This window comes from Coenobita brevimanus, chromosome 71, assembly GCF_032717465.1.
Source record: "Coenobita brevimanus isolate Jiangsu-jjx chromosome 71, ASM3271746v2, whole genome shotgun sequence".
Classification (NCBI taxonomy): domain Eukaryota; kingdom Metazoa; phylum Arthropoda; class Malacostraca; order Decapoda; family Coenobitidae; genus Coenobita; species Coenobita brevimanus.
In genome coordinates, this window is record NC_137024.1 from 30669358 (window position 1) to 30949692 (window position 280335).

Below are 280335 nucleotides of genomic sequence, written 5' to 3' on the forward strand. Positions count from 1 at the left end.
AATCTCTTGAGTGTGTGGAAGAGTTTTGTTATTTGGGAGACATGTTGTGTGCTGGAGGTGGGGCTAGAGCTAGCTCTGTGGCTAGGGTGAGAAGTGGTTGGAAGAAGTTCAGGGAGCTCTTGCCTCTCCTGATATTGAGAGGGCTCTCCCTACGTGCTAAGGGGTCTTTGTATGCAGCATGTGTTAGGAGTGTAATGCTGTATGGTAGTGAGACCTGGGCAGTGAAGGAGGAAGATATTCGCCAGCTCAGACATAGAGAAATGACAATGATTAAGTGGATGTGCAGTGCGTCCCTGCGTCCAAGGCCTGGAGGGGCTGGGTTTACAATGGAAGAATTGAGAGGTAGGATGGGACTGGAGTGTGTTGGTGTTGTGATGAGGAGAGGTAGATTGAGGTGGTTTGGACATGTGGAGAGGATGGGGGATGATAATTGGGTGAGGAAGGTGAGAAGTGTTAATATTGGGGGTGGGGTTATGAGGGGGTAGACCGAGAAAGACATGGGACGAGGTCATTAAGTGTGACCTTAGGGTTAAGGGACTGAACAGGGAGGCTGCAATGGATCGTGCAGCGTGGAGAGCCGCCATTAGGTGACCAAGGCCGACACATGCAAGCATGTTGGAGCCTTTAAAAATGAAAACGATATATACATATATAAATAAATATATATATATATATATATATATACACACACACACACACAAATCTATATATAACTGCTATTAACAGACATCATAAACTCTGTTAGTAAAGAGACGATCATGTGTTGGTGGTCACCATGAAACTTAGAGATCACACTATGAATTATTATTTTTATTATTATTATTATTATTACTACTACTACTACTATTATAACATCTTATCATAAATTTAACTTGTCATATTTGTGCAGTTACATGTTTCCACTGAGTTCTCATAGTCGTCATGAAATTTTTTAAAATACCACATGACTTCTCTTCCCTCCCTCAATGAGATGGTGCTTATAAAGGTAACACAAACTCATTCATTTACACATACAATCAAGAACATTAGTTGCTAAATATTCCACCACCAATACCTCTCACTGCTCTCTCTTGGGGAACTTTCCTAAGCTGAGAAAGGCTTGGTAAGTTTCTCTGTCCACACATGATTCACTGATATGATGTGTCAGGCTGGAAAGTAATGAACATGTCATAAATGTACAGTAGAAATGGGACGACCCATTTTACTACCCATTATGGTGTAGGGATCCACGACTAGGCTACCAGAGTTCAGTACATTAAGGGTGGTTGACCAGCTTACTTCCCATGGCAGGATTACATGAAAGAACCTCCAGTCATCTTTTGGGGATTGAACCTATGTAAGGCTGTCAGTTCCAATGGGACACTCTAATCATATACCATGCTTACACCTTTAAAGGCCTTGGTCATACATGTATATGTAAATCTTTTATCAGCTGATGATAGGATCTAAGTGATATTGGATGCCACATAGTTCCAACACTGCCAGTGTGCTACTAACAAGTTGCTTGAACAAGTTTTTAAATGGTTATAAGCCCTTACTGCTGCCAGTCCTTACCGAAGGTCTTGGTTTGAATTTGGAGTTTTCCTTCAAGTCCAACTGCCAACCAGTGTAATATCAGAACTTATGTCCCTGGCTGTACAGTAGTTGTTGTGCAAGTGTTCTTGATCACACTTGCATTCAAACTGCCACAATCAGACCCCAGTGAGAGTTTTACTCAACTGCATCACTAGACACTTGTCAAACAATAAGTCACTGATAATACATTTAATTTTAATTAAATTTTCTAAACAAAAACATATTTATGGTATATCAGAGTACGTATATGGACAAATTTATTACTCCTTTCAGTAAACTATAGCTAATTTGTCTGCAATGTGTTCCAAAAATCACAACTTTTCTGTACAACTGGTACTACAACTTGGGAGAAGGCACCAAATCAGCTTTGTGGAGAGCAATGGAACCTGAGCAGGCAATCTTCTGTTGACTCAGACGCAAAAAAGAACGTCCAAAAAGGACTTACTGCATTTCTTGACTTACGTAATAATGCCTAACACCTTTGCCCCTTCCTCTATGCTATGACTACCTCAGATATACAGGTACCCTTTTTGACACATAATTCATTCCCATTCTCAGGGTTGGCTACTTTAAACCAATGGTTTAAACCAAATGGTTTAAATAAAGCAATTTTTTTTTTTTTTACCACTCCATTTCCTCTTGGTTTGTATATATATATTTTTTATTTTTTATCAATTACAGTACTTGTGGTTTTTAATTATGTACAGTTGGATTCCTACCTGACGTATGGAAGCGAGGCGTGGACCTTGCAAGAGGGGAACAAGTCAAGAGTGAGAGCAGTGGAAATGAGTTACTTGAGAGGAGCATGTGGAGTGACATGGAGGGACAGGTTGACGAATGAAGAAGTGAAGGAACGTTGTGGGGTAGATGTGGATGTGGTTGAAAAGATTAGGAGAAATACACTGAGGTGGTTTGGACATGTGGAGAGGATGGAGAGTGAAAGACTGACTAAGAGGGTGTATGTGGGTGAGGTGGAGGGAGGGAGAGGGAGGGGTAGACCGAGGATGAGGTGGAGGGATGGAGTTGAGAGGTATATGAGGGAGGGGGGGGTGAGTTGGGGGGAGGGGAGTCAAATGGTGGGTGACAGAGTGACTTGGAGGCGTTTTGTCTGCGGCCACCCTTTGCGGGATTAGGGCGTCGGGCTATAGATAGATAGATAGATAGGATTCCTACTACCAGGGTTAAAAACAGTACTGGTAAGGTGAGATGAAAATTTTAATTAAATGTTCTAAACAAAAACATATTTAAGGTATATCAGAGTACGTACAGGGACAAATTTATTAATCCTTTCAGTAAACTATAGCTAATTTGTTTTGATGAAATCCTTTCTAGCCTTGTTAACAGAAAAAAATACTGGTGTACATTATAATGGAATGCAACACATTTAATTAATCGAGTAAATTTATACTATACTGAGAACAGTTACTGAGAGATATCTTAATACTGTATTTTAGGGGGGGGAGGGGGGAATCACTCAACAACCAAATAGGCCTACAGAAAAATCTCCAGTCAACTGACTCATCCAAATTATAATCTTTGTTCAAAATTTTGTGAAGAAATACCAGTTTCCCAGCCTTCTCCATTCTCAGTCTAATTCTAAGTTTCGAGTATACCAGTCCAAGTGAGGAAAAAATTCTCTCTTTATTTTAATTTCCATACATAAAAATGTAAAGCTACAGTACCTAATTTAATCTGATACCGTATTTTCACTTTTTTATGTTTGGAAATGAAACTAAAAGCTTGCCTAATTTTTCTTTGTATAATATCTATGAGTAATTGCATGTCAAACTGACATACATAGGGGTAAGAGTGTTGGAATAAAAAATAACATTAAATATAATTTTAAAAAAGACATGAAATAAAAAAAAGGATTAAAAAAGACATTTTTGTAAAAAAAAAAAAAAAAAAAAAAAAAAAAAAAATTCTCTCCACACGACCATAACATCTCAGTACAGTCTTTTTGACCCTGGTGTTTACAGACTTTCTTACTACACATCTTTCATGAATCACATTATTCTATCCAATCCCTGCACTCCACACATTTCTCAACAGTTCCATCTCCACTTTCTCTTACTACTGCCTTCTCATTCTCATGACACACCATAGTCTCACACCCATACGTTAAAATAGGCACTAAAACTTCATACCAGCCTTTCATGACACACTGTAGTCTCACACCCACATGTTAAAATAGGCAATAAAACTCCATGCCAGCCATTCACAGCTGCCACACCCAAATACATGACACCTACTACCTATCTATCTATTGCCAAGCACCTTAATCCAGCAAGAAGTGGCCACAAATAAATCGCCTCCATATCGCCCTGTCTCCCGCCTTTTCACTGATAGTTACTCACTCCCTGTTTCATCCACTCTGTGCCTAATTCAAGCTGCGTTGTCCTAATTCACTTGCCAAAAGTCACACTAACCTTGAATCAGCTTGTCCCCCAAACATGGGCCTGGGACCCAGTTCAACTTCTGACTCTTCCTCTGAACCTTCTGCATCCTTCCCCTTCTCTTTCTTGCCATCCTTCTTCCCTGCCTGTTGGATGCCACCACGGACAAAGTTGAGGCCACCGCGCAGGACTTGCAACCGGGAAGGTAGGGCAGATGTGCTGGGTGCTGGCCCCTCATCCTGTCATCAAAGACATCAAATAAATAGAAATGAGACAGTGAGACTGGTCTGACTGGCTGGAGACAGTAATCAAAGTCAATGCTGCCATACAGAAAGATACAAAACTTCACACACTGAACTTCCAATACAAATGTCAAATACCTCTTATGAAACCACACATATCTAATATACTACAGCACTTGCCATGTGTCTATGTGTGTGTGTATTGTGGGCAGCCGAAACTACACATTCAAACCGCACCAAAATTGACATAAAAATCACAAAAAATTCGCTGATGTGAAAAAACTTGGTCCCATCATGACTGAAAAACTTTTACTATATTTAATGAGCGATCACATTTTGACCAAAAAACACCACTCCCGGTGCCCAGCATAGGATCCCCGTAGAATTTTTTGTCCATAGCTATAGCTAAAATATATTATAGCAGCACAAGAGCCCTCCACAGGAGCAAGTGCGAGGGGCCTGAAGGGCCCACGAGCACTTGTTAAAACTACAGCTGGATGACAAAGCCTACTCCAACAACACAAAGAGTATAGAGAAGGTTAAAACCCAGCTTCTGCCTTAAACCTGGAGAGATACTGACGAAGTTTGTGAGATCAGATATTTGATACGGAGGACTGAACGACGTGCAAATGAATATGAGGCTCTATGCCCTGAGCATGCTGTTGATATCACTCTTTCTCCCTTTTCACAGATCCTCGTTCCTTTTTTCTGGATCCTACATTCCCTTCTCATATCCTCTGACTACTACAAGAAAGCCTTGGTTTAGTCACCCTTGTTCTAATGCTGTCCGCAACAAGGAGAGAGCCTATTAAAGGTACCGGAGCCAATCCACCCCTGAATCACATCTTGTTTATGTTTCTGCTCAGAATCGTGCTAAGGCTGTTCTTTGCTCTGTTAAAATAATTTCATCCTTACTAAATGCTCTCAACTCTCCAACTCGAATTCTTCCCACTCCTTCTGGCACCTTGCCAAAAACCTTTCTACCAACTTTACCTCATCATCTTTCCCTCCCCTTTTCTATTCTGATGGCTCTGTAGCTATTTCTTCTACTAATAAAGCAGATCTCTTCGCTCAGACTTTCTCCTCCAATTCCACCTTAGACGATTCCGGTGCTGTTCCTCCATCACTTCCCTCCTCAGACTTCCTCATGGCTGACATCAAAATTTCTTCAGCTGATGTATTTTCTGCCATCACTGGTCTCAATACTAACAAGGCATATAGGCCTGACGGAGTCCCTCCTGTTGTCCTCAAAGAGCTGTGCTTCAGTGCGTACACCCTGCTTTGTCTGTCAACTTGTACCTTTACTTCTTGCTGGAAGTTTGCTTTCATTCAGCCAGTCCCAAAGAAGGGTGACCATTCCCAACCCTCTAACTATTGTCCAACTGCTTTAACATCCTGTGTCTCAGAAGTTTTTGAGTCTATTCTTAACAGAAAAATTTTAAAGCATTTTTCCTATCACAACCTTCTTTCTGATCGTCAGTATGGATTCCGTTAGGGGCGCTCCACTGGAGATCTTCTCACCTACCTTTCAGACTCCAGGTCATCCTCCTTTCAGGACTTTGGCAAAAGCTTTGCCATTGCACTTGACATCTCAAAGGCTTTTGATCGAGTCTGGCATAAATCTTTAAATTCCAAACTACCCTCTTACGGTTTCTATCCTTCTGTCTGAGCCTTCATCTCTAGCTTCCTTTCTGGTCATTCTGGAGCCGCTGTGGTAGACGGCCATTGCTCTTCTCCTAGATCTATCAACAGTGGTGTTCCTCAGGGCTCTGTCCTATCATGAACTCTCTTCCTTCTATTCATCAATAGCCTTCTAAGCTGTAAATCTAACCCTATCCACTCATATGCTGATGATTCCATCCTTCACCTTTCCATTCGGTTCCCACAACGTCCATCTCAGTAGTTACTTCAACAAACAAGGGATGTGGCTATGGCACACCTAATGTCTGACTTGGCTCGTATCTCTGACTGGGGTAAAAATAATCTTGTTTTTAATGCATCAAAAACTCAGTTTTTACGCCTATAAACCCGACACAGTCTTCCACACGAGTACCCGCTAATGTTTAATAATATCCAGCTTAACCCTGCATCATCCTTGAACATGCTTGGGGTTTCATTCACTCGGGACTTATCTTGGAAAGATCATATTGCATCTCTTGTAAAATCTGCTTCCAAGAGATTCGGTGTGCTAAGCCGACTCCGTACCTTCTTTACCCCTGCACAACTGTTGACTTTATACATGGGTTTTATTCACCCCTGTTTAGAGTACAACTCTCATGTGTGGGGAGGCTCCCCACATACAGCTCTTCTCAATAGGGTGGAGTCAAAGGCTTTTCGTCCTATCAACTCTCCTCCTCTTACTGGCTCCCTTCACCCTCTGTCTCTTCGCGCACTGTTGCATCTTTATCTCTTTTCTATCACTACTTCCATGGTCACTGCTCCTCTGAACCATTTGCTTGCATCCCTCCACCTGTATGTTGAGTGTGTAGCACCCGTCTGGCAACAAACCTTCATCCCTTTTCTGTCCAACTCTCTAATGCAAGAGTTAACTGTTACTCCCAGTTCTTCATTTATGCAACAGGTCAACTGTGGAACTGTCTCCCTCTGTCTGTATTACCTACTTCCTACGATCTCCAGTCTTTCAAACGCTGTGTGTCCAGGCAGCTCGAAATGAACGGATCTTGAAGTTGGCTCTCTTTTGTATTGTTTTTTCTTGGAAGGAATGGTTTGCGGGCTCCTGGCCATTGGTACCTTCTTTCTTGCATTTTAAAAAAAAAAAAAAAAAAAAAAAAAAAAAAAAAAAAAATCACCTACCCCTAGGTGTGAAAACAGGCAAGGATGATGATGATGATGGTAGCATCTGTTTTGTTTATAAATGCTCCAACACATTTGCATGTGTTGGCCTTGGTCACCTAATGGCAGCTCTCCATGCTGCTTAATCTTTGCCAGCGTCCATATTCAGTCTCTTATCCCTGACCCAGGTCTTTTTTGGTCTGCTTCTCACAACCCTACCCCCATTGTTCACACTTCTCTCTTTCTGCACCCAACTGGCATCCCTCATCCTCTCCACATGCTCAAACCATCTCAACCTACCTCTCCTCATCGTAACACCAATACACTCCAGTTCCATCCTTCCTCTTAACTCTTCAATCATAAACCTAGCACCCCCAGGCCTTGCATTGAAGAACGCACTGCAGATCCACCTACACACTGACATTTCTGTATGTTTGAGCCAGCGAATATCCTCTTCCTTTACTGCCCAGGTATCACTACCATACAGCATTACAGTCCTAACACATACCACTCACAATGATCCCTTAGCATGGAGGGAGAGCCCTCTCAATGTCAGGAGAGGCAACAGCTCCCTGAACTTCTTTCAGCCATTCCTCACCATAACCACACAACCCCACCTCCAGCAAATAACATGTCACCCAAGTTACATAACTCTTCCACACACTCTAGACTCGCTAAGATCAATCCTTTCACCACAGACAATCTCCACATGCTCTCCCAACACACCGCATGCATAAAATCAGGATTAACTTGCAATCTACCTCTAATACCATTATATTTCTTATACTCCCATTTATCACAAACACAGCACAAGATGAAATTACTTCCCATGCCCTTGTGGCAAATCGCACATAGCCACGCTCCCTTTTCTTTGACAGTAGTGCAACCAGCCCTAGATACCATCACTTTTATCTGCATTTACTCTTAAGCTCTTGTGCCCTATACCATCCCTTCACTTCCTAAATCTTTCCTCTGCCTCCCTTTCATTCTCTGCAATCAGCACCAAATCATCAACATACATCTCCCATGGGAGTCCATTTCTGAAGTCATGTGAAAGTGATTCAAGTACCATGATAAACAAGAAGAGCTTATGACTGAATCCTGATGCACACCAAAATTCAAGGGAAACTCATCACTCAAATCTCCATTCACCCTTATCTGGGTGCAAGCACCCACATACATGGCCATAACCACCCAAACCAGCCACTCCTCGATCCCATGATTTCTCATTGTCCACTTCATCACCTCTCTCTAGAGACTCTGTCAAAGGCCTTCTCCAAATCAATAAAAAGAAAGTACAGTTCCCTTGTCTTTCCTCAACAGGACTGAGCATTGCACACAGATCCGAGACTGCAAATTTATACTCATAAGAACACTCTTCATTCCCGAGTTTCTCAAGATGGAACTGTTTTTGGTGGAATCTTGAGCTCTCAGTTTTGATTTGCAGCCTTAGAGTGGCAACAAGTCTGTGGCCAGTACCAAAGAACTCTGAACTCCTGAAAACCCTGTAATTCTGAAGGATCCTCCAGCATGCACTAACAAGAATGTGGTCAATCTCCTTTGCAACCCCTCCAGTATCAGAATACCAAGTCCAGCAGTGAAGATTTAGCTGCTGGAACCAGGATCCAGAATTTCTCAATTTATGGGGCTTTCTGAGATCCAGAAGGTAAGAACTACTGGAATTTCTGGTTCCACGGCCACGGGGACCTATGCATTCCCTGAAGCCCTCCCTACCAGTAACCGCACTGAAGGCACTCAGGACCAAGGATGTAACTCCCTGAGGGTCACATTCCCACAAATGAGTCAAGTTTAGCGCAGAACAGCTCCTTCTCATCAAGATCACTCATCTCAGTTGGAGTGTACACTGCAATAAGTGAGATGCAACCCAAGGAGTGCTTCAACCTTAGGTTGAAGCACTCCGCATTATACACTCATCAAAAGGAGCAACCCTATAAACACAGGAGACAAAGTGAGCAACAACTGCCACAACAACACCTCTAAGCTGGCTGCCATCTTCACAATCAGACCAGTAGTATACTTAACCATCACTACTGATCTTGCCATGCCAAGCCCGCCTTACTTCGGACAGTGCAGCTATTCCAACCCCCAATCACCCCAATATTCATGACCACTAAGGCAGCTGATTATCCTTCAGAAGGTTTAGAAAGATCCATATTCCCACTTACAGTGGACCCAAAGATTAAGCTTGCGTGTGGTTCTACGGGTTCATGTGTCTCCTGTGCCACCACAATGAAAGTCAACAGCAGGATTGGGGCTAGGGCATCGTCCCCACCCCCATCATCCAGCTGCTTGGGTCCCCGTTGGCTTTACCTGCTTCTCGCAGTGTCCATCACGGCAGTTGCTTCAACAAACAAGGGATGAGGCTGTGGCACACCTAATGTCTGACCTGGATCATACCTCTGATTGGGGTAAAAGTAATCTTAATGTTTTTAATGCATCAAAAATTCAGTTCTTACATCATTCAACCCATCAACTTCTTCCGCAGCAATATCCTCTAATTTTTAACGATAGCCAACTCAATACATCGTCAGCTTTGAACAAACTTAGGGTTTCATTCTCTCAGGATTTATCTTGGAAAGGTCATATTACCTTTCTTGTAAAATCCATTTCCAAGAGGTTACGTGTGCTAAGCCGACCCCGTGCCTTCTCTACCCCTGCTCAGTTGCTGACTTTATACAGAGGTCCTATTCGTCCCTGCATAGAGTACAATTCTCATGTATGGGGAGGTTCCCTACATACAGCTCTTCCCAACAAGGTGGTGTCAAAGGCTTTTTTTTTTTCTTCTTTTCTTTTTTCTTTTTTTTTTTCCCCAAACGCCATGTTCCCTTTTATTGATAAGGGCAAAGGTGTTGGCCCTGGGCAGAGGACTTAGGTTTGGAGTGTGCAGCACTTAGTGACTGGATGCCCTTCCTGATGTCTACCAATGACCGTAGGGTGGACACAAACCTCCGACCCTTCAGTCAGAGCAGAGTGTTCTAACCCACTAAGCCACAGATGCTACAATACATTTAAAAAAAAAAAAAAAAAAAAAAAAAAAAAAAAAATCATTTAATTAACTCTCCTTCTCTTACTGGCTCCCTTCAACCTCTGTCTCTGCCACACTACTGCACCTTTATATCTTGTTCTATCACTACTTCAATGGTCACTGCTCCTTTGAACTTAACTGCTTGCATCCCTCCACGACTACGGCGGGTGCATAGCACCCATTCAGCAGCAACCTCTCATCCCTTTTCTGTCCAACTCTCTAATGCAAGAATTAACCATTACTCTCATTCCTTCACGTAAGCAACAGGTCAACTCTGGAACTGTCTTCCTATCTTTATTTCCTACTGCCTATGACCTCCAATCTTTCAAACGCAGCGTGTCCAGGCATCTCGAAGTGAATGGATCTTGAATTTGCCTCTTTGATATTGTTTTTATTTTTTTCTTGGAGGAAACAATCTTGTGGGCTCCTAGCCTCTGGCTCCTTTTTCCTTATTCTAATAATAAAAAAAAAAAATCATAACTGGAGTCAGCCTGACAGGGCTTTTGGAGCCCTGTCAGGCTGGCACCCAAGTAGAAATCCCCCTGCAAAATTGGGTCAGGATCAGGCAACCCAAGCTGACCCTGATCCCTCTTCCTCTTCTTAAGTTATGTGAGATTTAAGTTTTCCTGGGGACCTCCCAAGTCTGGGGAGGGCTCACCACTAGCATATGGACAGGGGAATGGGATCCCTGACAAGTGTTATCCAGGTCTGATTCAGAGTTTTCATTCTTCTTGGTGGACTGCCAACCAAGGCTAACGAACTCCACCCACCCTGCTAGAAGGCTGTTGACTGAAGTAACTTACACACACTTTGACAGGTCTTGTTTTTAGTCCTGCAGGGTGTCTGATCTCCTCACTGGCCTAGGTCAGCGAGGCTGCCAGATTAGTCGCCTATGATCCGACATGACAGATAGTACTAGATTACATGTTACCAGCAGAACAATGCCTGACCTGACCCAACCGGGTATTCCGCTGATAGCTACTCCTGTCTGTTCTCTCTAGATTAAGCTACCAATCCAAGCAAATGGATATCATGGTATGCAAAGGATGACGATTATGCCATAGTACTGACGTACACAGCATGTGAGTGGCTCCATGGAGTAATGCTGAACATACCAAAACTGAAACCGTGAAAATGGGGGACAAAAAAATGAATTTTGGGTATGTGGCAATTATGGAGTTCCTCCATGGAGCATCTCATATTTTTATAACGAAGCTCCATAGAGGAACTCCAAAGGTGCCATCTGTAAAAAAAAATATATAAATAAATAAAAAAAATAATCCAATATCTAACTTCTATTTTCTGGATTCTTTTCTAAAATTATCATACAGTATATCTATATTAATGGTAAACAGCAAGGAAACAACGCATAAACAACAAATATCCACAAAAAAAACCTGAAGACAGTTGGAAAATCAGTAATCTTTCTGTGACATGAGTGATATCTGCTCCCGGGACACACACACACACGGAGACGGAGAGAGCAGACGTCCCAGCCATCGCTGCTAACCTTAAGTAGTTTCAGGAATTTTGTCTGTCCTGTCTCCTAAGGTCTTGCTTTAAATTCAAAATAATGAAAGTTAATAGACTACCAAAAATGTAAAGATTTATTGACTAGATTGTACATGAATGTTTGTAGTTTTTTTTTGGTAACAGCTGTTTTGGTATTTAACCCCTACACTGCGGGCATGTTTACCGATGTTTTGCGTGTGCCGCGGGGTTATTCGGGCTCCGACAGACTCTCAAAAAATATTTGCCAAAAATCAGTTATTAGTCCTAGAATATTAAAATTATATATGCTTATGGCACATACCTTCAGCTTTCTCCTGGAATGTTTGTTGAGCCTTCGTCAGTTACCGTAGGACTTGTGAAGACCTCTGAAGTTGGGTAACGAAGTCTCCACTTTACACTTCCCGACAACCAGTAATATGATTAACACAGCCAGACATTAACACTATAAACACTACTCTATGATTTTCAAGTAGTTTGGGATCCATACTCCAAAAAAAAAAACACTGTGAAAGCAATGAAAATTATGAGCGCGTCTGACCGCCGCACTTGCGCTAGTTCGCTCTTGGTACTCTGTCATTTATTATTCATAAAACCCCTCACACTTTATATTTCTATTACTATATAACACTTATATATATCTACAGTCTTTATCCATAAGTTTCCTTCAGTAGTATTAGTTTATTGTCACTGTAGGGATTCAATTTCTTTCAGTAAAATACGTAGCATTCACTTTCTCGTCCTGTATACTGGCATTGAGAGTGATTGTCACTTTCATCTTCACTCTCATAACTCATAGTATTCAGACATGCTATAGTGAAACTTTCACTTTCATTACTCCTAGGGTATATACTCGTATTCTTATAACCCCTTAAACGCGGCTGTGTACAGTCGATCCCCCCCGAGTGGCGGGGTTGTAGCGGGGTCTGAGTACCTGTAGGAAAATATTTGCCAAAAATCAGAGATTAACCCTAGAACATTATACTTGGTATGGCAGATAGTACTTACATTCAGCTTTCTCCAGAGACAGGTGTTGAGCCTTTGTGGACTACCCAAGGACTTGTGGAGACTTGCAAAGTTGGGTAACCAAATCTTCATTTTCACACCTCCAGCAACCCAGTTTCCCCTCTACCACAGCCTCATTCTGTCACAGTAAACTTTATACTACAACGTAAAGGTAGTTAGGAATCCGTATTTGTACAATAAGCACTGAAAATAAAGCTAAAATCAACGGAGCGTACGGCCAACATGCACTGTGGCGGCGGTTTTCCCGTCACTCAACAAACATTTCCATTTTCACAGATAAAACATGTATATTACATTATTTTCAATCATATTACTTCCCAAAAGATCACCACGGCGCACTTTTTATTCTGCCTTACGTCTGCCACTTTATTCTCGTTCCTGTCGGCCGCTTGCACTGACTGGGAAGAGCTAGAACTCGCCATAATCTCACTTTGAAAGCCTGCAGTAAACTGACGCTAAACAGGGGCAAACCGTGAGAAAAAAAAGCTAGTGTTACAACTAGGGAAACAAGCGTTTCCTAGTAGCATAAACTGCTTGTGAGAGGAGATCGTAGATTTACAGTTCTGAGCGCTCAGAGCACTGCCATGTATCACAGCCAGGCTGGCCTGGCCGTGGTGGGGGGGGGGACGGGGGGAAAACGCGATATTTGGCAACAACTGAGGTCAGTAGTACAAAGGTAAAGTATGCTAGTTGTAGCTAGAGGGTGGTGGTACTGATACACAATACCAGCTGGAGCCTGCTTGCCCGCGGTTATTCAAAATTTACTCAAATCGCAAACGCGACAATTCGCCGTTCTGTCCTTTGGGCCGACCGTCACAAATGCGACGATCCGCGTTTAAAGGGTTAATACTACTCATTTACATTTCTATTTACGTTCTCTATTTTATTTACGTTATTTACATTTCTATTTTATTTACACTGTGTTATGCACTGTCACTTGAAGTAACTTATAAAACTGTTTTCCATTGTTCACGTATATTTACAGTCATTACTTTCACTTGCTGTTTACACATTATTTACACATTATTTACAATTCCACTTGCACTGTTTTACTCAATAGAAAGATTGTAGTCACTCTTTTATCAATTGTCAGCCCTTTACCTCTTTCCACACGAGGTTTAGTAGGGGGTAAAGGTCACAGGGCCCATTGCATGGGGGTGAAAAAAGGCCCTGAAGTCAGCAAGAGGATGAGCCGTACCTCCTCTTCGGAAGATGAGAGAGAACTGATCAAGGAGGGCCGGCCCGGGTTGAGGCCTACTTAGGGGGTTATTCAGTACTACCAACGTAGCTCTTGAAACAGCTATGTATTTCACTGAAATGATTGGCAGGAAATCTAGACAATACATTATAAATTAGGTAGTTCCAGGTGAATGTAAATATCACTTAGGCTTCTCCCTTTCCTCCTTATATGTATATTTATTATGAAAATAGATTATATGGCATATTTCAAGGGGAAAAAAACAGCGAAAATTAGCGAACGAGTGCACATGAGGTGTTGTCAGGTGATAATTAGCCAATTCCAGGTGTATGGCACTCTCACTTACCTTATTTCTTTCTTGTATATATTATTTGGTATAAGAATAGGGCATAGGGCTGATTTCAATGGATGAAATCAGTGAAAAATTCCAGGGAAGATTTACTTAGCGTAGCATGGCCGGGCAGGCGAGAGGATAGTGTAATGGAGGGGGGGTAGGGAGAGGAGTCAAGAACGGGGAGAAATGGCTAAATTGTCAACAATGGATGGGAGTACAGATGAGATAAGGAGTGCTGACTAGTGTTGGACATTGGCAGTACTGATAGATGATACAAGCCCCCACTTGGAAGCCCGGGTGAATTCAAAATAACACAGAATCACAAAAGCGACGCCCCGCGGTATGATCCCTTGCTCCCAAGCGTCACGAAAGTGACGCCCCGCGGTTAAGGGGTTAACCAACATCAAACATGGCCGAAAATATAAACAATGAGGGACTGGAATTTCAAGGATTTGATGCTAATACCAATGTCATGGACCTGGTTAAAACATTAATTATGAGGATTAGTGAACTCGAAAAGAAAGTAGAGAATCTAGTGATAAAGGATGTGTCAGTAAATACGGAAACCACCATACAGAGTCTAATCCAGTCCAATGAAACAGCCAATGAAGAAATTAGGAATTTGAAGCGGGAAAATGTTGAACTGAGGAGGAAACTAGAAAAGAGTACTAATAAAAAGGAGAAGGTGAGTAATGTATTAGAAGAACATAAGGCAAAGTGGGCACACGTAGAAGAACAGAAAGAAGTGGCTAGCTTAAGAGAGATCATCCAGGAAGAAAGGGAAATGAACAAGAAAGAAATGGAAGAAAATGTAGTGAAAATACTGAAGAAAAAAGAGAAAATAGTGAGAGAAACTGTAGAAAGGAACAGATGTGTGGTAGTATTTGGAAACAGGGAAGAGGAAGAAAAGGTTAGGTTTGTAAGACTCGAGACAGACACGAACATGCTGAGAGGAATATTAGGCAAGATTGACCCCGAAGGAGACAAGTGGGTAAAAGAAATTGAGGAAGTAAGGAGGATAGGGCCTTACAAGAAAGGGGAAACAAGACCAATGAGAGTCAAGTTTACATCAGAAAGTGTAATAAATGAGATACTTAAAGTGACCCGGAAATTAAGCAAAGAGGCGGGGATGGAAAATATTATAATAAGAAAAGATCTGAATGAAGAAGAAAGAGAAGTTTTAAAATCATTAAAGGAAGAAGTAAAGGAAAAAAATGATAAGAGGACAGAGGAAGAATGTAATACTTTTTTTTGGAGAGTATTGGATATGAAAGTAAGGAAATGGTATTTAAGGAAATAGAAGTGAAGGAAACTAAGGGGGATGGTTGTGAAAGATCAGAAGTTGAGGAAGTGGTACAGACAGAGAGTAGGAGAGAAGAGGGTATTAATAATGTCAAAAATAATTTGAAGGTGATATATACTAATGTTGATGGTTTCATATCGACAAGGATCGAAATTAATGATTTCTTAAGAGAACATGAACCTGATGTCATGTGCTTTGTAGGGACCAAATTAAGAGAAGATATTGATGTTCATTTGGGAGATGGTAAATACGAACTGTGGAGAAAAGACAGAAAAGAAAAAAAGGGAGGAGGAGTGATGATAGCAGTGAAGAACAACATTAATGTAGATACTGTGGAAATGGGAGAAGGCAGGGCTGAAGTGATATATATGAAATTAGAAACTGGAGAGAATGTTAAGAGAGATATGGCGGTAGTGTATATTCCCCCAAAGACGAGAGCATGGAAGGATGACGAATACCATGAGATGTTGTCAGATATGGCTAGCTACTTCCAAAAAATAATTGAGAAAAGCAATAATATAATTTTGGTGGGTGACTTTAATTGTAAAGAGGTGAACTGGGAGGAATGGTACTCGGGAGGCGGCGAGGATTCGTGGGGCACTATGTTATTAAATATAATAATGAATAATGTGATGACGCAATGGGTCAAAGAAGAGACACGGTTTCGAGGTGAGGACACACCAGCAAGGTTAGATTTACTGTTCACCAAAGAACCCGATGTAATAGAATCATTGGAATATCTCTGTCCTTTGGGAAAAAGTGATCACGTGGTCATTGAGTTCCAGATGTTAATAGGAAACGTCGAGCCAAGAGACGAGCTTCATAGACAGGGAAGATACAACTTTGGGAAAGCAAATTTTACAGGATTGAGAAACTTTTTTGAAAATGCGGATTGGAGAAAATTCAGAGAAACAAGAGAGATACAGAGGAAGTGGGTCATCTTTCTAGACCTCTATAATTTGGGAGTGGAAAAATTTGTACCAAGAGTAAGAGGGAAAGAAAACAGGAAAAAGGAGTGGTTTAATAGAAGGTGTATGATAGCAAAAAAAGAGAGAGATAAGGCGTGGAATAATTGGAGAAAGAGAGGTAACGACAGAACAAAGGAAGAATATAAAAGAACAAGAAATGAATACACAAGAATACGTAGAGAAGAAGAAAGGAATTTTGAAAAAGGTATAATTGACAAATGCAAGGATGAACCCAAACTGTTTTATAGATTTGTTAATGGCAAACTGAAACAAAAGGAAGGAATCACCAAGCTGAAAGTAGAAGGAGAGGTCTTTAAGGATGCGGCAATGCAAGCAGAAATAATGAACAAACGTTTCCAGTCAGTTTTCACTAAAGAAAAGGAGCTTGTGGAAGGGGAGGGAGTGATTAGAAATGTCCCGGTGATGAAAGATATAAAAGTGGAGGTACAGGAAGTGTATAAATTACTGGAAACTCAAGATGTAAGGAAAGCCCCAGGACCTGATGGAATTTCTAATTGGGTACTGAAGGAATGCAGAGAACAACTGGCGGATAAAATTCACAGCTTAATTATATGCTCACTGGAAGAGGGGAAAGTGCCAAAAGAATGGAAGAGGGCAAATGTGGTACAAATTTACAAGGGAGGAAACAGGGAAGAACCCCTGAATTATAGACCAGTGTCTCTAACCAGCATGGTCGCAAAATTGTGTGAGAGAATCCTGAAAGACAGATGGATAAAATATCTGGAAGAGATGAATATTTTGGCTGAATGTCAGTTTGGATTCAGAAGTGGAAGGTCATGTGTTTCTGACTTGTTGAGCTTTTACTCAAGAGCGATTGATGTGGTACAGGAAAGAGATGGTTGGGTGGATTGTGCGTACTTAGACTTAGAGAAGGCCTTTGACAAGGTACCTCATAAGAGACTAATGTGGAAACTAGAATATATAGGAGGACTAAAGGGGAAACTTCTGGAATGGATGAGAGACTTTTTGAGAGACAGACAAATGAGGACAGTAATAAAGGAAAAGATGTCTGGATGGAGGGAAGTAACAAGTGGAGTCCCTCAAGGCTCAGTGTTGGCGCCAGTAATGTTCCTGATTTACGTAAATGATATGGTAGATAGAGTGAACAGTTATGCAAGTCTGTTTGCTGATGATGTAAAGATCTTGAGGAAGACAGAGGTTGAGGAGGATTGTAAAATACTGCAGGAGGATTTGGATAGGATACACAATTGGAGCCGGACGTGGGAAATGAAATTTAATGTAAAGAAATGTAAAATATTGGAAATGGGTAAAAGTACCAGGAGACCATCACTGAATTATTTTTTGGGTAATGAATTAATCACAAAAAGGAGAGAAGAGAAAGATTTGGGAGTGCTGGTCCAAGATAGTTTGTCACCAGAAAAGCACATTAACAAGATAGTTGGAGAGACTTATAAACTCTTGACTAACATAAGAGTAGCATTTCATTATATGGATGAGGAAATGATGAAAAAATTGATAGTGGCCATGATCCGCCCCAGGTTAGAATATGCAGCGGTAGTGTGGTCCCCACACAAAAAGAAAGATATAAACAAGATTGAGAGAATACAAAGAACAGCAACCAAGATGGTCCCCAGTCTGACAGACCTGTCATACAGAGAGAGGCTGGAAAAACTGGATTTGCCTTCGTTAGAGGAAAGGAGAAAGAGGGGAGACATGATTGCGGTGTTCAGGACCATGGTGGGAGTAGATAAAATTGACAAAGAAGATCTGTTTGTATGGGATAAGAGAGCAACAAGAGGACATGGAATGAAATTGAAAAAGTCAAGCTGCTTGAAGGATATCAAGAAATATAGCTTTCCTTACAGAAGTATAGACTTATGGAATAGCCTGGACAAAGAGATCGTCCAGTCTAAAAACTTAAACGAGTTTAAAGTTAAATTCGACTTATTGAGAAACAGCGACGGAAACCCACGAGCATAGTACATTCCGTGTATATCACAATTAGGTATATTAGGTAAATACTTAAATATTTGGAACGACTTAGACAAAGAGGTGGTGCATGAGAAAAACATTCATGTGTGTAAAGGTAGACTTGATAAATGTGGATATGGAGACAGGACAACACGAGCATTGCTCAATTCCTGTATACTACAAATAGGTAAATACAAATAGGTAAATACACACACAAATCCACGGCCAAATATGCCACCGGAAAATAGTTACACTGGTATAAATGGTATACCATCATCTTTGCTGGTGCTTGTACTACAAGATATGCTAATAGCAACACAAAAAACTGATAAGTAAAATAACAAAGCTGCAGTGAGAATAAATGGTGTTCAAGAGTAAAACTTACCTTCATATAACTTCCCATCATCCTAATGTAAAATTTTGCCCACAACTTGCAAGAGTCAAGCATACCGGTATGTCTAGATGCAGAATTTCATAAGCTTTCTCATGGATTTCACGGAATTATGATACGACCAATAGTATTAAAATACATCGCCAAAAACTTTAAAAACTCACGAGTCAGTGCTTTCAGTTGAAGAAAGGAAGGGACTGAGGGAGTTAGGGAGGAGCCAGGAGGCAGGGCTTGCAAGGTGGGAGCATGGGGGAGGGGGGAGGAGAGATGGGATGGGGGGAAGAGCAAGACTGTGGGCAGGATTTTCACCCTTTTGTCACAAGGTGGACAGGCACTTTCACCTGACTTGTGGCTTGTGGTCTGTCTTACACATGCAATGGCCGTTGGGAAACACAACTCCCGGTGAACAGGCGACCTTGGACGTTCGGTGTGGAGGTGGACAGGCGTATTCACCTGACTTGTGGCTTGTGGTCTGAGATACACACATGGTGGCAGTTGGGAAAGAATAATCCCAGTGGCCAAGTGACTTTGGACATTCGGTGGGGCTGCATACAGCCGTTTTGACACCACTTGTGGTACTACTAGGGTGCTGGAGGTTTGTAGGGAGTGAACAGGCTAGCACGCGACTTTAACTGTTCAGTACAGGGGCGGATGGACATTTTAGCTCAGGTTGTGGGTTATGGCCTATTTCCTGTGACCGGCTAGAGCCCAACAGCCATGATACCGATTGTTTGAACATGTCAGCTGGCCGGCCAAAGTTCTCAGGGACCTTTATGTCCAGATAATTGCAAGTAAATTCGGATAATAGCTTAACAGAGCCAAAGGCCAGTACCTGGATAATGAACAGGTCCAGATACTGCACGTCCAGATAAGTGAGGGATTATTGTAATGATACAGTTCAGTAATACAGTGCTGGGTGGCTACTGTTTACGAGCCGGTTGAGAAACCTCAACCTCAGATATTGCACAGAACCGCCAGTTATGTCGTTTCGGCGCTGGATGTTGCTTTACTAGAGCTGAGCCAGCAGCACCAGTTATTGCACTAGGCCGGATAAGTGCGAGTTTACTGTACAGGCCGTCCTCATTTAAAGGTCTTTTATTTAGTGATGTCCTTATTAACCTTATGAATTAATTCCTACTTTTCACTTAACCCTATTCGGTGCAACATATCACACTTTTGATACGCCCTGGTTAATTTTTACCAAAAAAAAATCTAGTTTATAAGTAATGCATGGTTTTACGATTGTTTTCTTATTAAATCACTGGAAACACAATAAATGGTAATTCTGAGTGAAAAAACTGGGTTGTAAAAAGTGTTTTCTCTAAAATTAACGATTTTTTCCCATGGAGATTATTAAACAAAAAGAAAACGCTCAATGATGAGAGGAATATCTGGGAAATTATCGTACACAAGCCTAACGGTCAGCAACGTAACTTCCAGATGTACGATATGGTTTCCTATATTAAAAAAAGTACTTTATTATGGATTGGAGCAGATTGGGGACGTGGAAGGTGTGTGCAAGATATTCACAGAAGAAATCTGTGCAGCATGTGAGGTGGTGTGTGGGGTGAAGAGAAGACGAAAGGGAGTGCACGGAACAGCATGGTGGAATGAAGAAGTGAGAGAGGTCTGAGAGGCTGTGGCACAAACGAAGAAAGCATATAATGAGTGGATGAGAAACAGGGGCATGGATGAAGTTGAGAGACAGAAGCGAAAGCTGTATGTAGAGAGGAAGAGAAAGGTGAAAAGATTAGTAAAAGAGAGTAAGAAAAGAAGAGAGTGGATGTGGAATTTGGAAGGAATTTGAGTGTAAAGTGGAGGAACTGTAAGAAAATGTTCTGGAAAGAGGAAAAGAGAGTTAGACAGGGTGCCAAAGAAGTTAGCTGGGGAGTGAAAGATAAAAATGGCAGATTACTGGTGGAGAAGGGAGAAAAAGTGAGTGGATGGAGAGAGCACTTTAACAAACTGCTGAACATAGAGAATGACAGTAAGGCAAGTATAAGTGGCTGGAGAATGGCTAGGTGGAGGGATGTGAGAAGAGAGAAAGAAATCAGTAGGATGAAAGTTGTGGAAGTAATGAAGAATGTTAAAAGGGGGAAAGCCCCACGAACTGATGGAGTGTGTGGTGAAATGCTGAAGCATGGGGGAGAGATAGTAGTAGAATGGATGTGGAAGATGTGCAGATTGGCCTGGGAGGAAGGTAGAGTCCCAGATGATTGGAAGTCAGGTATAATTATTCCCCTGTACAAAGCAAATGGGGAAAAAGAAGTATGTGGTAATCAAAGGGGCATTTGTCTTCTTTGTGTAACAGGAAAAGTATATGGTAGGATACTTACTGACAGAGTTAGGGAAATAACAGAGGAATTAGTTGGAGAAGAACAGGGAGGTTTTAGGAAGGGATGAGGTTGTGTAGATCAGATATTCATTCTTAGATCTTTAGTGGAAAAGTTTCTAGAGAAGGGCAAGAAGTTGTATGTGGCCCTCATGGATTTGGAGAAAGCATATAACAGGGCGGATAGACAAGGACTGTGGAAAGTATTAAGAATATAGGGAGCAGATGGGAAGCTGTTGAATGCCGTGAAGAGTATGTATGAGGGTGCTCAGGCTGCAGTGCATATGGATAGTGAACTGAGTGAATTTTTCTATTTGAAGGTTGGATTGAAACAGGGATGTGTCATGTCTCCATGGTTGTACAATCTGTATATGAATGGGGTTATAAAAGAGCTACAAGGTAGGGCAGTGGATGTTGAAGCAGCCATAATGAGAGAGGGCCGTGTTTGGAAACTCCCTGTACTGTTGTTTGCAGATGATACTGTGTTGTTAAGTGAAGATGAAGGGGAGCTGCAAGGCTTGTTGGACGTTTGAGAGAGAATGTCTATCTATCTATCTATAGCCCGACGCCCTAATCCCGCAAAGGGTGGCTGCAGACAAAACGCCTCCAAGTCACTCTGTCACCCACCATTTGACTACCCTCCCCCCAACTCACACCCCCCTCCCTCATATACCTCTCAACTCCATCCCTCCACCTCATCCTCGTATACCCCTCCCTCTCCCTTCCTCCACCTCACCTACGTACACCCTCTTAGTCAGTCTTTCATTCTCCATTCTCTCCACATGTCCAAACCACCTCAGTGTATTTCTCCTAATCTTCTCAACTACATCCACATCTACCCCACAGTGTTCCTTCACTTCTTCATTCGTCAACCTGTCCCTCCACGTCACTCCACATGCTCCTCTCAAGTAACTCATTTCCACTGCTCTCACTCTTGACTTGTTCCCCTCTTGCAAGGTCCACGCCTCGCTTCCATACGTCAGGGTAGGGATCACAATACCATCATGCAGTGACTTCTTAACTTCCATACTCACCTCCCTATTTCTCATCACTGCTTTCAGTGTACCAACAACCTTCCTTCCCTGCTGTACCCTTTCACGTACTTCATCCCCCAAAGTTCCATCCTTACTCATCACACTACCCAAGTACTTGAATGCACTCACATTCTCCATATCCTCACCATCCAACCTCACTGCACACTCTGTGACTTCATTCCTCTCAAACACCATAACTTTACTTTTGTTTACATTAACTTTCAGCTTCCTCCTCCTACACACTGTAAGAAATGGAATTTAAAGATTAACGTAGGGAAGAGTAAAGTTATGGTCTTCGAGAGAAGTGCAGTCAGTGAATGTACAGTGAGGGTGGATGAGAAGGAAATGGAAGATGTGAGTGCATTTAAGTACTTGGGTAGTGTGATGAGTAAGGATGGAAGTTTAGAGGGTGAAGTGCTTGAAAGGGTACAACAAGGTAGAATGGCTGCTGGTTCCTCGAAAGCAGTGATAAGAAACAGGAAGTGAGCATGGAAGTGAAAAAGTTGCTACATGACAGTATTGTGATACCAACTCTAACATATGGATGTAAAGCTTGGACCTTGCTGGAGGGACACAAGTCAAGAGTGAGAGCGGTGGAAATGAGTTATTTAAGAGGAGCATGTAGAGTCACATGGAGAGACAGACTGACATATCAGAGAGTGAAGGGGCGTTGCGGTGTGGATGTGGATGTGATGGGAAGCGTTAGGAGAAACACAATGAGGTGGTTGGCCATAAGGAGAGGATGGAGACTGAGAGACTAATGAGAAGAGTGTATGTGAGGTGGAGGGGAGGAAGGGGAGGCAGAGGCCAAGGATGAAATGGAGGGATGGAGTGGAGAGGTATATGGGAGAGGGGGGTGTGAGCTGGGAGCACGGCAGTGAAATGGCGGGGAACAGGGCAACATGGAGGCGATTTGTCTGTGGCCACCCCTTACGTGATTAAGGCGTCTGGCGATAGAGAGATAGATAGTTTCTCCTTTAGCTCAACAACTTGCCCTGGCAAACTTCTGCTTTGTATAAATATCAATTTAACATACAAATGCATTTATCTGCAGTTTAAATCATTATTTGTGCAAAAGAGAAGTCTGTCAATGCGTGCTGGTGATCTTATGTAGAAAAACTCGCTAACGTTAGCACGTATTCACTCTGAATCCTAATTTTCTATTAATAGTTAAATTAAGCACAGTTTTTTGACCGAATTTCACATGATTAGGTGTATATGAACCTTTATGATGAAGAAAATAATATTTTCACAACTGCATTCCAGCACTGGGAACTTCGGACATGTAGCCAGCCATCACTGCTTTCATTTATTGTTATTGGCTGGTACACAGAGGAATAAAATCCCTGGTGTGCTTCTGTCTGTGCACTTACACACTGAAATGAAACACTAGCAATTATTCCTCTTGTCACTGGCCATTCTTGGAGGTCAGAAATAAGCACAGTGGATGCAGGCTAGACATAAACAAAGTCGACTATGCTGCCTCAGTGTAAGCAATGACATCATGATCAATCAGAGGCCATCTCAGAGTCAAGTGATTTTTCAGCTACTTTATCTATTATTTCTTAAAGTATCTCCACAACTGTTTTGGAAAAAATGGTTGACATAGTTATTTTCTGCGTATTTTTTACCTATACAATTATGTTACTTAACAAATATTTTGACCAGAAACTCATCTATTACTGCAGCTATAAAGAATGTATGTACAGTTCAAGCATTTTCATAACATGACTCATTCACCTGACACAGTTTCACTTACCATCACACACACTGCAGCACCAATGACCACACACACACACACACACACACACACACACACACACACACACACACACACCCTTGCATTACTGCGTAGAGAATGTGCATACCTTTATATGAACATTTTCTACACATCCTCTACATGACTCCATGTATGACTGCAAAAGCACTTGCCACTTCAGATTGGTGATGCACGGTACAATGATGTAATCAGTGCTGCCGCTAGATGCAGGTGGCACGCATCTGCGCAGGAGCACTGTTCTTGGCTATCTCAAAAATCATATACAGTAAGCGATTTTTGCTATCGTTAACCCAAAACTGGGTGTATATTTTCACAGAGCGCTAAACTGAATATCACAAACTCAACCATTGCATACTGGGAGTGACTTTCCTATGCATAACAATATTATAACTAACACAAATAAAAAGTCATACAACATTTAAATTCATGTAATACATCAAGGACACACCATAAAACTATGCACAACACAACAATTAGAACCATAAATAAAAACTAGGCGGTGGGTGGCAGGTGGTAAGGACTATCATCCACTCACTTGATGTACTGCTGCCTACTTCTTTTTCTGTGTCTACTCTCCTCTCTTCCAATTTCTCCCATTTTCCAGTCACTCTTTATCACTTTTTTCCTTTTCAGGTGGCTGTACACTGAGTGACAGGCCTAATGATTTCCTGTAGGCCATGAAACCATTTACAATGCTGGGTGGTAACCATAAAATTAATCCATATGTGTTCCCTACATGTCAACATGTGGGATGGTGGAGGGTTAGTGCCCCTTCCTGTAAAACAACTAACTCCAAAACAAACGGCGACCCCTTACGTGATTATGGTGTCTGGCTACAGACAGACAGATAGACAGAATAAAAACTAAAGCTGACTGAAGAAGCCTGCTTCCTCAGCAAACAAGATGGTGGCTCCTCCTGACACATACGCCAGAGGAGAAAAGACCCATCTCCCGCCCTAAACCTGAAAAGGTATCAATGGTGGCACTCACGCAAGAGGTGCTACACAGTCAATGGGACCAAATAGTTCTCCCACTAAAGAGGGGATCTTCCCACCAGGAAATGGTAATGTTCAGGTGTGTAGGACCAATCCACAGGCAGGTCACGGCAACTTCTCAATAATGGGGAAAGGCTGTATAGGCCACTGACTAATTATTGCTGTCACCTCCAGTAACTTGCTTGGAAGAGGAAGTGTATCATAAGCATGGCGCCAGGAGGCCAGGGTAGCCTTAATCACAGGTAAGTGATCCCTGTAGGGAAGAGTTCTGACAGAGGCATCAAGGATTGCTGCTACCCTTGCTGCCACATCTGCACGTTAATTTCCCCGCAGTCCAACATGGGCTGGATCCCAGCAACACAAAGCACTCTGGCCACGATGGCCCAGGAGATTCTTTTCTCAAATTTACCAGATCAAGGGGTGGGGAGAATTAAAATGCTGAAGGGCAGACAGGGCTGCCCCGAAGTTGCTAAAAATAGTTAACTGCCTCATGGGTAAGGATAAGTTGGACAGCCATCATAAATGCTGAGAGCTCAGTAGTAAGAATTGAGGCTGAGGAGAATAAGGTGCCACTCCAGCAAAAATCAGGGACAACCCAAAGTCCAATCCTAGCATCAGACTTTAAGCCACTATGGTCGTACCATTCTAAAGTGGCGGTTTGGGTGGGGCACGAACCTCTGTACAGTGGTGCCACGTTTTCCATACTCGCGATGCCTCTCTCTCTCTCTCTCTCTCTCTCTCTGTCTCTCTCTCTCTCCTGGGGGATGTACATCACCCTAGGGAATTTTGTTTCTTTTATGTCTTATAAACTTGTGCTTTTCATTTCTTTATTTTGTTTTTTATTATATTATTGTTTTACATATGACGCCAGATGACCTCGGTGTTACGGCGCCTTTTCATTCAATCACTCTCGCCCTCCTTCCTTCCCTCCCTTCATCTTTCCCTCAGCTTGACAATGCACTCAACACCGCCCCTTGCCTGTCTTCTCTCTCTCTCTCTCTCTCTCTCTCTCCTTGGGGAGATGTGCGTCACCCTTGGGAATTTTGTTTCTTTTATGAGTGACTTATAAACTTGTGCTTTCATTTCTTTATTTTGTTCTTATTATATATAATCATGTTTAAAAATATTATTGTTTTACATATGGCGCCAGATGACCTCGTTGTTGTGGCGCCATGATTTGTTTTCATTCAATCACTCTCTCCCTCCTTCCTTCTCTCCCTTCCTTCATCTCTCACTAAGCTGCACTCAACACTGCCACTGGTCTGCCTTCCCCCCCCCCTCTCTCTCTCTCTCTCTCGTCTGTGGTATTTTAGGATGCATTTTGGTTATTTTCTTTTACGTTATAATGTACATATTGTAAATTTGACTGTATTTCCACACCACCCAGGAGGTTAAAGTCTTGGCGCATTTTTTTTAAGAGGTGTCCCCAAACAGGCCTATTCCTCTATCCCTCACAGATGACCAGGTCGGACTGGGTGTGTGTGAGTGTTGCCGCTCACGAGGGTTTAATGTATATATATTTTTTACTAAGAAGCTGGCATATTTTTGCTTATATTCCTGCACATTATCTTATAATCATAATTGTGACATTATTACCAACCCCAGAAATACGGTAACAGCCAATAAAAGTGACTACTTTTTTTTAAGCAGCACTGTAAAATAATTATGCCACGTTTCTGTATTGCCGTATAAATATTTTACGCATAATCAGTTTACTGTTCTTTCATATATTATAATACACACGTTACCATTATATTCTTATGTGTTTATCTTATTGTGATGCCTATTACATATATCAGAGCCGTTCACATAGCGGGTATGGAATACGTGGCACCACTGTACAGAGGTTCGTGCCCCACCCAAACCGCCACTTAAGATTGGTACCACCATAGTAAGAACTAAAATAGACCCAATATGGAGGGTGGCATCAACAAAAAATTGGGTGTGAATTGCCACATCTGATGCCACAGCCTTAGGAGCCATGACATGCTGGCAAAATATGACCTCAGGTAACACAAAGGTGGAATAACAAATGTTCCTATGCCTAAGACTAGAGTACATGGAACACGAAGATACGTCACGACTTCCTTTACCCTATAACTAAAGAGGCACGGAAATCATGGATGGAGGTCATAGAATTGGTGCTGGGCACACCGAAAAACAAATTCATATGTTGAGGACTCAGGAATATATGGAATCGATGCCATAGCTCAAGATACATTGTCCCTGCATCCACAAGCAGGCTTGGGGAAGGGGGGGTGAGAAATGCTCCTGAAGCCAAAAGAGGGCCTGCATGATGTACAGAGTCCAAGATGTGTAACTGGGCAGGGATAGCTGAGGAATACACCTCCCAACCATACACCTGCTTGGATTAACACCAAAGCTTGATAAATCAAGAGGAGGGTACATCTGTTGGCACCCCATCTTGCATGGGCCAGAACCTTTAAAAGGTTCAAAACCTTCAAGCAGGAGCCTTTAGCTGCTTTAAATGTGGGACAAGGGTCCCACACATCTTCCTTACTAGCAATCCTTTGGCCATCTAAAACATACCTGGATCAAGATGCATCTTATCCCCCCATGTAAGCAGAAGAACTGCACTGCAATGGTCTTTGATGAGGAAAATCTAAAGCTGTGTGTCTGAGGCTTAAGTAAAAGTCCAGTCAACTGCAAGTTGCAGTCAGCACTCTGCCACTGACATACAGGATGCAGCAAATAAGACAGAGAAGTCATCTACATAAGGAGAGCTCTTCACTCCTTCCAGTAGGACCTTCACTATCCCATCAATCGCACTAGCATATAATGCCACATTTAAAACACTCCCTCCTCCTGAGTGTACTGGGGAGACAGCTCATATCCCATATGCACCTGAAACTTTCTCTCACAGAAGTTCTGAATAAAAATGGTTAAGCAACCCCAAAGACCATAAAACTGGAGATTGGACAAAACGCCATGACGGCAAATCTGTGTCATACGCCTACCCCAGATCAAAACACACCATTACATGGTGCCTGAAAGCATAATAAGTGGTGAAAATGGGTGACTCAAGGTGAAGAAGATTATCGACAGTGGATCTCATCTGCCTAAATCCACACTGGGGTTTAGATAAACCCACTATTTTCGAAACACCAAATAAGATGTACATTCACCACAAACAGTTAGCAAATGCAGAACATCAAAGAGACTGGGCAGGAATTGGACACAATGGACTGGTCCTTCCTTGACATAGGGACTGGGAGGATTATGGTCAGTCACCCGCTAGCTAGCATCACCCCCTCCAGCTAGCTGGCATCACCTTGTTGAACAAGTCCAACAGAATGGCCAAGACCTTCTCCCCTGGATGACAAATCATAGAGGGTAGACTGTAGCACCAGTTGATCAGGGCAGTACTCCCAAGGTGGATGGAAAGCTGATGACAGGGAGAGCTGGAGCTCCCACTTCATTAGCCCTCTGGACAAGCTCCTGACCATCCCCCCTTGTTGAACTTTTTCAGTGTTTCAGTAACATAGACAGTATGCCAGCATGCTGTCAAATACATATTCCTCTAACTATCAACACCAAACTACATGCACATTACACACTACACTTTCTTTTCAAAATTAAAAAAGAAAAATAGTGTCTAATAACCAAGCCTCAGAGTCCTGGGGGGGGGGGGCATAAATGTCCCCACCATCCATCCCTCTCCTGGTGACGACTCAACAAGCTGCCTGGAAACACTCTGAGTCACTTCTTCATTTCTGCAACATTCACAGCCATTCCTCTAACTTTCTCTCTGTTGAACATCACCTCTTCTCTAAACCTCACCTTCTCTTCTTAACTGAGTCTCAGCTCTCTGAGGCAATTGATAGCAAACCCTTTTCTGTAACCTCCTACTTTTTCTACACTCATTTCAAAGCCAAAGGTGGCTGTTGTGTATATGTGAGTGACGACTTATCTTGCTCTCATGTTCCTGAACTTGATTCTTCTGAACTCTCTACTCATTGGCTTTGGTTTTCCTGTCATTTTCTGACTAAATATATCTGTTCTATTTACTTAATCCCTGACTCTATTGGCTATTGAAAATTCTTCGACTATCTTACTTCTGATGGAATATATCCTATTCATTTCTCCCTTCTCTGAAACCTCCATTCTAGGAGATTTCAATGTTCACCACCACCTGTGGCTCTCCTCTCCTTTCACTGCTCCACCTGGTGAACAACCCTACATCTTTTCTATCCTCAATGACCTATACTCAGTTTTTTTTTATCGAGGCGAAGATGCACTTGACAGATTGGTGATGATTGGCTGAATGCAACATTATTTCATAATCTCTTTATTATTAACTGACAACATATATCCAATGGGGAAATTTGGGTTAGTACATGTTATTCAGACATTTTGCATTCAGCCAATAGTCACCAGCCTATCAAATGCATCTTCGCCTCAATAAAAAAAAATGAGTATAGTGCAGCTTATACAGCACCCTACCCGTATCCCTGACCACCTTGGAGAGAGTTCCAACATACTTGACCTCTTCCTTATAACTAATCCTTCTGCTTACACTGTTAATCTTTCCTCTCCATTGGGCTCCTCCAATCACAACCTTATTAATATAACCTGTCCTATTGCTCCAGTAAGGCCTGTGAACCCTCCAAAGAAACATCAACTGTGGCACTTTGGAGCTGCTGATTGGGAGGCCCTCAGGCAGTACTTTGTTGATTCTCTATGGAATGATTATTGCTTCTATGGCCAGAAGCCATCTAAGTATGCCTTGCACATTACGGAGGTTATTCTCTCGGGCATGGAAGCATACATTCCTTTCCCATATCCTCTGACTAATGCAAGAAAGCTTTGGTTTAATCACTCTTGTTCTAATGCTGTCCACAACAAACAAAGGACCAATAAAAGGTACCAGAGCCAACCCACCCCTGAATCACATCTTGTTTATGTTTCTGCCCAGAATCGTGCTGTCTGTTCTTCACTCTGCTAAAAATAATTTCATCCGTACTAAATGCTCTCAACTCTCCAACTCAAATTCTTCCCGCTCCTTCTGGCACCTTTCTAACAACTTTACCTCATCATCCTTCCCTTCTCTTTTCTACTTTGATGGCTTTGTAGCTATTTCTTCTACTGATAAAGCTGATCTCTTTGCTCAGACTTTCTCCTCCAATTCCACCTTAGACAATTCCGTTGCTGTTCTTCCATCACTTCCCCCCTCTGGCATCCTCACAGCTGACATTAAAATTTCTTCAGTTGATGTATTTTCTGCCATAAATGGCCTCAATACTAACAAGGCGTATGGGCCTGATGGGGTCCCTCCTGCTGTCTTCAAGAACTATTCTTCTGTGCTCACAACCTGCCAAGGTAAACTCTTTCTCCTTTGTCTATCAACACCGCTTCCCGTCCGATCAGCGAAGTTATGCAACGTTGGGTCTGGTTAGTACTTGGATGGGTGACCGCCTGGGAACACCAGATGCTGTTGGCATCCCTATGTGTCAAGTGGGGTTGGTGGAGGATTAGTGCCCCTCCCTGTAAAACAATTAACTCTTAGCCCTTGGCCACCCCGTTTGGGATACATGGCATCTGGCAATGAATGAATGAATGAACTATCAACTTGTACCTTTCCTGCTTGCTGGAAGTTTGCTTTCATTCAGCCAGTCCCAAAGAAGAGTGACCATTTCCAACCCTCTAACTATCGCCCAATTGCTTTAACAGCCTGTGTCTCAAAAGTTTTTGAGGCTATTCTTAACAGAAAAATTTTAAAGCATCTTTCCTGTCATAACCTTCTTTCTGATCGTCAGTATGGGTTCCGTCAGGGATGCTCCACTGGTAATCTTTTCACCTACCTTTCAGACTCCTGGTCATCCTCCTTTCAGGACTTTGGCAAAAGCTTTGCCATTGCACTTAACATCTCAAAGGCTTTCGATTGAGTCTGGCATAAATCTTTAATTTCCAAACTGCCCTCTTACGGTTTCTATCCTTCTATCTATGCCTTCATCCATAGTTTCCTTCCTGGTTGTTCTAAAGCTGCTGTTGTAGATGGCCATCGTTCTTCTCCTAGATCTATCAATAGTGGTGTTCCTCATGGCTCTGTCCTATCACCAACTCTCTTCCTTTTATTCATCAATGGCTTTTTGAGCTGTACATCTAACCCTATCCACTCATAGATTGATGATTCCACCCTTCAACTTTCCATTCGGTTCTTGCAACGTCCATCTCAGTAGTTACTTCAACAAACATGGGATGAGGCTATGGCATGCCTAATGTCTGACTTGGCTCATATCTCTGACTGGGGTAAAAATAATCTTGTTTTTAATGCATCAAAAACTCAGTTCTTACACCTATCAACCTGACAAAATCTTCCACAGGAGTACCCACTAATGTTTAATAATATCCAGCTTAATCCTGCATGATCCTTACACATACCTAGAGTTTCATTCTCTCTGGACTTATCTTGGAAAGATCATATTACATCTCTTGTAAAATCTGCTTCCAAGAGATTCGGTGTGCTAAGCCGCCTCCGTACCTTCTTTACCCATGAACAGTTGTTGACTTTATACATGGGTTTTATTCACCCCTGTGTAGAGTACAACTCTCATGTGTGGGGAGGCTCCCCACATACAGCTCTTCTCAACAGGGTGGAGTCAAAAGTTTTCCATCTCATCAACTCTCCTCCTCTTACTGGCTCCCTTCAACCTCTGTCTCTTCGCCACACTGTTGCATTTTTATCTCTTTTCTATCGCTACTTCCATGGTCACTGCTTCTCTGAACTGTCAGCTAGCATCCCTCCACCTCTACGACGGGCGCATAGCACCCGTCTAGCAACAAACTCTCATCCCTTTTCTGTCCAACTCTCTAATGCAAGAGTTAACCGTTACTCCCAGTCCTTCATTTATGCAACAGGTCAACTGTGGAACTGTCTCCCTCTGTCTGTATTTCCTACTTCCTATGATCTCCAGTCTTTCAAACGCAGTGTGTCCAAGCATCTCCAAAACAATGGATCTTGAATTTGTCTCTCTCTCGTATTGCTTTTGTTTTCTTTTTGGATGGAACAGTTTGTAGACTCCTGGCCTTTGGTTCCTTCTTCCTTGCATTAAAAAAAAAAAAAAAAAAAAAAAAAAAAAAAAATCACATCCTGGAGCTGTATCCTTGCAGCAAGCAAGGGCAGCTGCCACTTCTCTCATAGTACCGTAAACTGCGTGTTGTAAGTCCCCCCCCCCCAGAAGCCACAATTGCTCTGATGCAAAATATGATGCTGAAAAATCCCTCCTGGAAGTAGTATAAAACTGCTCAGCAAAAGCAGTAGCAACTTCCTAGATTCTGATACAATATCCCCATGATCCTCACAACTGGTGGGATGGTGAATATTTCCCTTGTATCTTGTGCACTTGTTTCCAAACCTGGGATATGGGAGCAGAGGAGTTAATGGAAGAAACATAGGCTGGCCAAAGGCTATGCCTTGCACTCTTCATGGTCCACATGTATTTTGGATGGGCAATGTGTAAGTGCACCTTTAAAAATTTGTTCTGCCTATGTGCACAGAAAGATTACGCAGCTCTGTATGATTGGCTATGCGAACAGCTGCACACTTACCATTCCACCAAAGCACTGGCCAATGAGGGAAGGAGCCAGGTGTTCTTGGACTTGTCCTTACACCTTCCTGGTACAGTGAAGGATGAAATAGTACATCATCAACTCTTGAAACTCCTCCACCTGTGACTGAAGAGCACTCAGGTCTCAGAAAAAGGTCCCAGTCAGCCTGGTCCAGACACCAATGAAGAACCCAGGGTGTGGATGGACTATCAGCCGTCCAAGGTAAAAATGGGTCATGGTCACTGCCATGGTAACTATTGGAATGCGAAACAACCGAACTCACTGGCCTCACACTTCCAAGTGAGCGGGCTCCACCTGCATACCGCAAGACCCTTCCGATGACGTCACCACTCGGAACGTAACAAGTGCGTGCGCACACACACACTAACAGCAATATGCACTAACACTCTCATCCTCTCTTCTTAATTTAATGAAAGATCCCAAGGACGGAACTGAATGGATTAATGGCATCCTATACACTCAACCCTCAGCTATCACTCCCAACTGGTCCCGCTATGGCTGCACTATAGCCGAAACCATGACAGACGAATTGAAGAACTTATGATAATAAATCTAATTGGTGCCATGACCCCAATATTTACCCCTAAGATACCTTTTTTGTACCACATATTAATATATAATAGTCTAAAAATGAGCATGTTTTATGATGTGATCACAATTCTTATAAATACCCCTCACAGTTGATTCACTGATGTTATGTTTCTTCCCCACACTTCGCTTGGTCTCACCATTCCCTATAAGTTTCACATTTCCAGTTTACCTGCATAACTTAGGTTCTTCCTCTTCTTTATTTCCCTGCCAGGTGCCGCAGCATTATGTTGGGTGATGGTAGGGGGACAGGGAGGGGGTACATTGGCCATGGTCATAATCATAAAAAAGGTTATTGTTCTCGCTATCACTCTTCACGGTCTGAGGGCGCGCACTTGAATGGTTTGGCGGGCAGGAGACTCGGTCGGGCAGCCAATCAGCGCTCAGCTGGCGCTGACGTCACACGACCAATCACGGAGTGAAGCTTTTGTTGGCTGGGCGGAGCACTGGAGTCTGGCCTTTTTGAAATTTTCGAACATTTGTGGTGCGCGATAGCAGGCATTTAGTGCATGATAAAGGTATATGGGTAGTTTTTTATATAGGCGTGATAGCGAGATACGCTATAGCGGAACCAGTGATAGCCGAGGGTTGAGTGTACACACTATGTATCCAATACATAGACTTTTGTTTAAGCACCATTAAGACCCAGTCTGTAACCACATACAGATATGTGGTGTCCCTTGAAGTATTATAATCCTTCTAGTCCCGGCTGACTGCCGCACGAGGCCGCTCGGTCGAGGCACCTTTCTTGGTGAGACAGTCAGCCAGTTGTTGTGATGTATCCACCCAAGACACTTCATCAATCTCCCCTCGCTACAACATGTCTTGTAATACAGCAATATCAGTGTACAATCTTCTGTCTTCTACACTCCTACAAGAGTAAAGGGTGTCCACCAGGCTCTTGTTATCAACGAAACACTTGATCTTGCAAATCTCCACATTCAGAAACCTCAAGAAATATGTTGGTAAGATATACAGCAGTTTCAGCACATTCAGGCAGCGCCAACGTTTCAGCAGATAAAGTAGATTTGACGGCCCGCCTGATCTTTCTAGTCTGCCTGAATAAGGGACATCTCGCCTCACTAGCATCTTGTAGGATGATCACAAAGCCTCCCTGAGACCCACTGCCTACAAGGTTGGCAAAAGAGGCATCTGAAAAGCACTCTATATAACATTCATTGAGTGGCCCCATTCTTGGAATGTATAGCTTCATGTTGTCAGTCTTCACCCTTGCAATCACCTTGTTGAGCCTAAGCAAATCTGCTACGGTAGCTCAGTTGCTAGTCATACTCAACTCACACACATCAAAGGCACTATCTGGTCGAGTGTGTGTGGCAATCCAATTGAGCTGCCCAATTAACGCTCAGTACTCAGTTTTCTCAGACTCATACAGCTCTCCTGATTTTACTGCTGCACGATGTCTGCTCAGCATGATTGGTTTCAAAGACAAAGCGTACTGGAACTGGTCAAGCGTTATGCTGCCATCGCTGTTGGAGACGACATTTAGACCAACGTATTTGAAAGTTTTTGATTTCGAACTGCCGACGAGGAATATTTGACTCAAACAGTTTATCACTTGCTGCTTGAACTCACGTGTACCAGCTCAAAGGAAATCATTGACATAAATGCAAATAATGCCTTCGATCTTGCCACTATTACTCCAAGAGAACAGTGCTGAATCCAGTGATGACACTTTAGCTCCGAGACTCAACAACTGATCTTTAACATGCAGGTACCAATGCCTAGCGCATCACAAAGGCCGTAAACCGTTTTCCTTAGTCTCCACGGCTTACCGTTTGCATATTCAGGCAGAGGACGTTAATGAACAACTTGCTCTATGTCGTTACCTTGCAGATAAGCAGCTTTCACATCCATAGCATGGGCAATCCCATTGGTTGGTGGAGGCAAAAGAAAGTGCCAAACGCAGAGCCTCTTTTCAGCATGCATGTAGGAGAGTCTTTCAGGAGATCCAAGGTGTCTTCCTCAAATCCTCTGGCGACTAAACGGACTTTAACAATCAGCTTCTCGTTTTTCATTTTTTCCATCACAACCCATCGAACCGTTATGGCATCTTGCACAACATCATCTACTTCCTCATACACGTCATTATTCAGCCAGTTTGTAATTTTTTTTTCCTTGGCGCATAATACGTCCTCAGAGTTGAAAAGAACAAGCATCTCTGCTTCATCATCAACTACTTCACATGTGCTGAAATCATTTTGCAGATCCACCCAATCAATACTGCCATCAGAGTCCCTCTTCAAATTGAAGCAGTGTTTGTACTTTCCAGTGGCTTTACCCACCCGACTCACAATCCTTTCAGTCCTCAGCTCTCCAGTTTCTGAATGTATTCCCTTTATATGATGACCAACAGAAACCTTGAGAGGCTCCTTAACCAGAAGAGAAACTGTGGGAGGCTGATAATCCAGAACTGCACCATTTTCAAACTCATCATCCGGTGGATAGTCATTCAATGCTTGCAAAGAATCGTCATTAGGCTTCTCTTGGACTACACCATTCTTCTCATAACTACTGACGCTGTCTCCACCTGTAGTATTTCGTTCTGGAGCACGTGCTAGACGACACACGTGCACTCGCACGTAGACACCGCCGTGTCTCACCAGAATTTGTTTTCCATCTCAGCCTATTACGATTCCAGGACCATGCCATTCATGACTGTCATTTCTTTTGTAGAAGACCTCATCTACATTCTGGATGTCGTTTAAGTCACTCGAACGTATGTTGTGCCGCATAGCCCTAGCCAAACGTTCACCCGATTCAGTCTTTATAAACTCTTGCCTTGCTAAATGAAGAGCGTTCAAATTGTCCCTCACAATTTTTGATGGTGATGTAGGTTCCAAGGCTGGAGGATCATTTGCATACACATTAGGCAGGCCAGGGTTTTGACCAAAAACAAGTTGGTGAGGAGAAAACCTGCATAGTTGGCGAGAGCATTTCTTGCAGATACTGCCCAAGCCAAGGCCACATCCAAGTCACATTGGCTATCAGCCATTATCTTCCTAAAAATGTCACCTATGACTGCATTTTGACGCTCACGTACTCCGTTGCTCCATGGACTCTCTGCAGACTTTGTCATGATCTTGATATTAACCCGCCCCATCCCGACCACTTTTCCACCACTGACTCCCCCCAATCCCGACCATTTTTGGAAAAATTTTTTTTTGGCTCAAACCTCCGCTTTTGGTGAGAAACATCGAAAATTCATAGAGAAATCGCTCACCTGAGGTTTAAAATACTCGATCCATGTAGGAGTACCTCCTTACCTTACAGGGTTTTCTATCAGGCTGGCTGCAAAGAAAACGAGTTCTATGGGAGGATAACTATTCCATGCCACTCATAAACGGTATTTATTTATTTATTTATTTGGTACGAATTTATATGTAGTACGAGAGTATATTGGTTTTCAAACAGTAATATAGGCATTATAAGCATTGTTTCACTCACTAACTCATCACCATCCCTGACCTTTTTTTGCCACATTACCTGATCATCATTTCTGACTGTTTCTTCCTCTAATGTTTGTCCTCCACATTGTCATCGATTGGGGAATCACTCTAGCCCTGAATTTCGAACCGTGGCATGACATGGATTTACTGGCCAGGTCACTGATAACAGGTGAATTGCTGAGAAAAGGGCATGCAAGGGGGGGAGGAGGTCATGCTGGGTAAGGCATTGTCCCTGCCTGGCATCTTGTAGAGGAAGGTGTTCCGTGTATACGTGCCAAAAATCACTCATGAAAATTGAAAATTGTGCAAATTAGGGACCTTGCAATTGATTCACATTTATGTACGTCGACGGGATTGGCAGTGACAAAACGTGTGGACGTTAATTCACGTCAACGGGACGCCGCAGGTTAAAGGCCTCTCCCAATGCTCGCATTTCAGCACTGTTGAATTCACACCCATTATCTGTATGAATTTTTCCAGGTGCGCCAAACAGAACAATCCAGCTCTAAATACTCCTTTGATAATGGTGGTCGCACATTTGTCCACAATTACTATTGCGGTGCAGTACTTGGTCGCCAAATCAACAAGGACTAAGAAATAATGCCTTCTCCAAACTTTCAAATCCATAGCTATGGCTTCGTTAAACTCAGATGCCATGGGCAAACTGACTACAGGTCGGGGTTTAGCTCTCTTGTACCTACAACAGACAGTACATGCATCATATACATCCTTGATAGCTTGCTCCAGTTCTGAACTTTTAATTCCAGCATCTGTAATAAGTCTGCTTAGTTTAGCCAATGTTGGGTGTCTAAATTGCCTGTGAAGCTTCAAAGCCGTTTTGTTTACATTACCTCCAAGAGATGCTAGTGCGATCGTTTCACAAAACTCTCGGCCTAGTCACAAAGAAATTGGAAGCAAGTAATGGCCTGAAGATGAGGACTTCAAATTAACGATAGTTCCACAAATTTTGACTTGGTCACTCTCAAAATTAATCACCATTTTTGTTTTTTTCATGGAAAGTTTGCTCAGCAGCAAGGGAATATTGCAGCTCACCACATCAGTCACAATGGTTGCACGCATATTTCCAATGTAGCAGGGCAGAGTAACACGTCTGAGGGAAGAAACTGTGACACCATTAGCTAAAGTAAACGCTGAGGATGACTTTTCTTCTATTATAGCTTCATGTTCGTAATCACTGAGCTCACTCAGATAGCAACTGATCCAATCAACCCCACATACAATTGTAGAACACCCTGTGTCTAGAACAGCACATCCCTTAGATTCTTCTACTAGCGTCTCTTAATTTACTTCTACTAGCGGTATCATCCACATAGCCCATAAATAACAACAGTTGCACTGTTTCATAATTTTCTTCTCGATTGCCTTTATTTTCGTATGCATCCAGACAGTCAAGTGCCCAATGAAATCGAGAATCACATACTAAACACCTCAACACCTTACCATCAGGCCCGAGCGGGTTCTGCCTCCTGCCGGTGGATAAGCGTTGGGAAATTCTAGCAGACACAGTTGAACAGCCATCACTACGACCCCGATCACGTACTGCACCACCCCAAAACCTTGTCCTTCCTTGTCGAGTACTCCTAAAGTAAAACGTTTCCTCACCCCCGACTTCGTCACTCCAAAGAACTGGTTCACTCTTCACCTCATTGGCAGACACCGATGCATCGTTCTGGCCGCAAATTTCCCCAGCTAAAATACAATTCAGGGCAGATTTCATATTTTCATAAGTTACCTCAGTTATCGCAGACATCACTAGTTGTTGCACACTATCTGAAAGTTTGCATGAAGCCAGAAGCATAAAAGCCATCACAGAATTCGGTAGTTGCATGTCCTGCTTCATAAATTTAAAATAAACATGCTCGAACTCTGCCACAAACTTACGAATGTTCATATGGTATTCTGAGGTTGTACAATTCGTGAAAAGCTGCAAACTGCCAACGTCCTTTGTCCACGAGAAATAAACCGTCTAGTTTGTTCAACAAGGTCTGAACACCATTATCATCTTTCAGATCAGCAGCGTCAATTTCTGAAGACGCCACCCTCGTTCCTCCTGACAAAGAAAGGTGAATGGCTAGAGCTTGCTTCTATTTCGGTAAGTCCGTCAGTTCGCACCAAATGTCGATGTCCTTCTTCCAACTCTCATAGGCAGAATCATTTTCAAGTTTAGAAGGCCACTTAGTTAAGCACGACGCCATTATGCTCGAACCACGCTCTGCTACCAGTATTGGAATGCAAAACAACCGAACTCACCGGCCTCACACTTCCAAGTGAGCAGGCTCCGCCTGCATACCGCATGACCCTTCCAATGACATCACCACTCGGAACGTAACAAGTGTGTGCACACACACACACTAACAGCAATATGCGCTAACGGTCAACAAAGACACTGCACACAGAATCTAGAGCGTAAGTCAGATGAAGACAGGGTGAGTTCATTAACAGTACTGTAGCTGAAGGGGTGCCAGTCTGTCCCTGTACGTGTGTAAATCCTGTGTTGAGGATACAGAGGTTATATTCCACCAATGACACCAGAAAGTCCACTGGTTGACTGGATGTCACATCCCCTTACAAAGGATGCGATGCATTCAAATCCCAAATAAGAATGAACAGCCAGGGCAGCTGGCGATCCAATGTATCAAGGTCCTCTTTAAGGACAGTAATACAGTATTTGGTGGCAGACAGACATTACACACAATGTATCTCCTCCCCAAGTGCAGGTGAACTGCCACTGTTGACTGCTTGGCCATCATCATCATCATCATCCAGACCTCCTTTCCCACCTTAGGGCAGGGTGAGGAGTAGCAATGTCCAGACAGCCCAAATTTGCCCAATCCAATAGGCCAAGCTTCCATTCACACATCAATCAAGTCTCTGCAATCCTGGCTCTATCTGATAGGCCAAAAACATTCATCACGTTCTGTAGCTTCACATTAACGTATCCAACAGAGTCAATCCGGACGCTGTCACATTAAAATGGGGTGCCAAATCCCTGATCATACACTTCTCCTCACAATATTCATCCAGTCAGCTCCATCTCTTATCAGTCCCCTAGCCTCACCGACTTCCAAATCTCAATAATACAGAAAACAATCACTGCCTCGCCTACAAGAAGGGGAGGATGGTGTTCTGTAAGCAGTCCTGGCTGGCCTGCTGACGTACCTGGACTTGTCATTTTTGGCAACTGACTGGATCACAGGTTATGGCTGTTTGCCATAAGGACAGAGTAAATCAGAAAATTAGGGATGGAGCCAGTCTTACATTCAGCCAAAAAGTTCTGGTGATGCTATACCTACTGCTATCGATTTAAAAGTGGTCATTGCATCCCCGTAGGTGCCACCACCCATATGGTAATGTCATGTATAAATGGATATCATATAGCATTGCCAGTGACACTTGTAAGTAATATCATCCAATGATGGAAAATCATTTTAGTAAAATTCAATTAAGTTTACAAAATGCAGTGTATATACAGTATCTTCCTTACAGCCAAATATTTTATATAAATTAAATACTGGTAGATGGGGGGAGCTCACCATCCACTCACTCGATGCAGAGCTGCTTTGGGTGTCTGCCCTTTCCTCTCTTCCTTCCTTTCTCTCCTGTCTTTCTTTCCTTCATTCTTTCTTCTTCCTTCTGCCTATGGATGACTTAACACTCCCTCTTCTATCTTTTTTCCTTCATTCTTTCCTCATCCTTCTGACTATGGGCAACTCTGCATTGAGTGACAGGCCAAATGGTTTCCTGTACACCAGGAAACCATTCATTATGCTGGGTGGTAACCATATAACCAAAGTATAGCACCTGCTGGTTTAGTGAGTTATTAAGGCGCTCCAATTGGACTGAGCCAGTGCAGGTTCATATCCTTGGGATGGTTGGGGTTTATTGCTCACATAATGCCACTCAGGGATGAGTGAGGCTGGTTGCTCTCACCTTAAAAGTCAGGACCACTTGCCTAGCCCCGGGCTCCTATGCCCCTCATGGGGCAACATAGGACTGGATGATGGATGGATGAATGGATTTTTTGCTAAAGAGCTTATGCAGCCACCATCTATCATTGTACTTCGGGTTGCTGATTAATTATTCATTGTTTTAACAGTGAATAAACCTAACAAAAACACTTAACCCTATCACATAAACCAGTGCACGTAAACTCTGGCTGTGGCACATAACTCTCGCTCAAGAGCTTTCAGAAGTCGCATAGAGATATTTTACTTCTAATGCTAGTAGGAAAGTTACTATTCATCACAGAAAGGCCACTTTGGTTTCATTTTGAAGATGAAGAGTTTTGCTCTGTCATACATTGTTCAAAAAGACAATATATATACAAAATAAAATGCAAAAAAAGTGAGTAGAAGTTAGTTGACATACTAAAGTTGTACACTTTCCTTTAAAATAATATTTGCAAAAAAAAAAAAAAAAAAAAAAAAAAAAAAAAAAACTATTCAAGAAATAATAATATTTTTTTGCTTCAGTATGTAGCAGAATAAATTTCCTTTCCAATAATGCATTATTTGTTGTATTTTCTTCAATAATAACGCCGTATATATTTAAGAGAAAAAGGAGCATAAGTTTTTGGCTGGAGGTCAAAAAGTGTATGTCCTACCTGTGAGGAACCTCACACCACACTGAGCTGAGCAAAACAAGTGAGCACGCATGCACCAGCTGTGGCAGGCTTAGCTCCGCCCACTTTTGCTCGTCATTCAACAAAAATGACGACTCCCTAAATATTTCTTTAGAGATTACATCGGATGACAAGCAAAGTCGTCATACTGACGTCAGAGGTTGACAAATGCATGACAGCCCAGCCCGTCATAGGTATGTGTATGGGTTAACACCAGGTCCACAGGGTTTAAGTCTCACTCAAACCCACACGAAAGCAGCCTGGACTTTAAAGTTGGCCTGTGCGAGGTTCTCAAGCCCTGTTCCTACATATTGGTTTGCTTGTGGTAGGAGGGGGCATTCACCATCCACTCACTCGATGTAGTGCTGCTCTCGGGTGTCTGCCCTTTCCTCTCTTCCATCCATCTTCCTTTTCATCCTCTTCTGTCTTTCCTTCCTTCATTCTTTCCTCATCCTTCTGCCTACGGGTGGCTTTACACTTCCTCTTCTGTTTTTCTTTCCTTCATTCTTTCCTTTTCCTTCTGCCTGTGGGTGACTCTACGCAGAGTGACAAGCCAAACAATTTCCTGTACACCAGGAAACCATTTACTAGGCTGGGTGGTAACCATAAAACCAAATTATGGTTCCTGGTGGTTTAGTGGGTAACTATGGTGCTCCAATTGGATTGAGCTGGTGAAGGTTTATATCCATAGGGTGGTTGGGGTTTACTGCTCACATAATGCCACTCAAGGATGAATGAGGCTGGTCACTCTCATCTTAAATGTCAGGACCAACTTGCCTAGCCCCGGGCTCCTATGCTCCTCGTGGGGAATTGTAGGATTGGATGAATGGTTTTTGGTTTGCACATCTCAACTCTGACTTACAACCAACTCAAGCCCTATGTCTGGCTCGAGCCTCGTTCTTGCATTCGGGCCTATGTAGACTTTACACCACACACTGTATCCTACTATAACACAAGGGTTGGTGCCAGCAAGGGCACGTGGCTAGTAAACTTTGGCCCTGCTCCCTAGTTGGGGACGTGAGGGGATGCAAGAGGCGGGCTTTGTCAGTGCTGCTTTGGGCCAGGATAGGGCTGGGTCTGTTGCCATTTCCCTTGTTTGGGCTTAGGGCGGTGAAAGAGGGGTCTATGGGTCATCTCCATCTATTTCACCTATGGAACAGAGAGGCTGCTAAAGCAGCATGCAGAGCCAACATTAGGTGACCAAGGCAGATGTATGCAAGTATGCTGATGCCTTTATAAATGAAACAAGTGAATAAAATGAGTAAATCATCATTTTAAGAAAAAGATGTGTTTCAAAATAACACAAATATTTCCATCCAAATAACACTGCAAACTAGAAAAACTATGAAATCAGCCTTATAGCTAGCAGAGAAGCTGTAGGTGGAAATTTTTCTTTTAAATACCTCGGACTTAATGAGGAAAAAGAATATACAAGAAAACGGCAGCTTATAATGTGTTCTTATTCCATGCCATCACAAATACTGAATAAAGTTGTTCGGCCTACTCTAAATTTTGCCTGTGCTCACCTCCTCGTCCCCACTTTCTTGTGCCCACACTCCATATATCTGCTGCTCCTTGGTCAGCCGGCGCCCAGGTCGTCGTGTGAACTCATTATCCAGATCGTAGTCCGAAATCTCAAACTTCTCTACCTCATTATCTGACATCTCTGAAAAGTAAAAAAAAATTCTATTAGTTGATGAAATATATTATGATGGCAACACTGCAGAGTATATATACAGGGTGTTACTGAAGAAAACAGTATAACTTTGGGAAATGATCTATCTGTCCATCTATCTACAGCCAGATGCCACAATCCTGTGAAAGGGGTGGCTGTTCAATGAGGAAATACTGAGCAAAAAATGCTGTATCAACATATGCTCAGATCTCAGCAGTTATGGAAATGCAATTACTAATGACCTTATGGGGGGGTTATGAAGATCATTTTCACCCACAGGGTTATCAGTAATGATAGCTCTTTAACCCCTTAAACGCGGATGTGTACAGTCGTTCCCCCCCGAGTGGCGGGGTTGTAACGCGGTCTGAGTACCTGTAGGAAAATATTCGCCAAAAATCAGAGATTAATCCTAGAACATTATACTTGGTATGGCAGATAGTACCTACATTCAGCTTTCTCCAGAGACAGGTGTTGAGCCTTCGTGGACTACCCAAGGACTTGTGGAGACTTGCAAAGTTGGGTAACCAAATCTTCACTTTCACACCTCCAGCAACCCGGTTTCCCCTCTACCACAGCCTCATTCTGTCACAGTAAACTTTATACTACAACGTAAAGGTAGTTAGGAATCCGTATTTGTACAATAAGCACTGAAAATAAGGCTAAAATCAACGGAGCGTACGGCCGACATGCACTGTGGCGGCGGTCTTCCCGTCACTCAACAAACATTTCCATTTTCACAGCTAAAAACATGTATACTACATTATTTTCAATCATATTACTTCCCAAAAGATCACCACGGCGCGCTTTTTATTCTGTCTTACATCCGCCACGTTATTCTCGTTCCTGTCGGCTGCTTGCACTGACTGGGAAGAGCTAGAACTCGCCATAATCTCACTTTGAAAGCCTGCAGTAAACTGACGCTAAACAGGGGCAAACCGTGAGAAAAAAAGCTAGTGTTACAACTGGGGAAACAAGCGTTTCCTAGCAGCATAAACTGCTTGTGAGAGGAGAGCGCAGATTTACAGTTCTGAGTGCTCAGAGCGCTGCCATGTATCACAGCCAGGCTGGCCGGGCCGTGGTGGGGGGGAGGACGGGGGGAAAACGCGATATTTGGCAACAACTGAGGTCAGTAGTACAAAGGTAAAGTATGCTAGTTGTAGCTAGAGGGTGGTGGTACTGATAGACAATACCAGCTGGAGCCTGCTTGCCCGCGGTTATTCAAAATTTACTCAAATCGCAAACGCGACGATCCGCCGTTATGTCCTTTGGGCTGACCGTCGCAAATGCGACGATCCGCGTTTAAGGGGTTAACCCTTTAACCGCGGGCATTGTTTTGCCCTGACTGTCCTCTCCCGCGGGGGTTTCGACCAAAATGTAAACAAACTTTAAACCTTTATAACTCTGCACAGAATAAATCTAGAGCGAAAAATTAGGTACCATTAGAAAGTACTAACCTTCGGCTTTGCAATGATGTAGGTTTCATGATTTCGTTGACTATCACTGGATGGGCAGTGCCATTAGAAGTGAGCGATCTAAAATCACTATTTTTCGCTCACACACCATTACCTTTGCTCATACACCATTACCAAATGGCAACCTCATTCTGATAATAATACTATAAACATATATGAACACTGCACATATGATAAACATCCACTCTGTGTTCACTGAGGCAGGTAAAAGGCACTGTAATTGCCCGCACTTCACTGCCATATCAGCGGTGTTGTAATCACTATTTTTCGCTCACACACCATTACCAAATGCCAACCTCATTCTGATAATAATACTATAAACATATATGAACACTGCACATACGATAAACATGCACTCTGTGTTCACTGAGGCAGGTAAAAGGCACTGTAATTGCCTGCACTTCACTTCCACATCAGCAGTGTTGTCACTCACACAGCTGGACAGATACTGATGCGTGTTTCGTCCGGGGTGGGGTGGGGGGCCCAGGGGGTGGGAGGTGGGGCCCCAAGGGGGGGAGGGAGGTGGGGGTTGGCTGGAGTGAAAGAACTTAATAGCTACTCTCCCTTGAAACAATTGGCGCACGGAAAAAATGTGGGGTATTCAAAATATTCACAAACATTCGAGAATGACACCCGCGGTTTGGTCCAGTTTTTGCAATGTCATTCTGGAATGACACCCGCGGTTAAAGGGTTAACGGCTGATATTTGGGCATATGTTCATGTAAAAATTTTTTGTTTAGAACTGCCTCACCCATCACTTCCCAAAGTTATGACCTTTCCTCACAGGACAGCCCAGGTGGAATATAAGAGAGAAGTGGAGGAGCGATTGGGTAAATATGGTTTCGAGCAGTTGGGGGGAGATGGCAGGTGTGCACAAGATACTCACAGAGGAAATCTGTGCAGCATGTGAGGTGATGTGTGGGGTGAAGAGAAGATGAAAGGGGGTGCAAGGAACAGCATGGGGGAATGAAGACGTGAGACAAACTGTGGCACAAGAGAAGAAAGCATTAAACTGAGTGGATCAGAAGCAGAGGCATGAAGCTGAGAGACGGAAGAGTGAGTTATATGTACAGAGGAAGAGAGAGGTGAAAAGATTAGTAAGACAGTAAGAAGAGAGTGAAGGAGGAATTTGGAAGGAATCTGAGTGTACAGCAGAGGAAATGTAAGAAAATGTTCTGGAAGGTGGGAAAGAGAGTTAATCATCATCATCATCATCATCATCTGGACCTCCTTTCCCACCCTAGGGCAGGGTGAGGAGTAGCAATGTCCAGACAGCACAAATTTGCCCAGTCCAATGGGCCACGCTTCCATTTGCTCATCATTCAAGCCCCGGGAATCCTGGCTCCATCGGATACGCCACAAACATCCACTACCTTCTGTAGCTTCACATAAACGTATCCGACTAAGTCAATCCAGACGCTGCCACGTTAAAAAGGGGTGCCAAATCCCTGATCATGCACTTCTCCTTAATACATTCATCCAGCCAGCTCAATCTCTTATCAGTTCCCTAGCCTCACTGACTTCCAAACCTCTCTTCCTCACACACTCATCCACCATCTCTCAACCTTCTCCTTGGCCTACCTCACCTCCTCCCTCCTTCAAATTCACTCAGATATACCTTTTCCACCACTCTATGGTTATCCCTTCTCTCCACATGACCATACCATCTCAGTACACTCTCTTTGATTCTGGTGTCCACCAATTTCCTCACTCCATATCTTTCATGAATCACATTATTTTGAATCCTATCCACCCTCTGTACTCAACATACATTCCTCAGCAGTTCCGTCTCCACTGCTCTTACTCTTAACTTTTCATTCTCATGCCACACCATAGTCTCACATCCATACGTTAAAGTTGGCACTAACACTCCTTCACGTAAGCCTCATGCAGCTGCAACACAGAAGCCTCTGTTTCTTATCAAGGCCTTTGTTAGTGCATACTGCTGTTAGTATGTGTGTGTGCATGCACTTGTTACGGTCCGAGTGGTGACGTCATTGGAAGGGTCTTGCAGTATGCAGGCGGAGCACGCTCACTTGGAAGTGTTAGGCCGGTGAGTTCGGTTGTTTTGCATCTTAATACTGGTAGCAGAGTGTAGTTTCAGCATAATGGCGTCGTGCTCAACTAAGTGGACTCCAAAACTTGAAAATGATTCTGCCTATGATAGCTGGAAGAAGGACACTGACATATGGCGTGAACTGACAGACTTACCAAAAAAGAAGCAAGCTTTAGCCATTCACCTTTCATTGTCAGGAAGTGCGAGGGTGGCGTCTTCAGAAACTGACGCTGCTGATCTGAAAGATGATAATGGTGTTCAGACCTTGTTGAACAAACTAGACTGTTTATTTCTAGTGGACAAAAGACGTCAGCAGTTTGCAGCTTTTTATGAATTGTACAACTTCAGAAGACCTGGTGATATGAACATTCGTAAGTTCGTGGCAGAATTCGAGCATGTTTATTTTAAATTTACGAAGCAGGACGTGCAACTACCGAATTCTGTAATGGCTTTTGTGCTTCTGGCTTCATGCAAACTTTCAGATAGTGAGCAACAACTAGTGATGTCTGTGATAACTGAGGTAACACGAAAATATGAAATCTGCCCTGAATCGTATTTTAGCTGGGGAAATTTGCGGCCAGAACGATGCATCGGTATCTGCTAATGAGGTGATGAGTGAACCAGTTCTTTGGAGTGACGAAGTCAGGGGTGAGGAAACGTTTTACGTTAGGAGTACTCGACGAGGAAGGACAAGGTTTTGGGGTGGTGCAGTACGTGATCGGGGTCGTGGTGATGGCCATTCAACTGTGTCTGCTAGAATTTCCCAACGCTCATCCACCGGCAGGAGGCAGAACCCGCTTGGGCCTGATGGTAAGGTGTCGAGGTGTTTAGTATGCGATTCTCAATTTCATTGGGCACATGACTGTCAAGATGCATACGAAAATAAAGGCAATCGAGAAGAAAATTATGAAACAGTGCATCTGTCATTATTTATGGGCAATGCAGATGATACAGCTAGTAGAGGTAAATTACAGACGCTAGTAGAAGAATCTAAAGGATGTGCTGTTCTAGAAACAGGGTGTTCTACAACTGTATGTGGGGTTGAATGGATCAGTTGCTATCTAAGTGAGCTCTGTGATTACGAACGTGAAGCTATAATAGAAGAAAAGTCATCCTCAACATTTACTTTAGCTAATGGTGTCACAGTATCTTCCCTCAAACGTGTTACTCTGCCCTGCTACATTGGAAATATGCGTGCAACCATTGTGATTGATGTGGTGAGCTGCAATATTCCCTTGCTGCTGAGCAAACGTTCCATGAAAAAAGCAAAAATGGTGATTAATTTTGAGAGCGACCAGGTCAAAATTTGTGGAACTATCGTTAATTTGAAGTCCTCATCTTCAGGCCATTACTTGCTTCCAATTTCTTTGTGACTAGGCCGAGAGTTTTGTGAAACGATCGCACTGGCATCTCTTGGAGGTGATGTAGACAAAACGGCTTTGAAGCTTCACAGGCAATTCGGACACCCAACATCGGCTAAACTAAGCAGACTTATTACAGATGTTGGAATTAAAAGTTCAGAACTGGAGCAAGCTATCAAGGATGTATCTGATGCATGTACAGTCGCTGTAGGCACAAGAGAGCTAAGCCTCGACCCGTAGTCAGTTTGCCCATGGCATCTAAGTTTAACGAAGCCATAGCTATGGATTTGAAAGCTTGGGGAAGACATTATTTCTTAGTCCTTGTTGATTTGGCGACCAAGTACTGCACCGTGATAGTAATTGTGGACAATTGTGCGACCACCATTATCAAAGGAGTATTTCAGAGCTGGATTGTTCTGTTTGGCGCACCTGGAAAAATTCTCACAGATAATGGGTGTGGATTCAACAATGCTGAAATACAAGCACTGGGAGAGGCCTTTAATATCAAGATCATGACGACGTCTGCAGAGAGTCCATGGAGCAACGGAGTATGTGAGCATCAAAATGCTGTCATAGGTGACATTGTTAGGAAGATAATGGCTGATAACCAGTGTGACTTGGATGTGGCCTTGGCTTGGGCAGTATCTGCAAGAAATGCTCTCACCAACAATGCAGGTTTTTCTCCTAACCAACTTCTTTTTGGTCAAAACCCTGGCCTGTCTAATGTGTATGCAAATGATCCTCCAGCCTTGGAACGTACATCACCATCAAAAACTGTGAGGGACAATTTGAATGCTCTTCATTTAGCAAGGCAAGAGTTTATAAAGACTGAATCGGGTGAATGTTTGGCTAGGGCTCTGCACCACAACATACGTTCGGACTTAAATGACATCCAACATGGAGATGAGGTCTACTACAATAGAAATGACAGTCATGAATGGCATGGTCCTGGAATCGTAATAGGCAGAGATGGAAAACAAATTCTGGTGAGACACAATGGTGTCTACGTGCGAGTGCATGTGTGTCGTCTAGCACGTTCTCCAGAACGAAATACTACAGGTGGAGACAGCATCAGTAGTTATGAGAAGAATGGTGTAGTCCAAGAGAAGCCTAATGACGATTCTTTGCAAGTATTGAATGACTATCCACTGGATGATAAGTCGGAAAATGGTGCAGTTCTGGATGATCAGCCTCCCACTGTTTCTCTTCCAGTTAAGGAGCCTCCCAAGGTTTCTGTTGGTCAACGTATAAAGGGAATACATTCAGAAACTAGAGAGTTGGTGACTGGAAGGATTGTGAGTCAGGCGGGTAAGGTCACTGGAAAGTACAAACACTGATACAATTTGAAGAGGGACTCTGATGGCAATATTGATTGGGTGGATCTGCAAAATGATTTCAGCACATGTGAAGTAGTTGATGATGAAGCAGAGATGCTTGTTCTTTTCAACTCTGAGGATGTATTATGCGCCAAGGAAAACAAAATTACAAACTGGCAGAATAATGACGTGTATGAGGAAGTAGATGACGTTGGGCAAGATGCCATAACGGTTCGATGGGTTGTGACGGAAAAAATGAAAAACGAGAAGCCGATTGTTAAAGCTCGTTTAGTTGCCAGAGGATTTGAGGAAGACACCGTGGATCTCCTGAAAGACTCTCCTACATGCATGCTCAAAAGAGGCTGTGCGTTTGGCACTTTCTTTTGCCTCCACCAACCAATGGGATTGCCACGCTATGGACGTGAAAGCTGCTTATCTGCAAGGTAATGACATTGAGCGAGTTGTTCATATATGTCCTCCGCCTGAATATGAAAACAGTAACTGTGGAGACTAAGGAAAACGGGTTACAGCCTTTGTGATGCTGCTAGGCATTGGTACCTGTGTGTTAAAGATCAGTTGTCGAGTCTTGGAGCTAAAGTGTCATTGGATTCAGCACGGTTCTCTTGAGTAATAGGGGCAAGATTGAAGGCATTATATGCATTTATGTTGATGATTTCCTTTGGGCTGGTATACATGAGTTCGAGCAGCAAGTGATAAACAGTCTGAGCCAAATATTCCTCATCGGCAGTTCGGAATCAAATGCTTTCAAATACGTTGGTCTAAATGTCGTCTCCAACAGCGATGGCAGCATAACGCTTGACCAGTTCCAGTACGCTTTGTCTTTGAAACCAATCATGCTGAGCAGACATCGTGCAGCAGTAAAATCAGGAGAGCTGTATGAGTCTGAGAAAACTGAGTACTGAGCGTTAATTGGGCAGCTCAATTGGACTGCCACACACACTCGACCAGATGTTGCCTTTGATGTGTGTGAGTTGAGTATGACTAGCAACCGAGCTACCGTAGCAGATTTGCTTAGGCTCAACAAGGTGATTGCAAGGGTGAAGACTGACAACATGAAGCTATACATTCCAAGAATGGGGCCACTCGATGAATATTATATACAGTGCTTTTCAGATGCCTCTTTTGCCAACCTTGTAGGCAATGGGTCTCAGGGAGGCTTTGTGATCTTCCTACAAGATGCTAGTGGGGCGAGATGTCCCTTATTCTGGCAGACTAGAAAGATCAGGCGGGTCGTCAAATGTACTTTATCTCCTGAAACGTTAGCCCTGCTTGAGTGTGCTGAAACTGCTGTATATCTCGCCAACATATTGCGTGAGGTTTCTGGATGTGGAGATTTCAAGAACAAGTGTTTCGTGGATAACAAGAGTCTGGTGGATGCCCTTTACTCCTGTAGGAGTGCAGAAGACAGAAGATTGTACACTGATATTGCTGTATTACAAGTCATGTTGGAGCAAGGGGAGATTGATGAAGTGTCTTGGGTGGATACAACACAACAACTGGCTGACTGTCTCACCAAGAAAGGTGCCTCGACCGAGCGGCTGCGTGCAGCAGTCAGCCGGGACTAGAAGGATTATAATACTTCAAGGGACACCACATATCTGTATGTGGTTACAGACTGGGTCTTAATGGTGCTTAAACAAAAGTCTATATATTGGATACATAGTGTGTATAGGACACCAATAATCCATTCAGTTTTGTCCTTGGGATCTTTCATCAAATTAAGAAGAGAGGACGAGAGTGTTTGCATATTGCTGTTAGTGTGTGTGTGCGCACGCACTTGTCATGGTCTGAGTGGTGACGTCATTGGAAGGGTCTCGCGGTATGCAGGCAAAGCCCGCTCACTTGGAAGTGTGAGGCCGGTGAGTTCGGTTGTTTCCCTGATCATGCACTTCTCCTTACAACATTCATCCAGCCAGCTCAATCTCTTATCAGTTCCCTAGCCTCACTGACTTCCAAACCTCTCTTCCTCACACACTCATCCACCATCTCTCAACCTTCTCCTTGGCCTACCTCACCTCCTCCCTCGTTCAAATTCACTCAGATATACCTTTTCCACCACTCTATGGTTATCCTTTCTCTCCACATGACCATACCATCTCAGTACACTCTGATTCTGGTGTCCACCGATTTCCTCACTCCATATCTTTCATGAATCACATTATTTTGTATCCTATCCATCCTCTGTACTCGACATACATTCCTCAGCAGTCCCATCTCCACTGCTCTTACTCTTGACTTTTCATTTTCATGCCACACCATAGTCTCACATCCATATGTTAAAGTTGGCACTAGCACTCCTTCACGTAAGCCTCATGCAGCTGCAACACACAAGTCTCTGTTTCTTATCAAGGCCTTCATTGCACCTGCTACTTTTCTTCCTTGTGTCACTCTGCTTTCAACTTCTTTTGCACATTTTCCTCTCTTTTCTATCATTGTACCCAGGTATTTGAACTCACTCACCAATTCCAGTCTCATTCCATTCACTGTAACATTGCACTGGGAGTCACCTTCTCTCTCAATAACCATCACTTTACTCTTTTCTACATTTACTCTCAAGGCATGACACTCACAGACCTCAGCAAAACTCCAAAGTTCTTGTCCGGTACTTGCAAGCAGTACAAGCACCATCGGAATACAACAAATTTGAGATATTCCATCCATCACCATTCATTACCAACACCACCCCTCTCTCCATTACTTGTGCTTTTATTTCTCTCATCACCCCATCCATATATATATAGATAGAACAATCATGGAGACATCACACAACCTTGTCGCATGCCCACACCAATCGTGAACCATTCACTCAGATGCCCGTTAACCCTTACACATGCTTCGCTACCATCATAAAAACTCTTGACGGCACCTAGCAGCTCACCATCTACACCGTACATGCGCAAAACTTTCCAAAATCCTTCTCTGTCCACTTTGTCGTATGCTTTCTCCAGATCCATGAATGCCATAAACACCTTATGGTCCTTCTCACAAGCCTTCTCTGCTATCTGTCTCACTGCAAATATTTGATCAATACATCCTCTGCCACTCCTAAAGCCACCCTGTTCATCACTCACAAGGACTTCTGATATCTCTCTTACTTTCTCTATAATAATTCTTCCATATACCTTCCCTACCACACTCAATAAACTTATGCCACGTTAATTCTTGCAATTACTTTGCTTACCTTTATTTTTGCACAGGGGTACAATCACAGCTTTTTTCCACTCTGCAGGCACAGTTTCACTCATCCATGTTTTCTTACATATCTCCAACAAGTACTTCATTCCACTCTCCACTACACTTAAGCATCTCTGCATACACCTCATCAACCCCAGCTGCTTTCCCATTTTTCTGCCGCTTCACAGCACTCTTCACCTGTGTTAGTGTCACGTCTCCTAATACTGCATTCCTTCTCTGCACACCCCCAAAATCAATCATGTTTACAGCCGCTCTGCTCTCACTATTCCCATTCATCAGGCTCTCAAAGCATTCTTTCCATCTGGTCCTTACTTCATCCCCATGGGTTAATAATGTACCACCTACATCCTCAATACCATCACATCTCTTTCCACTTTCACTTCTACATTTCCGCACCTTTTTCCTGAATGACTTCCTACTTTCAGAGTAGCTTGCATTCATTTTTCTTCCTAGATCATCATTTACCTCCTTCTTTTTCCTCTTCACTAGTCTCTTTATGTGCTTCTTGCTCTCAATATATTCAGCTATTATTTCAGCTGAACCCCTGTCCTGTAACCACTTTCGCCACTTCTTCCTCTTTTCCTCCACTGCTCTCTTAACCTCCTCATCCCACCATGCTGTACCTTTCTTCTTTGTTGTTACTCTTGCCACACCACACACAACTTTAGCATTCCTAACTAAGAAATCCCTATATGCATTCCACAGGCTGTCCAGTTCCATTTAATTCCAATTCAATGATTCTAACTTCTCCTCTACTTTGGTCCTGGAATCATCTGCCTTTTTTTTTTTTTTCTTTCTTTCTTTTTTTGCAAGAAAGAAGGAACCAAAGGCCAAGAGCCTGCAAGCTGTTCCCTCCAAGAAAAAACAAAAACAATACGAAAGAGAGCCAAATTCAAGATCCATTCATTTTGAGATGCCTGGACACACTGCATTTGAAAGACTGGAGATCAGAGGAAGTAGGAAATACAGACAAAGGGAGACAGTTCCAGAGCTGACCTATTGCATAAATGAAGGACTGGGAGTAATGGTTAGCTCTTGCATTAGATAGCTGGACAGAAAAGGGATGAGAGTTTGATGAGGTGGAGGGATGCAAGCAGACAATTCAGAGGAGCAGTGACCACTGAAGTAGCAATAGAAAAGATATAAAGATGTAACAGTTCAGTGAAGAGACAGAAGTTTAAGGGAGCCAGTAAGAGGAGGAGAATTGATGAGACAAAAAGCCTTTGACTCCACCCTATTGAGAAGAGCTGTATGTGGGGAGCCTCCCCACACATGATAGTTGTACTCGAAACGGGGGTGAATAAAACCCGTGTATAAAGTTAACAACTGTGCAGGGGTAAAGAAGGTATGGAGTCCGCTTAGCACACCTAATCTCTTGGAAGCAGATTTTACAAGAGATGCAATATGATCTTTCTAAGATAAGTCCCGAGTGAATGAAACCCCAAGCAAGTTCAAGGATCACGTAGGACTGGGCTGGATATTATTAAACAATAGTGGGTACTCCTGTGGAAGACTGTGTCGGGTTTATAGGTGTAAAAACTGAGTTTTTGATGCATTAAAAACAAGATTATTTTTACCCCAGTCAGAGATACTTGCCAAGTCAGACATTAGGTGTGCCATAGCCTCATCCCTTGTTTGTTGAAGTAACTGTTGAGATGGATGTTGTGGGAACTGAATGGAAAGGTGCAGGGTGGAATCATCAACGTAAGAGTGGATAGGGTTAGATGTACAACTTAGAATGTCATTGATGAATAAAAGGAAGAGTTGGTGATAGGACAGAGCCCTGATGAACATCACTGTTGATAGATCTAGAAGAACGGTGGCCGTCTACCACAGCAGCTACAGAACGACAAGAAAGGAAGCTAGAGGTGAAGGCACAGATAGAAGGATAGAAACGGTAAGAAATTAAAGATTTATGCCAGACTCGATCGAAAACCTTTGAAATGTCAAGTGCAATGGCAAAGCTTTCGCCAAAGTCCTGAAAGGTGGATGACCAGGAATCTGAGAGGTAGGTGAGAAGATCACCAGTGGAGCGTCCCTGACGGAACCCATATTGATGATCAGAGAGAAGATTATGACAGGAAAGATGCTTTAAAATTTTTCTGTTAAGAAATGACTCGAAAACTTTTGAGACACAAGATGTTAAACCAATTGGACGATAGTTAGAAGGTTGGGAATGGTCACTCTTCTTTGAGACTGGCTGAATGAGAGCAAACTTCCAGCAAGAAGGAAAGGTACAATTTGAAAGACAAAGGAGAAAGAGTTTACCTAGGCATGGTGTATGTACTGAAACACAGTTCTTGTGGATAACAGGAGGGACTCCATCAGGCCCATAAGCCTTGTTAGTATTGAGGCCAGTGATGGCAGAAAATACATCAGCTGAAGAAATTTTAATGTCAGCCATGAGGATGTCTGAGTGGGTAGTGATGGAGGAACAGCACCGGAATCGTCTAAGGTAGAATTGGAGGAAAAAGTCTGAGCGAAGAGAACCACTTTATCAGTTGAAGAAATAGCTACAGAGCAATCAGAGTAGAAAAGAGGAGGAAAGGATGATGAGATAAAGTTGTTAGAAAGGTTTTTGGCAAGGTGCCAGAAGGAGCGGGAAGAATTCGAGTTGGAGAGCTAAGAGCATTTGGTACAGATGAAATAATTTTAACGGAGTGAAGAACAGACTTAGCACGATTCCAGGCAGAAACATAAACAAGATGTGATTCAGGGGTGGGTTGGCTCTGGTACCTTTTGTAGGGCCTCTCCTTATTGCGGACAGCATTAGAACAAGCGTGATTAAACCAAGGCTTTCTTGCATTAGTCAAAGGATATGAGGAAGGAATGTATGCTTCCATGCCTGAGAGAATAACCTCCGTAATGCGCAATGCACACTCAGATGGACCCCGGCCATGGAAGCAATAATCATTCCATGGAAATTCAAAGAAGTGCTGCCTGAGGGCCTTCCAATCTGCAGCTCCAGAGTGCCACAGATGACGTTTCTTTGGAAGGTCCACAGGCCGTACCGGAGCAATAGGACAGGTTAAGGTAATAAGGTTGTGATCAGAGGAGCCCAACAGAGAGGAATGATTAACAGTGTATGCAGAAGGATTAGTTGTAAGGAAGAGGTCAAGTATGTTGGAACTCTCTCCAAGGTGGTCAGGGATATGGGTAGTTTGCTGTACAAGCTGCTCTAGGTCATTATGGATAGAAACAATGTAGGCTTGTTCACCAGGTGGATCAGTGAAAGGAGAAAAGAGCCAAAGGTGGTGGAGAACATTGAAATCTCCTAGAATGGAGATTTCAGAAAAAGGAGAAATGGATAGAATGTGTTCCATCGAAGAAGTAAGATAGTTGAAGAATTTTCATAGTCAGTAGAATTAAGAGATAAGTAAATAGTGCAGATATATTTAATCAGAGAATGACAAGAAGGCCAAAGCTAGAGAGTAGAGAATTCAGAAGAATTAAGTTCAGGAACACGAGAGCAAGATAAATCATTACGTATACAGGTAAGCCCTTAATTCACGTGAACTTTTTTCACGCGATTTCGGTTATCCACGAATTTTTCGTACAATAATTAAAACATAAAATTATAGTATTCAAATAAATAATTTTAATATACAAGAGAAATAAATAAAATATAAAAATGCCTACCTGCTGCCCGTGTGCATACAAATATGCATATGTGTGTGTGTATGTGTGTGTGTGTGGGAGGTCGGTCTACCAATGCACCACACAGTCAGTTTGAATCCGACGGTCAAACCATGCGTGACTTGTGAATCGTTATTTGTGGCTTATTTTTCTGCCTTCCAGTGATTGCTTGACTTGTCTGCCAACATGGGGCCTAGGCGTAGTGCTAGTGATGCATGTGGTAACACACCAAAACAGACTGTAACGTGATGTTGCTGACAGGAAGTTGTGTTGGACAAACTTAAGGGAGGAATGTAGGTGACAATTCTCCATCAGGACGATTCCCCGTCATTTATTTACATACCAGTTTATTTAGCAAGTACAGTACACTAGTTTTTTACTTATATGAGTTATAAAATCCCCCTGAAAATTAGTTATTAAAGTATTAATTAATCAATAATAAATATATTTATAGAATGACAGGGAATCATCCATGATTTGATGGTGAATTGACTTCATGGTGAATTGTCTTGGAACCGTGTGTGTGGGGTGAGTCAACTGTTCCAACAATAAAGAAGGAGGAACGTAGCATACGGGAGGCAGTGAGGGCCAGTGTACCAGACTGTGCTAAAATGTCTCCACCTGTGCCTGTGAACTGGCTTGGAACCGTATGTGTGAACTGGCTTGGAACCGTATGTTTGGGGTGAATGAGTCAACTGTTTGGACAATAAAGAAGGCAGAATGTAGCATATGGGAGGCAGTGAGGGCTTGTGCACCAGACTGCAGAAGTGTCTCCACCTACGCCTGTGCTTGTCAGGTTTCAGTGTTAAATTTCTTAACATTTTTGTTGTTTTTCATACTTTATGCTAGTTTATATGGTGTATGTAGTGCATAAACAGTATTATTCAGATGTAATATAATTAGTAGACATGCGTAATTGTGCACACAAGGGCAGAACATATACGCGAATTTACCACATACGCGAAGGGTCTGGGAACGTAACCCTCGCATGAATTAAGGGCTTACCTGTATACACACAACAGCCACCTTTGGCTTTAACCCCTTAAACGAGGTTGTTTACAGTCGTTCCCCCCCGAGTGGCGGGGTTGTATCGCGGTCTGAGTACCTGTAGGAAAATATTCGCCAAAAATCAGAGATTAACCCTAGAACATTATACTTGGTATGGCAGATAGTACTTACATTCAGCTTTCTCCAGAGACAGGTGTTGAGCCTTCTTGGACTACCCAAGGACTTGTGGAGACTTGCAAAGTTGGGTAACCAAATCTTCACTTTCACACCTCCAGCAACCCGGTTTCCCCTCTACCACAGCCTCATTCTGTCACAGTAAACTTTATACTACAACGTAAAGGTAGTTAGGTATCCGTATTTGTACAATAAGCACTGAAAATAAGGCTAAAATCAACGAAGCGTACGGCCGACATGCACTGTGGCGGCGGTCTTCCCGTCACTCAACAAACATTTCCATTTTCACAGCTAAAAACATGTATACTACATTATTTTCAATCATATTACTTCCCAAAAGATCACCACGGCGCGCTTTTTATTCTGCCTTACGCCCGCCACTTTATTCTTGTTCCTGTCGGCCGCTTGCACTGACTGGGAAGAGCTAGAACTCGCCATAATGTCACTTTGAAAGCCTGCAGTAAACTGACTAAACAGGGGCAAACCGTGAGAAAAAAAGCTAGTGTTACAACTGGGGAAACAAGCGTTTCCTAGTAGCATAAACTGCTTGTGAGAGGAGAGCACAGATTTACAGTTCTGAGTGCTCAGAGTGCTGCCATGTATCACAGCCAGGCTGGCCGGGCCGTGGTGGGGGGGGGACGGGGGGAAAACGCGATACTTGGCAACAACTGAGGTCAGTAGTACAAAGGTAAAGTATGCTAGTTGTAGCTAGAGGGTGGTGGTACTGATAGACAATACCAGCTGGAGCCTGCTTGCCAGCGGTTATTCAAAATTTACTAGAATCGCAAACGCGACGATCCGCCGTCATGTCCTTTGGGCCGAGCGTCGCAAACGCGACGATCCGCGTTTAAGGGGTTAAAATGAGTACAGGGAATGTAGGAGGAGACAGAAAAGTGTTTGCTGTCAGTTGCCTCAGACAGCTGAGTCTCTGTCAAGAAGAGAAGGTGAGGATTAGAGGAGGAGAGGTGGTGTTTGACAGAGGGGAAATTTAGAGGAAAGGCCGCGAATGTTGCAGAAATGAAGAAGAAGTGAGTCAGACAGTGGTTCCATGCATCTCTCAACTTCCAGTCTTTCTCCCTAACTGCTCCTCTCTCTCCTGATCCACCTCACTCCTCTCTGCTTGATCTTGCATACCATAATCATATGATCTGACAGACCTCCACATCGTCCTCTCACGGCGCTCGTACCAGCAACCATTCCCATCAACCTCTCTACGAGCACGTAATCAATCAGGCTTCTTTCAACACAATCCCCATTCCCACTATACCATGCATATTTATGTGCATCTCTGTGTTTCAAATACGAGTTATAAATGCACAGCCTCCTCTCCTTTAGTCAGTTCACACTATCATTTCTCCTGGTACTCCATAACAACCCATTATGTCATCCTCAGGTCCAGTGCCTATTCTTCCATTCATATCCCTCATTACGATCACTTTATAGCTCCTGTGCATTTCTCCCACTACTTCACCCAACTCATCCCAAAACCTGTCTTTATCTCTCTCACTCCTGTCCTCACATGGTGCATATGCTACAATGACTGCCACTTTCACCTTCTCAGACTTGAACTTGACATACATACACGTCGAGCTGACACATTTGTAGTCTCTCATTCCACTCTGCCACACCTCATTCATCAAAAAGGCAACTCCTTCCTTGCATCTTCCTCACACATTCATTCCTGATCTTACACATTTCACACCCTCACTCCTCCACTTCGTACCCTTTCATCTTCATTTCACACAATGCCATCACAGCATATCTCACACTCTTGAACATATTCACCACTTCCACCCTCTTGCTCTCCTCATTCACATCTCTCACATTCCACACGGCCATGCGAATCTGCCGGTTTGGTTGGGGCCATGGGCAGGTATTGGGCCCTCCGAGGCTCTCTGAAACGACTGCCATGATCCAGTGATTTTGGATAGGGGAATCTAGGGGACACTTAATCTGCCAGAAACCCTGGCTATATGGTTACCATCCAGCATAGTAAATGGTTTCCTAGGTACAGGAAACCATTTGGCTTGTCACTCAGTGTAGAGATCCTATGACATCTCTACACTGAGTGAGTGGAAGTTAGTAGGGGAGTGAAAGATAAAAATGCTAGACTGACAGTGGAGAAGAAAGAGAGAGCAGATGTAGAGAACATTTACAGGAACTGCTAAACAAAGAGAATGAAAGTCTGTCTATCTATCTATTGCCAGACGCCTCAATCTCGTTTGGGGTGGCCACAAACAAAACGCCTCCACGTCGCCCTGTCCCCCGCCATTTCACTGCCCTGCTCCCAACTCACACCCCCCTCTCACATATACCTCTCCACCCCATCCCTCCATCTCATCTTCGGCCTCCCCCTCCCTCTTCCCCCCTCCACCTCACTCACATACACTCTCTTTGTCAGTCTTTCACCCTCCATCCTCTCCACATGGCCAAACCACCTCAGTGTGTTCCTCATAACGCTTCCTATCACATCCACATCCACACCAAAACGCTCCTTTATATCATCATTCGTCAGCCTGTCTCTCCATGTGACTCCACAGGCTCCTCTTAAATAATTCATTTCCACTGCTCTCACTCCTGACTTGTGTCTTTCCAACAACGTCCAAGCTTCACTTCCATATGTTAGAGTTGGTATCACAATACTGTCATGTAGTAACTTTTTCACTTCCATGCTCACTTCCCTGTTTCTTATCACAGCTTTCAAAGAACCAGCAACCTTTCTTCCCTGCTGTACACTTTCAAGCACTTCACCTTCCAAACCTCCATCCTTACTCATTACACTACCCAAGTACTTTAACGTACTCACATTTTCCAATTCCTCACCATCCAACCTCGCTGTACATTCACTAACTTCACCGCTCTCAAAGACCATCACTTTACTCTTCCCTACATTCACCTTTAGATTCCGTTTCTTACACACTCTCCCAAACTGATCCACCAAGCCTTGCAGCTCCCCTTCGTCTTCACTCAACAACACAGTATCATCTGTAAACAACAGTACAGGGAGTTTCCAAACACTATTCTCTCTCACCAGGGCCACTCCAACATCCACTACTCTACCTTGTACCTCTTTCATTACCCCATCCATGGAGACATGACACATCCCTGTTTCAAACCAACTTTCAAAGAGAAAAATTCACTTAGTTCACCATCCACACACACTGCAGCCTTAGCACCATCATACATACTCTTCACAGCATTCAACAACTTCCCATCTACTCCATATATTCTTAATACTTTCCACAATCCTTGTCTATCCACCCTGTCATATGCTTTCTCCAAATCCATGAAAGCCGCATACAACTTCTTTCCCTTCTCTAGAAACTTTTCCACTAAAGATCTAAGAATGAATAACTGATCTACACAACCGCTTCCCTTCCTAAAGCCTCCCCGTTCTTCTCCAACTAATTCCTCTGTTCTTTCTCTAACTCTGTCAATAAGTATCCTACCATACACTTTTCCTATTACACTAAGAAGACAAATGCCCCTATGATTACCACACACTTCTTTTTCCCCTTTCCCTTTGTACAAGGGAATAATTATACCTGACTTCCAGTCCTCCGGGACTCTACCTTCCTCCCAGGCCAATCTACACATCATCCACATCCATTCTACTACAATCTCTCCCCCATGCTTCAGCATTTCACCACACACTCCATCAACTCCTGGGGCTTTCCCCAATTTAACTTTCTTTATTGCTTCCACAACTTCTATCCTACTGATTTCTTCCTGTCTTCTCACCTCCCTCCTTCTCCCAGCCATTCCCCAGCCACTTATACTCGCATTATTTCCATCCTCCATGTTCAACAATTCCTTAAAGTGTTCTCTCCATCTGCTCACTTTTTCTCCCTTCTCCACTAGTACCATTTATATCTTTCACTCCCCGACTAACTTTTTTAACACCATGTCTAACTCTCTTTACCTCTTTCCAGAACAGTTTCTTACATTCCCTCCACTTTATACTCTAATTCCATCCACATTCCTCATCCACTCTCTTTTTGCTCTTTCTTACTATCTTTTCACCTCTCTATTCCTCTCTACATATAAGTCTCTCTTCTGTCTCTCTACTTCCTCCACACCCCAGTTCCTCAACCACTCACTATATGCTTTCTTTTTTGTGCCACAGCCTGTCTTACCTCTTCATTTCACCATGCTGCTCCTTGCATTCCCTTTCATTTTCTCTTCACCCCACACACTGTCTCACATGCTGCACAGATTTCTTCTGTAAATATCTTGCACATACCTTCCACATCCCCCATCTGCTCCAAGCCATGTTTATCCAACTGCTCCTCCACTTCTCTTGTAACCTTTCCACCCTCCTGGTATGAACTACCTCCTCCTGTCCTTCCCATCCTCTATTTCTCCATTTCATTTGAACCTTAACTTCACCACCACCACTTGGTGGTCAGAAAGTCCACTCCCCCAACCTCAATATGCTCTTGCATCCATTACATGCCTTCTCATTCTATCATCCACACACACACATAATCAATCGTTGCCTTCCGTTCATTCAGTTCACTACCCACTCTTCTCATCATTCGCCTCATATAGCCTACCTGTGGATCATTTTGTGTCTCAAGAGGGTACTGGCTATCACCAACCCCCTCCCAGCACAAATGTCCACCAGAGCATTGCCATTCTCATCCAGCTCTGCAGGCACACCCCACTCATCAACTACTTCATCCACCTTCACATTCCCTACTTTTCCATTCATATCTCCAATCAAAAACACTCTCATTCCTTTCCAACTTTTCCATGCTTGCTTCCACATTTGTCTAGAGCTCTCCTTTCACTCTGCTTGCACCATCTTGCATTGGTGCATACACACACACACAATCGCCCACATTTGTAGTCTAACTTTCAATCTTACCCACACAATCCGGTCCTTGAGCCAAATGATCCATAGTCTCATATATTCTCCTTCCATCTCATGCACACAACAGTACACACTCCTTCCTTTGCTCTCTCATTCTCACCCACTCCTGTGCATATACCCCATCCATATTCCCATTCTCACACACTCTCACCTCTCCATTTAGTTTCAGCTAATCCACATACATCCACTGTTCCACCCTCAAGCACCTGGACAATCTCTCTTTCACCTCATCATTTGTACCCCTTACATTCCATATCGCAATCCATATTATGTCCTTTGTTTGGTCCTTAGTCGTCACCTGTTAGTCAGCCCTGGTGCGAGGCTTCTTGTTTGTATTTTTAGTTAGCTGTTATCCAGGGAGGGACACTGACCCACCACCAACCCACTTATTTGTTAATGTTTTATCCATTACAGGCGGAGAGTTTTGGTTTCTCGGTGGTGCATTATGGCCATCGGCAGTATGCTTTTGTTTACACTGGTGCATTATGATCCTGACTCAGTGCAGCAGAGGGCCGTAAGTGGGTTGGTCTCATGTTTTCAGATTTGAAGTCAGAGTTATGACTGACTTTGCCAATGACTAGGGGTAAGATTTGAAAATTATTCTGATTAAGCCTGAGTTACATTCGTGTAGGTCAAGTGGCACTTGGGTAGGTTAATGCCTAAAACGGGTTGAAATTCATAAAGTTTATTTTCACCATTAAGGGGAAAAAACTAAGCTGGAGTAAATAAATGTTCATAAAGCCATAACAGGGCATGAAAGACCAGTCAACATACTGTATTAGGTTTTTTTCTAATTTGTGGAAGAAATGTTAGACAAGAAAGTTGATTTAGAACTGCAATATACTGATTCCTGTTATTATTTCAGAGGAATCTGGTGTTATGGTTCTGTTAACATTCACTCTATCTATCTACAGTCAGACACCACAATCCCGTATGGGGTGGCCATTAAACTTTTGAATTATATAGTTGTTTTACAGGGAGGGACACTAACCCTCTGCCAACTCATTTGTTGATACGCTGGGAACAAATATGGTTTGATTATATGGTTACTTACCAACCAGCATTGTAAATGGTTTCCAGGCTTACATGAAAACATTAGGCTTGTCACCCAACGTAAAGCTACCTCGAAAGGAAAGAGGAGTAATAAAAAGTGACAGGAAAGATGGGAGAAACAGGAAGAGAGGACAAGACACAAAAAAAGAAAGATAAAGGTGATGGAAGAAGTAGGCAGCACGGCAGCATGTGAGGGGAATGATGGTCATCACTATATTCACCGTCATATTTTTCTTGTTTATTGATGGATTCTCTTCATACTCAAAAATGCTCTTCTGTACACCTTTCTAATGTTACTGAATTAATTCAAATGTATCGTAGGTAAAAATTCTTGTTAACTTTGAAGAGGTGGTCCAATATCTCCTTAAATATTACCACATATCCTAGCTTATCCTAACTGGAGGGTGAAGCCCCCAGACCCCCCCCCAATTTTAGCCATCTATGAAAACTTTCTGCACAGGAGAACTTGTGCGTACAACACCAGCACACAGCCTGCCAGTCAACGTAACCACTTAGCGTGGTTATACCACCTGCTGAGCTGCGTAATCTTGTAGCACAAACCCCTTTACCCGCGGGGATGGTTGGACCGCACCGTGCCCCTCCCATGGGGATAGCAACGCTCTAAATACACAATAAATTAGCTACTTTCAGGTCGATGGACGTATCACTTATCCTTTTCCCTATTTTTTATATATATATTTTAGTATGAGAATAGGTCATAAGGGATATTTCAATGGGTAATGAACATGGAAAATCAATGACCAAGTGCACGTGGGGTGTTGCCAGGTGATAAATTAGCTACTTCATGGCCAATGGCAGTATCAATTAGCTTTTTCCCTTTTCTATAAATATTTTTTAGTATGAGAATAGGGCATAGGGCACATTTCAATGGAAAAAGCGAATGGAAAAAACCAGCCGGGAGTTGTGTTGTGCGGCCTGGCTGTAGCTATGCAGAGGAGGGGGTCAGGGAGAGGAGGTGGGGAGGCAAGGCAAACACAGAAAAATGGCTAAATTGGTAACACTGGATGTGAATACTAGCGGTATTAGCAGCGCAGTACTAATAGATCATACAAGACTGCACTTGAAAGCCCAGGAGATTTTAAAAATTCCTGAATCACAAAAGTGATGCCCCACGGTATGGTACTTATGTAACGAGCGTCACGAAAGTGACGGCCTGCAGGTTAGGGGTTGAGGAACATATAACCATGTAACACAAGTACTTTCTGTGGGTCTATAAAATCATGTGGCATGGCGAGGCTGTCAGTGGGGCTAGGTTATGGAAATGCAGGCAAATTTTTAGAAGTAACCAACGTTTTCTTTTATTACTATTTTTATGTTTTCCAATGCAAAATACTGTGTTTTAATTAGTTTTGACCTTCATTTTGGGGGGAAAATCCCCCTTCTGGAATTTTGAGTAAGATTTCTAAAAGTGGGTTTATCCCCCAAAATCAAGATCAAAATTAATTAAAAACAGACTATTTTGCATTAAACTAACCTAACCTAACCTAGGACCTGACATAGACCATGTGCACATGCCTGCACCAGCCAATGTGGCACGACATTCATGCGCTACTAAGCAATAGCCTAACCTAAGCCACTATATGACTACCCCTACAAAATTTGCTCCCCCAACTCAAACTAAGCTTAAAAGGTAAGTCTTAGTTAGAATAGTTCAGGGACGTAATATAATGAAAATTGGTAACATTGGTTACTTCTAAAGTTATACCGAAATGCTCAACTACAGTATATAGAATAACCACAAACTGGTATTTTATATATATTTTTTTAAACATATGTTTTACTTTAGGCAGCAGATACACCTTACTAAAACAGTTCTTCCTGATAGCCTTGTCATTTTTCTGGTTATTTTTGGTGTTAAGTAAACACTTCACATTAATTTTCTTTCCCTAGTGTTTTTACCGTAGCCACGTTCTTTCCACCATATCCACCATTTCTCCAGTTCAATGGCAAACACTTACTCCAACATATATCTGGGTCGCTTTTTAGTGCCTCTTCCTAGTCTTACATTTTAACCTAACTTGACCAAACTTAAGATTCAAGCAGATTTTGGTAAATTCGCCATTACAATCGTTGGCGAGGCACAAAGAACATGATAATAACGAGGGGGTAAAAAGGCAAACAGAAAACAATTGATTACCACCATGAAAAGAAAAACACAGAAAACAAACTGGAGTAACGGGATTTGAGTTGGTAAGGTCCTTCTGCTGCTTAAAGTAGAACATATATTTACCTTTATTCCTACCTGAAGTTATTTAATGCCGTTCCTTCTTCTCAGGGCCTTACACTGTAATGTGGAAATGAAGGAATACAACTTCTTGTGGGTTTGAGGGGCACGGCCAAAACAATGCCCCAGTGCCCTTCCGGTGCAGACTAATTAGGGTGTCACGTTATATGCGGGAGAGCTACCTAGATTTACGGATGAACTCAGACGTGTACCACACCACACGTTGCAAATACAACAACTACAGCAGCAGAACGTTTGTTTACATCCTCACATCGGTTTCCCGCGGGATCAATGGACAACCTTCAATTTTGGGATGTGTTTAAATATACCTAATTGGAAACTTTGGTCGAATATTTCATAGAGTTGCCTTATTATTATGACAGGTAGAATATATTACTTAAAGATCCACAGGTCTTTACAAATACAAGCATTTAATGATAATAATAATTTTTTGAGATTATGCTTTGTGCAAAGCTATCAAAACAAACTTGAGCATACGTATAAATATTCTCAAAACGTAGGCTGTGGCAAGTGCTGCTGTGCTGTGCTTCTGTACTCTTCTGGTGGTACTTCTCTTCCTGTAAGTAATATATCTTATAAATTCCTTTACATTTTATGGCATATATCTACTATTTGCTATAGGACGTGTGGCTACACAACTGAGTGGAGAGGCTTTCTCATGGGTAATAGCGTAAATTATGTAGCCGTCGCCAGGGCGCCGCTGGTGTAGCGGCAGCCATGTTACACCACGCGATGCCCATGGTTTTTGAACTGGTGTTCGTTGGGTTTTTCATAACAGCCGATTATTCCGTAATATATAGTGCCATGGTCAGCTGTGCAGCTTGTGGATGCAAAAATGGGTACATGAATTAATCAAAGAAAGATGGGTATAACATACTGCCCCCTGGGGTGGGGCGGGAGATTCTGCATGAATGAGGCCATTAAAACGGGCCCATTTATATCCAGTCTTTCTCTCAATGTCCTCTTCTGTTCACACTCTCTTGTAGATATTTCCATGTTTCTCCCGGCCTTTATCTGGACATTGGGTTTCATGACATGGATAGTGCTATAAAGGGTAAGTTCTGCACTGCAGCAAAATATGACGTTGTTTTGTACTCATTGGCTAAATGTACCCGATATAATTCGTTGAATTAGGCAGAAAAAAAAAAATCATAATCCATATATGTTTTTGTGTTATAAGCGACGATTGTATCTTTATTAATAACCACTGCTTAGTGGAAATAGAGTATTCTGAATTTGAATTTGAGTGCTGGTATTTCAATATGGCGGCCAGAATCACACGCTCGCGGCGGAGGTAGCCTCTCCATACTATACTGTAGAGCTCAGTGGGCTATGAAATGACATCCAGCAGCAGCACGACACCCCCAGGAGGCAACAACGGAGGGTTAATAAGAGCGAGCGGGACGTCCGTGCTATACTGAATGGGTGCAAGTCCTTAGTAGCCGCGCGCTCCTACTCCCCAGAATCGGCCTGACACGAACACCTCAGCCCGGGCGCATTACCCTCTCGCCAGCCCGGTCTGTGTCAGGATCGGGGTGGAGCTGAACCTTACGTTCCATACAGCACCCCAGAGATGGCCTTCAGCCGCTCTTACCAGGAGACAGCCTCCAGCCGCTCCCCCTGGACCACGCACTCCACCTTTAGAGCCTGTGACGGCCTCCAGCCGCACACGGGGAAAGAAGGGTACGTCCCTTTCCACCTACAGTAGTCATGGAGGGTACGACACTGGTGACGGCCTCCAGCTGCATCTGCAGATGGGAGACCGCCTCCAGCTGCTCCATGCCCGCACGTTGCCCTTCATGCGGAACTCAGGTGACAGCCTCCAGCTGTGCCCCATCTGCAGTCCCATCAGGAAGTCAGGCCCCAGCGACGGCCTCCTGCCGTGCCGACAGGGTAGGGGTGGCCTCCAGCTGCCCTCCTCCTGTTGCCCAAGAGACCTCGGCAACGGCCTCCAGCCGCGCCAGGGAGGGAAGCTACCAAAGCCCCTCACCCCCTGTGGCTTTCACACTGCCCTTCCCCCTCCAGCTGCAGCAGAGTCGAGTGTGGCAGTCCCCAGGCGGAGAGTTCCCTGCTAGTGGACTGCTCCTGGGAAACCATACCAAGAACCCCACATTATAGTAAATAGACAAAACCTATGGGCAATTGATACCTTCACCTACCTGGGCAGCAAACTCTCACGAGCAGTCACAATCGATGCTGAGGTCAACAATAGATTTTCCAAAGCAAGCACTGCATATGGCAGACTCCAAGTGAATGTCTGGGAGTGAAGGGGAATCAGCCTTGCCACCTAGCTGAAAGTCTACCATGCTGTGGTACTCACCTCCCTCCTATATGCTTGCGAAACATGAAGAGCGTACAGTAGGCACGTCAAGCAGCTCAAGCACTTCCGTATGAGTTGTTGCACAGACTTCTGCTCATAAAGTGGCAGGACAAGGTCCCCAACACAGAAGTCCCAAAGCGTGCCAGTATTCCAAGCTCCCACATCCTTTTCCTAAAGGCAGGACATACTGTAAAGTACGGATGACAGACAGCGGCCTTCAAAACAGCTCATGTATGGCCAACTCTGAAGGCAAGTGCTCTGTTGGGGGACAAAAATAACACTTCAGTGTAATAAGCGAACTGAAACTTAAATTAATCGCTGGTCTGGCCGAGATTCGATCCTGGGTCCTCGCACTTCATAGGCGCACACGTTACCACTAAGCCAAAGAGAGGATCCCCACTTTGCTTCATAGTCCACCAACGCGGGCTTTTATAGACCCCATTACATCACTGTTTTCTCCCTTTGGTGATTAATTTGGTCAGTTTCTAACAAACGGTGGCGTAGCATCGGAGGCCACCATTGGGGACGCTGCGGACCGCACCGGACAACTCACCCCCTAGGTTGTAAGGAATAGAACGCTGTCAGCTACTCAGTTATTCAACATCATTGCCCTCCAAGCCTCGCCTCACATCCCACACTGCTGCCAACCAATGTAATAATCGAAATGAAACTTAACAAATTAAGCACACTGTTTTGGCCGAGGTTCGAACTCAGGCCATAACGCTTCGTAGGCCCGCACGTTACCACTGAGCCAAAGGGGAGATCTTCGCCTTGTGGCTTAGCAATGCGGGCTTTTATAGACCCCATTACATCAGGGATTGCCTTAAAGTGTTCCTGAAGACACTTAGCGTTGATGCTGAGACCTGGGAATCTGAATCTCCCTTCCTGGCGCAGCAGAATCAAAACAGGATCCAAGGCGCAGGGAAGGTATGAACTGCCGAGGCTGAGAGGAAATGTGCTGTACCCAGGACCAGAGGTACCAATACTACAACTGCTGCACCTACTCATGTGTGCCAAACCTGTGGAAGAGGCTACAGGGACTGGATAGGCCTAAGTTCTTAGGACACACCACACCCGTTTACACCTGGTTACTAACCGATAGCTGTCATAGTCATTGTGTCCGAAGGACGACCATTATTATCATTTTAATTGTATATATATATACCAAGAACTGGTTGAAGTGGAGACTCACAATAGACTGGTTGAACGTGTACACAAACTAGAAATGGCTTTCAAAAATGAAACTGATGAAATAAAGAAGCAAATGCACTTGCAAAAGGAAGAGATAGAAAAACTAGGAAGGGAGGCCAATAAGAAAGACACAACCATCAGTGAACTAACAGTGGAATTGAGTACGCTTAGGAAGAAAGTGAGTGAAATGGCAAGTACAGTAGTTAATCACGAGAGTGTTATGGAAGAGTTAAAAAATGACACAGAGACAATTAGACAAGCAAGCAGTCTTATGGACCAGAGCAGTGATATTGAGGAGAAGATAACACAGGTGAATGAAGCTGTGCAAAGCTACAAAAATGATGTAGAAACCACGTATGCTGAAATGGTGAAAGTAAAGAAAGACTTAGAAACAAGGGTGGAGGAAAAAAGCATTAAAAAGGAAGTGAAAAGAATAATCCAAAACAATCCAAAGTTAGTCAGAGATTCAGTAGAAATAAATAAATCAATAGTAATCACTGGTATAGAAGAGGAAGAAATTAAAAACAAAATCACTAGAGACAAAAAGGAGATGGCAAATGTAATGAGCTTACTGAAAGAAGTATCAGAGGAAATCTGTAGTAAAGACATAGAGGAACACAAAAGGTTAGGGAAATACGAGAAAAGCAAGACAAGACCTCTAAAGGTGACTTTCCAGAGTGTAAACACTGTGGAAGAGATACTAAAAAATGCAAAGAATCTTATGGAAAAAGAGGAGTTCAAAAATGTATGGATAAAAAGATGCCTAACACAAGAGGAACTGGAATTACTGAAAGAGAAAAGGGAGGAAGCAAAAACAAAAAATGAGGGAAGATCAGAAGAGGACAAGAAGAAACTTTTTTACAAAGTAATAGGATTGCAGGTACGAAAGTGGTACACAAACAGGATGGAAGAAAAAGGAGGAAGTTAGTTGAACCATGTCATGACAAGTATATAAACAAGATGATAAAGTTGATGTACTCAAATGTGGATGGAATGGTATCCAAATTACTAGAGATGAATGATTATGTCAGAGAAAATGAACCACAAATAATATGCCTAACTGAGACAAAATTAACACCAAGGATATCCAATGACATACTAAACTTAGAGGAATACAATATATGGAGAAGAGACAGAAATTTAAAAAAAGGAGGAGGAATTATAATATTAACTAAGAAAAATCTAAAAACCTAGATATACCATTACAAGTAGAACTGATTGCAGTAGAGATCGACACATCTGAAGGTAAAGTAATTGTAGCCAATTTGTATATGCCACCCAGATCAAACACATGGGAAAGAGACGAATATGAGGACCTGGCAGAGAGTACAATTCAGAGTATAAGATCCTTGCTACATAAAATGGAAGAGAAATCGGAAAGAATTATACTAACTGGGGACTTTAATACAAATATAAATTGGAATACTCTAGATATAAATAGCCAAGAAAGCTGTTGGGACCAAAAGCTCCTGGATCTCGTACAAGAGTTTTTCTTAACGCAACATGTGAGGGAAACCACTAGAAAAAGTGGACTTGATGTACCTTCAGTGTTAGATCTAATATTTACTAGGCAAGAAAATGACATTGACAGTTTAATATATCACCCTCCACTCGGCAAAAGCGATCATGCAGTACTGAATTATAACTTCAGGATAGCATATGACATAGTAAACAGCAATGACAGTTACAAAAAGGGACTAAACTATAAAAAGGGAAATTATCAAGACCTAAAGAAGTATTTCTTAGAAGTTGATTGGGAAAATGAGCTTAGAGGACAAGATTTAAATGCTGTATATAAAAAATTTTGTGAATTTTATGAAATAGGGGTCCAGAAGTACATCCCACAGCACAAAGAAGCAGATAAGAAAATACAGAAATGGTTCAATACAGAATGTAAAAAATCAAAAGAAAGAAGAGATTTGTTGTGGAATAGATACAGAAGACACAATAGTGAAAGGGCGTATAATAATTACAAACAGGCAAGAAACGACTATACAAGAATAAGGAGGGAAGCCCAAAAACAGTTTGAGGAGGATATAATAAATAAAAGTAGTGATCAACCAAAGCTGTTTTAGAGCTATATCAGAAGCAAAACCAAAGTAAAAGATATAATACAATCCATCACGGACGAGGAAATCACTTATACACAAGAGAAAGATATTTGTGAAGCACTAAATAAGAATTTCCAATTAGTTTTTACAGAAGAAAAAAATTTTGAGAGGGAATATGTGGAACACGCATGTCCACACATACTACCAGATATACAAATAGCAGAAAAAGTAATACAGGAGGAGTTAAGCAGATTAGACAGAGGAAAAGCAAGTGGTCCTGATGAAATTTCATGTTGGGTGTTACGAGAATGTGCAAAGGAGTTAAGTAAACCATTATTTTTAATTTTCAAGAAATCCTTGAGTCAAGGGAAAATACCTGATATTTGGAAAAAAGCAAATATAGTCCCCTTATTCAAGAAAGGAAATAGACAAAATCCTCTCAACTACCGACCAGTATCACTGACCAGTGTTGTAAGCAAGGTATTAGAAAAACTTATAAGAAAAGCTTGGGTAAATCATCTAGAAGAACACAGTATGATAACAGAAAGACAGTTTGGTTTCAGAAAAGGAAAATCATGTGTTACTAATCTGTTGAGCTACTATGACAGAGTAACAAACACAATACAGGAAAGGGAAGGATGGGTGGACAATATCTATTTAGATTTCAAGAAAGCTTTTGACACTGTACCACACCAAAGACTTTTATGGAAGCTGTACCATCAAGGAGGAATTCGAGGCAAACTGTTTTGTTGGATGCAAGACTTTCTCATAAAAAGAGAAATGAGGACAGTACTAAGAGGAAACTACTCATCATGGAAAGAAGTGACTAGTGGAGTACCACAGGGTTCGGTGCTGGCACCAATCATGTTTCTAGTGTACATAAATGATATAAACAGTAACACTGGAAGTGAGAGCTATCTGAATATGTTTGCAGATGATGCAAAAATACAAAGAATTACTAGCACAGACTCTTGTAGGGAGCTACAAGAAGAATTAAATAAACTTCATGAATGGAGTAGTACATGGCAAATGGAATTCAATGTGGACAAGTGTCATGTAATCAAGTTTGGTAAAAGTGGAAAAAGACCTGATTGGGATTATAAGTTAGGAAATAAAACCCTATACACATCAGAAAGAGAGAAAGACCTAGGTGTGATTATCAATAACAGACTATCGCCGGCTGACCACATAAGCGAGAAGGTACGGAACATGTATACACTGCTTGCAAATATGAGAATAGCATTCATATACATAAATGAAGACATGCTAAGAAGGATAATAACATCATTCATTAGACCAACCCTGGAATATGCATCAATAGTCTGGAGTCCTCATCTCAAAAAGCATATAGACAAGATTGAAAAAGTTCAAAGGGCCGCTACAAGATGGATACCAAGCTTAAGGGACCTAAGCTACGAAGACTAAATAAACTGAATCTACCAACACTACAGGAGAGAAGGAAAAGAGGTGACATGATAATGCTATATAAGTGCATATCAGGAAAGGAGAAAATAGACATAAATGATTACTTAACATATGGAGAAGCATCAGCAAGAGGACACTGCAAAAAACTGCATAAGAAGAGAGATGATAAAGACGTAAGGAAATTCAGTTTCCCAAACAGAGCAATTGATCAATGGAATGCACTACCGAATGAAATAGTGTGTGCCAAAACAATTCACAAATTTAAGGATATGTACGATAAATATGGTCTAAGACACGGGACAATACGAGCTTGACTCATTCCTGTAAAGATACAATTAGGTAAGAACAATTAGGTAAGAACACACGAGAGGCAGTCAAAGGAGGCAGACGTGCGACATCGGCATTCCGTACCGGACCAACACGGCCAGTGGCATTACCTAAATTAGTATCTTTGAATGAGTCAAGCTCTGTACCAGGTTAGACTAAATGATTTTTGATTATTAAAAGGAAAAAAAAATAAGTTTAAACAAGACTTGTTCAAACAGAAATAAAAGAACCACGAGGAAAAAAAAAATGCGCTGAGTCAGCTGGGTTTGCTTAGACTACAGCAACACGGGGAAAGTGTACATACTCTGTAAGTACATACTCTGTTCTTTTAGTATTGCAGAATGGATATATACTTCAGTAAAACAAATTTGGAAAAGAAAAGGGATAAAAGTAAAAAGCAAAATGATGATTTCTACCAAGAACTGGTTGAAGTGGAGACTCACAATAGACTGGTTGAACGTGTACACAAACTAGAAATGGCTTTCAAAAATGAAATTGATGAAATAAAGAAGCAAATGCACTTGCAAAAGGAAGAGATAGAAAAACTAGGAAGGGAGGCCAATAAGAAAGACACAACCATCAGTGAACTAACAGTGGAATTGAGTACGCTTAGGAAGAAAGTGAGTGAAATGGCAAGTACAGTAGTCAATCATGAGAGTGTTATGGAAGAGTTCAAAAATGACACAGAGACAATTAGGCAAGCAAGCAGTCTTATGGACCAGAGCAGTGATATTGAGGAGAAGATAACACAGGTGAATGAAGCTGTGCAAAGCTACAAAAATGATGTAGAAACCACGTATTCTGAAATGGTGAAAGTAAAGAAAGACTTTGAAACAAGGGTGGAGGAAAAAAGCATTAAAAAGGAAGTGAAAAGAATAATCCAAAACAATCCAAAGTTAGTCAGAGATTCAGTAGAGATAAACAAGTCTATAGTAATCACTGGTATAGAAGAGGAAGAAGAAAAAAACAAGATCACAAGAGACAAAAAGGAGATGGCAAATGTAATGAGCTTACTGAAAGAAGTATCAGAGGAAATCTGTAGTAAAGACATAGAGGAACACAAAAGGTTAGGGAATTACGAGAAAAGCAAGACAAGACCTCTAAAGGTGACTTTCCAGAGTGTAAACACTGTGGAAGAGACACTAAAAAATGCAAAGAATCTTATGGAAAAAGAGGAGTTCAAAAATGTATAGATAAAAAGATGCCTAACACAAGAGGAACTGGAATTACTGAAAGAGAAAAGGGAGGAAGCAAAAACAAAAAATGAGGGAAGATCAGAAGAGGAGAAGAAATTTTTTTTACAAAGTAATAGGATTGCAGGTACGAAAGTGGTACACAAACAGGATGGAAGAAAAAGGAGGAAGTTAGTTGAACCATGTCATGACAGGTATATAAACAAGATGATAAAGTTGATGTACTCAAATGTGGATGGAATGGTATCTAAATTACTAGAGATGAATGATTATGTCAGAGAAAATGAACCACAAATAATATGCCTAACTGAAACAAAATTAACACCAAGGATATCCAATGACATACTAAACTTAGAGGAATACAATATATGGAGAAGAAACAGAAATTTAAAAAAAGGAGGAGGAATTATAATATTAACTAAGAAAAATCTTAAAGTCAAGGAAATAAAACTAGATATACCATCACAAGTAGAACTGATTGCAGTAGAGATCGACACATCTGAAGGTAAAGTAATTGTAGCCAATTTGTACATGCCACCCAGATCAAACACATGGGAAAGAGACGAATATGAGGACCTGGCAGAGAGTACAATTCAGAGTATAAGATCATTACTACAAAAAATGGAAGAGAAATCGGAAAGAATTATACTAACTGGGGACTTCAATACAAATATAAATTGGAATACTCTAGATATAAATAGCCAAGAAAGCTGTTGGGACCAAAAGCTCCTGGATCTCGTACAAGAGTTTTTCTTAACGCAACATGTGAGGGAAACCACCAGAAAAAGAGGACTTGATGTACCTTCAGTGCTAGATCTAATATTTACTAGGCAAGAAAATGATATTGACAGTTTAATATATCATCCTCCACTCGGCAAAAGCGATCATGCAGTACTAAATTATAACTTCAGGATAGCATATGACATAGAAAACAGCAATGACAGTTACAAAAAGGGACTAAACTATAAAAAGGGAAATTATCAAGACCTAAAGAAGTATTTCTTAGAAGTTGATTGGGAAAATGAGCTTAGAGGACAAGATTTAAATGCTGTATATAAAAAATTTCGTGAATTTTATGAAATAGGAGTCCAGAAGTACATCCCACAGCACAAAGAAACAGATAAGAAAATACAGAAATGGTTCAATACAGAATGTAAAAAATCAAAAGAAAGAAGAGATTTGTTGTGGAATAGATACATAAGACACAATAGTGAAAGGGCGTATAATAATTACAAACAGGCAAGGAATGACTATACAAGAATAAGGAGGGAAGCCCAAAAACAGTTTGAGGAGGATATAATAAATAAAAGTAGTGATCAACCAAAGCTGTTTTACAGCTATATCAGAAGCAAAACCAAAGTAAAAGATATAATACAATCCATTACGGACGAGGGAATCACTTATACGCAAGAGAAAGATATTTGTGAAGCACTAAATAAGAATTTCCAATTAGTTTTTAAAATGCCCGCCGCAGGACCTCCCACCTCACCACCCCCCACACCACCACCGAGCCGCCACCCCACCACCACCCCGGGAGGACACACCTGTGAGGTTAGTGACCCCGGGCAAGAGGGTCATCGGGGCATCCCGACCCTGAGCCCCTATTCCTCGCAAGTGCCCCAACCCCAGGCGTTCAGACAACCTGAACTACTGTGCGGGCGGGGTAGTGACCGTCAGACCAGGGGTGGGACTGAAAAGAGGTCAGTCCCAAGTAACACCGTCTTGACGGTCTTGCTACACCCTCTAGGGCAGGAAGAGGCCCAAGGCTACGGCCTTAAAAGAGAGATAGACACAGGCTACGGCCTGACAAAGTGTGTAAAGGGGAAGGTGACCCCAGGCTCCGGCCTTAACATGCTGAGGAGAGAGAGTTGCCTGTGTGCATCCCTCTCCAGCTGTACCTTGGCTATGGCCAGAATACGGTCCAGGGTAGATAGACCCTGCTACCGTACGTGTAGCGCCACCCAATTACGGAAGCGGCGACTCGGGGCCGGCCTCTCGCCGGAGCAGACGGGTGATCCCGTTTCTCCGCTAGTCGTTTCCCGTACGGGCGGACACTCAGTTACGACTGGAGCACGTACCAGGGTGGAGAATTCCCTGACGGTAGGATCTGTCCGTATTGGAGAGAGTGCGGTCCTCGCGCCCCTCACTCCGGCTTGTTCCCTACTGCGGGAGGAACACCACGCTGACGGCCGCTTGCCTCGGCGAAAGGGCGACCCCGATCACCCTACTGGTGTCCCTCGCACGCAGGACAAGTTCACGGCACCAGCCAAAGTCTATACTAGGGGAAGTGGAGCCCCACCTCAGCCCAATGAACACACACAGGGAACCACGGAGAGCGTGAGTCTCCCTCAAGCCTCTTTCCCCACCTCAGCCCAATGAACACACACAGGGAACCACGGAGAGCGTGAGTCTCCCTCAAGCCTCTTTCCCTCCGGGGAGCCCTTCGTCGCCATCCAGGCTTCTTGGCCAAGCGGAGGCATTAGAGTGGTGGCAAGGCCCGATTGCGGAGTTACCGCCCACACCCGGACGCTCCTTAGCACTGTTGGAGCCCTACAGGAGTCGCTGCCGCAGCCCAGCCCTGACGGCGCCTCTCCCCCTGAGCACCTGCAGACCCCGGACGCCCAGGCCTTCCACCACGGTCCCCGACGACGGCGACCTAGGCTCCCTCACGCCCCGGCAGAAGAAGAAGCAGGCCCGAATCCTCCGCCTGTTCAGTCCTAGTCCCGAGGGCCCCCGATCAGGTCGAGGCCCCCAGACTACGAGGCCTCCCTGCACCCCACCAGTGCGGCCCCAGGAAGGAGCCGCCCCTCAGGTCGAGGCCCTAAACAAGGGAACCTCCCTGGACAGTAAGTACTAGTGACCCAACTACCCAGGAAACACGGGTAGAACGGTGATAGTGACAGTGACCCCTAATACAGTGACAGTGATCCAATGCACAGTGACAGTGATCCAATGCACAGTGGCAGTGACAAATAAAAGTTATGTTAAACAGTGATATCAGAGTAAGTCGTGCTTGAACATTAAACAGTTCAGTTCCCCCTCTCAGAAAGGAAGCGGGGAGTTTTCTGTGGAGTCGAAGGTAGGTGTGTGAGCGAGCCGAAAGGCTAGTGAAGTGCTTCCCTGCGACTAGGTGACGGTGTCAGATGTCGCCACACGCACCCTACCTTTGTTATAGTATCATATCCCCCACAGACTCCCAATCACAGTGAATATAAGTGAGACTCCTCCGTTTATTATTATCCACCAGTGACACGACCAGTGTTCTCGATTGACCATCGCAGTGAAGTGATATCTCTCCTCAATAACAGTAACCCATATCCCTGACTGCCCTGTGCCCTGTGCAAAAGTAGATTGGATCCAATTATAAGTGTATTATTGTATCTCTGTGTTATTGTGTATCAAATATTGTGTATGTAGCACTGTAAGGGATAGAATTTAAGCAATAGATGTGATTTGGTGTACTGTCTCTTTTTATGCCCTGTTCTTTTGTTAGTGCATTACATCCGGTCTAGCCAAAGGACCCCGTCCCAGTGCTCGTGTTTTTACGACGAGAAGTCGCCTTAAAAACACAGCATTACAGTTTTTACAGAAGAAAAAAATTTTGAGAGGGACTATGTGGAACACGCATGTCCACACATACTACCAGATATACAAATAGCAGAAAAAGTAATACAGGAGGAGTTAAGTAGATTAGGCAGAGGAAAAGCAAGTGGTCCTGATGAAATTTCATGTTGGGTATTACGAGAATGTGAAAGGAGTTAAGTAAACCATTATTTTTAATTTTCAAGAAATCCTTGAGTCAAGGTAAACTACCTGATATTTGGAAGAAAGCAAATATTGTCCCCTTATTCAAGAAAGGAAATAGACAAAATCCACTCAACTACCGACCAGTATCACTGACCAGTGTTGTAAGCAAGGTATTAGAAAAACTTATAAGAAAAGCTTGGGTAAATCATCTAGAAGAACACAGTATGATAACAGAAAGACAGTTTGGTTTCAGAAAAGGAAAATCATGTGTTACTAATCTGTTGAGCTACTATGACAGAGTAACAAACACAATACAGGAAAGGGAAGGATGGGTGGATAGTATCTATTTAGATTTCAAGAAAGCTTTTGACACAGTACCACACCAAAGACTTTTATGGAAACTGTACCATCAAGGAGGAATTCGAGGCAAACTGTTTTGTTGGATGCAAGACTCTCATAAAAAGAGAAATGAGGACAGTACTAAGAGGAAACTACTCATCATGGAAAGAAGTGACTAGTGGAGTACCAGTACACAGGGTTCAGTGCTGGCACCAATCATGTTTTTAGTGTATATAAATGATATAAACAGTAACACTGGAAATGAGAGCTATCTGAATATGTTTGCAGATGATGCAAAAATACAAAGGAGAATTACTAACACAGACTCTTGTAAAGAGGTACAAGAAGAATTAAATAAACTTCATGAATGGAGTAGTACATGGCAAATGGAATTCAATGTGGACAAGTGTCATGTGATCAAGTTTGGTAAAAGTGGAAAAAGACCTGATTGGGATTATAAGTTAGGAAATAAAACCCTATACACATCAGAAAGAGAGAAAGACCTAGGTGTGATTATCAATAACAGACTATCTCCGGCTGACCACATCAGCAAGAAGGTACGGAACATGTATACACTGCTTGCAAATATGAGAATAGCATTCACATACATAAATCAAGACATGCTAAGAAGGATAATAACAGCATTCATTAGACCAACCCTGGAATATGCATCAGTAGTCTGGAGTCCTCATCTCAAAAAGCATATTGACAAGATTGAAAAAGTTCAAAGGGCCGCTACAAGATGGATACCAAGCTTAAGGGACCTAAGCTACGAAGAAAGACTAAATAAACTGAATCTACCAACACTACAGGAGAGAAGGAAAAGAGGTGACATGATAATGCTATACAAGTGCATATCAGGAAAGGAGAAAATAGACATAAATGATTACTTAACATATGGAGAAGCATCAGCAAGAGGACACTGCAAAAAACTGTATAAGAAGAGAGGTGATAAAGACGTAAGGAAATTCAGTTTCCCAAACAGAGCAATTGATCAATGGAATGCACTACCGAATGAAATAGTGTGTGCCAAAACAATTCACAAATTGAAGGATATGTACGATAAATATGGTCTAAGACACGGGACAATACGAGCTTGACTCATTCCTGTAAACATACAATTAGGTAAGAACAATTAGGTAAGAACACTCTGTCACGGGGTTTTTTAAAATATCACGGTGTTTTTTTTATAAATAAATGCTTAAATGTTATTCAATTGATAATAATATTCAATAGTATTAAAGAGCAGGGACAATGATTGTCTTGCTAAATCGAGCAACGATTCTCTAAGAACGAGAATTTATAAACTTTCTCAACAGTACACACAGCAGAGACTAATCACTCAATTGCTGTTTATTTGTACTGTAGCCTCTGGAGAAAGTTACTTCACCCCTGACAATAAATAACTAATACTAAGAATAAATCAGGTTCTTGCTGATGCTTAACTCCTAGGTGGCACAACGGATTTTAAGCTTAATACACAAAACTGGCCTAAGTACCAGTTATGAAAGGCAATCGTTTATGCAAGCTAGGAGCTATATTGAAAATAAGCTTAATTATGGAGAAATGAAACAAGAGTTTACTTTACATTAAGCTCAAGAAAAAGAACTGTTAAATTTATTGATTACAATAATAAATTTAACGTTACATTTCAAATCAGATTTATGAGATCGCACTCACTCACACGAAAGCTAAATACTTACGCCTAGGAAAAACACCTTAATTAAACTCTTAAGACTACGAAAATACAAAAAGGAAATACTGGTCGATGAATGCTGTGTATCACCCAGGGGTGGGAGTTTGGATTAACTGTACTCAGTGGAGTCTGGGTGCTAGCGACCTCTTCTCTCGCACTTCTGGAGCACAGGACCTCTCTCCGTCACAATAAACACTCGACTAAGTCGTGGGAACAAAAGGGGGAGCAGTAGGCCGCATTTTCTAACGGTTGAGGCAAGCAGGGGCGTACAATAAAGAAACAATAGTATCGCTCAGTACAGCACTTAGTGACGTGCATTAAATCGGTCACTTTTGAAAACAGTGACGAATGTTTTGAAAAGTATACCCCGAAATGGAGGGAGAAACGGTTAGCTGAGCGATACACAGTGAGTTTTCCACTAATAGTTCGTGGCTTCTCACAAAAGGGGAATGTCGCGAATTTGATTCGTGACATTACGCCCCTACAAAATTAAATTTTTTCCTTATGGGAAAAAATTTGTGGAGATATATATATGTACACATCCTAATTCAGTCACACAAGATTCACACTGTGGTGTGTGTGCTATCCTGCTACAGGAGGAAGTCACAGTCGCCAGTGAGCGAAAAAACCTCGTATTTACGTTAATATAAGCAAGCTTGAGGGAAAAACTCCGTGACGACGGTGAAAATCCTGTACTCAGGTCAAACTGAGCAAAAATTCGCTACATTTACACTGACAACTAATTGTTGTGTAGTGTGATGTATGTAATACACGGTGTAGGTGTGACAGTAGTAGTGTAACTGTACCTACGTGTAAATGATATAGTAAATAATAATATGGCGACGACGAAGGCAGAGGAGAAGAGGCGGCAGCGTGCGGCAGACGATCAGCTGGCCCGCACAGCAAAACTGCTACACCCATTGCTGTACCTGCAAAACTAATTGAGGTGGAGCATCAAAAGTGTCAATGAGACAAAAATTCTTATTACAAATACTCTCTCTGCCTAGCAATCAGTACATGCTACGAAACGTACGCTCTAGCTGAAAAATACAAGTGACAGCCTAAGCTTCATACATTCGAGGTCGCCATTAATTATAGCACACGATTAGTGTCGGCAAGTTGAGAATCCTTGTGCAAACTCGGGTCTTCCATAGCCTCGAACTGCACACGGGTCCTCAACCTGTGCCTTAACCTACAGTACTTATATTAATATCGAGGAGCTGAGAATCCTTGTGCAAACTCGGGTCTTCCATAGCCTCGAGTCGCCTCTGCGGAGTTCTCTCTCGAACTCCCCCTTAACCTATAGTACTTATATTAGTATCGGGGAGCTGAGAATCCTTAAATAAAAGCTGGAAACCCTGGTGAAATATTATTCGCCCAGTCTTCTCCCTTAACTTATGGTACATAATATGTACGTACAAGCCCTGGACATAATGTGTCCTGTGGGGCCAATGGGCGAGACGTCAGGTCTGCACCCACTTCACCACTACCCTGTCTCTCAACTGTCTCAGAGATTACGGGTGTGGTTACAAACGGCACAGGAAAGACATGTCCCTGATTAGTGGTGATACTTTGGCACACACTGCAGGAACGGGCAAAACTATCTATGTCCCGTCCCATCCCTGGCCAGAAAAAGTCAGCTCGGATACGGCCCTGGGTCTTCCTTTTGCCCATGTGACCTCCCGAGGCTGAACAATGACCCCATTCTAACACTGCTTGGCGGTATTTGGCGGGGACGACAAACTGCAGTCGAACCTTGCCCTCGGGTGTTCGTGACTCACGGTAGAGCCGTCCTTGTTTACAAAGGAACTTGGCTCGACCTCCCCGTGAATACTTAATCACTCGACCCTTTTGTTTGTTCCACACGACAGCAAGTGTCGGGTCAGAATGTTGTTCTTGTACAACAAGTTGACTACACATCAGATCTTGCGGCGATTCAATGATCACTGGGGTGACACAATCTGGAGCCTCAGCCATGGCTCGTGTTACCGCAGCAGCCGAAGTCTGAGTAGCGTCATCATCGGAGCAACTATCCTTGACTCCATAAATACTGCCAATGATGAGGTCAAATAAAGGTTCTGGCATGACGACTGCAAGTGTCGTACCAGTATAAAATGGAGATGCCACCTGGATACATGCCTCAGGGAACAATCTCACTGATCCATCAATAAGGTTTGCATGGATCTGTCGACCTGTATACTGCTCAGGCCGAACTAGACTCTGCTTGACAGAGCAACCTGAGGAACCATTGTCTCTCAGGACCTTCACAGGGATGTCTCCCACAAACCCTTGCTGAACAAGGAAGGTACTGTCACCAGTGGGAGGGCCTGTGGAGGAAGCAGCTAGCCACTCATGAGGCTGCTGAATTGATGCGGCAAACATTGTGCCTTGTGAGTTATATTGGGAAGATGGAACATTGGCCATCTGTGGAGGGGGGTTCACTGTCACTGTGGGGCTAGTGAACTGTGGGGAAGTACCCATACTGGTAGGGACGTGACCACCGTGCTGCTGCTGAGGAATGAAGGCTGCGTTCGCTTCCTGCCTCTTTTGAGCTGATGGTGAAAAAGTTTGTCCCGACGGTCGGTTGCGTGGCTGATACTGCTGCTGGTTAGGGTACTTGTTGTACCTCTTCCACTCAGGTTTCTGAGTGTTTTGCCCCTGGTCCTTCCACTGCGGTTTTGGACCTTGGCCATTACTCTGAGAACGGCCTTGGTGCTGGGATTCAGTCTGAGACGATTTCCCAGATTTATCAGGTTTTCTGTTCCAGGTGTTTTGCTTACGAGTTTGATACCTGTATGCAGTAAAGAATGCGTCAGCCTTTTCTGCCATTTGGCTGGCATCTTTCACCTGGCAGATCTTAAGCTGTGCTATGAGCTCAGCAGGCCACGACCTCTCTAGCTGTGTACGCAGCATAAGGTCAATTATCCCCTCACGCATGGAAGGAGTTTCATCTTTCTCCATCCACTCATTTAAGTAAGCTGTGAGGCGATCAAGGAACTGAACAGCTGTCTCCTTGTCTTGGAGACGAGCTCGCATGAACTGAACTTTGGCGTCGTCTACTGTGAGACCATACGTCTTAATGAGTGCAGCTTTCATCATTTCATATGTGAGATTGTCTCCACGAATTCTGTGGAGAATATCGAGGGCAGGGCCCTCAAATGAACTAAGAAATTGGATCCGCTTAGCTGCCTCATCCAGTTGATACATGTCTGTCATGTCCTCAAAACGAGCTATGTACGGCTCGATTCGCTCACCTTCCTTGTATGAAGGAAGCTTGATGCGTGGGGTCGCCAGGACATGTGCAGGGGGAACGCTCGTGGAGCTTGGACCACTGCACCAGACGTGTCTGAAGCCAAGGAATCTCGCTTGAGCTTCAGCACTTCAAGTTCATGTTTTTCGCGCGCTTCTCGCTCGGCACGTTCGTGTTCTCGTTCTCTGTCTCGTTGTTCACGCTCGTATTCGCGCTGTACTAGCTCGTGTTCGCACTGTTCTCGCTCGTATTCGCGCTGTTCTCGCTCGCGTTCATGTTGTTCGCGCTCGTATTCGCGCTGTTCTCGCTCACGTTCATGTTGTTTGCGCTCGTATTCGTGCTCTTTCTCACGCTGCTCCTGATTATGCCGTGAGAGTATATACTCTTTAATTTCGGTTGGGTCGAAAAGACCCATTTCTTTGGCTTCCTGTAAAAATACAGTGGTAGCCATGGCGCTAATTTACTAAGCAAACCGAAACTGAGTAGTGACTGCTTCACAAACGAATGCTAATAACACAAAGAATACAGACACAAGCTAGTGGTGACCAGTCTTATCTAGTTAACTGGCAAAGATTAAAGCAAAAATGCAAATAACTGAGAACTCAATAATTAACACAATGGGTACGGCGGCTACCCAGGAGCGAATAAAATCGTCTGGCGTTACCAAAAATAAAGTACTAAATAGAGTTAAGTACTCTATGGATTAATAAAGCAAAAATTCACTTGCTAAATTAACGGTAAACACCAGTAAACTTGTGCCTATAAACTTTAATTATAAATACCTAAATATGAACGAGTGAGTACTATCTCTCGAATAGCTTTAGAGCTAGGAGTTAATATCCTGGCGAGGTCGCCAATTGTCACGGGGTTTTTTAAAATATCACGGTGTTTTTTTTATAAATAAATGCTTAAATGTTATTTAATTGATAATAATATTCAATAATATTAAAGAGCAGGGACAATGATTGTCTTGCTAAATCGAGCAACGATTCTCTAAGAACGAGAATTTATAAACTTTCTCAACAGTACACAGCAGAGACTAATCACTCAATTGCTGTTAATTGTACTGTAGCCTCTGGAGAAAGTTACTTCACCCCTGACAATAAATAACTAAAACTAAGAATAAATCAGGTTCTTGCTGATGCTTAACTCCTAGGTGGCACAATGGATTTTAAGCTTAATACACAAAACTGGCCTAAGTACCAGTTATGAAAGGCAATCGTTTATGCAAGCTAGGAGCTATATGGAAAATAAGCTTAATTATGGAGAAATGAAACAAGAGTTTACTTTACATTAAGCTCAAGAAAAAGAACTGTTAAATTTATTGATTACAATAATAAATTTAACGTTACATTTCAAATCAGATTTATGAGATCGCACTCACTCACTCACACAAAAGCTAAATACTTATGCCTAGGAAAAACACCTTAATTAAACTCTTAAGACTACGAAAATACAAAAAGGAAATACTGGTCGATGAATGCTGTGTATCACCCAGGGGTGGGAGTTTGGATTAACTGTACTCAGTGGAGTCTGGGTGCTAGCGACCTCTTCTCTCGCACTTCTGGAGCACAGGACCTCTCTCCGTCACAACAAACACTCGACTAAGTCGTGGGAACAAAAGGGGGAGCAGTAGGCCGCATTTTCTAACGGTTGAGGCAAGCAGGGGCGAACAATAAAGAAACAATAGTATCGCTCAGTACAGCACTTAGTGACGTTCATTAAATCGGTCACTTTTGAAAACAGTGACGAATGTTTTGAAAAGTATACCCCGAAATGGAGGGAGAAACGGTTAGCTGAGCGATACACAGTGAGTTTTCCACTAATAGTTCGTGGCTTCTCACAAAAGGGGAATGTCGCGAATTTGATTCGTGACACACTCAAACAGTACCGTAAGAGAGAGAGAGAGAGAGAGAGAGAGAGAGTTTACTGGGGTAGGACTGTAAGCCCATGCTTGATAATCCCCTCCACACCCTATTAATCCTTCCTAGGAACTGAATCCTACGACATTCCACATTTGTGTTTACCGTACGTATATAATTCTTTGTTATCCATCAATATATATTAAAAGAACTATATTTAGTGTATGCAATATTATTAATTGTATTATTTATTTTACTAGGAAAAGGAAGTAAGCTTAGAACACTGGTTGTTGTCAGCGACTTAGCTAGCTCCCCTGGGACCTTCCCCTCCCTCTTTCTGTATAAAATGACAGGTGTATTCCACTTCCTTCACTTTGCCCTCCCCTGAAGATGTGAATACGCGAAAGCCCTCAGGATATTTCGTGATTCCCTCTTCCCAGTGGATATCAGCATATCTATGAATCACGTGCTATTAAGTGATTTATTTCCATATCATCATCATCATTAGCCATTGCGAGTCCAGTGCTGAACAAAGGCCTCCCCCAACCTTCCCCACGAATTCCTTGACTAAGCCAGTCTCTGCCATGTTTTGCTGCAGACTTTTCTATCTCATCTCTACCTTCCGCCTGGCCCTTTTCTGGTACTCTTACAATTTCTTGGAGTCTAGTCACTCAGCCTCTTGCTCCATCGGTTATCCCTTATTCTTGCTACATGATCTGCCCACCTCCGTTTATGTTCTTTTATAACTTCTATGATATTTTTTGCTTTAGTGTCTCTATCATCCATGTGATCTTTTCCTGTCTCTTAAAGATATTCCCAACATTGATCTTTCAGTCACTCTTTGAGAACCGATTAGTTGATATTTCATCGATTTTGTCAGTGTCCAGGTCATACAACCGTACGTCATAACTAGGATTATATTCGTTATATGCTTTTCGTTTCATACATACTGGCAAGCTACTTTTCATGATGTCTCTGTGTTTACTGAAAGCTTTCCATCCTGTTGTAGTGCGTCTTGTTATTTCACTATCATGGTCTTTCGTTAGTTTTAGTATTTGCCTCAAGTGACTGTACTCGACTTCTTGAAGTATTTTCCCTTTGGTATATTTGGATTAAACATTACCTTAGCTTTACTCCGGTTCATCTTCAACTTTGTCTCTGCTGTTTCTGAGATTAGGGCAATGTCACCTGCTAATCTTAAATTGCTTATGTTTTCTCCATCTATGTTTACTCTTTTTTTTTTTTTTTTTTTCCAGTCTAGTTATCAGAAAATACTTTCAAGGCATGCTGTAAATAATTATGGTGAGATTGTCTCTAACGCACGCCCCTCTCAATCTTAATTTTTTGTGAATCTTTATGTAATTTAACTGTAGCAGTTCCCTCTTTATATATGTTTTTGAGCAGTTTTACAATGTTCTCATTTACTTGTTGTGTCTGCAATGAATTTATAATTGCTATGTGTTCCACTGAGTCAGAAGCCTTTTCGTAATCAACAAAACTTAAGCACAATTGTTTATTATATATAATTTATACAATAAACCAGTACTGAATATATTATTATATAGATAGATGGATAGATAGAGAGATAGATTTAGATAGATTGATAGATTAATAGGTAGATGGATGGATAATCCTTCTGCTTTTACTTTTGTTGTACGACTACAGTGACCATGATTTTTTAATGTAATCAATGTTAGTCAATCCAGTTGTAACACCACTCATCAAGGCATCATCTACCCACTCCCACTCATCCAGCTGTCCACCCACACATCCATCCATCCACCAATCGACCCACCCGACCATACTTTCACCTGTCCATCCACCCATCTACCCATCACTTCATGTTATCCATCCATTCATCCATCATCTTATCATCCCACTTATCAGTCCATCATGTATCCAATCCATCCATTCAGCTATCAACCCACCCTCCCATCCATCCACCTATCCACGCACTCATCCATCCACCTATCCACCCACCCATCCTTCCACCCACCTATCCACGCACTCATCCATCCACCTACCCACCCACCCATCCATCCACCTGTCCACCCACCCATGCATCCACTTATCCATCTCCCATCAAGCTATTGCCCACCCAATCATCCAATCTTGACCTCTGACCTATTATTCTAAAAAGAACATAGGTCATTTCCTTCTTTGATCCTCTGCCCTTCCGCCGAGTTTGGTCCAAATCAGATCAAAACTGTTTTAGATATTTTGTTTATACACAGACACACAGGACGAACTTTGAACCTTGCCCTGTGATCCTGACTTTTGGTTGATTGTTCACCAGTTTGAATCCTTCGTTCTTGCAGTATCTCCAGTCCTTCTCTCAAGTTTGGTCTAAGTTGTATAAAAACCATTTGAGTTGACCTTGTTGTGTCAGACTTTGTTTTGCCCTGTGACCTTGATCTTTGACCGATTGTTCCCCATACACTAAGACAACTCATGGGAAGCCCTCCAACCATCAAGTTTTGTTAAAATCGGGTTAAAATAAATTTGTTTTGTTATTTTGTTCACACACACACACACACACACACACACACACACACACACACACACACACACACACACACACACACACACACACACGCTCGCTGGCTCAGTGGTAGCGTTCTCGTTTGCCATCTGGTAGACGGGAGTTCGCGCCTCGCTCAGGTTGCGAGGAGTTTCACTGAAGAAGTGGGTGGTTACTGTCCCCCTGGAGCAAGGGGACGGGTGTGTGCTTGTGTGAAGGTCACAGCCTTGCCCTTAGATCGGACTATATGAGCTCTCAGCTCCCTTCCGGGAGAGTAAAAGCTGACGATCACGACCATCAAGTGATCCTGACCGACCCGGTGAATTACACACACACACACACACACACACACACACACACACACACACACACACATGTAAAACATTACCAAATCCAAATGTACGCAAACAGACTTCGCCTGCTTTAAACCTAAAGTGCTGTCTACACCTTACGTGCTGTTTATAGACATACTATAGATTTACTGTAAGTACATTGTACTGAAAATCATTAACTCATACTATAATATTATGACAAGAGTGTTAATACAATGGATCTAAACTGTGCATATAACTCTAACACCACCATTTCTAAGCTATTTCACATATCTTTAACACTGCTAACTACGGAATGTGGATTTTCACCATTGTTCATAGCAAAAACAATCTTACCAGTATTTGTATATTGTAAAGTGTTAAGAATGTAAGGATGAGCCAATTCGGATACGGTACTAACTATAGGAGATTTTCCCACACCGGTTCCAATACCGATATTAATCGGCCTTTGCTTGCTGATTTACATCATTATCATCCATCCACCCACCTATCCACCCACCCATCCATTCATCTGTCCTAACTACCCACTCATCCATCCACCCATCCTCCTATGCACCCACGCATTATTCATTCCGTCCACCCGTCCTCCTACATATCCATTCTTCCTCCTATCCACTCACCATCCATCCATTCACTTATCTACCCACCAATTCATATACCCCCCCCCTCCATCCAATCACCTATTCACCCACCCTTCCACTCTACCACCCTCTTATCAGTCCATCTGTCCATTTATTCTTCCACCCTCACATTCATTCACCAATCCATCCGTCCATCAACCCATCCATCCACCTGTCCACCCAGCCATGCATCAGTTTGTTCATCCCCTTATCCAGCCACTAATACACCTGCTTCTTACCATCCATAACCTTACTTATCTATACATTCGCCTCTCCATCCATATGTTCTCCCTCCATTTATCTATCCATTCATCTAGCTACCCAACCATAAAGCCATTAATCCAACAATCGATTCACTCACCTATACACCCTCTGATTCACCTATCGATCCACCCACCGATTCATCTATCCATCCACCATCTTATCGACTTATCCTCTTATGCGTCCATCAGTCCATCAGACGTCTCACTCGTTTATCCAACAACTAATCCTCTTAATCATCCATCCATCCACCAACCGACCCATCCATTCATCCACCTGCCCATCCATCTATCCATCCATCTCCCATCCATTCATTCATATATCTACTCACCAATCTATGCATCCATCCAGACAATCCATCAACCCATCGATTCGTCCTTCCATCAGTTCATCCACCCATACATCCATCCATTCATCTACCAATCTACCCTTCTATTCATCCACTCTTACACCCATCTACCCATCCATTCATCCATCAATATACCATTCTGTTCATCCACCCATACGCCCATTCATCCATCCATTCATCCACCAATCTACCCATCCGTCCATCCACCCATGCATCAGTTCACCTACCCTCCCACCCACCCATCCATCCATCATCCCTCAATCCATTGGTCCCTCCATCCATCCACGCAATCATTCATCTACTTACCCACCCATTCATCCACCTACTCATCTATCCACTCATCCATCCATCTACCCACCTATCCACTCATCCATATATGTATCCATGTACCCACCCATTTATCCATCCACCTGTCCATCCATTACCCTTCCATACATTGAACCATCCATCCATCCATCCATTCCTCCACTTATTCACACACCTATCCATCCACCCACCCATCAGTCTTTCCACTTATCACTCACCATCCATTCGTCCACCCATCAATAAATGCATCCATCCACCCATTCATCCATTCATCAATCCGTCCATTCCATTCATCCATCTGCCTATCCACCCAACCATCTCTTTCCATTCACCTGTTTGTCCATCCATATATCCTTCCTTCAAACATGTATCTGTCAACCTACCCATCCATTCAGTCATCCACATATCCGTCTTTTCCTCATCCAGTCCATCCATCCATCCATCCATCCATCCACCTGTCTATTAATCCATTAATCCATGGAATTATTTATTCACCAGCCACCCATCCATCCATACTTCTACCCGTCTAGCCATTCATCCATCCATCTTCCCATCCATCTACTCTTCTATCCATCTGTTCGACTCATCCATCCATCCTATTAGCTTCTCAATGCTTTACCCACCCACCTATCCAACTATCCACCCACACATAGAGCTATCCACTTACATATCTTCTATCCACCTACACAACAAATATCTATCCATCCACCTATCCATTCATCCACTCACATACCCACCTACTTTTACATCCACCTATCCATCCACCCACCTATCCATCACTTCACGTATCTGAGCACCCATCCACCCAGCCATCCAAATATCATCTGCCAGTCAACTTGCTCATTTGTTAGTCTATTCATGTATTCACCCAACCATCCATTTTTTCGCCTGCCATCCTCCAATCCGTCAACATCATCAATCAATTATCCACTCATTCATCCACCTATCCACCTATCCAACTACCAATCCATTCGCATACCCACCGATCCCCCATCTATACATTCAACCCATGAACCAATTCATCCAAAAATCCTAACCATCCACGAATCCATCCACTCTTTCATCCACCTCTCCACCAATTTGTCCATCCGTTAACCTATCCATCCCTCCACCCATTTATCCACCTACTCACGCCCATCCATCCATTTGCCTACACACCCATTAACCTACCCACCGTCCACCCATCCATCCATTTACCTATCCACTTCTTTATCCACCAATGCACCCACTCATCCACCAGTCCACCTATCCACCCATCTGTCCACAAATCCACCTGTCCTAAAAACCACGCATCCATCTTCCTACTCATGCACTCGTTCATCCATCCATCAACCTGTTCACCCATCCATTTGTCCACTTCATCACTCACTCCTCTAAGCATCCGTCCCATTCCTCCACCCATTCACTCATTCATCCATCCACCCACCTATAAAGCCATCCATCCATCCACATTTTTACTGATTCACCCACCAACCCACCCATCCAACCATCCGCCCATACCGACCCATCGTATTCTTCCATCACTCCATCCACCCATCTAGTTATTGACCTGTCCACCCACCCTTCCATCTCTCCAACTACCCATCCATCCATCTATCCATCCACCAGCCTATCCATCCACATATTCAACCACCCATCTATCAGTCCATCACTCTTTCCACTCACCTATCCTTCCGTCAACCCATACACTCACCCATCTACCAGTCCTTAAGTCCACCCATGCACCCATCTGTCTATTCATGCATCCATCTGTCCACCCACCTACTTATCCATCCATCCAGTTAACCATCCACACGTCCATCTTATCATCATCCACCTGTCCATCCACCCATCCGTTCACCCATAAACTTGTCCACTATCATTCACCTATCTATCCACCTACGAACCCATCCATCCACCTATCCACCCTTCCATCCACTCATACACCCATTCATATAACAATCAATCCACCCAACCACCGATACACCCGTCCATCAATCTATCCATCCAACAGTCCACTCACACAAGAAGTTACTAACCCACACATCGTTCCGCTTGTCCATATCCCCATTGCCCTACCAACCTGACCATCCACCTATCTACTTACACCATCCATCATCCATCAGTCCTCATCTACCCCTCTGTATATTCATTTACCACTTATCCACCTACCCTTCTGCAAATCCGTCTATCACCTATCCACCAGTCCACATATCCACCTACTTCTCCGCATATCCATCTACTGCCTATCTACCAATCTGCATATCCACCAACCCCTCCGCATACATCTACCGCCAATCTACCAAGCCACAGCTCCACCTACCCCTAGGCGTATCCATCTACCACCTATCAACCAATCCCTCCACCTATCCATCTACCCATTTATCTGTTCACCCACCAGTCCACTTATCCATCCTTCCATCCACCTATCCATCCACCTGTCTAAGAATCTACCTGTCAATGTATCCACCTGTATATCCATTTATCCACCTATCCTCCCAGCAGTCCACCTATCAACCCTCCGAGTTGTCTATCCATCCACGTATCTACACCCATCCACCCAGCAAGCCCCCTACCCACCCACCTATTCAGTTATTCATCAGTCCACCCAGCCACACATGGATCCATCCACCTACCCATCCTTCCCTCCACCAATTCATCCACCCATAAACCTGTCCACGAATCGGTACAATCAGCCATCCACAACCATCCATTCATCCATCCCTTCTTCCACATTCATCCAGTCCAGTTAACCACCCACCTCTCCACTTATCCACCTGCCTTCCGACTGTCCACCCACCCATCCACATATCCACACACTCATTCACTTGTACATCTACCTATCCACCCGTATATCCGGCAGTTCATCCGCCCGAGGACTTAACAAGCTATTCATCCACCCATTATCCTACCCATCTACCTATCCACTGATCCACTCTCCTCTCCACCACTCAGCCATCTATCCACAGGCCCATTCACATATCCGCTTACCCATCATTTATCCACCCATCCAACCATGTAACTGACCACTTATCAGCCGGTCCATTCATCTACACACCCAGACATGTACAATTGCCTGCACATATAACTGTAAAAGGGGTACGGCCACACTGAACGCAACGAACGGGGAGACTTGATCGGGCAGGGATGAGGATACTCGATAAAACACACTAAATCTTATGTGGGTGGCCACACTGAACGAGCAGGAAGGTTTGTCGTTCCGCTCACCCTCCACGCTCGTAGCTACGCGATGCAGCATGTCCCAGAATGTTGCGCACTGCCTAGCGATATCCCCACTCCCCAGGCATGGTAAATTACAATCGAGCATTATTTTGTCATACGATTGCTTAAGTAACGTTTGTTCCACTGTTGTTATAAAACCTATCAAAGACCATTAATTCTAGAATTCATGCTAGTAGTTAGTGCTCTGTTTCCTCTCTTACACCGTGGGCTGAAAATTAATAAACAGATAAGTATATAAACTATATGTATATGTACCGGTATATATGTAATGAACAATCGAAAATTTCATATTTATCAATACATAAACCTATGAAATATAACTTAGTAGACAGTGAAGTGTCCAGCGGATATTTCACTATAGGTAATCAGTAGAAATTGGTATCGTGAAATAGTAGCCTACACGTGAAAAATATAAAAAAAATAAATGTTATGCTAGGCGTTTAAGGGTCAGCTCCCGTCCCTTGAACGCCTAGTGTGAACTGGGTTCCCTTCCTAGACCGGGGCTTAGACAAATAAGAGAGAGGCAGGGCACAAAAACTCAGGGCAACAACCTTACACGTATATTGGTAAATTCTAATGTGGAACAGATGGATGTCACGAACAGGAATCTAGGCAATCATATAACATGTACTGAGATCGGGAGTAGCAGTATCTCGCAGGATACTGCTGAGACAATAGTTCAGGATAAAAGTGTATAATACAATGAACTGCACTTCAGGTGATGGGCAGGGAAATCAGTCACTGTAGTTTTGAGGGAAATTTACACTGTGATTGGAATAGGTAGCGTAGCTATAGGTCTTATGTCGCGGAAGTATTATATCACTAGAGCCGAGTTACACACTTGCGGTAGTCACTGTAATCACTATTCGGCTTCTCTCACCCTGTCACTGTGTCACAGTGGGTTTACACTCCCGATCCTGTGACACTGATAGAATTTGGGCTTAGTTCCCCTCTGGTATTTTAACACAAAGCCCGATGTTTTAGGTCACTGTTTCACTGTTTGTCTATACTTCCTGTACTGTAACACTGATAGAATTTGGGCTTAGTTTCCCTCTGGTTTGTTAACACACTGCCCAATATCTGTCACTGTTTCACTGTCACTGCACTTCCGCTGTCACCCACTGTCAGGGCTGGGTAGGGTGGCGGCGTTGACAGAGGGCAGCCGGAGAGCTCACAGCCCGGCCCCTGAAGGGGGCTGAGCTCCACTAGGGGCCTCTGTATCCTGCGGCCACGGGATCACCCATAGGGGACGTCCTCTCTCGTCCGGGGCTGCGTGCGGTGAAGGGCCCCATGCTGTCGAGGCTGGGAACTGGGGTCCGGCCCTCGGGACTGGGGCCGAAGAGTTTCCTGATGTGCTCACTCAGACGCCTGACGGAGGACGAGTGTTGTCTTCGTCGGGGTGGGGAGAGAACTCGCCCGGGGGTCCTGGGGGTGGCCTCGGGGACCCGTCAGCTGCGGTCTCCTGCTGTTGGGGACACCACCAGGAGTGGGCTGCGGCATCGGCCTCCATCGGAGTCCATCAGGTAGGGTCCCTCTGGAGCTGGTTGTGCAGAGAATAGCCCTGGAGATAGTACAGGGCCTCTCCACGGATCCTTGAGGATGAGGCCTTCCTCTTGAAGGTTGCCTCACTGGTGGTGGACAGTAGGGTCGTCTGCGCCCCCGCTAGTCGGCAGGTCTGTTGACAGAACGCCCTCTTGTAGTCAAGTCACAGGGGGGGAGGGGCTTTGATGCTCCTCCCCGGCGCAGCTACCGGCCGTCACTGGGTTCCCATGGGCAACGAAACTAGGGTGGCGCAAGCCGTCCCTTCGTCATAGGCGCGACTACCGGCCATCACTTGCCTGTCGACATGGCTACTGGCCATCGCCTGAGCCCTGTATGGAGGACAATGTGCCGATGAGGACCGGCTACAGGTCGTCTTCTGCTGACGGGCGTGGCTACTGGCCGTCGCCTGTGTCTTGTCCTTTGAGGCAACTACAGGAGGAGAGGGGACGTACCCTTCTCTCCCCAGCACGGCTACCGGCTATCGCTGGTTCCTGTAGGGGGGTATAGCAGCACCAGATGGAGGAGCGGCTACCAGCCGTCTCCTACCGTGGGGCCTGGATACAGGTCGCGGCCTTTTAAGGTTGCGGCTACCAGCCGTTGCCTGAACCTGGCTACAGGTTGTCTCTTAAGGGGGAGCGGCTAAAGGCCGTCTCCTAAAGGGCAGAGCGGCTACAAGCCATCTCTGGGAAACCGTCTGAGCAGCTACAGGCCGTCTCTGGGAGGTCTGAGTGGCTACAGGCAGTCTCACAAAGGGCGCAGCTACTGGCCATCGCTAAGGTGCTGCTTGGAGCTAAGGATGTAGCTCCACCCCGATCCTGTCAAGGGTCAGCTCGCCCGCAAGGTAGTCTCCGTTTCCTGCTATGGTGGCGGCGGGCGAGTTCTGGGTCATAAGGACACGCGGCCCGGGCGGACTTACATCCCTGTCGCCCAGAGTCGGGTCGTGCTCTGTCTGCCCTTCAGTAGGCTCCTCCTGGGGGTGTTGTGATGACCTCGGTGGCTATACCCGGCATTTTATAAATAACATGATAATTAATCTTTAAGGTGTTGTCAAATAAAGACATTCATATCAGACTTTGAAATCTTATCCATTCATTCATCATCTAATCCATTGTTGCCCCATGAGGAGTGTAGGAGCCCGGGTCTAGGCAAGTTGATCCTGACATTTAAGATGAGAGTGACCAGCTTGTACAATGACAGGTCTACACCGATGAAGTGTGGGTGGGTAGGTGTAGGTGGGTGGGTGTGGGTTGGTGGTTATGGGTGGATGTGGTTGGATGGGTGTCGGTGGATAAGTGTTAGTTGGTGAGGATGGGTGTGGGTGTGGGTTGGTGGGTATAGGTAGGTGTAGGTGGATGGGTATGGGTGGGTGTAGGTGGGTGGCTTTCTGTGGGTATGGGTGGGTAAGTGTGAGTGGGTGGGTGTGGGTAGGTGAGTATGGGTATGTGTGTGTGGGTGGGTGTAGGTGGATGGGAGTGGGTGTCTTGTTGGGTGTGGGTGGGTGGGTGTGGGTGTCTGTGGGTAGGTGGGTATGGGTGGGCTTGTGTGTGGGTGATGGTTCATAGGTTTCGGTGTGTGGGTGCGGTTGGGTAGGTGTGGGTGGGTGGATTTGGGTAGGTGTGGGTGGGCGTCTATCAGTGGGTGTTGGTAGGTTTGGATGAGTGTATGTGGGTGGGTGTGGGTGTTTGTGTGTGTGTTTGTTTGGGTAGGTGGGGTTAAGTGGGTGTGGGCTGGTGGGTATGGGTGAGTCTGGGAGGCTGGGTGTGGGTGAGTGGGAGTCAATGCGTGGGTGTGGGTCGGTGTGGGTGAGTGGGAGTCAATGCGTGGGTGTGGGTGGGTGTGGGTGAGTGAGCATGGATGAGTGGGCGTGAGTGGATGTGGGTGGGAGGGTGTGGGTGGGGATGTGGATGGGTGGATGTGGGTGAGTGAACGTGGATGAGTGGGCGTGAGCGGATGTGGGTGGGAGGGTGTGGGTCGGGTGTGTGAATGGGTGGGAGTGGGTGGTGTGTGTGAATGGGTGGGGGTGGCTGGGCATGAGTGGGTGTGAGTGGATGAGGGTGGGTGGGTGAGGTGAGGAATGTGGGTGGGTGTAGCTTGGTAGGTGTGGGTGGTTGTGGATGGGCGGGTGTGGGTAGGTGCCGGTGGGTGGGTGTGGCTTGGTGCATGTGGGTGGGTGTGGGTGGGTCAGTGTGGGTGGGTGAATGTGTGTGGGTGGGTGGTTGGGGTGGGTGTAGGTGAGTGAGTGTGGGTGTGGATGGGTGACTGGGAAAGTGTGGGTGGGTAGGTGTGGGTCAGTGTGGATGTGGATTGCTGTGGTTGAATGAGGGTGGGTGGTTATGGATGGGTTGTTGTGAATGGGTGGGTGTAGGTGGGTGTGGGTGGGTGTGCGTGGGTGCGGGTGGGTGGGCATTGGTTGGTGTGGGTGAATGTGGGTGGGTAGGCTTGGATGAATATGGGTGGATGTGGGTGGGTGGTTATGGGTGAGCGTGGGTGTGGATGGGTAGTTATGGGTGAATGTGGGTGTCTGGGTTTGGATGGGTGTTTGTTTTGGTGTAAGTGGGTGCATGTGGGTGGGCATGTGTGGGTGGGTGTTGATGGGTTAGTGTGGGTGGGTGTGAGAAGATGGGTGTTGGTGGTTGTGGTTGGGTGTGGGTGCTTGGGTGTGGGTGGTTGATTGTGGGTGCGTTGGTGTGAGTGTGTGGGTGTGGAGGTATGTGGGTTGGTGTGGGTGGGAGGGTGTGAGTGAGATGGTGGGTGTATGTTGGTGCATTGATGTAGGTGGGTATGAGTGAGTGGTGGTTATGGGTGGGTGAGTGTGGGTGGGTGAATGTGCATGAGTGTTGATGGATGAGTGTGGTTGGGATTGGGTGGGTGGTGGTGGTTTTGTGTGGGTGGGTGTGTAGGTATGGGTGGTGGTGGTTTTGTGTGGGTGGGTGTGTAGGTGTGGGTGGTGGTGGTTTTGTGTGGGTGGGTGTGTAGGTGTGGGTGGTTGTGGGTGGGTGAGTGTGGGTGTATGGGTTTGGGTTGGTGTGGATGAGTGGGTGTAGGTGGGTGGGTTTGGGTGGATATGGGTGGGTGGATATGGGTGGGTGGATTTGGGTGAAGTTAGGTGGATGGGGGTCTATGGGTGGGTGTGGAGGGTGTGGGTGTGGGTGTTGGTGGGTGTGGGTGGGTTTGGTTGGGTTTGGGTGTGTGCGTTGCAGTGAGTGGGTCTGGGTGGGTGGTTGTGGGTAGGTGGTTTTCAGTGGGTGTGCATCGGTGTGGTTGGGTATGTGTGGGTTTGTGGGTTGGTATGGATGAGTGGGTGGGGTTGGGTGTGAGTAGGGGTTGGGTGTGAGTAGGTGTGGGTGAGTGTGGGTAGGTGGGTATGAATAGGTGTGGGTGGGTGGGTGGGTGGGTGTGGGTTGGTGAGTTGGTTGGTGTGCATCGGTGTGGTTGGGTATGTGTGGGTTTGCGGGTTGGTTTGGATGAGTGGGTGGGGTTGGGTGAATGGGGGTTGGGTGTGAGTGGGGGTTGGGTGTGAGTAGGTGTGGGTGAGTGTGGGTAGGTGGGTATGAGTGGGTGTGGGTGGATGGGTGGGTGGGTGTGCATGGGTATGGTTTAGTGAGTGTGAGTGGGTGGGTGTGGATGAGTGTGTGTGGGTGTGGATGGGTGCATGTGGGTTTGGATGAGTGGGTAGGTGTGGGTTGATGGGTGTTTGTGTGTGTTGGTGTGTGTTAGTGGGTGTGGGTGGGTAGATGAGGATGGGTATAGATGTCGGTGTTTGGGTGTGGGTGTTAGTGGATGTCATGGGTACATGTGGGTGGGTGTGGATGTCGGTGGTTGGGTGTCAGTGGGTGTGGCTTGGTGGTTATGGGTGGGTGGATTTGGGTGGATGTGGATCGGCAGGTGTGGGTGGGTGGACGTCTGTGGGTATGAGTAGGCATGGGTGGGTATGGGTGGGTGGACGTCTGTGAGTATGAGTAGGTATGGGTGGGCGTGGGTGGGTGGTTGTGGGTAGGTGGTTGTCGGTGGATGTGGGGAGGTGTCAGTGGGTGTGCGTCAGTGTGGTTGGGTATGTGTGGGTTTGTGGGTTGGTGTGGATGAGTGGGTGGGGTTGGGTGTGGGTGAGTGTGGGTAGGTGGTATGGGTGGGTGTGGGTTGGTGAGTGTTGGTGGGTATGCATAGGTGTGGTTTAATGAGTGTGGGTGGGTTATTTTGAGTGGGTAGGTGTGAGAATGTGGTTGTGGGTTTGTGTGGGTGAGTGGGTGTGGGTGTGTCGGTATGTAGGTGTGGGTAGAAGGGTGTGGGTTGGTTGGTGTGCATGAGTGTGAGAATGTGGTTGTGGGTTTGTGTGGGTGAGTGGGTGTGGGTAGAAGGGTGTGGGTTGGTTGGTGTGCATGGGTGTGGGTTGGTGCAGGTGGGTGGGTGGGTCAGTGTGGGTGAAGGATTGTGGTTGGATGTGGGTGAGTAGGTGTGGGTGATAGATGTGGGGGGGTTGATGTGGGGGGGGGTGGATGTGGATGGGTTGATGTGTGTGGGTGGGTGGATGTGTGTGGGTGGGCGGATGTGGATGGGTTGATGTGTGTGGGTGGGTGTGGGTGGATGGTTTTGGGTGGGTGTGGATGGGTGTGGGTATGTGGGTGGGTTGGTATGGGTGAGTATGGGCGGGTGGTTGTGGGTGGGTGGATGTAGGTGAGTATGGGTGGATGTGGATTGATGTGGGTAAGTGGGTGTTGGTAAGTGTGGGTGTGTGTGGATGGGTTGGTGTGTGTGGATGGGTGGGTGTGGGTGGGTGTGGATGGGTGGGTGTGGGAGGGTGGATGTGGGTGAGTGTGGATCGGTGGGTGCGGGTGGGCGGGTGTGGATTGATGTGAGTGGGTACATGTGGGTGGGGGTGGATGGATGGGTGAGTTTGGGTGGGTGTGAGTGGGCCCGTGTGGGTTGGTGGATGTGTTTGGGTGTGGGTGGACGGATGTCGGTTGATGGATGTGTTTGGGTGTGGATGGGTGGGTGTGGATACGTGGGAAGGGTTTGATGGGTGTGGGTAAGTGTGAGTGTGTGTGTTTGTCAGTTGGTGTTGGTGGGTGGGTGTGAGTGGATAGTGGATGGGTGTGGGGGGGTCAGTGGGGGTGGGGGGCAGTGGGGCTGCGTGTGGGTGGGTGTGAGTGTGGTTCGATGTGGGTCGGTCGGTGGGTGTTGGTCGGTGTGGGTGAGTGGGTTTGGGTGGGTGTGGGTGAGAGGTTTAGGTGTGCTTGAGTGGGTTGGTGTGGGTGAGTGGGTTTGGGTGGGTGTGGGTGAGAGGTTTGGGTGTGCTTGAGTGGGTTGGTGTGGGTGAGTGGGTTTGGGTGGGTGTGGGTGAGAGGTTTGGGTGTGCTTGAGTGGGTTGATGTGGGTAGATGTGGGTGAGTGGGTTTGAGTGGGTGTGGGTGAGGGGTTTAAATGTGTTTCGGTGGGTTGGTGTGGGTGAGTGGGTTTGGGTGGGTGTGGGTAAGGGGTTTGGGTGTGTTTGGGTGGGTTGGTGTGGGTGGGTAGGTGTGTGTGAGTGGGTTTGGGTGGGTGTGGGTGAGGGGTTTGGGTGGGTTGGTGTGGGTAGGGTAGGGTGGGTGGATGTTGTTGGGTATGGGTGGTTGGGTGTGGGTTAATGTGGGTGGGTGGATGTTGTTGGGTATGGGTGGTTGGGTGTGGGTTAATGTGGGTGGGTGGATGTTGTTGGGTATGGGTGGTTGGGTGCGGGTTAATGTGGGTGGGTGGATGAGGATGGGTGGGTATGGGTAGGCGTGGGTGGGTCTGGTTTGGCGGGTGTAGATGAGTGTGAGTGGGTGTCTGTGGGTGGATGGATTTGGGTTGGGTATGGGTGAGTGGGTGTACGTAGGTTGGGGTGGGTGGATGTAGGTGAGCGTAGGTGGGTTTGGGTGGGTGGATGAATGTGGGTATGTGTGGTTTGTTGGGTGTGGGTGGATGGGTTTAAGTGGGTGGGTGTGGGTGGGTGGGTTTAAGTGGGTGGGTGCGGGTAGGTGTGAGTGTGGTTCAGTGTGGGTGGGTGGGTGTATGCGAGGGTGGGTGTGTGAGATGGTGAGTGGGTGTGTGGATGGGTGCCTGTATGGATGCATGTATATTGTACAGTACAGGTTGTTGAGTCAGTGGGTGTGTGGGTATGTGGATAGGTGGGTTTGGTTGGGTGGGTATGGGTAGTTGGGTGGGTGTTGTTAGGTGGCTGTGGGTGGGTGAGTATGGGTGGATGTAGTTGGGTAGGCGTGGGTGGCTGTAGGTGGATGGGAGTGGATGGGTGTTGGATTGTGGGTACGGGTGGATGTTGGTAAGTGGGTATGCGTGAGTGTGGGTGGGTGAGAGCAGGTGGATGTGTGTGTGTGTGTGTGTGTGTGTGTGTGTGTGTGTGTGTGTGTGTGTGTGTGTGTAGGTGTTTGTCGGTGGGTGTGGATGAGTAGGTGTGGGTGAGTGAGTGTGGGTGGAAGTGGATGTGGATCAGTGGGTGTGGGTGGGTGGATGTGAGTGGATGTTGGTGGGTGATTGTGTGTGGTGGGTGATTGTGTGGTAGGTGTTCGTGGGTGTGGGTGGATGTGGGTTGATGGGTGTGGGTGGGTGTGGTTAGGTGGGTGTGGGTGGGTGGGTCTTGGGTGGGTGTGGTTAGGTGTGTGTGGGTGGGTGGGTGTCGGTGGGTGTCAGTGGGTGGGTGTGGGTGGATGGGAGTAGGTGGGTGTTGAATTGTGGATGTGGGTGGATGGGTGTGGATGGGTTGGTGTCGGTAAGTGGTTGTGGGTGTGTGTAGGTGTGTATGGGTGGGTGTGGGTGAGTGGGTATGGGTGGGTGAGTGTGGGTGGGTAGGTATAGGTGGGTGAGTGTGGGTAGGTATAGATGGGTGTGGGTGGATGGGTGGATCTTTGTGCGTAGGTGTGGGTGGGTGGGTGGATCTGTGTGCGTAGGTGTGGGTGGGTGGGTGTGGGTTGGTGAGTGTGGGTGGAAGTGGATGGGTGGGTGTGGGTGAGTGTAAGTGGGTGGATATTGGTAGGTGATTGTGTGTGGGTGTCGGTGGGTGGGTGAGTGGGTGAGGGTTAATAGGTGTTGGTGGATGTGGGTGGATATGGGTTGGTGGATGTGGGTGGGTGGGTTTTGGGTGGGTGTGGGTGAGTGGGTGTGGATGAGAGTGGGTGGGTTTGAGTGGGCGTGGGTGGGTGGTTGGGCGGGTGGGTGGGTGGGATGGTGGGTGCGTGGGTGTGAGTGAGTGGGTAGAGTTTGGATGTGGGTGGGTGGGTTGGTGGATGGGTGGGTTGCTGGTTGGGTGTGCAAGTAGGTTGGTGGGAGGGTAGGTGCCTGGGTGTGTGTGGTTGGGTGGGTGTGGGTCGGTGGATGGGCGGGTGACTGTTGGTGGGTGGGTGAGTGGGTAGTTGGATGCATGGGTGGGTGTGGGTTGTTGTGTGAGTGTTGGTGGATGGGTTGGTGATTGGATGGGTGGGTGGGTGCATGGGTGTGAGTTAGTGAGTGGGTGGGTGAGTGTTGGTGGGTGGATGAGTGGGTATGTGGGTGTGTGGATAAGGCAGTGTGTTGGTGGGTGTGGTGGTGTGGGTGGGTTTGTGGGTGTGGTTGGATGTGTGGGTGTGGATGGGTGAGTTGGTTGGCATGTGGGTGTGGGTAGTAGGGGGGCTGGGTGGGTGTGTGGGTAGAGGTGGATGGGTGGATGTGAGTGGGTGGGACGGTAGGTGGGCGTGTGGGTGGGACAGTGTGTGTGTGTAGGTGTGTGTGTGTGGGTGGTTGGGTTGGTGTGTGTGTGTGGGTGATTGGGTTGGTGTGTGGGTTTGGGTGGTTGGATGGGTGGGTGGTGTTGGGTGTGAGTGGGTGAATGGTTGGGTGGTAGAGAGTGTGGGTAGCTGGGTGAGTGGTGTGGGTGTGAGTGGGTGGGTGAGTGGTTTGGGTGTGTGTGGGTGGATGGTGAGGGTGGGTGGTATGGGTGATTGTGGGTGGGCTGGTGGGTGGGTTCATTTGAGTGTGGGTAGTAGGGTGGGTGGGTGGGTTTGGGTAAGGGTGGTTGTGTGAGTGTCGGTGGGCGTGAGTGTTGGTGGGTGTGTGGGTGTGTAGTTGGTGAGCGGGATGTGCCTGCAGAAGCTGATGAGAATGGCAGTGCTCTAGTGGACGTTTGTGCGGGAAGGGGATTGGTGATAGCCAATACCCTTTTTAGGCAAAAATGGTCCACAGGTATATGTGGCGAGTGATGAGAAGGGTGGGTAGTGAACTGAATAAACGGAAGGCAGTGACTGATTATGTGTGTGTCGATGACAGAATGAGAAATTATGTACCCAATAGCTTATGGATGCAAGAGCATACAGAGGTTGGAGGAGTGGACTTTCTGACCACCACTTGGTGGTGGTGAAAGTCGAGGTTCAAATGCAAATGGGGGACTAGAAGGAGGGAAGGACAGCAGGAAGTAGTCTATACAACGAGGGTAGAAAGGTTGCAAGAAGATGGAAAAAAGGCAGAATATAAGAGAGAAGTGGAGGAACAACTGCATAAACATTATTTGGAGCAGATGGGGGAAGTGGAAGATGTGTGCAAGATATTCACAAAAGAAATTTGTGCAGCATGTAAGGTAATGTGTGTGGTGAAAAGAAGACGAAACGAGGGTGCAGGGAACAGTATGGTGGAATGAAGAGGTGGGACAAGCTGTGCTGCAAAAGAAGAAAACATATACTGTAGTGAGTGGATGGGAAGCTGAGGCATGGAAGAAACTGAGAGAGAAGAGAGAAGAGAAAAGATTAGTAAGAGGGAGTAAGAAGAGAAGGGATGATGATTTTGGAAGGAATTTGAGTGTAAAGTGAAGGGAACGTAAGAAAAATTTTTGGAAGGAGGTAATGAGAGTTAAAGAGGGTGATAAAGAAGCTAGTAGGTAAGTGAAAGATACGAGTAAAGATGGTAGATTGATAGTGGAAAAGGAAGAAAAAGTGAGCAGAAGTAGAGAACACTTTAAGGACCTGTTAACCATAGAGAAAGAAAGTAACGTGAGTATATGAGGCAGGGGAATGGCTGAGTGAAGGAGGGTGGTGAGAAGTGAGGAAGAAATCAGTAGAATGGAAATAATGGAAGCAATGAAGAGAGTCAAAATGGGGAAAGCCCCAGGAACTGATGGAGTGTGTGGTGAAGAGGGGGGAGATAGTAGTGGAATAGATATGGAAAATGTGCAGATTGGCCTGGGAGGAAGAGTTCCGGAGGATTCGTAGTCTGGTACACAAAGGAAAAAGGGGAAAAAGAAGCATGGGCTAATCATAGCGGAATTTGTCTTCTTAATGTAACAGGAAAAGTATATGGTAGATACTTATTGGCAGAGTTAGAAAAACAACAGAGGAATTGTTGGAGAAGAACAGGAGGTTTCAGGAAGGGAAGACGTTGTGTAGATCAGATATTCATCCTTAGATTTTTGGTGGAATAGTTTCTAGAGAAACGAAAAAAGTTGTATGCGGCGTTCATGGATTTGAAGAAAGGGTATGACGGAGTGGACAGACAAGGAATGTGCAAAATATCAAGAATATATGAAGTAAATGGGAAGCTGCTGAATGCCGTGAAGAGTATGTGTGAAGGTGCTAAGCCTGTAGTGCGTGTGGAAAATGAACTGAGTGAATTTTTCTGAATGATTGATATAGGACTATGTCATGTCTCCATGGTTGTTCAAGTGAACATAAAAGAGATACAAAGTAGGGCAGTGGATGCTGGAGCGGCCCTAATGAGAGACGACAGCGTTTGGAAACTTCCTGTACTGTTGTTTGTAAATGATACTGTACTGTTAAGTGAAGATGAAGAGGAACTGCAAGGCTTGGCGAATGAGTCTGGGAGAATGTGTAAGAAATGGAATCTAAATGTGAATGTAGGGAAGAGTAAAGTTATTGTCTTCAAGATAAATGAATTCACTGAATGTACAGTAAAGTTGAATGATGAGGTAATGGAAAATATGAGTGCATTTAAATACTTGGGTAGTGTGATGAGTAAGGTTAGAAGTTTGGAGGATGAAGTACTCGAAAGGGTACAACAGGGAAGAAAAGTTGCTGGTTCTTTGGAAGCAGTGATAAGAACTAGGGAAGTGTGCATGAAAGTAAAATGGTCGCTGCATGGTAGTATTGTGATACCATCTCTAACGTATGGAAGTGAAGCTTGGGCCTTGCTGGAAGGGCACAAGTCAAGAGTGAGAGCAGTGGAAATGAGTTATTTGAGAGAAGCATGTGAAGTTACATGGCGACACAGACTAACAAATGAGGAAGTGAAGGAGTGTTGTGGTGTGGATGTGGATGGGATAGAAAGCGTTAGGAGAAATACAGTGAGGTGGTTTGGCTATGTGGAGAAGATGGAGGCGCGAGACTAAGGAGGAGAGTGTGAGTGAGGTGGAAGGGGAGAGAGGTAGGGGGAGGCTGAGGATGAGGTGGAGTGGAAAGGTATATGAGTGAGGTGTGAGCTGAAAGGTAGGGGGGGGGGGGCAGCGAAATGGCTGGGGACAGGGTGACATGGAGGCGATTTATCTGTGGCCACCCCTTACAGGATTAAGGCGTCTGGCAATTGATAGATAGATCTACCTCTCCACCCACCTATCCACATAGCAACTCACCTACATACACACCCATTCGTCTACTGACCTACCGATCATCCTTTCCACTCACCCATCAACCTGTCCACCGACCCATTCACCTATCCATCCAACTGCCCACCTTTTTATCCACCTATCAACTCATCCATCCACTTGTCCATCCACCCATCGACCAGCCCATCTACCCATATGACTATCCACCCACCCATCCACCTATCCATCCAATTATCCCTTCATGTGTCCATGTCTGCACACACCCATTCACCTAACCCTCAACCCACCCATCCATCCACCAGTCCCACCACCCATTCATATTCATATATACATCCATTTATACAGCTATCCATCCAGCCTTCCACCCATCAACCCATCCACCTACACATGCAGCCATCTGCTCCTCTGTCCATCCATCCACCCTCATTCCATCCATCTGTCCACCCATCCATACATCCACTTTTCCTTCAACCCATTAGCCCATAAACTTATCTACTCATCCATTCCACCTGTCTACATACTCATTCACTTTTACACCCATCCATTCATCAGTTCACCTATCCTACCTTCCCTCCACCCATCCATCCATTCACCTATCCGCATATGGATCCATCTGGCCCATCTCTTTTGCCCTCACCTGTCCAACTATATAACCATCCATCTGTCTACCCACTAATCCATCCTTCCATCCATCTTTTTACTCATTATTTTGTTCATCCAGTCACTTATCCATCTATCCATTCACCCACCCACCCACCCATCCATCCATGCGTACATACATTCACCTGGCCACCAATCCATCAGCCCATTAAATTGATCCATCTATCCCTCCACCCACCCACCAATCCATCCATCCTTCCATTCACCTACTTATCCATACACTCTGCATCCACCCACTCACTCATCCATCTACTCAGCCAGCCGTCCATGCACCCACAAACCCAACATTCCATCCAACCATTATTTCACCCACCCACCTGTCCGTTCATACACCCATCCATCTACCAAACCATCCACCCACTCACTCAACCATCTACCCAGCCAGCCATCCACTCACCCAACCAACCAACCATCCATCCATCCATCTATCAATTCATCATTCTATCCACCCACCCATAAATTCATCCACCTTTCCATTTATTCACCCACCCTTTCATTCGTCCATCTACCTATTCATTCATCCAACATCCAATCATCCGTCCACCCATTCATTCATCCTATACATCCATTTATCCACCTGTCCACTCACTCATAAAATCATTCCGCTATTCAACGAAACCACCAGTTATCCATCCACCCATTCATTCATCCTATACATCCATTCATCCACCTGTCCACTCACTCATACAATCATTCCGCTATTCAACGAAACCATCAGTTATCCATGCACCCATTTATTCATCCACCTATTCAAGGACTCATCAATCCAGCCACGTATCTGCTCACTAATCCATCATCTATCCATTCATTCATCCACCCACCAACTTCCACCAACCCAACTATTCTTCTGTCCACATATTCACCCACTTATCCATCAGTCTGTCCATCCAGCCATCCACCTACCCACCCACCGATCCACTCACTCACTCATCCAACCACACATCCACTCAACCTCACATTCATCTATCCATACATCCTCTCCATGCTGCCAGCAATCCACACACCGATCCGTCAGCCTACCTACCTACTATCCAGCCTGTTATGCAGCGTATTCTGAGCCCCGACTTCTCGGGTTCAGGTACGGTGCACCCTTGGGATCTTTACTCCCGACCGGGTCAGTCACAGGCAAGGAAGGAAAAACACAAACACCATTGGTCAAAGGGACAATTATGTATTACCAAAAAGACAAACACACACCGTTCTATGAGCAAAGCTGAGGAGCTTACACTGACTTAGAAATTTATATATGCAATAATCACTTTCCACCCACTTCAGCAAGTTCTGACTTATACACGGAATTTCACCTTCCTAAATTGAGAGTATATCCACACAGAGTCACAGACAATATTACCACAATAGGTCAGGTATGTCATTTGCCCATATAAAGACAGTACAGCACAGTATATCCGTTCCATCAGGCGCGTGACATGTATGAAGCATATATTCAAGTCCTTAAGTCTAGGGATTCGCGTGACATGGACGAGGCCCTAGCTAATACAATGGTTACGCGTCACATAGACGAGGCCCTAGCTAACCTTAGGCTACATACGCGTCACATAAGACGAAAATATATGATAGCTCACGCGTGAGGGGGGAAGGGGGAGGAAGGGAGGAAGAATGAGTCTAGGGCGGGTTTATTCGTGTGGGGGACGGGGGCTGGGGCCTGGGGAAGGGAGGGGAGAATACACTGGGGGAACGGATCACACTGAGGTACACTGTTCGGTGGGGGGGAGGGGCAGCGGCACTATGGGAAGATTGTCACAATTGGGAAATCGGCCCCGGGGGAGGGGTGTCGAACACTCCGCGTACGAGGGCACAATTAACATTAACTATGACACACTGAGGGGAGTTTCTAACGTGAGTGTTGGGGGAAAGGGAAGTGTACGGGGAGGTGAGACACTGGGGAGGGGTTTGTCACACTGAGGGAAGGCTTGCCGCGGGTGAGGGGAATCACAGGGGTTAGTTCACTGGGGGAGGGGTCCAATTGCACTAGGGGAGCGGATAGTCACGTAATGCTAGGTGTTTTAAGGGCCGGTGTATCATTAAATCGTGAGGACCGTGAAAACCTGAGGACGAGGGCACCAGGCACACCCCAAAATTCTCTTCTCGGCTAATTTTCACCATTCATAAGTGTATTCATCGCCATAAAACCTACATCATCGTCTTTGTCGATGTTTTTTCCAGCTGATAAACATGAAAAAAAAAAGGGGGGGAAATCAAATACTAGCACCTTAAGGCGAGGATATATTTTCCTCACCTTAAGGTGCTAGTATTTGATTTCCCCCCCTTTTTTTCATGCTTATCAGCTGGAAAAAACATCGACAAAGACGATGATGTAGGTTTTATGGTGATGAATACACTTATGAATGGTGAAAATTAGCCGAGAAGAGAATTTTGGGGTGTGCCTGGTGCCCTCGTCCTCAGGTTTTCACGGTCCTCACGATTTAATGATACACCGGCTTCCTGTCCCGTATAGGGGAGCTCTCTTTCTAGATCGGAGCTTAGACAAATAGGAGAGAGGTAGGACACAAAAACTCAAGGCAACAACCTTGCACGTGTATAACTGAGTTGGACAGGGGAACGAGTAGATGCACTGATACAGATACACTGGACAATTATAACTCTTACGTCTAGGTATGGATTATCAGTATCGCGCAGGATACTGCTCGGATCAAAATGAATAGCACTTGGGACAGAGTATTATTCGTTATAGGAAGTCTGGGCTTTATATGTTCGTGGAGTCTCTGATATTGTTCCTTGTTGGAAAGTGTTTCTTTGGCACTGGGGTCTGGATACGGTTTTAGTATTAGGAGGTATTATCTGGTGGTAGCGTATTCACTATGATAGACCCGTCTCTCACTGGGTGAACGTATTCGCGGTTACACTGTCACTGTTACTTACTCCACCTCTTCGGTATTATCACTGACTTCCGTTAGGTTAGCTCACTGTTCTGCCTCTGTGTTACTGGGTCACAGACACTGTACTATCACTGTCACTCCTTTCAGATCAGGGCGTCGTGGCAGTCAGGTAAAAGGGCGGCGGAGGTGTCACAGCCTTACTACTGACGGGGCTGGGTTCCTCCAGGGGCCTCTACATCCAGAGGCCACGGGATCACGCGCAGGGGCGTCCTCTCTCGTCCGGGGCTGTGGGTGGCGAAGGGCCCCACACTCTCAGGGCTGGGGCTGAATAACTGCCTGAACCTTTCGCTCAGGCGCCAGACGGAGGATGAAGATCTCCGGCGTCGGAGTGCGGGGAGTTCCCACCCAGAAGTCCTGTGGGTGGTCTGGGGTTCCCAAGGGCTGCGGTCCCCAGTGCTTGGCGGCGCCATCAGGAAGGGGCTGTGGCACCAGCCTGCGTCGGGGGGCGTCAGGTGAGCTCTGTCCAGAGCCGGTTGCAGGGAGCAGAGGCCGGGGGAGACCACTTGGCCTCTCCAGTACTCTTCTAGGCTTGGAACTCCCTCTGGGTCGTGGACCGGAGAACAGGCGTCAGCTTCCGACGGAGGAGTGGACACAGGCCATCTCCTTCCGTAGGGCCCGGCTACTGGCCATGGCCTGTGGGAGGGAGCAACTACCAGCGGACCCAAGGGCACCTTTGGAGCGGCTACAGGCCGTCTCCTGATGAAGGAGGGAGCGGCTACAGGCCATCTCTTGATTCCCCTCAGAGCGGCTACAGGCCGTCTCGAGAAGGGCACCTTCGGAGCAGCTACAGGCTGTCTCCTTCAGGAGGGTTGAGCGGCTACAAGCCATCTCGAGAAGGGCACCTTCAGAGTGGCTACAGGCTGTCTCCTGACGAAGGCAGGAGTGGCTACAGGCCGTCTCATGATTTCCCTCAGAGTGGCTACAGGCCGTCTCCTTCAGGAGGGTTGAGCAGCTAAAGGCCATCTCGAGGAAGACACCTTCAGAGCGGCTACAGGCCGTCTCCTTCAGGAGGGTTGAGCAGCTACAGGCCATCTCGAGGAAGACACCTTCAGAGCGTCTACAGGCTGTCTCCTTATTTCCCTCAGAGTGGTTACAGGCCGTCTCCTTCCGGAGGGTTGAGCAGCTACAGGCCGTCTCGAGAAAGACACCTTCAGAGCGGCTACAGGCTGTCTCCTGATGAAGGCGGGAGCAGCTACAGGCCTTCTCCTTCAGGAGGGTTGAGTGGCTACAGGCCATCTCAGGGGTGCTGGCAGGAGCTGGAGAAACAGCTCCACCACGAAGCTGGTTGGGGAAGGCTCGCCTAGAAGGTAGTCTGGTATTCCTGCTATGGTGGCGGTGGGCAAGCTCCGGGTTATAGAGGCATGCGGCCTGGGCGGACTTATGCCGTTGTCGCTCCGAGTCCCGACGCACTGTCTTTGCTCCTCTATGGGCTCCTTGTGGGGGTGTCGGGGTACCCCTTGTGGCACTATACTGCATTTTAGTCACAGTGTCAGGTACTCACAGTTCATGCGGAGGGGAGGACACGGCCCCGAGGCAGAAGGGACTACGCCGGGAGCTCCAGATGGCAGCCCAGCAAGGGAGGTGGGCCATCTGGCGAGTGGTGTGGAGAATGGTGGTCCGTGTAGCCATCACTAGTCCTGGAGGAGTATGCGGGTGGGGTGTTGGGTGGCTCCCTAGCTGCAATGGCCCGGCGGGAGGCAGGGCTCTCTGGGCTAGGGCCGAAGAGGGCCAAGAGGCGCGCAGTTCGGCGCCAGCCCTTAGTCGCTGTCGGGGTCCTGGGAGAGGACCTGGGGAGGCCTGGGCCTAGGGTTGGCTGGGCAGAGGGCAATGTCCTTACTGGGCTGTCGTCTCGTCTGGCAGGGGCGGCCGTCAGGGAGGAACTGTGGCCGCCTACTCCGAGAGAGGGCTGGCTGCCACAGCGAGCGTCCGGGGAGGCCCACTGTCTCTGGGAGCTGTAGTCTCAACTGGAGGAGGGGGCCGTCAGGGTTGGACTGCGGCCACTCGTCCTGGCGCAGCCTGTAAGCACCTGGGGAGAGCGGGGCTGAAAGAACCGGATGCCTGGCCTCGGGGACATCTTGCCCAGTCTGGTCTTGGGTGAGGAACCTGTAGGGGAGCAAATCCCACCTCAGATCGAGGGGTGCCTTACTGTGCCACAGAGGTGGTGAGTGGCACTAGGGGCATTCTCCCCTACAGGAGCCTGGGGACTGGCAGAGGGAGGGCAATAGAGGGCTGAGCCTCCTGCTCGGCAGGCCAGTAGGGCCCCGCCGAAACTCCAGTCCGGGGTATGTGGGGGAGATCCAGGGGACTCTTTCTCCCTCAGGCAGCCCCGTTGGGCACTGCCTGGGCTCCTAGAGGAGGCCAGAGAGCGGGAAGATTCAGAGGCAACTCTTCGGGACAACACCGACCCGGGCGGCTGGGAGATAGTGCCCGTTGGGCTCTCCCTGCCCCAGCCATGGATCTGGCAGGGCCTGCGCTCCGGCCGTAAGACCTGGGATTCCCGCCCCTGTAACGGTGGGAGAAGGAGGTCGGGCGAACTCTCCCAGGTTTTACCACAGCTCCAAAGGAGCGTGCCCTCCTTCCGTAGGGGTCGGGATGCCTATCCCAGCGCTGGGGGTGGAGGAAGAGGTCGGATGAACTCTCTTGGCTTTTGCCACAGTTCCAACGGAGCATGCCCTCCTGCCGCAGGGGGATAGTAACCCTTGAGGCTCTTCCTGAGTCCTCTATTAAATAGGAGGCTGATCCAGGGGACTCGGCGCCCGAGGGTGTGCTTAGGAGCTTGTCAATACAAGTCCCACCCCGATTCTGGTGAGTGTTCCCGCTGCTGAAGAGTAGTGTACTTTCCCTGCACACTGCCGGGTGGTCTGGTTGCGGAGAAGAGGGGTGCTGGGTCACGGGAGAGATATGTCGTTTTAGCCCGGACGGTGAACTAGGTAAGCCAGCCTCTCCGTAGTCCCCTTGTGGGGTGGGTGTCACCCCCTCACACTCTCTTCCTGGGGTGGTGGCGTCGGGTTCGTCCTGCCACGCGGTTATTACACAGCCGATCCTCTAATTCACTCAACAGTCCATCCATCCATTCACCATCCATTGATCCACACAGGTACTGTCTGTCAATACACCAATCCACGTACTTTTCTTTCCATCCGTCCATCACCTGCTAATTGATCAACCAATCGATCTGTTCATCCACATATCCACCAACCTACCCATCCACTCACCCAACTCTTCCATCCATCCATTCATACATACATCCAACCACCTACCTCTCTATCCCACCCATCCATAGTTACTAGTCCATCAACCTATCAATTCACCTAGGCTATCCACTCTTATCACTCTACTCATCCACCCATCAACCTCTTCACCCATGCATCCACCTGTCCACTCACAGATCCTCCCAAGCACTCACCTATACAGCCATCCAACTGTCACTCTATTCACCTGCCCCCCTACCTATCCACTCACCCATCTCACCATCCACCCACCCATCCAGCTAAAAATCCACCAGTTCATGCGCCCATCCAACCACCCATCCACCGATTCACTCACCCATTCACCTACCCATTCTAGCACCCATGCATCCACCTATTCATCTTCCGATTCACCTATTCACACACCCATGTACAGACGGGTGGGTGGATAGGTTGTTGGATGGATAACCTGGGGATGGATAGGTGGATGGGTGAATAGGTGGATGCCTGGATGGATGGGTGGATGGAAGCATGGGTTAGTGAAACTTGGATGGATGTGTAAAGTTGACAGGTGGATGTATGGTTTGGTGGGTGGGTAGACGGATGAACTATTGGAAAAGTGGCTGAATATGTAGATGGATAAGTAAAGAGTGGATGAATGGGTGGATGAATGGATGGGTGGATAGTTGAGTGGATGAGCTGGCGATTAGAGAAAGGGGATTTAATCCCCGAGCTAGTCAACTATGGCCATATAGCCCCGCTCGGTTACAGGAGTGCGCTGCCACTCTCGGCACGGCAGTCCCGGGCGAGGCTCGAACTCATGACCCCCTGGCCACGAGCTCGATGCTCTACTTCTGAGAGTAGAGAAAGAGATGGATAGATAGGTGAGTGAGGGGATAGGCTGGTGCATGGATAGATGGATTGATGATTGGTAGATAGGTGGATGGCTTGGTGAGTGGATACATGGGATGATGGGTGGATAGTTGGTTGGATGAGTTGCTGCATGGAGAAGGAAATGGACAGGTTGATGAGTGAGTGGATAGGTGGGTAGATATGTAGAGGGATATGTCAATGGATGGATGTATGGATCAGTGACTGGTAGACAGGTGGATGGATAGGTGAGTGGAGAGGTGGGATGATGGATGAGTGGGTGAATAGGTAGCTGGAGGAATCAAAGGATGGATAGGTGGTTGGGTGAATGGGTGAATGGGTTTGTGAATACGTTGATGGATGGATGGATAGTTGGAATTACAGAATGACAGGTGAATATTTGGATGGGTGTGAGGATAGGTTTATGAGTCCGGGGATAGGTTGACGAATAGCTGGAAGATAAGTGCATGCTGATGGATAGGTAGATGGAAGGCCGAGAGATTGTTGGCTGAGTGAGTGGACAGGTGTATGGATAGGTAGATGGACAAGTGGATGAATGGGTAATAACTGAACAAACAGATGGACAGAGAGGTGGATGAGTGGGTGGATAGGTGAATAACAAAGTTGATAGGTTGATGGGTAATTGGATAGGTGGAGGAATAATTGAATGAGTTGGTGCATACTTGAGGCGCATTTGGTTGGTGTATGGACTAAGATTTCTCATTGCTCACTTTACCACCTCCCTAGGGACTGTCTAAGCCATTCTCCAAATCAAGAAAAACAAAGTACAGCTCCCTTTTCTTTCCTATACATTTTTCCAGAAGCTGTTGGACAATGAATATGGCATCAGTGGTCCCTTTGCCTGACATGAACCCAAACTGCATCTCTTTAACATCTTTCCCTAATCCAATTTTCAAGGCACCATCCTTCCCCTTACACGCTCCCCAGCCAGTCATCTGGGACAACACTCTCATATAATCAAATCAGTAACTACAGCCACTCCTATGTCTCCGGAGGTCTCCAACATTTCAGCAGTCAACCCAGACACACCCGCCGCCCTCCCCAACTGCATCCTACCTATTGCCCCACTCACAGTAGCAGTATCAATCAAAGGTCAAGGGCCAAACACTGGATCCACTGACTCCAAACCTTCCCTGTTCCAAACTCCTCAGTCAGCATCCAGTTACAGTGTTCACTCCAAGTGTCTTCAGTATCCTCACCATCCACCACTACCTTTTCTACATCATTCCTCACACACTGCTCACCTATGATATCCCTGTTTTCCATCTTCATCTGATTTCCTGTGGAAAAAAAAAAAAAAAAAAAAACTGAAACCATGTGGAACAAATGGAGAGGGAGACTGACTAGGGTGTGCATGAGTGGTGGCTGGAAGAAGTGGGAACCAAGAATGAGGTGGAGAGAGCTATGTGATTGTGTATATGGGGGGGGGGGGATGGTGTGCCATGGAATGAAATGGGCCCAGATATACTAAATGCCCTTGAATACTGACATTCTCATGACCAAAGTTATGAACCACTATGGAAATTCTCTACGGTGGTATTTTGTGAATGATCATTGGCTTTGTGGGAAGCAGTTTGTTGTGGGCGAAGGAATATATCACTGGCCTCTGTAGTCTATCATCATATAGCTTATAAGTGAGTTCAGTAGAAGTGACCAGTCACAAAACACTTGCTACACAACTGGAATGTTTACACAAGTGAGCGTGGCTGCAGAGCAATCTCCCACAGGTAAAAAGCTATATGGCTGCATTTGGTTCTTGTCTGATTTAATACATTACAACTGCTATAAATTTTTCAAGTATAACAACAGTGGTTTAAGTCAAACAAAGCACCTTAAGTATAAAATTATTCAATACCGTAAATGTATGGCTTGGAGGAGGCTGTAACTGGGCTGTAACTGATGCATTTATCCTGTCACTAAGTCTCCAACTTGCACCATCGGTCACAACATAGATTTAAATATTTTCTCTCAGAACTCTAGGTAAAACTGGATGAGGTCATCATTGGTCTTCTTGTAAATCAACAAGTTCATTGAATGTGGTAGTATTTAAACATGTAAAAAATTTCTATGTATTGTGTACTTGTTTTAACCATATATATATATATATATTTTTTTTTACCGAAATGTTGATATCTCAAGATTTTCACAAATTTCAAATATATCTACAGTGTTTCTATGTGGACAATTACAATACACAGTGCAGTCATGGAAAGCAATGAAACCAACTCCTACAGGTCATCTGCTGACTTCAAAATATATGCATTCCTTCTTAACAAAATGAAATGGTGTAACTGGTAAAGTATAACTCAGCTTTATGCAAGCACTGTACATTATTTATAAAGCATTTTTTTTTTTTTTTTAATGCAAATGCTTGAAATATTACTCTGTTTAAGAGTTATGAATGAATTTAAGGATATGTCTGCCCCTCCTTGAGTTAAAATCACCTAAAGTGGCTTGTGAGTGGTTAGTGCTGTACATCACACCACAGCAAAAGTTTCCATATCTGGGTGAGATAAGAAAGAATTCTGTCCACAGCTTCATTATAGAAGCTTAGCTAATCCAGGCCAAGGTCATTAATGAGTCAGGAAAGAAACAACTGCAAATCCTTATCCTTGTGTCATGGCCATCCCTACAAATGCAGCATTAGGCAATAGGGATACAGACACACCACCTGTTCCACAACATGGCTTTACTATACAATATATATAACAAGGTCTTGCTATACAATATTACCATTAACTAGTTGGAAATTCATTAACAGTTACTTTAGCTTAAGTTTATTTTTTAGTTTTTATATGATACACACTTTATAAAGATCACAACAACAAATATCAATTCTCACATTTCTTTGAAATAAGATTATTACTACACATTATAGGCCCTGTTTTGTTTTAAAAAATTCCAGTGCATGCTGGTCAACTTGCATTCGTTTTATAATGCACCTACGAACACAGGTATACAGTATTTCCATTTGAAACAAACATTCCATTATCACCATACTTAATGATCCACTGTCATAGCCTATACATTTGGTTAATAGGTAAAAGGCATAAATACAAAGGTTAATTACAAGGGAAATGGTCCACATGCACACACTGCAGTTGTATCGTATAATTACTTTTTCTCCTCACTTTTTCAAGAATTTTGTCCCCTCCTTACCCTTTGACCCCCCCCCCCGGCATTTTTATTTTATTCTTGCTTTAACAATTTTAATCACCATGGGAGTGATTTTTTGAGTGGTGGGGTTTGATGGAACCTTCATTTACTTCTTCCTGCATATGGTCTTCCCACAGGTAAATAAAACAGTCTGAAGGTACTGTAGCAAAAATTCGTAACACCACTGCAATGAAGGGGTTAAGAAGTTTCATTGACCACCAGACACTGGAACTATCCTCCTACGGCACTCTGCCCCTCTAATATCAATAAAAACCGTAGTGTATTTGTTTTTATTACTTAATATCCTGAAGAACTGAAGATCAATAAATATTCTTCTTTCTCTGGCCCCTTCTGCCCCAGGACATCACTTTTATTTTGCTTTTGCTACCTTTCAATTACAGTACTTTGTTTTGCTTGTGAGAGACTTAGAATTCGAGGGCTTAGCTAAAGCCTTTAGTAACCTATTCCATACTATCCTTCCTGCATTTTCTAAAGTCATCTGTTCAATAGAAAAAGAAAAAAATCTAGTAGTACAGCAGTTCAACCCTAAACATCACCTCCTTCCCCAGTCCCTCATTTTTTTTTTTTTTCCCCCCCCACACCATTTCTACTACTGCATTCCCTCCACCTCTCTCTCTACATCTGGAGTACAAGGTAACTTTAACAGTATTCATCTCTCTAACTTGCTACCCACCATCTCTCATCTGAGTCTTTCCATAATAATCACCTATTAGTTTAACATCTGGGATAGGATGGATGGACAGTGTGAAGAAAGCTTTGGATGCAAGAAGGATGTCTGTTGAGCAAGGAAGACTGGCTGCGAGTGATTGGAATGACTGTGATTGAATAAAAGGTGATGCGGCCCCGAGGGGATAGTCTCTTGCATTTGGTTTGATCAGTTGATCAAGTCAGGTGCGGGTAAAGGGATGGGTCCATTATGATGTGGCAGGGGTAAACCAGCTCTGCTGTCAGGCCTTGCTGTGGATGTCACTGATTGCACTGCACAGTTGACCCTCATGCGGTGTGGAGCGGTGAGGATCTGACCCTTCTCCCATTGGGGCTAAGATACGAATATATGTGTGTGTTTGGATAAGTAAATTGGGAGTGTGTCATCCTGTCTTGGCTACCTCCCTTTCTTTGGGGGAAGCAGCCTAGGTATATAGATAGACAGATAGACTTTAACACAGAATGATGAGAGAAAAATGGTATTCAGTAACTCAACCCATCAGATTAGGAACTGCTTGGTGGGAATTTTTTTTAGGAAAGATTTATCACATACAAACTGGTCAATTAATTATTGCAAAAACTGTATGGTAACTGTGCCTATATGAAGCAGTAATCAGAGTACAGAATGGGTAAAACTTGGTATTTCAGTCTTATTAAATGCATAAGATTTTCATCATCAGGAAAAAAACATACATAGTTAAAGGATCATGAACACTGCAACTCTTTCACAGCACTGGTGCTGGGGGATGTCTCCATGTAGGGGAACATCACCACTGCCTGGTTATACAAATATCCCTCAACTTTCCCCTTATCTCCCGAAAGAAGGATGAACTGCAAGAAAAGAGAAATTTCATTCTGCAGTCCACCAGGTTCATGTTCAAATGAGCTTGGGCCACAATGGGCTACAACAATGGTGATAAAGATTTCATTCTTATTTACTAACAAGACAATTTTATTCAGTGGGAAGAAGTCATATATAGATATATGGTTAACAATCTTTTCCTTTACAGCCCATGCAAGGCAAGCTGTCAAGATTATGTTAATCCTTTTAACATGATGACTTTAGAATGCTATGAGCAGATTATTTTACTACGCCTGAGAAAGCCCTTCCACTCATAGTGAGATGGTTGGAAACAAGCTCAGTTACATCCTTCACTATCATAACAACTTTATTCCTGTCAGATAATTTCCATGAATTTAAGAGATACAACTCAGTCACCAGCTATCTTCATTATGTTCCCAGGTTGAATTGTTATAAGTTCTTTCTTGTGTTTCTCTCCAATACATACTGTATATCTTATCCAGCTGTCAATATGTATCAGCACATCTGTTCCACTGAGTTCTAAAATCCAATATCAACACATCTGTTCCACTGAGTTCTAAATCCCAATAAAATGCTCATTCTTCTACCACTAACTTCACCCTTATCTCCTGCCTGTTTTTCCAATGCCACGTTTGCCTGAGAAGAGATGCTTGGGCTTGAGGTCGTACACATGTCTGTCTGCCTCTCCCTTCCGACCATCGAAATTCATCTTTTTCTGGGCCTTCTTACCAATCTTCTTCATCTTATTTGCCATCTACAGGAGGATAAAGAGAACAGTGAGATTATGAATAAGGATAAGGGGAGGTAGAAGAGGACATTAAAGGATCAAACAAGGAAGAAGAAAGTGGAGTTAAATACATTTAATGATTATGGGAGCAAAAAAAAGACAGGAGGATGAAATATGCTTAAAGACATGTGGGGGTAAAAATAAGAGCAGTAGGATAAATTATCCTGAAGAATCAAAATGGGATGATGAGGATAGTGGGATGAACTGAAAGCAAGACAATGGTACAGGGACGAAATATGTATAAGGATTTTAATCCATAATATCTCAAATTACAGTACTGTAACCACAAAAAAAATTATAGCTACCCCCATGTATTTGCAATTATTTATGTGGCTTCTCCTTGGCTGTGGAATCGAGAATATGGAGATGGGTCAGCAGGTCTATCTTATGTTTGGCAGTTCAGTCATATCTACAGGACTCCCAAATCCCATCTAGTATCATCTCAGTTTGTTTCAGACCATGTTAGTTAGGGTGTTCCTCCTGAATTCTGCCCCTTCATTTTATGTACCTTGTTGACTGACCCATGTATGGATGCATGTATGGATGTACATCTATCTACCTATTTATCTATGTATGTTTATATATATATTTTCCACTGACCCATGTATGGATGTATGTTTGGATGTACATCTATCTATCTATTTATCTATCTATGTTTATATGTATATAAAATTTCCGAAGCACTAAGATGGTAGGAAAGGAGTCATAAATGGATGAGATGTCTTGTGTTACTACACGGACAGGTGACAATGAGGGTTCAACTGAGATAGCTCAAGTCTGGCAGGCTGTGAAAAACTATGCAAGGTAGTGACACATCAACTCTGACTGCTGCTGAGCTTAAGAGAGTACATTCTGAGCCCGTAGGAGATTAGTCACAACATAAAATTCAGCATATCACAAAAAAGAACTGCACCTCATACCATGAACTGCTGCTGCAAAAACTCACAAAGACTATGAAGGGTAAGAAACATGATTCTGCTAATAAATGTCATCATTTTACAGAACACTGGTGAAAAATAATACTATATATCTGGTCTTCCATTAAAATGAATCCAGAAGGGACAAGAATGGGTGTAACAGCAAATGGATATCAACTGTTATAACTGTCAGTTCAATGTCATGACTCAAACACATTTTGATGTGTCATGGTATGTAGATGCTTCAGTCATGCTGCTGTTAAGGTGCTGTAGTGGTGCTAATGGCTAAGGTGGGATACATTTTTTTGCCCAGCAACCAAACAGTGAACAGAGATTATCTAAAAGTGTCCGAACACAATTCTGCTACTTGCATCTGAGATTCATGGATGCATTATTTACACATGATGGGAACCCTTTCCATAAAGAAAAAGGAAAAAGAAAACAGAGATGGCAAAGTGGTCTGGAAACTCTCCAGACCTCAGTCCAATTGAGAACTGTTGAAACCTAATTAAAAAATAAACAGTGTACCTGTAATTCAGCACCAGTCCCCATACCTGAAAATAAAACTAAACTCAAATCCAGGCCCCCATGCCTGGAGACAGTCATTATACACTAATGGAATAACTGTATTGGGTGTCTTTATGATAACTCTATACATCCAATTTCTACCCAGGTGGTCTATTATATTTTGCAGATACTGTACTATAATTAAAACTGGGTTCATATAAGTTTGATCTCGTGTGTGTGTGTGTGTGTGTGTGTGTGTGTGTGTGTGTGTGTGTGTGTGTGTGTGTGTGTGTGTGTGTGTGTGTTTAGCATTTGGGTATTAGGTTCATATCAGACTGCTCTCTCTCTCTCTCTCTCTAATGCACACACACAAAACTACTGTATTTACAATAACATTCCATTAAAAAAAAAAAAAAAAAAAAAAAAAAGTCATACAGTCTCACCTCTATATCCCTGACCCCTGACAAGTCCCTGGGTGGACGTGAGCTTGATCTCGATCGTCCCACAGAGTCTGAACGAAGTCTCTTTGATGGTGGAGGGCGGGAGGAGCTCTTGGTGCGAGTGAAGTGACATCCCTCCACGTCTGTCATATCCACCTGCAACTCGGTCATCTCCTTTCGCAGGCGAGAAACAGAACGTTCTCTCTCTCGCTTCCGGGAAACACGTGTAACGGCGGGTCCCTTCTTGGGCCTGTCGATTCGGGCGTTGATGGCATTGATAATCTTTTTCTCACGGATCTTCTTGGCCAGGCGACGGATTTCCTTCATATCTTCATCCTCTTCTGGGATGTTATACTCATAGAAACCAGTCCTCTCTCGCTCCGCCTCCTCTGCCTCCAGCTCCTCTAATCTCTGAAATAAACAGGATGATAGGCTTAGCTAAGTTATAGTCATCACTTCACTATGAGGCTGTAACTCTCACATGCTTTATTCAGGTTGGGAGAGACTTCTCAAACTGGAAGTTGGATATAACCTTAATTAACCCATTCAATATGTGGTTTTTCTAAGTTGAATGAAGATGTCTGAAGGTAGCACTAAAAAAGTATGTCACTGACTGAAATGCTTAGCTATATTTTAGTTATCATCAAAATCCTGACCTAATTCTTTTTTCCAACTAAGGATGGGCTAAAACAGAAACCAGGAAGCAAAGCCAGGTTCACAGTAAGGTCTATCTATCAATCTATTGCCAGACACCTTCATCTCGTAAGGAGTGGCCACAAACAAACTGCCTCCTTGTCACACTGCACCCAGCCACTTCACTGCCCTTCTCCCAGCTCACACCTCCCACTCTCTTATATACCCCTCCTTTATGGATCTCCATCTCATCCTCAGCCTCCCCCTCCCTCTCCCCGTTTCCCACCTCACTCACATACACTCTCCTCATTAGTCTCTTGCTCTCCATCTTCTCCACATGGCCGAACCACCTCAATGTATTTCTCCTAACGCTTTCTATCACATCCACATCCACATCCACACCACAACGCTCCTTCACTTCGTCATTTGTCAGTCAATCTCTTCATATAACTGCACATGCTCCTCTCAAATAACTCATTTCCACTGCTCTCACTCTTGATTTCTGTCCCTCCAACAAGGTCCAAGCTTCACTCCCATACGTTACAGTTGGTATCAAAACACTACCATGAAGCGACTTTTTTACTTCCATACTCACTTCCCTATTTCTTATTACTGCTTTCAAAGAACCAGCAACCTTTCTTCCTTGTTGTACCCTTTCATGCACTTCATCCTCCAAACTTCCATCCTTACTCATCACACTACCCAAGAACTTAAATGCATTCATATTTGCCATTTCCTTATCATCCAACCTTACTGTATATTCAGTGACTTCATTTCTCTTGAAGACCGTAACTTTACTCATCTCTACATTCACCTTTAGATTCTGTTTCTTACACACTCTCCCAAACTCATTCACCAAGCTTTGCAGTTCCCCTTCATTTTCACTTAACAGTTCAATATCATCTGCAAACAACAGAACAGGAAGTTTCCAAATGCTGTGCTCTCTCATTAGGGCCACTCCAACATCCACTACCCTTCCTTGTATCTCTTTTATAACCCCATCCATATACAGAATGAACAACCATGGAGACATGACATCCCTATTTCAATCCAACATTCAGACAGAAAAATGCATTCAGTTCATCATCCACACGCACTGTAGCCTTAGCACCCTCATACATACTCTTCACGTCATTCAACAACTTCCAATTTATTCCACATATTCTTAATATTTTCCACATTCCTTCTCTATCCACTCTGTCATATGCTTTCTCTAATCCATAAAAGGTGCATACAACTTCTTCCCCTTCTCTAGAAACTTTTCCCCTAAAGACCACAGGATGAATATCTGATCTACACAATTTCTCCCCTTCCTAAAACCTCACTGTTCTTCTCCAAGTAATTCCTCTGTTAATTTCCCTAACTGTCAGTAAGTATTCTACCATATACTATTCCTATTACACTATGAAGACAAATGCTCCTATGATTTCCACACACTTCTTTTTTCCCTTTTCCTTTGTACAGGGGAATAATTATACCTGACTTCGAATCCTCTGGGACTCTACCTTCCTCCCAAGCCAATCTGCACATCTTCCATATCCATTCTACTACTATCTCTCCCCCATGCTTCATCATTTCACCAATTCCTGGAGCTTTCCTCATTTTGACTTTCTTCACTGCTTCCACTACTTCCATCCTATTGATTTCTTCCTCCCTTCTCACCTCTCTCCTTCTCCTAGCCATTCCCCAGCCACTTATACTCACATTCCTTTCATTCTCTATGTTTAACAGGTCCTTATAGTGTTCTCTCCATCTTCTCACTTCTTCTCCCTTCACTATCAATCTACCATTTTCATCTTTCACTCCCTTACTATCACCCTTTATACCATTTTCATCTTTCACTCCCTTACTATCACCCTTTATCATATTAAGGTAACTGGATAAATAAAGTCATACTGATATTGTATGTCTGTTCAGTCTGATGGCATCATTTTCATTTCAGTATTGCAGACAGCAAGGGATTTTCTCAGCTCAGGAAAGCACTCTAGTGGACAAAGGATTAATGAATGCAATATCTAACAACAATACTTAATAAAACTGTCTGAAGGTACAGTAGCAAGAATAAGATGCTGTATTGCATAAGGGACATAATCATGCTGATGGAGCTAACAGTTTTGCTCATTAACCTTATCTCAAATTTAATAGTCTTCCCTCCTACATAACCTTTTAATTCCTTCTTTATGAGCAGAGTCTCTAATACTGGAAAAAACAGGCTGGTGGTACTACGAGTATGACAAAAGACACCACTGTACTAAGGGAATTAATAATGACTTCTGTTAATTGTTTTAAAATGATCTGAAAGGGTTAACATACACTTCTACCCATCCTACTGATGCTACTGTACATATATATATATATATATATATATCCATCCATCATCCAATCCTACTTTGCCCCATAAGGAGCGTAGGAGCCCGGGGCTAGGCAAGATGGTCCTAACATTTAAGATGAGAGTGACCAGCCTCACTCATCCCTGAGTGGCATCACATGAGCAATAAACCCCAACCACCCCTTGGATATAAACCTTCACCGGCTCAATCCGATTGGAGCACCTTAGTTACCCATTAAACCACCCCATCAGGCGCCATAATTTGGTTATATGGTTACCACCCAGTGTAGTAAATGGTTTTCTGTTGTGCAGGAAACCATTTGGATTGTCACTCATTGTAGTCACCCACTGGCAGAAGGAAGAGGAAAGAATGAAGGAACGAAAGACAGAAGAGGGAGTGTAAGGTCACCCGTAGGCAGAAGGACAAGGAAAGAATGAAGGAAAGAAAGACAGAAGAGGATGGAAGGAAAGAAGGATGGAGGAGAGGAAAGGGCAGACACCTGAGAGCAGCACTACATCAAGTGAGTGGATGGTGAGCGCCCCCATCTACCACAATATATATATATGTAAAAGGGGTGGGGGGATTTTTCCAGTACTTTTCAGTATTACTGTACCTCACTATAAATCTGCATATATAATTAGCTGCTACCATTACTGCTGTAAATTCCTCCTTCCTACCAAATGAAACTTTCAATTATTTCTATGATCTTAGCCTGCTCTGTTGCACATTCTCAAACAACATATATCTCCACCATCAATAAAATTTATTATTTATTCCTGCATCTGGATCCAGAGCCATTTCAAATTTAATACATTCTTCCTTAACCCACTGCCCACCTATCCACCAAATTTCATTGATGGCTATCTTATGCACAATCAGACAAGCACAGGTGAATAAGTATCTCCCCCAACTCTGGTGGCAGAAGTAACCCTGAATTAACAAATGAAGTTATATTAGAATTAACAAATAAAGTTATATTAGGCTTAGAGGAACCCCCTCATTATGAAAAGGTTACCATACCAAAAACACATATTCCCCATCCAAACTAGCATACCTAAAACAATTTCCACATCCACCCTGCCTTTTAATTTTCAGTATTCGCCTTATTATTCAAATCTGCACTAAATTCTAGTATTGAATAATCAACTGCTCCTACTGTCTGATGATTTTAATCAACTAGGCAAGAAGACTTCAGTACTTTAGTGAAGGAGGTGGTTAAATCACCTTCAGTTTAAAAAGTCTCTGGTCAGTGAATACAGTACTTATGACCACTGCTATGTGATGAACCAGTATGTGGTGAAGTGCTTGTACGATGACAAAAAGATTAGGTCAATTTTACGAAATTACAATAATTATGACTCTATACGAAGCTTCAATTACTGACACCATACGGTATATGATTAATACTTTCACTCCTACAATCACTGACAAGAAAGCTTACAGTCATCTGTTTGTTCCAAGATGGCTTTTGAACTCAATCACTATTGGATGTGTTAGCGTTAGTGATGGAACAATAGTTCAAGCAGGAAGTGAAGTGCATTAAACTGATAACTACCAGCTCAGGGCAGTTGGAACCTAATTTTTTTAGCTTACTTTTGGTGGTTAGCAACAAGTGCAGTGAAGTGAAATAACTACCAGATTAGGTGAGCTGGAAACTTGCTTTTTGACTGCTTTATAGGTGACCCTTGGCCAAAAATGTATATTCTTTGAGCCCATGTTATAACTGACTCGATACACGATAAACTGTTACAAGATGGATTTTTTCAAATGAATCACTGCAAAATGAACACATGCTCTGATTCATCCTGAGAGGGCAACTGATATGACATATCATCAAACTGAAAGACTAACACATTCATCCATCCCTCAACTGTACCTTCATGATGTCTGGGTCAATGAAATCAGCAATATTGTGTCCATCCCAAATCTCTGGAATTTTGTCATAGCACCACTTGTCATTCTCCAGGAGCTTGTTTTTGCACAGGTCGAGGCTGTAGTCATCTCCTAACTCCTCTTCAATGTCCTTCTCCAGCTTCTTTACAGAGTTGTTGTTTGTGGATGACTTTGCAATGGTGTTCTTGTCCTTTCTTGCCTTCAGGATGTTTGCTGTAGAGATGAAGAGTTTGAGGGTAATGTTTGGCTTGATAAGTAAGAGTCTGACGACACTGTGTGTGTATATATACTGGCAAACTGCGATTTACGATATCCCTATAGTAGCCGCAGCGAGAAATGAACGCTGTGGTGGGGCAGGCGGGATGACCAGGGATTCCCCCACTGCAGCCATATCCACATGTCACCGACCATAGAGGTAGGATGTCACCGACCATCGGCCACCGCTGCAGCCCCGCTCCATGATCCTTACCCTGTGTCTCTGGCTTTCTCTTTCTCTCTCGGTTTCTATATAAACTGGTGTATTTCCGAAACTAATTATGAAATTATTATGACTTTTGTTCCACACCACCACTGAGGTAAAAATCAAGGAGAGTTTTCTGTATAAAGGTTTCCCCCCCCTTGTCTGAGGGCAGGTCAGTTCTGGCGAGTGTATAATTATAGGTCAGGTGGAGGTATCGGCAAGGCCGCACTCCCCCGCTCATATGCCACATTTGGGGGGGGGGGGAACCTTTATACAGAAAACTCTCCTTGATTTTTACCTCAGTGGTGGTGTGGAACAAAAGTCATAATAATTTCATAATTAGTTTCGGAAATACACCAGTTTATATAGAAACCGAGAGAGAAAGAGAAAGCCAGAGACACAGGGTAAGGATCATGGAGCGGGGCTGCAGCGGTGGCCGATGGTCGGTGACATGTGGATATGGCTACAGTGGGGGAATCCCCGGTCATCCCGCCTGCCCCACCACAGCGTTCACTTCTCGCTGCGGCTACTTTAGATGCGATACCCCGGAACAGGGATGGGGGTAGAAATACCACCCTACCCCGCCTATCGTAGGCCTACCCCCAGTTTTGAAGTGGGTTATGATTTTTAAAAAAACCAAATCTGATGACATTTTAAATTTACATTTTGTGTTTAGGTTGATTTATGAACTGTTTTTAGACTTAGATTAATGTGTTTTAGTCACAGGTGGAGTGAACACTGTCATATAGGGTACAGATTCTCACTCATCAGATAAAGTACAAAACAGTGTGGACAACTAGGTGACTTAACAAAGATTATTTCGTGTTTGACCACTGAACTGTCATTTAACCTATCAGGGAATACATGATAATAATTTTAAATAAATATTAATAATGATGAAAGCCTTGAAGGTAAATATTTCATGCACTGATGAAAACTGAAACATCGATAAATCATGTGTTGACATTTGGGCTGTTCAAGAAAGAACGCTTTGAAAATACAAAGGAATGTCTAAATGACTCTTGGAAAATAAGAGAGAAGAAAATAAAGGAGCTCAGCAACCAGAACAGTAACTAAAACTGTTGAAAAGGCCATCCCGATCGCATCATCGATCGATAAATCATGCGTTTACATTCAGGCTGTTCAAGGAAAAATGCTTTGAAAATACACAGGAATTTCTAAATAAATGTTGGAAAATAAGAGAGAATAAAGGAACTCAGCAATCAGAACAGTAACTAAAACTACATAAAGAAGGCTGTTGAAAAGGCTATCCCAATCGCATTCTCTGTCAAGAGAATTCCCCATCAAAACATCAACGATTCTCCGTCACACGAATTTGCACCTTAGACAATTCTGCGTCATTCATACATTATTATTATTATTATGCATAACAGATGTTTTTTCAACCCTCCTCTGGCAGACCCCTGCACAATTGTTGACTCTATACAAGGGTTTTATCCGCCCCTGTGTCGAGTACAACTCTCATGTGTGGGGAAGCTCCCCACATACAGCTCTTCTCAATAGGGTGGAGTCAAAGGCTTTTCATCTCATTAACTCTCCTCCTCTTACTGACTCCCTTCAACCTCTGTCTCTTCGCCGCACTGTTGCATCTTTATTTCTTTTCTATCGCTACTTTAATGGTCACTGCTCCTCTGAACTGTCTGCTTGCATTCCTCCACCTCTACGACGGGAACGTAGCACCCGTCTGGCAGCAAACTCTCATCCCTTTTCTGTCCAACTCTCTAATGCAAGAGTTAACCGTTACTCCCAGTCTTTCATTTATGCAACAGGTCAACTCTGGAACTGTCTCCCTCTGTCTGTATTTCCTGCTGCCTATTATCTCCAGTCTTTCAAACGCAGTGTGTCCAGGCATCTCAAAATGATCGGATCTTGAATTTGGCTCTCCATTGTATTTTGTTTTTCTCTTGGAGGGAACTGTTATTGCAGGCTCATGGCCTTTGGTTCCTTCTTCCTCGCATTAAAAAAAAAAAAAAAAAAAAAAAATACAGTTTTGCTTACAACTCAGGTACACCTGGCTCTGTCAGACCAAGCTTTTAACCCCTAAAACGCGGATCGTCACATTTGCAACGGTCGGCCCAAAGGGCAGAACGGCGGGTCGTCGCGTTTGCGATTTGAGTTAATTTTGAATAACCGCGGGCAAGCATGCTCCAGCTGGTATTGTCTATCAGTCCCGCCACCCGTGAGCTACGTTTAGCACACTTGACTTTTGTACTACTGACCTCGGTTGTTGCCAAGTCTCATTTTTTTTACCCACCGACGCACCGATGCGCGGCCCTCCCTCGTCGTGCGATATGGCAACGCGCGGACGGCCGATACGTGTCAATCTGCGCCGTCATCTCGCAAGCACTTTTTGCTATTGGGAAACGCTTGTTTCCCCAGTTGTCACACTGTCATTTTTTCACGAGGTTTGCCCCAGAATAGCGTCAGCCCATGCAAATCTGCCACGGTGACACCATGTCTAACTCGAGCTCTTCCGAGTCTGTGCCTTCTAGCCCTCCGAAAAAGGGTTTTGTGACCTCAACCCCCTTCAAAACCTTACCAGGAACTACTAAGGGGCTAAGTGACTCTGCAATAGCCTCAGAACTTCTGAAAGCCTCAATGGACTATGGCAGTGACGTCGGTGTGTGGTCGAGCCTGGCTGAGTCAGAGACACAATCTACTGTAGTGCTGATTCCGGGCCAGAAGTGATTGTTTCTGTGCCGGAGGAGACTGTGTCAGTGCTCAGCACCTCAACAGGGAAGGCTCCGGTGAGAAGGGGCCTCAAGTATGGGAAGGGGGAAAAAAGGAAGAGGAGCGGAGACCCCAGCTCACCGCCATTGTCCCCTACGCCACGTCACGCCACCGCAAGCCCGCCACGTACTCCCAGCCCTGTTCTCTCGTCCTCCTCCTCTGCTGTCCTGTCTCCTGAGTCGTCGGAGTCTCCTTCACCACCGAGAAAGGGAAGTAAAAGAGCATCTTTACGTTTGAGAGGTTATCGTAGGCCTAGTGTTCGTGTTGGTAGAGTTAAGTCCCCTAATATAAGGCTAACTCGCACTAGGCAACTCAGGAGTCACGCCACCGCGGGTGACCTTGACCCAAGTGATAATGTCCCTCCCACCACCAACACCACCACCACAACACCAACACGGCCTGGGATAGCCTCTGCCTCACCTACTGTTGCCCAGCCTGCCTTACCCACTCCCACACGACCTGCCTCACCCCCCGCCGCCCCAAGCACCTCCCAGCCTAGGCAGGGAACGCTAGATGCCTTCGTGTGGTCAGAGGGATCAGATTTTGTGCCTGAGGATCTGCCCTTTGACGACAGTGAGTGTGGACTTCAGGCTGACTTCCCTGTGGACGACGATGGTGAATGCCTTGACTACCTGTTGGCCTTCCTTGACGACGAGGTTATGGAGCACATCTGTACCGAGACAAACAGGTACGAGGAGCAATGTGCGCCAGTTCGCGAAGGAGAAGGTGAGGCGGCCATGCCATCCACGTCGCGGATGGCAGCATGGGTGCCTCTTACGATTCGCGAGCTTTTTGTATTTATTGGATTGATGTTGCTAATGCCGCACAACTGGAAACACAAGTTAGAAGAATACTGGACTTCCGACAAGCTGTGCCCAACACCCATATTCAATAAATACATGAGCCGCGATCGTTTTAGGCAGTTGATGACTTATCTTCACTTCGCGAACAATGATGAGCCTTCCCAAACTGACCCATTATGGAAAGTGAGGGGAATCCTGAACATGATCAAGGATAAGTTTACGAGGTTCTTGCGCCCGTTCAAGAAAGTCGTGATTGACGAGTCTTTGGTATTGTTCAGGGGCCGTCTTCGGTTCGTCCAGTACATTCCAAGCAAACGCCACCGCTTTGGAATCAAGTTTTTCGTGCTGTGCGACTGCAAGACGGGGTTCATCCTTGACTTCGTCATTTACACCGCCAGCAATGTCGATTTGGATAAGACTGACCCCCTTGGATTCTCTGGTTCTGTGGTGAAAGTGCTTTTGGAAAAGTACTTTGGCGAGAATCATGTCCTGTATACGGACAATTACTATACCGCTCCTAAACTCGCCAAGTACCTTTCTGAACACGGCGTCGGCTCCTGTGGCACTGTCAGAAGTAAAAGGGCACATTACCCTGCCTTCCCCGAGGCTGAAAAGTCAAAACGGGGAGACGTGCACCTGAAGAAATCTGACAAGATGCTTGCGATCAGGTGGCATGATAAGAGAGTCGTGAACATGCTCACCACAGTACACAAGGGTGAAATGCTGGCAACAGGGAAGGTCGACAGAAGGACTGGCGAGCTTGTGATGAAGCCTGATGCTGTCATTGACTATAACGTCAATATGCGGCTGGTGGACAAGTCTGATATGATGATTGGAGAGATTGACTGCCTGAGGAAAAATCGTCGTTGGTACAGGAAGGTGTTCTTGCACTTGATTGTTATGTGCATGTTGAACGCCTTCATCCTGTATAAAATCAAGAACAGGAAGCCAGCCAACTACTCTCTCAGACGATTTTCCAAGACTTGTGTCTACCAGCTGCTTCAGCGTTACGGCCAGGTTCTTTCTACAGGTCCCAAACGCCACCCTCACACACCTCCAGACCGCCTACAGTGTCAGGACTACCTTCAGCGACACCGCCTGGAGCCACTGCCAGCCACTGCAAAGAGGGGGAAAGCACTGAGGAGGTGTTATGTGTGCAGCCACACTACCTGGCAGGACAGAACCTTTAGGCGCACCTCCTTACAGTGCAAAGAGTGCAAAGTTCCCCTCTGTGCTTACCCGTGTTTCTTTGACTACCACAGCCTAAGTAGATTTTGAAAATAAGGGTAAGAATCTTTGAAATAATACTGAGAGTGACAGTGATAATATTGTTTAGTTTTCTTTTACGTGCTGACAGTGACAGCCTGATGAGTGTAAATTAGTGTATGTACTTGTAAAAGCACTGACAGTGACAGTGTTTTTTGGCGTAAATAATTGTACATAGTAATAATATAAGTATTGCGAGTGACAGTCACTCCAGTGTAAGAAGATGAAAGCATATTTTCCTATTCTATGTTCTGACAGTGACAGTTTGTTGTGTAGAAAATATTATTTTTATAACACTGGACAGTGACACTGATGAATAAGGCAAAAAAAAGAACAGATACAGTGAAAGTGAGCGATAGAAATGAAGTGCGAGTGGCCGACAGGAGCGAGAATAAAGTGCCTGCCGTAAGGCTGAATAAACTCGCGCCGCGGTGGTCTTCCTCAGTCCCAATCCACAATACTGGCAGTGACATTGATTTTTATGGCCGTAATAGTGACAGGCAAACGTTTGCGAAGTCCTATGATGAAAAAAAAAGGAGTATACGTGTTTTTTGCCGAGAAAAGGCAAATGTGACAATATTGACGGGAAGATCGCCACCGCGCTGCATGTCGGCCGTGCGCTCCGTCCATTTTAGCCTTATTTTCAGTTCTTATTTACAAATACGGATTCCAAACAACCTGTACGTTGTTGTATAAAGTGTACTGTGACAGATTGAGGCTGTGGTAGAAAGAAAACCGGGTTTCTGGAGGTGTGAGAGTGAAGACTTTGTTACCCAACTTTGCAAGTCTTCACAAGTCCTTTGGTAGTCAACGAAGGCTCAACATGTGGCTCAGGAGAAAGCTGAATGTAAGTACTATATGCCATAAAAATTTTAATGCTCTAGGGTTAATCTATGATTTTTGGCAAATATTTTTCCACAGGTACTCAGACCCCGCTACAACCCCGCCACAGCGGGGGGATCGCTCGTACACAGCCGCGTTTTAGGGGTTAATAAATGCTGTAGTGTCACACATGTTTTATATAATGAATTCCTGAATATCCTACAATGTATTAGGTCTTATCAGTTACAAAACTATGTGAATAAGTTTTAATTCATTGAACTCCACATATTTAAAAAAATAAAAAATAAAAAAGCCAAACTAAAAGTTTTTTATTTTCTTATTATCTTTTAGTCACCATACACGAAAACAAAGAACACTATGAGCCTAGCACTTGTGTCACAACTTGATGGATGGAGGACCATTATTATGGGCATAGTGGATCCCACACAACATAAAATCAACTTGCAAATTCACAGCGAAAAATTCTGCCCCTTCCTCAGGTACACTTGGGTCTCAAAGAGCCGACGTGCAATTCCGAGTGATATATTGCAAAAACATAGAGAGATGCGAAAGTAATCCCCCTACACCCTGCATGGGCACAAAAAGTTAGGAAGCTATTGAAAAGGGCAGGGATCCCAGGCATCTATAAGTTACTGAACTATATCATCAAAAAAATTGCCCAGGTCTGTCAGACCCAGGTGCACCTGAGGACTGTCTGTTGGTAGGACTGTGTACAATGCTGCTGCTTCTTCTCTACCGAGTTTGAATATAAGTTGGAGATCGAATTCCCCAGTGACCTTGACTGGGTACAAGCGAGACAGGCACTGGTTTTAGGCTTAGGTTAGCTTCTTTTACAGCTGTTACGCCATTCAGATTGGCTTTAAACTTTCTTTTGGACTCATTTGGGTGGGTTTAGGACTTGGCTGGGGGGGGGGGGGAGCCAAGGTTCAAAAATGCATCCCTATACTTTACATGTTAAATCTACCTTGAGATACATTACCCCGCCTAGCAATGGGTTTTTACTTAATTAATAGCATTGTTAAACCAGGCTTTGCCTGTACCAAGCAACAGATCAAATATTCTCCTCATTGTGCCTTTGTCATCACTCTCTCTCTCAACCTAACCATGTCTATGTATGTTTCTGGTACTTATCATAACATTGTGCATGTATTTAGTGGGCCTAAATAATCATAAAAAGGAAAATTTGGACTTGCCCTTAAGGTGCCTGGTACCAACTGAGAAACATTCCAAAAGCTCTGTGTATCTGTTATCGTGCAATTCCATTATCGACCATGTTCGGTACCAATTCTGTGTGATACCTAAGGGATCAGTGTAGTTCATCATTTTCTTAATTTACTGCATACCAAACTGACATGCACTGATGGCCTGACTGCATATTCATCAAATCGTCATAAGAGATCAGTAAAATCAACATTGTGTATATGCTGATAAACTTCACAACAGATAGGATTACAGAAAATATTCCTTTAATTTCTATATCTGAAAATCTTTTTATAAGAAGTGTCTTCAGGTTTTCAAACCTGAGAGTAATCAAAGCATGGTCAGAGACAAATTAAGAGAGCATTACTAAATGGGAAAGGGATTCGCTGGGAATAATAAACAAGTGACCATTATTAAGACAGGAGGGGGACACTTGAAAAGAAGTGAGAAAGGCAAGAATGGTTAAAGAAACAAAAATCATTAAAATAGGAAATGAAAAAGATTATGAAAAACATGAACACCTAAAATAAGGAACTAACCAGGAATGAAGAAAGAATGAAAGGACTGTCTCAACGTAACACAAAAGGGACTGATAGGGGTGCCCATCCTCCACTCACTCAATCGTTTCATTTTTGGAGGCTCTAACATGTTTGCATGTGTTGGCCTGGGTCACCTAATGGCAGCTCTCCATGCAGCTCCATCTATGGCAGCCTCCCTGTTCAGTCCCTTAACCCTAGATAGGTAATGTGGGGTCTCAGAGACCCCAGTCCCCGAAATTTAATTTTAAAAAATATGAGCATACGGTCTACAGATCTGTCCGTCTCATTACCTTCCTGCCTAGTGATGCTCTTCATGGGGATGATGGGGTCATAGCTGTACCTGGCTCTGATTTTGCTCTATAGAGCCATTAGGGTATGTTAGACCCCAGATTACCTGTAATGTAACCTCAGTGGAGCCCTCTTGTGATTTTTTTATTTCAATTTGCTGTCTTTCTCCTTTTGTATACAGAAGGTCCCAACATCGGTCTACTGCAGACCACCCAAGGAATCATGATATTACTTTTCAATTTTGCAAGATTTAATTTTAAAATTTTTATACCTAAAATTTAACCATTTTTGTATAAACTAAAAAAATATATATTTTTTCGATTAAACTTTATTTTTTCTGGCCCCATTTACAGATAAGGGGTTGAATTATTTGTGTATTGAAGCATTTTGACATATCTCAAGCAGAAGTATTTTTTTTTTTTTTTCCGTGGGGTCTGTCAGACCCCACGTTACCTAATATAGTAACAAAATCAAGATTACCTTACAAGGGTTAATGACCTCATCCAATGTCTTTTTTGGTTTACCCCTTGTGACCCCACCACCAATAATAACGCTTCTCACTTTCTGCACCCAATTACAGTCACTACTCGTTTTACGATAGGGTTACGTCAGGTCATACTTTATCGTATACCGATTTTATCATAAATCGGGAGATTGAAACCCATTATAAAAGGAGGGTTACGTCAACTCAACTTCCCAAAGTCACCTAACCAAGACTGAACCATAAATGACAACCCACCTTCATTCCTTCCTGTGTTGGTCCAAGTCATCCCCTCTGAGGCTGGGGGACAGCCTGTGCTTACAGGCACTAGTGGTCAGCCTCTGATTCAGACAGGAACAGGTTAGGGGGAGGGGAATCCGGCCCACACCTGCACCAACCTTAGCACTGGGGCCTACACTGGCACTGACCTTACCACTGGGCACAGAAATCCACAGTACTGTAGCATGATGCTTGGCTGAGGTGACGATAGCAGGGGCGGGGGCACACATGAACGAGTGGAAAAGACAGGGCTTTGAAGGGATGGCGGGACCGCAACTGAACCAAAACAATGCTCTGCACGCCGGGGCCGCCAACTTGCCTGAGACAAGCGATGGTCACCTTGCGTGTGCCTGGCGCTTTCCGATGGCAAAATCATATAGCGGGAAATTTATTGTAAATCGAATTTGGGGGTGGAACTTTTCTATTATAATTATCGTTGTAGCGAATTATCGTAAACTGAATCAACGTAAAACGAGTAGTGCCTGTATCATCCCCTATCCTCTTCACATGCCCAAACCACCTTAATCTATCTCTTCTTATCACAACACCAATACACTCCAGTCCCATCCAACCTCTCAACTCTTCCATTACAAACCTAGTCACCCCAGGCCCTTGCACTCAGGGACGCACTGCACATCCACCTGATCATTGTCGTTTCTGTACGTCTGAGCCTGTGAATATCCTCTTCCTTTACTGTCCAGGTCTCACTATCATATAACATTACACTCCTAATACACGCCACATACAAAGATCCCTTAGCACGGAGAGAGAGCCCACTCAATGTCAGGAGAGGCAACAGTTCCCTGAACTTCTTCCAACCACTTCCCACCCTAGCCACAAAGCTAGCTCCAGCCACACCTCCAGCACATAACATGTCTCCCAAATAAAACTCTTTCACACACTCAAAAGACTCACCAGCAAGTTCAATCCTTTCATGCCTAATATTCTCCAACTGCTCTCCCCAACACACCGCACACAAAAAACTAGCATTCTCTCACAGTCTACTTCTAATACCATTACATCTCTTATGCACCCACTTATCACAAACACTGCACAAGATGGAATTACTTCCCATGCCCTTGTGGCAAATTGCATATGGCCACCCTCCCTCTTCTTTGACAGTACTGCCACCAACTCTAGATATCATCACTTTTGTTTTATCTGCATTTACTCTTTAAGCCTTGAGCCCTACTCAACGTAGGGATGCCTCGTGGTCTCTACACTGAGTGACAAGCCAAATGGTTTCCTGTACCCAGGAAATCATTTACTACACTGGGTGGTAACAATATAACCGGGGTTTCTGGCCAGGTTGTGTCCCCCAGGCTCCCCTATTTAAAATCACTTATTCATGGCAGATGTTTTGGAGAGCCTCAGAGGGCCCAATACCTGCCCAGGGACCCAACCAAATGCGCAGATTCACATGGCCATGTGGAATGTGAGAGGAATGAATGAGGAAAGAAGGAGGGTAGAAGCAGTGAACGTGTTCAAGTGTGCGAGATATGCCATGATGGCACTGTGTGGAACAAAGATGAAAAGGTGTGAAGTGGACGAGTGGGAGGGTGTAAAGTGTGTAAGGTCGGACATGAATGGGCAAGGAAGACGCAAGGAAGGAGTTGCTTTGTTGATGAATAAGATGTGGCGGAATGGAATGAGAGATTACAAATGTGTCAGCTCCAGATGTATGTATGTCAAGTTCAAGTTTGAGAAGGTGAAAAATGGCAGTGATTGTAGCATATGCACTGTATGATGACAGGAGTGAGACAGAGAAAAACAGTGGGAGAAATGCACAGGAGCTATAAAGTGATCGTAATAGGCAAAATGAATAGAAGAATAGGCACTGGTCCTGAGGATAACATAATGGGTTATAATGGAGTAGCAGGAGAAAATGATATGGGAAAGCGACTGAAGGATAGGTGTAGGGAAAAGAGGATGTGCATTTGTAACTCGTATTTCAAACACAAAGACGCATATAAATATACGTGGTATAGACCTACACTCCTCACGGGGCAAAACAAGTCTAGATGATGGATGGATAGAAGTATTGAGGGAATGGGGATCGTGCTGAAAGATGCCTGACTGATCATGTGCTCATGGAGAGGTCAATGCTGGGAATGGTTGCTGATACAAGGGCTGTGAGAGGACAATGTGGAGGTCTGTCAGATTATGTGATTATGGTATACAAGATCAAGCTGAGAGGAGTGAGGTGGACCAGGAGAAGGAGGAACAGTCAGGGAGAAAGACAGAAAGTTGAGAAGCTGAGGATCGAAGAAATGGGAGATGAATACAGGACCAAAAAAGGAAAGGAGTTGGAATCAGTGAACTGGAATGAAATGGATCTGGACAGCCTGAAGAATGAATACAGGGGCTGCTTAGTTAGGAATGCTAAAGCGGTGTGTAGTGTGGCAAGAGTAACAACAAAGAAGAAGGTACGGCATGGTGGGATGAAAAGGTTGAGAGAGCAGTGGGAGAAAAGAAGAAATTGTTGGTGCGATTACAGAACAAGGGTTCAACTGAAATAAGAACTGAATATACAGAGAACAAGAAGCATGTATAGACATTAGTGAAGAGGAAAAGAAAGAGGTAAATGATAATCTACGAAAAAAATTCAGTAAATGCAAATTACTCTGAAAACAGGAAGTTATTCTGGAATGCAGTGAGGAAATGTAGAAGCGACAGTGGAAGTAAACGTGAAAGTGTGAAGAATGTAAGTGGTAGATTATTAACCCATGGGGATGAAAAAATGACCAGAAGGAAAGAATATTGTGAAAGCCTAATGAATGGGAACAGACAGTGCAGAGCAGCTGTAAACATGATTGGTTTTGGGGGTGTGCAGAGAAGGAATGCAGTGATAGGAAACGTGATACTCGCACAGGTGAAGATGCTGTGAAGTAGCTGGAAAATGGGAAAGTAGCTGGGGTTTATGAGGTGTATGCAGAGATGATTAAGTGTAAAATGAAGCACTTTTTTGAGGTATGGAAGATGGCATGGATGAGTGAAACTGCCAGTAGAGTGGAAATAGGTTGTGATTGTACCCCTTTACAAAAATAAAGGAAAGCAAAGTGAATGCAAGAATTATCGTGGCATAAGTTTATTGACTGTTGTAGGGAAGCTATTTGGAAGGATTATTATACAGAAAGTAGGAGAGATATTAGAAGTCCTAGTACGTGATGAACAGGGTGGCTTTAGGAGTCGCAGAGGATGTTCGTTTTGTTTCGTTTTTACAGGCTCCAACATGCTTGCATGCGTCGGCCTTGGTCACCTAATGGCGGCTCTCCAAGCTGCACGATCCATTGCAGCCTCCCTGTTCAGTCCCTTAACCCTGAGGTCACACTTAACCCGTCACGTCCCGACCAATTTCACACCTCCGATATCCCCCAATCCTGAGCTATTTTGGATTTTTTTTTTTTTTTTTTTTTTTTTTTTGTGTGTGGCTAAAACCTCCGCTTTTGGTGAGAAACATCGAAAATTCATAGAGAAATAGCTCACCTGAGGTTTAAAATACTTGATACAGGTAACAGTATCTCCTTACCTTACTGGGTTTTCTATCAGGCTGGCTCCAAAGAAAACGAGTTCTATGGGAGGGTAACTATTCCACACCACTCATAAACAGTATTTATTTATTTATTTGGTATGAATTTATATATAGTATGAGACTATGTTGGTTTTCAAACAGTAATATAGGCATTATAAGCATTGTTTCACTCACTAACTCATCAACATACCTGACCTTTTTTGGCGACATTACCTGATCATCATTTCTGAGTTTCTTCCTCTAATGCTATGTAAACTTTGTCCTCCACATTGTCATCGACTGGGGAATCACTCTGGCCCTGAATGTCTTTATTGGCCAGGTCACTGGTAAAAGGTGAATTGCTGAAACAATGGCATGCAGGGGGGGGGGGGAGAGGCATTGTCCCTGCCTGGCATCTCATAGAGGAATAGAGGAAGGTGTCCCGCGTATATGTACCAAAAATCAAGCGCGAAAATTGAAAATTGTGCAAGTTATGAACCTTGCAATTGCGCGACGTATCAGTACGTCGACCGGATTAGCTGTGACAAAACGTTGCGACATACCCATACGTCGATGGGATGCCTCGAGTTAACGACCTCGTCCCATGTCTTTCTCGGTCTACCCCTCACAACCCCACCCCCAATATTAACACTTCTCACCTCCCTCACCCAATTATCATCCCCCATCCTCTCCACATGTCCAAACCATCTCAATCTACCTCTCCTCATCACAACACCAATACACTCCAGTCCCATCCTACCTCTCAACTCATCCATCGTAAATCCAGCCCCCCTAGACCTTGCACGCAGGGACGCACTACACATCCACCTAATCATTGTCATTTCTGTACGTCTGAGCCAGCGAATATCCTCCTCTTTTACTGCCCAGGTCTCACTACCATACAGTATTACACTCCTAACATATGCTGCATACAAAGACCCCTTAGCAAGTAGGGAGAGCCCTCTCAGTGTCAGAAGAGGCAAGAGCTCCCTGAACTTCTTCCAACCACTTCTCACCCTGGCCACAGAGCTAGCTCCAGCCCCACCTCCAGCACATAACATGTCTCCCAAATAACAAAACTCTTCCACATACTCAAGAGATTCACCAGCAAGTTCAATCCTTTCAAAAGCCCCTGACAATCTCCACCTGCTCTCCCTGACACACCTTACACATAAAATCAGCATTATCTCGCAGTCTACCTCTGATACCACTACATCTCTTGTGCACCCATTAATCAAAAACACTGCACAATATGGAATTACTTCCCATGCCCTTGTGGCAAACTGCACATGGCCACTCTCCCTCGTCTTTGACAGTACCGCCACCAACCCTAGATATTATCACTTTTGTTTTATCTGCATTTACCCCTAAGCTCTTGTGCCTCATATCATCTCTCCACTTCCTAAACCTTTCCTTCGCCTCCCTTTCGTTCTCTGCAATCAACACCAAATCATCAGCATACAACATCTCCCACGGGAGTCTGTTTCTAAAGTCAGGTGAGAGGGCTTCACGTACCATGATAAACAACATGGGACTCAAAACTGACCCCTAATGCACACCAACATTCACGGAAAACTCATCACTCAAATCTCCATTCACTCTTATCTGGGTGCGAGCACCCACATACATAGCCATAACCACCCTAACCAGCCACTCCACCATGCAGCTTTCTCATTGCCCACTTCACCACCTCTCTAGGGACTCCATCAAAGGCCTTTTCCAAATCAACAAATACAAAATACAGATCCCTTCTCCTACCAATATATTTTTCCTGATGCTGTCGAACAATGAATATGGCATCAGTGGTCCCCCTACCTGGCATAAACCCAAACTGCATCTCATCAATATTCACTCTTTCTGTAATCATGCCTTCTAAAACTCTCTCCATTACCTTCATTATCTGATCTAAAAGCTTTATACCTCTATAATTTCCTCTTTCCAGGGCATCATCCTTCCCTTTATACACATTTACAATTACACTCTTCAGCCAATCATCTGGGACAACACACTCATAAATAATCATATTTATCAGGTCAGTGACTAACCTCACCCCTATATCTCCGGAGGCCTTCAACATTTCGGCAGGCAAATATTGGCGGTGGGACAAATAGTGGAGAAGGCTTGTGAGAAGGACTATACGGTATTTATGGCATTTATGGATCTGGAAAAAGCATATGACAATGTAGATAGAGAAGGACTGTGGAAGGTTTTGCACATGTACGGTGTAGATGGTAAGCTGCCAGGTGCCATCAAAAAGTTTTTATGATGGTAGTGAGGCATGTGTATGGGTAAATGTGCATCTAAGCAAATGGTTCACAATCAATGTGGGCGTGAGACAAGGCTGTGTGATGTCCCCATGGTTGTTCCATATATATTTGGATGGGGTGATGTGAGAAGTAAAAACAAGAATAATGGAGAGAGGAATGGTGCTGGTAATGGTCATGGATGGAATATCTTAAATTTGTTGCATGTTTATGATGCAGTGCTAATTGCAAATGCTGGACAAGCACTCTGTAGACTGGTGCAGAATATTGCTGATGTATGTATGTGTCATGCCTTGAGAGTAAATGAAGAAAAGAGTAACGTGATGGCAACCGAGAGAGAAGGTGACTCCCAATGTAACGTCACAGTGAAAGGAGAGAGACTGGAATTGGTGAGAGAGTTCCAATACCTGGGTACAGTGATAGAAAGGAGAGGAAAATGTGCAAAAGAAGTGGAAAGTAGAGTGACACACAGAAGGAAAGTAACTGGTGCTATGAAATCCTTGATAAGAAACAGGCTTGAGTATTGCAGCTGGGCGAGGCTTACATGAAGGAGTGTTAGTACCAACTTTAACATATGGATGTGAGACCATGGTGTGGCATGAAAATGAAAAGTCTGGAGTGACAGCAGTGGAGATGGGACTGCTGAGGAATGTATGTTGAGTAAAGAGAGTGGACAGGATACGAAATAATGTGATTCGTGAAAGATGCGGAGTGAGGAAGTCTGTGGACACCAGAATCAAGAGAGTGTACTGCGATGGTACGGTCATGTGGAGAGAATGGATAACAACAGAATGGTGAAAAAGGTATATCTGGGCGAATTTGAAGGAGGAAGGAGGTGAGGTAGGCCAAGAAGAAGGTGGAGGGATACGGTGGATGCGTGTGTGAGGAAGAGAGGTATGGAGGTCGGTGAGGCTAGGGGAATGACAAGAGATCAAGTTGGCTGGATGAATATTGTAAGAGGTGCATGATCAGGGATTTGGCACCCCATTTTAATGTGACAGAGTTTGGATTGACTCTATCGGTTACCTTTATGTGGTGAAAGTTCTGGGCGTATCAGATAGAGCCAGGATTCCAGGGGCTTGAATGATAAGTGAATGGAAGCATAGCCCATTGGATTGGGCAAACTTGGGCTGTCTGGATGTTACTACTCCTCACCCTGCCCTAGGGTGGAAAAGGAGGTCTGGATGATGATGATGATGAAAAGATAAGAAATAACAAGCATGGATACAACACAAAAGGAACTGTGCAAACATGAAAAATTAATGAAGGAAAAATATAATAAGTGAATAAATATAAGTGACAGGAACAAAAACAAAAGTGCAGTATTGTTTTTGGCATAACCGATGAAGCCAGAATTCCGGGGGCTTGAATGATGAGTGAAGGGAAGCGTGGCCCATTGGATTGGGCAAATCTGGGCTGTCTAGGCATTGCTACTCCTCACCCTGCCCTGGGGTGGGAAAAGAAGTCCAGATGATGATGATGATGACTTTCTTCTATCAATCAATTCTTTCCTTACTGATCCATTTTGCTTTTTCATCATCCTGACCTCTCTTTCTCACCTATGGATGAAGTGAAATTGGGTCATCAAAGTAAAGAAAGAGAGGGCACGATAAGAGAATCCATATAGGTTTCTGACATCAGTAAAATATGAGAGGGACTGACCAGGGATGAAGGGCTTGCGTTCCTTGTTGTCACGAGGTGCCGGCATGGCAACATGAACCCGGTTAAGGATGGACTCAGCCTTACGTGTCCGCATCTTGTTGTCCACCCTCATGGCCAGCAGTCGGTCACATGCCTGTGGAGAAGAAGTAACTGTAAAGGGAAAGAGGTGGAATGAGGGAGGAAGGAAACATCATGCTGAGGAAGTAGACAATAAATAAGGATGGAAAGAAGGAAGCTTTGTGTTAAAGAAATGGTAAACCTAATGGGATGGTAGGATGGAGGAAAGGAGAAGACAGTAAAGACAGACTGATATGAAGAGATGAATCCTGAGTCAGTAGCAGGTCATAAGGCTGCAAGTGATGGGAGAGATGACTACATAAGTTGCAGGATATCGACAGACAGATAAATACTGTACTGTACATATAAAGACAGAAATGTTAGGAAAAAACACATAGATACCAATGGCTAAAAACAGGGAAAATTAGTGGTGGAGAACAGTTACTGATCTTGAAAGCCTGAGGATGAGAAAGAGAACAGAAGGGGTTAATACAGCAAATGCACAGTATCAATCACTGGGAAAAGAGGTTGTTATCAGAGTTGTTAACTGCTGTATGGTATATCAATGACAGTGACAATGCTGAGGCCATTATTATACAAAAAAATGCTGTCTCAATCTTATTTCTGTACATAGAACAAATAAATATTGTTAATTATGCAAGCGCCTATATATTTATAATAAAACACTGAAAACAATATATCAGTATTGTACAATTTGAGTATATTCCCTCTATCTCTTCTGGTATTTCCTCTACCTCCCTCTATCTTCCATACAATACTTCCACTTCCTCTGGTATTCTCACCAAGTTTCTCCACTTATAGTACTGTATACTCCTTCAACCTTCCTCCACTTGTACCATTCCAATATCCCTCAACTTGTACCCCTTCAACCTCTCCACACTTTTGTTCCTAAACCTCCCTCATTTGTATCCATCCACATCTCTCCACTTGTATTGTCTCCCCCTCCCCCCCTCTTCCCACACCAGAACCTCCTTTTATTTTCCTCTTCGTTCCACCAGCACAGCCTCATCCTCCATCTCCATAATTTTTCCTCCACTAGTATATTACTTCTTAATCACTCTTTTCCATTATTTTCTGTCCACCAGTACCTCTCCTTATTTCCCTCTACCACTACCTCCTCTTCTATTACTTTCCTTTCACTTGTGTCTCTTCTATCTCCCTCTTTCATTTTCTCCAGTGCTGGACGGATGCTTTAATGTGACGGTGCCGTTATAACCAGACACCTTTGTTGCCAAATTAAACAAATGTCCCTGAACTTCCTCCCTACTCCTTGGAAGGAAGATGGCAAACTGCAGATGGGCAACTTCAGCCTGCAGTCAACCAGGTTCATGTTCAAATGAGCCTGGAGCCACAACAATTTTTCCTCCATTTTCATTTGCCAACACCATTTTTCCATCATCTCTCCAATAGTACCTCCTCCATCTTCCTCTTCCATTGGTTTCCACAAGTACCTCTTTCTTCCCATTTCATCATTTACCTCCATTACTACTCATTACCTCCTCCGTATCTCCTCTTCCATCATTTTCCCTTCATCTCTTTCCACAAAAATTTTACCCTTCACTTCCAATCCTATCCTCTATCTTCCTCTTTGCTATTTTCCCCACTTCAGCCGCCAGTGCATCCTCTATCTTCCTCTTTCATCATTTCTCTCCAAATCCCTCCAGCAGTGACTTCTCGATCCTCCTCCCCCATAATTTTCCCTCTATCTTCCTCCAATACTTCCTCTGTTTTCTTCCACCACCTTCCCCTCTCTGCTGCTTCCCCTCTCACCTCTACTTTTACATCCATGACCCCGTGTTGGGTGAGTGTTGACATTTGCCTCAAAGGAATGTGGTCTTTCTCTATTTCCCTCAGCAGCTCCCTCTTCTCAGGAAAGTCCTTCTCCAGTTGATCCAAAGTAGTTATGTCGATCTTGTTACATACAACAATCAGCGGCTGTCAGAGCAAGAATGTCCGGTTAGTTAAGATTATGGACAGGCATTATGAAGAAAATGATCATCCCTACCTCCCCCCCTCCCCACGACCTAAAGATGAGGTGATGCAGGACTCAGAAAACAAGGAGAGAAATTACTAGAGGCAGAACTATTAACATCTCTGGTTAATGAATCAGACACTTTTCAAACCCCTCACAATCCTCACTAAAGTTCCCTAAATCCCTTCAGCTTGAAGAAGTCCTTTCTAAACAGAAAATATTATCTGCCATAAGCAACAAGTACATTAAATTATTCACAGGCTAAAATGGTTAGACCCTTCAATCTGGGTGATGTCCTTTTCAGTTTCTTCCTCTTATCAGATAATTTTAATTAATGAAAGGTCTTTTGTAGTTAGGGGGCTTACTAAAGCTATATCTAATCCCTCCAGTTTGAAAAATCTATCCTAAGTTTAAACAGATTGGCCAGAAAAGGCGAGAATAAATGAAAAAGACGTCCCCTGGCTTACTGGGTTAATGATATACCATATTTCCTAACTGACAGAATCTGATGGGTTTCTCTTAAACTAAATAAAATAATTTGACACTAACCATAAAAATACATATATCACGATTTCCTAGGCAGCTTTTAAAATTACATTCTCGCTGCTGCCATACAATTCCAGTAAGATCAGGGAACCTCATGTAGTGTGAGATACGAAGCACAGTAACTACATTTACTCCACCTTACTTATCACCTACAAAGCATTCATTTTTATTTTGAAAATCTTCTTCACATTATTTCAAATAGTTGATTTCAAATTCTTTCATTCAATATCACTTTTTGCATAAGAATAATGAATGGTTATTTATCATTTGTTGTGGTAAAACTTACACGTATACCACTATGCACTGCATATATCTGAACAACAAAGGTATGAGGCTTTAAAAATACTGGGTCTGGGCCCTAATTCTCAAACTTTCAACTACATCCACATGTACCTCACTTTCAAATTTGATACAGCAGGAGGAACATGAGAGACGGGAAGATTCTACACATTCCTTTCCTTGCTCTATCTGCAAAACCAAATCTTTAAGATATGACAGAACTGATCGAATGTATATTATGAAGCTGGTTCCCAGTCATGTGTATAGGATTAAGAGGCATTCACAAAAAAAGGGTGATCTGTGGTTTTTAACTTTTCAGTGCCATGAAGTCTCTTCTAAGCAGAAGAAAATGCAGTGTAGTTTCAGAGTAACAGAAATTATACTGGTATATAGATGATGTCATCGAACATAACAGCATAATGGAGACGTTTCTGACTGTATCACTGTTACTCTCTCCTTGGGTGCATAAAAACATCCAAGTCAATACAAATAAATACAGGTCATCATGAAGGAGGGATTGCACCACGAATATATCCTCACCTTGTTGGCAAAGAGTGGCTTGATGCTCTGATAGATGCGCATCTGCTGCTCAACTGGGATGCCACACTTCTCAGAGATGTCGAGAAAGAAGATGACAGCAGCTCTGATGTGTGCCAATGCTGTGATAGCCTGGAGTTCAATGGTGTTCATCTCGTCGAAGGGACGGTCGAGAATACCAGGTGTGTCAATAACCTGATGGAGAAAATTGAGTCATGTGGTGTTTATCCCAGAGACTGAATAACCAAAAGGAATGGATCAAAAGGTGTTAATTACATCAGAGGGACAGCTGAGAATGCTAAGTAAGTTAACATCCGAGTGGGGACAAAAGCAAATGGTGTTAATCTCATTCAAGGGACAGTTATGATGAAGGTACCAGGCATGTCAAGTATGGTACATTGAATAAATCAGTATAGAACAGCCAGTGCCATAATACCCTTTGTCGGGTGCAGGAGCCCCGAGACTTGCCTACTGTGGTCCACGCTACTATTTCACAAACTTAAATCAACTCCGTCATAACTATGATTCAGTTTTGCAGGAAGAACAGGTAGAGAAGAGTGCACAATCTTCCCACTGTTCTTCTGACAAAAATAAATAATATGGTCGTATGCTTAAACAGAAACTGTGGCATTTTACATTTGTGCAATTGGTATGCTCCACAAGCAGACTCCACAATTTGTCCATATGCTTATCTGGTAGCTATGATTGTGGAATGGGGTGATACTGATAAATATGATAGTACAAAGAGAGTGGTTTTACCTGTCATTAAACTGAATCAGAGAATGATTGTGAAGACAGTTTCCTAAGGGTCACATTTTTCCTGGTAATTTTGGCACTGAAAGATAGCGAAGGAATACAAGCATGGGCAACTGTGTAAGCATATTCACTGACATAAAACCCTGCAAGCAAATTGAAAGAAGAGTTCTAGGCAAATGTGGAGGTATGCATGGAAAAGTTTGTGAGGAGAGAAAGAATGCTTTTGATTGGAGATATGAATGGAAAAGCAGGAAATGTAGAGGTGGACTGAATGGTTGGTGAGAGGGGTGTGCCTGCAGAAGTGGATGAGAATGATAGTGCTCTGGTGGACATTTGTGTGGGGAGGGGATTGGTGATAGCTAATGCTGTGGCGAGGGGATTGGTGATAGCTAATGCTGTGGCGAGGGGATTGGTGATAGCTAATGCTGTGGCGAGGGGATTGGTGATAGCTAATAGCATGGGGAGGGGATTGGTGATGGCTAATACCCTCTTTAGGCACAACAATGATTCACAGGTATATATGGCCAGTGATGAGAAAGGTGGGTGGTAAGCTGAATGAAAAGAAGGCAATAACGTGTGTGTGTGTGTGTGTGTGTGTGTGTGTGTGTGTGTGTGTGTGTGTGTGTGTGTGTGGTAGGTACTTGTAGGGAGATCGGCAAGTTGACTGTGGATTGTCAAGCACAGCCAGAATAAAGTCTTGAAACGTACTGTCAACGAGGTGAGTTAAAGCACTCTTGGGTTATGAAGTTTTATTGTACAGTTATATCAATAGTGAGTTACAGCGTAACGGAGCGTGACAGCCAAGTCTCCAAATGACCCTAGTGTCGGGCCTTCTCTCTAGCCCCTCTCTCCCCTTTCTGATCTGAAGGGAATCTCTCTGACATTATATACAGCTTGGAGAGGATGTGTGTGTGTGATGTAATGTCTAGTAAATTTCCATTCACGTGGACTAACTGACTAGGGCTGGTTACTCCACAAATACGTCATGAAATTCTTGGTCGTCTGGACTACGAGGGTGTTTGAAATACATCATATGTTAAGAATTCTTGGTGGTCTGGGAAAAAAAGATTGTGGATAGACATTTTGTGGACTGACATTCCTGGTGAGACGCTGTGTATGGCTCCAGCAGACACAACATCGTATATACTGTGTTATGAGATATATGCTAGTGCCTATATAATGTCTACATGTGTGTGTGTGTGCATGAGAGAGAGAGAGAGAGAGAGAGAGAGAGAGAGAGAGAGAGAGAGAGAGGTTGGGGATGTGGGCTTTCTGATCGCCATTTGGCAGCTGTGAGAGTCAAGGTACAAATGCACTTAATGAATAAAAGAGGAGAAGGAAGCAGTCCATACAATGAGGGTAGAAAGAATGCAAGTGTGTGTGTGTGTGTGTGTGTGTGTGTGTGTGTGTGTGTGTGTGTGTGTGAGTAGATATGATTTGGAGCAGAGGGGGAGGGGGATGGAAGGTGCATGTAAGGTATCCACAGCAGAAATCTGAGCAGCATGTGAGGTCAGGTATGAGGCAAAGAGAAGCTGTAAGGAGGTGCAAGGAACTGCATGGTGGAATGAACAGGTGAGACCAAGGTGTGGTGCAAAAGAAGAAAACATATAATGAATGAATGGGAAGCAGGGGATTGGAGGAAGGTAAGAGACGGAATAGAGAGCTATAAGCAGGAAAGAGGAGAGACATGGAAAAGATTTGTAAAAGAGAGTAAGAAGAGAGTGGATGAGAAGTTTGGAAGGAATTTATGTGTAACGTGGAAGGAATGTAAGAAAATGTTATGGAAGGAGGTTAAGAGTTAGAATGGAAGATTGCTGGTGATGAAAGGAGAGAAAGTGAGCAGATGGAGAGAATCCTTTAATGAAATGTTAAATATAAAGAATGAAAGTAACACTAGTATAAGTGGCTGGGGAATGGCTAGGAGGAGGGAGATGAGAAGGAAGGAAGAGATCAGCAGGATGGAAGTAGTGAAAGCAATGAAGAAATTCAAAATGAGGAAACTCCCAGGAACTGATGGAATGTGTGGTGACATGCTAAAGCATGGGGGAAGATAGCACAAGAATGAATATGGAAAATGCACAGATTGGCCCGGGAAGAAGGTAGAATCTGGAGGACCGGAAGTCAGGTATTATTATTCCCCTGTATAAAGGAAAAGGGGAAAAAGATGTGTGGTAATCATATGGACATTAGTCTTCTTAATGTAATAAGAACAGTATATGGTAGGATACTTATTGACATAGTCAGGGAAATAACAGAGGAATCAGTTGGAGAAGAACAGGGAGGTTTCAGGAAGGGAAGAAGTTTTTGTAGATCAGATATTCATCCTAAAGTGTTTCATGGAAGAGTTTCTAAAGGGAAGAAAGTTGTATGCTACCTTCATCGATTTGGAGAAAGTACACTATATGACCGAGTGGATAGACATGGAAGGTGGAAAAATATTTAAAATACATGGGAGTAAATGGGATGCTGTTGAATGCAATGAAGAGTATGTGTGAGGGCGCTGGCGCTGCAATGCGTGTTGATGGTGAACTCGGTGGACTTTTCTATGTGAACGATGAACTGAAACAGAGATGTGTCATGTCTCCATGGCTGTTCAATTTGTACATGGATGGAGTTATAAAAGACATACATGACTGGGCAATGAATGTTGCAGCAGTCCTAATGACGGAGCAGGGTTTGGAAACTTCATGGTCTGTTGTCTGTAGATAATACTGTATTGTTAAGTGAGGATGAAGGAGAACTGCAACACTTGGTAAATGAATTTGGAAGAGTCCGTAAGAAATGGAATGTACTGGTGAATGTTGGGAAGAAAAAAGTTGTGGTCTTCAAGAGAAATCGAGTCACTGAATGGACAGAGGATGGATGGTGAGGAAATGAAAGATGTGGGTGCACTTAAGCAATGTACTTGGATAGTGTGATGTGTAAGGATGGAAGTTTAGAGGATAAAGTGCATGAAAGGGTACAACAGGGAAGAAAGGTTGCTGGTTCAGTGAAAGCTGTATGGAGAAGTTATCACACTGAGGGCAATGCCATAGTTGGGGCTGTGGGCAGATGCATGAACACATCCTGTTCTCATGCCATTACTCATCGGCCAGACGACCTACAGACCTGGGGATACTTTTATTCGCAAGAGGAAGAGTTGATGAGTAATATGGTCTTTAATTTGTTTCCCTAACTGCTATAGTTTCTGAGACATTAATGTTTGAAAACAGGCTATTTTCAGAAAAATACCTGTGTAGAGAGAGAGCACTGTCACCATGCTATAAATAGACCAGCATTGGAGGGTTAAGCACATGACCATTAGTTACAAGAAAAATTACTAACTTCAGCAATGTGAATTTTATCCCAGGTCAATGTACAAGAGACTGCCCAATGCTTCTACATCAAAGTGTTTGTTATAGTAGGTTCCTTAAAACTTCAGTTACTACTAGCCTGCCTGACAAGAATTACAACAGAGAGGAAATGGGGAAGAAATAGAAATGTTCAATTCAAGAAGATAATGTTTAAGACAGAATGATGTAAGGAAACTGTGGCATGATGAAATGTCTAAGGTTTAACATATTCTTATAACTACGGTAAATTGCATGATTATGAGAAACACAAAACTTTACATTTATTAAAGTATCATTTACAAACCCAATTCAATACATAATCCACTTTAAATACTGGGTACTCATACCTACCTCCAATCTCTGAGACCTGTAGACACTCACACACTGTACTGCCACCTACTTGATCCATTAATTGTGTGCATCACCTATTACAGTATTTTACAACCTACTGAGTGTTAAAATACAATCATTCATTGATGACTACAATTTCCCACCTTCCTTACCTGCTAAAATAAACATCCCACCCACCTGCCATCTTAGGTATTCGTAGTCCATGTGACCAACATAGATAGACTTGGTAGTAAAGGCGTATGGCTGCACCTCAACATCAGCACGAGTCACCAGGTTCATGAAAGATGACTTACCTATGCATGTCATAAGGAACTCAATTAAAAAAAAATATATACCGGTATATATTTTTGCACAATAATAAACAGTACAGCTGAGATGAATGGGGTGGTATGTGTAGTTTCTGAAGATATGCAAATCAGATTTTTGTGGTAAGCTGGATTGTATGGAAACCACATGAGACAGATTATAAGGTACAAGTAGTTCTCAAAATACGCGTGTTTAAATTAAACGAATTTGGAATAACGCAAGGTCAAAAATACATTTTTTTTTTTACTTTACACAACTTATTTAAAATAACGAGATCTATACCGATTCAAATTGCGTGCTCAAATTCGCGTGTGCGGCTGGTTAAATGGGTAAGTCCTCGTTTTCGTCCATTTTTGCCAACGTCTTGGTTGAGGCAACATCTCTCTCCTGCCACACTACCTCACTGCTCTCGCTCACTCACGCAACACTACCTCACAGTACCTGAGTATTTTACCATGGCTTCCAAGCGCCCTTCAACTTCTGCTGCTAGTGGTGGTGCACCTAAGAAGTCCAGGAAGACCTTGACCCTAAAGCAAAAGCTGGAAGTCCTAGACAGAGCTGATAAGGGCCAGGAGACCTCAGTCATCGTGGATGCTATGAAGCTTAGTGAGTGCACCATCAGGACCATTCGGAGTAACGCAGACAAGATTCGTGCCAGCACTAAGGTAGGAACTCCACTCAACAGCTCTAAATCATCGTATTCTTGGCCTGTTGAAATGCAGCAAATGGAGAAGATGCTAGCCATGTGGACTGATAACCATAACAAACTACACGTGCCCGTCAGCTTCAGCTTAGTTCAAGCTAAGGCAAGGTCAATTTGTAATGATCTTCTCACAGATGAAGAAAAAAGGCCTTTCAATGCAAGTTCTGGTTGGTTTGCTAACTTACGCAAACGTTATGGCTTCCACAATCTTAAAATGGTGGGAAAGGCAGCATCTGCTGATCATCAAGCTGCCGAGGAATACCCTACTGTGCTGAAGTCCATAACTGAAGAGGGCGGATATTCTTCCACGCAGGTGATCAACACTGATGAAACTGGGCTATATTGGAAGAAGCTGCTGAGCCGCACCTATATGTATCTCCATGGAGGAGGCTACAGCACCCTGGATTCAAGTCATCCCAGGACCGCCTGACACTACTACTGGGGGCCAACGCTGAAGGTGACTGTAAGCTGAAGCCAGTGATTGTCTACCACTCCGATAATCTCGGGGCACTCAAGCTAAGATGAGTTTTATAATTTATAATTTGTGTACTGTACCTAATTCAAATGATGATAGAAGCTAAATTTTCTAACTTTTTGTGTGTCTGATTCAAACAATGCTGGAAAATTCTTAATCTCGCCTGATTATTTGAGTGCCTAATTAAAATAATGATAGAAGCTAAAAATTCTGACGTTTTGTGTGTCTATTTCAAAAGTTGCTAGAAAATAATGCTACAAAATTTGTATGCTGACCTACTTTTCTTTGTACCTATGTGAAATCTATCTATCTATCTATTGCTAGACGCCATAATCCTGTATCGGGTGGCCATTTGACTTTGACTTATTTGTTTTACGGGGAGGGGCACTAATCCTCCACCAACCCACTTGATGACACGTAGGGAGCACATATGGTTTGGTTATATGATTACCACCCAGCGTTGTAAATGGTTTCTTGGCTTACAGGAAACCACTTGGCTTGTCACTCAATGTAAAGTCACCTGTAAAGGAAAGAAAAGTAATAAGAAGTGACAGGAACGATGGGAGAAATAGTAAGAGAGGAGAGCAGGCACAGAAAAAGAATGATAAAGGCTACGGAAGAAGTAGGCAGCACTACATCAAGTGAGTGGATGATGGTCACCACCACCTACATTAGATGCCACAAATTCTTACACTGGCTTACTTTTTTGTATGCCTAAAACAAATGATGCTACACAATTTTTACACTGGCCTGTTTTTTTTTTTATGTGCCTAGCTTGAATGATGCTGCAAAATTTTTATGCTCACGTGGCTAAATCAAATGATGCAATGAAATTCATATGCTGGCCTAGTTTTTATGTGCCAAAATCAAATGATGCAAGAAAATTCGTACCCTGGCCTAGTTTTTGTCCAAAATCAAATGATGCAAGAAAATTCATACACTGGCCTAGTTTTATGTGCCTAAATCAATTGATGCAAGAAAATTCATATGCTGGCCTAGTTCTTATGTGCCTAAATCAAATGAGGCCTAGTTTTTGGCCTAGTTCTTATGTGCCTAAATCAAATGAGGCCTAGTTTTATGTGCCTAAATCAAACGATGCGACAAAATTCATATGCTGGTTTTTATGTGCCTAAATCAAATGATGCAACAAAATTCATACACTGGCCTAATTTTTATGCGCTTAAATCAAATGATGCAACAAAATTCATAAGCTGGCCTAGTTTTATTGTGCCTAAATCAAATGATGCTACAAAATTCTTACGTTCGCTTGACTTTGTCAGGGTTTCAACAAAGCGTTCCTCCATTGCTACTGGTATGCCAACAAGAAGGGCTGGATGACAAAGACAGTGTTTGGTAATTATTTTAAGAATAAGCTCCACTGAAAAGCGAAGTTTTACTGCAAGCAAGAAAATCTGCCACTTAAGATTTTGCTTGTTGTAGACAACGCACCTAGCCACCCACCATCCCTGGCAGACATAAGCGAGAAAATAAAAACTGTGTTTCTCCCTCCAAACACCACCTTCCTGATTCAACCTTGTGAGCAGGGCATCATCCAGACTTTCAAGTCTTATTATCTGTGGTCGACGCTGCCAGATCTGGTAAAAGTGATGAAGCAGCAAGACATCAATGTCCGGGACAACTGAAAGAATTTCACAGTGAAGGATGCCATCACCTTCATCAAACAATCTCGGACTGTGTTGCCAAGAATGTACCTAAATAGAGTCTAGGAGAACCTCTGCCCTCAGTTTGTTCATGACTTCAAAGGCTTTAGTATTGATGACAGTTTGGCTGATGTAAACAAGAGTATTTGCCTTGTACAGCAGCTTGGATCAGATGAAGTTGGGGAAGAAGACATTTGCGAATTGCTGCAATCCCACCGGGTGGAACTCTCCAATGAAGACCTGCTGGAGACAGAGAAGGAGTGCATGGAACAGCTGTTGGAGGCAGAAGCAGCAGCAGCAGCATCAACCTCAGCAGCAGATGAACCGTTATGAGCTTTGACAACCAAGAACTTGTCTGGGTGTCTGAAGCTCATCAGAAAAGCACTGGCCATCATTGAAGAAAATGACCCAGATGCTGAAAGAAGCTCAACTGTTTCCCATGCAGTGATGGGCAGCATGGCCTGTTACGAGGTTATGTTGGGGGGGAAAAAAAAGAAAAAAAAAAAGAAAAAAGAAAAAGAAAGAGAGAAAAAGAAACAACAGACAATAACATCATTCTTCCAAAGGAAAAGTGCTGAAAAAGATGCAGGACCAGACTCGGAATGAGATGTGGATGTAGAAACAGACACGGGACCAGACTCAGAACAAGATGTAGATGTGGAAACGGACACAGGACCAGACTCGGAACGAAATGTGGATGTAGAAATGGACACAGGACCAGAACTTGGAACGAGATGTGGATGTGGAAATGGATGAGGACCAGACTCAGAGCGAGATGAGCCAGATGTGGAACCACACCATCGCCCTTAACTTCTTAAGTCAAAGGAACACGACCCCCGACTTTACATGTATTCTTATGGGAAAAAATACATTTACTTTACGCGAAATTTACTGTACACGATCCCTTCAGGAATGTATCCCTCGCGTAAAGCGAGAACTACCTAGTACCTGTATTCATGAATAGGGGGGGTTTATGAAAGGTTTCTCATACAGTACATTAAAAATGGTACCATGCTTTCTCTTCAGGAATCCACATACTGGGGTTGGCATGGCACCGATGATGCTTTCTAAGGGCTGGAAGCTAAACCATGTACCAAAAACTAGTTAATTATTTAACTCTTGCAGGATGATGGTAGTTAAAAAAAATAAATAATAAAATAAATGAAGATGTGTAATGAGATTTGCAACAATGTCAGTGGTTCAATTTGGACTCTGACTCTCTCACCTGTGCCTGAACGTTTCCTGCCTAAGAGTGATGACTGTGTGACAAGTTACAAAGCTTTTAGCCACAAATCTCTCTCATGGCAGCACCAGCTCAGAATATAAGCATACTGTATACAGTGGGCCCTCAGTTCGTGTGAACCATATAACTATAACATTCTTCACTAACCTCCTATCAGCCCCTCTTGACCAGGAAATATTCAATCTGGCTACTATTTCCCCCTGACTCATTTGTAATCAAACTACTCTCTCCTTTCCTAAAATGTGTGTTGCACACAATCATATTCATTGCCTCCCCAAATTTGAGTATCCTTTCCCCTTTCCCATCCCTTGTACCATATGCACATCCCCCATGTACCCCTTCATATCCATCAGCTGCTTCATGCACATGGCCAAATAAATCCCCACCTAAAACTATAACCTCATCATCGCCCATACCACTTACCAAACATATTAAGTCATCCCAGAATCTATCTTTTTCTACATCATCCAAGCCAAATTGTGGAGCATATCCAGATATAACTAAAGTCACGAATTTTCAAGCTTTGCTATAATCCTTCCATTTGCACTCATTACATTCATGACACATTCCACCCATTTCTCCTCAACCATCACAAACATGCCACCATATCCATCTCTGTCCCCTCTAATTACGGACCAGTAACTATCATGTCTTCTCTTGGAAGTGTTTGAGACTGTAATTAATAAGCACACAGTTAAACATCTTGAATCCAACAACTTAATTAGTGAAAGACAGTGTGGTTTTCACTACAACAGATCCACTATTGATAAACTCATACCATCCATCAGTCAAGTGACCAACATGGAGAAACTCATACATTAGCCCTTGATACTTTTGAAGCTTTTGACAGTGTGGCATTGTTCCCTGCCATCCAAGCTCCCTTGCTATGGGCTAACATCTTTTGTTCCTCTTATTTCTTCATATCTCAGCGACAGAGAGATAGAGTAAAAGTGGATGATGTACAGTATATTCCAATTTCCACTCAATTAATTTCAGGTGCCACAAGGGTCAGTTATGGCTCCAACCCTATTCCTAATTCATATTAATGATCTCTTGCCTGTCACCCATAATCCCATCCATTCATATGCAGATGACTCAACACTTTACAGTTCATTCACACTTAAACACCCATTCACAAAGTTCATCCTCCTTTCGGGATTTTGGCGAAAGCTTTGCCATTGTATTTGACATCTCAAAGGCTTTCGATCGAGTCTGGCATAAATCTTTAATTTCCAAACTGCCCTCTTACGGTTTCTATCCTATCAATGCCTTCAATTCTAGCTTCCTTTCTGGTCGTTCTATAGCTGCTGTTGTAGACGGCCATCGTTTTTCTCCTATATCTATCAACAGTGGTGTTCCTCAGGGCTCTGTCCTATCACCAATTCTCTTTCTTTTATTCATCAATGACCTTCTAAGCTGTACATCGAATCCTATCCACTCATATGCTGATGATTCCACCCTTCACCTTTCCATTCGGTTCCCGCAACATCCATCTCAGCAGTTACAACAAACAATGGATGAGACTATGGCACACCTAATGGCTGACTTGGCTCGTATCTCTGACTGGGGTAAAAATAATCTTGTTGTTTATAATGCATCAAAGACTCAGTTTTTATACCTATCAACCCATCAAAATCTTCCACAGGCGTACCCACTAATGTTTAATAATATCCAGCTCAATCCTGCATCATCCTTGAACATGCTTGGGGTTTCATTCACATGGGACTTATCTTGGAAAGATCATATTGCATTTCTTGTAAAATCTGCTTCCAAGAGATTAGGTGTGCTAAGCCGACTCCATGCCTTCTTTACCCCTGCACAGTTGTTGACTTCATACAAGGGTTTTATTCACCCCTGTTTAGAATACAACTCTCACGTGTGGGGAGGCTCCCCACATACAGCTCTTCTCAATAGGGTGAAGTCAAAGGCTATTCATCTCATCAAGTCTACTCCTGTTACTGGCTCCCTTCAACCTCTGTCTCTTCACTGCACTGTTGCCTCTTTATCTCTTTTCTATCACTATTTCAATGGTCTCTGCTCCTCTGAACTGTCTGGTTGCATCCCTCCACCTCTACGATGGGCGGTAGCACCCGTCTAGCAACAAACTTTCATCCCTTTTCTGTCCAACTCTTTAATGCATGAGTTCATTGTTACTCCCAGTCTATCATTTATGCAACAGGTCAACTCTGGAACTGTCTCCCTCTGTCAGCACTTCCTACTTCCTATGATCTCCAGTCTTTCAAACGCAGTGTCCAGGCATCTCAAAATGAATGGATCTTGAATTTGGCTCTCCTTTGTACTGTTTTTGTTTTTTTCTTGGAAGGAATGTTCATGCAGGCTCAGCCTTTGGTTCCTTCTTTCTCACTTAAAAGAAAAAAAAAGTATCTCTAACTCACAACTCTGTACAGCAATCTCCATAAATCAAGACTTATCTAAGATCACTGAATGGGGACAAAATAACAATGTTTCATTTAATGCTAGTAAAATCAGATATATACAATTTACTAATAGACAGATATTGCCTGATTTCTATATTACCTTCAATGCTACTAATATTCTTATATCTAAAAGTACTGAAATTCTCAGTGTTTCACTTAATAATGCCCTCAGCTGGACCTCTCATGTTATATCACATGCTAAAACTGCTTCGAAGAACTTTGGATTATTGTACGTGTCTATAACTTCTTCACTGACGGGCAGATCTCTAAAAGTACTGAAATTCTCAGTGTTTCACTTAATAATGCCCTCAGCTGGACCTCTCATGTTATATCACTTGCTAAAACTGCTTCGAAGAACTTTGGATTATTGTACGGTGTCTATAACTTCTTCACTGACGGGCAGATCGCTATAATTTAAGAGTCATGTGTGCTCTCAGCTGGAACCTTGTTCACCCTTGTGGAATGGATGTGATGAGGTTGTATTAAAACAACTAGACAAAATTCAGTACAAAACTGTTAGAATTATTAACAACCATACTATTACAAATGAACTACAGTTCCTCCCCTACAAATAAGAGGGAATGTTGTCTCCCTTGCATTATTTTACAGATACTTTTATGGCAAATGCTCAGACAAAGTTGCATCCATTGTGCCACCTCTCCATGCCTTCTTCCGCACTACACGGACATCTAGTAGCGCTAATGTGTGGACTGTCACACTGCCACGTTGCAAAACTTCTGCCTATCAGAATTCTTTTCTTCTCCGAACTGCATCTCTTTGGAACTCGTTTCCCCTGAGTGGTTTCCACCCAAACTTCAATATACGACTGTTGAAGTCCAACTGTTACAGATTGTTTATGAATGGAGGACACCTGTACTCTGGTGTATAGATTATTATTATTATTATTATTATATTTTTTAATTCATTTGTGTTTCCTTCCTCTGTTCTATATGTCTATATATATATTATATATATATATATATACATATATATATATATATATATATATATATATATATATAGTATATATATATATATGCCAAAATAGCCTATAGCTACTGTACTTGCAGTCCATCCTGGAAATCATTCTAGCTGACCCTCCCCTGAATCTGACTTCCTGTACGCAATCAACATCCACGCCCCTCCAACCCATCTTTATTGCTTCCCTTGCTCTACCCATCAAACTATCCACATTTCACGATGCCACTCTCAAGCCCCTATGTGATTTGATTTCTGCAGGCTTTCCATTATTATTCCTTTTTCTTCTCAATTTTGTCATAAGCAAGGTAAACAAAGGAGAAGACAGATCACAGGCCCTGCCCACCTGCACAGACCCAAGTCCAGGCATGGGATCTGAGACCTACCGCCCACCAGTCGTGACCAGTGGCTGTGACAGTGGACTCGGGGCACACTGCCAGGAAAACTAAAAGGACACCCTCCAAGAATGCCTTGGCACTGCAAATGCCCCACCATTATACATCCACTGATTGGGTAGACTCCTGGGATGCTACTCCCAGGTTTAGGTCCCCTCTCTGCTGGGTGGAAGTGGCAGCCTGGGAACCACAATGCCCTGTACCCTCTGCCACAGATCCAAGCCCCACCTCATCCCAGTCCCAAAATTGCACTGGTGGAGCCCGCGTCCTGTCTCCTTTCAGTTCCGCCACTAGGTGACTGGGACAAAGTTTTCTGGCTGCACACCCTTGATAGGTGTCAATCCCTGTGACGCAGTGGGATACATTGTGTGACTGGCTGGTGCTACTGTCTATTCCCTCACATCCTAATACAGGTATACCTCACTATATGATCCTTCTTTGTGCGATACCCCACCTTAACCCGCCCCGTCCCGGAGACGTGAATTCACGTCCTCACATGATGTGCACTCATATCCCGGAGACGTAAATTAACGTGGCAACATTGGAAGGTCCCTAATTTGCACAATTTTAAATTTAATTTGCACAATTTTCAATTTTCGCGAGTGATTTTTGGTACGTATACACGGGACACCTTCCTCTACAAGATGCCAGGCAGGGGCAATGCCTTACCCAGCATGACCTCCTCCCCCCCCTACATGCCCTTTTCTCAGCAATTCACCTGTTATCAGTGACCTGGCCAGTAAAGCCATGTCATGCCACGGTACGAAATTCAGGGCCAGAGTGATTCCCCAATCGATGACAATGTGGAGGACAAACATTAGAGGAAGAAACAGTCAGAAATGATGATCAGGTAATGTGGCAAAAAAAGGTCAGGAATGGTGATGAGTTAGTGAGTGAAACAATGCTTATAATGCTTATATTACCGTTTGAAAACCAATATACTCTCGTACTACATATAAATTCGTACCAAATAAATAAATAAATACCGTTTATGAGTGGTGTGGAATAGTTATCCTCCCACAGAACTCGTTTTCTTTGCAGCCAGCCTGATAGAAAACCCTGTAAGGTAAGGAGGTACTCCTACCTGGATCGAGTATTTTAAACCACAGGTGAGCGATTTCTCTATGAATTTTTGATGTTTCTCACCAAAAGCGGATGTTTGAGCAAAAAAAAAAAAAAAAAAAAAAAAAAAAAAAGGTCCAAAAATGTCGGGACTGGGGCGTACCACTGCCCAGAAAATGTCGGGATGGGGGGGGGGGGGTTAATGATGTAAAAAAAATTAACACCCTTCCCTGCCTAACAATGGCGAGTCCCCAGTTATGCGACGGGTTTTGTTCTGAACCGATTTTGATGACATTTTAGACAAATTTTGTGTTTAAGTTGATTTACAAACTTTTTAGACTTAAATTAATGTGTTTTAGTCATAGGTGGGGTGAACACTGTCATTTTTGGGTACAGTTTACTACAGTATGTTTAATTTTTTTCCATACTTCATTTTTTATTATTTTTATATTTTATTTTTGGGTTTAAGCAAGTTATTAACTGCTTTTAGACTTAATTTTGCTTGTTTTAAAGCTATTTGGGGGTACAGGTGAGCTAAAACTTGTTTTTGGACTCATTTGGGTAGGTTTTGGACTTGGTTTGGGGAGGGGGGGAATCCCAAGGCTCCCAAATGCATCCCTAAACTTTCTATGTTATAATGTTACCATTTAACAATACCCCGACTCAACGACGGGTTTTCCCAAACGCGTATCATCGTTATAGCCAGGACAACCTGTACTAGGAAGTACTGACTAATTCACTCGTATAGTATTAAAAACCTTGCCACTGCAGGGACAAGCCAGCCCAACGTAGTGCCGGTCCCAAGCCCAGGTAAATAGGGAGGGTTGATGGCAGGAAGGGCATCCAGTCGTAAAACACTGCTCAAACCTATGATTAGTTATCTATCATTGGCCCTGGACCGGGGCATCTCCAAGAGGCAACGCACAGGGACCTCGCCTGACCCATAACAAGTGAGCAAGGGCTACTACGTCATGAGTGGGCACAGCTGAAGAAGCGAGCTCTGAGGGTGGGGGGTGCTGAATGTGGGGAGCATGACCAGGAGAGGTTTGGAACTGGCTGATATGATGGACAGAAGCAAAGTGAGAGTATTGTTTGTGCAAGAAACAAGGTGGCAAGGAAACAAGGCAGGTGACATCAACGCAGGGTATAAGCTCATCGGTAGTGGAGCAAATGCACAAGGAAGAAACGATGTTGGAATCATCTTGGATATGAATTGGAAGGAGGGGCTGGTGGGTATGGGAAGAAAAAGTGATCGGATAATGAGTGTGAAACTGGAACATGGTGGCTTGGTGCTAAATGTGGTTTGTGCCTATGCAACGCAGGTAAGGTGTGTGAGGGAGAAAAGCAGGAGTTCTGGAGGCATCTGGATGAAGTATTGGTAGGGGTTCCCAGAGGAGAGAGAGTTTTCATTGGAGGAGATGTGAATGGTCATGTGGGTAGGGAGAGCGATGTGTTTTCTAGAGTGCATGGTGGTTTCGGAAGTGGAGTGAAGAATGCAGGAGAGATCATAACTGACTCCGCACTGGCAGCAGACATGATTATTCTACATACTTTTTGTTAAAAAGCCTGCAAATCAAATTATCACTTACAAAAGTGAACTAAGAGAGTCAAATTGATTTTCTGCTATGTAGAAGGAACCATCTGGAAGAAATTGTGAACTGTAAAGTGATAAATGGCGATGGGCACAACATCGGCTTACAGTGGTGGACTCAGAAGTTAGCGTGAGGAAAGGGAACAACATGGAACTGCAAAAATCAAATGGTGGAAGTTGAAAGAGGAGGACTTAAAGAGTGTAGAACCAGAGTTATGAGAAATAACACCAGAAGAGAATGTAAATGAGTGGTGGGAGAACATCAAGATAATTAAGCAGGAGAGGGAAGAACTGCTGGGCAAAACATTTGGAAAAAGCTCCCCAAAAGATATGGAAAAATGGTGGTGGAATGAGGAGCAGAAGCAAAGGGTAGATGAGAAGAAAGAGGCAAAGAAGAAATCTGACAGAACTGGGAATGAAGAAGATAGAGGATAAACACAGCAAACAATGCAGCCAAAAAAGCAGTAACAAGAGCAAAGGCAAGAGCAGTGGATCAGCTCTACGAGGAACTGGAAACACTGGAAGGACAGAAGAAAATCTTTGCGTTCGGAAAAGAAGGAACAAAGTGACGAAAGATATTACGCATATACAACAGATAAAGGATGATGGGGATAGGGTACCGAGTGCAAAGGAGGGCATAAAAGGAAGGTAGAAAGAGTATTTTGAAAAGTTACTGAGCAAGGAAAACGAGAGAAGTTGTTTTTGGAGATGGGACACCAAATGAGAGGGAAACACCGGAAACTAGTAGGGAGGATGTCAAAGCAGCATTGAAAAAGCTGAAAAATGGGAAGGCAGCGGGACCAGATGAAATACTAGCAGAGGCATGGAAAAGTTTGGGAGAAGATGGAGTAGATGTACTTGTAGAGTTAATGCAGAAGATATATGATCAGAAGAAAATACCGGTACTGGAGGCCTAGCGAAAAAGTGTGATAGCACCGATCTATAAGGAAAAAGGTGACATTCAGGATTGTGGGAACTATTGGGATATAAAGCTGATGTCACACACAATGAAAATATGGGAGAGAATAATAGAGAAAAGGTTAAGGGAGGAAACAGAGATTGGTGAACAACAATTCAGATTCATGCTAGGAAAAGGAACAACAGGTGCAATCTTTGCAGTGCATCAAATCCAGGAAAAATTTGGAGAGAAACAGACAAAGCTGCATATGATTTTGGTCGACTTGGAAAAAGCGTATGATAATGTGCCAAGGCAGGAAGCATGGAGATGTATGAGGGAGAAGGTATTTCAGAAAAGTATGTGAGATGGGTTAAAGATATGTATGACCTAGTGAGAACTAGGGTCAGTAGTAGTGTTGGTGTGACAGAGAAGTTTCCATTAAAAGTTGGGCAACATCAGGGATCTTCGTTGAGTCCCTATATCTTCAATTTGTTAATGGATATTTGGGGCAAGGCATCACAGAAGAGGCTCCATGGGTTATGTTGTTTGCAGATGATACTGTGCTGAATGATACCATCAGGGAGAGAGTAGAATGGAAGTTGGAGGAGTGGAGAATGGAAATGAAGGATAGAGGACTGGAAATTAGTATGAAAGATGGAATATCTATGCTTTAATGGAGAAGCAGATCAGGGAGATGTGAGTCTGCTGGGAGAAAAGATAAAAACAGCTGGATCATTCAAGTATTTGGGGTCGAATATAACAGCTGACTGCGGACTGGATGCAGAAATTAACCGTAGGATACCGGCAGGATGGAGAAACTGGAGAGATATGTCAGGAGTATGTGATAGAAAAATCAGTGCAAGAGTGAAAGGAAAAGTATTTAAAACAGTGGTAAGGCCTGCAATGATATACAGTTAAGAAACTTGGCCCATAAAGAAGTCTCAGGAGAGAAAGCTGGAGGTGGTGGAGATGCAGATGCTGAGATGGGTCACAAAAATGGATGAGATCGGGAATGATTAAGGTCGTGATAAACTCAAAGAAGGTGCAGGAGAGGTGAATACAATGGTACGGACATGTAATAACAAGGAATGAGGACCATGTGGATAGAAAAGTGATGGGCATGGATGTGGAAAGTAGACAGTGAAGGGGTCGGCTGAGGAGATGGTGGATGGACTGTATACAGCAAGATATGAGGACGAAGAATATACCAAGGGATGCACCTGTACATAGAGGAGAATGGAGACAACTGGTCAGAAACAGCAACCCCATATAATCATGGACAAAGCTGCAAAGACGATGAAGAAGACAGTATTAAAAACCTCTGTAGCAAAAATTCACGACTTCATCTACTTCCATGATCTGGAGAAATTTCTTTCTCTCTCTCTCTCCACACACACACACACACACACACACACACACACACACACATACTAGTACAAGTATATTTCCGTCTCTTACTAATTTGTACAACATCTACCCTTTCCATCTATGCAAATTTAGCATATTCAAAGCCCTTACCAGCATTAGGACAGCCACAGAGCAGCAGAGTACGGGTGTTGGGGTCAATGGAGGGCAGACGGGATATATGTTGCCTTACATCTTCCAAGTACTTCAGGGGTGGTGCCTGCTTCTTCATCACTGTTGCCATACGTCCCATTGCCGCTCGTTTAAGCTGCTTACATCGATAGAGAGAGTCACCATACTTAAGGAGCTTGATGTAATCACTGGCAATCTTGTCAATCAGGTGGCGAGCTATGTTGATCTGACCCAGAGAGAGCTTGTAGTGGTCCTTGTTGTACAGCGTGTTCAGCAGGTCTGCATAGAATGGGTGTAGGTCCTGCCAGCAAGAGAGAAATACTATAGAGAGAAATAACTATAACAGAAGCACATTAGACATCTAGATAGAATGAATAACATGATTTTGACAATTTTAAGATTATAGTGCAGGGCACATAAATCAATATCTCTACTGAAACTGGAAAGATACAATTTTGATAATACAAGACATGAGGTTCAGTCTGCACCAAGTTGTAAACAGAACAAAAATTCAAAGCATCACTTAAAAAAAAAAAAAAAAAAAAAAGTTCATATAAGTGTCCTGCTTGAAAAAAATAACAAAATACTTATAAATAAGCTCGCACCAAAGTTTGTTCCTTTTTCATATAAATTTATGCCATTTGCATTTTAACTTTTTATCTACCCTCTTCCCAAGGCTTGTACTGTACCCACCTCAAGCTTAGGGAAGTCAGTAAGGATTGTGGAGAGCTTATCATGGAAATTCTGCTGGGTGTACTTCACTTTGGTCATGTAGAAGCGGCGGATGCGTGATATTTTGTAGTGCTTGTGTATCACTGTTGGAGTCTTGCGCTGGGTCTTAGAGAGGATGATGTCAATGAAGTCCTGAAAAATCAATGATGCTGTAATTATAGCTCTGTCATCACAATTAACTTCACTATTTTAAGAAAATAGCTCAGTTCAACAATTTGCAATTTGTAAATCGTCCTCAATAAAAGGATATAAACCGGCACCGGCTCAATCCGATTGGAGCGCCTTAATTACCCACTAAACCACCACGTGCCATAATATGGTTACTGTATATGGTTATCACCCTGCATAGTAATTCATTACTGTATTAACATTAATCTTTGTACTGACAGTCCCATCTGTATGGAAATGCTCCTACTGCTGAATTATATAAATACACTGTAAAACTGCAATCTGTACATAAAAGTTTTTCTCAAATGATTAAATTTATAACTATGAACTATCTAACCCTAATCACATTCAGGACAATGAAGTCTTTTATACTTTACTCTCACTACAGTTAGATATACCATTTTACTCAGTTTACAGAAGGCTATCATAGTGCATTTAATGGACACTGTTCCTAACTTGTTTTTTAATGAGGCTGCTTCTCAGCCGGCTAAAGTCACCTGGTAGATGCAATGGGAAAAAGAAATTCACTCAATGAGGTAAACAATAGAAAGTCCTCCCAAAGCTGAATAACATCACCCAGCAATGGAGCAATGGGGAACTTTCAAAATTCTTTGTCATCCTCATCTTGGTCCAAAGCCAGTCCTTTACTGGTTACCATGCTTGTAATAGTTGTGGATTACTTTTACTTACGTAATGAACTGTGAGATACAGCAATGGCATGCTGGTATATCACTGAAGTAACTAAATATTACTTAGAACAATCATGATCAATAGGAATGACCTTTTTAATTTGTAAAATTTTATTATTTACGATCATAGACTTGCCACTCACGTGACAGTCTTTCACTTCATCATGCTGAATCGCTTTTATTACGTTAACTGAACACTGTACTCGGTCACTTATATAGATTAAGGCCTGATTATAATTCATTTTACTCATTCATCATCTAATCCAGTGTTGCCCCATGAGGAGTGTAGAAGCCCGGATCTAGGCAAGTTGGTCCTGAGAGTGACCAGCCTCACTCATCCCTGAGTGGCATTATGTGAGCAATAAACCCCAACCATCCCTTGGATATAAACCTGAACCAGCTAATCCGACTGAAGCACCTTCACCTGTGGACTGCAAGGCATAGCTCAGGCTGGGAAGCCCTGCATTGTGAGCCACAGCTCTGGCTGTGCTAACCTTCCAGTGGCTGTGCATCACTGCTCACTACTCCACCCCTACGCAAAGCATGGTCCTACGCAAAGACGAAGTTTTTTTTTTTTTTTTTTTACCAGATCATGCCCTGGATGTTTATCTTTAAATTTATAATAAACAAAAACAATAAACAAAAAATCTTTTTTTCTCTACTCCACCCATTGGCAAATTTATGAATGGCACTACGCATCTTCAAGTTTATAATAACCCAAAACTATTTTTTTTATAATTTTTTGCACACCACGGGGTGGGCCAAAAAAAAATGTAAATGCACAATCCCTGGGTTAATTACCCACTAAACCACCAGGTGCCATAATTTCGTTATAAGGTTACCACCCAGTGTAGTACATTTCATTACTGTATTAACATTAATCTTTGTACTGAGTCCTTGTATTATCTGAGATTTAATATTCTGTAACTTTAAGCCTTTAACATGTTGCCAAAACAAACACATCCATCCATCCATCATCCAATCCTACATAGCCCCACGAGGAGCGTATGAGCCCGGGGCTAAGCAGTTGGTCCCGACATTTAAGATGAGAGTGACCAGCCTCACTTATCCTTGAGTGGCATTACATGAGCAATCAACCCCAACCACCCCTTGGATATAAACCTTCATCGGCTCAATCCGATTGGAGCGCAATAATAACTTTAAGCCTTTAACATGTTGCCAAAACTCACACATGTGCATTAAAGGGGCAGTCCTGAATGGCAGAAAAGACCTCTGCATGCTTACTACTGCACACTCTTCCACCAGTACAAGAGCTGGCCCTACTCTGTCTGTCTTTAGCAAATATTTGAGAATATAAAGTAAACGCAATGGGTTAAATGTGATAAAGGATGTCAACTTAATCAATCCTTTCGCTGCATTTTACGACTATAGTGTTTCTCTACATTATTGCCTTTCACTGCGGAATATGACTGTAGTCGACAGGCCTCAAAAAACGGTTTGAACTGGCCGCGCGGTACTCCAGGTTCTTGCCGACATTGCTATGGCAATGGCATCCCAGAATGTGCTGCCCTCATACGGTGGCAAGTCAAAACATCACGTCAACAAATGTGCCCGCCCAGCTGATCGAGCGCTTGGCCGTGTGTCACAATTTCTTGGAGATTTACCATTATTTAGGTGAGTTATATGCAATGTAATGTGATTACATGTTTTTTAAGAAGGTGCTGGGCATGTAAGTGTACAGAAAACATTTGATAATGAATATAATATTGCAGTAAACACTGGATCTTTACATATCAGCTGGCCAACATCTCAGAGTCCTTTTAATTAAATTCCCGGCAAATTTTTTATGTATTCATCATCCTGCTGATAATATATGTAGCTATTAAGGAATTTTAGGGCCGACAATGGAAATGTAAGTATTAGGCAGTCACAAAAATGTTGCAGACATTACCTAACGCCATTTTAATTTTTTGCTGGAGAATTGACACATTTTGAGAATCAAGCCAAAAATAAATTCAGCAACAAAAGGGTTAAAGAACAGGATATCAGCCTTCTTTATGATCCATGTCTTAGCCTACAAATGTCAACTACGTCACCAACCTTCCTCATACCTCTGACGTCACGATACAGAATTTTATATTTAATAATGGAAAGAGTTTTAGAAGGTATGATTAGACAAAGAGTGAATATTGATGAGATGCAGTTTGGGTTTATGCCAGGTAGGGGGACCACTGATGCCATATTCATTGCTCGACAGCTTCAGGAAAAATATATTGGTAGAAGGGATCTGTATTTTGTTTTTGTTGATTTGGAAAAGGTCTTTGACAGAGTCCCTAGAGAGGTGGTGAAATGGGCAATGACAAAGCTTGGCTTGGAGGAGTTGCTCGTTAGGGTGGTTATTACTATGTATGTGGGTGCTCGCACCCAGGTAAGAGTGAATGGAGATTTAAGCGATGAGTTTTCCGTGAATGTTGGTGTGCATCAAGGGTCAGTTTTGAGTCCCATGTTGTTTATCATGGTACTTGATGCCCTCTCATGTGACTTTAGAAAAGGACTCCCGTGGGAGATGTTGTATGCTGATGATTTGGTGTTGATTGCAGAGAACGAAAGGGAGGTGGAACAACGGTTTCGGAAGTGGAGAGATGGTATGGGGCACAAGGGCTTAAGGGCAAATGCAGATAAAACAACAGTGATGATATCTAGGGTTGGTGGCGGTACTGTCAAAGACGAGGGAGAGTGGCCATGTGCAGTTTGCCACAAGGGCGTGGGAAGTAATTCCATTTTGTGCGGTGTTTGCGATAAATGGGTGCACAAGAGATGTAGTGGTATCAGAGGTAGACTGCGAGATAATGCTGATTTTATGTGTACGGCGTGTCGGGGAGAGCAGGTGGAGATCGTCAGGGGTGAAAGGATTGAACTTGCTGGTGAATCTCTTGAGTGTATGGAAGAGTTTTGTTATTGAGGAGACATGTTATGTGCTGGGGGTGGGGCTGGAGCTAGCTCTGTGGCTAGGGTGAGAAGTGGTTGGAAGAATTTCAGGGAGCTGTTGCCTCTCCTGACACTGAGAGGACTCTCCCTACGTGCTAAGGGGTCTTTGTATGCAGCATGTGTTAGGAGTGTAATGCTGTATGGTAGTGAGACCTGGGCAGTAAAGGAGGATTTTCGCCAGCTCAGACGTACAGAAATGACGATGATTAGGTAGATGTGTAGTGCGTCCCTCCGTGCAAGGTCTGGTGGGGCTGGGTTTACGATGGAAGAGTTGAGAGGTAGGACGGAACTGGAGTGTATGGTGTTGTGATGAGGAGAGGTAGATTGAGATGGTTTGGACATGTGGAGAGGATGGGAGATGATAACTGGGTGAGGAAGGTGAGAAGTGTTAATACTGGGGGTGGGGTTATGAGGGGTAGACCGAGAAAGAAATGGGACGAGGTCATTAAGTGTGACCTCAGGGTTAAGTGACTGAACAGGGAGGCTGCAATGGATCGTGAAGCATGGAGAGCCGCCATTAGGTGACCAAGGCTGACGCATGCAAGCATGTTGGAGCCTTTAAAAACTAAACGAAACGAACTTACACTATGATACTTTGAAAGTTTATTTTTCTTCTAACACTTGATATACATGGGGAATTAATGACTTGTACAGTAACATGACTGGCCCTTTAAAAAAAAAAAAAAAAAAAAAAAAAAAAAAAAAAAAAATTGCCTTGCAGGTTTTCACTACTACTGCTGTTATAACTTTACCATGACCCTCTGATTTGTATTTACGGCAAAATTACATGACTTGGAAGAGTTTTAATGGAATAATATCCTGCATTTCATGGACATCTCATCAAAGTGTCAGGAGCTTTACACTGTCCGATGCTAGCTCTGTGACTAGGGAAGGTGCGGTTAGAGGAAGTTCAAGGAGCTGTTACATCTTCTAACTCTGAGAGGGCTGTCCCTCAATGCTAAGAGATCTTTGTATGCAACATATGTTAGGAGTGTAACACTGTATGGTAGTGAAACCTGGACAGTAGAGGAAGAAGATATTCATAGGCTTAAAAGTACAGAAATGACACTGCTTAGAGGCCTGGGAGGGGGGGCTAAGTCTGTGACTGAAGAGCTGAGAGGAAGACTGGAACTGGTGTTATGATGAGGGGTAGACTGAGATGCTTTAGGTATACCTGGAGGATGAAGGATGACAAGTGGGTGCGTAAGGTGAGAAATGAACGTCATGGTATGGTTACATAAGGCACACCCAAAAAGACAAGTGATGAGGTCATGGAGTGTGACCTCAGGGATAAGAGACTGAACAGCGAGGTAGCCAGAGATCGAGCAGCATGAAAAGCCGCCATGTGGTATGCAAGGCTAATGCAAGCAAGCTTGCTGGGGCCTTTATATATGATAAATTACAATATAACTATCTTTTACTCTTGCTGCTACCAGATGATTTTACCCTAACTCACCCGATGTAGTGCTGCTCTCGGACAACTGCCCGTTCCTCTCTTCTTTCCTTCCTTCCTCTTCTGTCTTTCTTTCCTTCATTCTTTACTCTTCCCTTTGCCTACAGGTGACTTTACACTTCCTCTTCTGTCTTTCTTTCCTTCACTCTTTCCTCTTCTTTCTGCCTATGGGTGACTCTACACTGTGTGACAAGCCAAATGGTTTCCTGTACACCAGGAAACCATTTACTATGCTGGGTAAATCAGGGTTGGAAAAAAACCCGAGTTTTTTTTTTTAAATCCCAACCCAGTTTTTTTCTTCTTATTCCTTATATTTATATGTAAATTTGTTAAAATAAGCAACAAAAAAGTAATTTAGAGTGACACAGAATGTTTTAAGTGTTACTGGTATCTGAAGAACAGACACTTGTTTAAGACATGTTGTTTTTGTTACAAGGTGGTCCAGTAGGACAAAGCCTCTGTTAACTTGTACTGTACAGGAAATTGACGGGTGAGGTAGGTTTGAATACTCCTGACTCAGTATGATGTAAACCTACAGTTCTGTAAGTAAAATTTAACTATATTAAGTAAAATACACACACAAGCACACACACACTTAAGCTGTTTTTTTTTTAGTTTTTTGTTTTTTTGTTTTTTTGGGGGGTGGTTTTTTTTAATGCCAACCATGGTGGTAATTATATAACCAACTTATGGCACCTGGTGGTTTAGTTGGCAATTAAGGTGCTCCAACTGGACTGAGCCTGTGCAGGTCTCTATCCAAAGGGTGGTTGGGGTTTATTGCTCACATTATGCCACTCAGGGATGAATGAGGCTGGTCACTCTCATCTTAAATGTCAGGACCAACTTGCCTAGCCCTAGGCTCCCATGCTCCTCATGGGGCAAAGCAGGATTAGATGATGGATGGATGGACAGAACATCTTCATAGTGACTTGGTTAATGTGGGCTGCATAATTATCCAGTTCAAAGTTTCCCAAGAGCTGAACAAACTCATATGGACTGAAAGAAAAACATTAAATTTACCTTAGTGGAGTGAAGGGAGTAGTCTGTCCAAGCTCAGTAAGACACTCACACTTTAGATTAACCTGCATTTTTTTCTGCCTCAGAAAAATCAAGGTACATCATACACATCAAACAAATACGGTAGTGAACTTCAAAACCTTGATCACTGTAATTCAACATAGGGTTGGCATGACAGAATGATGAGAACATACAGTAGTCACTCTGCAGAAATGAACTCAGGTCTGCCTTCCGTGACAGCTAGTAAAAACTGTGTGTCACTGCAAATGGTTGCCCATGAACTGTGCAAAAATATCGTAGTGGTATTTGGTAAATATAGGATTTCAGACAATTAAGTAATGGCAAGCTTCAGTAAAGCTCTACTCTTACTCAGAAATAATTTAAGAATGTATATATGAAGGCCAACACCACCAAGTTCATTACTAGCTAAAATAAAGAACTAACTATGTTTAGCTCTCGGATGACTGCATTTTCCTCTCTTCCTTCCTTCCTTTCTCTTCTGTCTTTCTTTCCTTCTTTCTTTCCTCTTCCTTCTGTCTGTGGGTGACTCTACACTAAGTGATAAACCAAATGCCTTCCTGTACACCTGGACACCATTTACTATGCTGAGTGGTAACCATATAACCAAACTATGATGCCTGGTGGTTTAGTGGGTAATTAAGATGCTCCAACCGGATTGAGCCTGTGTTGGTTTACATCCAAGGAATAGTTGGGGTTTATTGCTTACATAATGCCACTCAGGGTTGTTTGTGGTTGGTCACTCTCATCTTAAATGTCAGTACCAACCTGCCTAGCCCCAGGCTCCTACTCTCCTCATGCGGCAAAACAGGATCAGATGATGTATGCGTGTATGTACAGTACAGTGTTTAAGGGATTACCAGACGGAAGACCAATTTACACATAAGCAAAATAACCAGTCATAAGTATACATCCAAGTGATATTATTCTTTATGAAAAAGTATTTTAGTGACTTAAGTGGTCTAAGTTTTTAGCAAACCTCAAGTTTACCTAGACATATACTGTATAATAGTCAAGACAGTTACGTTACTGTTTTGGGACCAGAACTTTTACAATACTGTTTAGGGTCCAGGACTTTTGCAATACTGTTTTGGACCCAGGACTTTTGCAATACTGTTTTGGACCCAGGACTTTTGCAATACTGTTTTGGACCCAGGACTTTTGCAATACTGTTTTGGGCCCAGGACTCAGAATTATAGTCTCACCAGCTAGGAAGCAGATGACCTTTAAAAACTCCCCCATAGTCAGAAACAAAACAATCAAGATCTCTCATTACAAAAGGGATACTGAGGAATGTATTTAACCCCTCGATGTGGCTGGATAAAATCATCACCAGTGGTCAGAATAGAAGTTAAGATTTCCTGTGGCAAAAAGTTCACTCTGTTAGTATCAAGCAGCAGATCACAACTGGTACAACAGTGATATTACCGAAGAAGACGGGACAGTGGTGATTTTCTTGAAGTTGTAGTGCGACATCTTGGAGGACTTCTGGGGTTCTCACCTGAAATATTAGTTGAAGTTACACTCAGCATCTGTACTAAATACTGACAAAGCACTATTATGCAGTAACTGATAATGACATAAAATCATGCCACATATGAAATAAATGCACCAAAAATCATTAAAAAACATAAAGGACCAATATAGGTGGGCAATAAACAGTGACAACCCTAATACAAAACTATGTCAACACCATTCAACCACAACATCTAGAAGCTGAGGTGAAGGTGGGGGCAGACGCTGTGACGTGCATGGCTATGGTACTCATCTCCATAACTAAGCATTTGAAACTAATATACAAGGCCAGTGCACCACTCACTTACCAGTACCATATTACCTCCATTGGGTGTTATCCTACGTACAGTACTCAAGGGCAGTACCAGTGACCCACATCAGGATTGGAAACCCTCCCCTCCCTCCTCAGGAAGAAGGAACCAATAGCCAAGGGCCTGCAAACTGCTTCCTCCACGAAAACAAAAACAAGATAACAGAGAGCCAAATTCAATAGCCGTTCATTTCAAGATGCCTGGACACACTGTTTTGAAAGACTGGAGATCGTAGGCAACAGGAACTACAGGCCTCCCCCAAGAGGGGAATCACACCAGCCGCATGCCGATACGTATCTACTGCGGCTCGAAATGTGACCTTGACCTTGACATACTTTCACCAATTTTGAACTTGAAGAAGATTTCCATCTCCAATGCACACCTGTAAATTTTGTGATGATATCTTGAGTTGTTGTGAAGTTACTGTGGTAACAGACACACAGACCTTGAACTACTTTCACCAATTTCAAACTCGTAGATTTTCATCTCTACTAAACACCTGTAAAATTTTGTGATGATATCCTGAGCGGCTGCAAAGTTATCGTGCTAACAGACACACACACAGACTGAAAACAATACTCGTAGATTTACATCCCTACTACACACCTGTAAATTTTTTTGATGATATCTTGAGCGGTGACAAAGCTACCATGGTAACAGACAGACAGACCTTGACCTAATTTCACTCATTTCGAACTCGTGATCGCTTCCCCCCCCCCCACTACTACACACCTGTAAAATTTTGTGATGATACCTTGTGCAGTTGCAAAGTTATCGTGCTCACACACACACACACACACACACACACACACACAAACTGAAAAACATACCAGCTTCATTATTGTGGCTGGTAAAAACAGACAGAGTGAGACAGCTCCAGGGTTGACCTGTTGCATACAAGAAGGACTGTGGGTAGTGGTTAACTCTTGCATTAGAGGGTTTGACAGAAAAGGGATGAGAGTTTGTTGCTAGACAGGTGTTATGTACCCGCAATAGTGGTGGAGGGATGCACACAGAGTTCAGAGGAGCAACGACCATTGATGTAGCGACAGAAAAAAGACAAAGATACAACAGTGCAGTGAAGAGACAGCGGTTGAAGGGAACCAGTAAGAGGAGGAGAGTTAATGAAACTAAAAGCTTTTGACTCCCCCCTACTGAAAAGAACTGTGTGTGGGGAGCCTCCCCACATATACAGAGTTGTACTCTACACAAGGGTGAATAAAACCCATGTATAAAGTCAACAACTGTGCAGGGCTAAAGAAGGTACGGAGTCAGCGTAGCACACCCAATCTCATGGAAGCAGATTTACAAGAGAGGTAACATGTTCTTTCCAAGATAAATCCCGAGAGAATGAAATCCCAAGTACAGTATGTTTCAAGATGATGCAAGATTGATCTGGATATTGTTAAAATTAGAGGGGACTCCTGTGAATGATTTTGTTGGGTGGATAGATGTAAGAAATAACTTTTTGATGCATTAAAAACAACAAGGTTATTATTACCACAATCAGAGATATGGACCAAGTCAGACATTAGGTGTGCCTCATCCCTTGCTTGTTGAACTGTTGAGATGGACGCTGCAGGAAGCGAATAGAAAGGTGAAGGGTGGAGTCGTCAGCATATGAGTGGATAGGGTTAGATGTACAGCTTAGAAGGTCATTGATGAATAAAAGGAAAAGAGCTGGTGATAGGACTGAGCCCTGAGGAACACCACTGTTGATATCTCTATGAGAAGAACAGTGGCTGTCTAGAACAGCAGCTACAAAATGACCAGAAAGAATGCTAGAGATGAAGGCATGGATAGAAGGATAGGAACCATAAGAGGGCAGTCTGAAAATGAAAGATTTATGCCAGACTCAACTGAAATCCTTTGAGATGTCAAGTGCGATGGCAAAGCTTTTGCCAAAGTATCGAAAGGAGGATGACCCGGAGTCTGAAAGGTAGGTGAGAGGAGCACTAGTGGAGTGCCCCTGGTGGAACCCATACCGATGATCAGAAAGAAGGTTGTGATGGGAAAGATGCTTTATTTTTTTATTTTTTTTTAAGAACAGACTCAAAAATTTTTGAAATACAGGATGTTAAAGCAACTGAGCTATAGTTAGAGGGCTGGGAATGCCACCCTTCTTTGGGACAAGCTGAATGAGAGCAAACTTCCAGCAAGAAGGAAAGGTGCAAGTTGATAGACAAAGATGAAAGAGTTTACCTAGGCAGGGTGTAAGCACAGAAGCACAATTCTTGAGGACAACAGGAGGGACCCTATCAGGCCCATAGGCCTTGTGAGTATTGAGACCAGTGACGGCAGATTCATAACTAGCAATGCTAACCAAATGGCTATCATGGCAGCTGTCAAGTGGTTTCAGTTGTTGTTATCCATCGTCATTCTGGCCAAGCAGACTCATCAACCACAGGAAAGCAATTGCCCTTGCAGGGCCATCCCATGCAGTGAACCAGTTCTTTTGTGGTGGATTGTACCTCACCATAATGATGTTCAGAGAAGAGTGTAGAGGTTTGTTCTCAGATGAACTCTGCATTTGCATCTCTCCACCCATACTAGGCTCCACATCACTCCAATATCTGGTTATATGCTTACCACCTAATGTTATAAATGGGTTCCTGGGTTACAGGAAACCAGCAGGCTTGTCGCTCAATGTACGGTCACCTAAAGTTGACAGAACTACGGGAAGTGAGTGGATGATGGTCACCACCACCAACCATTAAGTGGTTTCAGGAAAGTTGCAAAAGTAGCTGGAATCCAGAGTAATGGGAAAACACACACACACACAACCACAATAATGGGAGTCCAGAGCTGTCTATCTATCTATCTATCTATCTACTGTCAGCCTCCAGGAACGAATTGTGTACGAATTCCGGGGTTCTACTGTGTTATTATACATACAGTAATCCCTCCACTATCCGATATAATAGAGCCAAAGGCAAGTCCAGAAAGTGGTCCTGTCCGGATAGTGGGCCCCAGCCTCCTGGACTTGTACTTATGGACCCTAACTCAGAAAAACACCTATACAACTCCCTCTGGACATGCATAACACCTATTTAAGACCCAAATCACACCAATAAGGGATATAAAAGACTGAAATAAATGCAAAAGAAGCAGAGAATGAGGTTTTAGAGGTTTAGTTTATACAATATTTAACATTCTGGGTACTTACAACAAGTCTCTGGCTCCTGGACTGGTAGTTATGGACCCTAACCTAGCCTAACTCAGAAAAACACCTCCCTACTGCACATGTATAGCACCCAAGACCCTATTCACACCAATATGGGACATAAAAGTGTGAACTGAGGTTTTAGAGGTAAGTATGGAAAATACAGTACAATATGAAACATTCTGGGTACTTACAACAAGTCCCTGGCTCCTGGACTGGTACTTATGGACCCTAACCCAGCCTAATTTTGAAAGCCACCTAAGTAACTCCCTACTGGACATGCATAACACATATTTAAACCTATTTAACACCCTATTCACACCAATAATGGACATAAAGCTTGAAATAAACAAAAAGGAACCAAAGAATGAGACATTAGAAGTGACTGTACCTCATCCTGGGTAATTACAGAACGTTTGTGGCTGCCTTTTGTAAGGTTTTGGCAGTTGTGAAAATGCTCTTGAAGCACGTACAGTAATCCAGTGTTGTGCTGCACTTACAGTAATTCTTTGCACTGTGAGTTATAACTGTTTAACACTGCACATTGTTAACTGCACCAGGCCAGTTTCAACCACCATTTGCACTCCACAGCTAATCCTTTGCACTCTAATTCTAATTTCTTTACACTGCACAACATTGTAAATTCCTGTCTGGTCTAGTGGCGAGGTATTGCAGTTTATTCACAAAAAAATGAGCACGTGTGGCTCCCATTACGATATGCTACATCTGCGATCGAAGTTAGGCAATAACTGTTTGGGTGTTGGTGAGGGGGAAACAGAGTTGCCAGATTGCAACGGCCATATTACCAAACTCCTCAATTTTCATTACCAAATTCATAAAGCTAGCATTTACTCTTCACTAATTATACATACAGCAGAAATACATGTAATCACTCTTCGTATAATTAATAGCATGTTGGTTATTTTCACGCTACGTATCTTAGCAGATTAATCAGAGAGAGCAAACAATCCACCATCTCCATCCTGTGTATCCTCATACATGTGAAAAATCCATTTGGTAATGCATTACTCTGATTCATTACCAAACGAATTTTTCATGACCAAATTGGCCCACATTTGGTAGTGAAAAATACCCAATGGCAACCCTGACAGGGGAGGGGGGGAGGAAGGAACGGGTGAGGGTCGGTGGTGTAACAGCTGTTCGGCGCCGTGCGGCAATTTCAAATTACGGGTGGGAAAAAATTCGGATTTTGCGGGGATTTTTTATCTTTTTGGCCATTTTTGGGTTCTGAAGGTCCAGGCCCACAATGTCCAGTAAGTGGGGATGTCCGGAAGTGGGCGTCTGGATAGTACGGGGATTACTGTATTATACCATTTGACTAATGTAGTGAAGTTATAACACAGTACAGTACCGCAATGGTGGTCAAAACGGTTAAAAACCATTCATGCGATCCGGACTAATGTCTGATACATTGGAAAAAGTCCGGATTAGTAGGGGGAAGTCTGGATGTCGTTTTTATCGGAGTTTTGCATTTTTCGGAATGGTTTGGGCCCCAATTAGGCCATTATAATGAGTTCTTACTGTAACATTACATGCAACATGACATGCAAGTGAGCGAAGCTTCATATCTCTGATCCATCTACCTCAAAAATCAGTGTTCTGGTGGGGGTAAGGAGGGGGAGTTAGGGGGTAGATGTGTGCAGTTAACCTGACCTCTAGTGGCAGATTACCCAGTACAGTAATCACTCTAATATCCGGACGCCCAATAACCGAACATCCCCACTAACCGAACCTTATCGTCCTGGGATCAAACATTCCCAAAATGGTCCGAAAATCCAAAAAAATTGTTTAAAAAATCAATTTTTTGCCGTCCGTAATTTGAACTTGCCGCGCGCGCCGCGTGAGAGCATTGTTTTGGTTCGTCATTCCTCCGACGTCCGATAGAGCGCCGCTGCATCCTCCCCACTTCCCGCCTGTCTCTCACCGCGACTGGACCTACGCTCTTCGCCATGGCTGCCCACGTGCTCGCTTTTGTGGCGGTGCCTCCTGCTGCTCTCTGCCCTCCTCTTAGTGTGTGATGATGGCCCCGCCTCCTGAGAAAAGGAAGAGAGTGGTGTTGACTCTGGAGAAGAAACGGGAGATATTGGAGAAAGTTGATGCGGGTTGGTCTTCTTCACGCATTCTCCGCGAGTTCAACCTGGTCCGGTCGACTTTGTTCGATATCAAGCGTTCCCAAGACAAGCTCATGCAGTACACGGCTGACTTCTCGTCGAGAAGCAAACGAACGTGGAGAGGAAGGTTATGTTTACCCCCAAGAATGCAGAAATTGACCGCTCCATGTTGATTTGGTATCGACAGCAACGTGCAGCTGGTGTGATGGTACGTGGAACAGAGCTGAAGGCTGCTGCTGAGAAGTTTGCAAGGCTTCACGAAGCCCTAGACTTCAAGGCATCCGAGGGTTGGCTCTTCGCGTTCAAGTTGCGACATGGCCTTACTAACCATAAAGCATGTGGCGAAGCATTGGATGCTAACGAGGATGGAGTGGACGAGTTTCGGCACAAGGTGAAAGGCTTGATCGACAGGGAGGGCCTCACTCTCGGTCAAGTCTATAACGCTGACGAAACTGGCCTATTCTATCACTCGGTGCCAACGAACACTCTAGCCGATGAGACGGAGAAGCGTGTACCTGGCCGCAAGCTTTCTAAGGAACGGATATCTGCTTTGTGTTGTGCCAATGCTAACGGCATGCACCGGCTTAAGCCCGTTATTGTTGGCCGTGCAAAGCAGCCTCGGTGCCTTCGTGGGGTGATGGATGTCCTTCCTGTCGTATGGTACCATTCTTTGAAAGCATGGTTCACAGCTGTGATTTTCAAAGACTGGTTTCACCGTCACTTCGTCAAGGAGGTCATCCAGTACCAGACGAAGACACTGGGAATTCCTCGCGGCCAGGTAAAGGCTCTCCTTCTCCTCGACAATGCACCTGCCCACCTGTGCGACAAGGACTTGGTTGCTGAGAATGGCCGTATTAGGTGCATGTTTCTGCCACCTAATACGGCTGCTCTCATTCAACCCATGGACCAAGGAGTGATCGTGACAACAAAACGCCTGTACCGTCGGAAGTTCCTGGACGAGGTGATGGTTGTTCTCGAGGACGAGGACGAGCGCAGGGAAGGACGTGACACTCGAGGCAAGCGGACTTTGGAAAACCTTCGCCGCTACAACATCAAGTCTGCGCTGTACAACTGGGATAGTGCATAGAAGGAAGTCCCTGTGAAAACTCTTGAAAATGGTTGGTCTCGTCTGCTTCTCGGAACAGATGTGGAGTACGATTTCCTAGGGTTTGATGTGGATGACTTCCATGCACGGCTACGTACGCACGGCGACGATGTTGATGTGGACGATGTTCGTGAGTGGTTGGACGACGACGAGGGCGATCCTGGGTATCAGACGTTGTCTGATATCGAGATCGCGTCTTCGGTTGCTGGTGTCAGTCCCGAACTTGAAGATTCCGACGACGAAGGCGATGATGATGCGGACTCCTCTCAGCAGGACACTACTCCAGCCATCCCCAAGCTGAGTGCACTCCGAGAACATCTAGAGTTCGTCCTAGACTACCTGGAACACCCGGACTGCAACAGGGAGATGGGGCCCTTGGGACTCGTGGAGGAAGTGCGTGCTTTCCGGCAGCGCATCATCAATCGCCAGAATCGTCGGTCCTTGCGTCAGTCAACGACTGACAGTTTTTTCAGGCCCGTGACCCCCGCTGTGCCAAGCCCTGGTTCCACTCCGTTGCCTCCCCAAGACAGGCCCTCATGCTCCGAGCCACAGCCCAGCACATCAGCTACAGTGGAGTCACCGCTCGATGTGAGTTTGCGGCTATCTTCAGAGTCTTCTGTAGTCGGTACGCCATCACCACGACCCACCGATGCACCCCTTGGTCGCCTGCCAGTGATACTCTCGGACTCTGACAGCGAATAAACAGCAAGAACTTCTCCACTAGACCACACGGGAATTTTGAGTGTTGTGCAGTGAAAAAAAAAGTGTGTTGTGTTAAGGTTTTCAAAATGAGAGAAAAGACTCAGTAGAAAAGAAATTTAACGTAACTAACCTTCTTTGTTTTGGCTTTGGAAAATAAAAAAAACTTGGGAAAAGTTAATGTGCAACACTAAAATTTAATGGAACATTATTTGGACTAAAGTGAACACTGTGAAGAGAACGGACTTCTGTGTGTTATTGACTAAGTTCAGTGCAAGACTTCAGGAAGAGTGTACTGCAAGTGCTTCAGGAAATCATTCTTACTGTCAGAGTCCGAGAGGAGGCGGTTATTCATCGAGGTGGCCAGGGACTTGCTGTAAGTAGCCAGAATGTTTCATATTGTACTTTTTTCCATACTATACTTACCAGAATGTGTCATACTGTACTTTTTTCCATACTATACTTACCTCATGCATGTGCAGTAGGAATGTGTTTTTCAGAGTTAGGTTCGGTTAGAGTCCATAAGTACCAGAATGTTTATTAATGTATGAACATACTTCTAAACCCACATTTTATGTTTCTTTTGCATTCATTTCAGTCATTTATGTGCCTTATTGGTGTGATTTGGGTGTTAAATAGGTGCTATGCATGTCCGGAGGGAGTTGTATAGGTGTTTCTCTGAGTTAGGGTCCATAAGTACAAGTCCATAAGCTGGGGCCCAATATCCGGACGAAACCAATATCCGAACCTACCGATGGCTCTATTGATCCGGATATTGGAGGGGTTACTGTACCACAAATTTCCATCCGAAGCTGTACCTTTTCAAGCACTTCATCCTTCATACTTCCGTCCTTACTCATCACACTATCCAAGTACTTAATTACACTCACATTTTCCATTTCCTCAGCATCCAACCTCACTGTACATTCCATGCCTTCATTTCTCTTGAACCATAGGTTTATTCTTCCCTACATTCACCTTTATATTCTGTTTCTTACACACCCTCCCAAACTCATTCACCATGCCCTGCAGTTCCCCTTTGTCTTCACGTAACAATATAGTATTATCTGCAAACAACAGTACAATATGTTTCCAAATACTGCGCTCTCTCATTAGGGCCACTCCAACATCCACTGCCCTCCTTTATATCTATTTTATAGCCCCATCCATATACAGACTGAACATGGAGACATGACACATCCCAGTTTCAGTTCAACATTCAGATAGAAAAATTCACTCAGTTCACTATCCATACTCTCTGCAAACTTAGCACCCAAATACACACTCCCCATGGCATTCAAGAGCTTCCCATTTACTCCATATTGTTAATATAGTCCACATTCTTTGTCTTTCCACTCTGTCATATGCTTTCTCCAAATCCACAATGACCGCATACAACGTCTTTCTCTTCTCAAGAAAGTTTTCCACTAATGATCTAAGGATGAATATCTGATCTACACAACCTCTTCCCTTCCTAAAACCTCCCTGTTCTTCTCCAACTAATTCCTCTGTTATTTCCCTCTGTCAATATGGTAAGTATCCTACCATATACATTTCCTATTACACTAAGAAGACAAATGCCCCTATGATTACCACACACTTCTTTTTCCCCTTTTCCTTTGTACAGGGGAATAATTATACCTGACTTCCAATCCTCTGGGATTCCATCTTCCTCTCAGGACAATCTGAACATCCTTCATATCCATTCTACAACTATCTTTCCCCCATGCTTCATTTCACCACACAAGCCATCAATTCCTGGGGCTTTCCCCATTTTGACTTTCTTCATTGCTTCCTCTACTTCCATCCTACTGGGCTGGGATGCACAAAACTTTGTCAGAAGGCAGCCTTAAGGCTGGCCTTATATGGAATATTAACCCCTTGGCTGCAGCAAGCATCTCAGAAAGACTGGTCAACAGGCTGCTACAAACCTCTCAGAAGGCTTTTAACGAATGTTAATTGAAAATAGCAGCACCAGGGCATGACTTAGCTCAGAGCTCTCAGCAGCCTAGGGGTTAAAGGCAGGCTTACGGCTGCCTCTTAGGCCCATGTACGACGACCCATTGCCTTGTCTTAGCGCTGACTTAAATTTAGTGCATTGGCCTTAGCTAAGGCTAGCCTTAAGTGTAGGGAATGTTTTGGGGGAAATCTCATGTGTTAGCTAAGACCCTGCTGACCAATCAGATGGCAGGACACAGAAACATTGGACCAATCACAAAGCTTCATGAATCAGCTAGGGGTGAGAGGCGAGGGCGACTGTTTATGTTACCGGCAAAGTGGGAAACCCACCATTGTATAGCATGCCTCGTTATACTATATAATGCCTAAAACTTCATGACAAAGTATAAAATAAAATCACCTGTACACATTTCCTAGGTATTCTGAAGATTACTGAGTTTGTTTTAGGCAACAGGTGAAACGACCAAACTGCAGCAAACACGCAAACTGTGAAATCAGTCATATCATTTACATTAGGTTGATTTAGGCTGTGGTTAGGTTAGGCTGGGATAATGTAGGCTAAATTTAGGTTCAATTAGGCTAGGTTAGGTTAGGTTAATTTAGGTAAATGCTTACCTTAGCGTTCTTCTAAACTGACTTAGCCTAGCCAAACCTGACTTAACCTAGATTATCCCAGCCTAACCCCCTGTTGATTATTATATTATACTTTGCTAAAAAAAATGCTAGATATTCTATAGAATACCTAGACACACTATTAAAATCCCTAGGTAAAGTATGTAAGGTCTGGATGAAATAAGCTTACGGTATTTCATACTTTGCCCCAAAACGCTAAACATTCTATAGAATACTTAGGCATTGTGTACAATACCTTAGTTTTACACAATGCCGGTAGTATTTACACAAGTCAAGGATAAGCACGTGAAGTACCAGTAATTAATTGAAAATAATGTCAGGTGCAAAGAAAAGACATCCCAATATTAGTGATGAAGAGATTTACACTGCACAACCTTTAAAACTGTAGAAAGATGACAAGGTTTAGGATTAAAGAAACAAAATGGCAATATGAATGAGAACTTACACTTTTTGCCATATTTCACCTAACCATTCTCTAACTTCACATAATGTAATCAGCAACCACAGTCACCTAGCAGAAAACTGTCACCACTGACACCTTGGTTCAGATCTCTGGTGGAAGTTAGAATTAACCCAGATATACGCAGCGTGAGTGTTGCCAGGATTTGTCATTACAGTTCATTATCATTTTATTGCTGTCACAAACAACGTGCACACTCAGTGAATGGAACCCTTTGCAAATGACTAATACATGTTCTTTGTGATCTGGGACCTTAATTAGTATAAGGGTTCAATCCACTGCTCCAAGCACTTAGGAAGTTGGGAATAATGAAGAATTATTATCTACAAGCAATAATATGGCTGCATGGCCATGTAGGAGCAGAGGGAAATAAAGGCCAGAAGAAACATGCAAACATCAAGAAAAAGGGTAGGGCAGAAGACAAAAGAGGACAGTAAGGAAAGACTGGAGACAAAAAGGCCCACTTTTGCTGCCTTTTACAAGCAGGGATACTGGTGAAGTATTCTTTCCCTCCCTCCCCAAGGGGACCCAAACACTTCAGGAAAATCTCTTATTCTGTGGAAACTCTCTAGTCTCTGTCCTCCTCAGCAAATCACCGGGCATCTTAATTTTTCTGAGCCTTTTTTTGTAAAATGCATATGTCATTAGTGATATCACTCTAGATACACTTGACTTTTTTTTTTTTTTTTATGCAAAGAAGAAGGAACCAAAGGCTGGGCCTGCATGAACGCTCCTTCCAAGAAAAAAAACAAAAACAATACAAAGAAGAGCCAAATTCAAGATCCATTCAATTCGAGATGCCTGGACACACTGCGTTTGAAAGATTGGAAATCATACGAAGTAGGAAATACAGACAAAGGAAGACAGTTCCAGAGTTGACCTGTTGCATAAATGAAAGACTACGAGTAATGGTTAACTCTTGCATTAGAAAGTTGGACAGAAAAGGGATGAGAGTTTGTTGCTAGACAGGTGCTACGCACCCATCTTAGAGGTGGAGGGATGCAAGCAGACAGTTCTGAGGAGCAGTGACCATTGAAGCAGTGATAGAAAAGAGATAAAGTGGCAACATTGAAGCGAAGAGACAGAGGTCGAAGGTAGCCAGTAAGAGGAGGAGAGTTGATGAGACGAATAGCCTTTGACTCCACCCTATTGAAAAGAGCTGTATGTTGGGAGCCTCCCCACACATGAGAGTTGTACTCTTAACAGGGGCGAATAAAATCCGTGTATAAAGTCAACAACTCCGCAGGGGTAAGAAGGCATGGAGTCGGCTTAGCACACCTAATCTCTTGGAAGCAGATTTTACAAGAGATGCAATATGATGAATACCACTGGTATCTCCAACAACACTCTGAGGACCTGGAGCGGTGGTGTCTTCGTCGTGGGTCTACCCCCCAGAGGCTGTCGAAGAGAAGAGGAGGGCAGCATGGGGGCCAAACCACCCCAAACCCCCCTGGCCCCTCACGGGGCTCGAGTACCTGGGAGTGGCTTCTGTCGCCCCGGCAAGTACCACATCTCCCAACACAACACACACAACAACACCGTTTTTTCTACACTGAGAAATGACTCCCCGGCTGTCATTTCTCGACGACTTCTTCTAGCCAGGGACATTGAGAGCAATCCAGGACCCACCAACAAATACATAATGTCCAACATGCTCAAAACCTATCACGTCGAGCTGACAGACAAAGGGTTCAGTTCAGTGCAACTCCTGCAAGAACTGGACCCATTACACCTGCACAACACTTGCATCCAGAAAACATTACACAAACACCTGGACCTGCTCCATATGATCCTTCCCCCCACCCATCAACCCCCCTTCCAATCCTACTCCTACTTCCTTCACACCTCCACAGCCAAACCCACTGACCCTTCCCACACCATCCAGTCCCCCTACTCCTCCCATTCCACCTCAACCCTTACCTCCATCACAACTTCCTCCTACCCCTTCCCCTCCACCCACACCACCTCCCCCCCGTGATGCAGCAGCCGACACACATCGCACACACAACATAAACATCCTTCAGTTAAACATAGATGGCATAAACACCAAAAAACATGAGCTAACACAATTCATCAAACAACAGAACATACACATTGCCATCTTACAAGAAACAAAACTACACAGAGCGCAGAAAACACCGACATTTCATAACTTCACCACCATTCGACAAGACTGGGCCGACAGCGGTGGCGGTGGACTCATCACCCTGGTACACAAATCCATCAACTTTGCAGATACCAGTGCACACACAAAGTCACTTCTCCCCCCACATGACACCACAACAGATATACAATCAATTAAAATACGCACTGGTAATAAATCACACATAATAATAGCTAACACATACATTCCCCCCCAATCGTCCCCTGCAGTACCACACAATTACTCTCCACGGGTGCGCCACATCACTAACATACCCAACGTCATCCTGGGTGGTGATTTCAACGCCAAGTCGTCGGCCTGGCATGTCAACAACCCTGACACAGACAGAGGGCTGGTACTACAATCCCAGACAGATCATCTTTTCATACTAAACAGTCTAGACCAACATACCCATATCCCACACCAAGCCCTCTTCCTCCCATCATCTCCAGACATCACCTTCTGCTCCCCAAACCTCGCTCCCACTACATCATGGAGAGTGGTCAAAACCCTAGGTTCTCATCACCTCCCAATCATCATCACTACCAAAACCAGAATCACCCCAGCTGGCCACAAACACACATACACTAATTATAAGTCAGCCAACTGGGAGGCCTTTGTAACTGGGAGGCGGTGGCTCAATCGGTAGAGAGGTGGCCTGCAGTCCTACCGGACCCAGGTTCAAATCCCCGCTGGGGCAGGGAACAGTTTAAGGATCTGAATTTCTTAAAAGCAGACAATACCGATCTACCAGAAGACCCGCCGACGTGTAGTAAAAATCTATCTATCTATCTATATACCTAGGCTGCTTCCCCCAAGAAAAGGGAGGTAGCCGAGACAGGACGACTCACTCTCCATTTACCCGTTAAAGTCCTGTATGAGACAGCCCTAGCATGTATTCAATATGGACGGTGGGTGTTAACGCCGAAGTGGTGACATGTTGAGGTGCATGGTATGTAGGAGGACTACTGGGCCTTGAGTGCAGGCTGTGAAGCCTATGCCCAGAGTTGGGGAAAAAAAAAAAAAAACCTGAAACAGAACATTTCGAAACACTAAACAGTACACCCATCACAAACATCACACCGCTGTGCACACTTTCAATATAATCATACAAAACGCAGACAAAAGACATCCCTAGAGGCAATAGAAAGAGAGACAACCCCAACTTCACACCAGAAATTCAAGGCCTCATCAGACAACGGGACACACTGCGACACTCCCCAACACTCCATACACAAGACACCATACAACAAATACAAGAACTCAACACTCATATAAACAGTAAAATATCAGAACAGCAAACACTAAACTGGAAAAATTACCTCCAAACACTTGACCACAAAACAAACATCAGCAAACTCTACAAAACACTAAACAGCATCACACTTTCCAACAGCAACACCACACAATCACACGCTGCCATCACAACAACAGACACAATACCCTCAAACAAACAACAAGCAAACACTCTCATCAATCACTTTCACAAGTCAGCCATCTAACCTACCATCCCGAAGACCGACGTATCATCAGACGTAAGAGACAGTTCCCCACAGACCCAGACTACGCACCTTTCACTTACAACCAGACGAAGCACATCATTAACAACCTCAAGCACTCATCTGCCTGTGGACCAGACAACATAAGCAACATTCACCTTAAACACCTAGGACCACATGGCATACAAGCACTCACCAACATATCACACTACAGCTACTCACACAACATAATACCCAACATCTGGAAGCATGGCAATATCATCACTATCCCTAAACCCAACAAAGACCCCACGTTACCCTCCTCACATCGCCCCATCACACTCCTCTGCACCCCCTCTAAAGTCACTGAACGACTGATACTACAACTAGTCACACCTCACATTCCCCTAGCCCAGTCACAACATGGCTTTAGGCCACTACATTCCACAAACACCCTTCTTACAGACCATACACAGAGAGTTTTCGATGGCATGAATTCAGCTAGGCCACCACACAGAACACTCCTAGTCACACTAGACATTAGCAAAGCTTTTGATGCCATCCCCTGCCACAACCTCACAAACAAAATACTCAACACAAACATGCACAGTAACACAAAAAGATGGCTGGAAACTACTTAGCAGGCAGATGTGCACACATAACATTTGCCGGTCAGTCTTCTAACATCAGAAACTTCACAAACGGCGTCCCTCAAGGATCTGTTTTGTCCCCTACACTCTTTAATCTATACATGCACAACGTACCCACACCCCACACACCACATATACATATAGCTTCCTATGCAGATGATATAATACAGTACCCTCGCGTCCAACACGCGTTAGTCCAGCACAATTCACGTCCAGCACGGAGAGCAAATAATTAGTATTATTTAATACGATTTAATTACTGCAACACGAGTGTGTTAGCATAACACGCACAGAGCTCCGAGAAGTGGGCGAAATCAGCAGAGTTCACCTCTAGCACGATCACCCCCGGTCCAACACGGTCATGCTGGACATTCCCATGATGATGATAGCCAATGAAAACTTCTGATCAAGTAGCCTTCCCCGCCCGCTATCGTGACGTGATCGTGATGCTGCCCAATTAAAAACACTTCTGCTGTCACGTGATGCTTTGTTTAAATTTCTCCCGCCACAGCGCCACTCAGTAGCATAATTCGCATTGGAAGGTGCTTTTTTCTTGCTGCATTTTCTGCCCTTGTTACTGCATTTTACCCTGCTCACAATGCCTAGGAAGCCTTCTGAGAACCCCAAGAAGCGTCGGCACCTCCCTCAGGCCACCAAGCTAGAAAGCATCGAGAGGAAGAAGAAAGGGGAGAGGAAAGTTGACACTGCCAAGGCCTACGACATGAATGAAGCCAACATGAAGACCATAATAAAAAACCAAGACAAGATCCTGACAGCAGTGAAGGCTTACAGAGTGCTAGGACAGGCAGAAGCAGGACCTTCCATGGCTGTGGACGAAGATAGTGATTCTGAGTGTGATTTCGAAGGATTTATGAGGGAGGTTGAGGAGAAGCAGCAGCCATTACCCGCTGGTGACGCCAGCAGCCATCCTCCGGGGACCCAGTAGGACTACCTACAGCCTTGGATAGTCACCTTCCATTCCCAGCAAGCCCACCAACACTATCCTAAAAGGTTAGTTATCATTCATAGCACAGTACCATTTATTATAATTACAATAGTACCAATATATGTATAGGTATATGATAGGTATTTAGGGTGACTTTTCCTAGGGTTGCTGACATAATTCATTTTTCCCCATAAGCTCTATTGTTTGTCCAACACGTTTTTGGTCCAACATGTGACCCATGCATGACAATATTACCATGTTGGACGCGAGGGTACTGTACTTACATGTACGCACCAAAACGCAAACACAGCTGCACACATCATTCAACCTTACCTCAACACACTACATGAATGGTTCACCACAAACAGGCTCAAAATAGCCCCAGCCAAATCTACAGTGACCCTTCTCACAAACTGGACAGCAGAACACAGTCACATCCCACACCTCACCATAAACAACACTCCCCTACCACACACACACACACACACACACACACACACACACACAAAATCCTTGGTGTAACATACAATACATCAATGTCATTTAAAAAACACATCACAAACATTAAAAATAAAATAACACCAAGACTCAGTGCTTTGAGGTCACTTGCCCATACAACATTCGGACACAACAAAGAAACCACCACCACAGTATACAAACAATACATACATTCAGTGATGAATTATGCAAGCCCTGCCTGGGCTTCTAACCTCACCAAAACACACTACAACACTCTACAGACCATACAGAACAAGGCCCTAAAAATAATCACGGGCTGCACAGCTACTACACCCACAGACCACCTACATCAAGAAACCAAAATCCTCAAAGTCAAAGATCACCTAGACATAAGAGGCACCCAGTTTCTTGCTGCAGCCTCCACAAACCCACAACATCCACTACAGTACATGGCAGCACATCCACCCATACCAAGGAACATCAAAACAACACCCAGCACACGATACCATACACAAATACTGTCATCTCTCCCCCCTCGCCCACGTCAGACCAGCTTCCACAAACATATCCACACTCAGATCACTCGCCACTCCATTCAGTCACTTAAAGACAACACACAGCTGCATGCATGGCCTCCTGACATCCACCCTTCTGAATCCTATCTTCCTCATGAGGACAGGGTCCACCTGGCCAGGCTGAGATGTGGGCACCATCCAGCCCTCTTAAGTTACAAGAAGAGGCTGGATGACTCCGTCACTGACGCCTGTCCAGGATGCAACACAGCACCCCATACTATTAACCCCTTAACTGCGGGGCGTCACTTTCGTGACGCTTGAGAGCAAGGGATCATACCGCGGGGCGTCGCTTTTGTGATTCTGTGTTATTTGGAATTCACCCGGGCTTCCAAGTGGGGGCTTGTATCATCTATCAGTACTGCCAGTGTCCAACACTATTATCTCATCTGTACTCCCATCCATTGTTGACAATTTAGCCATTTCTCCCCGTTCGTGACTCCCCTCCCTACCCCCCCTCCATTACCCTATCCTCTCGCCTGCCCGGCCGTGCTACGCTAAGTAAATCTTCCCTGCAATTTTTCACTGATTTCATCCATTGAAATAAGCCCTATGTCCTATTCTTATACCAAATAATATATACAAGAAAGAAATAAGGTAAGTGAGAGTGCCATACACCTGGAATTGGCTAATTATCACCTGACAACACCTCATGTGCACTCGTTCGCTAATTTTCGCTGTTTTTTTCCCCTTGAAATAAGCCGTATAATCTATTTTCGTAATAAATATACATGTAAGGAGGGAAGGGAGAAGCCTAAGTGATATTTACATTCACCTGGAACTACCTAATTTATAATGTATTGTCTAGATTTCCTGCCAATCATATCAGTGCTAGACAAAGCTGTTTCAAGATATAACATTGGTAGCTCTGAATATATATCTCCTAAGTAGGCCTCTAATCTATTTTCGTAATAAATATACATGTAAGGAGGGAAGGGAGAAGCCTAAGTGATATTTACATTCACCTGGAACTACCAAATTTATAATGTATTGTCTAGATTTCTTGCCAATCATATCAGTGCTAGACTTAGCTGTTTCAAGAAGTAATATTGGTAACTCTGAATAACCCCTAGCAGGCCTCCACGCTGGTCCTCCTCGTTATCAGTTCACTCTCATCACCCGAAGCGAGAGTACGTATGTTTCTTCTTGCTGACTTCAAGGTCTTTTTTCACCCCCATGCAAATGGCCCTGTGACCTTTACCCCCTACTAAACCTCGTGTGGAAAGAGGTAAAGGGCTGACAATTGATAAAAGAGTGACTACGATCTTTCTATTGAGTAAAACAGTGCAAGTGGAATTGTAAATAATGTGTAAATAATGTGTAAACAGCAAGTGAAAGTAATGAATGTAAATATACGTGAACAATGGAAAATAGTTTTATAAGTTATTTCAAGTGACAGTGCACAACACAATGTAAATAAAATAGAAATGTAAATAACGTAAATAAAATAGAGAACGTAAATAGAAATGTAAATGAGTAGTATTATAAGAATACGAGTATATACCCTAGGAGTAATGAAAGTGAAAGTTTCACTCTAGCATGTCTGAATGCTATGAGTTATGAGAGTGAAGATGAAAGTGACATTCACTCTCAATGCCAGTATACAGGACGAGAAAGTGAATGCTACGTATTTTACTGAAAGAAATTGAATCCCTACAGTGACAATAAACTAATACTACTGAAGGAAACTTATGGATAAAGACTGTAGATATATATATCATGAACCGGGGTGACTTCGTACGATTTTGAAGGTTTTTTCATCCTGACACAATTTATTTTGGCCAAAATACTGATGTTAAGTATTACATACGTACGTGAGCCAATAACCTGTAAGTATCTAACAGCTAGATAATCTCAGTATCTCCATCTAGACGTAGTAAAATATTTTATAGGTGTCCGAGGTCACCCCGGACTGGGGAGACTTCGGACTGCCTTGGGGTGACCCCGGACACTCATTAGAAATGCACTGAAATGGGCCCCTAGCAGCTCAGCTGAATGTTTGGACAGTTCTGGGGGGTCTTCGGACACAGCGCGACTTTTAAAAAAATTGCTGAAAAAAATACAGAAAAATTACAAGTAAATAGTAGTGATATATAGCAAAAATAGATGAAAAAATAAATTTTTCATTGACTTACAACCCCAGTTTAGTTGATTATACATATACATTATAGGGAGTACATTCCCACGCTATGCGCAGGTTTAAAGGCACGATTGTGACTGACTGACAGGACGGTTTAAAGCGTGCCGGCTATTTAAATGCCTAATTCAAGGGAACTTGGAATGGAGGAACAGAAGATAGGGAAGGAAAGAGCTAAAGAGTGAAGGAGCTTGGGAAGGAGAAACAGGAGTTAGGAATGGAAGGGGGGAGTAGATGAGGAACAAGAGGAGGGAGTGGAGACAAACTAGAAGGATTTCATACCGGTACCGTACCATATGGTAACTTAAATAATGTGTGTTCTCACATTGCACAAAACCAATTAAACTAAATAATATCTCTTCTCAGACTAGAAATGTGACATAAATACGGTACATTCCCACGCTATGCGCAGGTTTAAAGGCACGATTGTGACTGACTGACAGGACGGTTTAAAGCGTGCCGGCTATTTAAATGCCTAATTCAAGGGAACTTGGAATGGAGGAACAGAAGATAGGGAAGGAAAGAGCTAAAGAGTGAAGGAGCTTGGGAAGGAATGAGAGAAGGAGCTTGGGAACCAGAAACAGGAGGAGTTAGGAATGGAAGGGGGGAGTAGATGAGGAACAAGAGGAGGGAGTGGAGACAAGCTATAAGGATATCATACCGGTACCATATGGTAACTTAAATAATATGTGTTCTCACATTGCACAAAACCAATTAAACTAAATAATATCTCTTCTCAGACTAGAAATGTGACATAAATACCCGGTACAGAACGAATGCCATTCTATGAGATCACAGTGACTTACTGTGGCCATGAATTAACATAAAGATTGAAAATCATATCTTCTCCTTTTTCAAGAACAGACTAGAAATATGACAAGAATAAGGCACAATAACTAGAAATATTACAACAAAGTGAACAACTGGAATTCTAAGAGATCACACAATGACTTACTGTGGCCATGAGGTAACATCTAGATCAAAAATCATACGTTCTCGTTTGTCCAGGATTGGCTCCTGTAAGTACATTACTATGTCTGACTCGTCTATGGCACACATTTCATCACCTGGAACATTAGAAGTTACAAACACATTCTTTGTACCTCTTACATGTTTTAAGAACCTAACTTTCAATGTTTGTACATCAATGACAATAGCAACAAAATACTTCCTCCTCTTTCCTGTCTCATCTGAAAGTTGTACAATCACCCAGTCATGTAGCTTAGGATTACGTGTTGGGCCTACATCTGTCTCTGCTGTCTCAGTTGTAGTTCTGGTACCAGTACCGGTACCAGTACTTGTTCCTGTTGCTTGCGTCATAGCTGTCCCATCAGTGATGGTACTTGCCTCTAATTCTTGTGTCTCAAGTGTCCCATCATTACTTGCCCCTGCTGCTTCAGGAGAATCTTCTTCTGCTTGATTCACTGGCTATATTTGCAGGTCCTCACCATCCATATCTATGATAGGGAGCTCTACTTCACTAAGTATTGCAGCAGTACCGGTACCAGTATTGGATGACTCAGAATCTGTGCTTACAGTTCCCTCGTCTCTCATTTTCCTTAGTCGCTTAGCTGTTACACTCTTGCCTGCAGGCACTTTTAGTTTCCTCTTCCTCTGGCATGATTGCTTCTTTCCATATCGCATTTCCGATAGAACACTGACCAATGACTCATCAAAATGTGATGCAAAATCACTACCGGTGGTAATACTGGCACTTGAATTTCTTGCAGGTACATGTGGGGTTGTTGCATAACCCGAGGTAGATGCTTGAGATGAGGCATTGGTACTGGTACCGGTATCAGTGTTAATCTCTGAAGTAACAGTGGTACCGGTATCAGTACACCGTAATCAGTGTGTTGTGGTAGACGAGCTAGTACCTCCTGTCGGTTAAGTGGCGTTATCCCACACTTGCGAAAGCCATTCATGATATTCTTCATAATATTATCACTTATTCTATTGAGCAGTTGTCCTAGAAGCTTTGGGAACTCTGATTTTGGAAGGGACACACTTCTTCTTCCAATACTTGATGTTTTGAATTCACTTAGAATTTTACGCCAATGAGTTTTCACTGCACGGAAGACAGCAACATCTAAGGGTTGGGTGAGATGTGTAGAATTGGGGGGCAATAAAACAAAATCAATGTTGTGCTCCTCACAAGCTTCCACAACAGACAGAGAAAGGTGGCTAGCTAAATTATCCCCTATGAACACTACTTTGCTGTCCTGACGTTTTGCATGAGGTAATCCAACTTTAAAGAACCAGTCCTCAAACGTATTACTGTCGAACCACCCGCTCTCTGTCCTGTTGTATCGCACATTTGAAGGGCCACCTTCTGTCCAAGTGTCGTACAAGTTTACTGCTTTGTACACCACATATGGTGGAAGCATCTTTCCAGATCCGGAACAAGAGAACATGATGGAGATGTTGGATTTTGTGTGGTTCATTACCCTCTCTGGATATCTGGTACCTCGGCGAACTAAGATTTTCTTGTTTCCTGGGTCATCAGAGAGATTGGTTTCATCATAGTTAATGATGTTACTAGGAGGCACATCTTTCAGTGTTTTTTCAAGATTATCAAAATATTGATTGATTTCAATTGGACCGACTTTAGCACGTGCAACTTTAATATTTTGAGATACCCTCTGAGCCAGTTGGTTTTTGTGGCGCAACAGAAAACACGAACTCCAATCAGTTCCAGGAAGATTGTTCTTGAAGCATTTCACAGTAATCCCACGTTCGTCTAAGTAGCACTTTATTAACATTCGCAGTTCAAAAGTGTCAATAGGCAGACCCCATTCTCCCAGTGTAATGACTCGGTTCACAATATGTAGTTCTTCTTCTGGAGTAAAGACAGTTTGTCCACCTGGTTTCTTTACATGTTTCTTTGTCATATAGTCATGTAAAGTACTTTTAGAAACATCATATTTCTTAGCAGCCTGTCTGACACTTAACTTTCCATCACGTACGTCTGCACTAGCACACTCTAAAAGGCTGCCACGGCGTTCCACCGTATAGTGTCTTCTACCATCACTGGTAGATACACTCACTCTCTTGTAATTTCGAGGCATTGTGGCTTAGTTCATCTCACACTTCATCTGTTATATAAATGCAAAAACAAAGATAAGCATGCAGACTATGTACATTGTACAAAATATGTTTTATTACATATAAAAAAAGTAAATTAGATATGCTGTCTGACCTCAACCCTTTAAATATCCATTGTCCGAAGTCACCCCTTTAAATCCCAAAAATGCGTACACATTCACTCATGTCATGTTTACATACATTTAAAATGCAGATTTTAACCCTTTCTCTGTTCCAATCTTCAAGTTAGACGTTAAAGTAAACCTCTAGATGTGTATAAGCGTGCGGTTTGTTATGATTCGTTCACACCAGACCAAGTTTTCCCGTATTCATTTTTTCACCAAAAAATAGCATTGTCTTTATTACAATATATTCACCAGTGGAACATAATATTTTACAAGGTATGTGCCATAAGCATATATAATTTTATTATTCTAGGACTAATAACTGATTTTTGGCAAATATTTTTTGAGAGTCTGTCGGAGCCCAAATAACCCCGCGGCACACGCAAGTCATTGGTAAACAAGCCGGCGGTACAGGGGTTAAGCACATTATGGAAGACTGCATTGCACACAATCACCTATGCCAACAACACAACATACACTCTTTGAGAGCTCTGTGGGAAAGCCCGGTCTCGGCCATGGCCTTCCTAAGGGACTCGGGGCTGTTTGGCCAGACTGTCTAGGGAACAACTACTACTACTACTACTACAACACTCTGAAAATTCCCACTAGCACAGAACTCTGGGTTGCCAAAAATTGCTGTGTAGGCAAGAACGGAATGGGAGTGTAGAGTGATGCTCCCAATATGAGGCTCAAGTTCTGTTAAACAAAGCAATTCATTCCTGAGGAGACGATATTGTATCACTGCATGTTCATCATTTATGTTAAGTGGTTTCAGTGGATCCAAGAAACCTCCATTCCCTTTGCAAAAGCATGATCTAGTTCACAGGTAACCATCAACTCCATACCGAGATAAACAATGACAAGTTTGGTCTGGTTTGTGCTAAAGAGAATATAAAATCGGAGTTACTTTATTATGGGTCTCAATACGGTAAGGCTGCTCCGACCCAGCCTCAGCGGCTGAAGTGGCCTTACCAAGGCTTACCCTCCCGTAGGCGATTCGTGCATGGGCCTTAGCAACCGATGGCCTTAAACTACCTGACTTAGGACCGTGTGTAGCCTTAAGGCCGTTTGTGCATCTGGGCCCTGATCTCTTCCTCCCTCCTTCTCCCAGCCACATATACTCACATTACAGTACAGTACTTTCATTGGCCTGCTCCATGCTGTTCTCTATATTTATCAGCTCCTTAATGTGTTCTCCCCATCTGTACACTTTTCTCCCTTCTCTACTATCACATTTAACTTTCACTCCCCTACTAACTTCTTTATCACTCTGTCTAACTCTCTTTGCCTCCTTTCAGAATATTTCTTACATTTCCTTCACTTTACATTCAAAGTCCTATGCAAAGATAATAATTTATATATGACTTTTCACTCTGACTTAAATATGCATTTACAATCTGTTTTCAGCTTATGTATTATTACAGTTGATAAAATGATCATGGTACTCCAATAAATGCACTGTATAAGATAAAAGTAATGTACATCAGCAATGGCATTCAAATCTGTAGAGAAACATGTCCCAAAACTTTCTGCTGAAATATGCATAGCTACTGACAGGTTATGGACACAGCTAAGGGAACTTTATCACATAGGTACGGTGATTGCAGTGTCTTCTTACATATCGTGATCTTCAGGAATGTAGCTAATTTTACAACAGCACAGTATGCAACACAGACAGTTATCTGCTTATTTTGTTCTACAAAATGTTTAAAAGAAAAAATACAGCATACCTATTTCTGAATTTTTAAGGATGCTGCCAGTTCGCCCATTGCAGCCTGTAACCAACTGGACACGTTGATTACTGATGATCTCACTGACAGCACACGTCAATGCATCAATCATTCAAATCTATAGGAAACCAAATGCTATAGCCTAACCTAACTAATCTGAACTCAGGGGTTTCACCACCCAAACCCACTCCTAATGTTAACTACTAAGGACAGACACTTAACCTCACCTTAGAGAGCCCCTTCATACCTATCTGTCCAAGGACCAGTGTAAGTTCTAACTTAGTAAACCTAATATAATCTACCATAACTCACCAATTTCAACCTAAACCATCTTATCCTAACTTGATCAACTGAAATCATCCAATCCTACCATTAGAGAATTTGGAATTACACAAAAAGTAAGACATGCATGTGTAGTGTGGCAGTAAGCTTTGCTCTTGGTGGCAACTTCATCAGGGTGACAGTATGTGTGGTTTAAACAAGTCTTCACATTTCTTACAGGTAAAATTTTAAGGTAATTCTTTACCAAACAGGTGAGGTGATTCCACCTATATTATAACAAACTCACAATCTAAAGGTAAGTAATTTTGGTACTTAAGCAACACAGATAGTTCACTGTTCAATCGAGACTGCAAGAAGTCATTGGAAAAAGACAACATATACATATGTTGGGGTATTTAAGGAGGCTGCCTGGTAGCCCGCAGCAATGTTTACCAACAATCTCTCTGCCTGGCCAAGACGTTTACCAACCATTGCTCTGACCGGACACGTCAGTGTATCCTGTGTCAAAGCAACGGGAAACTTACCGTAATGATTTAACCAAACCTAACCTAACCAAACCAAATCCAACCTAACCTCACTTGCATTTGACAGCCAGCTTTCACATTTTAAAATAAGCATTAAGAACATTAAATATGGCTGGGTACTGGCAGACGTCAGCAGAATATTTACTCAGTCTAAATCCTCACTGCTTTAGGAGTAAGTTTATAAACATCCCCGGTAGCTGTGCTAATCCAGAATAATAAGTAATCTGTGAAAGACTCATTTTAACAGAAAATATGGAAAGGCCACACCCGTTTGGTAAAGAATTAATATTTTAAAAATGCCCTGTATCTACGATAAACTATAAAGCATTACAAGTAACCCATGAAAGACTAATTTCAATAAGAAATCAGGGGGCTAGACCTAGATAGATCATATAGCCCTGCTAGTGTGATGGGAAAGCACTGGTATTATTATACAAGTTGTCAATATGCAGTACAGGGATATTACCACCATAAACTAACAGAATATTACCTAAGAATGCTAATGAACCCGCATTCGGAAATCGATATTTAGTGATAATGAATTTAATTAAAATTCCCCCCAAAACCATACCTTGGATCTTGATTCGGCCAGTCCGTGTAAAAAATGCACGCGTTCATATATGTGTTTCTCCTTCCACTGACTGCATATGCATCTGCTAGGTCTGCTTCACCCACTCATAGGCATACTTTACGTCATGTGACTGTATTCTACCAATCAATTTGAAGCATGGTCGTTGATTCCTTCTGCATGGAAAATTCAAATCCTTCTTGGTGTGCCGTTCGATGAACAAGGATGTGATCTAAGGACCGGGTGTAATATTGATTATTTACGCGTTATTAAGCATTTCCTCTCGGAACCGGAGGAAGCCACTGAGTTGTCGAGAAAACACGGTGTATTTTTTCTGCTAGTTTTTTATGAGATGTGACTTTGGCCTCCATTTTTTTCGGAAATGCTTCATTTTGCCCCTTTTCCAATCATGAACTTCGAGTGGATGAGGAGGTGAAATAATGCATTTTCGACAGAAAACAAAGACTAAAATCACTCAAATCACATAAAAACCACCAGAAAAATATACTGCACAACCTGGACCATCGTCTCTCTAAGGTAAGCATTTCACCGTAGCACGTTAGGTTTGGTTAAGTTAGGTTAGTTTAGGTCTGGTTAACCAGTCGTGCAGTATATTTTTCTGGTGTTTTTTTTATGCGATTTGAGTGATTTTTTACTTTGTTTTATGTCGGTTGATTACGTTAGGTCTGTTTGGTTGAGTTAACTGGTTGTGCAATATATTTTTCTGGTGGTTTTGATGTGATTTCAGTGATTTTTACCTTTGTTTTCTGTCAGTCAGGTTATGTTAGGTTAGGTCTGTTTGGCTGGGTTAGGTTAGGTTAGGGCTGTGGTTAGGTTAGGTTAGGGCTGTGTGGTTAGGGTAACCGGTTGTGCAGTATATTTTTCTGGTGGTTTTGATGTGATTTCAGTTATTTTTGACTTCCTTTTATGTGGAAAATGCTTCATTTCACCTCCTCATCATTGGAAATGAGGCAAAATAAAGCATTTCCAACAAAAATGAAGGTCAAAATCACTCAAATCTCACCAAAAACTACCAGAAAAATATACTGCACAACCTGGGGGGGTGTATTGGCAACTTGTAAAAATTTACCATGGCAACGTTGGGTCTGGTTAGTACTTGGATGGGTGACCGCCTGGGAACACCAGATGCTGTTGGCATAACGTTCTCCCTACGTGTCAAGTGGGGTTGGTGGAGGATTAGTGCCCCTCCCTGTAAAACAATTAACTCTAAGCCTTGGCCACCCCATTTGGGATACATGGCGTCTGGCAATGAATGAATGAATGAACTACCCCTCCCGGCAGGGCGACTACCCAGGTGGGGCGTGAACTCTTGACCTCGTGGTCTCAAGTCAAGCGCTCTACCACTGAGCCACCCTGCTCCCCATTCATAACACAAGTGGGTGCAGTTAACCTCGCATCCAGAAAGTAACTAAATTATAGTAAAGTTTGCTAAACGATTAAATCAACAGGCCTATGGGCACACTTCTTTGAGAGGATGCTGAACAGGCACAGAGCAGGACAACACTGGTGTTTCCACTATATGCAGCAACGGAAGCCCAAGAACTATACCGTACTCTCGGACACTAAGAGATACAAATTTGGATTTTAACATACTACAGCGAATCAACTTCGTTCAGAGCCAACCAAAGTTCATACCAATATGGTCACTTTTAATTGGTACTTACATGCACATATATTACAATCCATATGCACAGAAAGACGTTTACTCACCCTCACTTATTCTAGACTATAACAACGATATCCAATGGTCAAAAATTGCAACAAAATCAACAGAGAAACCCCATGCGCTACGTCGCCCCTCGTGTTCTTGTTGACATTAAAATATCTACATGAGTATTTTATTTTATACAGTTAGATATTTGTCACACATACTAAATCTTTCTCTTTGCCGGGAAAATATGTGTAGTAACAAGAGTAATTTCTCTACTTAGACTGAAAATTTAATGATACTTTTAACTTTTGGGAAAAATTTGACGACCTGTAACAGGCTGGAAATAATAATTATTCTTTAACTTTATGCATAAAATATGGACTGAAGTTTCTTAATACTATGTCAGTGAGTAGCATGAGAGCTGAAGTGCATATTATATTGACAATCTGAGAAACTATTGCAGTGGGGAATTATTTTGGCGGGGGAAATAGACATGGCAGGGGAAAAGGTGCTGTCAGCTGAACATGCCACAAGTCACCATGACTGTAATTTAAAGTCGTCTGTTTTACAAAGAAATTAGGTAATGAATCTTCGGTAGCACACTGTTTAAGAGAAATATATTTTCTGAACGAGGTGAGTGGTAAAACACATGTAAGATACATATTACCAATTGAAATGAGAAGTACCTGAGAGAGGGGAATTAACTTCATGACGTAAGAGCTATAGGGATTATTTAGGTGGGGGGAAAAGAAGCAGGATAAATGTGATAGTGGCAGGAGACGACAGTCCGGCAGCTCACCATGGCACCTCTTCTTGCCAGGGTACTTGCTCCGCGCCTGACGCTGATCACCAGGACAATGTCTTCTTCCGGATTTCTCATCAACGAACCCAAGTATGCCTTTCTGAAGGAACTAGGGCTAGAGGAGGGCAACAAGGGCGTCTACAATGGTACCTGGTTTGGCAGTGGGGAGGTGAGAAAGAAGAGAAATATATAGACAAAGTTTTATTCTCGATGGGAACGTTGGTCACTTGCTGTGTGAAAAGGTCCTAGAATTTAACGATACGTAATGGTTTTGACTAAATGGTGATTATAGTTCTCTGATAATGTAAGTTTATCCTTAGGTGAAACTCAGTTTTGTTGCAGATTTGGAACTGACAGGTTGTTTAAAGTTATTAATTTTTGCGAGACATTTGTTAGCATGTATTTCACTGTAGGTTTACATAAAGCGTGAATGCAACCACTTGCGTGAGGAGCTGGCAGAGTTGTTAAAAGTTATAAATAGCGTCTTGGGAGACGGCGTTACCAAATCAAGTGTCGTGCCATTATTTAGAATTCAAAAGATCTTTTTCATAGTGACACATAATGAGTGCAAGGAACTGAACACATTATTTACTAGTGCTGCATGGTAACAGTGCAAGAATACTAGGAATAAGATGTAAATAATTATAGACGGTAATGTCGGGGCTGTGGCCATGGCAACACCAGCCTTGGCCTCAGATTGGCTGGGTAATTGTTGACTCCCCTCACCCAATGGTTGCTCGTTAGCCTGCCACATGGCACTCCCGGGATGACTGAACAGTTGGGCACAGAAAATCAGATAATTCGTTTATATGTAGTATATGCAGTGTATATTAGGGGGGAGGAGAAGAAACACGTTACACGTGCATGCTTATTTGGAAAGTTTTAATGCTCTAGCCGGGAATCGAACCCGGGAGTTTTACTGTAGATAGAAGGTAGGTTTATGTACGAAACTACAGTTAATAATCTCAAGGTAAACTTTGTAGGATACTATAATAACTATGTTCTTAATGGCACAGACATTCAGGATTGCATGTTTGTGCAGTGCTTGAGTAGTTTTTTGCTCACAAGTTTAATGTTTTCCTTCCAGTGGGATCTGGGGTATAGCAAGGGTTGTGAGTGACCGTGAACTTGTGGTGCGTCCCTAGATCGTATTACACCCTCCCTGCCTTACTCTGCCCTCACCCTAACTTCACTACTTGATCCTACCCATCCCATACCCGCACTGTCCTACCCTCACCCTCATCGCCTTACCCTTACCCTCACTGCCCTACCCTTACCCTCACTGCCTTACGCTCACCCTCACTGCCCTACCCTTACCTTCACCCTCACTGCCCTACCCTTATCCTCACCCTCACTGCCTTACCGTCACCCTTACAACCCTACCCTTACCCTCACTGCCCTACCATCACCCTCACCCTCACCCTCACTGCCCTACCCTTACGCACACACTCACTGCCCTACCCTTACGCACACACTCACTGCCCTACCCTCACCCTCACTGCCCTACCCTTACCCTCACTGCCTTACCTTCACCCTCACTGCCCTACCCTCACCCTCACTGTCTTACCCCCACCCTCACTGCCCTACCATTACCCTCACTGCCTTACCCTTACCCTCACTGCCCTACCCTCACCCTCACTGCCCTACCCTTACCCTCACTGCCCTACCCTCACCCTCACTGCCTTACCCTTACCCTCACTGCCCTACCCTTACCCTCACTGCCCTACCCTCACCCTCACTGCCCTACCCTTACCCTCACTGCCCTACCCTCACCCTCACTGCCCTACCCTTACCCTCACTGCCTTACCTTCACCCTCACTGCCCTACCCTTACCCTCACTGCCTTACCTTCACATTCACTGCCCTACCCTTACCCTCACTGCCTTACCTTCACCCTCACTGCCCTACCCTTACCCTCACTGCCTTACCCTCACCCTCACTGCCCTACCCTTACCCTCACTGCCCTACCCTTACCCTCACTGCCCTACCCTTACCCTCACTGCCCTACCCCCACCCTCACTGCCTTACCCTTACCCTCACTGTCTTACCCCCACCCTCACTGCCCTACCCCCACCCTCACTGCCCTACCCTTACCCTCACTGTCTTACCCCCACCCTCACTGCCTTACCATTACCCTCACTGCCTTACCCTCACCCTCACTGCCCTACCCTCTCCCTCACCCTCACTGCCCTACCCTTACCCTCACTGCCTTACCCTCACCCTCACTGCCCTACCCTTACCCTCACTGCCTTACCCTCACCCTCACTGCCCTGCCCTTACCCTCACCCTCACTGCCTTACCCTCACCCTCTGCCCTACCCTCACCCTCACTGCCTTACCCTTACCCTCACTTCCCTACCCTCACCCTCACTGCCCTACCCTCACCCTCACTGCCCTACCCTCACCCTCACTGCCCTACCCTCACCCTCACTGCCTTACCCTTACTTCCCAACCCTCACCCTCACTGCCTTACCCTCACCCTCACTGCCTTACCCTCACCCTCACTACCTTGCCCTTACCCTCACTGCCTTACCCTCACCCTCACTGCCCTACCCTCACCCTCACTGCCTTACCCTCACCCTCACTGCCCTACCCTCACCCTCACTGCCTTACCCTCACCCTCACTGCCTTACCTTTACCCTCACCCTCACTGCCTTACCCTCACCCTCACTGCCTTACCCTCACCCTCACTGCCCTACCCTCACCCTCACTGCCTTACCCTCACCCTCACTGCCTTACCCTCACCCTCACTGCCTTACCCTTACCCTCACCTTCACTGCCTTACCCTCACCCTCACTGCCCTACCCTCACCCTCACTGCCCTACCCTCACCCTCACTGCCTTACCCTTACTTCCCAACCCTCACCTTCACTGCCTTACCCTCACCCTCACTGCCTTACCCGTACTTCCCAACCCTCACCTTCACTGCCTTACCCTCACCCTCACTGCCTTACCCTCACCCTCACTGCCTTACCCTCACCCTCACTGCCTTACCCTTACCCTCACTGCCCTACCCTTACCCTCACTGCCCTACCCTCACCCTCACTGCCTTACCCTCACCCTCTGCCCTACCCTTACCCTCACTGCCCTACCCTTACCCTCACCCTCACTGCCCTACCCTCACCCTCACTGCCTTACCCTCACCCTCACTGCCTTACCCTCACCCTCACTGCCTTACCCTTACCCTCACCCTCACTGCCTTACCCTCACCCTCTGCCCTACCCTTACCCTCACTGCCCTACCCATACTCTCACTCTCACTGCCTTACCCTCACCCTCACTGCCCTACCCTTACCCTCACTGCCCTACCCTTACCCTCACTGCCCTACCCATATTCTCACCCTCACTGCCCTACCCTTACCCTCACTGCCCTACCCATACTCTCACTCTCACTGCCTTACCCTCACCCTCACTGCCCTACCCTTACCCTCACTGCCCTACCCTTACCCTCACTGCCCTACCCATATTCTCACCCTCACTGCCCTACCCTTACCCTCACTGCCCTACCCTTACCCTCACTGCCTTACCGTCACCCTCACTGCCTTACCCTTACCCTCACTGCCCTACCCTTACCCTCACTGCCTTACCCTCGCCCTCACTGCCCTACCCTTACCCTCACTGCCCTACCCTTACCCTCGCTGCCCTACCCTTACCCTCACTGCCCTACCCATATTCTCACCCTCACTGCCCTACCCTTACCCTCACTGCCCTACCCTTACCCTCACTGCCTTACCGTCACCCTCACTTCCCTACCCTTACCCTCACTGCCTTACCCTTACCCTCACCCTTACTGCCCTACCCTTACCCTCACCCTTACTGCCCTACCCTTACCCTCACCCTTACTGCCCTACCCTTACCCTCACCCTTACTGCCCTACCCTTACCCTCACCCTTACTGCCCTACCCTTACCCTCACCCTTACTGCCCTACCCTTACCCTCACCCTTACTGCCCTACCCTTACCCTCACCCTCACTGCCCTACCCTTACCCTCACCCTCACTGCCCTACCCTTACCCTTACTGCCCTACCCTTACCCTCACCCTCATTGCCCTACCCTTACCCTCACCCTCACTGCCCTACCCTTACCCTCACCCTTACTGCCCTACCCTTACCCTCACCCTCACTGCCCTACCCTTACCCTCACCCTTACTGCCCTACCCTTACCCTCACCCTCACTGCCCTACCCTCACCCTCACTGCCCTACCCTCACCCTCACCCTCACTGCCCTACCCTTACCCTCACCAGAACAAACGCCGCCCCACTCTCTATCATCCATCACCTCTCCTTCTGCCACAATGAAACTCACACACACACACACACACACACACACACACACACACACACACACACACACACACACACACACACACACACACACACCACATCACTTACTCTCACACACCATCGCACCCCCTTTGGCACACTAAGGCCACACTCCCTCTTACAAAACGCTACACTAGCCCGAGGACACTACGCGGTGCCACATACGCTCTCCCCTGCCACCACACTTGCATCACCACCCTTACACACCACCACACACACTCCCTGATACCACCACACTCACTCCTCCACACCACCACACTCACTCTCCACCACCACCACATTCACTCCCCCACACCGCCACTCTCACTCCGCGACACCACCATACTCACTCGCACACACCACCACAGTCACTTCCCAACACCACCACATTCACTCCCCAGCAGCACCACACTCACTCCCCGACACCACCACACTCACTCCCCGACACCACCACACTCACTCCCACACACCACCACACTCACTCCCACACACCACCACATTTACTTCCCGACTCCACCACACTCACTCACACACACCACCACATTCACTCTCAGCCATCACAACATTCACACCTACACATCACCACTTACACTCCCACACACATCACCACACTCAACTCATGCACACCACCACTCACACACCATCACAGTTTTACCCACCATAACACACACACACACACACACACACACACACACACACACACACACACACACACACACACACACACACACACACACACACACACACACACACACACACACACACACACACCACCACACTCACACTTCACCACACTCACACCTCGCACTCCACCACACTCACACCTCGCACCCCACCACACTCACACCTCACACACCACCACACTCACACCTCACACACCCCACCACACTAACACCTCACACACCCCACCACACACACCTCACACACCACCACACTCACACCTCACACATCACCACACTCACACCTCACACACACCACCACACTCACACCTCACACACACCACCACACTCACACCTCACACACACATCACCACACTCACACCTCACACACACCACCACATTCACACCTTACACACCACCTCACACACACCACCACACTCACACCTCACACACACCACCACACTCACACCTCACACACACCACCACTACACTCACACCTCACACACATCACCACACTCACACCTCACACACACACCATCACACTCACACCTCACACACTCCACCACACTCACACTTCACACACACCACCACACTCACACCTCACACACACCACCACACTCACACACACCACCACACTCACACACACCACCACACTCACACACATCACCACACTCACACCTCACACACACCATCACACTCACATTTCACACACTCCACCACACTCACACCTCACACACATCATCTTACTCACACCTCACACACACCACCCCATTCACACCTCACACACACCACCACACTCACATCACACACACCACCACACTCACACATGCCACCACATTCACACACACCACCACACTCATACACACCATCACACTCACTCAACACCATACTCATTCACCACACACACACAAACACACACTACTACTGCTATTCACACTGACACTCATTAAAACACACACACACACACACACACACACACACACACACACACACACACTACTACTACTACTACTACTACTACTACTACTACTACTCACACTGACACTCATTAACACACACACACACACACACACACACACACACACACACACACACAGCACCACCTCATTAACACATGCTGCCAGACTCACACACACCACTACACTTACCCACACCACCACACACACACACACACACACACACACACACACACACACACACACACACACACACACACACAGCACCACCTCATTAACACATGCTGCCAGACTCACACACACCACTACACTTACCCACACCACCACACACACACACACACACACACACACACACACACACTGTAGTACACACACGCTGGTGCAGTGGTAACGCTCTCGCTTGCCAACTGGTGGACGGGAGTTCGCACCTCGCTCAGGTTGCGAAAAGTTTCACTGCCGAAGTGGGTGGTTACTGTCCCCCTTGAGCAAGGGGACGGGTGTGTGTGTGTGAAGGTCACAGCCTTGCCCTTAGATCGGACTATATGAGCTCTAAGCTCCCTTCCGGGAGGGTAAAAGCTGACTATCACGACCATCAAGTGATCCTGACCGACCCGGTGAATTACACACACACACACACACACACACACACACACACACACACACACACACACACACACACACACAAAATGATATCTTGTCAAATCACTCTGTAAGGAGACTTTTTCTTCCAGTACATTAATCATTAGTACCGTAATTCATTTCACTGAAATTTTACTTTCTGGGTTTAGAAACCCAGAAATCATGAACAATTATTGACTGAAACTGCACACAAAAAATAAAATGTTGCTTTTGGTGATGATGGTAACAATGATGATGATGAAAGGGATATGGGAGCAAATAACCTGCTTGTAGGGTTGAGGTGAGACGGGTTGATAGGGTAGACAAGTGTTTCAGGCTGGACCTGTTTGTTATGTCTTCTGTTCTCATCATAATTGTAACCCTGTTTTTCTAGTTAATAATAAATGGGCTAAGTAGGATCCATGTACAGTATAGGAAAGCTAAAAAATGGTATAGCATTTAACTGAGTGCTCTTTAAAGCTCTCTAGGCCGTCCATCCAGCATATACCATTCAAGCCTTTTAAGTTCTCTTCTCCATCCAGCAGGTGTGGTATTCCATGCTGTGTGCTTCATCTGATTAGATTTCTCTTACAGTACTAGTGCATTAGATATCTCTTACAAACCATTGGATAAACACTATACAGTAAATAGACTAGGCTATATATGTTAAGTTTTACCAAATGTAACAACCAGTCAGCTTTATGTGTCATGCTGTAGTTTAGGTATGGTACAGTATTTCCAGCAGATACTAAGTGTGGTGTTACTCTGTCGTAAAGTAATATTATTTTATACATCATTGTCTTTTAGCTTTCTTGCTGTATGTAAATAATTCTGTAGTAGACACCAGATTATTTTATTTCTGGTAGCCCATTGTGGTCTGATTCAGATGCAAGGTATTCCTGGTGCTGCATCTGAAATAATGTTGTCTTTGATAACTTTATAACTTAAGTGTGACAAGAATGGATTTTAATATGATCTGTGCTAGGTTTTCCTTCTGTTGCATGAAGTATTTCTACAACTTTTTCTCGTATGATATGGTTGTTCAGTACAACTGCCCCTTTATTACAGTACCATTCTTTATTTTTTGCAGCCACTACTACTAGACACCTGTGTTTTAATCCATTCCGATGGGAATCTTTTTAGTGCAATGGTTTACAAAATTCTCCATGTGCCCCATAAGTGTGATAACTTGTGCTTTATTCTCACTACTACTAGACATCTAGCCACTGTACCATATTCAGTACAGTACTGGTATTAGGTAGAAACCTCTTTTAGTGGAGGGTTGCTCTTATACTGTTACCTCATTCACCTTCATTCTCACTTGTTCAGCTTCACATCCTATTTTGGCGTGTCCCCATTCCCCTTCACATTTCTCTGACTCCCTCTCCCCTTTCATATCTTCCCTTATCCCTGTCCCTCATCTAAGTAGCTATCTATCTGTCTGTCTCTGTCTATCTATCTGTCAATCTATATCTATGTATATATCTATATATCTATATCTATCTATATTTTTCTATGTATCTATTTATATAGTGTATATATATTTATATATATATATATATATATATATATATATATACAGTATATACAGTACCCTCGCGTCCAACACACGTTAGTCCAGCACGATTCACGTCCAGCACAGAGAGCAAATAGTTAGTATTATTTAATACGATTTAATTACTGCAACACGAGTGTGTTAGCATAACACGCACAGAGCTCCGAGAAGTGGGCAAAATCCGCCAAGTTCACCTCTAGCACGATCACCCCCGGTCCAACACGGTCATACTGGACATTCCCACAATGATGATAGCCAATGAAAACTTCTGATCAAGTAGCCTTCCCCGCCCACTATCGTGACGTGATCGTGATGCCGCCCAATTAAAAACGCTTCTGCTGTCACGTGATGTTTTGTTTAAATTTCTCCCGCCACAGCGCCACTCAGTAGCATAATTCGCATTGGAAGGTGCTTTTTTCTTGCTGCATTTTCTGCCCTTGTTACTGCATTTTACCCTGCTCACGATGCCTAGGAAGCCTTCTGAGAACCCCAAGAAGCGTCGGCACCTCCCTCAGGCCACCAAGCTAGAAAGCATCGAGAGGAAGAAGAAAGGGGAGAGGAAAGTTGACACTGTCAAGGCCTACGACATGAATGAAACCAACGTGAAGACCATAATAAAAAACCAAGACAAGATCCTGGCAGCAGTGAAGGCTTACAGAGTGCTAGGACAGGCAGAAGCAGGACCTTCCATGGCTGTGGACGAAGATAGTGATTCTGAGTGTGATTTCGAAGGATTTATGAGGGAGGTTGAGGAGGAGCAGCAGCCATTACCCACTAGTGACGCCAGCAGCCATCCTCTGGGGACCCAGTAGGACTACCTACAGCCTTGGATACCACCTTCCATTCCCAGCAAGCCCACCAACACTATCGTAAAAGGTTAGTTATCATTCATAGCACAGTACCATTTATTATAATTACAATAGTACCAATATATGTATAGGTATATGGTAGGTATTTAGGGTGACTTTTCCTAGGGTTGCTGACATAATTCATTTTTCCCCATAAGCTCTATTGTTTGTCCAACACGTAACCCATGCATGAAAATATTACGGTGTTGGACGCGAGGGTCGTTTTCGTTTTCGTTTTTAAAGGCTCCAACATACTTGCATGTGTCGGCCTTGGTCACCTAATGGCGGCTCTCCATGCTGCACGATCCATTGCAGCCTCCCTGTTCAGTCCCTTAACCCTAAGGTCACACTTAATGACCTCGTCCCATGTCTTTCTCGGTCTACCCCTCACAACCCCACCCCCAATATTAACACTTCTCACCTTCCTCACCCAACTATCATCCCCCATCCTCTCCACATGTCCAAACCACCTCAATCTACCTCTCCTCATCACAACACCAATACAGTCCAGTCCCATCCTACCTCTCAACTCTTCCATTGTAAACCCAGCCCCTCCAGGCCTTGGACGCAGGGACGCACTGCACATCCACCTAATCACTGTCATTTCTGTACGTCTGAGCCGGCGAATGTCTTCCTCCTTCACTGCCCAGGTCTCACTGCCATACAGCATTACACTCCTAACACACGCTGCATACAAAGACCCCTTAGCACGTAGGGAGAGCCCCCTCAATGTCAGGAGAGGCAAGAGCTCCCTGAACTTCTTCCAACCACTTCTCACCCTAGCCACAGTGAAGGCCCACCTCCAGCACACAACATGTCTCCTAAATAACAAAACTCTTCCACACACTCAAGAGATTCACCAGCAAGTTCAATTCTTTCACGTCTGACGATCTCCACCTGCTCACCCCGGCATGCCGTACACATAAAATCAGCATTATCTCGCAGTCTACCTCTGATACCACTACATCTCTTATGCACCCATTTATCACACACACCGCACAAGATGGAATTACTTCCCACGCCCTTGTGGCAAACTGCACATGGCCACTCTCCCTCGTCTTTGACAGTACCGCCACCAACCCTAGATATCATCACTTTTGTTTTATGTGCATTTACCCTTAAACCCTTTTGCCCCATACCATCTCTCCACTTCCTAAACCTTTCCTCCGCCTCCCTTTCATTCTCTGCAATCAACACCAAATCATCAGCATACAACAACTCCCACGGGAGTCCGTTTCTAAAGTCACGTGAAAGGGCTTCAAGTATCATGATAAACAACATGGGACTCAAGACTGACCCCTGATGCACACCAACATTCACGGAAAACTCATCACTCAAATCTCCATTCACTCTCACCTGGGTGTGAGCACCCACATACATGGCCATAACCACCCTAACCAGCCACTCCTCCAAGCCAAGCTTTCTCATTGCCCACTTCACCACCTCTCTAGGGACTCTGTCAAAGGCCTTTTCCAAATCAACAAAAACAAAATAAAGATCCCTTCTCCTACCAATATATTTTTCCTGAAGCTGTCGAACAATGAATATGGCATCAGTGGTCCCCCTACCTGGCATAAACCCAAACTGCATCTCATCAATATTCACTCTTTCTCTAATCATACCTTCTAAAACTCTCTCCATTACCTTCATTATCTGATCTAAAAGCTTTATACCTCTATAATTCCCTCTTTCCAGGGCATCACCCTTCCCTTTATACACATTTACAATTACACTCTTCAGCCAATCATCTGGGACAACACACTCATAAATAATCCTATTTATCAGGTCAGTGACTAAACTCACCCCTATATCGCCTGAGGCCTTCAACATTTCGGCAGTCAACCCAGACACACCTGCTGTATATATACTAGGGCCCAAACCATTCTAAAAAAAAGTGACATCTGGACTTCTATTCTGAAAAAGTGACATCTGGACTTCCCCCTGCTAACCCTGACTTTTTCCAATATATCAGACTGTCTTATTTTCATGACCACCTTCCAAAGCAGTTTCTTACACTCCCTCCATTTTCACTCTAATTTCTTCCAAACTTCACATCCAGTATATCATACTAGTTTTTTCACTTACCTCCTGTTTGCTACATATGATTTCTTTTCTGTAGTCTTTTCACCTACCTCCTCTTCTCTGCATACAATTCCTATTCTATCTCTCCAAGTAGCAGTGGTACTGTTTATCTGTAATGTTTTTCAGTCTTGTTTATACACTTTTTGTTTATACACTACTTTTACTGCAGCAGTATACCTTGCAGTATTGTCACCCTGTCATCCTATGCTGCATCCTCACTCCTGTTGATCCAACCCTCAGGTAGTAACATCATTCTGCCCAGCCAACAAGCGGCCCATTGCACAGGTGACCCAGGGCACCCCAGACGACCTGGACAAGTGTGTGCAGGCCAGTCAGGATGCATGGCAGGTGTGGGCTGACCTTCCTGCACCCCAGAGAGGAGAGATTGTGCGGCAGATTGGCGAGGCACTAAGGCAGAAACTGGTGCCACTTGGACAGTTGGTAGCACTGGAAATGGGTATGGCACTTTGCACCATATTAAAAGCGTTTAATTTCATCTGTAATTAGACTGAAGTATTGATAAGTGCAGTATTGGAGCAGCTAATATATTTAGACATGTTCTAAAATAATACAGTACAGGACAGTCTATATAGTAATGGGTATGCCTCACCTTGATGTTTCTATTCCAATATTTTATATACTGAGGTGATAGCCCAGTCTGCTAGTGTGTGGAGCACAGGTATTTTTGCTAACATACGACATTAGTACTGGTAGCTAGTCAGCCATGCTGTGAGATTGATGTAAAAAAGAAAAAAAAACATAATGCAAGAAAAGGGTTATAGAAAGTAGAAAATGATGCAGGTTAGAAAATGGTAATGCTTACTGATTGCAGCACATGATAAGTTTGTTAATGGCATGAGGGTGTAATACATGGACCACCTTGTACTCTGTTGACTTTAAACTAAACTCAATCCTCGTAAATCGCGTGTTCATAAATCACGGATTCGTAAATCACGGCTAGGTGGCCGTCAGACTACCGGCAACCTTAAATCACTGTTAAGTCACGAAAATCGCGGATCTAGGCACCCATGTTGGCCTTTTCTGAGGAGAATTGTAAACCGCGACATTCAAATTGAAAATCGCGACCCAACTACCAATCACCGCATGTCCCTGGTGGCATATGTGCATACTAATGCCGCCATGTTGTTGTTGTTCTTGTCCCACCAATCTGTACACTATAGACCGTCGCCGTAGAGTACAAGAGCTAACTGCCTTTTTTGTGCAACTTCCCCCCACCTCGTACCTGCCATGGCCCCTCCTGATCCCCCAATGAAGCGCTCTAAGCAGTATGGCGTCAAGAAGCTGCCGCAGTTGTTGTACAGTCAACATTTGGAGCTCATTCGTCGTGTTGAGAGGGGAGAGAAGTTTTCAAAGCTGGCGAAAGAGTTTGGGAAGAACAAGTGCTGAAAGGTTCTAAGTTCTTCCCAACACCACACCACTCCATTCACTTATGCAATTTCGTCATAGGATTAAGGTGAGATCCCTTAACATGGCATATTTCTATTTAATACATGCACTGAATATTCCTAAATTTGTATGTTTATGTTTGATGGTGCCTAGATAGGTGTAGATAGGGTGCTGTGGGGGCAGGTTGGCGAAAGTCCAGACCCAAATTGATTTTTCACATACGAGTTATTTTTTATAAATCACGGAATTCGTAAATCACGGCAGTGGTCCAGACCCAAATTGCCGCAATTTACGAGGATTGAGTGTAGTTATTTTACTTTTTTTTTTTACAGTCTCTGTACATCATTTTACCTCTGCCTAACTGGGATATAGTAACATGCAAATAGTAACTTGTTATTGTTAAATAATTACCAACCATTTAACCCCTAAACCGCGGGGTTGTTTTTGCTTGACTTGCGTGTCTCGCGGGCATATTCGCGCTCCGACAGACTCTAAAAATATTTGCCAAAAATCAGTTATTAGTCCTAGAATATTAAAATTATATATGCATATGGCACATACCTTCAGCTTTCTCCTGGGATGTTTGTTGAGCCTTTGTCGAGTACCGTAGGACTTGTGGAGACCTCTGAAGTTGGGTAACGAAGTCTACATGTTACACTTCCCGACAACCCGTAATGTGATTACCACAGCCTGATATTGTCACTAGAAACACTATTCTATGATTCTTAAATAGTTTGGAATCCATGCTCCAAAAAAAAAAACACTGTGAAAGCAATGAAAATTACGAGCGCGTATGACCTTCCCACTTGCTGTGGTTCGCCGCTGGTGTTCTGTCATTTATTATTCATAAAAACACTCACACTTTATATTTCTATTACACTATAACACTTATATATATCTACAGTCTTTGTCCATAAGTTTCCTTCCTTGGGGGAAGCAGCCTAGGTATATAGATAGATAGATAGATAGAATAGTAGTTTATTGTCACTGTAGGCATTCAATTTCTCTTTCAGTAAAATACGTAGCATTCACTTTCTCGTCCTGTATACTAGCGTTGAGAATGAATCTGTCACTTTCATTTTCACTTTCATAACTCATAGTACTCATACATGCTAGAGTGAAACTTTCACTTTCATTACTCCTAGTATATATACTCATATTCTTATATTGTCTATCTATCTATCTATCTCTATCTATTGCCAGACGCCTCAATCCCGTTTGGGGTGGCCACAAACAAATCGCCTCCACATCGCCCTGTCCCCCACCATTTCACTGCCCTGCTCCCAACTCACACCTCCCTCTCTCATGTACCTCTCCACCCCATCCCTCCATCTCATCCTCGGCTTCCCCCTTCCTCTTCCCCCCTCCACCTCACTCACATACACTCTCTTTGTCAGTCTCTCACCCTCCATCCTCTCCACATGGCCAAACCACCTCAGTGTATTCCTCGTAATGCTTCCTATCACATCCACATCCACACCACAACGCTCCTTTATATCCTCATTCGTCAGCCTGTCTCTCCATGTGACTCCACAGGCTCCTCTTAAATAACTCATTTCCACTGCTCTCACTCTTTACTTGTGTCCTTCCAACAACGTCCAAGCTTCACTTCCATATGTTAGAGTTGGTATCACAATACTGTCATGCAGTAACTTTTTCACTTCCATGCTCACTTTCCTGTTTCTTATCACTGCTTTCAAGGAACCAGCAACCTTTCTTCCCTCCTGTATCCTTTCCAGCACTTCACCCTCCAAACCTCCATCCTTACTCATCACACGACCCAAGTACTTAATCGTACTCACATTTTCCAATTCCTCACCATCCAACCTCGCTGTACATTCACTGACTTCACCTCTCTCAAAGACCATCACTTTACTCTTCCCTACATTCACCTTTAGATTCCGTTTCTTGCACACTCTTCCAAACTCATCCACCAAGCCTTGCAGCTCCCTTTTGTCTTCACTCAACAACACAGTATCATCAGCAAACAACAGTACAGGAAGTTTCCAAACACTATCCTCTCTCACCAGGGCCACTCCAACATCCACTACCCTACCTTGTACCTCTTTTATTACCCCATCCATGTACTGATTGAACAACCATGGAGACATGACACATCCCTGTTTCAACCCAACCTTCAAAGAGAAAATTCACTTAGTTCACCATCCACACGCACTGCAGCCTTAGCACCATCATACATACTCTTCACAGCATTCAACAACTTCCCATCTACTCCATATTTTCTTAATACTTTCCACAATCCTTGTCTATCCACCCTGTCATATGCTTTCTCCAAATCCATGAAAGCTGCATACAACTTCTTTCCCTTCTCTAGAAACTTTTCCACTAAAGATATAAGAATGAATATCTGATCTACACAACCTCTTCCCTTCCTAAAGCCTCCCTGTTCTTCTCCAACTAATTCCTCTGTTCTTTCTCTAACTCTGTCAAAAAGTATCCTACCATACACTTTTCGTATTATACTAAGAAGACAAATGCCCTTATGATTACCACACACTTATTTTTCCCCTTTGCCTTTGTACAAGGGAATAATTATACCTGACTTCCAATCCTCCGGGACTCTACCTTCCTCCCAGGCCAATCTGCACATCATCCATATCCATTCTACTACTATCTCTCCCCCATGCTTCAGCATTTCACCACACACTCCATCAATTCCTGGGGCTTTCCCCAATTTAACTTTCTTCATTGCTTCCACAACTTCTATCCTACTGATTTCTTCCTGTCTTCTCACCTCCCGCCTTCTCCCAGCCATTCCCCAGCCACTTATCCTCGCATTACTTCCATCCTGTATGTTCAACAATTCCTTAAAGTGTTCTCTCCATCTGCTCACTTTTTCTCCCTTCTCCACTAGTAATCTACCATTTTTATCTTTCACTCCCCTGCTAACCTCACTTCCACCCTGTCTTACTCTCTTCACCTCTTTCCAGAACATTTTCTTACATGCCCTCCACTTTACACTCAAATTCCTTCCAAATTCCTCATCCACTCTCTTCTTACTCTCTCTTACTAATCTTTTCACCTCTCTTTCTTTCTACATATAACTCTCTCTTCCACCTCTCAACTTCTTCCAAGCTCCTATTTCTCATCCATTCATTGTATGCTTTCTTCTTTTGTGCCGCAGCCTGTCTCACCTCTTCAGTCCACCACGCTGTTCCTTGCACCCCCCTCGATCTTCTCTTCCTCCCACACACCACATCACATGCTGCACATATTTCTTCTGTAAATATCCTGCACACACCTTCCACGTCCCCCGTCTTCTCCAATTGATATTTGCCCAATCGTTCCTCCACTTCTCTCTTATACTGTGCCTTTTTCTCATCCTCTTGTAACCTTTCCACTCTCCTTGCAACTACTCCTTCCTCTCGTCTTTCCCTTCTTCTATTTCTCCATCTTACTTGGAACCTAATTCTGGCCACCACCAAGTAGTGGTCAGAAAGTCCACTCCCCCAACCTCTATAAGCTCTTGCATCCGTTACACATCTTCGCATCCTTTCATCCACACACATATAATCAATCATTGCCTTCCTTTCATTCAGTTCACCACCCACCCTTCTCATCAATCGCCATGTATACAGTACCTGTGGATCATTTTATGCCTGAAGAGGGTATTGGCTATCACCAACCCCCTCCCAGCACCAATGTCCACTAACGCACTGCCATTCTCATCAATCTCAGCAGGTACACCCCAGTCACCAACTATTCCATCCACCTTCACATTCCCTACTTTACCATTCATATCACCGATCAAAAACACTCTCTCATTCCTTCCAAACTTTTCCATGCACACTTCCACACATGTCCAGAACTCTTCTCTCACTGTGCTAGCACGATTTTGCGTTGGCGCATACACACACACAATCGCCCACATTTGTATTTCAACTTTCAACTTTACTCACACAATCCTTGACCCAAGTGATCCATACTGTCTTATGCTCTTCTTCCATCTTTTACTCACAGCTATACATACTCCTTCCTTTTGCCCCCTCATTCTCACCTACTCCTGCACATATACCCCATCCATACTCCCATTCTCTCACACATTCTCCTCACCATTTTGTTTCAGTTATTCCACATACATCCACTTTCGCACCCTCAAGCACCTGGACAATCTCTCTCTCTTTCACCTCATCATTCGCTCCTCTTACATTCCATGTTGCCGTTACCAAGTCCTTTGTAAGGTCCTGGGTCGTCATCGTTTGGTCAGTCCTTGTCCGAGGCTTCTCATTTACATTTCTATTTACATTCTCTATTTTATTTACATTATTTACATTTCTATTTTATTTACACTGTGTTATGCACTGTCACTTGCAGTAACTTATAAAACTATTTTCCCCTGTTCACTTATATTTACATTCATTGTTTTCACTTGCTGTTTACACATTATTTATATTTCCACATGCAATGTTTTACTCACCAGAAAAATCGTAGTCACTGTCTATCATTTTCATTGAAAAATTAGCCAGTTGATGTTCCACAGCAGTCACTTAGCCCTTTACCCCTTTCCACACGAGGTTTTGTAGGGGGTAGAGGTCACAGGGCCCTCTGCCTGGGGCTAAAAAGCGGCGGAACTGGACAGGCGCGAATCCGACTTGGTTTCACCTTGAAAGACGACAGTAAACTGAATACAGTACGGTGGCCTAGGGGGAGTGCAATGCTGCCAATGTCCGTGTGGTGACAGCTGCTAATATATACGCTATGAAATGATTGGCAGGAAATCTAGACAATACATAATAAATTAGGTAGTTCCAGGTGAATGTAAATATCACTTAGGCTTCTCCCTTCCTTTCTTATATATATTTTTATTACGAGAATAGATTATACGGCATATTTCAAGGGGAAATAAACAAGAAAAATTAGTGAACGAGTGCACGTGAGGTGTTGTCAGGTGATAATTAGCCAATTCCAGGTGTATGACACTATCACTTACCCTATTTCTTTTTTGTGTATATTATTTGGTATAGGAATAGGGCATAGGGCTTATTTCAATGGATGAAATCAGTGGAAAATTCCAGGGAAGATTTACTTAGCGTAGCACAGCCAGGCAGGCGAGAGGAGAGGGTAATGGAGGGGAGGTAGGGGGCAGAGTCAAGAACGGGGAGAATTGGCTAAATTGTCAACAATGGATGGGAGTACAGATGAGATTAGGAGTGCTGACTAGTGTTGGACATTGGCAGTACTGATAGATGATACAAGCCACCACTTGAAAGCCCGGGCAAATTCAAAATAACATCAGAAAAGTGACGCCCCGCGGTATGATCCCTTACTCCCAGGCGTCACGAAAGTGACACCCTGCGGTTAAGGGGTTAAAGATCTGATGCTGGAAAAGCTATCAACAGAATACAGTAATGGGGGGGGGGGGGCAGAATAAAGGGGTCTTTGTGTTGTGTTTGTTTAGTTACTCAATCCTGCAGCTTACAAACAGAGCCTTTATTTGATTATTCTAGGCCTTATCCCTTAGTTTTTGTTTGTTACAATATTATATTTTGCCATTAAATAAGTGGTCTAGGCAGTAAAGGATACAGTTATACTATACAGTTGTATACAGTTATACTATAGTTATGTGTTTTAGATCTTCAGAACCACTGTGTTAGAAGACAAACTTTCAACTACTGTATACACTTCCCCTCCCTTTTTTTTTTTTTTTTTTCCTAGGGTTTCACTTGGAGTGAAGATCATAAGCTTTGTAAAGTGGTTTGAATTCTTAAGAGGCAACTGAAAGTTTTCTTATATCATAATGTCACCAGTACCATAAGCTGGTCAGATGCTATAAATGTTCTGTAACTACCTTGGTAATCTAGCTGTGTGCCCCCACATCTCACATGAGCTGTGTAACTGAGTTTTTTGTTTATAAGTACTACTACATTATGTAAAAGTACTTCAAAATATCCACTATATTTCACAAAAACATAAGTAAGAAACCCTTTAATCTGTAGTGAATGTTGGAAAGTAGCTTCTGTATGTTACATTTCATTGACCACTTCTATTTTATTCCATTTGTCCCCAAGGTAAGATCAAACCAGAAGGAATTGGAGAGGTGCAGGAGTATGTTGATATTTGTGACTTCGCTGTGGGTCTGTCTAGGTCAGTAGGAGGGTCAGTGCTGCCATCCGAGCGCCCTGGCCATGCCTTGATGGAAAACTGGAACCCACTTGGTGTTGTTGGTGTCATCACTGCCTTCAACTTCCCTGTCGCTGTCTATGGCTGGAATAGTGCTGTTGCCATGGTGGGTGGTGGGAGTGAGTGGTGCATGAGTGAACAAGTGGGTGGGTGATGAGGTGAGACTGAATAGGAAATGGATCAAGAAATGGTAGCACCAGCTAGATAAGTTAGCATTAGTGCACTTAGAGTTCCCACTTTCATACTCTAGTTGTAAAAATGCGTGTGGATCTGTAGTTGTGATAAACCTTATAAACAAGTGTTATTAATGAATTTAGGCATGATTTAAATACTGTATTTATAAGCTGGATGAATTGGCCTTTATCGCTTAGCTCATTCTGTATTGCATTTGTCATACTTTTCTCTTTTCAGTCAGGTCTACCTGATTTATAAGTAATTGGTGAATAAATTTTTTCAATATTTTTTTTTTTTAATGCAAAGAAGAAGGAACGACAGGCCAGGAGCCTGTAGATTGTTCCCTCCATGAAAAAAACAAAAACAAGATAACAAGAAGCCAAATTCAAGATCTGTTCATTTTGAGATACCTGGACACTGCGTTTGAAAGACTGGAGATCATTGCCAGTAGGAAATACAGACAGAGGGAGTCAGTTCCAGAGTTGACTTATTGCATACATAAAGGACTGGGAGTAATGGTTAACTCTTGTAAAAGAGAGTTGGACAGAAAAGGGATGAGAGTTTGTTGCTAGACGGGTGCTATGGATCCGCCATAGTGGTGGAGGGATGCAAACAGACAGTTCAGAGGACCTGTGACCATTGAAGCAGCAATAGAAAAGAGATAAAGGTGCAACAGTGCGGCAAAGAGACAGAGGTTGAAGGGAGCCAGTAAGAGGAGAGTTAATGAGACAAAAAGCCTTTGACTCCACCTTGTTGAGAAGAGTTGTATGTGGGGAGCCTTCCCGGACATGAGTGTTGTACTCTACTGAAGGGCAAATAAAACCCATGTATAAAGTCAACAATTGAGCAGAGGTAAAGAAGGCATGGAGTCAGCTTAGCACACCTAATCTCTTTGGAAGCAGATTTTTCAAGAGAGGTAATATGATGTTTCCAAGAAAAATTCTGAGAGAATGAAATCCCAAGTATGTTTAAAGATGATGCAGGATTGAGTTGGACATTGTTAAAAATTAGTGGATACTGTACTTCTGTGGAAGATTTTTTCAGGTTGAAAGGTGTAAGAACTGGGATTTTGATGCATTAAAAAGAACAAGATTACTTTTACTTCAGTCAGAGATATGAGCCAGTCAGACAGTAGGTGTGTCATAACCTCACTCCTTGTTTGTTGAAATAACTGCTGAGATGGACACTACAGGAAATAAAAAGGAAAGGTGAAGGGTGAAGTCATCAGCATATGAGTTGATAGAGTTTCATGTACACCTTCGAAGGTCATTGATGAATAGAAGGAAGAGAGTTGATGATAGGACAGAACCCTGAGGATCATTGTTAATAAGGTTTAAAGCACATCTGGAAGAAGAAAAGTAACTTAGTGACAGGAAAATAAGAGTAAAAGTAGATGATGTATATTCGAATTTCCACTCAATTAACGCCGGCGTGCCACAGGGATCAGTTCTGGCGCCAACCCTATTTCTGGTTCATATTAATGATCTCTTATCTGTCACTCACAATCCCATTCACTCATATGCAGATGACTTAACACTACATAGTTCATTCACACTCAGACATCCATTTACAAAGTCTAATATCTCTACCTCTCAACTCAATACAGCCATCTCCATAAATCAGGATCTATCTACAATCAGTGAATGGGGACAAAACAACCTTGTCTCTTTTAATGCTAGTAAAACTAAATATATACAGTTTACTAATAGACAGATATTTCCAGATTCGTACATTACCTTCAGTGCTACTAATATTCCCATCTCCAAAAGTATTGAAATTCTTGGTGTCTCACTTAACAGTGCCCTCAGCTGGACCTCTCATGTCAGATCACTTGCTAAAACCGCCTCAAAGAAACTTGGATTATTGTACAGAGTCCGTAACTTCTTCGCCGATGAGCAGTTAGCTATAATTTATAAGAGTCATGTGCGCTCTCAGCTTGAATATTGCTCACCCTTGTGGAATGGTTGTGGAGAGGTTGCATTAAGACAACTAGACAAAATTCAGAATAAAGCTGTTAGAATCATTGACAACCCTGCCATTACATATAAACTACCTCCCCTGCAAGTAAGAAGGAATGTTGCCTCCCTTGCATTATTTTACAGATATTTTTTTGGCAAATGCTCAGACGAAGTTGCGTCCATGGTGCCACCTCTCCATGCCTTCCCTTGTGCTACACGGGCATCTGGTAACGCTTATGACTGGAATGTCACTCAACCACATTGCAGAACTTCTGCCTATCAGAATTCTTTCATTCCCCGAACTGCATCTCTCTGGAACTCGCTTCCCCAGAGTTGTTTTCCTCCAAATTTCAACCTACAACTGTTCAAGTCTAATTCTTACAGATATTTTATGAACAGAGGACACCAGTAATCTGGTGTATGGATTTTTTTTTTTTCTCCATTTGTTTTTCCTTCCTCCGTTCTGTTATTTAAAAAAAAAAAAAAAAAAAAAAAATAAAATAAAGCCAATAGAGAATGTGGAAAGTAGATTGATAAGAGGGGGAGGTTTTGTACAGTAATCCCATATTTTTCACTGGTTGAATTTCAAATCTTGCAGCGCAAAGTTTCTGCACATGGCTGCATGGTGACTCGTGCACACTTTGTCATGCTCCCTCCAGTATCGACCTTTCACACAAGTCCCCACTGTGAGCACTTGGCCCAGGGTGTTATCATTTCATATTACATTATCAGTTGTCATCTTATCACATCATCATCATCAAATGCACCATCATTTTATATAACCATCACATTAATAGTCCAAGAAAAGTAAAATTTATTGGCAGTGCATTACTACTTTCGCTTTCCACTAAGTTAGTCAGCTGACCATCCTAGTTTTGAAAGTTTGTTTACCTCCAAACTGCTCAGCTTAGTGTGTTCTGCTACACAACTTGGTTCATGTGCATGTGACTGCTTGCACACACTTTCTTATAGTGAAGCCATGCATGGAATATACCAGTCTCCCTTATCATTTCAAGATCTCTTAAATTTCCTGCAATTTTGTGGTAGGTGGTGGTGACCATCATCCACTCACTTGATGTAGTACTGCCTACTTCTTCCTTAGCTTTTATCATTCTTTTTCTGTGCCTGCCCTCCTCTCTTCCTATTTCTCCCATCTTTCCTGTCACTTCTTATTACGTTTCTTTCCTTTACAGGTGGCTTTGCTGTACATTGAGTGACAAGCCGAATGGTTTCCTGTAAGCCAAGATACCATTTACAACGCTGGGTGGTAACCATATAACCAAACTATACGTGCTCCCTACGTGTCAGCAAGTGGGTTGGTGGAGGGTTAGTGCCCCTCCTCGTAAAACAAATAACTCAGAGGCAAATGGCCACCCCGTACGGGATTATGGCATCTGGCAATAGATAGATAGATAGATAGAATTATATCTTTAATCTCAGAGACCAGGAAGGTTTATCATATCTTGTGACAAAAAAAAGAAAACAGAGACAAATTGATTGCAAAAAAATTATATTTTCCATTGAAGGAGCTGGAGACAAGAGGAATAAGTTTGTTATTCCTTAAAAATGAAAGAGAAGTAAGTAGATGAAAATGAATAGAGCTGAAAGCAGTACAGATGGCGTCATCTTCCTCAGTGTTACAGGGAGGAAGATAGCACCATGTATTTACTTATTTACCTATTTACCTATTTGTAGTATACAGGAATTGAGCGATGCTCGTGTTGTCCTGTCTCCATGTCCACATTTATCAAGTCTACCTTTACACACATGAATGTTTTTCTCATGCACCACCTCTTTGTCTAAGTCGTTCCAAATATTTAAGAATATACCTAATTGTGATATACACGGAATGTACTATGCTCGTGGGTTTCCGTCGCTGTTTCTCAATAAGTCGAATTTAACTTTAAACTCGTTTAAGTTTTTAGACTGGACGATCTCTTTGTCCAGGCTATTCCATAAGTCTATACTTCTGTAAGGAAAGCTATATTTCTTGATATCCTTCAAGCAGCTTGACTTTTTCAATTTCATTCCATGTCCTCTTGTTGCTCTCTTATCCCATACAAACAGATCTTCTTTGTCAATTTTATCTACTCCCACCATGGTCCTGAACACCGCAATCATGTCTCCCCTCTTTCTCCTTTCCTCTAACGAAGGCAAATCCAGTTTTTCCAGCCTCTCTCTGTATGACAGGTCTGTCAGACTGGGGACCATCTTGGTTGCTGTTCTTTGTATTCTCTCAATCTTGTTTATATCTTTCTTTTTGTGTGGGCACCACACTACCGCTGCATATTCTAACCTGGGGCGGATCATGGCCACTGTCAATTTTGTCATCATTTCCTCATCCATATAATGAAATGCTACTCTTATGTTAGTCAAGAGCTTATAAGTCTCTCCAACTATCTTGTTAATGTGCTTTTCTGGTGACAAACTATCTTGGACCAGCACTCCCAAATCTTTCTCTTCTCTCCTTTTTGTGATTAATTCATTACCCAAAAAATAATTCAGTGATGGTCTCCTGGTACTTTTACCCATTTCCAATATTTTACATTTCTTTACATTAAATTTCATTTCCCACGTCCGGCTCCAATTGTGTATCCTATCCAAATCCTCCTGCAGTATTTTACAATCCTCCTCAACCTCTATCTTCCTCAAGATCTTTACATCATCAGCAAACAGACTCGCATAACTGTTCACTCTATCTACCATATCATTTATGTAAATCAGGAACATTACTGGCGCCAACACTGAGCCTTGAGGGACTCCACTTGTTACTTCCCTCCATCCAGACATCTTTTCCTTTATTACTGTCCTCATTTGTCTGTCTCTCAAAAAGTCTCTCATCCATTCCAGAAGTTTCCCCTTTAGTCCTCCTATATATTCTAGTTTCCACATTAGTCTCTTATGAGGTACCTTGTCAAAGGCCTTCTCTAAGTCTAAGTACACACAATCCACCCAACCATCTCTCTCCTGTACCACATCAATCACTCTTGAGTAAAAGCTCAACAAGTCAGAAACACATGACCTTCCACTTCTGAATCCAAACTGACATTCAGCCAAAATATTCATCTCTTCCAGATATTTTATCCATCTGTCTCTCAGGATTCTCTCACACAATTTTGCTACCATGCTGGTTAGAGACACTGGTCTATAATTCAGGGGTTCTTCCCTGTTTCCTCCCTTGTAAATTGGTACCACATTTGCCCTCTTCCATTCTTTTGGCACTTTCCCCTCTTCCAGTGAGCATACAATTAAGCTATGAATTTTATCTGCCAGTTGTTCTCTGCATTCCTTCAGTACCCAATTAGAAATTCCATCAGGTCCTGGGGCTTTCCTTACATCTTGAGTTTCCAGTAATTTATACACTTCCTGCACCTCCACTTTTATATCTTTCATCACCGGAACATTTCTAATCACTCCCTCCCCTTCCACAAGCTCCTTTTCTTTAGTGAAAACTGACTGGAAACGTTTGTTCATTATTTCTGCTTGCATTGCCGCATCCTTAAAGACCTCTCCATCTACTTTCAGCTTGGTGATTCCTTCCTTTTGTTTCAGTTTACCATTGACAAATCTATAAAACAATTTGGGTTCATCCTTGCATTTGTCAATTATACCTTTTTCAAAATTCCTTTCTTCTTCCCTACGTATTCTTGTGTATTCATTTCTTGTTCTTTTATATTCTTCCTTTGTTCTGTCGTTACCTCTCTTTCTCCAATTGTTCCACGCCTTATCTCTCTCTTTTTTGGCTATCATACACCTTCTATTAAACCACTCCTTTTTCCTGTTTTCTTTCCCTCTTACTCTTGGTACAAATTTTTCCACTCCCAAATTATAGAAGTCTAGAAAGATATCCCACTTCCTCTGTATCTCTCTTGTTTCTCTGAATTTTCTCCAATCCGCATTTTCAAAAAAGTTTCTCAAGCCTGTAAAATTTGCTTTGCCAAAGTTGTATCTTCCCTGTCTATGAAGCTCGTCTCTTGGCTCGACGTTTCCTATTAACATCTGGAACTCAATGACCACGTGATCACTTTTTCCCAAAGGACAGAGATATTCCAATGATTCTATTTCATCGGGTTCTTTGATGAACAGTAAATGTGTATGTGTGTTTGTGTAAACATACTGTGAATGGTTCCAGATGGGTGCAATGGGTGCAGGACAACAGAGTTATGCACTGAAGGGCCGCTATTGTAATGCAATTAAGGTGATAGACTGGACCAGCTGTTAACATTTATACTTATATTGTAAACCATATTTGTATATTTTTCTGTTAATGCTTATTTCAGGTAAGCATTGTTAGTGATATTCTGTGTTTATTCATTTGTTTTGGCTGTTGTCACTCCCATTTTCTTTCATTTAATTGCTGTATAAAGAAGTACTGTATACCATATACAGTAAACTCTCAGTTATCTGTTGTAATTCAGCCAAGCCCAACACTTGGTAAAGCAAGAAGCCGGATATCGCATATCCTGTACAACATGCGGCTTTTAGCTGGCTATTGTGAATCTGTCCATCTTATCGCTGTTTTCTATAAACTTACCATGAGTAAAAGATCAAAACTTATCATATAAAAATAATACAGTACAATAATAAAGTACTGTACATAGTGTACTATTTTATGTAGTGTACTCACCAACTGTTGGCATTAATGGAGGATAGAGTTGTACACCATTCAGTACAGTTCTGTACTGTACTGTACAGTACACATAGTCCCATGTGGTCTAGTGGCAAATGTCTCCCCCAGAGATTACTCCAGCTCCACCACCTCAGGCTCAATCTCTGCCAAGGGTGCTTGAGTAGGTCGTGGAGATGGAGTGGCAGAGGGTAGTCGGTTGGCTACCACTTACAAACAGGTTGGGACCCCCTCAACGCCGGATATTGCATTGGACCGCTGGTTCCATCCCATTTTAGTGCCAGATTTTGCATAAAAAATGCTGGATATTGCTTTAATAGTGCCAAGGGCTGTGCGGGATGTTGTGCTGGGCCAGATATTTTGACGATGGATAATTGAGAGTTTAATGTTAAAGTATTTTCATGATATTTCTATTTCTTTCTCATGGTACTGTTGTACGTTAACATTACGTACTCCTGTACCACTCTACTGTGTACTTATTGTACAGGTATAGCCATTTTAGTTTCATTTTGTAAACAAACATAAATTGAAAGTTAATTTATTCTTTGCATGCATTATCATTTCAACTTACAAGCTGTTATTTTATCTTTTGCCTGCCAGTGGCTGCCTCCATGCAGTTACCACTACAGTATTCGGTGAATGAGAATTGTACCCCTGAGTGGTATGTTCCTAATTCATGAAGAGTATTTGCAGTTTTAGCTATTTGCGGTATTTTTGGTAATCTAACCTCTATGAAATATGAGGGAGTACTGTTATTTTCATTGTGATTCTCCACTGCCTGAGCAGGTATGTGGAGATACATTGATTTGGAAGGGAGCCCCAAGCACTCCCCTGGTCTCTGTTGCAACCACCCGCATTGTAGCATCTGTCCTAGAGAAGAATAATCTACCTGGGGCAGTGTCGTCCCTCTGCTGTGGTGGGGCGGATGTAGGCACAGCCTTGGCCAAGGACGAGAGGATCCCACTCGTCTCATTCACTGGTTCCACCAGTGTTGGCAAGAAGGTCAGACTCAAGTTTGTGTAACAACTCATTCCACCAGATGTCTTCTTCACATCATTAAACAGTAGTAACTTTACACTGTGTTAGCCCTGCATACATCTTGCCACAGCAAAATAAGTTTACCTTTCCCATTTTACCATTCATATTTTTTATGATAGTAGTTTTCTGCAATCAGAGCTGCAGCAATACTGATATGATATAATATGTACTGTAGACTTGTATTCGTTGCCGTGGTGTCAATTGTGATAGGATTATTGATAAAAACTTTAGGTGCCGGGTAACATTATATGCATAATACAGTAAGGCCAGGATATAATGCTATATACAGCAAATGCTCACAGAACACGGGAATATTGTACCCTGAAGCTCCTGTTTTATGAGAATTCCGCATTATAGGGCCATATGTTTACATGTTAAATGGTTTCATGGTACCCAAGCCAGCCCCAAGTTCACCTTTTGGGGTGATTTTCAGTTTTTTTTTTCCAGGACATTTATTTACCTAATAAAGACTTTATGACATACAAACACTGGTGGATTCCTCACGTTGAATGGAAGAGGTTTTAGGCTTGCTGGGGGGGGGGGGTGGAGTGGGGTTCCATGGCCAAAAAAAAAAAGCAGAGATCACACAGAGCACTTGTGCAGCCAGAGCAAGGGGAGAGGGTCGGCTCAGCTGGGGCAGGAATGCTCAGTGGACCATAATGACACCCCATGCAGATAGTGATAGCAATACGTCATAGGCTGATGCAATCCTTGCTATGACTATCACATATATACAGTATATATATATATATATATATATATATATATATATGTACATGCAGTCTGTCCTCGTCTAATACAGTTAATTGCTTCCGCACCCATACCATGTTAGAGAAATTTTGTGTTACAGGGACTCTTGAAACCCCCTATTTCCTTCTGCACCCCTGCCGAAAGTCCATTTTTTCCCCCTTTTGGTGCAAAATTTTTTATACCCCCCAATTTCAACCTCCTAGTAATAAAATGGTTTAAAAAATTATAAAAGAGTATTATTACAGTTAAAAGCCACATTTTATTTACCTTATGGAAGGATAAGAGGAGACACACTATGCTGGAGAGGAGGTAGAGGGGAGAAAACTGGTTAAAATCCTTCAAAGTCAGTAGCACTTATAACACTTCTCAGCAGACAAAGTGGGGAGGCAGGCAGGAGCAGGGAGTGTCCTTAGAGGCTGGGTAGTTCAGAAGCAAGAATGCTGAAGCGTGATTGGCTGGGAGGTAGGTGATGCCCGTTGGCAAAGCAACGCTTCAATGAATCATCTCATCACCGCCTCCCTGGTTCAAAAAACCGTGTTATCTTCATCAGTGGCTGTGTTAGCAGCTATATTGCTTCTGGAAAATTGTACCGTGTTAGACCGTTTTTGTTTGGGAAAACTGTGTTAGACGAGGATAGACTGTATATATATATTCTTGTGAGAGAGAGAGAGAGAGAGAGTGCGCAAAGCAGTGTGTCATGTAGTGCCTCAGTGTGTCATGTAGTGAGCAGAACAACTGAGTCATGCCACACCTAAGCCTCTAGTAAGCATATATGTGTTTGCCATGGTAGTAAATTATAAAATAATACTTCCTGTTGATTTTCCAGATGTATCAGAAAATATTGAAAGTATTTTGGTCCTCATATATATATATATATATATATATATATATATATATACACACTGTTTACTTATGAGTGGGTTAGAGCTCTCCCTCTGACCGAAGGGTCGGAGGATCGAGTCCACCCAAGGGTCATTGGTAGACATCATGAAGGGCGTCCGGTCATAAAATGTTACACGCTCCAATCCAAAAGTCCTCTACCCAGGGGCAACGCCTTAGCCCTTCGGGGATACCAGGCATAAAACCAAAAAAAAAAAATACTTATGAGGACCAAAATACTTTTAATATTTTCTGATACATCTGGAAAATCAAGAGGAAGTATTATTTTATAATTTACTACTGTACCATGGCAAACACATACATGCTTACTAGAGGCTTAGATGTGGCATGACTCAGTTGTTCTGCTCACTACATGCCAACATTGAGGCACTACATGACACACTGCTTTCCATGTGCAGTCTCTGTCTGTCTGTCTGTCTGTCTGTCTGTCTCTGTCTGTCTGTCTGTCTGTCTGTCTGTCTGTCTCTCTCTCTCTCTCTCTCTCTCTCTCTCTCTCTCTCTCTCTCTGTCACAAGACATATAAGCATCCAAGTACTGCATCTTCTTACATACATACATATATCATCTAATCCTGTGTTGCCCCCTGAGGAACGTAGAAGCCTGGGGCTTGGCAAGTTGGTCCTGACATTTAAGATGGGAGTGACCAGCCTCACACATACCTGAGTGCCATTACATGAACAATTAATCCCAACCACCCCTCCAATATAATCCTACACAGGCTCAGTTCAGTTGGAGTGCCTTAATTACCCACTAAACCACTAGGCGTCATAGTTTGGTTATGTGGTTACCACCCAGCGTAGTAAATGGTTTCCTGGTGTACAGGAAAACATGTGGCATGTCATTCAGTGTAGTCACCCACAGACAGAAGGAAAGGGAAAGGAAAAAGGAAAGAAGGACAGAAGAGGAAGGAAGGAATGAGGAGAGGGCAGTCATCAGAGAGCAGCACTACATTGAGTGAGTGGATGGTGTATCCCCACCTGCCACATCTTTAAGTGGAAGAAAAAAAAAAAAAATGGTATACTTCAAGGAGATGTGGGACCAGGACCACCCTTTATCTTTGAACTGAGTCAGAGACTGAAGCTTTGTGAAGGCATGCAGAGGTGCATTTTCGGGTATGAAGAGGATCCGTTAATAAATAATAAAAACACAATTTACATTAGGGATAGTTGGACTGGACCTCTCACACTGGATTATGATGGCATCACAGTTTTATACAAGGTGAAACTAGCAGGTTAGGGTTAGGTAAGGTTAGATTAGGGTAAATTAAGTTAGGTTGGGATAAGTTTGGTTAGTTTAGTATAAAATTGGGTAGATTAGATTAGGATAAATTAGATAAGGTTAGGTTTGGATGAATTAGGTTAGATTTTTTAAAAATTAGGTTAGGTTAGGATAAATTAGTTTAGGTATGGGTAGGCTAGAGTAAATTATGTTAGCTCTGGATACATTAGAATAAACGAGGCCTGATTAAGCTTGGATAATTCGGGTTGGGGTTGGATTAACTAGCACCGATGAGGGTAAATTAATGCCAAAATGATATTATTGGTGGCACTTATCAGTCCGCAGCTGAAAAGATGACATCCATCTGTCCAGCACTGTTGTCTGAAATGGAAAGAAGAGTAATAAACAGTGACAGAATGGATAAGGGAAATGGAGAGGGAGGAGGACAGTCTTAGATATAGAATGAGACAAAGGAAGAAGTAGGGAGCACTACATTAAACGAGTGGATGATGGGTGCCCACACCTACCACCACTGTTTGGTTAGTAAAAGTGCTGTTCTTTTATCAGAAAGTAAACTCATTCAGATGACTTTGTTAACTTTTATTACTTCACACAGAACCTAATTCTACTTTCTCTAGCCTCATGCAGAACCTAACCAGACTGTCTCCTTTGAATTACATGTAATTATATAACACAAAATTATGTTTCACAAACATTCTTGGAACCTATCTCACATAATATCTTGATCTTACTGTAGTTAAGATGGCAATACTGTAGTTATTATTGTTATTATTTTTATTTATTTATTTTTTTCTCTAGCATCAGTCATCATATCCTTCAGTTTTACCTGATTTTCCCAAATTATTCCCTTCCGCAGGTTGCACTTATGGTGCAAGAGAGGTTTGGACGCCACCTGTTGGAGCTTGGAGGAAACAATGCCATCATCGTGGACTCTGATGCTGACCCTGAGATGGTGGTGCGTGCAGCTCTATTTGCTTGTGTGGGGACAGCTGGCCAGCGCTGCACCACCACACGTCGCCTCATTGTCCATGACTCAGTAAGTTTCATTTCTAACAGTGCCATCAATTCTTTAACCCCTTGACTGTGGTTAGGAAAAGAAAAGTGGGAGGAGAGAAGAGGAATGTGACTGAAAGGAAAGATGTGTAATTAGAAGGAGAAAAGTGTGACTGGATAATTGAGAGGCCTGGTTCGAGGAAATGGTAAATGAATTGGGGAGGGAAAGTGTTTCATGACTGGGGAAACAATGTCATCATATTGGACTCATATGCTGATCCTGATATAATAGTGTATGTAGCCCTGTGCAACAGTGTGGGGATGGCTGGCCACCACTGCACCGCCATAAGTCATCTTATTATCGACAATGCTGTGAGTGTCATGTAGTAGCAAGGAGAGATGTGTGGTGGGAAGAGAAGAGGGGTGTGACTTGAAGAAGGGAGGTGTGGTCTGAAGAGAAAAAGGAGTTTGGTTGGGAGAAGAGGTTTGTATGACTGGGAGGAGAAATGGAGTGTGTGACCTGGAGCAGAAGAGCAGTGTGATTGGTAGAAGTGATCTGTACCTTGGGGGACAGAAGAGATGTAGTTACTCAGGAGTTCTAAACAGTGGATCCATATGGTTAGCTATTTTGTTTGTGTATTAGAGGTGCATGAAGGTTAAGGAACTGACAAGGGATTTAGCTGGTTAGAATAATTTGTTATGAAGGAGTGGACGACAAGGATGGGGCACTCTTGTTTTTACCCCGTGATGTGATAGTCGTCAGATTTATTCCAGCTGATGGGTAATGTGAAGCACATTAGTGTGGGTGGTTATGCCTGGAGCTTGAATGGTAGGTGAATGAGATTGTGGCCCAGTTAATTGGGCATGCTGTTGATATTGTATTTCTACTTTTATCAGGGTTTTTCCTTACTCTCTACACCATCTCACATCATCCTAAAATCAGAAAAAAAGGTCAGAATGATGATGACAGTGATGATGATGATTTAGAGTGAACAGTTTTCATGCAGTTGATGTGACAGTAAGTTGGTATGATGGGGTTAGGCTTGCACTTTCGTTTGAGTTCCACTGTGCTCCATATTAGTCTCAATTTCTCTCCCTGCATTGTCATTCTTCTCTCTTTCTTATCTTGTTTTCACCATTCCCTTTCTTCTTAACTCTCCGTAGTCTAACTCTGCTCTTCCCAAGGCATAATTTACTCTTCTTCACCTTATTTTTCATACATCCCTCCTTCTTCGTTCATTTATCTCAGTATGACACTGAAGAATTTTATATGGGTTAACATTGGGTTGCACAGAAATACACTGGATTAATAAACTAAAATGTTTGGGATGTATGAATTATCTGAGCCTTTGAACTTTTGTTGAGTATACAAAGGAAAATTCTGAATACTTGTACAGGCAGTTCTCACTTAATACAGGTATGTAAGATGTTTAAAAGGAAGAATGGTACATTCAGTTAAATAATTTTTAGTAATCAAATATTGCTGGTTCATGACTAAGGGATTATTAACATAAAAACAGTACTTTTAAATTCAGAACAATTCTACGATGATTCATGAGCATCTATAAAGTACAAATTAGTGAGTTAAGTGATAAACAATTAAATGGTGGTGGTAGGTGGCAGTGACCATCATCCGCTCACATGATGTAGTGCTTCTTAGTTTTCCTTCACCTTTATCATGTTGTTTCTATGTCGTCCCTCCACTTTTTCTGTTTATCCCATCCTCCCTTTCACTTCTTATTACTCTTCTTTCCACTTCAGGTGGCAGTACACTGAGTGACAATCCTAATTGTTTCCTGTAACCCAGGAAATCATTTGCAACACTGGGCTGTAACCATATAACCAATTAACAGGGTGATGTGGAACTTACTGTGGTACCCCTGTTAACTGGGTGGAGAGAGAGATGTACTGTTCATCCAGGAACGAAGCATCCATGCACTTTCCCTCACTGCACTGTGGCGAGATGTTGTGTGCCACAAAGGAGCATCAGTTTGGTGTTTGGGATGGCCAAACAGGAGTGGTTGCTTGCAAGACCATTCACATGGGGGGGGGGATTAACCCCTCCATTTAGAAAGAATAAAAAATTTGAATGAAAATAATAATAGTAATGCAACTTATTAAATTAAATCCTGTTAAGAATGTTACAAGATAGAAAAATAATAGGAAAATCGGGTTAAAAAGTTTTACAAAGTATAAGAAAGAACAAATTAAGAAGTTTTGCAAAGGTCCTAGAATGTTTTGTTTGTGAAGAAAATAAATGGAAGGTCGTGGTAGGCTATTGAAAAAAAATTGTAGTTCGTAGAATGTAGTGGAAGTTTCTAGAATGTTTTATAAGGGTATATAAACGGTAAGTCTGTGCAAAGTGAGTTAGTTTAGGGTCAGAAATCAGTGAGTGAAAAATTGTTTTCTCTTGTTTTTCCTGTGTTTTTTGGTGAAAGATATCAAGGGGAGGTGGTGGCTCAATTGGTGGAGAGGTGGCATCCAGTCCTACCGGACCCAGGTTCAAATCCCCACTGGGGTAGGAAACAGTTTAAGGATTTGAATTTCATAAAATCAGACTTTACTGATCTACCAGAAGTCCCGCTGACATGTTGTAAAAATACCCCCGCTAATACCAATACACCAGTCCTGTATGAGACAGCCATAGCATGTAATCAGTATGGACGGTGGGTGTTAGCACTGGTGGTGCCACGTAGAGATGAATGGTATGTAGGAAGACTACTGGGCCTTGGGAGCAGGCTGTGAAGCCAAAGCCCAGAGTCAGACACTTAAAAAAAAAAAAAAAAGGTAAACAACCGAATTCTTTGTTTCACTTCCAAGGTTCTGTAGAGTTCATCCATCAATCATCCAATCCTGCATTGCCCCATGAGGAGCGTAGGAGCCCAGGGTTAGGCAAGTTGGTCATGACATTGAAGATGACAGTGACCAGCCACACTCATCCCTGAATGGCATTACATGAACAATAAAACCCCAGCCACCCCTTGGATATAAACCTTCACCGTCTCAATCCGGTTGGAGTGCAATATTCAGTATGTAAATAACCCTCTTGTACCATTTTATTACATTAGTGAGTTACAGTACCTGAGTTTGTCATATTGTGTTGTTAGTTTAGTGGGTAATTAAGGCTCTGCAATCTGATTGAGCCCATGCAGGTTTACATCCAAGGGTTGGTTGGAGTTTATTGCTCATGTAATGCCACTCAGGGATGAGTAAGGCTGGTCAGTCTCATCTTAAATGCCAAGACCAACTTGCCTAGCCCTGTGCTGCTATGCACCTCACGAGGCAAGACAGGATTAGATGATGAATGAATGATTGAAATAAAGCAAATAAACTGTTTATATATATATATATATATATATATATATATATATATACAGTGTATGTATATGTATGTAAATATATCATCTCTCTCATCTCATCAGCCATTTGAGTGTCCACTGCAGGACCGGCCTATCCTGACCGAAGGGGGGACAATACAGCCAGTGTCTCTCAACCAAGTGGCTTAGGCTGTCTGGTTGAGATTGTATGTAGGGTGAGAAGTGCTTGTAAGTGTACTGTAGTGTTGGAGTGGCTTTGGATGTGTGTGTAGTCTGTGAACCAAGTGTAATCAGCCTGCGGAAGCCGACTGGGTGCAAGCATACTTTATAGTATGCGACACTGGTTCAACCACAGCACCACTGATGTCCGCCAATGCAGTACATGACCAGAAGAATGCTCCCAAAGTTTATTACCCTGGCGAGGCGCGAACCCTCATTATTCAGTGTACGAAAATGCACACTTTACCACTGTACCACAGAGGCTCTCTCTCTCTCTCTCTCTCTATTTCAAAACCTCCCCTTTTAAAAATCCCACACACAGCCCTGGTTGCTTGCCTACAGTTGATGGATCTGCTTAGCCAGACAGACCTGGGTTATTCAACGGCAACAACAGTTTAATTGTGAAACAGTTTTATGTGACATAACTGTAAAGGACTTTTGGACAGCACAGTTTAATTGTTTGAGAATTCTGATTTGTAAAATTGAGATAAGGTATTGATGATGGTGATGATGGTTGATAGTATCTTTGTAAAAGGGAATAAGGGAGGGATGATTATGATGATTATAAGGAAAATCCTAAAATACTGTACCATGATTTTTGCAGCTCTATGACACCATTGTTGGTCGACTGGTGAAGGCATATGGAAGCTTCATGCCACGTGTGGGTGATCCACTGGATGACGGTGTACTGTATGGCCCCATGCACTCACAACAGGGGGTTGATGGATACCTGGCCACACTCAAGGAGGTTACGCAACTTGGAGGTATGGCATGCAGGCTCACTGTTTGTTTTATACCTGTGTCACAAGACACAAGGCTGAGAGAGCATTGCAAACTTGTCTTTGTGTTTTTCTTGGCAAAACTTTAAATTAAACTTTCTCAGTACTGAAACTGTTACTGCTACCACACCTGTTTTCACAGGCTATACTTTCATGTTCCCTCCCCAACTCCACAATGTTCCAGTTCATCCAGTCCATTTTTGTTCCCAGCACTCATTTCCATACCCCCATACTTTCACTCGTGGAAAGTATTTTAAACTTGGCAGTACTCAAACCACTAATACTGCAACACCCATTTTCCTTTGCAACACTTTCCTGCTCAACCTCATCATATACTGTCATTCCAGCCCATGCTACATTTCATTATGTCTGTGATGGTTTTATGGCATGATGTGGGCCATGCAGTCAGTGAATATACTTATTTATGTGTCTGTTTATCTGTTTTATCTATATCTGCCCATTCATATCCACATACCTGTCTGCAGTATATATACACAAGCGGTTTATGTCTGCCTGTATCTGTCTGTCTCACTGTATCTATCTGTTTATCTGTTTACCTGCTTTCAATCAATTTCCTTGTATGTATTTACCTATTTGGAAATGGGGAGGGTCACCTTCCCATGGTGGTGCTGACCCACAGGAAAAATTAGTTCAACCCAGACTGGGAGAACAGCCTTGGTGTACAAACCTCAACTCTCCCCACTCCCTAAAAGGATGATGATGGGCAGCAGTATTAGCGCAAAGCTATACTTTTGGAGACACACTCCTTCAGTTTACCCTCTTGGAAGGCCTGCAGCTACTCTGGTCTGCCAGACCTTGATACTCCAATACACTGTATAAAAGTTTTAAAGTATAATCTGTTTCAATACAGTTAAAAAGGAAATGAGGTTGCAGCAGCATCCGTCTATCTGAGCCCTGATCCTGTGTGGTACGGTCTTGACAAATGATTCTGCAGGTGTTTCTTGCACTATGGTAGTCAGTAACAACCCCTCATCCCACAGCACAGCACTACCCTTTCTCTCATATCCCTCCACCTGATCTCTCTACATGTCCTTGGGTACCCTCTCCTGCCAACTACCTCATATCAGTATGCTCTTCTAGTGATATTCTCACTTTCCATTCACTCTGGATATGGTTTTTAATTATTATTTTCCATTTTATTTTACATTATACATGCAGCATGCCTTGTTGAATGATGGCTATGTATGCTTGCATCTCATTTCCAGAAGGTGGCTGAAGGTTTTCACTAATGTAACTCCTGTCTGGAGAGAGAGAGAGAGAGAGAGAGAGAGAGAGAGAAAGAGAGAGAGAGAGAGAGAGAGAGAGAGAGAGAGAGAGACAGAGACAGAGACAGACAGACAGACAGACAGACAGGCACGCACACACACACACACACACACACACACACACACACACACACACACACACACACACACACACACACACACACACACACACACACATTCCAGCTACAAGAAACCATTTGTTGTGATGAAGTTAGAAATAGTCATTATTAACCTCTGCACAGCCTATTTTCTCTAAAATCATGTCAGGTTAGCAAGAATATAATAAAAAATGTCATGGGATTGAATGGGTGTAGGGTAGTTACCTAGCCATGTGGACCATTGTAGCCTACCCTTGAACACCAACACCTCTCTGTTTGCAGTATACGACAGAGGACTGTATTCTCATCAGTTAATCTGTACAGTTAGGTGATTTTTTTTTTTTTTTCCTAAGGTCATGTGTATCACCTCTAGGTGTTTTTACTCAAGGGAGACTTTTTAAACTGGCAGTGTTTGATATTGCCTTCATTAATCCCTTCGCTATGAAAAGTCTTTCCTAACCTCTGTTAAATTGTGTAAAGATATCAAGAGTTTGCCAAGTGAAAAAATATATCACCAGATTGATGAGGTTAAGAAAGCTTCCTACTACAGTACCTTTTCTCAGTTACTTCTGCAAATGGCTTGGTAATGATCTTTTGTTGTGTGTGTGTGTTATTAATTTAGTGTCTGTCCTTAACAAGACAAATAGCAGTCAAGAGAATAATAAAGCATAACAAACAAAATGTATTACAAAGGAAAAGGTGCTAGACTGCCCACTTTGGTGATGAGAATACAACTCAGAGTGTAACTGTGACTGTACTGTTTTACACATTTAACATACTAGTAGTATGTAATGTGTTGGTCCTGAAGACAATAGTGTCTACTTGTTCTTTGTCACTGTGACCTTCAGCCCTTCAGTCAGATGATGTATTCTTCAGTATAGTTTTGCGACTTCCTGACAGTTTTATTCAGCTTTGGAGAGAGTTTTCTGAAGTGTTAGATTTAGCCCTCATTTACCCCTTGCAACAAGAGATCTACCCAGAGCTGAGGAAAATCATTTGGAGGTAGCAAGAAGGGATTAATTCCTTAAATCAAGGAGGTAAAAATCTTAACATCCCATCCCATATTACTGCTTTTGAGGTGTAGAGCTCCAAGGTAAGGCTAATATGGTTCAGTACAGTTAAGAATAGATGGCTAGCTTGTTTCCCTTTGTATCATTTTTATCATTTATAAAGGCACTAACATGTTGGGATCCATCAGCCTAGGTCACCTGATGGCATCTTTTCACTTTGTTCAGTCTTTTACAACCACCCTATTCAGTCCCTTATCCCTGAGGTCACACTCAGCAACCTCATCCCAGGTTTTTTTTTTTTTTTTGGTCTGCTTCTTATACCCTTACCTTTGACATTCACACCTCTCACCTTCTGCACCTAACTGTTATCTTCCATCCTCTCAGCATCCCCAAGCCATCTCATTCTACTCCTCCTTATTACAACACCAACACATTCAAGTCCCATCCTTCCTCTCAACTCTTCAATTGCAATCTGACCCCTCCCAGACCTCACATTCAAGGATGCACCACACATCCATCTAATCATTGTCCTTCTGTACATTTGAGCTGACGAATATCCTCTTCCTATTCTGGCCAGGCCTCACTACTGTACAGCATTACACTCCCATCACATGCTGCTTTCCAGGCTCCCTTGTGGTGGGAGAGCCCTCTCAGTGTCAAGAGAAGCAACAGCTTCCTGAACTTCCTCTAACCACTCCTTACCTTAGCCACAGAACTAGGCACAGCTCTACTTCCAGCATATAACATATCCCCCAAATAACAAAATTCCTCAACACACTCAAGAGATTCCAGCATGATCAATCCTTTCATGCCTCTCAATCTCCACATGCTCACCCCGACACACCATACACAGGAAATCAGCATTATTTTGTAACCTACTTCTAATACCACAACATCTATCCTGCACCCACTTGTCACGATACTGCATAAAATGGAGTTACTTCCCACATCTATGTGGCAAACTGCACATGGCAACACTCCCTCTGCTTTGATGATACCACCACCAGCTCTAAATACCATCACTTTTGTTTTATTCACATTTCTTCTCAGTCTATTGTGCCCCATTTCATCTCCTCACATCCTAAATCTTTCTGCCACCTCACTTATTCTCTACAATCAGCACCAAATCATCAGCATACAACATCTTCCATGGGAGTCCATTTCTGAAGTCAAGCAAGAGGGTTTTGAGCACTGTAACAAATAATAAGGGGCTCAAGAATAAGCTCATCACTCAAACCTCCATTTGCTTTCACCTGGTTGTGAGCACCCATGTATCCCATGTATATAGCCATTACCACTCTGACCTGGCACACCTCAGTCACAGTCTTTCTCATCAATTGCCCACTTCAGCACTTCCCTAGGGACTTTGTCAAAGACCTTCAAATCATCAAAAACAAAGAACAGCTCCCTCTTCTTTCCAGTGTATTTTTCCTGAAGCTGTCAGACAATGAATAGGGCATCAGTGGTCCCTTTGCCTGTCATAAACTCAGACTACATCTCATCACTGTTCACACTTTCCCATATCATACCTTCCAGGACTCTCCATTACCCCTCATTATTTGGTTCAAAAGTTTGATGCCTCTATAATTTCCTCATTCAAGGCTATCACTCTACTTCTCGTTAAACACATTTACAATCACACTTTTCAGCCAGTCATGTGAAACAACACTAAACCCACTCATATATCTTCTGAGACCTTCAACATTTCATTAGTCAACGCAGACTCACTTGCTACCTTCCCTAATTGTTTCCTGCCTATTGCCCTGTTCACAGTAGCAGCATTAATCAAAGGCCAGCATCCAAACACTGGATCCCTTGACTTCATATCTTCCCTGTTCCAGTCAGATTCCTCATTCAGCAACTGGTTATAATGTTTTATAAGGCTCTTGCCAAGCATCTTTAATATCCTTACTGTCCACCACTACCCTATCTTTATCATTCTTCACACACTGCTCACCCATGATATCCTTGTTTTCTCTCTTCATCTGGTTTGCCACCTTAAATACCACATTCTTCCTTTTGGCAGTATTTAGGCTATCCAGTCAAAGTCTCCGAGACTCAGATTTTGCCCTATATACCTCAGTTCTGGCCTTAGGCTTGGCAGCTAAGTATTCCCCTCTGTTAGCACCCCTTTTCCATTCCTGGAAAAGTCTTTTCTCTCTTTCTCTGTGGCATCTACACTCTCATCCCACCACCATGTTACCTTTTATCAGAGGGTCCCTTGTCCATCCACATACTGAATCAGTAACTGGAGATTGTACTTGAGAGCTCTGTACTACTCATTAACACATCTGTATTCAGCACCCTGTTTGGCCACCACTCTACTCATCTTGTTTTAGAAGACACCTCCCTTACTGCTTGGTTTTTCATCTTCCATGTTTTCGTCTTGGATGCATAGGTCCATTCCTTCACCACTTGCTCCTTTAGTACTATGTCACATATCAGTAATTAGTGTAGCCGCACACGGTCTTTGTTCCCTGTAACTTTAACATCCTTCACTAACCTCTCATCCTTCTTGACCATGAAATAGTCAGTCTGGCTACTGTTACCCCATGGCTCATAATTATGTAATCAGCCAACTCTCTCATTTCGTAAAAAGCTTGTTGCACTTCATGTTCGTTGCCTTCCCAGACATGAGGATCTTTTCCCCCATCTTTATTCCTCGCACCAGATGTCCATCCTTTAAGCACGCCTTTATATCCTGGAGCTGCTGCACTCACATAACCACTTGATTTTAAATATCCTCACCCAAAACAACGATTTCTGTACCCCTGATACCACTAACCACACGTATCACCACCCAGAATTTATCTTTTTCTTCACCATCCAGGCCACCCTGTGGAGCATATACCAGTATAATTATAATCATTATTTTACCAAACAATATACTGTATTCAGTTATAATCCATTCATTTCTTCTCATCACATTTATGACACATTCGACCCATTTCTCCTGACCAATACACCCACACCACCACATCCATCCACACTTCCCTTCCAAACGATCTTATATCTACAGTCCTTCCCAACAGACATCAGAGCTGACTCTCCCCTGAGCCTAACTTCCCATAAGCAGCAGACATCTGCTTGCCTCCTTCCCAGTCTCCACTACTTCCCCCTCCCCCCTCTTCCCATCAAACTACCCACATTTCAAGATGCAGGTGACATATAATAAAAAAAACTCACATTACAATTTCATCACATAACACCAGTGCAGACATTCCCTGTTATAAGTCAACAGTGTGTCCATAGCTGACACTGAAAATTAGGGGAACAGGTTGATCAGCTGTATAGGTAGCAATGTAACTTTAGTGTACAGTTTTACTTTGCCCTGGATGATTTAAAAACAAACAAACACAACTTCCAATACATCTGGTAGTGTTGTTGTTGAGTAACTGCAGTCCATCTGGCTGAACAGATCCATCAACCTCAGGCAAGCAGTCACCCTTATGGGGCTGTTCCATGCAGTGAGCTGATATTCCCTTGTGGCTGACAGTCCCTTGCCATAGCAAGGCATGGGGAAGAGATTGGAGGTTTGCTTCCTGAATGGACACCACATTTGGATCTTTCCACCCAGTTAGCTGGGTCACCATAGTAGTTTCCACGTCACCCGATTATTTGGTTATATGGTTAACATCCGGTGTTGTAAGCGGTTTCCCAGGGTACAGGAAGCAATTAGGCTTGCCAGTAAGTGTAGAGCAACATTAAATGGAAAGAAAAGTAATAAAAGACTAAAGGAAAGATGGTAGAAATAGGAACAGAGGAAGGTAGACACAAAAAAATGATTAAGGTGAAGGGATAAGTAGGTAGCACCACATCAAGTGAGTGGATGATGGTTGCCACAGCCGACTGCAACTTCTGGTACTCTCTGGGGTAACTGGCATGTTAATTTTATAGGTACTGTAGTAATTGAGCCTAATAGGCAGTTTTTCAGTAATCTATTGTAAGTTGATAGCAGAAAGTAAAAAAAGAGGCAGTCCTACCTTACAAGGTGTTGGGACATACGGCTAGGCTGCTATAGTCCGGTACATTTAAGTGTAAAAGACCAGATTAATCCCCTGGTGACATTACATGACTGAAAATATGTCACCATGGGAACAGAACGAATGCATGGCCATCACACCTGGGGTGTTCTACCTTCAGTACTCCAGACAAAATTTACTTATAACAAAAGCTCACCATGTTACTGTCTCCTTACCCGCAGGCAAGATCGAATTTGGTGGAAAGGTTATGGATCGTGAAGGTTTTTATGTTGAGCCGACCATCGTGACTGGTGTGCCCCATGACTCCCCTGTTGTGCACCGAGAGACATTTGCACCCATTGTGTACATCCTTCGTTGCTCTTCTGTTGACGAGGCTATTAAATGGAACAACGAAGTCAAGCAGGGTCTGTCCTCATCACTCTTCACACAGAACCTCGCAAATGTGTTCAAGGTTAGTTGAGAGGTTTTGAATCTTGTGTTTGTTGGATTTAGTTATGAGAGGTTCATCTTTTTTAGTTTCACCACGATTGACATTAATTGTGCTAAGGGCTGTTCTCAACCTTTTCATTAAGCAGTGCGAAGTGGTGACATCTTTTATACCTTATGAGATTTTACTTGACTTAGGAGAGTCCCCTAGATGTGGAGGAGGGTAACAAAAGCTGTATCAAATCTTTGCTTTTCAGTGTCTCTTCCAAGCTGACTAAAATTTTTATACATAGCAAGACTACAATAAAAGAATCACCATAGAGCAGTACTTGCTTCATTATTGAGGATGTTATTTTTGTTCCATTCCTGCTTTCTCCACTCTTTTATTTAGCATGCAGGAGACATACTGAATTGGAGGGAGTAGAGAAATACTCTACTGTACTGTAGTTATCCCCCTCACTATTAGAGGTTCTCCTTATGTTGCATAAAATAATGTGATAGTTCCTTGCTTAAAGTAAAAAAGTCTTATCACTGGAGTGAAGGGGTTAAAGAATGTCCCGATAGTTCCTTGCTTAAAGTAAAAAAGTCTTATCACTGGAGTGAAGGGGTTAAAGAATGTCCCCTTCTGTAAATCTCACCATGCTTGACCTCAGTACTACCAAGGGCTGTTCATTAGCTAAACCTTTTCATTTCTTTTTTTTTTCCCCAACATCGATAGTTTTATAAGAGCTCATGGTGAAAAGGTTAATGAAAGTCCTATTTAAGCCTTACAGCTTGGTAAGGGTCACCTACACTAAATGAAATATAGGGGTAGGAGTACTGTACTAAGATAAACAAGAAATCCCCAGGTGGAAGGGGTTAATTTCTGCTAATCCATCCATCCATCCATCATTCATTCCCCTATTGATCTGTCTTGAGCTTATGGGCCCAGAGCAAGGCTAACACAGTAGTGTAAGAGTAAGAAGAGGTCACAGTGAAGCCAAGTGTAAACAAAAAGGGATTCAGATAGCTACACGCAATAGTTTTGTAATTTATAATGCATTTTACAGCCAGCCATATTCAGAGACATTTGTTCAATAAATTTTTTTGCAAATCAGCCCACATAATGGATTTATTTTATTGAATTTGGTAAGTAGCAACTATCTTTTATTGCTTGGCAATTCTACAAGTACAGTATTTTGCTTCACCTGACATCAGTACAGTACTGCATTCAAGCATAGTTTGGACCCATTCATTAGCTGTACTCTTGGGACAACTTAAGTTGGGTCCTTCCCAAAATCACATTCTCTGCCTCTAAAACACTCTCCTTTATACACAAAGTTGAAAATTCCTATCCCTTCCTTTGAGACCTGAATTCCTATTACTGCATCGATAGGCAGGAGAGCCTGTCATTAAATATTATCCGTACATGAACCACAGTAACTATCATCATGATCATCGTTCAAACCCAGCTTGCCCCATATAAATGTACTGGATTATGTTAACCTAGCTGTGGACTCTTACAGTTTGGATTATTATTACTGTATTATTTAACTGTTATCTAATATTCATTTTGTACAACCAACCAACAAATGTTTTATCTGCCACTGGATCACTCCAAAGGATTCAGAGTGGTATCATCAACACTTCCATGAACAGACCAGAATTTATCTCTTTACAGATCATACAACCAACTAAATATCTTGTGTTTTCCAGTGGCTGGGTCCTAAGGGTTCAGATTGTGGCATCATCAACGTCAACATCCCAACAAATGGAGCTGAAATTGGTGGTGCATTTGGTGGAGAGAAGCACACAGGAGGTGGGCGGGAATCTGGGTCAGACGCATGGAAGCAATACATGAGGCGCTCCACATGTACCATCAACTACACCAAGGAACTCCCGCTTGCTCAGGGCATCAAGTTTGAGTAGAAGTGGAGGGATGAGTTGATTGAAAGTACCAGTAATGTAATATTAGTAGCTACAAGAACAATATTGTGTGAAAATGGAAGGATTGTGGCTAGGCAGATAGGATAGGCTGATGATGAGATAAAGAATTACTGCTAGCCAACAGACTTGAGGTGAAAAGTAGATATGCAGTCATGATGAATGGGATAAGTCTGTTACTGAAAATAACAAAGTACAGGTACTGGTAGCTAAACAGAAAATGGCAAAATACTGGTAGCTAACTGAAGAATAATAAATGAAGATGGAAAGATTATAGCAGAATGGAGTTAACTAAACATACTGTTTAAATTGATGGGTTAAGCTTATATCTTGCTATTGTCAAATGATTTTACACAACTTAGAGAAAATCTTTTGTAGTGAAGGGGTTAGAAGCATTCTCCATTAACCCCTTCACTAGTGCTGGTTAAAGAGTGGCAGTAACAGCAATAACACAGAAAACATGTCATGGCAAAGAAGGGCATTATTGAGTCAAGATGTGAGATTGCAGTAAGTTGGAGGAGACCAGTTGGTTGATGTAAAGTACTATGATGGATAAGTTGAAGTGAAATGTTGAAAATTTAAGGAGCTTGAAGTTTGAGAAGCAGTGGAATAATGTGACAGGTTGAAGGCCATGAATTGAGAAAGGATAAAATGAATGTATTGAAAAGTTGATAAAGTAGTTGGTGCTATATTAAATTTGAGAGGAAGAGTGTGTTTGTCATATATTCAATATGTGGTGAAAGGTATAAAGCTATTAAATACCCAGATATTAATAAGATTGGCAGTTTATTTGATATTAATAGTACTGCAGCCATATTGTTTTGTATCCTTAACTGTCACACTAATTTGTAGCAGCTAATGTTTTGGTGTGAGATTAGTTCCATTAAAAATGAATTTATATAGCCTATAAGAATAACATCGTTTAGAGTTATCTGAAAATTAAAGCTTGTCAGTTTTGTTTTAGATGTACAGTATTAGCTGTTCCACAAGATGAATATTAGGAGTATTTTTCATATCCTGTGAAAGTCATTATTGTACGGTATATAAGAAATATCGCTGGTTGTTCAATGAAGGTATTGCTATAATATCCTTGCTTTGGAAAAATAAATATGGCAGCTGAAAATGATGACCATAACAGCCAGTCCTAAATTAACCACTTGCTAGGTGTAAGGGCCTAAAGCTAGGCTACTGTAGTCCACAGCATATAAGGGTAGGTGACCTGCTTATCCCTGTGGTATAACTAACACAAGCAGTTTATATCATGTTCATCATGTACTACCGGTATATCAGATGCTGTATCTTGAGTATTTTACAGGGTGGCTGTGATGAAGATACCTCGACATAACCTTACCTCAGTGAAGTGTCCTTCATTCCATCCAAAACCTTTTTCACTGTTGATGATACTATACTAACATAATGAATTTTCAGACTTCAGAGTAGGCCCATTTTAGTCATAATATTACAATATCTAGGAATCTGTTTGTAGTGCTGTGTTCATTAAATTTAAAAAAAATGCAAGGACTATAATGTCAGTGAAGTGAAAGTCTCACCTATTTCCTTTTTTTCAGTTCATTTAATGTATTTAAATAACAGTAGTCTAAGATCTTAATAATGAAACTTGCTCATGACCATGTTACCATGTGTATAGCACCTCCAGGGAATATTTTATACAGAGAGGCAGTATTTTGTAAGTCAAGATTTTTATACCCTCATATTAAGAGGATTTTGATTAAAGTTTGATACAGTACAACTCTTTGTGTCGTGTTTAACCTGTGCAGATACTATACTGTAATACATTCTTTTTCTTTCACCTTAACATAGTGGAGATTTCTGTCCATTTGCAGCTTGTTTTCTATGACTTAGTGTTAAGACAATACTGTGGCTCTCCTTCCTTTCCCCAACACTGTATTGTAACTAGTACAATAGTCTTGTATTAGTACTGTATCTTGTTATGGCTCGGCATTAAAAATAGAGAGATGAGAGTTTTAGGTTGAAGAAGACTAAGTATTATACTACATAACAAATAAATTGAAGATTGGGGCTCCTGTTGTTAGCTCCTTCAGCACAGTTGCTTCTTTTTTATTATATTCATGCTGCTGTCAGATTTGATTTAATTTAACTTACAGAAAACCTCACAGTGAAGTGGTTTAATAGATAAGTAATCTAAAAAATGACCAAGAAATATCCATGGTTTTGATTCAGCCAATGAAGCCGTAGACATCTCTCCTCACTCAGTTTTCAAATTATCTCCCTGATTGTGAACAGTATTTGGCCACCTGTAGTATGGGAAAGTACTTTTTCTTTCAATTATGCCTATTGTAACAGGTGCAGACATGGCAAAGCTTCACTTTTTAAACTAGACATACAGAGAATAACTGCCAGGAAGCTTGCTTCACATGCTGCTTTACTCCCATCATCATGGCCAGCATCAGTTCTGATGATATCACATGAAAACCCTCTACACTATACTGTACCAAATGGATTGGGAGGTTTTATAACACTTCTTGCTTTGTGATTTATTTTGCACATTGTACCTCACGTTTCACTTGTATGTTATTAATTCAAACTATGTTGATATTTAAGCTATGGTATTACCATTCTCAACAGTGTTAAGGTGTAATACGCAAAAGCAGTAACTAAGGAAGATGTGTTTTGAAGCTTCCTAAGCCATCTACAGTATAATAGGCCCCTGACCCCAAGTTTCAGTAGTAAGCAGATGGAACAACTTAATGCCCATACAGTGCATGAACAACTTAATGCCCATACAGTGCATCTGTCACCTGCTAAGGTATTGGCAGCACACTTCACTCGTTCTGTATGGTTTTTTATCCCTTACACAATAAGAGGTCCCTCCTAAATCAAATAGAATCATATGGTGGTAGCTTAAATAATATTTTAAGAGAAATCATTGTACTGAAGGGGTTAACAGACTGTAACCTCTTCAGTGTGATAGGCCATCACGGTAAATTATCCCATCGTTGCAAGATTAAATGAAAATGCATCATGGCAGCGAAAAAGTTAAAAGGATGCTACCTAGTGGCAGACCAGAGGGAAGGGTGGTGCAGACTCGGCCAACACAGTTTTGGGACCAGGATGGGATTGGGCTCAGATCTGTTTCAGAGGGTCCAAGGTATTATAGTTCCCAGGCTGCTGCTTCCACCCAATAGGGAGGGTCCCAAACCTTGGAACAGTGCCCCAGGTAGCTGATGTATCAGTGGGTGTATAATGGCAGGGAAGTTACAGTGCACTGGTGCACTTAGAGGGTGCCCCTGTAGCCGTCCTAGCATGGTGCCCCAAGACCACTGCCACAAGCACTGGCCACAGCTGGTGGGCTTTGGGTCCCTGGTCCCATGCATGGACTTTCTTTTGTGTGTGTGCAAGGAAGAAGGAACCAAAGGCTGAGCCCACATTAACGTTCCTTCCAAGAAAGAAACAAAAACAATACAAAAGAGAGCCAAATTCAAGATCCATTCATTTCGAGATGCCTGGACACACTGCATTTGAAAGATGGGAGATCATAGGAAGTAGGAAATACAGACAGAGGGAGACAGTTCCAGAGCTGACCTGATGCATAAATGAAGGACTGAGAGTAGCGGTTAACTCTTGCATTAGAGTATTGGACAGCAAAGGGATGAGAGTTTGTTGCTAGACGGGTGCTACGTGCCCGTCGTAGAGGTGGAGGGTCCATTGAAGTAGCGATAGAAAGAGATAAAGAGGCAACAGCGCGGCGAAGAGACAATGGTTGAAGGGAGCCAGTAAGAGGAGGAGAGTTGATGAGACGAATAGCCTTTGACTCCACCCCATTGAGAAGAGCTGTATGTGGGGAGCCTCCCCACACATGAGAGTTGTACTTTAAACAGGGGCAAATAAAACCCCTGTATGAAGTCAACAACTGTGCAGGATTAAAGAAGGCACGGAGTCGGCTTAACACACCCAATCCCTTGGAAGCAGATTTTACAAGAGATGCAATATGATCTTTCCAAGATAAGTCCCCCGTGAATGAAACCCCAAGCATTGTTCAAGGATGATGCAGGATTGAGCTGGATATTATTAAACATTAGTGGGTATTCATGTGGAAGATTTTGACGGGTTGATTGGTGTAAAAACTGAGTCTTTGACGCATTAAAAACAACAAGATTATTTTTACTCCAATCAGAGATACGAACCACGTCAGACATTAGGTGTGCCATATCCTCATCCCTTGTTTGTTGAAGTAACTGCTGAGATGGACGTTGTGGGAACCGAATGGAAAGGTGAAGGGTGGAATCATCAGCGTACGAGTGGACTTGGGACTGTGCAGGTGGACAGGGCCTGTGTTCCAATTCCTCTTGTATTTACCCGACATAGCAAGCATTAAAAGCAAGCCTGTGGAAATCAAATCACCTAAGGGGTTCAGAGTGGTATCACGGAATGTGGGTAGTTTAAAGAGCAGAGCAGAGAAAGAGGTAGAGAGACTTGAGAAAGAGCAGAGCAGAGAAAGAGGTAGAGAGACTTGAGTAGGAGGTGGGTGGATGTCTGTTGCCTACAGGAAGTCAGGTTCACGGAAGGGTCAGCTAGGATTTTTTGTTTAAACAATGCAAGGAAAAAGGAACCAAAGGCCAGAAGCCTATAAGGTTGTTCCTTCCAAGAAAAAAATAAACGAGCAAAATTCAAGATCCATATGCCTGGACCCACTGTGTTTAAAAGACTGAAGATCAAAACCAGTAGCAAACACCGACAGGAAGACAGTTCCAGAGATGACCTGTTGCATACATGAAGAACTGGGAGTAACAGTTAACTCGTGCCAATAGAGAGTTGGACTAAAAATGGATGAAAGTTTGCGGCAAGATGGGTGCTATGTGCCTGCCACAGTGATGGAGGGATGCAAGTAAACAGTTTAGAGGAGCAGTGACTGTTATGCTACGTGTTCAAGTGTCAACTTCTTGTCCTCTGAACACAAACTACTGAGCTGGGGTTCCCTTCGAGACAGGGTCTAGAGCATGCAACTAAAGGAACAGGGCATAAAAACTCGGGTCAATCAACCTTACACATTTATTACCTTAGTTAAAACTCAAGACTGAATACAATATTAATATTATGCACTATACAGTTAAGTATCACAGTGAGACAGGTGGACTCTGGTTCGGGCTGCTGTGGTCTTGGGCTGCTCACAGGTGTCGTCTGGGTGTGGGAGGAATCTTGTCAGGTGTGCCCTCCTGCAGGAGGCATGGGACCACTGCCAGGGGCTGGGGCGTCCAGAGGGGGCTGCTGGGCGATGTAGAGGGAGGCTCTTCCCTAGTGGAACCTGGGTGGGGAAGGTGGCCCTCAGGACTGGGGCCAAACAGAGTGAGCAGGCACGCTTGTCGATGCCCACTCCTGGAGGAGGATTGCTTGCTGATGGGGCTGGGGAGATCGCACCCCGAGGTCCTAGGGGCGTCCCTGGGTGACTGGGGGCTGCAGTCTCGCTCAGGTCAAGTCGTTGTCAGGGGCTGCCTGCGGCATCCCTTCCTCCTGAAGTTTGACAGCGAGGGCCGTCGTCAGGGCGCTGGCCGCAGGGCTCGGATCCCCAGACTCACCACAGGGCCTCGCCAGATCTCCTCCAGCTGCAACTCTGCCTGGGAACTACCTCTGTGGGGAGAGAGAGAAGGGTGTCCCGCTCGGCCTCTGGGTGGGTAGTGAGGCAAGCAAGGGATGCCCTCTGTGAGGAGAGTCACAGATGCAGCAGACAAGGGATGTATGGTGGCTGATCCCTCCCCAGTGCAGATGGTGGCCATCGCCGTGGTTCTACATGCCCCTGGGACAGCAGGTGAAGGGTATACGGTGGCCAACCCTTCCCCGGCGCAGACGGTGGCTGTCGCCACGGTCCTGCTCCCTGAGGAGGTGGCAGAAGAAGGATGGACGGTGGCTGATCCTTCCCTGGCACGGATGGTGGCCGTCACTGCGGTTCTGCCCTTCTCTGGGGCCACAGCAGGGAGATGTATGGTAGCCGATCTCCCTCCAGTGCAGATGGTGACCATCACTGCGGTGCTGTTCCCAGGAGTGGCTGCAGGTGAAGGGTGTACGGTGGCCGTCACCGCAGTCCTGTAGGGGATAGTAGATGAAGACTGTACGGTGGCCGACTCTTCCCCGACACGGACGGTGGCCGTCGTCGCGGTGCTACCTGGGACTGTATCTCTACAAGTCTCACCCCAATCCTGGCGAGTGCTGGCCCGGCTGGCGAGTAGTCTGCTGGGGCGGCATTCTTGAGCCTGGCTCTGATGAGGGGAAGAGGGGCGCCAGGTAGTGGGGGGACATAGGCCCGTCTTGAGTTGGCCCTTCGCGCACCCTGTGCGCCTCCTTGTGGTCTCCCCCTGGGGTGCGTGTTGCGCCACCCTGTCCATGGCTCCTGGGTGGGTGTTGCGACACCCCTTTCCGTGGTCTCCCGTTGGGGTGGGTGTTTCAGTGACCACTAACATAAGAACAGAAAAAGAGGTAAGGATGCAACAGTGCAGTGAAGAGACAAGTTAAAGGAAGCCAGTAAGAGGAGTTAATGAGACAAAAAGCCTTTGACTCCGCCTTGTTGAGAAGAGCTGTATTCCCACACATTAGAGTTGTACTCTACACAGGAGCAAATAAAGCCCTTGCATAAAGTTAACAGTTGTACAGAGGTAAAGAAGGCAATGAGTCGGCTTAGCACACCTAATCTCTTGCAAGCAGATTGCACAAGAGAGGTAACACAATATGATCTTTCCAAGGTAAATCCCGAGAGAATGAAACCCTAAGTATGTTCATTCATATGCAAGACAGCTGGATATTGTTAAAAAGTAGAGGATACTAGTGCAGGAGATTTTGACGGCTTGAGTGGTGTAAAAACTTTTTTGATGCATTACAAACAAGATTACTTTTACCCTAATCAGAGATATGAGCCAACTCAGACATTGGGTTCCATAGCCTCATCCCTTGTTTTTGAAGTAACTGTTGGGATGAATGCTGCGAGAAGCGAGTGGAAAGACGAAGAGTGGAATCATCAGCATATAAGTAGATACAGGTAGCTGTACAGCTTAAAAGGTCATTGAGGAATAGAAAAAAACGGGTTAATGGTAGGACAGAACCCTGAGAAATACCGCTATTGAGAGCCCCAGGAGAAGAACGGTGGCTATCTACAACAGCAGCTATGGAACGACCAGAGAGGAAGCTAGAGATGAAGACACTGATAGAGGGATAAAAATCATAAGAAGGCAGTTTGGAAATTAAAGATCTGTGCCAGACTTGGTCGAAAGCATTTGAGATGTCTAATGTAATGGCAAAGTTTTTGCCAAAGTCCTGAAAGGTGGATGACCAGTTTGAAAGGAAGGTGAGAAGATTGCCAGTAAAGTCCCAGGCAGAACTCATACCGGCGATCGGCGAAATACCCGCGCGGCGGGGTGAGCCCGACACCACCACCCCAGGAGGAGAGTACAGAGGGGTGACCCCCACCACACGAGGAGATGACGGGGAGGCCGTTTTACCTGACAAGCCGTCCAGGCAGGAACGTCATATCTCCCCTGTGACCCGACGCCCCTCTTCCCCGCAGCCAAACCACCTGGCAAGGTACAGTGAAAGTACATTACACTCCAGTGGAGGAAGCACTAGCCAGAATCGGGATGGGACTTGCATACGAAAAGTCCCAAGCAAGCCTTCGGACCCTGTATCCACCGGATCGACCTCCATAAAAGCAGAGGACTCAGGAGGAGCCTCTAGACTTGCTACACCCTAGGGGAGCAGCGGCACAGTAGCGCCCACCGGGTCTATTGTGGGTGGAGTGACCACCGGTTCTCCATCCTCTGCCACCCACCTTCGGGAGCCAGCACGATGGCATGTCCCACGGACGACCTTTGCCGGGACTCCCCAGGAGGGAGGCGGACCCAGGGATAGACTCCACCGGAGCTACCATTCAGGACAGGTCACCAGTCATCCCCCAAGGCTGCCCCAACTACGACAAACGGAGGACTGACTCCACCGGAGCTGCAGCCTAGACCAGGAGAGCCCACCAGGCCTCTCCCTCCCGTCGTCCCCGGGACAGGCGTCCCAGTCCTGACGGCAGAAGAGCAGACGCCACCGGAGCTGCGGCTTTTGCCAAGGGAGCCCACTGGGCCTCTTCTTCTCGCCATCACCAGGTTCTGTGGCACCCAGAGGAGTTCCCTCAGGTTCCTCTTCTGCCCCTGTCCCGAGTAGGAGCTCAGGCAGTGCCCACCGGGGCTGCCTGGCCAAAGGAGTACCCATCAGATCTCCCTCTCGTGCCCCGGACCTAGGTTTCGGCAGGGTTCGTCAGACCTGTCAAGCTGGGGAGCAGGCCACCGGTTGCTCCCCTTCTGTGACTCCTGAAGCTCCTACCGAGGGCAGTGCCTCTTACTCAGCCTGCCCTTCCTGTGGCAGAGAGAGGCGCCCCTCTCCCCGCCTCTCTTCTCAAGAGGATGGGATCTGCTCCCCCACAGGTACGCCGCCAGAGACCTGTCAGGGCAATACGTCCCCGAGGCCAGGTGTCCTGTCATTGCAGCCCCTCCTTCACCGCCCCCAGGCACTGCCGGACTCCCCCGGAGCAAGAGGCCACAGTCCACCCCTGATGGCCTCCTCCCATAGGAGAGGCCGCAGCCTCCAGAGCAAGCGGGACACCCCCGACAGCTGGTGCAGTTGCCGTACCTCCCCCGGGGCAGGAGGCCGCAGTCCCCTCCTGACGGCCACCCCTGCTGGATGAGATCGTGGCCCAGCCAGGGGACTGCCCCTTCCGCAGCCGACCCTCGGCCTGGGCCTCCCCAGGTCCGCCCCCAGGACCCCGACTACAGCTAAGGGCCAGCGCCATGCTGTGAGCCTCCTGGTCCTATTTGGCCCTAGCCCAGAGGGCCCTGCCTCGCCCAGGGCCTCTGTAGAAAGAGGGCCATCCACCATGCCACCCACCAACTTCCTGCAGGACCCCGTGGCAACCTCACAGGTGACCTACCCCTGGACTACACCCTGGACGGCCCAACCCCGACGCCTGGACACCACTTGCGGCTCCTGGTGTAAGGGCCTCCTGCCCGGCGTACCCGAGCGGCTGTCTCTGCCTACCCCGTAAGTAAAAGACCCTGAGGTTGTTTGTCCCCTAATGACTATAAGACACGATCCCCGGTGCATCAGCCCCCCCCCTCCTTTTTCCCAGTGCTCCTCTGCCCCCCCCTGTTACCTTACCCCTGTGTGGAACAGTGATCTCACCATCTCAGAGAAACTCGCACGCGGAGTGTCTGGCACTAGACCCCGGGCTGTCCCCAAGTGTGAACTACCCCCCCCCCCCGTGCTATACACAGCGGACTCGCTTCCCTACCCCCCCCCGCAGTACCAGTGTCGTGTCTCTCTCCCTCTCCCCCCCTCTCGTTCTTGTAGTTGTTGTACGTAGCCCCTTCCCCCCCTCTCGGACCTGTCTATGTCAACGTAAGCCGAAGGTGGCGTGTAAGGCACACTCCCAGTAATCAGCCCCCGTGAGAAATCTACACCGCCATAGTATTCCTCTCCTCCTCTTTCCAGCCCATGTTACGCGAATAGACAGTGTTATATTCTCCCGTCCTGTGTCACGCGCACGTAGCATAAGGGAAGCTAGGATAACGTCTGTGTCACGCGGATGCATATAACTAGCATAGGAGACTGTTCATGCTACGCGAGCATACAAGGACCTGAATATACTGCCGTCTATGTCACGCGTTTGGGAATACTGTACTGAGATACATGTGACTGTACTTGCCATATACATGAGGACAGAGCACACCTGGTATATTGTATGGGCCATATGTGTATCACTGTGTGGGAATTGCTCTGTATGAGAAAAGGTAGAGTACTGTGCATTGGTCAAACTCACTGAACTAGGTGGAAACATTTAGTGTAAGAACTAGTCTTCTGAGCCATCTTGTTATTTTGTATCACGTAGTTTTGATCACGGATTGTAGTGTGTAATTGGTTATTGTTAATATATATGTGTATCTTTGACCGGTTGTGTTTGGACTTTCCTTCCTTGCCCGTGGCTGATCCGGTCGAGAACAAAGAACCCAAGGTCGCACTGCACCTGAGCCCGAGGAGTCGAGACTCAGGATACGCTGCATAACAATCAGAAAGAAGGTTACGATAGAAAGGGTGCTTTGTTTATCTTTTATAAGACTGTGTTTAAAAACTTTAGAGATACAGAAAGTAAAAGCAATTGAGCTATTGTTAGAGGTTTGGAATGGTCAGCCTTCTTTAGGACAGGCTGAATGAGGCCAACTTCCGATGCTAGGTGTTTTTAGGCCGGGTAGAGCATCGAGCTCGGGGCGGGGGGTCGTGAGTTCGAGCCGCGCCCGGGTCTGCCGTGCCGCGCTCTCCTGTAACCTAGCGGGGCTATATGGCCTTAGTTGCCTAGCTGGGGGATTTCATTTCTCCTCCCGTCCTAGCAACACCCAGTGTATAACTGGGTTCCCTTTCTAGACCAGAGTCAAGACACAGTGTGAGAGGAACAGGACATAAAAACACAGGGCAACAACCTTACATGTATATTACCAAATTATTAATAAATGTTCCACAAGACTCCATGCAAAGGCAAAGCTCAGACTGGCAGAGATATTGTAGGTATCACGCAGGATACCAGCCGCCTCAAGAATAAGCAGACAGACACTGCACTTAAGTGAAGCTGGGAGTACACTTAATTATTCGGCTGCCTATACTTTGTAATGATTATACACATGTCCCGTGTTCGCTGAGTGGAGCAGGATAGCGGCATATTATTACTGTCTCAGCTTACACTGGGTGGAGTTGGAATAGTTTATCTCTGTCACTGTGCTTCAAGTGTCACTTTCACTTTCACCTCACAGGTATGGAAGTCACAGTCACAGTAGGGGTGCAGGGCAAGGGACCGGCGGCTCACAGGTGTCAGCCCAGGGTCGGCTGAGCCTCCTCAGATGCCTTCTCGTCTAGGGGACACGGGACTACTCATAGGGGCGTCGTCCTCTGGAGTGGGCTTCGATCGGGTATGTTGAAGGGCCCCGCACTAGAGGGGCTGGGTATAGGGGTTCGGCCCTCGGAACTGAGGCCGAAAAGCCCTTGTAGGTGCTCCTGCAGGTGCCCAGTGCGGTGAGGGCGTCACTCTTCATCAGGACTGGAGAGGTCGTGCCCTGGGGTACTGGGGGTGACGTGGAGAGCCCGTCTGCTGCGGTCTCACTCCCACTGCTTAGCCGTCAGGGTAGGGCTGCGGCATTGCTGGCAACAGGAGTCTGACAGTTGCTGGTTGCCCGCTGGTGCCGGCTGGATTGAGTGCAGCCCTGTGGTTAATACAGGTCCTCTCCACAGTCCGTGAATGGGAGGTTCACCTCCTGGAGGCTGCCTTGGGCTGGGGAGATAGGGGTGGGGCCTGCCTTACCACCAATAGGTCGGCTCGAGCAGGATTCTCCCTCTGGTCGTGGAGTTACAGGGGGCGAGGGACTTTTGGAGTGTCCCTCCCTGGCACGGCTACCGGCCGTCCCTTTCCTGTTAGTACAGCAACCGGCCGTTACCGGGGCCCAACCCTCTGACGGGACTGCAGATGAAGGGTGACTGTGGGTGCAGCTACAGACCATCACTGATGTCCCATATGAGGGGCGACGTGTAGGTGAGAGGCGGCTATGGGCCGTCCCCTGTCTACTGGCGCGGCTATGGGCCCCTCGAGGCAACTGCAGAAGTAGAGAGGGCATGCCTTTCTCTCCCCACGTGCGGCAATCAGCCGTCACGGTCTCTGCAGGGGGGAGTGAACAGCACTGCGAGCGGCTATGGGCTGACTCTTAGATGCGCGGCTACCGGCTGTTGCAGTTGCATGGCTGCAGGCCGCTGCTGGCACATGGCTACTGTTCGTTGCAAAGGCACGGCTACAGGCCACTGCTTGCACACGGGTACAGGCCGTTGCTTGTGCACAGCTATGGGCTGCTGCTTGTGCACGGCTATAGGCTGTTGCTTGTACAAGGCTATGGGCCGCTGCTTGTGCATGGCTACAGGCCATTGCTGGGGTGCTGTCTGGAGCTGGTTTATTAGCTCCACCCCGATCCTGGCGAGGGTTGGATTGGTTGGAGGGTAATGCACCCGGACTGAGGTGTTTGCGCCAGGTGCATTCCATGGAATAAGGGCGCGTGGCCGTATGGGACATATGCCCATAACATACGGACATCGCACGTGCCCTACCTATCCCTCCATTGTTGCCTCCTGGGGATGTCGTGATGCTCTCTGTTGTCACGGCTGCTATTTTATTCAGCAAGAAGCAGAGGCCAAAGTTTACGCAGGCGAGGTTTAAGCACAGAAGCACAGCTCTTCAGGACAACGGGAGGGACCCCATGAGGCCCATATACCTTGTTAATACTGAGACCAGTGATGTCACTCATGAGGAAGTCAGATGAAGGAAGTGATAGAGGAATAGCACCGGAGTCATCGAAGGTGGAACTGAGGGAGAAAATCTGAGCAAAGAGTTCTGCTTTTTCAGTGGAAGAAACAGCTACATCAGAGCGAGAGGACGAAAGGATGGTGAAGTAAAGGTGTTAGAAAGGTTTTCGGCAAGGAACCAGAAGGAGCGGGAAGAACTGGAGTCACAGAAGAGCATTTAGTAAAAAGGAAATTATTCTTCGCAGAGTGAAGAACAGACTTAGCACAGTTGTGGGCAGAGTCATAAAAGAGGTGAGATTCAGGGATGGGTTGGCTCTGGTATAATTTGTAGGCCTTCTCCTAGTTGTGGACAGCATTAAAACCAACGTGATTAAGTTTTTTGTTTTTTAATTAGTCACCGGATAAGAGAATGGAATGTAAGCTTCCATGCCTGAGAGAATAACCTCCGTAATGGCGGAGGCACACTCAGCTCGGCCATGGAAGTAATTCCAGGGAAAATCATAGAAGTACTGCTCGAGGGCTTCCCAATCAGCAACTCGAAACTGCCACAGTCTCCACTTCTTAAGAGGGTCCACAGGCCTTACTAGAGCAACAGGACAGGTTAAGGTGGTAAAGCTTGATTGGAGGGGGGCCCATTGGAGAGAAACGATTAACAGGATAAACAGAAGGATTACCTGTAAGAAGGAGATCAAATATGTTGGAACCCTTTCCAAGTCGGTCAGGGATACGGGCAGGACCCACACATGGGGAGGGTGCTGTACAAGCTGCTCTAGGTCATTAAGCATAGAAAAAAATGTAGGCTTGTTCACCAAGTGGATCAGTGAAAGGAGAGGAGAGCCAAAGGTGAACACTAAAATCGCCTGGAATGAAGATTTCAGAAAATGTAGGAATTGAAAGGACGTGTTCCGTTTTAGAAGAAAAATATGATAATTCCCCCGGGCTAGACCTGCTAGGGTGACAGGAGAGTGCTACCTCTCCTAGCAAGGCAGCTACCTGGGCGGGGCGCGAACTCTCGACCTCACAGTCTCTAGTCAAGAGCTCTACCACTGAGCCACTCTGCTCCCATCAATTCAGAAGTAAGATGATCAAAGAATTTTTCATAGTAGAAATGAGGGATAAGTACACAACACAGCTTTATTTAATCAGAGAATGACAGAACAGCAGAAGCCAGAGATTAGAGAATTCGAAAGAATCATGTTCTGGAACACGAAAGCACACAATATCCACCTCTGGCCTTGAAGTGAGTGTAGAGAAAATAGGAGGATACAGAGAAGTATTTGCTATCAGTCGCCTCAGACAGCTGAGTCACAGTGGGGAAGAGGTGTGGTTTAGAGGATGAGAGGTGGTGTTCAACAGAGAAAAACTTAGAAGCAAGGCTTTAAATGTTGTAGAAATGAACATGGAGTGAGTCAGACAGTGGTTCCATGACAAGGACTGTAGGTTTAAGGTGTTTTAGCGGATAAATGTAAATGGACATGGTGGTATGGGTGTGCTGGTTGAGGAAAAATGGGTTTAATGTGTCATGAATGTAATGAGAGTAAATGAATGGATTATAGCGGTGAAAATATTGTTTGGTAACTCATGATTTTAGTTATATCGGCTTATGTGCCATAGATTGGCTTGGACGATGATGAAAAAAAAAAATATATTTTGGGATGACTTGATAAGTGTGGTTGGTGGTATGGTGGATGATGAGATTGTAGTTTTAGGTGAAGATTTAAATGCTCATGCAGGCGAAGCAGCTCATGGATATGAAAGGCTACATGTAGGATGCGCATATGGTACGAGGAATCTGGAAGGGAAAGAATACTTGAATTTGAGGAGGCAGTGAATATGATTGTGTGCAACACGCATTTTAGGAAAAAAGGAAGTCTGGGGTAATAATAAACAGATTGACTATTTCCTGGTCAGGAGGGCAGATAGGAGGTTGGTGAAGGATGTTAAAGTAATAAGGTTAGATGTGTGTGGGCAGCAACACAAATTACAGATTTATGACATGATGCTGAAGCAGTGCGTGGTGAAGAAGTGGATCTATCCACCCCACCCCCAGCATATAACATGTCCCCAAATAACAAAACTCTACACACACAAGAGATTCAACACCAAGATCTGTTCTTTCACGCCTGACTCTCTACGAGTCCATGCACTCCTCGACACACCGCACACACGAAATCAGCATCATCTTGCAGTCTACCTCTGATACCCTTTATGAGTCCATTTATCATAAACAATGCACAGGATGGTGTTACTTTCCACACCCTTGTGGCAAACCGCACGTAGCCTCACTCCATCTGCTTTGACAGTAACACCACCAGCTCGAGACATAGCTTTTGTTTATCTGTATTTACTGTCAAACCCATGTGTCCTATTCCGTCTCTCCATTTCCTAATCTTTCCTCCGCCTCCCTTTCATTCTCTGTGATCAAAACCAAGTCATCAGCATACAACGTCTCCCAGGGGAGTCCGTTTCTGAAGTCACGCGAGAGAGTTTCAAGCAAAATGACAAACATTAGGCTTCAGACTGACCTCTGATGCACGGCAACCTCGGAAAACTCATCACTCAGTCTCCATCCATATTCACCTGCATGCGAGGTCCCACATACATAACCATAACCACTCCAACCATCCACTCCTCGATCCCAAGCTTTCTCATTGCCCACTTCACCGCCTCCCTAACGACTCTGTCAAAGGCTTTCGCCAAATCAACAGAAACAAAATACAGCTCATTTTTTCTTCCCTACATGTATATGTTTTCCTGAAGCTGTTGGACAATGAACATTGCATCAGTGGGCCCTTTTCCTGGCATAAACCCAAACTACATTTCATCAGTATTCGTCCTTTCCCTAAATACATCTTTTAGGACTCTCCATAACCTTCATTATCTGGCCCAAAAGTTTTATGCCTCTATAATATCCTCATTCCAGGGCAACACATTTCCTCTTGTACACAGTTATAATCACACTCGTCAGCCAGTCATCTGGGACAACACACCTTTATATAATGATATTTATCAGTCAGTAACTAAACCCACTCCTATATTTCCTGAGGCCTTCAGCAGTCAACAAAGACACATCCGCCGCCTTCTCCAACTGCATCCTGCCTATTGCCTGCTCACAGTAACAGTAACAATCAAAGGCCAAGGGCCGAACACTGGATCCGCTGACTCCAAACCTTCCCTGTTCCAGTCAAACTTCTTACTCCCCATTCACCAACCGGTTATAATGCTCACTCCAGGCGTCTTTAATATCTTCACTGTCCATCACTACCGTTCCCTCATTCTTCACACACTGCTCACTTGTGATATCGCTATTTTCCCTCTTCATCTGATTTACCATCTTAGATACCGTATGTTTCCTTTCGACGTTATTCGTGACATCAAGTTAAAGTTTCTGAGACTCATATTTTGCCCTGCATACCTCCTTTCTTGTCCTATGGTTGGCAGCCAAGCAATTCTCTATGTAACCACCACTTTTCCATTCCCGAAAAAGTTTTCTCCTTAACTGAGACTTCTACACACACATTCCACCACCACGATACCTTTTGCTCAGTCTCCGTCCACACAGTGAATCAGTAACTCTCAAGATGATTGTTCTTTAGAGCTCTTTGTTGTTCATTAACATTTCTGCCAACAGCTCCCAGTTCAGTCACCACTCTACTCATCTCTCCTTGGAAGGCATCCCTTACTGCTTGTTTTTTCAACTTCCTTATTTTCCTCCTGGGTGCCAAGGTCGTCTTCTTCACCACCCGCTCCTGCAGCACCATGTCTCATAATAATTTGTGTTGCTGCACACGCTCATCGCTTCCTATATATTCAGCATCCCTCATCAACTTCCTGTCAGCCCTCCTGACGAGGAAATAGTCAACCTGGCTACTATTTCACCAAGACTCATATGTAATCAACCTATTCTCTTCCTAAAATCCATGTTGCACACAATGATGTTCATTGCCTCCCCAAATTCGAGTATCATTTCCCCTTCCAAATTCCTTGTACCATATGGACATCCCTCATGTACCCTTTCATATCTTTGAGCTGCCTCACCAACATGATCATGTAAGTCCCATCCCAAAACTACAAACTCATCATCCCCCATACCACCAACTACACGTCATCCCAGAAGCTACCTTTTTCTAGATTATCCAAGCTAGTCTGTGAGGCATACGCTGATGTAACCGAAATCATGAGTTTATCAAGCAATATTTTCACCGCAATAATCGTTTCATTCTCACATTACATGACACATTCCACCCATCCTTAATCATCACATTCATAACACCATATCCATCTACATTTCGGTGCCAAAATAGCTTATACGTACAGTCCCTCCCAACAATCATTCTAGCTGCCCCTCCCCCTTTTTCTTGTACGGAATAGACATCCACCTACCTCCTACTCACTGTCACCACTCCTTCCTCAGCTCAACCCTCAAACTACCCACATTCCACGATGCCACTCTGCACCCCTTCGGTGACTGATTTCCACAAGCTTGCCTTTTCTATTTCTCTTTTTTGTCAACATCAGGTAAATAAAAAGGGAGACAGACCACAGGACCCGCCTACACGCACAGTCCTAAGTCCAGGCATAGGACCTGGAACCCATAATCGGTAGAGAGGCGGCCTGCAGTCCTGATGGACCCAGGTTCGAATCCCGGCTGGGGCAGGGAACAGTTTAAGGATTTGAATTTCATAAAAGCAGACTTTCCTGATCTACCAGATGACCCGCCGACATGTCATAAAAGTACCCCCGCTAATACCAATACACCAGTCCTGTATGAGACAGCCCTAGCATGTATTCAATATGGACGGTGGGTGTTAGCGCCGAAGTGGTGACATGTAGAGAGGTGTATGGTATGAAGGAGGACTACTGGGCCTTGAAAGCAGGCTGTGAAGCCTATGCCCAGAGTCGGACACATAAAAAAAAAATAAAAAAAAAACTAGACTAGTGTCTGTGACTGGCCCCAGAGCACTCTGCCAGGACAACTACAGGGACACCCTTTAAAGGCGTAAATGCCCCGGCATTATGCACTCACTGATAGGGCAGCCTCCTGGAGAGCCACATCCAGGTTCAGGCCCTTCTTTATTGGGCGGAAGCGGCAGCCTGGGAACTACAATGCCCTGTACCCTCTGACACAAATCCGAGACCCATCCCATCCTGGTCTCAGGGACTATGATGGCGAAGTCCGCACCACGCCTCCCCTCAGGTCTGCCACTAGGTAGTGGCAAAGTTTTCTAGCCGCATGCCCTTGCTTGCGTCAACCCCTGTCATGTAGTGGGGTAGGTACGTAGAGCAGTGCACGATATAGTCAGGGAAAAGTGTTTGGGAGAGTTTGCTGGCCGACTCTCCATGTTACTGTCAGTGTCACACTGGCAAGGGTCAGCAGTGGGGGTGGTCAGGATATCCTGATAGCTAGTGAAAAAGGAGCTCCAGTTCTTATCACCGGCATTCTCGTCCTCCTCGGGAGTACTTTTATTGAAGTATAGGAGTTCAGTGTAACACATGAACGTAACTTGGCATTAACGATTTAACAGTTTTTGGATGAAATAGGCTTTCTCTGAATAATTACGAGATGCATCAAGAAGTAATATAAAAATCTGCAGGACCATTTCTTGTTTCTTAAAATCATCAGGATTATCAACAGTTAATATTAGTTTATCAAGTTAATTTTAGTTTCTTTTATATGAATGGGAAGTTTTCTGGTACTGATATGTTTGCCAGTACTACATGCCGATATATATTTACTTGGTTATTGCTTATCAAACCAACAACATCTTATTTATTTTTATCTGCAGCAGCAGCTGTAGGCTTGTATACTGTAATTTCTTCCGGTCAAATTTCAGTGGTTTGTCTTGTTAAAGAAAATGAATATATTTTTAAATTTATTCTTATGTGACATTTACTATCCACAGCGTTATGGGACAAGAAACAGAGCCATAAAATTTACCACACGGGTACGACGATTGCAACCGACTTCTTACAATATCGCGATCTTCATGAAAGAAATTTTATGGAGTACGCAACAGTTTTTTCTTTTACGAGGAAGAAGAACCAAAGGCTGAGCCCGCGAAAGTTCCTTCCAAGAAAAAAAAAAGGTACAAAAGACAGCCAAATTCAAGATCCATTCATTTCGAGGTCCCTGGACACACTGCGTTTGAAAGACTGGAGATCATAGGAAGTAGGAACTACTGACAGAGGGAGACAGTTCCAGAGTTGACCTGTTGCATTAATGAAGGACTTGGAGTAACGGTTAACTCTTGCATTAGAGAGTTGGACAGAAAAGGAATGAGAGTTTGTTGCTAGACGGGTGCTACGCGCCCGTCGTGGAGATGGAGGGATGCAAGCAGACAGGTCAGAGGAGCAGTGACCATTGAAGCAGCGATAGAAAAGATATAAGGAGACAACAGTGCGCCGAAGAGACAGAGGTTGAAGGGAATCAGTAAGAGGAGGAGAGTTGATGAGACAAATAGCCTTTCACTCCACCCTATTGAGAAGAACTGGATGTGGGGAACGTCTCCACACATGAGAGTTGTACTCCAAACAGGGGCGAATATAGCCCGTGTATAAAGTCAACAACTGTTGACTACATAAGCTATACCCATTTTGGCTTATTTAAGGAACCCACCAGTTCATCCGTGGCAGCCTGTAACCGCGGCCCAGTAAAACAGGTCAGCCAGGTGGACAGCTAAAGCAAGCCTCCACAGTGCATGCCTTCGCGCTAGCCATTGACTAAGGGATCCGCCAACCCAAGCTACATTTCTACGACACTGAATGTGTTTATATTTGCGTTGTTAACATGTTGATTGCTTTGTTTCCTACACATTATTCTAAGCTGGATGTGATTTCAGCACCTAATGTAATGGAGATGAGGTGTTTGAGGAGTATGTGTGGAGTGACGCGTATGGATCGAGTGCAAAATGATGAAGTGCGAAGGAGAACTGGAGTTGTTCGGGATATGGCTGATAGAGTTGTGCAGAGGGTGTTGCGATGGTTTGGGCATATGGAGAGAATGGATAATGAGCGATTGGTGAAAATGATAGCTAGATCTGATGTGAGAGGTGTAAGGCTGAGAGGGAGACCACGAATAGGATGGATGGACAGTGTGAAGAGAGCGCTGGATGTGAGAGGGATGTCTGTTGAGCAAGGAAGAGTGGCTGTGCGTGACAGAAATAAATGGAGGGAAATTGTGGATGAATAAATGATGACGCAGCCCTGAAGGGATATTCTTCCGCATTTGGTCTGATCAGCTAGTCAGGTCAGGTGCGGGTAAGGGGATGAGTCTATTATGATGTGGCAGGGGTAAACCCGCTCTGCTGTCAGGCCCTGCTGCGGATGTCACTGATTGCACTGCGCAGTTGACCCTTGTGCGGTGTGGTGGGGTGAGGATCGGTCCCTTCTCCCCTTTGGGGCTAAGATGTGAATGAATGTGTTTGAATGGAGTGTAAATGGGGTGTGTCGTCCTGTCTCGGCTACCTCCCTTTCCTTGGGGGAAGCAGCCTAGCTATATAGATAGATAGACTCTCTTTACTGTCTGCTTTAGTTCTCCCTGTATGTCGTGAAAGACTATCCCTAGTTCACCAGGCTTCTCTGTAAGTGCATCCTCCATTAGCTCCTGGTTTACTGGGTCTGCTCATTTCTGCTTGTTTTAAAAGCGCTATTATCTACTTCGGTATCAAAACTGCTTAACACTTCTGTTAATGTTCTCTTCAATCCTCCTTTCTCTGCTCTTTCAGATTTCTCATTCAACTCCCCCGGTACCCTGGTCGCTGAAACAATGACAAAGGTATATGACACCACTTACTAAGTCCATTTCATGTAATCAATATTAATCTCATCGGTAAACATGACTTTATATCAACCAAACAAAGCCGTACTTCACAAATAATGCTATACTCACACACACATTGCTCTGCCTTCACAAATTATTCTGTTCCCTCACAAATAATGTCAAAGTCGCACACATAATGCTGTACACTTTCACAAATAATGCTGCAGCATTACACACACAGCTCTGTCCCACTACTGCTCTACCCTCACAATACTCACACCTCTGTTGCTGCACCTCGACAGTAATGCCATACCCGCACACATAATGCTCTACCGTACCTTGACAGTGCTACGCCTCTCTCTCTCTCTCTCTCTCTCTCTCTCTCTCTCTCCACACACACACACACACACACACACACACACACACACACACACACACACACACACACACACCTCTGCCCCATTACATATTGCTCTACCGTCACATACATGGACCTCTATTGCTGCACTTTCACAAATAATGCCACACTTGCACACAAAATGCTGTACACGTACATACGTACAAGCAAAGACAAAAGTCGTGTCCCACTTTTGTCTGAAGATTAAATATAACACGTGAAGCACTAGGCTATGAGAGCTCTGCCACAGTTACATATTCGTGATTGGCTAGCCTGACTTTCCTCAAGCTTCATATGTAAAGATGATGGGTTGTCGGTATGAGCGAACCCTGGATATTCCGAAGCCTTAACATCCTTTCGCGAGAAGTGTTGCGTCCGAGAGACGAAATGTGAACCATATTATGTCTGGCGATTATTGCCTGGAAGTTATATTTTACATCTTACCACTAAACGTCAAGTATGGAGAGGCAAACAACATGCATTCAGTTGGTCAAGATGAACACCGCCGACGATCTAGGATAGACGTGGAAATAGGTTAGGATCAAATGGCACGGATCTACGTTAGGTTAAGTGGCGTTTCAATTGCAAATAGAAAATAACCGATATATTGTGGGGCCTTCAACATACTGTATTTGTTCCCAGCGTCCTAAATATAAGCTGGAAGAAGACATTATCAAAGGTTAATAAAAGTAGGGATCTATGAGCTTCGGGACTACGAGCTCATAGGCGGAGGGCGGTAAGCTTAGTACCCTTCCCTCACAATCCTTCACACAGGAGCCCTAGGCACAAATGGATTAATGCGGTGTTATGGCTTTGTAAACATTAACCCCCAAGCTACATTATCTTTTCAATGGAGAAAAACAGAAACGAGTGTACGTCAAGCCATTTGGGCATTAACCTACCCTGGCGACACTTCCTAACCTAGATCCGTGTCATTCGAGCCTAATCACTGGGACCTTAGACGCCAGCGGAATCCAGGTTGACTGGTTTCAGATTTGAAAACATGAGACAGACTCACTTCCGGCCTTCTGAATGGCTGAAGCAGGATCATAATACACCAGGGAAAACACAACATACTGCCTTTGGCCATGATGCACCGCCAAGAAACAAAATGCATCGCCTTTAATGGACGAAACTTGAACAAACAAATAGCACAGGCATACATTAACGACCCCACAATATCTCGCTTAAATTCATATTTGCAGAAAACGCGTCACAAAATAAACTTAACTTATAACTGAACAACGTAATGATTCCCGTTATCATTTATTAGTGTTATGGTCTTGTAAACATTATCCGCAGGTTTTGCCCGTGGTGGTAATTTATGAAGCATAACGTGTAACCTGTGAAAGACTAATTTCAATAGGATATAAAGAAAGGTCACGCCCGCGTAGCAAAAAATTTAATAAGGTCTTTATGTACTGGTGCATCTTCGTGGTTTTTCGTATGTAGCCTATGGTATTTCATTTGTATTTTCATACAATTGTGGCCTAGCAAATTCATGACATTTATGACATGATCTGAATCACTGTCTTATCATAAATCATACATACGCCAGTAATCTGGTGTATGGATAATTTTTTTATATTAATTTGCTTTTCCTTTCTCTGTTCTGTTATTATATATATATATATATATATATATATATATATATATATATATATATATATATATATATATATATATATATATATATATATCATCAACCGTTTGAGTGTCCGGCCTATCCCGACCGAAGTGGGGACGATACAGTCAATGTATCTCTACCAAGTGGCTTAGGCTGTCTGGTAGAGACTGCATGTAGGGTGAGAAGTGCTTGTAAGTGTAATTGCTGTGTTGGAGTGGCTTTGGATGTGTGTGTAGTCTGTGAACCAAGTGTAATCGACCCGCGCAAGCCGACTGGGTGCGAACATACTGTACAGTATGTGACACTGGTTCAACCACAGCACCCTTTGTGTCCGCCAATGCAGTACATGGCATGAAGAACGCTCCCAAAGTTTATTACCCTGGCGGGGCGCGAACCCTCATTCTTCAGTGTACGAAAAAGCACACTTTACCACTGTACCGCAGAGGCTCCATATATAAATATATATATAGATGGGAAACAGATCATGGCATATACTGTGCAGTAGATCTACATACCTGGTTCTGGCTTAGACTTGTGAAAGCATAGTGTTGGTATAGCCCTCACAATGCAGCAGTCTGATCTTCGTCGGTGACCCACAAGTTTCATCTTCCTTAATCTAGTACTGTATATTTAATGTAGTGTATCCCTTAACATGAAGAGAACATACGTGTGTTGATTCCACAGTAAATCTATCTGCGCGTTTGCACGCCTTTAACCACTTCCTGCGTTGTTCTTTGCCTTTTGGAAATCGAAATAACTTCATATACTCTTTTTCATTCCTGGTATTGCTGGAGCAACCGTAAAAGGCACATACACCCATGCTACCGCATACTCAGTGAAAGAGTACAATGAAACTTGGTCTTGGATGAGCTGTCACCGGCCGAAGGTCCAGAGGAGTCCTCCCAGAGGCTCATGAAGAGAACTCTAACTAGAGACGGTGTAGGAGTCTAGATCTCCTGAGTTGGACTTGGGCGCGTATTCTCGTCGGGTAAGGAGGCTCCCTAACACTTCTTCCTTAACGATTTATTTTCCAAGCTACTCATTAATATCCCCTGGTTTGCTTTTTAAGTTTTGAATATCGACATTGACTGCATGAATAACACACAAGAATTTCTTGACAGAGCAGGATCAGAAACAGATCGGTAAGAATGAGGTGTTAGTAAGCTTCCTAACCGTACGAGAATACAGCCCTTCATGTCGTTGTTGATGTCTCAGGCCCACCCCGCCAAGGGGTATTTGGAGGGAGAAGTCTGTGACTCCTAGGGTAGCTAGATAATCCCTTTAGATGATGCGGATGGAGTAGATGCAAGGGAAGGGCAGTGCAACATGAAGTGGACTGTTGTCTCCTCTTGGTTTCTGCACCACTGGCAATGAGGGTCCGGGACTAGTCTAAGGCAGTGGAGATAGAAGCCAGGCCAATGTGTCCGGTGAGCAGTCTGGTGAGTGCCACATCAAGGACACGAGAGGATGCTCGAACACAAGGATGATTAGACGAGTCTGTGAGGTAAGACCCATGTTGTGATAGGAGGCTTAACCTCCGGGTCAGTATCCCAGGCTGCTCTGAAGGCAACCACCAGGAGACGACAATGTGCACTCGTAGCTTCCGAGAGAGGCAGAGGTTCTGAGCAGTAGGAAGACAAGGTCATCCGTGCTGCGGCATCTGCGATCTCATTGCCCATGATGCCAATATGGGAGAGGACCCACTAGAAGTGGACCTCCCAGCCCCTGCCAAGAAGGCCCTGAAGTAGGCTAAGGCTTTGATGTCATGAATCAGGTGTCTCGGTGATTAAGGTCGTGTAGAAACGATGAGGTGAAGAACTGTCAAACAGTCAGCACAGAGTACCACCTTCTGAGACTGGAAGTGGGAGTCAAGGAATTCAAGGGCCTTGAGGAGATCAAAGAGCTTTGCAACTACATTATCAAGGTAGGGATCCAACTGCCAAAATTTACAAATGGATATACATTGCTGCCGCCGACGTCATAGGGGTCAGGGAGTGGGAACCGTCCATGTAGATTTCCATTTGTTCTGCACAGGAGGTGGATGCCAGCTCCTGAAGACTTGGGGGGCGAGGCGTCCGTGCCGAGACTTACTGAAGGACTCTATGATCTGAAGCGATGCCATGGTAAAGAGGTCCCTACAAGGAGCGGTAGGAGGTGCTGATGCCAGTGGCTGACGGGAAGGAGGCTGGAGTGACAATGTAGGGCTCGCATTAAAAAGAGCCATCTGGGACAAACTTGGGAGCCAGCGGATTTTGTTTACGTGTGTGACGTCACGGATTTGGTTCCTTGTAGGATAACAAGTGTCTGGTGAATTTTTTAATAGTCTGGATATTAGTGGCGAGTTTTTCGTGAATGTTGGCGTGCATCGGAAGTCAGTCTTGAACTTTTTATTGTTTGTCACGGAGCTTGAAGCTCTCTCACACGACTTCAGAACAGGACTTCCATAGGAGACGTTGTATCCTAATGACTTGGTGCAGAGACGGAAAGGGAGGCAGAGGAAAGATTTAAGAAGTGGAGGCAGAATGAGACACAACGGTTTGAAAGTAACTGCAGATAAAACAAAAGTGATGAAATCTATGGCTGGTGGAGGTACTGTCAAAGCAGAGGGAGTATGGCCATGTGCAGTTTGCCACAAAGATGTGAGAAGTGACTTCATCCGGTGCAGTGTTTGTGATAAGTGGGTGAATAAGAGAGGTAGTGGTATTAGAGGTAGACTGTGAAATAATGCTGATTTCTTGTGTGTGGTGTGTCAGGGACAGCATGTAGAGATTGTCAGGCATGAAAAGATTGTATCTTGATGTGTGAAGGAGTTTTGTTACTTGGCGGACATGTTATATGCTGGAGGTGGGGCTGGAGCTAGTTCTGTAGCTAGGGTAAAGAGTGGTTGTAGGAAGTTCAGAGAGCTGTTGTCTCTTCTAACACTGAGAGGGACCTCCCTCTGTGCTAGGGGATCTTTGTGGGCGGCCTGTGTTGAGAGTATAATGCTATAATATAGTGAGACCTGGGCAGTAAAGGAGGAGGATATTTGTAGGCTCAAACATACAGAAATGACAATGATTAGATGGATGATGGAGTGCGTACTTGAATGCGAAGCATGGGGGAAGGGGGGATTAGGAATGAGATCGCAGTTAAGAAGGGTAGAAATTGAATGTATTGGTGTTATGATGAGGAGGTGTAGACTGAGATGGTTTGGGCATGTTGAGAGGATGGAAGTGCGGAAGTGATAGGTGGATGCGGAAAGTGAGAAGCGTGAACGTCGAGGGCAGGGTTACGAGAGACAAACCTAAAAATTACTTGAAACGAGGTCACAGAGTGTGACCTCAGGATATGGGACTGAATAGGGAGGCTGCCAGAGATCGAGCAGCAAGGAGAGATGCCATTAGGTGACCGAGGCCAATGGATGCAAGCATGTTGTAGCCTTTATAAAGGACGACGATACGGTTTCGTACAGCACGTTTTTTTTTTTTTTTTCCCAACCTATTGAAGATTTTTCAAACGCATCATGGAAGTGTGGTTAAAAAAATGTCTGATTTCCTATAACGCATTTTTATATAACCCGATGAAGATTCTTAACCTCTTTCAATTTAGTTGATGGGCATCTAGTCAAAATGAAGGGTTGATTTGACTGCTAGCCAAGCAGACTCCTACCCTTTAATTACGGCTCATCAAATTCCATGAAACCAGGAGAATGGAAGTGTTCAAACTGTGTCAGATATGAACTAATTGTGGTAACGCTGTCGATTAACTGTCCATACATGTGACAAGAGGTGAGTGTGTAATAGCTGAGTGACAGAAGCATCACAATGGTGGAAGTTATTTAATGTCTTGTTTATTAAAAGGGCTGTACTCTAGCACAAGCCAAATTATGTCCAGTGATGCTAACATTATTAGTATTCGTTAGGGCTGTGTCAGTCTTTTCACTGCGATTACGTAATGGCTTCTTGCTACCTTCAAACGACTTTATTCAACTTAGACTTCTTGCATTAAAAAAAAAAAAATACAGTAAAATTGCTACGTAGTTTAGCAAGGTTACGACACTAACTTCATTCTCCCAAGAGGGTGTCCTTCAGAACCACCATTGTCCTATAAATAGTGAGATGCTTAAAATGTTAGTTTTTTTCTTTTTTTTAAGCTAGTGTGTCAGCATTTATCAACAGCTTTTTCAAGTGAATATGACAACGCCATTAAGCACTCACATGTAAACAGTGTAATCGTATGCATCACTGATATAAGTAGTGTGTGTGTGTGTGTGTGTGTGTGTGTGTGTGTGTGTGTGTGTGTGTGTGTGTGTGTGTGTGTGTGTGTGAGAGAGAGAGAGAGAGAGAGAGAGAGAGAGAGAGAGAGAGAGAGACTTACCTTGTATTTATATGGAATCCTGGTGTGGTGTAGGAGTGTACGTGGTGGGTGGGACGGTGTTAGGCTGCGAGTCTGTAACATCACTACCACCACCTGTCGTTCATTGAATTAATTAGGGTATACTAAATGGTAAGACATGCAAGCAGAGACTGAGCTGTGTTCAGTACACCATCTCCTTAAATAATAATAATAATAATAATAATAATAATAATAATAAGAAGAAGAAGAAGAAGGAGAAGAAGATGATGATGAAGAAGAAGAAGAAGAAGAGAAGACGTACAAAAAAGAAGAGAAGAAGGAGGAGGAGGAGGAGGAGGAGGAGGAGGAGGCGGAGGAGGAAGAGACGGAGATTGCAACACCCTAGTGGGAGGGCCGGATATATGACTCTGCCGTGTGACCTTGACCTTGGAGTATTTTCTCTCAAAATCGAATTAATTTATTCTTCCAATCGTCCATCAACGTTGCTTCAGATAAGATTAAAACTGTTTGAAATGACTGCCCAGGGACCTTCACCTTTGACTTCCCCAGTGACTGTGACCTTTGACTAATTATTCTCAGAATCAAATCTATTATTTTTTTTTTAACAAACCCTTTCACAAACTTAATATACATAGGATAAAACAGTTTTTAAGCTGACCTCGTTGTGATCTTGACCTAATGTTTTAAAAAAGTAGTAAGTCAATATTTTGGGTAAATCTCAACTCATCCACAAAGTTTGATCCAAATCAGATAAAAACTGCTGTAGTGTTCTAATTTACACACACGCTTACAGGTCAGACGTTGAGCTTCCCTCGTGATCTTGACCTTTGGCTGACTGCGAACAAAGTGTAATTATTTTGTTCGTACTTGACTTTTAATACTAAGGTTGGTTCAAACCAGATCAAAACTGTTTAAACTGACCTTGCCTTGTAACCATGACATTTGACCTTTCCCTCTGACCTTGATCTTTGATCTGGTTCAAAGTCGAATTTTTTTATTCTTGCCTTATCCTCAGCTGCTTCATAGTTTGGTCTAAATCAGATACAACTAAGCACTCCTTGGCCTGTGGCCTCGACATTGTATCTATTGCTCTTAAAAAAAAAAAAAAAAATGGTTTAATCCTTGGCTAACCTTCAACAAATTCATCGATTTTGGTTAAACTCCGACTAGAACTGATGGAGATATTTTGTTATCAATCACACACGGGTCGAAATTTGACTTTGCCGCGCGTGATCATGACCGTCACTGTTCTCAAAATCTGCTTAGTTCATTGTCGTCATACCTTAAGCCCTTCCTCAAAGTTTGATCAAAAGTAAATAAAAAGTCGATTTTGCTGAGTCTGGGTTTTACCTTGCCCTGTGATCTTAACCTCTGGACTATTTCAAAAATAAAAAAATAAAAAAAATATATATATATATATATATATATATATATATATATATATATATATATATATATATATATATATATATATATATATATATATATATATATATATATATATATATATATATATATATATATATATATATATAAGTTTTTCATCGGCTGCCCTTTCACCTTTCCACCAAGCGTGGAAACAATTGGATAAAAGCTTTTGAAGTTATTTTGTTCACACACACACACATACACACACACACACACACACACACACACACACACACACACACACCACCCAAAGCATAAAAATCCGTAACTCACTTCGCAAGTCGCAGATATTAACAGTAGCAATGATTAATAATAATAATAATAATAATAATAATAATAATAATAATGATAATAATAATAATAATAATGATAATAATAAAAATAAGTAGAAGTAGAAGTAGAAGAAGAGGAAGAAGAAGAAGAAGAAGAAGAGAAAGAACAAGAACAACAACAACAGCAATAATAATTAATAACAATAATAATAATAATAATAATAAAAATAATAATAATAATAATAACAATAATAATAATAATAATAATATAATAATAATAATATAATAAAAACAATAATGTGTGGTGAAATGCTTAGGTATGGGGTGAGATTGTTGTGGAGTGAATATGGAAGTTGTGTAGATTGGCTTGGGAAGAGGGAAGGGTTCCAGAGGACTGGAAATCAGGTATAATTGTTCCTTTATACAAAGGAAAAGGGGAGAGAGAAGTATGTGGTAACCATAGGGGTATTTGCCTTCTTAGTGTGACTGGTAAAATATATGGTAGAATACTCATTGATAGGGTTAGGCATATGACAGAGGAGCTAGTTGGAGAAGAACAAGGGGGATTTAGGAAGGGAAAAGGGTGTGTAGATCAGATATTTGTTCTAAGATGTTTAGTGGAGAAGTATCTAGAGAAGGGAAGGAATGTGTATGCTGCCTTCATGGACTTGGAGAAAGCTTATGACAAAATAGATAGGCAAGGTATGTGGAAGGTATTAAGAATATATGGAGTGGAGGGGAAATTGTTGAGTCCTGTGAAGAGTATGTACGAGGGAGCTAGGGCTACGGTGCGAGTGGATGGTGAGCTGAGTGAGTTCTTTGATCTCAGTGTGGGACTGAATCAGCGTTGGGTGATGTCTCCATGGCTGTTTAATATATACATGGATGGGGTTGTAAAGGAGGTGCAAGGTAGGGCAGTGGATGTGGGGCAGGCTCTAATGAATGAGGGTGAGATTTGGAAGATTCCGGTGTTGCTGTTTGCTGATGATACAGTATTGTTGAGTGAAGATGAATGGGAGTTGCAAGGTTTGGTGAATGAATTTGGGACAGTCTGTAGGAGGAGGAATCTGAAAGTTAATGTAAACAAAAGTAAAGTTATGGTGTTTGAGAGGAATGAAGTCACAGAGTGTGCAGTGAGGTTAGATGGTGAGGATATGGAGAATGTTAGTGCATTCAAGTACTTGGGTAGTGTGATGAGTAAGGATGGAACTTTGGGGGATGAAGTGCGTGAAAGGGTACAGCAGGGAAGGAAGGTTGTTGGTACACTGAAAGCAGTGATGAGAAATAGGGAGGTGAGTATGGAAGTTAAGAAGTCACTGCATGATAGTATTGTGATCCCTACCCTGACGTATGGAAGCGAGGCGTGGACCTTGCAAGAGGGGAACAAGTCAAGAGTGAGAGCAGTGGAAATGAGTTACTTGAGAGGAGCATGTGGAGTGACGTGGAGGGACAGGTTGACGAATGAAGAAGTGAAGGAACGTTGTGGGGTGGATGTGGATGTGGTTGAGAAGATTAGGAGAAATACACTGAGGTGGTTTGGACATGTGAAGAGAATGGAGAATGAAAGACTGACTAAGAGGGTGTATGTAGGTGAGGTGGAGGGAGGGAGAGGGAGGGGTAGACCGAGGATGAGGTGGAGGGATGGAGTAGAGAGGTATATGAGGGAGGGAGGGGGTGAGTTGGGGGTAGGGTAGTCAAATGGTGGGTGACAGAGCGACTTGGAGGCGTTTTGTCTGCGGCCACCCTTTGCGGGATTAGGGCGTCGGGCTATAGGTAGATAGATAGATAGATAGATTATTTAGTAGTAGTAGTAGTATTGTTATTACTGTCATTATTACAAATCTCCGACCGTCAGCAACTCAGTGGCAGCTTTGTTGATTAAAAATTAAAATATTCTTGAAGAAATAATGCCTGCATGATCACAGTTTCCATTTGAAAAAAGTGGCGGCACAGTGACATCAAGACCTTACCGGTAGTGCTGTGCCCACACTGGGATGCCGTACAGGCATGCAGCCCACAAACAAATGCAGTGAAATCGGGAGTTGCAAATGGACTGGGTGGCAACATGGAGAGATGTTACTTCTTTTTTTTTTTTTTTTTTTTTTTTTTTCGTTTCAGCAAAAGTTCTTCGGCAATGAACATACTTAGAATTTTATACTGGCAAGACCAGACGATTTGATTCACCAGACCCTGCACATGCAAGTTAACTGATCATGTAAATTTTAAACCTTAAGTGAGGACCTATAGATTCTTGCCAAGCTGACGCCAAATGATTTACTCACCTGTGAGAAACCTCTCAAGGACTGAGAGTCAAGGACAGAAAGTGTGCATCCCCCACCTGCGTCAAAACGACCCAGCCGTCTTCTCCACGTCAACGTCTATCTGTATACCTAGGCTGCTTCCCCCAAAGAAAGTGGGGTAGCCGAGACAGGACGACACACTCCCAATTCACTTACACACACACACACACACACACACACACACACACACACACACACACACACACACACACACACACACACACACACGCACGCACGCACGCACGCGCGCACACACACACACACACACACACACACACACACACACACACACACACACACACACACACACACTAATTCGCATCTTAGCTCCAAGGGGAGAAGGGACAGATCCTCACTGCAACTCACCGCACGAGGGTCAACTGCTCAGTAAAATCAGCGACATCTGCAGCAGGGCCCGACAACAGAACTGGTTTACCCCTGCCACATCATCCCCTTAGCCGCACCTGATCTGATCAGCTTATCAGACCAAATGCTGGAGAATATCCCCTCAGGGCCGTGTCACCATTTATTCATTCACAATTTCTCTCCAGTCATTCCCATTACACGCAACCACTCTTCCTTGCCCAACAGACATCCCTCTCGCATCTAACGCTCTCCTCATATTGTCCATCCATTCTATTCGTGGTTTTCCTCTCGGCCTTACATCTCACATCCGATCCAGTTATCTTTTTCATCAGTCGCTCTTCATCCATTCTCTCCATATGCCCAAACCATCGCAACACTCTCTGCTCAGCTCGATCATCCATTTCCCGCATAACTCCAGTTCTTCGCACTTCATTTCTCACTCGATCCATACGCGTCACTCCATACATACTCCTCAGACACCTCATCTCCATTACATTCAAACTTTTCCTTCTGCTACACCCATATTCCATGTTTCAGCCCCATATATTGCAGTCGGAACCACTACGGCCTCATATAGCCACTTCACCCTCATACAACCTTCTCTTTACATTAAAAAAAAAAAAAAAAGTTTCTGATGGTACAACCGCCATTTTAAACTTTTGGCCGCTTTCACACGAGGTCACCGGTGGCCGCAATTAATTGCCTCCCATAGTTTTCAATGGAGCCTTTCATACGAGGCCACTGCGGTTGCCCGGCCGGCAACCAGCTCCTGGCGGTGGCTCGCTCTCGCAACTATGTCCGCCACTGGCGGTTGCTGCCACTCGCTGTAAAATTGTTTCAAAATCGGAGCTTTCATACGGCACCACCAGTTGCGGCCACCGTCGTCCGCTTATCACTTTTCAGTGTTAGCCAGGCCTTTGAGAGAAGTAGACGTCTGTGATGGAAGGGGAGTGGATTATTGCAAAGATGGTGAAGGAGAAGGTGAATACAGATCTCATTTATGAAGTGGAGAAACGGTCAGCAATATGGAATACATCTTGTGAAGACTATGGAAACTAGATAGAAAGGAGGAACGCCTGGTATGACATCATACTGAAGTTCATTCCCGAGTTTGGAGGCAAACCCTTGGGCGAAAAAAATGAAATAGGTATACTGTGCATGCATTATTTATAAATAATCTTGTCCAATAAGTTAGGAATCCAATGAAAAAATCATCTGTGCTTATATCAGTTAATTCACAAATATGCCACCACATCCCTACGTGTCAAGTGGGGTTGGTGGAGGATTAGTGCCCCTCCCTGTAAAACAATTAACGCTAAGCCCTTGGCCACCCCGTTTGGGATACATGGCGTCTGGCAATGAATGAATGAATGAATGAATTTCTACCACCACCCACACTACCAGGTCCCTTGCCACGTGGGGGGGGGGCTTCACATGTACAGAAAAGAATGAAGTTCATTTTGGTACCCCCCCCCCAAAAAAAAAAAAAAAAAAAAACTGGTTTCAGCTGGTTTTGGTGCTTACACTTAATATAATACAACATATATTTAGTTCGTAACATGTTCATACAACACATTCTTGAAGAAATAAACTTGGAGGGATTAGTATAAAAAAGTAAAGCCCCCCTACGATGGAGATAGCCCCCCCAGATTTTAAGTCCTGGCATGGACCTGCACACTTCGACAACATTCTGCCTCCCATACCTCCACATCCCCCTGTCACCATCCAAACCTCCACACCCTCCTGTCACCACCCACACCTCCAAACCCTCGTATCTAAATACGATCTAATTGCCATGGAACTGCACCACTGTCGCTCACCAAGTAGTCGGCAAATTTGTCTCTCAAATTGCTGGCAAGTCTTGAAGTTGACCCTGCCGCAGGTTCCATTTCAAAGAGCCCTTCAACCGTTAAAGTATCCTCAATCTGAACCCCATCTCTTTTTCGTACAAAGTTACGTAAAACACAACACACTTTGACGATGTCCTCTGCCAGTGCTAGGTCTACATTGAGTGGTTGATGGAAGATGCGACATTTGTTTGCAAGGATTCCAAACGAGCGTTCAGAGTGCCTGCGAACTTGTGAAAGTCTGTAATTATAGATGCGTTTCTTTTCACTCAGAAATTTACCAGCATATGGCCGCAAGATATGCTGGGAAAGTGCAAATGCTTCATCAGCCACAAAAACAAAAGGCATTGGTGTCTCAAAGCCTGTGTACGATTCCCGTGGAGGAGGAATGTTCAGGGTTTGGTTTTCATTTTTCTTGAAAAACACACTCTCTTTGAACACAGTTGATTCTGAGGACTTCCCATATGCACCTACATCAATAAACACAAACTTATATGATACATCACATAAAGCAAGAAGCAAAATCGAAAAGTAATTCCTGTGACTGTAAAACAAAGAACCACTATTCTCTGGCTTGATTACTCTAGTGTGTTTCCATCTAAGGCACATAGGCAATGAGGAAAAGTAGTCCTTTGGTAAAACTGAACTGCAGATTCTAACCAAAATCGTTCTGTCACTTCAGGAGAACAAATTGGCTTCTCTCGTTCCCAGATAGCCTTGCAGACTTCCAGTATGATGTTTGAGATGGAAGATATGCCTATAGTCTGTATTGGTAGTGAAGGTCAGTAATAGCTGCACCGGAGCCCAAATACCTGCAACAACAATTATATTATGTAATCAAAACATACAAGCGCTTACACACACACACACACACAAAGCTACAAAAACGATGTGGAAACCACGTATGCTGAAATGGTGAAAATAAAGAAAGACTTAGAAACAAGGGTGGAGGAAAAAAGCATTAAAAAGGAGGTGAAAAGAATAATCCAAAACAATCCAAAGTTAGTCAGAGATTCAGTAAATATAAACAAATCTATAGTAATCACTGGTATAGAAGAGGAAGAAGTAAAAAACAAGATCACAAGAGACAAAAAGGAGATTGCAAATGTAATGAGCTTACTGAAAGAAGTATCAGAGGAAATCTGTAGTAAGGACATAGAGGAACACAAAAGGTTAGGGAAATATGAGAAAAGCAAGACAAGACCTCTAAAGGTGACTTTCCAGAGTGTAAACACTGTGGAAGAGATACTGAAAAATGCAAAGAATCTTATGGAAAAAGAGGAGTTCAAAAATGTATGGATAAAAAGATGCCTAACACAAGAGGAGCTGGAATTACTGAAAGAGAAAAGGGAGGAAGCAAAAACAAAAAATGAGGGAAGATCAGAAGAGGAGAAGAAGATTTTTTTTTTTTACAAAGTAATAGGATTGCAGGTACGAAAGTGGTACACAAACAGGATGGAAGAAAAAGGAGGAAGGTAGTAGAACCATGTTATGACAAGTATATAAACAAGATGATAAAGTTGATGTACTCAAATGTGGATGGAATGGTATCTAAATTACTAGAGATGAACGATTATGTCAGAGAAAATGAACCACAAATAATATGCCTAACTGAAACAAAATTAACACCAAGGATATCCAATGATATACTAAACTTAGAGGAATACAATATATGGAGAAGAGACAGAAATTTAAAAAAAGGAGGAGGAATTATTAACTAAGAAAAATCTAAAAGTCAATGAAATAAAACTGGATATACCATCACAAGTAGAACTGATTGCAGTAGAGATCAACACATCTGAAGGTAAAGTAATTGTAGCCAATTTGTATATGCCACCCAGATCAAACACATGGGAAAGAGACGAATATGAGGACCTGGCAGAGAGTACAGTTCAGAGTTTAAGATCATTACTACATAAAATGGAAGAGAAATCAGAAAGAATTATACTAACTGGGGATTTCAATACAAATATAAATTGGAATACTCTAGATATAATTAGCCAAGAAAGCTGTTGGGACCAAAAGCTCCTGGATCTCGTACAAGAGTTCTTCCAAACGCAACATGTGAGGGAAACCACCAGAAAAAGAGGACTTGATGTACCTTCAGTGCTAGATCTAATATTTACTAGGCATGAAAATGATATTGAGAGTTTAATGTATCACCCACCACTCGGCAAAAGCGATCATGCAGTACTAAACTATAACTTCAGGATAGCAGATGACATAGTAAACAGCAATGACAGTTACAAAAAGAGGCTAAACTATAAAAAGGGAAATTATCAAGACCTAAAGAAGTATTTCTTAGAAGTTGATTGGGAAAATGAGCTTAGAGGACAAGATTTAAATGCTGTATATAAAAAATTCTGTGAATTTTATGAAATAGGAGTCCAGATGTACATCCCACAGCACAAAGAAGCAGATAAGAAAATACAGAAATGGTTCAATACAGAATGTAAAAAATCAAAGGAAAGAAGAGATTTGTTGTGGAATAGATACAGAAGACATAATAGTGAAAGGGCGTATAATAATTACAAACAGGCAAGAAACGATTATACAAGAATAAGGAGGGAAGCCCAAAAACAGTTTGAGGAGGATATAATAAATAAAAGTAGTAATCAACCAAAGCTGTTTTACAGCTATATCAGAAGCAAAACCAAAGTAAAAGATATAATACAATCAATTACGAACGAGGGAATCACTTATACACAAAAGAAAGATATTTGTGAAGCACTAAATAAGAATTTCCAATTAGTTTTTACAGAAGAAAAAATTTTTGAGAGGGACTATGTGGAACATGCATGTCCACACATACTGCCATATATACAAATAGCAGAAAAAGTAATACAGGAGGAGTTAGGTAGATTCGACAGAGGAAAAGCAAGTGGTCCTGATGAAATTTCATGTTGGGTACTACGAGAATGTGCAAAGGAGTTAAGTAAACCATTATTTTTAATTTTCAAGAAATCCTTGAGTCAAGGTAAACTACCTGATATTTGGAAAAAAGCAAATATTGTCCCCTTATTCAATAAAGGAAATAGACAAAATCCACTCAACTACCGACCGGTATCACTGACCAGCGTTGTAAGCAAGGTATTAGAAAAGCTTATAAGAAAAGCTTGGGTAAATCATCTAGAAGAACACAGTATGATAACAGAAAGACAGGTTGGTTTCAGAAAAGGAAAATCATGTGTTACTAATCTGTTGAGCTACTATGACAGAGTAACAAACACAATACAGGAAAGGGAAGGATGGGTGGACAGTATCTATTTAGATTTCAAGAAAGCTTTTGACAATACCACACCAAAGACTTTTATGGAAACTGTACCATCAAGGAGGAATTCGAGGCAAACTGTTTTGTTGGATGCAAGACTTTCTCATAAAAAGAGAAATGAGGACAGTACTAAGAGGAAACTACTCATCATGGAAAGAAGTGACTAGTGGAGTACCACAGGGTTCAGTGCTGGCACCAATCATGTTTTTAGTGTATATAAATGATATAAACAGTAACACTGGAAATGAGAGCTATCTGAATATGTTTGCAGATGATCCAAAAATACAAAGGAGAATTACTAACACAGACTCTTGTAAAGAGCTACAAGAAGAATTAAATAAACTTCATGAATGGAGTAGTACATGGCAAATGGAATTCAATGTGGACAAGTGTCATGTAATCAAGTTTGGTAAAAGTGGAAAAAGACCTGATTGGGATTATAAGTTAGGAAATAAAACCCTATACACATCAGAAAGAGAGAAAGACCTAGGTGTGATCATCAAGAACAGACTATCTCCGGCTGACCACATCAGCGAGAAAGTACGGAACATGTATACACTGCTTGCAAATGTGAGAATAGCATTCACATACATAAATGAAGACATGCTAAGAAGGATAATAACATCATTCATTAGACCAACCCTGGAATACACATCAGTAGTCTGGAGTCCTCATCTCAAAAAGCACATAGACAAGATTGAAAAAGTTCAAAGGGCCGCTACAAGATGGATACCAAGCTTAAGGGACCAAAGCTACGAAGAAAAACTAAATAAACTGAATCTACCAACACTACAGGAGCGAAGGAAAAGAGGTGACATGACAATGCCATATAAGTGCATATCAAGGAAGGAGAAAATAGACATAAATGATTACTTAACATACGGAGAAGCATCAGCAAGAGGACACTGCAAAAAAACTGCATAAGAAGAGAGGTGATAAAGACGTAAGGAAATTCAGTTTCCCAAACAGAGCAATTGATCAATGGCATGCACTACCGAATGAAATAGTGTGTGCCAAAACAATTCACAAATTTAAGGATATGTACGATAAATATGGTTTAAGACACGGAACAGTACGAGCTTGACTCATTCCTGTAAAGATACAATTAGGTAAGAACACAATATATTTGCTGATGATGCAAAAATACAAAGGACAATTACTAATGTAGACTCTTGTAAAGAGCTACAAGGAGAATTAAATAAACTTCATGAATGGAGCAATACATGGCAAATGGAATTCAATGTGGAAAAGTGTCTTGTAATCAAGTTTGGTAAAAGTGGAAAGAGACCCGATTGGGATTATAAGTTAGGAAATAAAACCCTACACACATCAGAAAGAGAGAAGGACCTAGGTGTGATTATCAATAACAGACTATCTCCGGCTGACCACATCAGTGAGAAGGTACGGAACACGTATACACTGCTTGAAAATATGAGAACAGCATTCACATACATAAATGAAGACATGCTAAGAAAGATAATAACATCATTTATCAGACCAACCCTGGAGTGTGCATCAGTAGTCTGGAGTCCTCATCCCAAAAAAACAAATAGATAAGATTGAAAAAGTTCAAAGGGCCGCTACAAGATGGATACCAAGCTTAAGGGATCTAAGCTACGAAGAAAGACTAGAAAACTGAATCTACCTACACTACAGGAGAGAAGGAAAAGAGGAGACATGATTATGCTGTATAAATGCATATCAGGGAAGGAGAAAATAGACATAAATGATTACATAACCTATGGGGATGCATCAGCAAGAGGACACTGCAAAAAACTGCATAAAAACAGAGGCGATAAAGACGTAAGGAAATTTAGTTAATGCACTACCGAATGAAACAGTGTGTGCCAAAACAGTTCATAAATTTAAGGATATGTACGATAAATATGGTTTAAGACACGGGACAGTACGAGCTTGACTCATTCCTGTAAAGATACAATTAGATAAGAATAATTAGGTAAGAACACACACACACACACACACACAGGCGCGCGCGCATCAGTGCCTTATCAAGTTCTCGGGGGTAATTTTTTGTTTAGATTTATGAGCTCCTGCTGTAGAGTTTGTTAGCAAACCAAACTTATAATTTGCATGATTTGTTTCAGCGGCAATTGTCCAGAGGAAGTGGAAGGGGATTCGATCCTGCTGTAGCAGAGAGCTTCAGAAGAAGCAGCAAGAAAAGAGTGGATCTGGTGCAAGTGGACGGAAGCAGTATGCATACTTTGAAGCCTTGTGTTTCCTTGAAACTGTCTCCAAAAAGACTGCAAGTAGTATGAACCGAGACACTTGTCAAGGTAGTTAAAATGGAGATGTACAAGAAAAGCAAAAAGAAACTCAGTGTAGTAAGAGAAAAAGCAGTGATGATTATGAACCTACCCAAGCCCTTAAGAAGAAAGTTCTTCATGAGAACCAACAGGGATCGAGTGAAAACGAAGAGGACAGGTTGTTCTTACTATCGCTTGTATCGGAATAGCAGAAGGTACCTGCAGACAGAAAGCTTAAACTAAAATCGGATATTATTACTTGCATCACCCAGGCTCAACAGGTTTACCAGCAGCGGCCACAGCACCCACAATATGAATCACCACCCATCCTACCCACCACCAGGTTTACACTATGCCCAGCAACCAACACTGCACGGAGGTCATCAGGATTATCTGCACCATCCCCCTCAGAGTAGAAATGCTACTGTAGAATTTCTTCCTACATCTACACCGGCATCATCACCAGCAATTTATGAAGCCAACAGCCAATTCAGTGATTTTGTTACTTTTGAATAATTCATCTTACAACTGTACTGAACTTAAGCACTGTACTTAGTAATGAATAAAAGTTTGCAACAAGTAGGGCTAGTAATTTTAATATCCTAGTGATTTGATATCCTAGCAAAAGTAAATTAGATCAGTTATTGTGACTTACATGAAAGTTACAGCTAGCTTCTCATGTGGCTTAATGCTTCTCATGTTTGTGTCAGTCCCTGTGATGTCACTTCTTATGAAGCTGAGAAGCTCCTCAAATGATGGTTTACTCATGCGAAAGTAATTAAAGAATTTCTTCTCATCAGTACATAAATTGTTGTAGGCTACAGTGTATGATGCAGACCTTTGTCCATTCTACATAATAACATCTGATGCACGTGCATTCTTCTCTTTGAGTGCGTCATCTTTTTGGCCAGCAAGGCAAGGAGAAGGAGCTCCTTCTGTGACGCC

The 280335-nt window shown here is 43.7% G+C and overlaps 4 protein-coding genes across 5 annotated transcripts in view; 1 reads left to right on the forward strand and 3 right to left on the reverse strand.

The window, feature by feature from the left end:
• The window catches only part of sip1 (septin interacting protein 1), a 75558-nt gene extending 10214 nt beyond the window's left edge, over positions 1 to 65344 (reverse strand). Inside the window, exons 1-3 of the mRNA XM_080277976.1 lie at positions 65269 to 65344; positions 42689 to 42828; positions 4005 to 4210 (exon numbers count right to left, since the gene is read on the reverse strand). Of these exons, the coding sequence (XP_080134102.1) occupies positions 4005 to 4210; positions 42689 to 42826 (344 nt within the window). The 5' untranslated portion in view covers positions 42827 to 42828; positions 65269 to 65344. The remainder of the gene's footprint in view (positions 1 to 4004; positions 4211 to 42688; positions 42829 to 65268) is intronic.
• A 49871-nt stretch (positions 65345 to 115215) lies between these two features.
• Positions 115216 to 197256, reverse strand: Non1 (nucleolar GTP-binding protein 1). Its single transcript, XM_080277979.1, has 11 exons — positions 197163 to 197256; positions 170185 to 170257; positions 162424 to 162594; positions 161713 to 162031; positions 148622 to 148737; positions 144009 to 144200; positions 142442 to 142606; positions 140594 to 140726; positions 124230 to 124459; positions 119394 to 119801; positions 115216 to 117493 (listed from the first exon to the last, which is right to left on the reverse strand). Exons 2-11 carry the CDS (start codon positions 170230 to 170232, stop codon positions 117341 to 117343), a joined length of 1935 nt encoding a protein of 644 aa, XP_080134105.1. The 5' UTR covers positions 170233 to 170257; positions 197163 to 197256; the 3' UTR covers positions 115216 to 117340.
• Positions 190070 to 192186, reverse strand: LOC145406720 (uncharacterized). The gene is made up of 3 exons (XM_080277819.1): positions 190996 to 192186; positions 190405 to 190546; positions 190070 to 190185 (listed from the first exon to the last, which is right to left on the reverse strand). The coding sequence occupies exons 1-3, from the start codon at positions 192184 to 192186 to the stop codon at positions 190070 to 190072; spliced, it is 1449 nt and encodes a 482-aa protein (XP_080133945.1).
• A 647-nt stretch (positions 197257 to 197903) lies between the features above and the next one.
• Aldh7A1 (aldehyde dehydrogenase 7 family member A1) lies at positions 197904 to 243204 on the forward strand. 2 transcript variants are annotated; one of them, XM_080277982.1, is made up of 8 exons: positions 197904 to 198074; positions 209161 to 209377; positions 216357 to 216574; positions 224014 to 224229; positions 228011 to 228190; positions 232288 to 232447; positions 239061 to 239290; positions 240961 to 243204. In XM_080277982.1, the coding sequence occupies exons 1-8, from the start codon at positions 197904 to 197906 to the stop codon at positions 241171 to 241173; spliced, it is 1605 nt and encodes a 534-aa protein (XP_080134108.1). In that variant the 3' UTR covers positions 241174 to 243204. The 2 variants fall into 2 exon arrangements, with proteins under 2 accessions (XP_080134108.1, XP_080134109.1); XM_080277983.1 differs by lacking the exon at positions 197904 to 198074 and adding an exon at positions 198746 to 198875.
• Positions 243205 to 280335: the final 37131 nt, after the last annotated feature.

Coding starts and splice junctions, on each gene's coding strand:
- Non1 (XM_080277979.1), bottom strand. CDS start 170,232: ATGTCGCACTACAACTTCAAGAAAATCACCACTGTCCCGTCTTCTTCG. Junction 142,607..144,008: donor AGCCACTCTTTGCCAACAAG/GTGAGGATATAT, acceptor TTGCTCTGACAG/CCGCTGATTGTTGTATGTAA. Junction 124,460..140,593: donor ACGCAAGCCCTTCATCCCTG/GTCAGTCCCTCT, acceptor TCATCTCTACAG/CAAACATCCTGAAGGCAAGA.
- LOC145406720 (XM_080277819.1), bottom strand. CDS start 192,186: ATGCCTCGAAATTACAAGAGAGTGAGTGTATCTACCAGTGATGGTAGA. Junction 190,547..190,995: donor CGCCACTTAACCGACAGGAG/GTACTAGCTCGT, acceptor CTGCAAATATAG/CCAGTGAATCAAGCAGAAGA. Junction 190,186..190,404: donor AGGAACAAGTACTGGTACCG/GTACTGGTACCA, acceptor CTAATGTTCCAG/GTGATGAAATGTGTGCCATA.
- Aldh7A1 (XM_080277982.1), top strand. CDS start 197,904: ATGGCACCTCTTCTTGCCAGGGTACTTGCTCCGCGCCTGACGCTGATC. Junction 216,575..224,013: donor GGAATAGTGCTGTTGCCATG/GTGGGTGGTGGG, acceptor CTGCCTGAGCAG/GTATGTGGAGATACATTGAT. Junction 239,291..240,960: donor ACCTCGCAAATGTGTTCAAG/GTTAGTTGAGAG, acceptor TGTGTTTTCCAG/TGGCTGGGTCCTAAGGGTTC.